Source organism: Antechinus flavipes, chromosome 4 (genome assembly GCF_016432865.1).
Source record: "Antechinus flavipes isolate AdamAnt ecotype Samford, QLD, Australia chromosome 4, AdamAnt_v2, whole genome shotgun sequence".
NCBI classification, from domain to species: Eukaryota; Metazoa; Chordata; class Mammalia; order Dasyuromorphia; family Dasyuridae; genus Antechinus; species Antechinus flavipes.
Window position 1 is genome coordinate 274,542,083 of NC_067401.1, and position 248,452 is coordinate 274,790,534.

At 34.4% G+C, this 248,452-nt stretch overlaps 2 protein-coding genes across 2 annotated transcripts; both read right to left on the reverse strand.

The window, feature by feature from the left end:
• Positions 1–108,347: 108,347 nt before the first annotated feature.
• On the reverse strand, positions 108,348–179,210 carry FAXC (failed axon connections homolog, metaxin like GST domain containing). Its single transcript, XM_051997439.1, has 6 exons — positions 178,935–179,210; positions 173,064–173,199; positions 158,893–159,089; positions 149,262–149,479; positions 130,261–130,377; positions 108,348–111,712 (listed from the first exon to the last, which is right to left on the reverse strand). The coding sequence occupies exons 1-6, from the start codon at positions 179,195–179,197 to the stop codon at positions 111,423–111,425; spliced, it is 1,221 nt and encodes a 406-aa protein (XP_051853399.1). The 5' UTR covers positions 179,198–179,210; the 3' UTR covers positions 108,348–111,422.
• A 13,028-nt stretch (positions 179,211–192,238) lies between these two features.
• On the reverse strand, positions 192,239–222,715 carry COQ3 (coenzyme Q3, methyltransferase). The gene is made up of 7 exons (XM_051997440.1): positions 221,110–222,715; positions 210,156–210,273; positions 208,658–208,807; positions 202,048–202,147; positions 200,821–201,063; positions 195,662–195,821; positions 192,239–193,177 (listed from the first exon to the last, which is right to left on the reverse strand). The coding sequence occupies exons 1-7, from the start codon at positions 221,207–221,209 to the stop codon at positions 192,993–192,995; spliced, it is 1,056 nt and encodes a 351-aa protein (XP_051853400.1). The 5' UTR covers positions 221,210–222,715; the 3' UTR covers positions 192,239–192,992.
• Between the last annotated feature and the right edge of the window lie 25,737 nt (positions 222,716–248,452).

A 248,452-nucleotide genomic window follows, 5' to 3' on the forward strand; every position in this document is an offset into this window, starting at 1 on the left:
GATGAGATATTTGATTAAATGTCTTCTAAAGCTCCTTCTAACTCTCAATCTATAAAGCATAAACCTCAAAATCAAGGAATCCAAAAGCAACTAGTGCCAAAATTTAATAACAATAGTTTCCATTTAGCTAGGGCTTCAGTGTCACAAAGAACTTACAACTGATGAGGAGACAGTGGAAGTATTGTTATCCCATTTGCAGATAAGAAAACTAGGCAGAGAGAGGCTCGATGATTTGTCCAATAGCTATGAAGTGGCAGAGTTGGGATTTAAAGCTACATCTTTTGCCTCCAATACTTTTCTCCCATAAATTCTTAATCTAAGTGACTAGACTTCCCATTTTTACAAATTAGCCAGTTTGTCAGAAAAAGTAATCTGGAGTGAGTAAAAAACTAGTTCGAAAATAAATGTTTCTGTTTTCATTCACAAATCTTATCTGCCTTTTAGAACCATGCATGTATTTCAACTTCCCAGGATTTAGCAACAAGAGGAAGAAAAGGAAAGATCACTGGTAATGTCACTCCTCACACCCTTCCATAATTGCCTGTTGTCTGTCTAAACAAAGTTCAAATTCTTTAGTATGACATGATCTGGTCCTAACCTATCTTTCCAATACTATTAATTAAAATCTGTGTTCCCACAGTCGAATAAGACTTTCTTCATACTAACCTAGGAGAGAATTAGTATAAGTAATATTATACCCATTTTACAGATGAGGAAAGTGAAATTAAAGAGATAAATAACATGCCATGGTTCAAACAGCTACTTAATACTAGTACCTGATCTCTGCCATCACATCTTTTCACATTTTTCTACACTCCAGCAAAACTCTAGCAATCCCCGATAGATTTCCACCTTCATGTCTTTATTTATACATCCACTCAATTATGTCAAATCCTATTTATTCTCCAAAGTTCATGTCAAATGTTGCCTCTTGTATGAAGCTTTCCCTGGTTTTCCTCTGCAAAATCATCTCTCTTTCCTATGGATTTCCAAGGCACTTTATTCTCTTCTCATTATTAGGAGCAGAATGATATAACAGAAATAGCATGGGAAAGATCAAAGTTTGTATTCTGGTTTCAATAACTTCTGTGTAAATATGAGTAAAATATTTAGTGAGCCTGAGTTTCCTCCATTGTAAAATTCGGAACAGGTTTGTTTTAAAGAAAGGACCTTTGTAAATCTCAAATAACTTATAGACATGTGATATTATTGACATCTTCTGTCATGTATTTCAGTGATTTGTGATCTAATGATTATAAACTCTATGAGAACAGGGACTAAATTTTTGTCATTTTTCTTTATTATATCTTATTCCTATTATTCCTCTTGACATGCTCTGATCCAGTAAACTGGTCTGGTAGCTGCTACTCAAATGTAGCACTTCATCTCTCTCATCTCCACTTGTACAAGTATTCATCCATGCCTGAAATTCATTCCTTTCTTGCCTCTATCTCATAGCACCCCTAGCTTCCTTGAAAGCATCAGGTGCCCCTTTCTGGTTAGACCTACCCTTTTTTATCAATCTCTCCCTCTTGAAATTATTTTGCTTTAGCTTATCTTTTCTTACTTTGTAAAGGATGCATTCCACCAATAGAATATAAAGTCTTTGAGAACAAGAATTGTTTTGTTTTGGTTTTGTATCCCTAGCACCTAGCAAATATATTAAATACAGTATTCATCTAATAATAATTATTTAATTAATTAAATTGAATGTGCCTCCAACAATACAGATGCTCAATTAATATTTATTGATTAGATGAATTGATGACACAGTTCAATATGGGAAATATAAAGAAATAAAACAAGGAAAAATAGAAATATAAGTAATCTGAGTGTGAAATAGAAAGCATGACATACTGAAAGAAGCCTTGATATAGTCACCTGTCAATGGCCTTACCCAATCTTATTCCTTCTTCCCAACTTAGCTGCTCTCATTAACACTTTAAAAAGTTTGGAAGAATTCAGAGTGAATTACAGAAATGCTGCTCCCTGGGATACCAATGCATGGCATGAATACTCATCCCGGGCAATGATTTCATTTGTTTCCCTTCAGAAAGAAGGTCAGGTTATTAAACGAATGTCATTGCAGTTTTTGTATTTGTTTACAATGAAGATCTAAAGTAGAAATATAACACATCAGTATAGTTTCATCTATGATATGTGACTACAAAAAGAATTACATTGAGTCACAGAGCACTGGGTACGCTACAGGTTGTTTTCTCTATCTTTAAAGCTGGCCCTGATGACTGATAGTAGATGAGAATGGAGCCTTCCAGCTCTTAGCTCCTAATTAATTGCTTCTCACATTCTATTAAAACTCCTGATCTTAGACTCATTCTCCCCACCCCCTATTAACTCTTCCAAACTAAATGCACTCCTTTTTATGTATAGTCTCATTCTTATTCTCTTCTCACACTAACAAATTTACTGTCTTCTAAATAGAATTAACCCTTCCAGTCCTCTGAAATAAAGAATGGCATACTGAGTTGAAGGTAGCATTTAAAATAAGAAAGTGTTTCAATCCCACCATTGATACTTACTAGCCACTCACCTTTTCTGAAACTCAGTTTGCTCATCTGCAAAGTGAGTCTAACAAATAATTGTAAGTATCTCCCTCAGAAGGCTGTGAAATTAAAATAGTGCATTACACATCAAGTGTTTTGCAAATTTTATTTGTTTTATAACTGTCCTTGCAAAAAAAAAAAAAAAAAAAAAACCCTGGAGTTACATTTCTTCTTCATTTAGGAAATAAAGAAATTAATGTGAGATCAAAACTTGAGGAGGAGAGGGATTGAGTCTCCAAACTACAATAGGAAGACTTTAGGAAATATTTTAGAGGACAGGGAGAAAAAAAATAAGGAAGTAATGGGGATCCCCAAGACATAGGGCAGCGGCTCAATTAAGGAAATCAGTGGCAGCAAATATCTTATAGTCCCCATCTTTAGACCCAACCTTCAACCAGAAGCCATGAGAGATGACCTCCAAATGGGCAAGGGAAATGATATATAACTATTTTTTTTATCACAGGCAAGAGCTGGACCATTAAGAGGAAATAAGACACAAGGAATTAGTGGTCCTAAATCCCAGCTCTCCACTTCCACCTTGCTTTCATTGGGTATAAATTGCATCTAATTCTATTTTTTAAATTCTGTTAAAGATCACATTTGAAGGGTCTATTTTTATTTCTGATAAAAATTTGTGGTTAACTTTGTTCTTACACTTCCTGGTATTCCTTTGTGCATGGCATTAGGGTAACAGACAACTCTAGGAGCCAGAGGAATGGATAATCTTTCCTAGAACTGCCTAGACTCTCACCTCCCCACCCTTACTCCAGCCCACTGGTAGAGAATTGTTGCTCTCTAATTGGGAGCATACACATGAATCATTTCACAACTACATATCCCAGGGCAGAATTGAATCAAATTTGGGCCATTTTTTTAAAAATCTGCCTCAAGATCATAAAGGAGGGGAAATAACCCACATGTGGAAAAATGTTTATGACAAGAAATTGGAAACTGAATGGATGCCCATCAGTTGGAGCATGGCTGACTAGTTATGGTATATAAATATTATGAAATATTATTGTTTAATAAGAAATGATCTGCAGGATGATTTCAGAGAGGCCTGGAGACATTTATATAAACTGACACTGAATGAAGTGAGTAGAACCAGGAGATCATTGTACATGGCAACAACAAGATTATATGATGATAAATTCTCATGGCCTTGTGATCAAAAGAGCCATCTGTACCCAGAGAGAGTACTGTGGTGGATCACAACATAGTATTTTCACTCTTTTGCTGTTTGTTGTTTTGCTGTTCACAGCTTTTGCTATTTGCTTACATTTGAGGGGTTTTTTTCATTTTTTTTTCATTTTTTGATCTGATTTTTCTAATGCAGCATGGTAATAGTATAAATATGTATAGAAGAATTATACATGTTTAACATGTATTGGATTACTTGCCTTCTAGGGGAGGTGGTGAATGGAAGGGAGGGAAAAAATTATAATACAAGTTTTGCAAGAGTGATTATTGAAAATTATCCATACATATGTTTTGAAAATAAAAAGCTTTAATAAAAAATAATCCAAAAAATTAAAAAATATACAAACCTGCCTCTTAGTTGACAATTAATAGAAACCAGGAGTCATATTATTATAAGGGCTTTGCTCCTTGTCTCCACTGAACCATGAGTGAAATCACCCCTCTCCCCAAACCCTGCAAAACCTATCATTCCTCCTCAACATTGGTCAAATCTCTCCTTCCTCCTATCCAGAGTATGAGGATTTGTTTCCTTTATTGAAAAGGACCAAATCATACCAAGAAGAGTGCCTTGGTTGAGATTCACAAATGACAAATTTATTTGGAGAAAAGATGGACATTTAAAAAATTATACTCCACTATTCCATATTTTCTTAATCTATTTGTTTACATGTCACCTGACTATCAAAGTTATATGTGAGAGATCTGTTAGATTTTGTGTTCTCTGAGATGAGAAGCACCATGGCATGGCTAAAGAAGATCCCTTAGAATAAGGAAGAGTAGGATTCAGATCCTACTTTTAATATTTACTAACTGTGTCATTTGGAGAAGTAAATAGCAAATCACTAAAATATCCTTGTCAAGAAAACGCTAAATGGGGACACAAATTGGACATGACTGAAATGATTGAACTACTATGTCACTATCATCCTTATCTCTAAGATGACCTCTGTGGTCTCTTTCAATTCCAAATCTATGATATTATTATCATCTGCCCTTTATAAAGCCAGCAAAGAAAAAAAAAGGAAAAGGAAAAGGAAAAACAATATACATTGTCTCTACTAGTTCCAAAAGAAAATAAAACTATATAGCAAAAGATTCTATTCAGATGATTGAAGATGAACACAGTAACACTGTTGATTGAATTTTCAACAAAAGTTGTTTCAAAAGGGAAACACTGAAGAATTCTCTACAAAGTGGCAATTATTTGTGTTTCAAAGTGACATCATTGATTCTTTCACATCAATTCACTATCACCCACAGCAGCAAAACTGGCTCAGCCCAGAACTACTCTAGAATATTTGCATGTACTTCCTATTGTCTGTAGCTCTAAAGCACTGGTGAGACTATTTTACTGGGGTGGGGCTAGCAGAAAGAATTAAATAAAATACCAGAATTTTCAGTCATTTCTTCATTTCTCATAAACTTCTTTGCTTAGTTTCAATGCCAAGTACATGATGCTTCCCCCAAGAGAAACTTAGCACCAGAAATCATCATCATGGAGCTTGCTTCAGCACTGATACTCAAGAACTTCTCAGCACCTTCATTTGCTCTTCCCAATGTTTTCCTTTATAGAGGGCTCAGAATTTTCCAGTGATTACTTCATTTCCCATCAACTACTCTGCTTGACTTTGACTCCATGAATAACACTTCTCTACCTTATCCTCTGAAAACAACCTAGCATCTCTTCAACTTCCTCTTGTGTATTTTCTTCCTTCATTAAATTGTGGATCTTTGAAGACAGGGATCATCTTTTCCTTATTTGTATCTCCAATGTATAGCAATTTGACTGGTACATAAGAGGCACTTGATAAATGTTTCTTAACTATTAAATATTTATTATAGCTGCAGCAAATTAGAGTAAAATGGAATGTGGAGGTGGGGATATAACATCTCTGCCAGATAACAATTTGTCTTTTATATCAACCTATCAAAAGAGCCTTTACTTACTATGTTCCAGTCCCAGAAGGATTCAGTAACAGGAATTTCCAGAATTCCTATACTTACTAGTCCCTTGAACATTAGTCATTCAGTCATTTCAGAGATGACCAGTTCTTCATAACCTCATTTGGAGTTTGTTTGTTTTTTGCAAAAATACTGGAGAGGCCTACACTTCCTTCTCCAGCTCATTTACAAATGGAAAAACTGAGATAAACAGGATTAAGTGAGTTGCCCCAGTCACTTAGATTTCTTAGAGAATCCACATATTTGGCAGATTTTCATTAGATATCATACACATGCACACAAAATTATTTTATTCAATACAATTCAAGCACAAAATCCAATCAAAAAATCTCTGTTGTTCATTATTTTAAAAAGCCCAAGGTACTGAAAGGAAAGAGGAAAAGAGAATGAATTGTATTCCAAAATATCTTCTTAGAAAAATCTTAATAAATTTGTTGGAGCAAACTGATATAGATTTACAGGAAGTGTTGTATTTAATATGCCTCTTGTGTACCAGTCACAATGCTACCCACTGGGGGATACAAATAAGGAAAGAAGGTCCCTGTCTTTAAGGATCTACAATTTAATGAGGGAAGAAAATGCACAAGAGGAAGTTGAAGAGGTGCTAGGTTGTTTTCAGAGGATAAGGTAGAGAAGTGATATTCATAGAGCCAAAGTCAAGCAGAGTAGTTGATGGGAAATGAAGTAAAAGCTAATAGACATCTAAGACCAGATTTGAATTCAAGTATTCCTGACTCCAGGTTGGATCCTTTATTCACTGTACCACCCACCTGCCCATGTGAGCTGCTTACTTAGGAAGTAATAGCAAAGACTTTGAAGAGTCCTCTTTCTTTTCTCCTGCCCTCTTTCCCTCTCCATCATTCTTTCCCTGATGGTCAAAAATAGCAGGAAGAAGTTCTTGGCAATTTTTTTGCCACTAATTGCATACAAGACCCAAATGAGCCTAGGAGAGATATCAATTGATCTTTCAGTTCCCATTATCTTTACAGGAAAGCCTATGAGATTGTATCTTTAGGATATCTTTTAAGAATTATATCATTGGGGCAACTAGGTGGTACAATGGATAGAGCACCAGCCCTGAAATTAGGAAGACCTGAGTTCAAATCTGATCTCAGACATTTAATACTTTCTAACTGTTAATACTTTCTAGCTGTGTGACCCTGGACAAGTCACTTAACCCCAATTGCCTCAGCAAATATGTGTGTGTGTGTGTGTGTGTGTGTATTATTCTGAATTTTAAGAAGTAATTTCATGACTTTGCACATTTTTACTAGATAACAAGTTTCTTAGAGAATCCACACATTTGGCAGATTTTCATTAGATATCATACACATGCACACAAAATTATTTTATTCAGTACAATTCAACCACAAAATCCAATCACAAAAATCTCTGTTATTCATTATTTTAAAAAGCCCAAGGTACTGAAAGGAAAGGGGAAAAGAGAATTAATTATATTCCAAAATATCTTCTTAGAAAAATTTTAATAAATTTGTTGGCACAAACAGATATAGATTACAGGGAGTGTTGTGTTTACTATGCTTTTAAGAATGGACCTGACAAAAGACTGTCCAAGAACAACTTATCTGGGTTCAGAGGAGACTCATCACCAAAATACTAGCCAACAGGTGATAAAAAAGATTTTATTAACTCACCTAGACTCTTCATTATAGTTTGGAGGAATTCATTTCTTCATCAGTGAAAGGAATATCCACATTGATTAAATCATTGATTCATTTAACATACAAAAGTCTGTGTTAAGGTGCTTTGCCAGACAGTGGGAGAGAAAAATAAAATAAGGTTCCTGCTTTTATAAAGCTTATTAGAGTATAAATTTGGAGCTAGATCCTAGATCTAGAGAATTTAAAGGTTATCAAGTCCACTCCTTCCCTCCATTTTACAAATAAGGAAATTGTACAGAGAAGTTAAAGTGACTTGTTCAGATTGATACAGATAAGTGGTGGAGCTGAGATTATAAACTAAGATCCTCTGACTTCAAATCCAGCACTTTTATTTTTTTTAATCCAGCTTTCTTTATACTGTACTATACTTCTCTTCTCCTTCTATGCACTCTTCTTAGAATGAATTCATTTACTCCGTTAATAGAGGGCTTAGTCATGGAAGGTACAATCTGCTCTGCTCAGTGCAAACTCATATGGATGTTCAAGGAACTTGCTTCTGGATATGAGTCTCAGAGGACCTCGCCCTCAATTTCAGAGCCTGAACAGGTATTCTGTGATTTTTCTTTCTGCTTACTGAGAAGTAAGGAAAACCCTTTAATCGTCCACTGAGCCAGAACCGAGTATTTATATGGAATAGGTGGAATCTGTCTCTTTACTAGAGGCAATCAAGGAAATTCATGCTGTAAGTTTCTGGGAAGGCAAGAGTCCTGAAGATTTTTATCTCTCTATCTTGGCTGAGAAGTGATTTTGAACATGATTGGTTTTCTGTATTAGTTCTGTTTAATCATTTCTTGCTCTTAGGCAAATGAATGAAGATAGAACAAACTAGTTCAAAGTTTGTGAGCTTTAAAGGTCAGAAGAATCATCAGACATTCAGGAATTAGTCTTCATACCAATTGGCATCAGCTAAATCTAGTGGACCATCATAGCTATAAGGAGGGACTTGTTTAGCCCAGCTCAGCACTAAATCAACCTAGCAGTCAAGACACTAAGCAAAGGAACACTTGATCTATTGACTGTACCATACTAGACATTAATTTGGTGAGACTGAGGCTGTTCTCCCCCATTTCAGAACTGGTTAGAAAGGAGAGTGCTCTAGTTCAAAGAGATGTTTTTACTATGGTTCTTGTTATATCTTTTCATCAAATATCCCTCTGTAAAAGCTAACTGATACTAATTAGTCATTGATTTTAAGGAGATATCTAATGATTAAAATGATAATAGGGTACTAATCACTGATATCAATAATGCTGGAGAAATACTGGAAATCAACATCAAGGAAAAACACATCAGAACAGGGGCTCATGCCAATAATATTAGAGAAAAATCTTAAAATAGTTTAGGGTTACTTCTAGAACCCCAACAAAGAGTTGTAGAAAGTCACACTTTGTTACTCAATCTGCCTGCTTATGTGGTCTGGAAGAGTAAATCCAGAGCCTCTCTACACTCCTACAACTTCAGAATCATAAGAAAATAGATTTAGATGTAAAAGGAACTTTAAATGTCATTTTGAATAATTCCTTCAGTTTTCAAGTAACAAATTGAGGCTTAGAGAGGTTCAATTGCTTGACTAAGTTTATAACAGCAAGTCTACAAGGTGAGTAGTTAGTATAGAGGAAACAATGCTGAACTTGAAATCAGGAAAACTACTCCAATTCCAGATGCAGATAACAACTTATGTGACCTTGAGTAAATTACTAAATCCTATCAGCCTAAGTTTTCTTATCCACAAAATGGAAACGATAATAGTACATATCGTACAAGGTTATTATATGATTCTGATTAGGCAATATCTTTGCAATATCTTTGCAAACTATAAATTATATAAATGTTGAATGTCATTATTTTAAAAGTAGTAATTGGCAGAACTCAATCTGATAACAAGTTCTCAGAATCTTGCTTACCCATATCACACTGCTTAGACTTTTCCCTCTAAATTTCCCCTCTATACCCTTTTGCATGGTGAACTCATTTATTCCCATAGCTTCAATTACCAATTCTATTTATATGACTCCCAAATCTTTATCTCCAGCCCCCACCTCTTCTTTGATCTCTAGTTTGACATTTTAAACTCCCCAGTAGAGTCCTCAATCTGGTTTCCCATTGTTACCCTAATTTAAACATGTACAATCTAAACTCAAATTCTCTTTTCTAAATCTATAATCCTATAGCCTCTAAATCTATGATCCTATAACCTCCCAAAAACTTGCTCTTCTCTCTAGCTTTTCTATTATTGCTAGTCATGCCACCATTTTCCCAGTCACTTAGGGTCAAAACTTTGTAGTACTTTTAACTCTGCCTTCTCCTTCAGCTCCAATAACAAATTAGATAACATATTCAATATGTTTGAGAAAATTGGGTAGAACAGTGAATACTACACTAATCATGGAGTCAGGAAGATCTGAATCCAAATTTCTCTTCAAATACTTACTGTGTGACTCTGAGAAAGTCATTTAGTTACTGTTTGCCTCAGTTTCCTCAACTGTAAAATAGTAATGATGATAGTAATAATAATATTGACCTAGGATTATTGTGAATACTAAATGAGATAATATTTGTAAAGCATTTTGCTAACCTCAAAATACTATATAAATGCTAGTTATTATTTATTATTATTAATATTATATTCTAGGTCTGTAATTTCTCTCAGGCTCTTTGCTCCTTTGTATTCCCTCTGTCACCACTTCAAAAAAATAAGGGTGAACAAGCCCTTGTAACAAAGTCGGGTGACCTAGATACAAATCAAGTTTTTGTGAGCCACACAGCTATGTGACCTTGGATGAAACACCTAATTCCCCGGAACCTTTTTCCTCATCTATAAAATAGGAGTAATAAATAAGCTTTAAAAATCATAAACCAAGGAACTATGGCATGTATACAAATAAATAAAACATATTAAAATATGATCAGTAAATGTGAGGAATATAATCTGCTGCAAAATCAGATAAAAGAGAAATCTTTCTAGTGAGGAAAATAAAGGGAAAGTTGTATGGAAAAAGATGATCTGGGACTTTAAGAAAGCCCTTCAAGTTTTCTTACATTCTTTCTTCTTTTTTTTTTTATCTGTATGACTACTCTTTCTCTGTCTTCTTGAGGGAATCATTATTCATATCCTATCCCCTAATTGTGAGCATCTCCAAAGGCAATTTTCTAGGCACTTTTCTCTCTCCATACCCATTCTTGGCCATCTCAGCTCCCTCGGATTAAAATAATTCTACAGATGCCTCCCAGTTCTATATACTGATAGAATTGTTCCAATCTCTCTCCTTCCTCTGATACATGCTAATTGTATGATTTTCTGGGCCCTCAGAAAAATTTGTAAATTGACAGTTTGCATTAGTAGAAGGAAATTCCCAACCAGAAGATCCCAGTATTGACCAAATCACAGGTCTAGACAAAAAAAAAAATTTTTCTGAGCTCCAATTCTATATCAACTAACTATTGAACATTCAAACTCAATTTCATTTCACTTCAATTAACATTTGTGGTCTACTATCTGTCAGGCAGTATGCTAGGAACTAGATATATGAAGACAAAAAAATTCATTAAACATCTCCTATGTGCAAAGCATTATGCTAGTAGTTGGGGATATGACATTACTTCCCCTTTTACTCAATGGCATACCTCCCCCAAATTTTCCTAGTTTTCTTAAAGGTATCACCATCCTTTCAGGAATTCAGATTTGCAAATTCAGAATACAACTTGACTCTTTCTCTTCCCTTGAACCTCATATTTAATCAGTTGTCAATTCTTATCAATTCTACCTGTATATATGTATAACATCCATCCTCCTCTCCTTTAGCTCACTTTAGTTCAGATCCTTATCATCTCTTGCCTGAATCAATGCAGAAGTTTCTAATTATCCTCATGATTTCCATCTCTCTCCTTTCCAATCCCTTTTCTACACAGCTACTAAAATAAACTTCATGAACCACATATCTGAACATGCTGCTCCTCTACTTACAAATCTTCAGTGGCTCCTTGTTTCTCTGGGATAAATTACAATTACAATAAATTACAATTATAATCCTCAGCTTGACATTTTATGCCCTCCACAATATAGCCTCATTCTACCTTGCTAATCTATTTTACCTTGCTCCCCTTTATGTATCTTGAGCCATACATGAATACGTATATGTGTTTTGCTTGCCTCCAAACTTGGAATTTCATTTCCTGTCTATTTATACAGGCTGTACCTTATGCTTCTTGAAGACAGAACTTTTAAAAAAAATTTTACCTGTCATTTATCACCAGCTCCTAGCATACTGCCTTGCACAGATTGCTAGATTGAACTGGATTGAGCAAGATGGAATGAGATGGAATTGTGGCAGAAGACCTTCTAAGCATGGGGAACAGCATGATTAAAGTTTAAAGACAGGAAAGTATGAAACGTATTCAAGAGAGGAGAAGTAAGACATGCTATTAGAGATTAAACTATGTGGTAGAAACAAGGACCAGAGCGTAGGCTGGAAAGATAAATTGAAACCAAATTGTAGAGTCTCAAATGTCAGTTTTGTTATTGTATTTGGGAAGAAATAGGGAGTCATCAATGCTATTTTTGCATGTGTATACTTGACATAATCCAGAAAAATTTCACAAAGGCAGGCAGAAAGAATTAGAAAGGGAAAAGGTTGGAGGTCATGAGTCTTATTAAGAGGGAATTATAATAGTCCAGGCATCAGCTGATGAAAAAATCAAATTTAGAAGAAATATAGGTAAGTGGAAGAATATTTTTTCTTTCTTACACCTTCTTTTATTCAGAGTAGGTGGGTTCAATACACTGTATGTTTAATACATGGCTAATATACCCACATTCAGTGAGCCACAAAAGCATTCAAGGTTAGTCCCTCAAAATCCAGTGGTAGATGTCATGTTATAACACTATTCTTCCCTCTATACTGATGGAATTTATAAGGGCTATGTTTGATTGTGGTGTTCTCTTCTTTTGTATAATATGATTGTTCTCTGGGAGCAGGTTTCTTGGGGGGCTTCTGGAGGCAGCCTTAGTTTCAGTTCAGATCAATAATCATCTCAAACACAGGCAGAAGTTAAAAGTTCAGTCCTTTATTGTCTCTTCCAAAATAGCCCGGTTAGTTTTGTTAAAGGATTATCTCCCTCCTTGGTCCCAAGAGCTCTTGCAGCTTGTCTGCCAGCTTCAGCCTCCAGCTCTCTCTGAATCTTGGTTCTACTCTCCCGACTGAATTCTGGATTTCAATCTCTTCACCTGACTCCTCCACTGACTCAGCTCCTTTTATGCTCTTTTAGAGGTGTAAACTCAAAGATTGACTCCTCCTCCAAGAGTGGGATTATGGGAGGTATAACTTTGTGAATCTCCCGGACTTATGAACTCCAATGTGTGAGCTCTAATGTATAAACTCTCTTAAAGGTGTGAGTTCTAATGTGTGAACCAATTACATAAACATTGTTTCTATCAACTCTAATGAGTTAACATCTTGTTTCAAGTTCTGGCCCATAAGATTTGATGACATTAAGAAACATTTGAATATAGTCCATTTGGAAAATGCTGGATAAACAAATTTGCCTGTGAATTGGGATAGACAACAATCTGATAAGTAAGGAGAATAAGCTGTTATAAAACATACCTCAGGAAATTTCTGCCTTTGGTAGTACTACACCTCTACAGGACTAGACTTTGTCCAATATGAAGATTAAGAAATTCAGTATTATCAGTTCTTCCAGAGGTAATCAAGATATAGGGGTAATAAGTCATACACTAAATTTATGTGAATCAAAATGTGAACAATGTAGCTGGACTGAATCTTAGGACCTCATTGCACATGAAACTTTCTAGAGGGTAATTCCACTTGGAAAACCAAATTATAAGTTAGGAGACTACTTTGTGAATATAGATTTAAAGTAAAAGAAATTGGATATTTGTTCAAACAAGGTTGATAGATTTTCCTCCTATAGCCTATATTTTTGTTTCAAAAACAGAATCACTCTAGAATCAAAAGGGTATGTATATAGCTGTCCTGTCCAGTTCTGGCCAATCCTTAAGTGGTTTATTGGTCACACACACACACACACACACACACACACACACACACACAGTGTTTATGCTATCAAATTGAAAGTCCTAAAACACAGGTCTGACCATATCACTCTCCCCAACCCCCATTCAATAATTTCCAGTAATTTTCTTTTACCTTTAGGATCAAATATAACCAAGTTATTACATGACCCTGCCCCACCCTCAATCTTTCCAGTTTTCTTACACCTTACTCCCATCCACATACTTTGCGATTCAGTGAAATGGACTTCCTTTCTGTTTCTTCAGCACACCACCCCCTTTACAATACCTCCCAATTGAGCATTTTCACTATGGGTCAGCCTAGAGTGCTCTCCTTCCTCTTCCAACTAACCTCCTTTAGTTGAGTAGATTGTGGGGGAAGAGAGGGAGAGTCCCAATCCTGTTAATATTAGTACCTTTCCTCTGAGACTATCCTCAGCTTTTTCTGTATGATGCCTGTTGGTGCAAATACATTGTTTCCTCTATGAGACTATGGGGTCCTTGAAACCTGGGACTATTTTTGCCTTTCTTTGTATCCTCAGCACTGAGCACAAGGCCTGGCACATAGTAGGTACTCAATAAATGCTAATTGACTAACTCTCCAGGACATGTAGGAAAAAATTATAAGTTTGAGAGGTCTGTAGATACTGTGACTATCAACCAGAAAAGATTGATTTTTGGAAAGCTTAGCCCCAGTCAGGTCATTTGCCTCCAAATGCTCCAAGACATTATTAATTCCTATTTGCTGATCAAAAAAAAAAAAATCCAAACTCCTTAACCTGACATTTAAGGTAATCTACAACATGGCTCAAATATAGTGTAATTAGAGAATACTGGATTTGAAGTCAAAGGATCTTTTTTCAAATCCCAGGACTATTTGATCCTTTGGCAAGTTACTTAATTTCTCAGGACCTTAGCTTTCTATGCTCTTACCTTCCCAGTACCATCTCATGTTTTCCTCTGACATATTCTATTCTTCAATCAAATTGTACCATTTTTCTATTCTCTGAATATGTACTCCATCCATGTCCTAATCCCATGCAATTTTCTAAATCTAGAACACTCTTGAGTCTTCATCCTAACTTCATGAAATCTAATCCTTCTGATCCTTCAATGTCCACCTCAAGTCTTCCCTCCCTCACAAAGTTTTCCCTGATTAACCTCAGATGGAAATAATTTTTCCCTGATCTGACTTAATATCACTTTATACTCCTCTTTTAGACATGTGCTTTAATCTGTATTATATTTAAATGCCCTGGAGAAATAACAGGAAAATATGGCCAAGGATTATATAGGGTGGAAAAGTTGAATTGCAATCTTCAAAGTAGAAGGAAAACTCAGTGGAATGGAAGCTCCTTGAGAGTAAAGATGACTTTACTTTTACCTTTGTTTTCCCAGTTCCTAGCAGAGTGCCTTACACACAGTAGAGGCACCATAAATATTTGCTGGATTTAATTGAATTGATGACATCATAAATTCACTGAAAAATTGAAGAATACATGCCATGCTAGACTACGAGCTGTAAGCTCAGGAGGCTGAGTCTGGCTTATCTTTCCATCTCCCCTAGCACCTAACATTAAATACTTAATAAAGGCTTGTTGAATTAATTAATTAATGAACACAAGAGTGCCAACTCATAAAACCATTTTTTTCCAAAACCCTTAGAGATCTGAAGCATCCTCTTCGGGACAGAGCGTGAGTAAAATAGGAAATTGTAACTTTTCCATCAGCATTTGCTGCTGCCACCCCCTTAGGGGCACTACTGTGGGTGGGTTAATGTCCTGTGACGAGCAGGGAGGTGAGATTCTTGATGGTGTTATGTTTATCCGTACCATATGTTTTCTAGTATTGACTGAGTGCGTTAATTGGTATTTCAGAAATCAGGAGGGGAAGATCAAGGGCATCTGGGGAGACCTCATCATCTAGTGTCCCCCTCCCCTCAATTAGCACATTAACACGAGTCTAAATGCTCATAATTTGTGCTGATCTACTGCTTAGCCAGCAAATGGGTCCCACTTGGAATGGGCTAGATGTCAGGCTGTGCAGTTTGATCTCTTTTGTTTTTCTTACAAAAAGGAGGGGATTTTTTTTTAATGGCTAAAAAAAAAAAGTAAAAGACACCATCACTTGGGGATCATTTGCATTCACCATTGTAACATATTGTGCCTAAAATTCTAGGGGACAATAAAAATAACTCACACCTATTGAGAGCTTTCAAGTTTCTCAAAACAATCCTATGAGTTAGATCATGTAAGTTTTGCCCCCATTTTACAGAGGAGCAGACTGAAATTCAAAGAAGTTAATTAAGTGGTCCAAGAGCCAGTAGAAAGCAGAACTAGGGCTTGGACTCAGGTATGTTGAATCCATCTTTAGAGTTCCTTCAAAGAGAGACAGAGACAAAGACAGAGACAGAGACAGAGACAGAGATCACTGCGACCACAGTGGAATGAATATAAGCTACTTAAGAAAAGAGAGGGTTTTATTTTATATTTCCAGAATGAATTTCTGTTCCTTGCATATAGTAGGTGCTTTTCAAATATGTGTTAACTTGAATTGAATTGAGAAAACAAGGCTTATTATTCATGGGTTAATAATAATCCTTATTGTCCTCTACATATAGTATGTCTGATTTCTCCTAGAAGTAGCAAAATTGACCAGTAGAAAGAGTACTGGGCTTGGAGTAATGAAGCTCACATTTCAAATCTAACCTCAGAAATACACTAGCTTTTAATCCTGAGCAAGTCAGCAAACCTCTGGCTGCCTCAGTTTTCTCAACTATAAAATGAGATAATAATCATACCTATCTCCCAAGGCTGCTGTGAGGATTAAATAAATGACTTCAATTTTGTAAAGCATTAGCAGAATGCCTGGCTTTCTTAAGATCTCAACAGTTTCCTTCTTTTTTTCCCTTCTTGTCTGAAAGATATTGTGTAGGGAAAAGTACAACAAACAAGGAGTCAAAAGATTTGAATTCTAATGCCAGGTTTGCCAACTAGCTATGTGACCTCAGATAAATTGCTTAATTTCTCTGAGCTTGCTTCCTAATCTGTAAAATGAGGTCAAACTAGATGATCTCTAAGATTCCTTTTGCTTCTGCATTCTAAAATTCTATGATTCATGGAATATCTGAGTGGTCATATATGTTCAAGACCAAGGTAAATGATCTTTATGTTGTTGTGCCTCAGTTTCCTTAATTGTCCTGCCTCAGTTTCCCTAATTATTCTGCCTCAATGCCCTTAGTTGCAAACCACCCTCTCTGGTTCATTAAGACTGATATAACTCAGAGGTTATAAATTGTCAATGTGTAAACTCAAGATAAAGGAGAGTCCAGACTTCCTAGCTCTAAACTGGACACATCTTTAATTCCCAGTTTGTTAGAATTTATGGTCCTACTCCCTAACCTGTCAGAACCGGATTGATGGTTCCTGCCTAGAGATCCCAGTTCACCAGAGTTTGGACTCCACACCCCTGCCTTTGATTAGCTACTGTGTATAAATATCATTGAGAACTCACATTTACTGCTGGATGCTTTGAACATCAGCCCTGGGGGCAGCATGCTCCCAGCACAATCTCTCCCTCTCAGAAATCCAAATAAAATATTAAAAACTCTCTAATCTCTATTTTGCCTCAGTTTCTCTGGTATTACAATGTATAGAAAGGTCTTTGAAAAAAAAGATAGCCATTAAATTAAAAGAAATTTCATATATTTCCTTCCCACATAATTCCCTTCTTTTTCTATGCAGGGGGCAACTAACTGGCATAGTAGCTTGAGCACTGAATTTAAGGTTAGGAAGGCAAAGGTTAGAAATTTAGCTGTATAATCTTTGGAAAGACATTTAATCTCTCTCAGGATCATTATCTTTATCTATAATAGAGGGGTACCTATATTAGGTAATTCACATGATTGTAATCAATCTCAAATGAGAAATGTATGTAAAGAACTTTTCATGCTTTGAAGTGCTATGAAAATATCAATAATTGTTATTGTCATGTGTCAGTATGCCATTTACATTGACATTTATCATTGGTTTATCATTGTCATAAATCAGCCTAATAAGCCTTCAATATGCAGTCTTCATTCCAAGTCTCCAGAGTGACTGACTTTTAGTTTCATTTCTATCTCTATGCTATTCCCTAGAGAACCTAAAGGAAAGGCTGGCTTTGAAATCCAAATTCCAGGATCTGATTCCGAGCTCAAACTTTTCCTCATAGTATGATCATAAGCAAGAAATTTCACCTTAGTCCTGGTTTCCTTGATCACAAATTGGTAATAATCACACTTGGACCACCAACTTCGTAGATCATTGTAAGGATCAAAACCAAAATGAATGGAAAATACTGTATAACTGGACCCATTATTCCTAGATTCTACTCTAGCTCAGCCAGAGTTTAAAACTTTAAAACTGACAACAGCAACAAAAATATGTCAACTGCAAATGCTATATTTTACTGAAACTTCCATTTTTAAATCAAAATTTGGACTTTTACTTTTCCCTGAAGCATTCAAAACAAAAAACTTAAAATGTCCTACAAAGTTGCATCAACTCCAGAGTGAAACTGAGCTGATTCTTTTCACAGTTTCTGATGAGAGAACCAAAGTCTAATGCTTCCCAGATGAAAAGTCAATTTGCTTTTTTAAAATGATTTCCTTTTTAATAAATAATAAAGCATGATACTAAATCATTTTGCACATGTCAAGCACTGTTTAACTATTAAATAATAATCACGGGTATCATCTAACCGACATAAGTTGTTATTCACTATGTAAATGAAGTATGAAATATGATTTGGCCTGGGTTCTGATCTAGGATCTTTTATTTCAGACTTGTCCTACTTTAGACATGTTCTGCCCTACTTTCTGCTCTTTCATTAGTCCTTCCAACTGTTGCTTTATTTTTTTTCTTTTCCAAGTGAGACAATTTCTCAGCTTCTTTTCGGACTTGACTTTGTAAGAAGTGCCAGGTCTCCCCATAAGGAAAAAAAAAAGTGCCCAAGTTCAGCTTGAGAAGTCGCTGCTCACCTTGAAGACTTTCTTCAGTTGCTAGAGAACATGACTGGAATCAAAAGGCCAGATTTCAGTCTGTGGAGATGAGCTCCCTGCTCCCATTGCCTTCCAAAGGAACAATGCAGACATCTGAGGCTGGAATTTGGCTCGTACAGAGCATTGTGCTGCTGTTCAAGATGTGCATATTTGTTACTTGGCTGTAACTGAACACAGAGCTGTTGTTTTTTCCTTGGAAAGGGTATTTGGTTAAATAGAATAATTCAGTAGGTCGAGTCAATTCCACAGGGAGGTATTTTGGAGAACAGTGCAGAATTCAGTCGATGGAATGAAAAAGAAATTGGGGCACTCTGTGGCTAGACTCTACATGAACCAACCCAAGTAGCAGAAACTAAGCAAGCTAATTTCCTGGCATTGTGTGGATATAGCCCTGTAGGGCTAGTTGCATTCCAGGGGTATGGCATCTGCTGACTTTAAAAGGATCAGGAATAGTTCTCTACTTCTCATCTGGTGTGAAGTAAGAAAAATACATTACATCTCTAAATAGCTTCATAATAATAACAGCTAACAATTATGTAGTGCTTCCTATGTCACAAGAACTGTACTAAGCGCTTTACAATTATTATCTCATTTGTCCATCACAGCAGTCCTTTGCAGTATATGTTGTTATCTCCATTTTTTTTCACTTTAAAGCTTAGATTGATTTGCAGAAAACAAAACAAAACAGAAAACCTGGGGGGGGAAACACCAAAAAATTCCATGGCTTTTACATCCTAAGACATCTCCCAGGTAGTAAATCTACAAATTACAAATCATTTTCATAGAAGATATCTTTGTACAAAATTTTCACATCTTCAGGAAAATGAGACAAACAGAAATTAAGCAAATTGCCAAGGGTCACACAGCTAGTAAATGTCTGAGGCCAAACTTAAACTCAGCACTTCCTGACTCCAGGTCCAGCACTCTATCCATCCTGCCAGCTAGCTGCCCAATATATATTATAGCAAATCCATCACACTCACAACCACTCCAGTGCTACTGCTAACCACAGAAACATATATGGATTCCCACATTGTAAGGGTTCTATTTATCTTACTACAGTGCTTATAATCCCCAACCAGAAAAAGTCTCCTCATAGGGAAGAAATGAGTCAAATCAAAGCTCTAATACTGGCAGCATCAAATGAAAAAATCTCTTCAGGAGGCATATTTACCTCTAAGCAAGTGTAAAATCAAAAGTGGAGGGTTTTGAAGATACATATTAAACATAGAATCGTAAAGTTAGAAGGAACCCAAGAGTTGACTTACTCCAACTGCCCAACCAATGTAAAAATGCCCTCTACGTTACTTCAGAAAGCAACCTATTTAATTGCTGGACATCTCTTGCTGTCACAACAATATTTCTTATATTGAGATGAAATCTGACTCTTCAAAAGCTAAATGCATACCAAATTGGAAGAGATATATCAAAGAATGATATAATCCTAGAAATCATAAAAAAAACAAATGACTAAAAATATTTTAAAGTATCATCCAGTTATATGTGCTGATGATCCATCAGTTACAGGATTGTTTCTATAAAGATGCCTGCCCTGTTGGAGAGAGCTAACCTGAAGAACCCAGAAGACCAGGGAACAAGTCCTTTCTCTGACATATACTGGCTGCACGACCTAGGCAAGGCAATTAACCTTTCAGCTTTCCAAACAACTTTTTCTAGTTGCAGAGAAAGTCCTGTAAAGAATTGGTAGATGGAATTTCCTTATCTCAAAGCTCCCCATAGAAATGACATCATAGGTCCAATCCCTATTCCTTTTGCTACATATTTGTTAAACTGTTAACCTTCACCAAAGCCATTGATGTCATCTGTCCAAATATAAACTTCTAAACTCATGGGTGAGTGTGCTTAGAATCACAGAAATGTGTGCTGTCAGCAGGTCCAAAGGGGATTCTTGCTGAGAGAATAATTTGATGGTCATTATTAAATTTTGGTTGGAGGGGTGATTGGAGAGAAATCTGGAACACTGAAAGACACAAGATGAATTTTTTTGTCCAAAGGAGATTTCTAGGTAAGGGAAAATGAACCATAGATTATTCATTATTAAGATGCTTCCAATATTATCTTCCATGTGAAATCAGAAGTATGATTAGAAGCATTAAACACTAACTTCAGATGTAAAAATCTAGATTACACACACAAAAAAAAAAAACTTAGAGTTAAAAGGGACTCTGTAGTTCACCTACTCCAACTGTCCATCCAATGTAGAAATATTCCCTATAACATCACTGACAAGTGGCCAACCAGCCTCTATCTGAACATTTCTAGTAGGAATAAACTCACTACTTCAGAAGTAAACTAATTCCATTTCTGGAGAGCTCTCGTTATCAGAAGATTCTTATGTTGAGTTGAAATCTGACTCCTCAAAACTTTTTCATTTGCTCTTAATTTTGCCATGTATCACAGAATCTTTTGTGTCTCTTTAAAATGGTATACTAAGCTCAACTATTTTGAATGTGCTATGTATGTAAATACTATAGATCTAAATGCCATCTTGGCTTTAAAAATAGATCATTGAAAGGAGGCTATTCCTCATCATAGACATCTATCTATTATGTGGTAACATGGAATTAAGAAAGTACTTTCTGAAATATATGCCAGGGTCTCAGAGTTTAAAGAGGAAATCTGAATGAATTAGTCTGACTCCCAAAAATCTGACAAGAATGTCTGTATCCCTGAGAGATATATTTCTTTCCCTAAATTTCCCCATCTTCCCTCTCCCATTCATAGAAATAGATTATGAGAAAATAGCTCTCTTTGATGTGACCATATAAATAAGAAGTTCATAACCTGGAGTCTCTGAATTTTTCTATGTATTTTTGATAACTGTATTTCAATATAATTTGCTTTCTTTGTAACCCTATGTATTTTATTTTATGCTTTCAAAAACATTATTCTGAAAGGGGTCCAAAGGTTTCATCAGACTGCCAAAGAAATCTATGACCAAAAAAATAAAAAAATAAAAGGTTAAAACCCCCTGATATAAATAAATGTGACCAAACTTTCCATTAGTCAATAATGCTTATTAAGTATCTACTCTACACTCAGCATTGTACCAATTTATATTCATATTAGAATACAAAGGAAAAGAAAGATCTCAGTCCCTCCCTTGAGGATCTCCAAGAGAGGGAGGGATGACAAGGGACTCTGAAGTTTAAGGCATAAGATTTAAGAAAAAGCAGGACTGCAGGCCACTTCAACACCTCTTATCTGTGAGATGTTGGACCCGAGGATGTCTAAATTTCCTTCAATCTCTAGAACTCTATTATTTGAAATAGTTTAAGCAATCATTTATTGAATTAAGGCAATAAATTTGGTGACTTCTAAAGGTCACTTACAGCCTTGCAAATCTAGAAGCCAATGATTTTATCACTGTTTTGTTTATAAGAGCTACTTTAAAAGAGAACTTTGTTCGGAGCTGTTCAGTGGGGTGTGAAGCAAGGTGAGACTCAGGCCAGTATAAATAGGCCTTTTCTTTCAACTTCTTGACTTTCCCTAGTCTTGCTGATTTCATACCTCTTGCTAATTAGACTCTCTCTCCCAATTAGAACTTCCTTCACCCAAGACCTGCAGAGGCCTGCTTCAAGCTATGGGTTTGCTATATAGATCACAGGCTGGTAATTCTTATTTAAGCTTTCATGAAATTTCTTGGTCTGCTAAGGTGTCAATGACTCATCTTGGTAGCTAAACGGAACATGTGAAAGTTAATTTCCTAAGGTCTTGGAACACAAAGCCCCAACAATTTGCAGAAGATTCACATTTAAGTTTATTTTAAAAGAATTGTATTTGAACTGGGCAATTTGGAGTGAACAGTGATGGAAATCTGTCTTTGATCAATGGGAAAATGTTTATGAATCCAAAATAAGCTACCTCATTAAGTATATTTATCTTGACTTAAATATTTTATGCTGTCAAATCCTCTGAAAATATTCAATGCTAGAGAGGAAATTAGTCATGTTGGGATATGTTTTTAATATGTATGTTTGAATTAAGTAATCATAGAATAGTGGTATTGAAGGGATTTTGAGAAGTCAATTCAACACTAGGTCAACCATTTATTATGCTACTACTATTACAGTATTATGCTAGGCTCTCTATACAAGAGATATAAAGACAAAGAAGACCTTAGATTCCTTTACCCTTAAAAAGAGTCTTCATACCTCCCTTACAGAAACCTAAAAAATTAATAGGGGAAATACAATACAAACACAAATAATACCTTATGATAAGATTATAAATGAGAGACAAATAAAATGCTCTTCATTATTCAAGGTAGAAAAGATAATTATCATTTAACACTTGTTTCAGAGATTCCCTTATGACAAGAAGGACTCAAGGATATATTGGATGATTTTTCTCACTCTTATTGCTGGTGGCCTTTGACCAAGAAATCTGGAGCAATGTATGCATCATAATTCTCAGCATATTACCACTTATCCCCTACTGTCAGGTACAAAGTCCATTATATTACAGAATTAAATTTTATTAAAAGGGAGGTGGTCAGAGGAGATTTGTGTCATTTTGAATTGAGTTTTGAAAAAGGGGGTTGGATTTCAATGAGTAAATGGAATTGAGAGATTAAGCAAGTGAACAAAGTGAGTAAAGATATGTTAATGAGAGAGTACAAAAACAATAACTACAAATGGATTGGATAGAAAGAAGGGCAGTTGTGTGAAATAAGGGCAGAAGAGTAGAGTGATACTTTTCTTTGTAAAGATCATCTAATCCATTCCCCTGATTTAAAGGAAAAAATTCCACCATCATAATCATCACTAGCATTTATATAAGACTTTAAAGTTTTTAAAGAACTTAACAAAAATTTTTACATTATATCCTCACAATAGCCTTAGGAAGTAGTACTATTATTATCTCTATTTTGTAGATGAGGAAAAGGTCACACAGTACCAGGGTCACACAAATAGTAAGTGAGGACAACTTTGAACTCAGGTTTTCCTGACTCCAGATCCAGAACCATATCCACTGGGCAAACCTACCTGTTCTGCATAAAAAAATAAACTCATTGGGTCAATATCTATTTTCTTTTTAACACGATAAAGAGTCCACAAATCTCTTTGGTCTTTGGTACTACAGTGTTCAATAATCTTTATTAAAGTTCTTCCTAGCATCTAACCTAAATTATTTGTGCTTCAATTTAAATATATTTTATTGAGCCATTCGTATAAATGGAGAACTATTGGTTGCCGTTCTTTATACAATATCATTTCAATACATTTCATGTCATTAAGCACTATATCATGATGCAAATATAGAGAAGGACATCACATAATTTGGAGGTAAAAATATTTATCATCATTGGTATTTTAACACAATAAAATAGACAAAAAGAGATAAGTCAAGGTCTCATGAGAAGCCTGTTGGGCCAGGTCAAGATGTTGAGTTGAGGAATAGCTGTGAGCTTAGATTGGTGAGCTTAAGGGTTAAAGTGGCAAATCTAACAATTTATTATTCTTTCCACTTGGCATTTTTATCCCAGGAGGTCAATTCCTTGTAGGGGACCTATTGGAAAAGTATATTATTCTATGTAGAAAAGAACAAAAGGGAAAAAAGGAAAAGAAAAAAAAAACCTAGGATGGTATACTCAGCCCTTATCTAGAATGTTGGAATAGCTATCCCCTCTGGATGTCAGATGTCCATACTAGAAGAACCTTGAGGTCCCTTGAGGTCTACATTCACTTAGGAGCGGAAACTCTCTTCAGATAATCTAGGAGTCCACATCCACAAGTTTGGCAACTGTGGGAGTAATCAGAAAGGTATATTCCTTCTGATATAGATTATGTTAGGTGCACATTAAACTAGTTAGAAGACTCACAATGGACTAGTTTTGAGAAGGGAAATTTACATGTCATCAAGGTAAACAAGAAAACTTAAACATAAACCATAAAACAAAAGACTAAAGCAATATAATAATTATCATCAAAGTTAACTAATAAGTTTCTTTCATCCTAGTGACCTATTCTTATTGTCCATTTAATCAGTATATTTTTGAGTTCCAGATATCTCATATAGTTATCTAATCTCCAGATATCTTTTCTTAGACAATAGGTTTTATTTTCAGGACAGCTCTGAAGGGGATTCTGCTTCTCTGGTTCCAAATTTAGAGGGTTTTTTAGACACATTCTGACAATATAATTTAGTACAATCACTTAAATTCGATTGAAACTTCAAAGAATTTCAGTTTGCATACCATTTATTGTTTCTGTCCTTATCTAAACCCTATACCTGATATAAGAATTTTTTTAATTATGAGGATTCGACCATAAAGTGAATTTCTGTCTTTTAAAATGATCAGAGAAATGCTTTCAAATGGGAAAATAATTTCCCTTCATCATTATTAATACAATTTATGTGTAAAATCCTTAACCCAATTTTGAGAATTTATTACTAAAACCTACTGAAAGCCTGAATTTTCAATATAGATAAATTTAAAAGCCAATTAGGCATAAAGATATAGATAGATAAATGTATAAATATCTGATACATACATACTGTATGTATGTATGTATGTATAAGACTCTTAAAGAAAATAGTCTAATCCTGTTGCTTTCTCAAAATTTACTATTCCATTTGTTTAGAAAAATTTCCTACTAAATCTTTGTCTTGTTACTTTAATCATTTCCCCTTTAGAAGGATATCATCCCTACATTATAATTTGTCCACAAATATAGATTAAAATTGTAAGATATTTTTATCTTCATCCGATTATAGCTCAGAGATGTTCTAGAATCAATTTATTATTTAATAGATTGCAAAACTTCTATTATAAAAATTTGCTATAAAAGGAAAAAGAGGGACATAATTATAACCATGTCATATATCACAACAGAGGAAAAAACTCCTTTAGTTCCATTTGATTCCAGTTATGATTCATATGCAAAAGCCAATTATGTAGTCACTGTATATTAAAAGCAAGGCTCAGGATTAACCAGGTGGCAAAATTTCTTTTTTCATAAAAGAAATAACATAATAAGGAAATAATCATGAGTATTCTATCTCAGGCCAGGCCAAGGTCCTCCCCAAAACTTTTCTCTGGCACAGATATTTATTTTTAATAGTTCTCAGACCACAGCACATGCCATTTTTACTACTGGCTTTATGATAATTTAGAAAGCTATCTCTGTAATCAAAGCCAAAACAATCGTAAATTACAATCTCAATGATTTTTATTTTAATAGCAAAATTTCACTAATCACAACTTAGAACTTGAATATCGTTCCTGATCTTTTCCTAGCAACTAATACTTCACTTATCCTTTATATATGAATTAAAACTAGCCATTTTCTGGTACTTCAGACATATAGAAATACCTGGCAGTTGATTCATCATTAATGTGTTATGAATACATCTTTAAGCCACCCTATACACTTTCATAATAGCTAAGAATTTTCAAATAAAAAAATTACCATTATAGTAAACATTATCTGTTATGTGACAAAATATACCTCATTAAATAATTAATCATTCCTAAATATCTGTTTCAATCACATTCTTTTAAAAGCCCAATGCATAATCTAATAGCACCTAGATTGTTTTGTTTAACAGTATTTCTGTTCCAATGGTCTCTCAAGTTTCACAATATAAGAGAATTTAGAAATATAACAATCACACAAATAATATCATGCATTGATGTCTGTTGAGTTAACATCAACTCAGTTAATTGCATTTCCAAATTATCCCATATAAAAACCATTAATCTTATTACCTTTGGCATTTTAAATCCACTTGAGAGTTATCAAGCATGGAACAATTACATTCAATTAAAAAAATAATAATAACATAGTGCTAAGCATGGACCAGTCACTGTGTTAAGCACTTTATAATTACTATATCATTTTTATCCTCACAACAAGCCTGGAAAGTGAGTATCACTATTATTTTTCTCTTTATAGATCAGGAAACTGGGACAAACAAGTTATAAGATAATTTGCCTAAGATTACACAATTAATAAATTTCTGCAACAAGAATGTAATGCAAGTTTTTCTAGCATTTTTTCAACAACTGCATTTGGGAATCTGATCTGAGATGAGAAGGATTAACAAAATTAGAGGGAGTGGGTCTCTAACCTGGGGAATTCACAAGGGATCTCTGGTTTAAACAACTGTTTTTCTTTTCATAATCAAAAACGGGGTTAATAAGAGAGGGTTATAAAGTGCAAAGAGTTTACCTATTTTTTTCTTCACTCTGGGATTTCCTTCAAACTATGTCTTCCTTCCTTGCCCTAAAACAATAAAGCTATTAATTTTAGGGCAAAATGCTATTTTACTTTTAACCTTTATAAAATTGAATTCTTATTTTTCCTTAAAACCAATTCTACAGAATGGTCCCTGAAATTTCCTAAGATATTTCAGAAGAGAGTGAATTCCTGGAATTACCCAAAACCTCAGCAGTTCTCCCTGCAATCTTAAAATGATTAATCTCCAAATTCTTTAATCTGCTAAAAAGATGTTAGCAGTTCTACAAACTTTGACTATCTACCTTTATTTCTATAATTTGAATATGGCTACAGTTGAATTTTTTCCTTTTTCTCTTTTCTTTCTCTTGATTTTTTTTTCCTTATAATCTCATCTCTTGAAGAAAACCTAAAGTAGGAGTTAGTTTTGCTTACTGGGACAATTGTTTCAAGTGTAAAAGTTCATTAATCTTACCAACTCTTCTAAAACTCCTTGGTTACAGCCCTTAACAGTTTTTCTGGCTGACTATATTTTTTCCCTCTAGAAATCTTTCAAGGTAACAGAATATACAAACATGACACAGACATTTTACAGAGACATAGACACAGACAAAATTACAAGAGAAGAACAGAAGATAATTCTATCAAAGTTTTTTTAATGGAATATATATTTCAAAAGGCTTCTCTCTTAGTGGCTTCAGTTAGCTTTTATTAAAACTTTTATCAAAAGAATACTCATTTTTACAATAATGCCAAAATTTGCCAATTACCTAAGAAACTTGCCAGTATTTATTCCATGGACTAAATACTTATGTCCAGAAGTCAAGTTCTTTCTAAGTGGTTCACTCTTAATTATCAGGTTATCCATATTACAACAGAATGGAAACAAAACCAAATGTGTCTGACTCAAGAAACCAAAAGACTTCACCAAGATATGAGATGAATTCTTTCTTCAGTTGCAACTAACAGAGTTTCAATCCTCTAAGGGAGATGGGAGTTAAGGAATCAAAGTATTCTTCTCCTAGTATGAATTGAGTAGAGCTCAAAGAACTCCTGAAAGTACCATATATGGGGTTGCACTGGGGGTTAGGCAGAAGAAATTAACCTTTTCTGATCTTATTTCTGATGCCAAATTTCAACCATGACCAAATGATCAAAGAGGCGCCTTAATTCAGCAATTGCTTGCTGCTAACTCTAAAAAACAAACAAAAAACACCAAAGCTCAGGTTATCAACCACAGTTAACACTAAAAATAAAATAAAACAAAATAAAACCAAAGAGTTAACAGTAGTTATAAGCAAAAATCTTTTTCTTTATTCCATTAGGGAAAGGAAACTAGACACATGTGCCATTATCACACATTATCACACACCTCCCCAATCAGGTCCCAAACTGGGAAACCTGCTTAAATGTGAACAAATCTCAACACTTATACCAATATCTACACAATGAGCTATATCCATGGCAATGAAAGGGTAACAGTAACAATGAGATAAATTTAATCTATAGTAGGACTTTATGACCAGAACATAGGTATTACAGGCCCTTGTCCAAGTTCAAGTACCACCTAATGCTGATATGAACTAGTTCGGAGATTTTTCTATGACTGAAATCATCCAGAAGGTGAGTCACAAAGGGTTGATGTTATGCCAAATTTAGGACACAGCTTGCTTGCTAAGATTTAAGTCTGGAAAATAGGATGTCTTCTAATAGTAAAAAGAGGAGTAAAAAGACATATATAAAAGGAAGGAAGAACTTCAGTTATATGTCTAAGTTCCTTTCCAGCTTTAAAGCTATGATCTTTTGTTGCCATGATCTCCACAATTCACCATCTATACACTTCTCTTCCTCCCCTACATTCTTCTTCACTTCCTTCCTGGACTAAATAACTAAGGTCAAGGCTTAGCCCCTCAGTGATCTCTTCAGGCTGAGCTCAGACCCACAGGCAAAATCTGAAGACCTTTGAGCATTCCTCCTTTGCAAAGCCTAAAATTATATGAGCTATCTCTGTAGTTCATGAGCAGATTCTAGCTGTCAATGAAATGACTCCCTCTTATCATGGCTATTTCCAAGACACACACACACACACACACACACACACACACACACACACAAACAAGTCTGATGCTCAAATAAGCAGATGGTTGAAGCTATTTTCTCAAGGACCCATGAACTCAATATAGCTACAGAGCCCTTCTGAATGAGGCACAGTACAAAGGTCTCCAAAATTACACCAGCTAAAATTTTACATTATTTGGTTGCCATTCAGTCACTAGGAGTCTGCTGTCCACACTCCCTTAAGAGTACTCATTGCTGTCCAAAATTGTTTTTTTTTTTTCTGGAAGGTGGCAAATAGTGGGGTATACTATAGACTTCTATGGGAACAAATATAAAAACTGGAGGACTACTCAATCCTAGGAAATCCTAGGAATCCTAGGAAATCAATGGCCAATTCAACACATGCTGAAAAAAAAAATGTTCAGTTCTATTCAATAAACTTATTAAGCCCTTATTTTGTGCAGAGCACTGTCCTAGGTGCTGAGTAAGGTAGAATTTAGATAAGACCAAACTGTGCATACCCTTTGATCCAGCAGTATTTCTACTGGGTTTATATCCCAAAGAGATCATAAATGAAGGAAAGGGATCCACATGTGCAAAAATATTTGTGCCAGTCCTTTTTGTAAAGCAAGAAACTGGAAACTGAGTAGATACCCATCATTTGGAGAATGGCTAAATAAGTTATGGTATGTGAATGTTATGGAATATTAGTGTTCTATAAGAAATGATCAGCAGGATGATTTCAGAGAGAACTGGAGAGACTTGAAGAGATTTACATGAACTAATGCTAAGTGAAATGAACAGAACCAGAAGATCATTGTACATGGCAACAGTAATGATCAGTTCTGATGGACATGGCTCTCATCAACAATGAGGTGATTCAAACCAGTTCCAATGGTCTTGTGATGAAGAAAGCCATCTGCACTCAGAGAGGACTGTGGGAATCAAATGTCACTATCTTTTTGATCTGATTTTTCTTGTGCACCATGATATTTGTGGAAATATGTATAGAGGAATTGCATATGTTTAACATATGTTGGATCACTTGCTGACTGGGAGTAAGGGAGGGAAAAAACTGGAACCAGGGTTTTGTAGGGGTGAATGTCAAAAATTATGCATGTGTATATTTTGAAAATAAAAAGCTATAATTTAAAAAAAAGAAAAAGAAAATATCAAATTGAATACATCATGAGCTTGAGGGAGATGTAATCAATACCAGATTCATGGTTACATGTGCAAATTTCTTTTTCTGTTTTGTGTATTCAGTTGTTCATCTTCTTTAAATATTCAGAATAAAATATATGTAATTTTTTTAAAAAGGAATTTAGATAAGATCACTTGGTCTCACAAAATTGATTGTACAACCTGAGTTTAAGACCAACTTGGCTATGTAAAGCTAAGCAAGCCACTTAAGTCTCAAGGTCCCCAAGCAACTATTAAGACTAAAGCTTGCAAAGAAAGTGAAGATTAACATTAATATAAGAAGGTCCTCCCCCAGCTCTCTATATTAATTAAAGTAATTAAATCACAGATTCTACGGAAAAAAATAAAAGCAATATCTCACATCTACTTAGCACTCTAAAGACTGCAAAGTATTTTAGAAATATTATTGCATTTGATTCTCAAAATAGCTCTGTGGAGGAAGTGTTAATACCCCCAGTTTGCAAATGGGGTTCAGAGAGGTTAAGTGACTTGCTCAGTTACACTGACAGTAGCAAGGTGGAATTTAAATACAGGTATTTCTGATTTCACGATGAGTGCTCTATCTACTCTATATTATACTCCCTCTAGCTTTAAAAGAGAAGGAAACAACTTTAAAGGCATTAACTAAAAGCAAACCCTCAATAAATGGATTTTCTTGGTCACATTAATTCACAGAAACCATCTATTAAGTTTTAAGGGGAGCGGCTAAGATCCTAGTTAATTCATTTTAAAAATAGTAAGAGAGCCAGTCCTCCATTTAAAAGAGTCTTATATTTGTAAGGCAATGAATCCTTTTGTAATGGAAACAGTTTATAAATGTTAAAACATCTGAAAATGTACAACTGAATTTATAAATAATTAAATCATTTTATAAAGCTAGAAGTTGATTTGTTGGGTTTTCTTAAATCAGAGCACATAATTTTTTTAAAAAATCTTAATTATATGTGGATTATGAGGGAATCCTAATCGTTGCAAAAATAGGAAAGCAATCATTCTCTGGATTGGTGAAAAAAAAATCTGACTTTAGTATAGTTCTTTAAGCTATTTGAAAAACTTTTTGGAGATGAGTTTTTTGCACTCATTATCCTCACATTAAATTGGAAAACTAGGATATCAAATAAGAAATATTGTCTGTATTTTTATAAATGATTCAAAAATAAATGTTTACATTTTAACTTCTTTGTGAAGAACTTCACTTATACAACTTTGAGGTACCACTATACACCTCTTAGATTGGCTAAGATAACAGGAAAAGATAATGATAAATGTTGGAGGTGATGTGGGAAAAATGGGACACTAACATATCATTGGAGTTGTGAACTGATCCAATCATTCTGGAGGGCAATTTGGGATCATACCCAAAGGGCTATCAAACTATGATCCTTTGATCCAACAGTGTCTCCTAAGTCTGTATCCCAAAGAGATCATAAAAAAGGAAAAAGGACCCACATGTGCAAAAATGTTGTAGCAGCCCTTTTTATAGTGGCAAGAAACTGGAAACTGAGTTGATGCCCATCATTTGGGGAATGGCTAAATAAGTTATGGTGTATGGATATTTTGGAATATTATTGTTCTAGAGGAAATGATCGGTAGGATGATTTCAGAAAAACCTGGAGAGACTTACCTGAACTGATATTAAGTAAAATATAAAACCAAAAGAACATTGTACTCAGCAATAAGTGATGATCTACTCTGATGGATGTAACTCTTTTCAACAATGAGGCAATTCAGGTCAATTCCAATAGACTAGTGATGGAGAGAGCCATCTGCATTCAGAAAGAATTCCCACAGGAACTGAATGTGGATCACAATATATATTTTCACCTTTTTGTTATTGTTTTCTTGCTTTTTTTCTTTCTCATTTTCTTTTTCTTTTTGATCTGATTTTCCTTATGCAGCATGATAATTATGGAAATATATATATAGAAAAATTTCACATGTTTAACATATATTGGATTACTTGCTATCTAGGGGAGGGAGTGGAGAAGAGAGACAGAAAAATTTGAAACACAAGATTTTGCAAGAGTGAATGTTGAAAACTATCTTTGCATATATTTTGAAAATAAAAAGCTATTTTTAAAAGAATAATAATTTTAAAAAATAACTTCACTTACATTTTAGAATTCCACGATTCCCAATTGGTATGATCATAGTTGTGTTTAAGATCATCTTATTTCACTTCTGAGATATCTTCCAGGAAGGTTGGGTTTTGATCAGAACAAAAAAGATTTCAGCTTCTGGTTTTTTTTAAAGGGAAACATAGAAAAATTAAGTCAGAAAACTCACTAAGAACTTTATAAATTCCTTTGAATATATAATGATGGTATCTATAATGGTAAAGATATAGATTTGGACACAGACAAAGATATAGACACTTCCAAAAATGTTGCACTTATTCATCCAGCTTTTTTTAATTGAAATACCAAGAACTCCTCTAGTCTTATAATGAATTTTGCTTGTGCTGATGTCTTAGAACTGATACTAGTTCTAATTTAGGAAAAGTAAGATGACATGAAAAAAAAGTAGGACAATTGCCTATACTAGAAATTAACAATCTTTAAAAAGTATAATAGCAAGCTCACAATCCTTAGTATTATATTTTTTAAGAGAAGAATGAGATTGTTTTGTTTTCTGTTTTTATATTCACATTGCCTAGTACATAGTAGGTGTTTATTATATGTTTGTTGAATTAACAGATTGGGAGGAAGATTATCTGAACCTTGACTAAAATTAGGGAGGAAATAGGTGAGTGATCACAATTTACAAAGAATGCTTTATCCTAATTAGGATCTAATTTATCCTACTTAGACGATGTCCATGTTCAACAAGATGGGGGAATCAGTGTTTAGATTTCAAGCTCTTGCCCATTCTGTGAGTTAATGAGGAAAAAGAATGTTTAAAGCTGCTTGACTTGTGTTGCCTGAGGCCAAAAACAATATGTGGTGATAAAGAAGGAAAGGATGTTAGCTTTATTCAGTTAGGTGGTTATTATTTAACCTTCCTTCCAGTGTGGTGCCTGCTGGGTCACCCAGAGGGAGAATCAGTAAAGAACTCAACCCATAACAGCAAGGCTGGTATAAAGAACTTAATTCAATTCTTTGTACCCTGTCGGGGTTCTATAAATATTTACTAATTAAATCATAGTTACAAAGGTTAAGTCTTTGGTCCTATGGTCTTGTTGAGCTAAAAGTCAGTGCTGAAGTCCAAGGTTCTATGAATGATACAATTTGAGGTTTGCACTTGACCTCAAGAATTAAACCCCACTTACTCTGGGAACAGTAATTAAATCAACACCATCACTACTTATGGAAAAGTCAAACATTTGATTATTCTACAATTCTATTCACCTTCCCTGAGACTTACCAAATCAAAACTCTGCTCCAGAGCTACTACTCCTCTATGCAAGATGTCCTAAAAGTTTTAGTTCAATTTTAAGCAAAATATGAAGGAACTTTAAAAAAAAAAAAAGTTGCAGTTTAATACTACTCTAAGACTTATGGGACATCCTGAATGTGTTGTCTTCCTCTTCTAGAATGCTAATCCCTTGAAGGCAAGAACTGTTCTGCTTTTTAATTTGTATGCCCAGTGCTTTGCACAGCATTTGGTACATAATAAGTGTTTACATAAATGCCTTTCTTTCATTCATTCATTCACTCATTCAAAAAGAATATGGTCTTATTTTTAGATAAGAAAAATGCATAGAGCAAAAATACAGGCCTTCACAGCTGGGTCATTCTTAGAATCTTAGTAACACCAAAATATCCTGTCCTGGGACTTTTTGTAGCTGTCAATTGACTGATACCAAGTAGCAAAAGCCTAGTTTTTTAGGTTTTATAATTAGATGTATAGAATGCCAGCTCTGGAATTCTTCACTGAATCAAAGTTCTGTTCTCAAATTTCCAAAGCAATAGCTATAATCCCTGATGAAATATTAATGACTGATGATTTAATGTGTTACCTTTTTCTATTTACTAAGAGACTCTTGGAGATACTATGCTTTGACTCAATAAATGATTCTCTGAGAGTGGAATTTCAGTCATTATGGAAGACAAGCCAGGTGGAATGGAGGTGGAGCTGCTATTTGAGAGGGAAACAACCTTTGCAGGAGTAAAGAACATTAACCAAAAAATCAAAAGACCTAGATTCCAGTTAAGGATTTATCGCTAACCCACAAATTGATTATGAATAAGTTTCTTAAGTTCTCGGTCTCCATCTCTTCATCTGTAAATTAAGGGTTTTGAAGCAAATGAATTCTAATGTTCCTTCTAACTCAACTATTCCATAATATTCTTCAAATCATTGACAAGTAATAATGTGATCTTTGATGTGGGGTTTGTCACCAAATAATGGAAAATACCAAAAGTTGGCATTGGGTCATGTAAACAATTCATAATGGCCATTTTCTTTGGCAAAAGGTAGATTTATTTAGGGGAGTAGGTTACAGACAAAATGAAGGAATACAATAGACACCAGGAATGGCAAATATGAAATAGAGAGGGAGAACATATGAAAGACAAGCCTCTCAGTGGAATTCACAATTATCCAGGAGAAATACTATCCCCCATGAGATTAGGGCATGCCCTTAACTGGCTGGCTAAATCCTGAAAGAGACTTAACATCCTTACCTGTAAGGAGGAAAAATGGAGTTGAGAAGCATAGTGGAGTTAGGGGAGATACCGCGTGGCATGGAGGAGGAGAGAAAAGGAGAAAGACACCATGAAACAGAATGCGTTAGCAGGCTGACCCAAAGGAAGGCTGCAGCCATGGGATGGTCCACAAATAGGTTTTATAGGGAAATTTTCACCTCAGGGACAGTTTTCTGACAAAGCATGGCAACGTGAGACTGCTAGAGACGTCTACAGAGAGGTGGGTCTCAAAGGTTTCACATAACTTGGATTTCAGATTGGACCACTCCCCAAAGAGTGGGATCATGGAGTTAAGATGCCCCAGGGATCAGTTACTCTACTCCTCTACTACTACTCTACTAATCATTTCTAACACTGCTGACCTCATCAGTACCATGTGTGGCCTATAGGCCTATAGTAGGGGCATTCCCAATCATTTTCATGCTCAGGCTTAGATACTTATTGATCTTCCAGTAGCCTGAACAACATTAAATATGTATATCTACAGGTAAAAGAGCAGCATTTTGCTGAAAGGGAAAGCAGCATCCAAACATTTGAAATAATTTGATACCTTTTAAGGGGCTCCGGGGTCCACAGTGGTGGGTGTGTTGGGCAGAGAAAAAATGAAGAACTAATAAAAATCATTTCTTGGGGCAGGCAGGAAGAAGGCTCTGATAATCAGACCAGTTTAGTTCTGTGGTCCCACCCTCTGGAGGTAATCCAGTCAGAAATCCAAGTTATATCAAGTCTCTGACGCTAAATTCTCCCTATAAATTTACTTATGGTCCATCCCATGGCCACTGCCCTCCTTTGGATCAGTCTTATAGTGTCTTTCTCCTTTCCCTTTCTCCTTGCCAGGAAGGATCTCCTAATTCCACTATGTTTCTCAATGCCATTTCTTCTCCTGACAGCTAACTAACTCTTTTAGGGTGCTCAGCCCCTTTCAGGATTTAACCCGCCAGCTAAGACAACCTCAAGGGATGCTCCCTTCCAGTAATTGTGAGTTCCACAGAGGAACTTGTCTTTCATATGAGCTCTCATTCCCAAGTACAGGAGCAAAAGAAGGCCTTAGTCTAGGAGAAGTAGCATGAGATAAAACTGGAAAGGGAGTATAGCATCAAATTGTAAATAGCCTTAAATGTCAGCTCATGGAATCTGAAAGTTTACCTGGGAGGAAATAGTGAGCCACTGAAGATTTTGAGGAGAGGAGTAAAATAAATAGCATGAAAGCTAGGTTGGAGAAAAAAGAAAAAATAAAAAGATCAAAGAGGGGGTTATTGGTAGGAAGTAATGAACCTAGTGACCGTGGGAATAGAAGGGAGAGGATGAGTAGGAATCGAAGTACCTAACTAAATAACTTATTGGATGTGTGAGGTGAAAGATGAGGAAGAAAGAAAAGTCAAAGATAACCCTAAGGTTTCAAGCATGGGAGGCAGGATGAATTGTGTTCTGATATTATATTTTCAATGATTTAATTTCAACTCAGAGTGAAGGCAGCCTGCAGGAGTGTACTGCATAATTGCTCTGTTAACAGTCCTGGCTACCCTGGGCACATTTAATTATTCCATAATTACTCCAACTTCGGGCCCAGGGTGGGGATTGTATGTAGAATATCGATCCATCTGATGAATATAAAGAGAAAACAGCCATTGCTTTCTGTCCCCGGGAGATCTCCTCCCCACTTGTGTTCTAGACAAACAGCTATCTCTGAGTCACCAAGTATCTCAGTAACAGTCCTAGAGACCAGAAAAATCCGTGATGAGACTCACAGTGCTGAGCTTTGGAGATACTTTTCTAACTACAGGAGGGCAATGCATAGAAGAAAAATCAGAAAAGTTTAAGAAAGTCTCTATTAGAAGACAAAAATATATTGAAACTTTCTGTATGCTTTTTCCCCAACTTTAATCTTTCCCTGTCCATTCCCTATTGTACAGATTTGTCCTTCCTTCTCAAAGAGGACCATTACATCAAGGAGGGGATGTCATGTCATGCAAATGAATTAGATTTAAGTGAGAGAGGACTGTACAAGGTCACCTGCCTCACTTTCCCCTCCAGAGCCGATGGCTCTAGATGAAATGGGAGAACTTGACCTTTTTAAAGTAAGGTCTTCAACAGGTCTCAGTTTAGCTGAGGGTATATCCATTTGGTGATTAAGGTTGGCTGGCAATAAAGACAGAGACAGAGACACAGAGAAAAGGTCAGAGAGACAGAAACAGAGAGACAGAGAGATACAGAAAAAGAGGCAAAGAGAGTGAGAGACAGAGATACAGAGAATGTCAGAGAGAGTGAGAGAGAGAGAGACAGAGACAAGCAGACAGACAAACAGAAAAAGACAAGAGACAGAGAAACAGAGAAAGATAATATAGTAGTTAGAGGAGTCCTAGCTGGGCAATTCACTTAATTTCTCAATGCCTCCGGCAACTAAACTACGAATGAGATGCAGTTATCAATATGCATAAATGGAAGAAAATACATTTCCTGAAATCCCAGGTCCATATTCAAAAATCCTGCTCCACCCCTGAACCCTAAAATTCAGTAATTAGCCCATTTATCCAATGAGTAGCAATATGCACAAATGATAGGATCATAAATTTAGAACATGAAAAGGCCCTATAATTCAGTCAACCTGAGTGTAAAAATGAGGAAACTGCAGCCTAGAGAAATTATACCAGTAGTCAGTGTTAGGGACAAGTTTCCATGTTAGCTCCTCTAACACCACAAACTCTAACATTCAGCATTCTTTCCACTGTATCATCTTTTTGTTTTGGACATTTAAATGAACCACATCTTTCTTTCTATATTCTCCAGCATATTTCCAGAATAACCACTTTTATTATAAGATCCAAATAACAATTTCTTCCTTCATTTATTCATTCATTTAACAACATAATTCACAGAGCCACATTTTGGTGGAAATGAAAATCATCTTAGAAATAAATAAGCTATCTGAAGCTCACCAAGGAAAAATGACATCCAGTAGCAGAGTTGGGACTCAAATACAGGTCTTCTGATTCCCATTCCAGTATACTTGCTTGCTATCAATATTAAAGGATATTAGGCACTATTGGGGATAAGGAAAAATGTCCTCAAAGGAGTTTTAGTTCTATTTGTGGGGATGAGACATAAAGGCAAAAAGTTAAATAAATGTTCAATCATACTAAACAATGTAAGACAATCATACAAGTGCTGTCATTGGCAATGTCTGATTAAGTAATTAAGGAGTCTTATAAGAGAGTTAAGTGCTCATTCTAAATAAGGAGAAGTGAACTATAGATAGTAACAGCCTAAAGAGCTCAACTAGGGAAGGTGGGAATTGAAATGCAGATGTGACTCCAAAGGATTTCAAGAACAAGAGAAGGCAAGAGCATAGATAGATGAACGTTTGCTATATTATAGGAAAAATGAGTAGACTAATTAAGAAACTTAGGTAAGTTCCCTTCCCAGCTCTACTACCTTCATGCTGAGTGACTTCAGGTAAATCACTGTATTTTCTTCACCAAATGCCTTGCTGAGCACATGAGTATCTGCCTTTTTACCCTCCATTCCAGTTTCTCTTTTAAATTTTAAATTTTTCTGTTAGAATTTAAATAGAGGGTCATCTTGTTTTCTTGTTTTTGTAACTCCCATGTTTAGGACACTGCCTGGCATACAGTATGCAATTAATAAATGCCTTATCTATATACATTACGTGTATAAATGTAAAATGAAAAAAAAATGTATTATCAAAAGACTCTGGAACTTAGCAGAGTTGGGGAGTAAGTCCAGGATGAGCTGCCACTGCCCACCATTTCCCCAGTTGCAATCTAATCCAGGAGTACTGTTATTGCCAAATAAAGTTAGCGTAAAATCCTTTATTCAGCATTTCTCCTAAGAAGTCCAAGTGCTCACAAGTGAAATACACAATGAATACTGAAGCAAGCTTTATACTGTTAGTTTTGTTCCTTGCCCCTTCCATCAAGGTTCAGATTGGTCCAATTTACAGTAAGAATTACTAATAATTGGTCGGATTTACAATCAGAGTTACAATTGGTTGGATTTATAACCAGTTACAATTGTTCAGATTTATAATCCTCTTCATTCAAGTATTCTTTATATCAAAAAGCTTGGGCCCTGTCATTGACCCTAGCTGCTTTGGCCCAGTTTAGGCCTGAGCCCCTTTGTCAGGATCTTTTTTGTTTAGTCATTTCTTTGACTTACATGATGAATAATTAGAGATATCTTAACAAGATATTTCACCCCTCCCTTCATCCCCTTTTGACAATATCTATGGAAACCTAAATTCTCATACTTCTCACAATTTGAAAAGATAATTCCAAGGAAAGTCCTTTCTAGCTCTAAAATTCTAGGATTCTATTGGGGGGAATATGATATAGAAGAAAGGACACTGAATTTAGGGTGCATAGAACTTTACATGAATCCTATTTCTGCCTCTCATCAGTTTATAATTCTGGAATATTCTGCACTAGTTAGACCACATCTGGTCAGTCCTGCTCAGTATTTTAAAAAATACATAGAAAAGCTGGATTGCATCTATAAGCAGGAAAAGTGAGATAGTAAGAAGAATGGAAGTCATGTCACAAGACTTTCAGTTGAAGTAATTGACAGTGATTGAGAGTCCTATGAGCCCCAAGATTTACTATCCTTTCAACACTGCCATAGAATCATAGAAATTTTGAACTGAAAAGAACTTTCCTTAGAGTATCTCCTCCAACTTTCCCATTTTACAGATAAATAAGTAGGTAAGTAGATCAATAGATAGATCAATAGATGGATCGATAGATAGATAGATAGATAGATAGATAGATAGATAGATAGATAGACAGATGATAGATAAGAAAACTTCAAGAAGGCATAATAATTGACTGAATACTTTAAGGGCTATCAAGTGAAAGAGAAAGTAAATGTTCCCTTTACCTCAAAGGGGAACTCTATTAAATGATGTTTCAGGGGAATTTCCAAGAGGTTGCTTTTATTTAACATATGTAAGGTTTTTCTAATAATTAGTTCTATCTAAAAGTAGAATGACTGCCTTTGACAGTCAGGATTCTTCTCTAGTGGAAATCTTCACTCAAGTGCTATATAATATCATGTCAAGGATTTTTTTAAAGATTCTTGTTAAATTTGTGAGATTTTGTGATTCTGAGTAATATGTGATCATTTAATTTAAGCTTCAGTGATCTCATCTATTAAAGTAAGGGGAGTTTAGAGTAAATGATTTCTAAAGATCCTTCTCATTCTGTCTTATGATTCTATATTCTTTTGTATCTTACATATCCTATATAAGTGGCTATGGATAGAGCTAGAAGCAATGAGACATAAGAATGGAAAGATAGTTAGAGTCTTAAATGCAGAACTCAGTGGCTATCTTAGGCACTGGCCATCTGAGCAGCCATCCCTGGCCATCAGGGTTGACCTGTGATTTCACTTACCCAAATTTTCTAGTTCAACCAATAATGGACAAAAGAGGTAGTATAAAACAGTAGAAAAATCAATGACTTTGAAGTCAGAGGAACTGAGTTCAAATCTAGAATTAGTTATTTACTTCAGCCATTTCATCTCTCTGGACTTCAGTTTTCTCATCTGTGTAATGAAGTGATTGCACTAGATGTATTATAAAATCCTTTCCACTTCTAAATAGGGAGTACCATGTTTAAGACACTGAGAATGAGGCAGGTGACCTTGTACAGCCCTCCTTGCATGTCAGGGTATCACCTCCCTGATGTCATGGTTCTCTTCAAGAACAAAGGACTACCAACAACCTCTATGAGTAGAGTTGCCCTCCCTTCCTCACTCCCTCACTCCCTTTTTCTTCCCTTCCTTTTTCCTTCTTTCCCTTTCTCCCTACCTCTACTTTTCCTTTCTTCTTCCCTTCCCTCCTGTCCACATAAGGTATCATACCCTTACCTACAGAGTAAAAGCTCCTTTTTTTTTCTTTTGGATCTCTGAAATCTCCAAGATATCTTAGGATTTACTGGCTAGATTTCTTTTTTTAAGGACTATGCTTTAAACCAAAATCACTCTTATTTTTACTGATTGGTCCCAGGCCAAGCTCTATTTGGTCATTGGTCCTGATTGACTCAGATGGAATGTAAATAGTAATCATTTCTGTTTTGGCCAGAAACCTTGAGGGTCTCCCCATCCCAGATTTATTTATTTATTTGCTTGTTTGGATTATTTTTACCTCAATTGCTATCCAGCCTAATCACTGAATAGGTATAGTCTCAGTCAAACTGGGACTTCATGAAGATCTTAGCTTTAAAAGACCAAGGTTTCCCATTGCATCCAGGGCCATCTCCAGTCATCCTATTCTATAACTAGCCATTGGACCCAGATGGTTCTGAAGAGGAAAGTGAGGCAGGTAACCTTGAACACCCCGCCCTCATTTAAATCCAATTCACTTGCATGATATGGCATAATCTCCCTGATGTCATGGACCTCTTCAAGAGTGAGCGACAAACAACAACAAAGAAGCCAGGAAAGGCCTGGCCACTCTCTACTATGAGATTTTAACAGCATCTAGGTATTGGAAAATGGGTATTTTGGTTTCATTTACATGAATTTAGTGGCAAAAAAATAAATATGCAGTTCTTTCTCCATGACAGTTGGAGGCATGTTTCCCTACCTATATATCTAACAGAAAGTACCGATGGTCAAAATAAAAAGTCCAGGATCAGAAATCCTATGAGATTTCTCTCAATTTAAAGTCTGCTTATTTTAGAGCCTGTCTCTGACACCTATAAGCTAAGAACACTGACCATTAAGTCTCTAGGAAATGGTCATTAAGATGGACATCTTCTGAAACAAATCAGAAACTTTTCATTTAAAAGGGGAGAAAAATGAACTTCTACAGTATAAATATTACTAGATAGCCTCAGGCTTAGTTGCCATTCACAAACTCCTCAAGCTGCAGCCTCGAAATTTATGACATTTAGCTGAGCCCCTAGAGAGGGTTTCAGTCTTGCCTTCACTCCAGAGCCAAATATTAGCCTCTGTGTATTAATGAGGCAGACTCTGGGAAAGGAGAGAAGTAAGATCATTTAGGTGGTTCTCCTTGTTAAATTTCAGCCTGATTCTCTCCCTCCACTGCATTCTTTCTCAATAGCCCATTATAAAGGTAAAGGTAAGTAGAACATTCAATGAGACTAGTGCTGGGTCTATGAGTATTTCTTTTACCCAATATATAGGAAGTCACTTAGACCCCAAAAAGAGTCCTGGTTCTGGCCAGTCTTGAATAGGTTAGCAAAAGAGAAAAGTTGTTTGTTTGCCCCTTAGGAAGGAAGCTGGAGGCAGGTTTGGCTGCTATAAGCCTGATAAACAATGTTTGACAAGCTCTAACCACAGTTCCCATTCAATTCAGTTCAACGAAAATTTATTAAGCATTTAGTATGTGTAAGCCATTATGCTAGTGTAATGAGGTTCTAATACATGTACAGACATCCTCAGTTTGCTAAAGGGTGTCATCCACATGGAAGACACTAGAGATTTGTTTCTAGGGAGAACTGCTGTATCCTTGGACATCCTGATTGCCTACTATGGGGTTAAGAAGAGCCTTTTTCAGTTGAGAAGCCAGACTATCAATATCTTCAAAATGGTCTGACTCAGTAGTCCTAGATTTAATGGCTTTCTGAAGGAGTGAGATGACTCTTCCTCTCAAGCTGGTGACACCATTAAAATAAAGTGGGAGGGCCTGAAGACTTCCTTCTTCTTCCTATTAGATCATATGGTTCCTTAGAAATGGGATTGGATTCCTGGCTTTTTCATTAATTCCTTTTCCAATTTAGGTTCAGGGAATGGATTTTCTAATCTGGCTTGTTACTGCCTCAGGTCCTTTTGAAGATATCCGTAGTTCTGACTAAGTAGCTAATGGGAAAAAAGGCTTCTCCCAACTACATGGTAATCCAACTGGAAACAGACATATAATGTCCATATGTGTTCCAGGCCTAAAAACATTCCCCAAAGCAGCTCTTTAACATCTTCCATTTGGATAATGCCATCTCAACAAATTTAATAGAGTCTGCACATAGGCAAGACCTCATTACCCTAAGCCCTGAGGGTACAAAAATTAAAATACAAATTCTTCTTGCCTTTCTATTGAGAAATATAGCATATAACAGATTGATAAATAGAAGGTATATCAAAAGTTTTTTGTGTAGTTTTAAGATTTAATAGCTTTAAGCTTTGATAGCATAAAAAAGCATTAAGACTTTTTAGGATACCCTTTAGAAGGTAATTTGAGGAAGAAACTAGGGAAATAATAAAATCATAGATTTAGAATTAGACAAGAACCAGGAAACTATCATATTCAATCTTTATTTTACAAATTAGGAAACTAAGGCACAGAGAGCTTAATAAGTAAATTGTCCAAAGCCTTAAAGCTAGATAGTATCAGTCTGAGGTTGGATTTAAACTCAGTCAACAAGTATTTATTAAGGAATTATTATGTTCCTAGCACTTTATTAACCACTAGTGACAAGAAGATAAAATATGTCCCCTTAATGTTCTCAAGGAGCTAACATTTAAATGGAGGAGAAAAAATGTGCATACAAGACATATAGAGTAGGTGAAGGTAATCTGAAAGAGAGAAAGCTCTTCATAGTCTGAGTTGATTTTGAAAAAATCAACTTACAGATTTGAGATCATTTCAGGCATGGGAGCTATTCAGTGGAAAGGTCTTCCTAACTACAATTCAAGTATTCTGTCCAGTATATTAAAGCTTCTTAAACTGTGAATTGTGACCCCCATATGGGGTCATGTAACTGAATATGGGATTTGAAAAATTTTGACAACTGCCAAGATTTAATTCATGTAAAAAGAAACAAGCACATCCATTTCATTAGTATGCAAATTTGTTTTCCTCTTAAATAAATTATATGTATACCAAAGAATTACTTTAAAATAAATTTCTTTATGATTTATTATCAGTAAATGTTTGATTTATATATCTATTTAATATACCTATATACTCAGGCTCATGCAAAAAGGAGTCATGAGTAGAAAAACTTTAAGAAGTCCTGAATTATACCACCTAGAGCTTTAGCAATACCTGAGCGAAGCCTTATAAAAAACAAAGAATTCCAGGAAACAAATTAAGGAGGTAGAACCTTGCATGAATGAGGAGGGAAGTGGATGGAGAGAGGCACACGAGCGAAAAAGGGAATGCATAGTTTGGGAAAGAATAAGCAAGCCAATTTAACTGGAATCAATCAATCAATGGGTTTTTATTAAGAGCCTACTATGTTAGGCACCTGGCAGAGGGAAGAGGGACAGGAGACAAAACAAAAGATACCTGCTCTCAAAGATCTGGTTAATTGTTTTCCTTCGTTTTCCAAAAGGACCAAACTAACCACTATGTTAGAGTCAAATTCCAGTGTGTAGGCTGTGGCTAATTGGACCCATATGAGTTCTGCCACAGGTTGGACACAAATGGTCCATATGAATATTTGGGATGGCTTCTGTAACTTGGGGCATTTCTTCTGGGCTGATTCAATACTGTTTAGCTCCTAGAACACAGCACCTTCTTTGATGGGGGCACGCCATATTGGGTGATCCTGTGCCAGTGTTTCCCATGTCATATAATCAATTCTAAAGTTTTTAAGAGATACCTTGAGAGTTTTTCTGATCACTTTCTGAGCATGTGCCCTGTGTGAGTTCTCAGTAAAATAACCATTTTGGCAAGCATGCATTTGACATTCAAACAATGTGGCCAGCCCAACAGAGTTGTACTCTCTGCAATAGAGTTTGAATGTTTGGCAATTGAATTCAAGAAAGGAGATCAGTGTCTGGTTTTCTTATCCTGCCAGGTGATCTTCAGAATCTTCCTAAAATGATTCGAATGGAAGCAATTGAGTTTCCTGACATGGAGCTAGAATATTTGAAAGTCAGTCTAATATCTTTCCTCTCCTACTGAACTAGCTCTGGCAATGTGTGTTTGAATCTCATTATTAAGGTGGGCATCCCTGAATATATTGCCAAGGTAAGATAACTTATCCAAACCATTCAAAACTTAAAAAGGGAAGGCATAGTGAATGGAGTGCCTGACCTGAGTTCAAATCCAGTCTCAGCCATTTACTAGTTGTGTGACCTTAGATGCAAACCTTGTTTGTCTCAGTTTCCTCATCTGTAAAATGGAGATAATAATAGTACCTATCACCCAGAATTGTTGTAAAGATCAAATGAGACAGTAATTGTAAATTACTGCATAGGGCAGGACCTAGCTCATAAAAAGCACTATGTACGTGTAAGTTGTTGTTAGTATTATAAGTATTATACTGAGGCAAAAGCCTCTGTGTGTGTGTGTATATGTGTGTGTGTATGCAAAATAAATATTAGATATTTTTGTGAGGGAAGGCACTAGTAGCTGAGAATGGGGATTGAAGAAAATTTCTTGTAGAAAATGAGACTTGACTATGCAAACTATTCTCCAAAAAAAAAAAAAAAGTAAACCATTAACAAACATATGAAAGAATGCTCCAAATCATGAGTAACAAGAAAAAATACAACCCTGAGGTTATATCTCAAACTCAGCAAATTGGTAAAGATGAAAAAGGATGGAAACAGTCAACATCAGTGGAAAGATAAGCACTTTAACATATTGCTGATGGAGTTATGAAATGATATAACTATTTTGGAGAGCTATGTAGAATTATATAAATTAAGTGGCCAAAATGGCCATATTCTTTAACCCAGAAATTCCATTGCTAGGCACATACTCCAAACAAGTCATTAACAAAAAGAAAGGCTCCATATAGAACAAAATATTTAAATAGTCTTTTTTGTGGTCACAAAGAACTAAAAATAAAGTGGATGCTCACCAATTAAAAAGGGGTAAAACAAATTGAGGTATATGAATGTAATAGAATGTTACTAATGGTTAAGAAATGATAAATATGATGAATTTAGAAAACCATGGAGAATTTTATGCAAAGTGAAATAAGAAGAGTTAAGAAAACAGTATACACAATGACTAAGCCAATGTAAATGAAAAGATTAACCATGACAAAACAATTTAATTTGAATGCTATGAAAAAAAGCTTGGCCCAAAGAAGAAATTTAAGAGGATCTCTCCTTCAATTTACTGGAGGGGACATATGTCTATAGGTGTGGAACATTGTATATAATGTCATATTTGTTGCTATGTTGGTTGATTTTACTCCATTTTTTTCCTTTTTCTTCTTCATTTAAAAAAAAAATTTTTGCTAAATGGGATAGCTCTCTGAAAGGGGTAAAGAGAGAAAGAGGAAGAAAGTTAGGTTATATAAAAAGAAAATATAAAGATAATTTTTAATAGAGAGAGAGATGAATTTCAAAGGAAATAAGTAATCCTAAAGGAGGAAGTACATTGTAGGCAGTGATATGCTGATAAATGTTTAACCAGCAGCTCTCTGGAAAAAAAAACATATATCTTAAATGTTCTCCTTCCTCATTACAACATTCTGGATTTCCAGGCTTCCTTCAAGTGTCATTCCCATCTTCTACAAAGAAGCTTTTCTCATTCCATCTTAAGCTGCTTTCCTCGGCAATTATCTCTAATTTATATTATATAAATCTTGGTTGTACATAATTATTTGCATGTTATCTCCTCCATTGGACTGTGAGTTCTTTGAGGACAAAGACTGCTTTTTTTTTTTTTTGCCTTTCTTAGTGTGACCAGCCCTTGATCTGCAGCATTTGCCAATGTTCAAAGTGTAAATACTCCCACTGAAAACTTAACAATCAGTTCTCACTAGCCTGTTTGACCTGGCATACTCCTGATTCCTGAATGCTTGGCAAGAAACAGTATAGAGTAAAACAAGAAAGGTAGGCGGTAGGCCAGAACATATGGGGCTTTAAATTTCAAACTGAGAAGTTTGTATTTTTATCCTAAAAGAAATTTGGAGCCATTGAATATTCTTTAGCAGAAGGATGACATGAATCAGATTTTTGCATTAGAATAATTATAATGAATAACTATCAGAAGGATGAATGAGAGTTAAACAAGTATAATCTCTGTCTGTATAACATGAGTCTCAAAGCCCATTAATATGTATGGCATTCTCTCTTCATTGAGGGACATCAGCACCCCATGATAATAAGGGCAGAGTTGATGAGAACCAGGCACAGGAGAGTGGCAGGCTCTTCAATATTCTTGACTCTCTTCAAGTCTTTGTATCTCCTCCTAGGTTTTTTTTTTTTCCATTTCTTCAGTTCTCTTTAGTCTCTTCAGGTGTTTCTGGCTTTCACAGAAGATGAAAAATACCAAATCCACTTCTGGTTGCTGAAGGAAAAGACTTTGGAAAGAACTAAACATGAGAAGAACTGACAGTCTCCCTCATGTCATATCCCCAACTTGCTACACCAGAAACCATTGTCTCCTTTGAAAGTATTCTTTCCAATAGAATTGGTGAAATGGGGCGGGAGGGATCCAATGAACAAAACAACCCCTTTAAAAATACAATTAACAAATGCAAAAGAAATTTTTAAAAAGCTAATTGAAGAAAATACTTCACTAAAAATTAGATCTGGATAAATGGAAGTGAATGACTATGGGATATCAAAAATCAGTCAAACAAAACCAAAAAAAAAATTAAAAATAGAAGAAAAAGTAAAAGTATTTTTCCACTGACATTTCTTCTTATGTGATACCTGTGATATTTAAGATATCTGATTTGTTGAATAGATAGATAGATAGATAGATATAGATATAGATATAGATGGACTTCTACACTACCACACTTCCCAATTTTCAATTGAAGTTTTTCTTGATCAGACATACTCATCAAATACATTTTTACTGGCCTATGAGTTAAATTTTATCCTAAGGAACCAACCATCATTCTTATTTCTTAAATTGTAGTTCAGAAATCCAAATTCTCTTTTCAAATATTCTCTTCTGAACCAGCTATTCACTTCCCAAATCCCCTTTTCTCATCTGAAGATCTTTTCTTTTACAATGATGTAAACACTAATTATGAACACCTAAAGTTTTGAGTTTCTAGCCTAAGACTTCATAATCCCAGAAATGTTTCTTATATTTCTTCTGACAACATCATTTGTCTTCATCTGAATCATTAGCAGTAGACAGTAGTCACCATCAGTATCACCATACCCACCAGCAGTAGACAATAGGTTTTAACCATACTAGCAAAATCATAAGCACAATATTAGAAACCTTGCCAGTAAATACCTTGGATATTTGGACTTGCAGTAGAAGCATTAAACTACTTTTTTATATAATTAGCTAGAGAAGAGAGAAGGAAGTGAAGTAGTGAGGAGGGTGGAAAAAAACATTATTAAAAGAAGGTTGGGAGAGAGAACAGACTAAGTTGGAAAGGTTGGAAGAAAGAACAGATTAAGTTGAATAATCTTTCTATTTTTTTCTGGTAAGAATCTTCATGGAATTGTTCAGTCTGGCATTTGTCTATGTGCATGGATCCTCATTCAGATTTGAAACATAGAAATAATACCTAGGTTAGCTGTTTCAGTTCATTCAATTCTACAAATATTAGTAAAGCACTTACCATGTGGAATGCATTGTGAAGGAATACAGAAATGAATAAAATCATAGGAATTTTGCTTTCAAAGAGCTTACAACTGAATTAGAGGGGGAAGAAAAAGAAAAAAGATGTACAGAATCATGCTTAATACAAAGGAAACATGATCAATATATAGGAGAGACAGATGAAATACTGCTAAGAAAGGAGAAATCACTCTTTTAGAGGCAATATTTTTCTTTAAGTTATTTTTGTTCAATTATTTTCATAGCCAGAACTACTACATAGTGAAATATTGAATTCTTGTCAAAAAGAGCAATCACACATTGGCCTTTAAGTAGGACTAAAGAGAAAAACATCTTTTTCCTCTCACAAATCCTTGGTATAACAGGAAAAGAGAGTTTTTTCTTTGGTCTTTTGTTTTACCTTCTGGGGTTGAATTCCTAAATCATTAGGGAGAAAGCAGTTTATTCTCTTTCAGAAAAGCCAAAATCTAAAGAGGGTTCATCAGCACTTATTTATCCCTCTTTCTGAATTTGCCCTTCCTGCTGATGTTTGCTTTTTTGCAACTTCCATCCCCAGTCCTTATAGATACATATCCAAAAGGCTCAGGAACTTCCTGCTGGTCCTTGACTACAAAGTTTCCTCACTCAGGTTTGCACTGAGACAAACTTTATGCCCAGGAAAAAAGCTGTACATCTCATTCATAACCAAGAAAACTTACCTATCCTGAGCTCCAATTCATTCAGGGACCTGCTTTCTGCTAGAGTAAGATAGATAGATTAGATAGATAGATAGATAGATAGATAGATAGATGGATAATAGATAGAACTTTTATTAAGTACTCATTTTGTTCCAACCATTGTGCTCAGAGTGGGAAATATAAATAAAAACAAACAACAAAAAAAGACAATTCTCTGCCTAAGGGCTTTAATAGATATCCTTCTAGTGTCATTCCCATCTTCCACAAAGAAGCTTTTCTCATTCCATCTTAAGCTGCTTTCCTCAGCTATCAAATAGAGAGATTTATATAAGGTACTTGAAGCAACAGAGTTTTTAGATAGGAAACTTAAAGTAATGAGGTAGGGGTGATGCAGGTCAGAGAGTCAGAAATAGAACAGGTCAGAGAGTCAGAAATAGAACAGAAATAGCATGAATGGTCAGGACATGTCCTTAAAAGGTAATCTCAGGTGGTCTCAGACACAACACTTCTTAGCTGTATGACCCTGGGCAAGTCACTTAACCCCAATTGCTTCACAACAACAAAACAAAAAAATCTCAAGCATGAATTTATCAATAGGAGGAGACTACAGGGGCAGAGGCATGTCCAGGGCAATATAAATTATGCTAGAATGTTAGTCATTGATAAGAGCTTAATAATAATAGCTAACACTATTACAAACCTTAAGGTTTACAAAGAGTTTTCTATAGTTGGGAGATTGAAAAAGGATCTCTAATCAGTTGAGTCATCCCTGGCCCACTTAATGAAATTATAAAGCAGAAGGAAATGAAATGTTAAGGTTTTGCCTTTTTTGGATTTGAAAGGGCCAATTATTTTACCTTTAAAATGGTGTGCCTCTTTTCAGATTTTGAATTTTTTTATCTTTAAAAGAGTATGAATCCTTCAGTGACTCACATTCTGTGTCCCACAGATAGATTATAAAAGAAACATAAAGAAGTGTTTACTACTTCTTTAATCTTTTAGGTGTGAAATCACCATCTATCAACCTAGCTAAAGAATCAGCCACATACTTGGTGTCTTTAAAAAGCAAGCTCTACAGTTAAGAGAACCTGAAAATCAAGAAGAAAGCCAACCATGAAGGAATTAGCAAGTTTTTAAGAAAAATGTCTTTTCCTTTTGTGCTTTTTCCAGAATATAGAAGTTAGGGAAAAGGATTTCTTTCTCTCCTGCTCCCTTTCTTCACTGTAATGACCATGTATTTAAAATCAGCCTGAGTCAGGAATTCAGGTTAAGGGAAAAATCTTCAATCTTTATTGAAGTGAAGAGGTGAAAAAAGATTGCGATAGCAATATGGGCAGCTGCGACAAGAAGCCAGCTAGCAGAGAGCGACCTGAGCTGAAAAACCATCGCAAAGGCAATGCTAGCAGTCTCTCCTTCCCCTTCCTTTTCCACTCCCCTGCCTCCACCCACCAAAATCGTCATTTCCTATACAACACATCAGGACTTGCACAAAAAGTGGGTGGGGGGCCATTCTTTCTCCAAGAATCTATATTAATAGAGTATGGTCCAATTACTATTTAGCCTCATGTGCTTGGAACCTCAGTGCATCAACTCAAGCCTCAGCCCATTACACTTCACCATCATACAATACTTTGCCCAGTAGAAGGCACATATCCAGCACAGAACAGGCTCCCAAAAGTTCAGCTTTAGAGTCAAGTTGAAATGTGAAAGGAGCAGATCCAAGGGTTTCACTTACCCTGGAAAGATGCTTCATTCCAGAAGATCAGTAGGAGGATACCCTAAAAAAAGATAAATTACCAAGACCCTGAAATGCCAGAGATGTGAGTTGCTCTTTCCATTTGTGTTCCCTAAATGTGCCCCTCTCTGCCTATATAATATCTGTATGTTCCACTCTTCCCAATGATACTGTGAAGGTATTTGTGGGATAGTGAACCTCAAGTTTTATGAAAGAAATACTTTATTATAACTGTTCTTACCATGGTAAGTAAATTTCAGTAAATGCATTTTCTTTTCTCTAATTACATTCTCTGACTGTTGAAGATAAACATAGTAGTGGAGGCTCATGAATAGTTAGTTTTAGGATCAACTCCCCCAATGCCTTAAACATATGACAATCATTCCCAGGAGATTCAGACTACAAATACAAGTTGAGAGAGTAGTCCAGTGGATGTATAGAGGACTAGATACAATTGTCCTTTTTATCTTACTATATTATCCCTCCTAATATATATCTACATCTTAAATGGATTTGGTCACTCCATGAAAGCAAAGAAACTTCAGGTCCTGTGATGGACAGTCAAAAAATTATCTTGGGACCTTCCCACACTTCCTTAAATCATATTGTATGATGCTTGATTATGCTTGGGGAAAAAAAATCTTATTTTCCCTCAAAATCCTTCATGACTTCAACCAAAGCACTTTTTCTTCTTTTATTTACTGAACTCCTTTGAATGGATGTTTCTGATGTTTATGTGTTGTAAGTAAGAGTTCAAAAAACTAATTAATGTTCATGAATATCTGAGCTGAACAGAAAGGATACAGAAGGGAAAAGGAAGATAGGACCACTCCTTGGAGTGAGTAGATTAATAGCAGTTGATGGAGAAAAATCAGAAAGCTCAACTCATTCTATATTCTCGGCCAAGACCAATGATTTTGAAAGTACAGAACAAAAATGTCTAATGAGAAATTGATATAAAAAATAAATCAGGAGATAGGAAAAGAATATCTAGCCAGTATCCATCTAATCTATTCTGGGAATTCTCTCATGAGGTGACTCTATCAATTGGTTCATAATCCACTTCATGCCCCCTAATTGTATTAAATTTCTGTCCTTGGTCCTCTTCTCCTTTTAAAGTATGTCTTTATCCCTCTCTTTTCTCCTCATCAGCTTCCAACTCCTATGAGAGTTTAGACTTAGTAAATCTAAACTCTGAGATATTTAATTTTCATCTCTATTTAAGTGACTGCCTAGTCCCAATGACTCCTAAATGTGTGTGTGTGTGTGTGTGTGTGTGTGTCCCTAGTCTTGCCACCTAAATTTCATTCTCTCATCTCCAACACCTATTGGACTTTTCAAACTGTAAGTCATGGAAACATCTTTAAACTCAACAGATCTAAAATTGAATTCACTGTCTTTCCCTCTAAATGTTTACCTTTTCCAAACTTCCCTATGTCTTTCAAAGCACTGACATTCTTCCAATCTATGTGTTACCCTGAACTTCATACTTTCCCTTATTCTAAATATCTGATCAATTGTCAAATCTTTTCATTTTTTCCCCATATCTTTTTATCCATTTCTTTCTCTCTACTTACTTGGCCATTACCCTAAGTTAGCCCTTGATCATTTCTCATATAGATTACTTCAATAATTTCCTAGTTGCCCATACACACACACACACACACACACACACACACACACACACACACACATAAAATCTCTTCCTATTCTAATCCACCCTCCACGGAGTTGCTAAAGTAATTATCTTAAGGTGCAGGTCCAATCAAATCATCTTCCTACTCAAAAACTCCAGAAGCTCTTTGTTGCTTCAAGTACCTTATGTAAACTCTTTATTTGATATTTAATGCCCATAACAATTTGGCTCTGGTCTGCCTTTCTAGCTTTATTAGACATTTCTCCTCATCCTCAATTCTATGATCTAGCCACACATAATACTCCTCTTTTTTCTCTAGGAACTTCCTGCTGACTGTCCTACATGCCTATAATGTGTTCTCTTCTAATACCTAACATAGTTCTTAAAACATAGTAAGTAGACTCTTAGTTAATATTTGTCTATTGATTGTTAAGTTTAAATCACCTGGTCAAAAGATATGCTCTAAGATATCAAAAAAAATTGCAGAACCATTATCAATTATCTTTAAAAGATCATGGAGAATAGAAGGGCATAGGACAAATCAAAAAAAGTCAAACAATTCGATTTTCCCAAAAAAAGGACAAGGATAAAGTCTATAAACAATAGACCAACACTCAAGCCTTTGAATCCTAGCAAAATTATTTTAACCCCAACAAATTATTATTTGAGGGATGATTAGTGAATATTAAGGAAAAAGAGATAATGACTGCAAAAAGCCAGCATGATTTCACACCATAGAAATTCACTTCAGTCTATGTAACCAGGATATTTTGTGATAGATCATTTGTCACTGACTCTCCCTGGAATGTCTGGCATATAGTAGGTGTTTAATAAATGTTTTTTTTTCCTTTTAATGAGTCCAATTAGTGAGAAAGAGTCTGTAAATTTATTAATTAGAAAGAAATATTCAATCATACCTTTGTATTGCTATAGCACTCAGGAAGATAAAATTAGATATAAAGTAAAAAGTTAAAAGAAGGTAAGTTAGGTAAGAAAAGAGAGGGATAAAGACATACTTTAAAAGGAGAAGAGGACCAAGGACAGAAATTTAGTACAATTAGGGCGCTCAATGTGCATATGAGCCTGACTAGGGCAGAGTACAGTGATGGTATAATCCACCTCATTCTAGACACTATCTTCTATTAATATAGCCTAAACTCACATTAGCAATTTAATGGATTAACAAATTCATTAACTATGGTCACACTTCCATGGTCATGACTAATCATTTGTTTGTTTTAAATAAGGAGTTCTACCTTCATTACAATCATTACTGACCATAAGTAAATTATTATGTTTGAATTTGTCAATGTGTTGGTAATTATTATTTTGATTCACAGCAGGGATACAGGCTCAATCAATACTTACACACACACCTACAATCAAACCTAGTGAGGAAGTGTGTTGGAAAGAACTCCTCTGAGAGCTAGAATATCTGAGTTCTAATCTGATTGCCTGATCTTGGGTGAGAGGTTTACTTGACCTTGAATTAGCCAGGCAAAAAGAAAAGCATACACAGGATCAAAGAATTCCAGATCTGAGAAAGGCTTCATCTATTTCATCACCTTGCTTAGAGGATCAGAGTCAGGATTAGAATGCAAGTCTTCCTAACTTACCTTCTTTTGACTTTTTACTTTATATCTAATTTTATCTTCCTGAGTGCTATAGCATTACAAAAGTATGATTGAATAATTTCTTTCTAATTAATAAATTTACAAGCTCTTCCTCACTAATTGGACTCATTAATAGGAAAAAACATTTATTAAACACCTACTATATGCCAGACATTCCAAGGAGAGTCAGTGACAAAAAAAAGAAATATAATTTTTAAATTTTTAAATAATTTAATAATTTTAAATTAAAATTTTAATTTTTAATATAATGTTATCCTTACATCAAACAGAGATGGTAGCAAATGTCATTGTTACAGCCGAGAAAACTGCAACATATAGTAGTTAAATGACGTGCTGGGGGTCATGTAACTTAAATATCTAAGGGCAAATTTGAACTCAGGCCTGACTGACTCCAAGTTTAGTGCTTTGTCCATGGTACCATCTAGTTGTCAGGCTAGACTCTGAGAGCAGGATGTGTTTTTTTCTTTTTCATTGTATCCCCATGATTTATATAGTACCTGGAATCTAGTAAGTCTAAGGACTTATTAAATGTTAGTTCCCTGACTGTCTCCAAATTCATTAAAGATTAGTAACTTAACGAACTAGACAAACTTCCTTTCCCTATAGTAATTACACTTATTTCTCTATAATTAAATGAATATTAAAATTATTATGCAATCCATTAACAGTGAAAGGAATAATAAATTGTTTCAATATTTTGTCTATGACCAATGCCTGAATCATTTCAAATTTTCATTCTAACAGATGATTCCTCTTCTCTTATTTAGAAACTTATTCTTACACTATTCAATTCATTCCAGATATTGATCAAATTCACTTAAGAATCTTCTCCACATCTCTCTCAGTTAAATAAAATTAAATCTTTTTGGAAATAAGCTAGACTTATTCATTTTTTTCTTTTCTCTCTTATCTTAAGAAACAATTTTTCCAAAATATACTACACTTGCAAGTTCTCCCACAGACATTTTTATAGAATTATTTTTAAAATTTTCTTAATAATGCATCATAAAAATTTTGATAAGGAAGAAATTTCACATTACCTTCTTTCTCTGTATAGAAGACATTAACACTTAATGTTAGGAATTGTTATAATAGAGATATTATTCATGGATTTTAGTTTATTACTAATGTAAATTGAACCTTAAGTAATGTGATGTAGGTGAAAAAGGATTTGGAGCCAAAAGACTTAAAGTCAAATTACTTAACCTCTTCAGGCCTCAGTTTCCTCATCTGTAAAGTAAAGAATTCAGACTAGATGTTCTCTAAGGCTCATTCCAGCTCTAAATTGAACCAAAAATATTTGGGAAGAGAAAGAAAAAGGAAGGAATAACCAATTATATATTTGACACAGACCTACAAAATAAACGAAGTGTTACAACAATAATAAGATCAAAAAATAACTTATGTCTATATAGTGCTTTACTATCTACAAAGTATTTCCACAAGAATTATTTCATCTGGTCCTCACAGCATCCCCATAAAGGTAAATAATATTGTTATTTTTAATCTCCTTTTCATTGATGAAGAAATGAGTCTCAGATATTTAATGGCTTGCTTGAACTAGCAAGTGACAGATCAGGGACTCAAATTAACAAAGTTTTTTGATTCTAAGTCTAGTGTTCTTTCCACACTGACTTTTAGGCATATCCCCTTGTCCCTGCCTTTTTGGAATTTGAACTGAAGCTGGGAGCGGGGTAAAGGGACAATCTATACACACACATAAAATAAATAAATAAATAAACACATACACACACACATACATCAGAAGATAATGCAAAAACCCATATAATGAAGTACTAAATTGAATATGATCAAGTGCTCATATGTATGATGGCCAGGAAAGGGAGAAAACAGCATCATCTAGAGTCACCTGGGGAATGTTTCATTGGTTATATAAAAGTTGAGCCAACTGGTTATAATGAAGAGAAGAAAGCATTCATAGAATCACAGAATTTCAGAGCTGGAAGAGACTTTAGATATTATTTATTCAATGCCCTCTTTTCTTAGAAGAGAAAACCAAAACCAAGAAATGCAAAATTATAAATCAAGTATTACAGAGCTGATTAATGGTAAAGCTGGGATTAGAACCCAGATCTTTCTGTCTTGTTCTTTCTAACAAAACACATTACAAGCAGGTAGAACAGCATATAACAAAAATAAGCATATTATATGCACGTAACAATGAGAACCATGGCCAGCTGGCTCACAAGATACCTAGAATGAAGGGTGTTAAGTTTTTAGGTCTAAATACTGTTAGGTTTAATGGGGAAAATGTTCTTTAAATTACCATACCTGTTTCATTATATCTAATTGAATAAATCCTGGAAATTCTCAATTTAAAATGTCACTAATTTAAAGAATAAAAACTGATACAGGCTACTTAAGAGCTGGATTTGTAGAAGAGAAATTAGGTGGCAGACAAAAGATCATCATACTTATTATTTAGCCTGAAATAATGGGACTACTTACAATATACATCTCAGAGCACATTCCCAGTCACATCCAATATCCCTCATGTCCCAGCCACTGCAATGCCTGTGAATTGCTTACACAAAATCTTGAACAAGTAGCCCCAGCATTATGCCCTCAAGGCAAACAACTGAGAGAGATGACAAGAATGTATGTAGAATAATGTGAAACTACCTACAGGCAATTTTGGTTCTTCCAAACCAGATACCACAAGTCATCTCACACATAGGAGTCACAGTACGACTAACTGTGAGTTTACTCCTCTTAAAATGAATATTCAGTATGTCCCTTGGGACACATTCATCACATAAGTGGCATCCTTTGTCCTGCCTTCTCCTTCAATAAAGGGGGAAACATCAGCTGTGCAGTGTTTCTATGTCATAAAGTATCATATTATCAAGAATGAAATGTTATACTGGGCAATCTTACTCATTTAAATCTCTACTACAGTCTGGTTATCAATAAACAGATACAGATGTTATCGTGAAAGTGGAAAGCCAGTGGGGGCGAGGGGAAAGAATATGGTATATGTTTCCATGCATCAATTTGGAATGAATAGTAATAATGAATGAGACAGAGTATAGAAAATGCTTGCAAATCTCAAAATGCTCTATGTCAGCAATTATTTATATTATTGTTGTGGAATTGTAAAGAAATGATAAGATTATTTTAAAATTTATAATTTTAATTATAAGAATTATAAGATTATAATAAGAATTATAATCTAAATATAATTTTAGAATTATAAATAACTATGAGAGGCAATGTGAAACAGTGAATAGAGAACTGGACTACAACCACATGTGATTTGGGACTTAATACCTGTGATTCAAACAACTCTCTAAGACTGGGTGCCAACCTGTATTGGTGGAGGGAGTTTCTCATTTGGGAGTTCTCTGTATCAGTGGAATAAGATCCAGTTTCAGTCCCATAGACACAACTGAGTTTGATGACAGCCCAAATGATGTCTCCATTTATGTGTCAAATCATTAAGACCAGAGAGAAGCAACAGAACTTGGTTCACACCAACTCTCACCTGCCATCCTGAGCAAGTTAGCTAACCCATATGGATCTCAATTTTCCCATCTGTAAAATGAAAGAAGGAGTTTCACACAAGGTAATTGCTAAGGTCCCTTGCAGTTCTGAATCAATAGACAATAAAAATATTATTCTAAAATAATAAGAAGAATAGTCTGTGTTTATAAAGTGCTTTAAGATTTTCAGTTCTTTACAAATATTATTTCATTTGATCCTCACAACAACCCTGAAATTATTATGTCCATTTTACAGTTGACCTTACTGAGGCAAACAATGGTTAAGTGACTTGCCCAGTGCCACACAGCTAGTAAGTATCTGAATTTTTCTGAATCAAGTTTAGCAGAATTGAGCTATATAGTTTTAAGGAGAGCAACAAAAACAAAATGAGAAACCCACAGCATGCAGGAAAAGTGGGGATTTGTAAACTATGGATTGCATCAAATTATAAATATATAAATGGAGATTGTTTCCTTTAATTTCTGCATTTTCTTTTTTATGTGTCACAGCAGATGTACTCTAAAGAGAGGTAAACATGAGGCTAGTTTTTTTGTTTTCCCCCCTCCCCATCAATTGTAACTCCTGGATAAGGGTCTTTAAAATGTTTTCATTTCCAGGAGAGAACAGGGAACCTGATGTACATAATGCAATAGGCCAAGGATTGAAGCAGCACTCTCAGGCCTAATCATCCAAATGGGAAAGGACACGCAGTACAGAGGAAGAGAAGTGAGATGATCCAACAGGGGAAGCAGAGAACAGGGGAAACAATTTGATATTGACTCTGACATGACATATCAAAGGTTCCGAAGGGAGAGAAACATTTCATTTGGGAATCAAATGAATCATTATAAAGTTGAGAGAGAAAAAGGACCTCACAGATAATAGGACTGGCTTTCAGCCACCTTCCTAAAGAAGTAGCCCAGAGGAACTCTTCAAGTGCTCAATTAGAGCATGCTGTCTAGATACTTAAAATGAAAAGCTTCAGGGATTCCAGCTAGACAGCATCTTCAAATGTTTTATTCTATTGAAATGACCTTTAATCTCACAGGTGACCTCTCCTACCTGCCCACCACCTTCCTACAAAAGGTTATTTCCCTTCAAGTGTTTAGATTATATTCCTTTTACCCAAAAGTCTATCCCCTACTAGGGCTTGTTGCTTATTTTTTTTTATTTGAACTAATATGACTACAGACAAATTACATTATTTTTAAATATTGCATTAAATGCTTTAAATAATTATAATAAATAAATTTTAAAATATTATATTTTTTAAGAGTCATATTCATGGGCAGCTAGGTGTCCAGTGGATAAAACACTGGGCCTGGAGACAGGAACACTTGAGTTCAATTCTGGAGAAGGAAATGGCAAGCTACTCTAGTGTCTTTACAAGAAAACCCCAGATAGAGATATAAAGAATTAGATAAGACTGACAAGACTGAATAACAAACATATTCATAGAATCATAGATTTACTTTTTTTCCATTTTTTATTAAAGCTTTTTATTTTCAAAACAAATGCATGGGGGCAGCTAGGTGGTGCAGTGGATAGAGCACTATCCTTGAAGTCAGGAAGGCTCGAATTCAAATTTGATCACAGACACAATACTTCCTACCCATGTGACCCTGGGCAAGTCACTTAACTCCAACTGCCTCAGCAAAAAAAAAAAAAATTTAAAATAAAATAAAACATATGTGTGCATGATTTTTCAACATTAACCCTTGTAAAACTTTGTGTTCCAATTTTCCCCTTTCCCACACCCTCTTTGGATGACAAATAATCCAATATATGTTAAACATGCTAGAAATATATGTTATATCCAATGTATGCATACATACTTATACAATTATCTTGCTGCACAAGAAAAATCAAATCAAACTGGAAAATAAAATGAGAAAGAAAATAAAATGCAAGCTAACAACAACAAAAAGAGTGAAAATGCTATGTTGTGGTCTACACTCATTTCCCATAGTCCTTTCTCTGGATGTAGATGGCTCTCTTCATCACAAGATCATTGGAACTGGTCTGAATCATCTCATTGTTGAAGAGGGCCACATCCATCAGAATTGATCATCCTCTAATCTTGTTGCCATGTACAATGCAGAATCATAGATTTAAAGCTGTAAGGGACTTCAGAGGCCATCAAGTTACAGTTGAGGAAACTGAGGATCCAGAGAGATCCAGGGTAACATAGGTAATAAAAGAGGAATGATTCTAACCAATGATCTCTAACTCAGATCTAGTTAGATCTTTCCTGTGCCCAGTTTATCCCAGCCCTGATTGCAATTGCTTGGAAGAATCTAATTTTCCACAGAAGAAGCCTAGCTAGTGATGGTAAAAGTATTAAGCCTTTAAATAGCTTATTGCATTAATTTAAGGAAAGACTTTGTGTCTTAATTTGAGACTTGTTGGGGCATAAAGGAAGGTCAGGGGAGAAAAGCAAGAACAAACCTAAATTAAAACTACAATCAATGGACCCTGGAAAGATTTTTACAACCTTATCTCTGGAAGAGTAGGATTGATCCTCCTCTGAGTCAGAGGAAAATTTCCAAATGAGAAACTCCTACCTCCAATACAGTTCTAGAGAGTTGCTCAGATCATAGATATTAAGTCCCAAGTTATATTAGTCAGATGATCTGGAGGGGCAAAAGAAAGGGGTTCAATGATTCTATGAAAAGCTTCCTCTGGCCCTAGTACCAGTTATGCCAGACTCTTGCCTCTTCCCTGATTCAGTGGGCATACGTGGGTCACTCCATACACAAGGGCTGCATGGAGACTCAAATGAAATCATGGATGTAAAGCACTTTGCTATATTAATACCAGTTACCATCATCATCATCTCCATTATTCATTAGCCTCCAGTCACCAGGCTAGCAATGGGTTCCTTTCTGAACCTTTTACTACATTCCTGCTAAGCTTAAGCAAAACTTATAAAGGAAAACAGGAATGTGCTGATAAATAAACATTTAAGAACTGGGCACTCCCCTCCAAATAAGTATGCAATTTAGTCTTCATTACTAATACTTTCTAAAGGCAAGATAATCAACAAAACAGTAAATCAAGCCTGATTCATAGAGCCGATCTAAGAGTAAACATTTAACAGATGACAAATAGTTGGAACCAGCTCCAGAAAGTCTCTGGGGAGGGTCAGGTGTTTTATTACAAGGCTCATTTGATAGCTTTCCTATCTCTGGTGTCATTGGCAGGTTGACACCAATTAAGTAGAAACCAGAAGTTTCCAAGGAAAAAAAAAGAGTTAAACAGCTAGATGGTTTAGTAAATTAAGGTCTTAGATATGGAGTCAGATCAGAATTCAAATCCTGCCTTGGGCACTTAACTAATTTAATATCCCTAGACAAAGCATTTAACTTAACCCAACCTCAATATTTTTAAATGGAAAATAGGAAAAATAATAAAAGCACCTACCTACCAGCCTTGTTGTGAGGATCAAAGGCATAATACATGTGAAATGCTTTACAAACCTTAATGTGTGATACAAATGCTAGCTTTATTATTACTATTATTTTTATTCCAGATATAGGAGTATTTAGAGAAAAAGGAAGAAAAAGGAAGGCCATCCACATCCAGAGAAGGAACTATGGAGTCTAAAAGTGAAGCATATTATTTTCACTTTTTAAAATTTGTTCCTTGTTTTTTCCCTTCTCATGATTATTCTGATTCTTTTTTACAACATGACTAATATATTTAACATGATTGTATGTGTATTATATATGTACATCGCTTACTATCTTGTTCAGGGAAGAGGGAAGGAAAAAAGAGAAAAAAATTTAGAACTCAAAATTTTCAAAAATGAAAACAATCTTTACGTATAATTGGGGGAAAGACTATTAAGTGGAGCAAAAAAGGAAAAAAGACAGAGGTACTAGGTGATAGGAAAAGGCATGTATAGAACAGAAATCACCCATCCTCCCAAAAAAATCAAAGCCTCCCCAACACAGACTATTCCAACTATAACACATGGTCGAGTGACTGAAAGTCTTCTCATACTCCTTTAAATAAAGCAACTCTATTAATAATAGTTCAACCAAGATTTTTTATTTTTCCACCATTTCAAAGAAAGACATTTTAACAATTGGCCTGCATGTCTGAAAAAATGACCATCTATTTAGTAAGTGATCCAACCTAAAGCTAGCTCTTCAAGGTAAATTTTTCTTTCTGCTACTGCCTCTCTTTATCTGAGTTAGGCAAATAGCAACCCTTTTATCTTGGCTTTTTTTCTTTAAATTATGTGAAAATAAGAAAAGATAAAGAAACATAAATTTGGAGCTAAAAAGGGACCTCAATAAGTCCAGCCCTCTATTTGAAAGGAGGAAATTGCCACTCAGAGAGTTTAAGAGACTTGCCCAGTATCACATAGATAATAAGTGTCTAAAGATGGGTTTCAAATCCAAGTCTTCCTGACTCAAGATTCAGCATTATACCCATTCCACCTGGAAAGCCAAAAAGTATTCAAGAATTCCTCAAAAGGACATCACATAAATGCAATGCATTAAGGGCTAATTTCCTAATGAACCAACAGTACTTGGAATTTAAGAGAAGAAATGATAAGGTTTAGAAACTAGCAACTTCTGTTAATTAGGTGTAGCTGATGTTTAGGAGTATTGCAAGACTCAAATGAAATAACAGATTTGAAGCATTTTACAAATCTTAAGGTATTGTATAAATGACTGTTGTTTGTTTATTGTTATTATTATTATTAGGTATTTAGGTGACAAAATAGATAGAGTACCTGGTCTAGAGTCAGGAAGACTCATCTCCCTGAATTCAAATCTGGCCTCAGACATTTATTAGCTGTGTGTTCCTGGTCAAATCACTTAACCTTCTTTGCCTCAGTTTCCTCATTTGTAAAATGGAAAGGAAGAAAATGAAAACCTACTCCAGTATCTTTGCCAAGAAAACCCCAAATGGAGTAACAAAGAGTTGGACATCATTGAAATAATTGAAAAACAGCAAAAATCATCATGTCTCTAGTGTGATGATGATTTTTTTCTCTTGAAATTTCTACTGTTTTCCTTAATCAGTGTTTATAAGGCAATACAGGGATGTGGAGGTAAATATTTAACAACCAGGATGAAGAGGAAGGTAGGGCTGAGTCAGAGAATTTATGCATATAGACTTTTAAGTTTAATCTGCATTATTACATTTTCTTAAATATAGAGCAAAGGTATCAAACTCATGGTCCAATAAGTCCTATAAAACTCCTGAATGGGACCTGAACCAAACTGAAATGTAATTAGGATATGTTTAATAAAATCAATAAAAAGACAATACAACATAAATAATGTCAACTTGTGGGGGTTTTAAAGTAAATAAGTAATAGTAAAAATCCATTTCTATTTGGGTTTGCCCTTACTGGTCTAGATAATCAACCAAACAATAAATCAAGTCTGATTTCATCTCTTAGCACAATGCCAAGTTAAAAATGTTTATTGAGTGGAATTGCTGGATTGATTCCTAGTGATTGCCCATTTCTGAGGTGTAAATGCTCACAAAGAAAATTTACCTATGTGCTCTCACAAGCCAGTTAGAGCCACCTCCAGCAAATCCTGTGTAGAAGCAGACAATCCTGGGCTCTTGAAGCTTACCCTATTGGGAGAGAAAGAAAGAGAAAGCTATGACAAATTCCTACCAAACTGCAAACACTTAAGGAAATGCATAGCATTTTTGTTGTCTAATGACCAGACTAGATAAATTCAGAATATCGTAGCACTAGGTTGACAACAGTGTGCTACAATTTCAATTCAGTAACAGGAAAGGATTTTTTCCTTTCTTAGGAATAAGAATAAGGATAGCCAGGAACATTGGATATATTGGGTGTTCCAAAACAATCTAACAACCTACTTGTGACACCAAAGCAATGCAATATGCATTAGCAGAAGGCAGAAGACTCCCCAACAAAAATCACGAATCCTTGAAATCCTGAAAGCAGTGTCCCTGCAGTAATCATTTGCAACAGGCAGATCCTGTTTTTTCATCACCAAATCAAAGGAAGTAAAATTGATTTTTTCTTATATATTTCTCCTATTCATCTACCATAATTGGGATGCTGCTCATCAATATACAAGCTGAGAAAGCTGTGAATAGATGAGACTTCATGAAGAAGTGGAATCCAATCCAATTTCTGTTTATAGTATACTGAGTTTTATCCTATCATGTGCCTTAAAAAGCATAAACTTTTTTGTGGGAAAAGACAAACAATGTTAGAATGTTTCAGGGAGACACAAAAATAGAAGGTTGCAGCAACTGTAGCATGTACTTGAAAATATAGATGCACTAGTATAGAGAATTGTAGAAAAAAGTGCAAAATGAATGTTTCTCATCAGTCAGAGGACACACAGATAGCTTCAGGGATTGAAAAGATATGTTATGCCACCGTTTCTTTTAATTGTCCCGCATCAGTTTCCCTGAATTGTTCTACCTCAGTTCCCCTGGTTGCAATTCCCCCTTCCTGATCATTAGGACTGATATAACTTAGGGCTGACTACTCTAGGGTCATAAACTATAAATGTTTCCTCTCAGATAAGGGGAAGATCTATTTCAGACATCCTGGTTGCTAGGTCCTCCTAAGTTATCAAGAATTTTTGGTCCTCTCCCCCAACTTGTTAGAACCAAATTTATGGTCCTCTCACCAGTGCTCTACACTCTCTTCCCTTCCTCCTCCCTTCCTCTTCTCCCTTTGTTTCTCTTGATCACTGAAGTCCTATAAAAATCCATAGAATTCTTCGCTTGTTACTGAATGCTTTGAAACAAGAGTCCAATTCAGCCCTGGGGGCAACATTGATCCTGTTACAATCTCTCCCTCTTAAATAAAATATTAAAAATTTTCTAATCTCTATCTTGCCTCAATTTCTCCAGCATTACAATAGTGGAATATGTGCACCTTGGTCACTAGTTCCATCATAGTAACAGCACAAACAGAAAGTATATGCTAAGATGTAAAAGAAAGAAAGTCAAGAACATATATTAAATGTTCTTCTATATCAATGCAATCACAAGTCCAGGCAAAAAAAAATTAACTGCCTTATGTTAGCCATTAAGCATACAAAATTAAAAACAAAACAGTTCCCTCTCTCAAGAAGCTTACATTCTACTAATATGTTGGGGGGAGGGCTATTATAAAACATATAGCAAGCATGACAGATAATAAATGGACCAGCTGATTAACATATAGACATACCTTGTTTTATTGTGCTTCAAAGAATTTTATAAATTAAAAGTTTGTGGTAACGTTGCTAAGCAAGTCTATCAACATCATTTTTTCAATGGCATGTGCTCACATTATATTTCTGTTTCACATTTTGGTAATTCTCATAATGTTTCAGACTTTTTCATTAATATTTTATCTGTTATATTGATTGTGATCAGTGATCTTTGATGATACTATTGTAATTGTTTTGGGGAGTCACAAACCATGTCCATGTAAGATGGTAAACTTAATCAATAAATGTTTTCTGTGCTGACTGTTCCACCTAACTGACCACTCCCTGTCTCTCTCCCTGTCTTCTGGCCTCCTTATTTCCTGAGACACAATATTGAAATCAGATCAGTTAATAACCCTGCAATGGCCTCTAGTGTTCAAGTGAAAAGAAGAGTTAATTTATGCAGAAAACTTCATTGATGTGTTATTTAAGAAATTTCCCAGAGACCCAACCTTCAGCAACCATCACTCAGTCAACAGCCATCAAAATCAAGGCAAGACCTTCCACAAGCAAAACGATTAAGATTTACTGAAGGCTCAGGTAGTGGTTAGCATTTTTAGTAATAAAGTTTTTTTTTAATTAAAGTACATACTTTTTTTTAGTCATAATACTATTGCACACTTAACAGACTACAGTATAGTGTAAACATAACTTTTATATGTACTGGAAAAACTAAAAATTTCATATGACTCCCTCTATTGAAATATTTACTTTATTGTAGTGGTCTGGAACTGAATATCTCCTCCAAAGTATACCTGTATAGAGATTATAAATACTTAACAAGGTGGCTGAAAATTGGATAGACAAAGCCATAGTCAGGTTGTATGGAAAAAAAGTATGGATTGGTACATACTCTGTAGAGGACTCTACTTGAAGTCAAGAGAAACTGTCTTCACATAATGGCCCTGGATGTGTCACTTAACCATTCTAATAATCCCACCTACCTCAAGGATTGTTGTGAGGCTCAAATAAGATAATACATATAAAGCAAATCTCAAAGCTTTTCACAAATGCAAGTTATTTAATTGTCATTTCTATTGTTTAGTGATCTTCTGTCTCTATTTTGATGAGTGAAGATGGATTCATCTCTCCCTAAAGGATTCAGTTCTATAATTAAGAAGCTTGGAAAAGAGGGTATGCTTAAATGTTACCAGCAGAGATGGATTATTTGACTTGAAACCCCAAAATCTCCTTGTACAACCAATCATCATTTACTGAGCTCTCATCATGTTCAGAATGCAGTTTCAAGTTCCATTTCAAAAGTTAGAACAGGAAATTTCGACTGGAGAATGAATGCCATCTCAGGGTTGCTAAAGTGCTCCATGCTTGATGGGTACATGAAGAACATCAGTGATTTCTTTTCCCTAATCAGATGATGCATTTTCCCAGCACATCAAGGCCTCTGAAAAGCCCATAAAACAGCCTGAAGGTAAATTAAGTGGGCTGGCCATCAGATCCACATCACTGGAAATAACAGAAGAAGAACCAGTGGATGAAAGAACTTTCCATTTTAGCTAAGTGGGATCCAGATCTTGACCAAAGCTGGCCACAATGATTGAGCCAAATTCTCTCTGGACAGATGTAGTCTCTTGGTCATGTAGCCATGTGTCCGAAATTCTCCTACACTCCCCAAAGCTTGGCTAAGATGGAATCATATCACAGCAATGAAAAAGACCTACCCTTTACCGTTCTTAGCCCACCAGTGACTGAAGGAGAGGGGAGCCTTATTCACATTTATATTCTGAACAGATCCTCCTCCTCCTCAGCTAAGAGGCATTGAGGGTAACCAGTGGTGGTTTGAGTCAGTTTTGTATTCCTTGCCCCGAGCATCGCCTCAAGTCACTTGCTCTTGCTTCAGAGGATCATTTGCTACTGATGTTTGCTTGGAGCAGCAGCAAGATGTGATAGTGCTTCCTTTGCTTCACAAAACAAGCCACCTTTCAAAGTAAGGCGACAAGCTTTCTCACAATCCCAGACAGGCCTTAACGAATACTGGAATGGGTAAATAAGGTTTTCGAGAATCAGGACCTGTAGAATCTACTGAGACTGCTCTGTGAGACTGAAATGTAATCACCATAGGGAGGGAACGCTGATACGGAAGCCAGAGGACTTCGTTGAAATTCTGACTCTGATACTGGCTAGTTATGTGATCCTGGGAAAGTAATTTTACCTGACTGAGCCTCAATTTGTTCATCCCTAAAATGGAGATAATGATGTTTGCACTTATGGACCTCACAGGATAGATTTAGGGGAAATTTTTTTTTAATTGTAAAGTGCTGTGTATGTTATTATTTACTTTTATTATTTACCATAAAAGAAAAAATAAGATTCATCCAATATTTATTTGCTTCTATGATGTGTGCTCCCCTCAAAATGAAAAACTGCCTAAACACAACAGTGTATCAGATGAAGGGAATCAAACCAGGAGAATTTCAGATATATAAAGACTTTCTCTACAAAATGGAAGCCTGAGAAGCAATGATAATAACATTGCAACTTTCCCCATCACAGTTCTGATATATCACTGGTCAGCATAAGAAATCAAATGGGAATTTAAGGGAGTTTTGTAGAAAGTGCAGACAACTTGTAAAAAAGATAGTAAATGACACATAAAATTTTAGAAACTGAGAAGTACATAAAATATCTGCATAGTATTGTATAATATCAAGAAAAAAAGAAGGAAATTTGTGGAGGGCTTCACTGATACAAAAGAAGCACCAAAACAATTTTATGCTGTTTTTCCAGATCATGAAGGCTCACATCTCTAATCCCCATGATGTGAAGGGATAACTATCCATTTAAGGGTGATACCTGGATCCTGGAGGTTAAGTAGCTTGTAGGTGGTTACAGAAACAGGAGGCTAGAAATATTATTTGAGTTTAGGTCTCTTCCTGATCCTGGAGACTAGCTTCTTTCTACTACCACACACTGCCTCTATCCCTTACTTCACAAATAAGGAAATTATGACTCAGAGATGCAAAGCACTTACCAAGAGTCACACAGCTAATTAGTGCCAGAACCTTGTATCCAGCCCCTTTCTTCTGGTCCCATATCCCTTCCCCTCAAAAATTAGTTTGCCATTAAAGTGGAATGCTAGGTGTTCTGCTCCTGGTGAGCAGGATTTCCAACTCGGTGCTCCAAAGTTAAATAAGATTGCTACTATTAAGAGAGAAACTTAGATCTTAGAAAAACATGAACAGATTTGCATGAAATAATGAAGAAGGAAATGAACAAAACCAAGAGAATATTGTAAAAACAATATTGTTTTAAGAATGACTTTGAATGAAAAAGTCATTTATATATTATTATAAATTATTATAAATTCCCAAATTAACTACAATACATATATATGTACATATATATATTTCCACATATATATTCATATCTAATGATAACCATCTCAGGAGGAGAGGGAAAATGTACATGATAACTTTAAAAAGAATAGCAAGGAGTACATAATAGATTTGCAATTTCAATGCAATTATCTTTTTTATTACATACTATCTTATGGAAATTCTTGTTTTGTTCCATAAATGAAAAATAAAATAAAATGTTTTTAAAAGAGATAACCTACACTGTGAAACTCTCCAGGATACCAGATATACCTAGTCATGAGCAATAACAGCTTTCTTTTCACTGCTCCAGGGAAGAAGGATGTGCAGACATACACATATCCTGGACTGATGCTCCACAGAAACCACACATATGCCTCAAATCTGTACTGAGAGTATGAAATCCTAAATAATTACTTGGTTTTCATTTGATCCTCTTATTTCCAACATCTCCCCTGAAAAGCCAGTATGTCTGGCCACCTTTATACACACCTGCCTATTATTCAGATGTCATGTCTCTCCTCTCTTTGCTCTTTTACCAAGATTCAACTCAGCTGCATTCAGGTCTGACCACCTATAAGTAAGGCTCATAAATAGCATACCTTTAGGCATGAAATCTATGTAGACTTTAACGGACAAATCACTGAATCATCACATTTCAGAACTGGACAGCACCTTAGAAGTTTTGTGTGTTATTATTATTAATATCATTATATTACGTTAGGAAAATGCTTGTTTTATTCAATAAATTAAAAAAGAATTTTAAAGAAATCACCTAATCATTCCTGGATTATCCATAGCTAAACAGAAAGCACTTCTGTATCATCTTTACCGAGTGATTATCCAACTTTTGCTTGAAGATCTTCAATGAGAGGGAACTCTATTTCTCAAAGCATCCCAGTCTGCTTTTGGACTGTTGTAGTTGTTAGGAAGATTCTGCCCTTCAGAAGCTTCCAGACATCATTCTTAATTCTCCTCACTCTCCCAAGGAAGACAAATCCAGGGCTTCTTCCATATGAGCTTTTCAAATTCTTGAAGAAAATTACCATACTCCTTCTAAATCTTTTCTTAGCAAAAATTAATATTCTCAGTTCTTTTAACCACTTTTCAATGGCATGATCACCCCATATTTACTAATTGTCCTTAAGTTTATCACTCTAAGTTTGAAAAAGTGAATCTGGAAAAAAAAAGAAAAAGTGAATCTGTACCAATACTATGGGCAGCTAGGTAGTACAGTGAATAGAGCATTAGGCCTGCAATCCTGAAGACCTGAGCACAAATCCAGCTTCAGACACTTACTAGATGTGTAACCTTGGGCAAGTCACTTAAACATGTTTGCCTCAGTTTTCTCATCTGTAAAATGAACTAGAGAAGGAAATGATAAATCATTCCAGTATCTTTGCCAAGAAAACCCCAAATGGGATCACAGAAAGTTGGAAACAAACTAAAATGACTTGACAACAAAACAATCAATGTTAATGGACCTAAACCCAAAAATAAAATGAAACCTTTTTTAATTTTCTTCTTAGATATAAAAAATGTAATTATCCTGGTCCTCCTTGGTCTTGTAGCACACTTCAGAGGTTCCAGTTTCAGGACTACCAAGGATAAGAATACCACATTACTTCAAGATTGCAGAATGTTTCTTATCCACCTGCAACCAAAAAAGTACTGGATAAAATCCCAACTCCTACAGGATTTATGGGCCAATTTTCTAAGCTAAATTGGTTTGCATAAGCTTTGGATAAGCATCAAAAAATTATGGTTTCTTATCTAAACTGAAGCTCTCCATTTTTTTAAAGAGGTGATAGTTTTTCAGGTAGTGGTTTCCAGTTATATGAAACCAAAGGAAAACAATGATCTGGAAAATGAATGTTACGAATCAACAGTTCCTGCACTGAGAAGGTAAGAGACCACATTTCAAGGAGTCCATGAGTCTATACCTGAAGTAAATAACATGAAACAAAATTCACCAATGGAGTGGAACTACATTTATTCAAACAGGTTATGGCTGAGTTAATACCAATCACAGAACTGCTATCTTCCTGAACAACGGACTGAATGTCACAAATCTACAGAAATGCTAACCTATTACCAGGCCCTCACTAAAGAACTAATGATTCTTTCCTAGTTCTCCTCCTATTTTTCTGACTTTCACTTCTCAGTCTCCTTTCTTTGCCTCACCTCCTGCCTACACCTCTATCTGTATGTCTCTCTGTTGTTCTATCTCTGCCTCTGTCTCTGTCTATCTCTATTTCTCTGTCTCTGTTTCTGTCAGTCTCTCTCTCTCTTTCCCTCCTTCCTTACCTCTTCCAACTCTCCCTATTTCCCCTGCTCCTATGGGCTCATTTCTCATTTCTATGAAAATACTTACCAAATCTGTACACTGAAATCTCATCTGTCTCCAGAGCTTCAATGCCACTTGATTGTGTAATAGACATCTAAAACTCCATATGTCCAAAACAGAACTCATTCCCCCCTCTTTAAATCTACACTCCTCCTCAACTTCTCTTCTCCTATTAACAGTACTATCATCTTTTCTAATGTCATTTGTTTGGTAAACACTTGATTGACTTTTCAACCTCATTCAACCTACAAATCTAGTAAGTTACCAGATCTTATTGAATCTTTTTCCATAAATCTGATTTTTCTCCTCTCACACAGACACCACCCTAGTTCATCATTCCTTCCTGGACTATTGTAATAGCTTCGTAATTGGCCTACCTTGTTTCCACTCTCTCTGTTTTCTACTCTTTCACACAACTGCCAAATTGATCATCCAAAAACATAGATCTGACCATGTCAGTCATTTGTCCAACAAGCTTTGGTGGCTCCCTATTATTGCTAGGACAAAATACAAAACCCCTTTTATTTAGTATTTAAATCCCCTTACAATCTGACTTTAGAGTATCTTTCCAGACTTATTCCTCTCACACCCCTTTTACACTTTACCTTCCAAACAAGCTGGTCTTCTTGCTATTCCCTTTCCATTTCCATGTTTTTGCATAGGCTTTTCCCTATAATGCTTGGAAAACTCTGTCTGCTCATTTTCACTTCTTCTAATTCCTAGACTCAATTTAGATACCACCTCTTTCCATATAAAGCCTTTTGTGATCACCCTAGCTGTTACTGTTCTCCTCACCACTCCCCAGAAAATACATTATTTTAATGTGTATATATATATACATATATATATATGTATATATATATATATATATATATATATTATGTACTTATTTAATTCTACATGTGTTAATTAAACAGTGGGAATGTTTCATTTTTGTCTTTGTATATCTATTACTAGGATAGTATTTGACATATAGTAGGCACTTACTAAATGCTTGTAGGCTTGAATTAATAAAGCCAATCCTTTCCCAAGAGTGTAAATCTACGACTGTCAGTTTCTCTGTGATGCCTCCTATGGCTTCTTTGATATATTTAGCTACTTAAGTGAATCAATCAACAATCAGCATTGAACTCCCATAGGATGAATAGTATAGTATTAAATGCACATTTAAATGCATATTTAAAAAACTAATAAACAAAAACTTTAAAGTAACAGGAGATTCAAAGTAAAAACATTTTAAGTACAATTTTAAAACTTAGTAAATACAAGAAATTTTATATTAGGGCAAAAGATTCAGAGTAAAAACTATTAAATCTATACCCATTTCCTTATCATAGAGTTATCTGTATTGAACAGGGAAAATAAAATCATTTAGTATAAACAAAACACTTATTTAATAAAGCAGATTAATAGGTAATTTGCTAAACAGTGATTAGTTACGATATAGATTCCTTTTCTTTAACTCTTTTATTCCCTACTACCAATCACATAAAAAGAAAAATCTACCAAAAAAGTTCACAAATTACCTTTGATTAATTTTCCCTCCCTCTCTAAAAAATAATAACAATAACAGTAGTATTTATATAGTATTTTAAGATTTACAAAGCACTTTACAAATATCTCCTCTGATTCTCACAACAATAGGAGTTAGATGCTATTATTATTCCATTTTACATATGAGGAAATTGAGTTTGGGGGAGGTTAAGGTACTTGCTCCCAGTCACAAAGCTAATAGGAGTTTGGTTTAGAATTTGAACTCGTCTTCTTGACTCCAGGCCCAGGGTTCAAATCCACTTTACTACCTATCTCTTAATTACTTTGATAACACTAGTTATTTCATCATCTTTTTTCTCTCTTTCTTCTTCAAAGAGTCTGTGTTTTGCCATTCATTCTACAATCTGTCTCTGACTTGGTTGCATGAGCAAACTTGGACAACTAAACTCATAATTGGTGGCCGGCTCTTCTACTTACAAGAACTGAAAATCATCTCCAATATACAATATTACATCAAAGTAGAAGTTTAATGGAGCTTTCTTCCTAAATACTTAGCACTATATCTAATGTCTGTAAAAAGGGATATCTCCTGAATATGTGTTTTGAGACCACAAGCCCTTAAAGACAGAAGTCATGTTCTCTCTTTTTGTTTTAACTCCCATAACTCCTAGAAATGAACTCTCCATCCAAGGAGTTCTCAGTAAATACTGTTAGCTGGAAGTAGAGATAGGTAAGTCATCTCTTAGAGAAGAGCACCACCTGCTGAAGCAACAAATGGAAACAGCCTCCAAAGCCAAACACATAAGAGCAGAGACATAACTAAATGGAAAGCATTTTCTTAGGCAACAGTCTATTTTTCCAAAGATAATTCTGATAAAACACACACACACACATAACCAAAACTTTCCCAGAATTTATATGAGCATTTTGTTACTTTGTTCCACTTTCATTTAGTTGTGAAAATCTATCCCAATATTAATCTTTGGAGGTCTCTCATCCCAATTCAACTTGAAACTAAACTGTTTCCTCCCCATTGCACAAACTACTATATCTGCAAACAACCTTCTCTCAACTACTGACCTTGCTAAATAGAATAATTATGATTCCATGTTACATGGCTTCTTCAAGGCATGATGGAAAAGATTATCTTCATTTGCAAAACTCCATCAGGTCAGTTAATATTGCCTAGCTTCTGACCAATAAATTCTTTACTGGAAAGTAAATGACAAATGCCTGTAAACTGGTTCAGGGAAAGAGAAAGAATAGGAGAGAAAGGTGGGACAAAGGAAAGGAAAGGAAGAAGGGAGGGAGGAAAGGAAAAGGAAGAAAGAAGAAACTAGAGAGAAAGGGAAGAAGGAAAGAAGGAAGGAAGGAAGAGAGGGAGGGAGGAAGTGAACTGTTTTCCCTTCTTTCCACAACAACATCCCCAGTATTTATACCAGTATCTGCAACATAATAGGTGCTTCACAAAGGCTTATTGGCTTGTTGCTAACATCTCAAAACCTAAGTTTCCTAGGCTGCAAAGCAGGAATAATAATACTTGTCACTCCTAATCTCATAAAGGTGTTATGAGGAAAGAACTTTGCATATTTTAAGCTTTTTGGTATATAAATATAAGCTTTGTTATAAGCTCTTACCATTATTGTTTTATGAGCATCAGGCAGCTTAGTTCCTAATGAACAGAAAACTACCTAATATGAAGAAAGTAAATATAACTGCACTAATTGTCACAGCACTTTGAGATGAAAAAAAAATTAGAATCCTTAGTAGATTCTCAGCTAAAACTCAGCTCAAATATTACCTGAAAAATAAAGCCTTTCCTGATAATTCCAATTACCTCATATATTAAACCAGTATGTAATATGTACATATTGTCTTCCTGAGTAGGATGTAAGCTCCTTGAGCACAAAGATTATTTCATTTTGTCTTTGTATTTCTAGTCCCTAGAATAAAACTTATATGATAACAAGCATATAACATGTTTGCTGATTGATTGTGGAGGGGGAAAAAGAATGAAATAATAAATTTCTTCAAATAAGGAAATGTTATTGCCATATGCAACTGAAAAGGGTAGACAACTCAAGGAAAAAGACCCCTGCTACACTTTTTTTTTTCCCGGAGGGAGTCTATTCCAGTAACATGTTATTGATTTCAGTTATGGTTAAAGCTAGTCATTGTCCCCCAAAGCTCTGAAATCTTCTTAGATAATGTTCACTCTGGCACATCACCAAACAAAAAAATAACTATCTGGTACAGTGAAAAAGAGTTTTGGATTTGGAGTCAAATAATCTGAGAAATATCCATGTTACCCATATGAATTAATTACTATATCACTCTAAACTTAAGTTTCATTATCTGTGAACTGAAGGAACTGCACTAATTGATCATCAGATAGTGATCAGATCCAATGGCCATACACACTGTTTAAGGGAAGGAAAGGTTCCATATGAAGCTAGACAAACTCAATGAAACAGTTTCAATATGCCCACGTATGCTATGTGAGTCCATTTAATCAGACTGTCTAGATGTAGTTCACAGGGAGCTTTGAATAAATACCTACCTCTAGAGCCTTCTCTATTCTTCTTCTTGAAAAGATTCTGACTCCTGCCTAGGAAGCAAGAGGTTAGAGCCAGAGGCTTTCCACTCTGTTCTCCTCAAAAAGAAAGAGCACTGAGCTATAACTATATCTACCCTCACCCCGAATATCATCATTCTAAGAGAAATAATTTTGGGGTTCTATTTGAGCTCCTTTTATTATATTATATCCAAGGTTTTACTCCTTGTCAGTTCCACAATGAACACATGTAGCAAATAAGTCTATTTATTAAAAGTTATAGAAAAGAAGAATCAGCGAAAGTATACATATATAATGAATGAACTCTCCTTTTGGAAGAAAGAGATCTCAGCTCAACCAAGAGAGAGGGTCCTAGATCTTACACCAGCGTGGAACATTGAATAATTTACCTCCTCCCTCACAAATGCTTTTTGAATACTGATTTACAAATAGCATTAGAGCTTCCAGATCTACTGGATGCATCATAAACCTCAAGGAGATGAAAAATATGAGGAATTAAACAACATCAGCAGTTTTCCTAGTGTCAGAAATTCAACTGCAAACACCGAAGTCAATAGTGAACATGTGACAACTTGGTTATATCAAGTAGACATAAGAATCCTGAGTACTGAAAAATGCCATTCTTAGAATATACTTAAGGGAAACTGACCTGAAGATAAAGGAATTATTTATAACAAAGGGAAAAGTATATAATACAAATCTATTAGTTTTCAGAAAGAAGAAAAGGAAAAAGTATGCAAAACTTTTCATCAGATCTCTCTATGGAAAAAGGAATGGACTTGTCCTGTTTGGCCCTAGACCCTAGACCTAGGAATAATGGGTAGGAGTTGCAACAAAGAAAGTTTAGACCCAATAACAAGGAAAACTTTCTAATATTAAAATCAGTCTCCTCATCTCAATGAGGATCTTCAAGCAAAGGCTGGGCTTATATGCTGGATATGTTACAGTAGAGATTCTTTTCCAGATATGTATTGAACATATACCCTGAAGTCATTTCCAACTCTCAAATGCTTTGATCCTGTAAAAACTGAATCCAATACATAACCAGTATCTGGGATGAGCTGCCAAAGATATCCAAGACTATGCAGACCAGTATACAAAGCTTTGTAGGATACAAAAAAAGTTTAAAAAGAAACCTGTGAACCATAAAAATTTTAGTTGTAAATTTTAAAATAATTCTACCATGACATAGCTGAGAAAATAAGGATATAATTAATTCAATTTTTAGTCAATTACTTGAGAGGACATATTCAACTCAATCATCTCTAAACATTTCCTAGTTACCCACCTCCAGTTCATAAAAATAAACATAAGATGATTGATATAATGTTTTAAGGTTTTCAAAGCACTTTAAATACATTAAATACATCTATCAAGAGGTAGATCCTATTTTTTAGTCATGTCTAACTCTTTGTGACTCCATTTAGAGTTTTCTTGACGAATACAATGAAATAGTTTGTCATTTCCTTCTCCATATTATTTTATAGGTGAAGAAACTTAGGCAAATAGGATTTAGTAACTTGCCCAGAGTCACACAGCTAGTAAATGTCCGAGTCAGATTTGAACTCAAGGAGTCTTCTGACCAGTGCCCTATCCAATGCACCACCTATCTGCCCTAGGACCTGCTATTACCAATATTTTATGAAGCCAAAAGAAAGAAATTAAACTTACCATGTTGAAATAATATATACTTCACACCCATTCGGGAAGAATTAAATACTTTAGTGAGAGCCAAGAAGAATCAAATTCCAGGGAAGGGAAAGATTATCCTGATGTTGAATGATTTTTTTTTCTTCAAAATGGAGCACAGCAATACATCAATTAAGATGCTAAGAAAGGGGAATGTTTCTGTTTCAACTGAATTTTCTGGTTAGTGATTTTCTTTAAAACTCATTGAAAATTTCTAAAATACCCATTTTCTTTCCTTAGTAAGTAGAGCATACTTTTAAAATGCAGAATTTTGTTGAGTAAGAATTTTCTAATGCTTCAGGGTCATCTTTCTACATACTAGTGATCCCTGATTAGTCTTGTAGATGAAGATAGTGTAGGAGACAAAACTGAATCTGTGATATTTCTGGATAACATGCTAGAATTAGCTTTATTTATTTATGTATTTTTTTTTGCTTGTATTTGCATGCCAAGGGCTAAGTACAGTGCCTCTCATATAGCATGCACTTAATATTTGTCTTATAACTTTACTTCCTTCCTTCATATTGATAGCTTATCACCAAAAGAAACAGGTACAACCAAAATAAAATTTGCCTCTAATACAACTTGGATCACCTACTGCTGGTTCCAATCCCCAAATTTACAGAGGATTGGATTGATCATATAGTACCATGAAGCAGTAAAAGCTTATTCTTCTTTATATGTTGAAATACTTTTTGTGGATAATTAAGTTCATAATTTTAAAAGTACTTTGTTTTTTAAAGTAGTAGGATCAAACTACTGCTTTTGTGCTCTTTCACTAGCTACTCTTGCAAACTGTGGCATCTAATCAGTCACTAAATATTTATTAGCTATTTACATGTAACAGGTACTGTGCTAGGCAATGCATACAATGTAATAAAAATACAATGAATGAAACAATCCTTACTCAAAAGAACTGTGCATTCTAAATACCACATCCATCCCTTTAAGATTCAATTTCTCCATTTATAAAAGGACAAGTTAGATCAGGTGATCCCAAAACTCAAGCATTCTTGTAAGCTACCCCTTCCTTCACAACACCTAAGTCCATATATGCTCTATGATCTATGTTCACAAATTATTGACCAATTATTGTCAATATTTATGGCACATTTGGTGAATGATATAAGCAAAGAGAGAAGAGGTAGGAGGGGGGAGAAAAATACTATAATTAAAAATTCAAGACTATGTTGTTGTTTTTCCTCCTTGGGAATAAAGCCCTGACCTTGAGAAAGGTACAGACAAAGGCTCAGCTCCCCACAAGCCTCCCCAAGCAGAGAGGTGATAGCCCTCTCTCTCACTTGCCACACTCCAGTGATAAGTTGTACTAACAAGGATCTGAAGGAAATGTGCGAAACCTGCACAGGGAAATGAAACCCGAATCCCATTCCTCACATCAGCATCAAATTTTTATTTCTTGACAAGAGAGAAGTTCCAGGGAAGGCAAATGAAATGATTAAAATACAGCCAGCAGAATGAGAATGCACAAATAACTAGATCATCTGCTGCCCTCTCGTGGGCACTTGAAATCCTGTTCTGGTCCTTTCCCACCAGAGAGATACAGATATAATACAGCTTTAGACAGGCAGGTGAGAACAAAGGTGACCTTGATGTCCCATAAGGCTTTGTAAAACCTCAGGCAAATGATCTAAAAGCCAATGGCCCCCATAATCCTCCCATCTTTTCATCCTTAGAGATTTCATTTTCTATTCCCAGTACCTAACAGTAACTTGTACAGAATTTCTGCCTTAGTTAATGTTTGTTGAATTGAAATCAGCCTAATTCTGGCCTAGACTATACTGACTAATGAAAACAAAGGATATATCTCTAACATCTGAAGTAAGTTACATAGAAGGAAATAAGAATCTAGCATGAATGTCACTGATAAAAACAAACCAGTAACAACAACAACAACAACAAAAGTAGGCTGAATGGACCATTGATGAGTATCCGTATAGAATTTCCTATTTTTTTATACAGGTTTCCAACAAGACTTTTGGTCTCAGCCTAGATGATTCCCATGAAAGTAGTTCAAAGAATGTGGGAAACTTTCATAGACAATCTAGTGGTTCAAATCTAAGCTACAGTAAAATAACATTGAATCTGAGATCAAAATTCATCACTAAATCTTAACCAAATTCTCTATCAGTCTTGAAATCAAGTCATTTGCAGGAGACAGTAAATTGAGACTAGTAAAATAAGCCAGGATTGTGCCGCTGCTCTCCCTAGGCTCATCCTTGTTCCTACCAACATAGCCCCCCTTAGATCAAAAAAATTGACCTTCAGCAGTTGGAGACTAAAAGAATTTTTTGTACTGTGAGATTTCCAAAAATTACTCTGCCTTGGAATGTATCCAGACAGTGTATTGAAGTAGCAGTCTCCCTCAGGACCAGTCTGTGCTAATGAAAGATTTAAGATTTTTCCGTTAGCCACCAGATCATTTGCAACTTAAACAGTAAGATATAAATGAATCAGAATGGATAAGAACACTATTGTGTTCACAGAATATACTCTACATTTTTTTTTCCAGAAACCTTATCCAGAAATATGACAGCACAGCAAGGCAAGAGAAGCATCTTAATCAAATAGAGTATGTTTATTATTATCTTGTTCTTGATATACAACAGAACAAAGGCTACTTAAATGGGCTTTGGAAGCTTGGCTTATATTGCTACCATTCGTTTTGAGTAAATAAGTTTTCATTTTAATATTTATACTAGGAAAGAACTCTGGCTTCTCCCCACCCCATACCCCCAAAGATAACCACTATCTCAACCCCCAAGGTTCTATCTACCCACTGATTTAAAAAGAAAAAATATCAACAACTTAGTTTTAATCTTTACAGTTCCCAACTGAGTGATTTTTTTTCCCTCAATCACTGAACAGGCTAGTTAATTTGGCATCATATCGACATACTTTAAGACTTATAAAATATTCAGTTGGTAAGACTTAATCAAAGCAAAAAGTATGAAATTCAGAGAAAAAATTGAAAATCTTTTGGATAGCATAAACTATCAACTGTTGTTCTTGGAGTAAAAAAGAATTGAATTCAAATTATATCTCATATATTTATTAGTTGTATGACCCTTAACAGATCATTTAACTTTTGTCACCCTCAGTTTTCTCATCTGTAAAGTGAGGATAATAATAACATCTACTCCCACCAGATTATTACATGAAATGGGATATATAAAATACTTTGCAAATCTTAAAGAATTATGTAAATGTTATCCATAATTATTCATCTTAATCCAAGCTGACTCATTTTTGTTAAACAATTTTCATACAATTAATTTAAGCATTGTAACTATATAGCCATCAAGTAAGCTCCTTTATCTGTCCTCCTGACACTTCAAAATAGTTTTTTCTTTCTGTAGCCATCCTATCTTATTTTTTCTTTTAAAGAAGATGAAATGTACCTCCTCCTTTTCAAAAGTAATAGCATCACTGAGTCTTCATCCTATCCACTCCTACCTCTTCTTCTGAGACCCTATTTCATGTTTCCCCTCCTCTCTCTCCCTCCCTCCCTTCCTTCCTCTCTCTCTCTCTCTCTCTCTCTCTCTCTCTTTCTCTCTCTCTCTCTCTTTCTCTCTCTCTCTCTCTCTTTCTTTCTCTCTCTCTCTTTTTTTCTCTCTCTCTCTTTTTTTCTCTCTCTCTCTTTCTGTCTCTGTCTCTCTCTTTCTCTCTCTGTCTCTCTCTTTCTCTCTGTCTCTTTCTTGTTCTCTGCCTCTCTCTTTCTCTCTCTCTGTCTGTCTCTCCCCCCAGTAATTCCTTCTCCTTTCCCTTTAAATGAGTTGCTGTTATAGTTCTTTTTATCTTTTTTTGGTTTATATGGAAACAATCCTAGAAAATAACAAAGCTATAATTCTTTTTTGTTGTTGTTCATTCATTTCATCTGTGTCTAAATCTGCATGACACCAGTTGGGGTTTTCTTGGCAAAAACATTGTAGAGGTTTGCTATTTCCTTCTCTAGCCCATTTTACAAATGAGGAAACTGAGGCCAAAAAGGGTTAAGTGACTTGCCCAGAATCATACAACTTGTAAAAGTCTGAAGTCAAATTTAAACTCTAGTTTTCTAGACTTCAGGCCCAGAACTCTACCACTATGCCACCTTCACTGTCGTTCTTTTATGCTTAATGTTTGTCAAATTTGCCCATATGGATAAAATAATTTCAGACAATAAAATGGAGACAGAAAACACTTCATGTTGTTCTTGCGTGATTTTGCAACCATCTCTTTGTATAAAGAGCTTTTGGTTTCATATAGATAAGAGTTAATGAGATGAGCTGGATCACTATCCCGTTCAAATCCTTTGACCATTTATCAATTAAGGAATGACTTATATTCTTATAAGTTTGACAAAATTCTCTATATTTGAGATACCTTTATCCAAAAACCTGTCTATAAAAATGTCTTCTCAATTTTCTGCTTTCCTTCTAATTTTTGATACCAAGTTTTGAAACTTTTAAATTTGACACAATCAAAATTATCAGTTTTACATCTCACAATGCTCTCTATCTCTTGCTTACCAATAAATTCTTCTCCTCTGCAAAAGTCTGATAGGTAATATGTTCCATGTTCTTCTAATTTACTTATGATATTGCCCTTTGAATCTAGGTTAAATATCCATTTTGACCTTATATTGGTAAATGGTGTCAGATATCGGTCTATACCTACTTTCTGCCAGACTACTTTCCAATTTTTCCAACTTTTTTTTTTAACCAAATAGTGGATTTTTAGTCCAAAAGCTTAAATCTTTACATTAAATCTTTACATTTGTGGAGCACATGGTTATTTACTAGCTATGTGACTTAAGGAAGTCACTCTGATTGTCTCACAAAAAAAAAAAAATCAAATAAAAGAGAGGAAAAAACTAAATCGACAAATGGAATGTTCAACTAAAAAAAAAATAGAAAAAGCCAACGACTTTTTAAAACTATTAAATACCAATAGATAAATTTTAAAAATAAGAGGAGAGATTAACAAAGTTGAAAGTTTAAAAATAAACTATTAAAATCAGGAGTTTTTTTTTTTAAATAAAGCTATAAAAACATTCAAATAATTAACTAAGTTAATAAAAAGAAAGAAAACCAAATGTGAAAGCACAACCAATGAAGAAGAAATAAGACTAATTTTATGTGAATTTAGGTGAAATAACCTAGCTATATGCCCAAAAAACCAAAAGTCTAAGTGAAATGAATAATCATTTACAAAAATATAGTTTTACAGAACAGGAAGTAGAATACGTAAATAATCTTATCTTCCAAACAACTGACTCAAAAAAAATTTCCCCAAGACCTTAAGGATCATATGGGAATTCTATCAAACATTTAAAGAACAGTACATTCTAATGCTTCATAAGCTGTTTGAGAAAAAAAAAATTAGCAAAGAAGGGACCATATCAAATCCCTGTTAGAACACAAATGTCTCTGACGCCTAAACCAGGGAAAACCAAAACAGAGAAGAAAATGAATCTTGATATAAATTTAAAAATATATATTGACAAGGAAACAGTAGTAATATATTATAAATGTCATATACCATGACCAGACTGGATTTAAGCTAGATGTGTATAGGGCTGGTTCAGTTTTAGGAAAAATACAAATTAATTGCTCATATCTATAACAAAAACAACAGAAATCATATGATTATATTAATAGATACAAAAAAAGCTGTTCAAATACAATAGCCATTTATACTTTAGAAAATAATACAAAGCAAAGGAATAAATGAGGCTTTCTTTTATATGATAAGTAATATCTATCTAAAATCAAGAGCCAGTGTTTTTCTATAATGCAGATAAACTAGAGGCCTTTCTAATATCACAAGTAAATCAAGGACTCTATTAACATCATCTCAGTTCAATATAGTGTTAGAAGTACTAACTATAGTAAAAAAAAAGACAAGAAAAAAATTGAAAAATTTTCAATATAATGTGAGAAATATTAACTGGTAATAAAACCAAAAAAAAAGAAATTAAAAGAATAAACATGGGCAAAAAGGAAACATTACCTTTTTTTGAGGATGATATGCTGGTTTACTTAGAAAACCCTAGAAAGCCAACTAAAAAAATCTAATTAAACAGTTAATATCAACAAAGTTTCAGTATATAAAATATAAAATAAAATAAAATCATCCGGCATTTTTTATACTGCCAACAAAATGCTGCAGGACAAGATAGAGAAATTCTGTTTAAAATAACTACAGAGAATACAAAATACTTAGGAGTTTATCTGCCAACACACACATAAGAATATAGGAAGCTAGGTAATAACTAATAAAAAAAAATGTCCAAAAAACCAAAACAACAACAATGTAGATATAACCCTCTTAGATTTTTTTTAAAAGAAATGCTCTTGAGGGAAAATAAAGACAACCAATGGATTTTGTTGAAGGTGAGGGATAGCATGTAGTTAGCTATATTTGGAAGAAAATAACAAAGGAGAGACAAAATGTTTATATGGGAGGATGGGACAATGATAGCTGACAACAGAAAGAAGTCAAAGTTCTTAATTTCTTTGCTTCTGCCTTTTTTGCACTGGAAAGTATAGAACACAAATAACTAACAAGGAGTTAATACCTACCCCAGAAAAATCTTCCTATAGAGGCAGGTTGATTTTTTTTTTTTTTAAAGAAAGGAAAAGAGGGGAAAGTTCTTTCTTGGTCTTTTTATTTTCTATTTGGATTGTAAAAGGCTTACCTATTCAACTTTTTTAATAGATTCTGCTGAATAAATATAAATGTAAATAATGCAATTAGAAATTACTCATTTGATCAATCTGTAATCTCAGTTGTGTGGGCATTCTGTCCATTGATATAAATCTCAATCTATCCATGTCTTATGTTGAGTAAATCCTAGTCCATTACCTTCCATAAATGTTCTACTGGTAAAACACACAATTTACTGAAGGCATTCTTCTAAAGCTGATATGGAAAGAACACCAATGGACCAACTGGACTGTCCCTTGATTAAGCTTTGCTCTTATTACGTGGCTGGAAATCTTCTCTTCTCATTACAAACCTCTCTGTTTATGTCTTTTATTCCACTTCTCCATACAATGCTCCATTTGAAATATTAATTTGAAACACTACTCATGTCTGACATTCATCCAACGATTATTTTTTGAGTGACTAGTAATTTTAACTTTTAAGACAAATTAATCACAAGGGGGAAAATGCTTATTGTATATATTATATACAAATTGGTGGAAACTGAGACATTGATATGTATATTTGTGTGTGTGTGTGTGTGTAGGAATTTACTAGCCATGTCCCTTCACTCCCTGTGCTTCAGTTTCATTAGCTATAAAATAAAGGGTTGGACACAATGATCCCTTAGGTGTCTTCCAGTTCTAACTCTATGATCCATGACAATGCTTACCACTTTTACTTACACCTTTGGAGTATCTCCATTATCTGCAAGAGAAAAATTCACCAGCATTAACCAGTCCCTCCTATAAAATTTCACCCCTCCTCACCAATGGAGAGAGAACCCACACAGGAAAAACCACAGTTCTTTGACATATGCAAAGAAAGGATGGTGATTACTTGGGCTAGAGTAGTGGCTGTAGGAACAGAGAATATTGTTGACTTTTCTAAGCCCTTCCCGACGCCAGTTATATTTCAAAAAGTAACCTAATAGATAGATCATTAGACTTAAGAGTCATTCCATTCTTGTCTCTGTCACTTACTAGCTGTGTGGCTCTGAATATATCTCCTGACTTCCTTCAAACTCACTTTCTTCATCCATAAAAGGGGAATAATAATAATAGTGTCTACTTCACAGGGTTGTTGTGAATATCAAATGAGATATTATATGTGAAATGTTTTGTAAACCTTAAAGCCTAATATAAATCTTAGCTATCATTATTATTATTATTATTTTGTTATTATTTTTCAGATTCTTAAAGTCATGAATTTCCCATATAAACTAATTGCTATGCGAACAACTACTTTTTCTTTGGGCTTTATGTTGATGATTTTTAAAACACCATGTCTACATGCCTTTTAAAGGTTAAGTTACTGTTTAGCCAGACACTCAAATATTTATATATCAAGACTTATACTAGATTATCTGGATTAATAGCTATCTTGCAAAGGTCTGAATAATGCCACATGACCTATGTTATTTCACGAAGAATTCACCCATTTAGTTTAACTTGTAGGTAATAACAACTGCAAGTCAGAAGCAGTTTGCTGAATATTGTTAAAATGCTGTCCCAGCTCATTCATAGTAATAGTGATGATTATTTCCCTAGAAGACATTGAAAAGATAGCATGACCAAGGACTTAGGGAAAAGGCAACCAGGTTTCACTGAAACTCAAAAAAAAAAAAGATTCTTTCCTTAAAGAAAACTGCTTTTTGTAGATACAAATCATGAAGCCCATCTCTACCCTCTACTAATTGGGTGACCTCACTTAAGTCATATAATCTCTATATCATGTTTTTATCACTTATAAAATGGAAGAAATAATATTTGCATTACCCATCACATAGAGTCATTGTAAGGATCACATGAAAAAATAAATGTAAATGTATGTTATAACCATAAAGAACTCTAATGATATAGAGATGTTACTATTTTTAACTGACAATTTTAATTTCTTGGAAATGATGGAATTCCTATGTTATTTAAAGTCATATCATATCATCAGACAAATATAGATTTTTTAATGGCTTTTATTTCAGGAAAAAGTCTGGAATTAATAGAGACCTAATCATTTTCTCAAAAGTGATTTACAAACTAGGATACTAAAACTGAGAGAGGTTAGTTGAGTAACTTGTGCACAATCACAAAGCTAGTATCTACATATGCATAAGTGTGTGGCTATTTATACACTAATGTGTATTTGTGTATATGTGTGTGTGTGTATATATATATATATCCCAATTATCCATTTGATTTCATGCCATAGTCTATAACACAAGCAATGTTTTTCTGCATGGTTTTTCCTGTGGAAATAGTAAGAAGAGCTCAAATTGCACCTAAAAACAAATGAATTGTGGAGGAGAAGATAAAAAGGGAGATGAGATGTAATTATACACAACATATTCCAAAAAGTTTTTTAATGAAGAATTAGTGCTCGGTCATCAGGAGAGAAGAAGGTTGTCAAGGACAAATAGTTCCCACAAAACATCTTTTGATATTATCATGAGGGGGAAATCCTGAATCAGATGGAGGATGAACCTGACATAGATAGCATTTTTCCTCTTTGGTGCAGTCAGATTGAGGGGACCAGAGCACAGAGCAAAAAGAAATAGATGCAAAAGTTCTGAAAATGACTTTTCAAAATCATGGTCAACAAGCACTCAGTTAAGTGCCTATTATGTGCCACGCATTGTTCTAAATTCTGAGTTTACAAAGAAAAGCAAAAGCATGGCTCCTATCCCCCGATGATCTCCTTGTCAAATGGTAAAGACAACATGGAGCATAGTACCTGAAATCAGGAAGGCTTGGGTTCAAAACTGGCCTCACCCACTTACTAGTTGTGTGGCTTTGGATAAATCTTTTAAACTCTGTGTTAGTTTCCTTAAATGTCAAATAGAGACACTTATAGCAATTCCTAGAGTTGTTGTGAAAACAAAAAAGATATTTATAAAGTACTTATCACTGTGCCTAACGTATTAAGTACTAAATAAATGCTATAATTATCATAGTATCATTTTAACTATGTATAAAAGAAGCTTGATAGAGGCCATAATGCTTCAGAGCTTTCACTTTGTTGACTTATAGCAAGCCACCCAATTTCCTTCTTTTCACTGAGTACCACTGAAAGTAGAAAATCATTTGGGAGAAATGTATTATTCTTAAGGTAATATAATTGTGTGAAAAATATGACTGGAAATTGGACATTTTTGGTTCTATTATTATTTCCAACTTACTAATTGCGCAACTTTGGATAGGTCATTTAGTCCTTATGGAACTATTCATCTTCCTTCCATCCCTCCCTTCTTCTTATCCCTCCACTCTCTTCTCTTCCTATGTCTACATAGGGAATCAGACTCTTATTTCCCCCTAGACCTGTGATTTCATTAGTATAGAAATACCTTTTATTCATATAAATAAACATTTCATCTGAAACTTATGGCCAGTCAATCAGAGAACAAACATTTAGTACTTACTATGTACCACACATTATGCTAAGTACTGGGGACACCAAGAAAGACAAAAATAGTCTCAGTCTTCAGTGAGGTTATACGTTTTTTAAAACACTGAAAAAATTTTCTTTACTTGATGAAAATCTGTTTTCTCTTTCACCTCTCTCCACTCCTTCACTGAAAAATAAAGAAAAAATGCTATAATAAATATGAATATCGTCAAACAAAACAAATTTCTTCATTGGCCATAGCAAAAAAAAAAAAAAAACAACAACAATATAAGTATTAATCTGTATACTGAGTCCATCCTCTCTGTCATGAGGTGGCTTCATGCTTCTTCTGGATCAGAGTCTGGGCATTGCATTGATGAGAATTTTTAAGTCTTTTGAAAGTCTTTGTCTTTATGATATCATTATCATACAAATTCTTCAAGGATCTTGCATTTTAATAGCATTAGAGAATTACCTGAGGAGCTAAGTAATCTGACCAATCATGCAACTAAGTATTATCAGGGACAAGTCTTTACAATTCAAGGATCCATTTTGACTCCTTTCTCTATCATTTATGTGAAACTATCTCTCCTGATCTTAAAATAAGGATACTAATATGTTCTATCCAATATACTAATGCAAGTGAATACAACCAAAAAGGATCATTTATGTGAAACTATCTCTCCTGATCTTAAAATAAGGATACTAATATGTTCTATCCAATATACTAATGCAAGTGAATACAACCAAAAAGGATATGGTACTTTTAAAAAAGTTAAACTATTATTAAAATCCAAATTCTTACTGTAAAGGAATGTGTCACAGGATTGGACAAGGTAAAAGATGGAGGTCAACCACCGAGAAATGCTCCCTTAATTGTAAGTTTATGTATAAGTGATTATAATTCTCCCTTTTTAAAAACAGATCCCATGTATTTGATTATAAAGGATGAACTTTTGTTGTGAAAAATCACTTGACTAAATACAGAAGCAAAAGGTTGTAGTGAGAGTGGGGATGGGGAGAAAGAATGAGGAAGTCATGATGCCTTCTGAGAATAAAAGATTCAGGTCTATGCAATATATTTGCCAAGCAAACAGAAACACTTTGAATTACAGGGCAATCATTCCATCAAGGGACACTGGGAACTATATAAACCACTTGAGCTTCACTCACAGAACAAGAAATTACTACCCCATAATTCAACATCACCTGCAGCTTGTTCTGTTAATTCATCAGTTTCCTTTGAGGTGCATGGTGTTGAAGGCCTCAAACTTGCCATGCTTCTGGATAATTTGATTCTTATTTGTTTTTTTTCCCCAGGAATTCAGTCAGTCAGTCAAAAAACATTTAATGGACTCTTGCTATGTGACTAACACTGAGAGCAATAAGGAGGAAAAATAAATACATGATGGCCTCAATAAACATTTATTAAGTACCTATCAGGTATCAAAGAAGTTCTAAAAAGTAGAAGTGTAAAAAAATTTTAACACATTTCTTGTCACAAGAAGCTTGCATTTTGTTGGGGGCAACAATATACAAATAGGTGAGTAAATCCAATATTATAAATATACAATGTAAGGGGGTAAAAGGAAATATTTGGAGAGATCAGGAAAATTGTCATATAAAAGGTGGCCCTTGGGCTTAATCTTGAATGGAACTATAATTTATTTAACTATTCTGTGTTTGATAGTTGTCCCTAGTTTCTTTTTCTTTGTTTCCATTTAACTACCACAAAAACATCTGCTGTAAATATTTTTGTACATACAGAACCTTTTTTCTTTCTTGGATCTCTTTTACATATAGACCTATAATTCCAAATTGTTTTACAGAATGACTATGGCACTAAAAATGCATTAATTGTCTTTTTTCACATAATTCCTCAAATATGTCATTCATTTTTTTGCCTTCATTGCCAACCTAATTGATGTGAGATGGGATCTCAGAATTGCTTTAATTTGCTTTTCTCAAAGCAGGAGTGATTTAAGCATTTTTTCATAAAGTTATAGACAGACTATGTTTCTTCTCTTGAGAACTTCCTATTCATATCTTTGGATCACTTATCATTTATGGAATGGCTCTTTCTCTTCTATATTTGAATCAGTTCTAATGAGACCTTTTTCAGAGAAACTTGCTGAAAAGATGCTTTCTTTAGTGAATTGTTTCTCTTTTCATCTTAGCTTTAATGGACTTGTTTGGGCAAAAAAACTTTCATATTTATAGCTATTTTTAAGTAATAACAAACTTTTGAAAATGATTATTCTACAGAATAGTTTGTTATCTGGCACTGTTAGGCACCCTTCATTTTCATTCTTTTCATTATTTCCTTTGAGATTCTTGACATTCTTGCCTCCATGTAAATTTCATTGTCATATTTCTAATTCTATGAAGTAATCCTTTGGTACTTTGATTAGGATAGCATTGAATAAATAAATTAAATTAGTTCACATATGTGATAATAGTTTGCAAGGATAACAGAATAAAGGGAAAAGTGGTTTGAGAAGAACCAAAAACATATTGAAGCAAATGATTTCTATTTTTAAAAGAGAGACTTCAATTTTTATGGGTGTGGCATAAATTTACAATCCCTCTTGCACTTTCTCTCCAGGTGTCCTTAATGTTACAGGCTTTAGAACCAATACTAGTGGCAGTGACTCAACCCCTTAAAGATAAGGAGGCACCTCATTACATATCATGTAGATGAAAGTTTATTCAAAACCATAAAGTCAATACAGATATAAGGTTTCACATGCACACACACACAAATGGAATATGTATATGTATATGTGTTCATGTGTGCACGTGTGTGTATTGAATACTTTTCTACTATGAAATAATAATTGCTGTTTATATAGTCCTTAAAAGTTTGAAAAGTTTTCTACATATATCATCTCTCTTGAGCTATACTTTCTTTACTTTTACTTTCTCTATCCCTTCAAAATAACCTGATTTCACCTGCCTAAAAATATGGGAAGACCATCCACAATGTGATTTTTCCTGCATCCAAAATCCCCAAGAACTACTCCTACAGTTGCTAACATTTATACTTCATACTTAATATCTAAGAAGAGAGAGCTTTGAGGCAGTCTTGGAATATAGACTTTTGCAACAGTGTAAAAATGGAACTGCAAATTTGTCAATCTTCAGATCATTCAGTCCATAGAGGAGTCCAATGAATCAAATCCTATATACACTCATTTCTAACATTTCTGGCCTTGCCAACATCTTTTTCACCTAGAAAAACAACACACATGTCATCAACAGAGCACCGAAGGAGCCAGAAAGGTCTGTGTTTTGTGACCTTGGAAAGAGTTATTAAAACTTTCTTTCAAGGAAGTAAATTATTTTGTCATTAAAAGAATACATGTACAAAAGATTTCTAGTAAGAAGATCTGGGTTTATCTAGGTTCAAATCTCAGTTCTGTTATTTATCTGAGTAATCTTGACCAAATCAATTCACTGGGTCTTTTTCCTCCTCTGCTGAATGAAGGAGGGATTTGGTTAATATGTCTAAGGCTTCTTCCAGATCTAAATCCTATGACTCACTAGGTATAGGCACAGAATAAAACTGTTTAAAGAGAAAGACCGTTCTCACTTCCCCTTCCTTGGAGAAAGTTCTTTCAGAAGATAATTTTTCAGGGATGAAATATAGGAATCTATCAAGTTACATCAATTTGTCCCCTGAAACTCAGAGGAAATTGTAGGCAAATAGCTCTTAATTATCCATGTCAATGGAAGAGACATTAAGGGGACAGAAAAAGGAAAAAAGGAAAACAAAAAACAAAAAAAATGGGGTTGTAAGAGTCAGAAGCTTTCCTTGGATTAGTTCAAAAACAATGAAAGGGCTATACTAAAATATTTTAATTGCTAACATAGAAAATATTTATAGATATAATTCACATAAGCAAAGGAGATCAATAATGTTCAAGAGTATGAGGGACTCCTGTAACCAAAAAGTTTGTGAATCTATTGTAAGATAAGGTCTAGTGGTCTTGAAATAACCATAACAATCTCCTCTTAGGAGAGGCTGTAATTCATAGTATCTATATATGTTAACCATTGCAATAAGATTAAGCCATGGAAAACCACTAACAATTATATTTTAAGGTTAACATAGCTATTTGTCAAAGACAGCATCTTTACAACTACCAGTATATATTCTCTCACCCCATGCCTGTTTACCTCAAAAATCTTCAATATATCCTGAACATGTGAATCAGCCAGTTCTAGTTCACCAAGATCAGGATTTAAGTATATCTTTCTCAGAAGGACACTGAAGGAATATATTTTTCCTCTCTGGAAGCATGTCACTACTTAGGACCAAAACTTCCCGCCTGAACATTTGAATGGATCCATAACCATGTGATCTCTAGTATAATGCCACCCTTATGTGACTCTTATACATTGTTTATAAATATATATATATATGTACAACATGACTAGTGTGAAAATATGTTCAAAATGATTGTACATGTATAACCTAAATCAGATTGTTTGCTGTTTTAGAAAGGGAGGAGGAAAAAGAGGGAAGGAGAAAAAAAATTTAGAACTCAAAATCTTACAAAAATGAATGCTGGGCGCTATACCAATCAGACTCCCAAAAAACTACTTTGATGACCTAGAAAAAATAACAACAAAGTTCATATGGAAAAACAAAAGGTCAAGAATTTCAAGGGAATTAATGGAAAAAAAAATCAAATGAAGGTGGCCTAGCTGTACCAGATCTAAAATTATATTATAAAGCAGCAGTTACTAAAACCATCTGGTATTGGCTAAGAAATAGACTAGTTGATCAATGGAATAGGTTTGGTTCAAAGGACAAAACAGCCAATAACTTTAATAATATAGTGTTTGACAAACGCAAAGACCCCAGTTTTTGGGATAAGAATGAGAATAATGAGAATAATAAGAAATTATTTGACAAAAATTGCTGGGAAAATTGGAAATTAGTATGGCAGAAACTAGGCATTGACCCACACTTAACACCGTATACCAAGATAAGGTCAAAATGGGTTCATGACCTAGGCATAAAGAATGAGATTATAAATAAATTGGAAGAGCATAGGATAGTTTACCTCTCAGATCTGTGGAAGAGGAAGGAATTTATGACCAAAGAAGAACTAGAGACCATTATTGACCACAAAATAGAAAATTTTGATTATATCAAATTGAAAAGTTTTTGTACAAACAAAACAAATGCAGACAAGATTAGAAGGGAAACAATAAACTGGGAAAACATTTTTACAGTCAAAGGTTCTGATAAAAGCCTCATTTCCAAAATATATAGAGAATTGACTCTAATTTATAAGAAATCAAACCATTCTCCAATTGATAAATGGTCAAAGGATATGAACTGACAATTCTCAGATGAAGAAATTGAAACTATTTATAGACACATGAAAATATGCTCCAAATCATTATTAATCAGAGAAATGCAAATTAAGACAACTCAGATACCACTACATACTTGTCAGATTGGCTAGAGTGACAGGGAAAGATAATGCGGAATGTTGGAGAGGATGTGGGAAAATAGGGACACTGATACATTGTTGGTGGAATTGTGAACACATCCAGCCATTCTGGAGAGCAATTTGGAACTATGCTCAAAAAGTTATCAAACTGTGCATACCCTTTGATCCAGCAGTGTTTCTACTGGGCTTATACCCCAAAGAGATACTAAAGAAGGGAAAGGGACCTGTATGTGCCAAAATGTTTGTGGCAGCCCTGTTTATAGTGGCTAGAAGCTGGAAAATGAATGGATGCCCATCAATTGGAAAATGGTTGAGTAAATTGTGATATTTGAACATTATGGAATATAATTGTTCTGTAAGGAATGACCAGCAGGATGAATACAGAGAGGACTGGCGAGACTTACATGAACTGATGCTAAGTGAAATGAGCAGAACCAGGAGATCATTATATATCTCAACAACAATACTGTTTGAAGATGTATTCTGATGGAAGTGGATCTCTTCGATAAAGAGAGCTAATTCAGTTTCAATTGATCAAGGATGGACAGAAGCAGCTACACCCAAAGAAAGAACACTGGGAAATGAATATAAACTGCTTGCATGTTTGTTTTTCTTCCCGGGTTATTTATACCTTCTGAATCCAATTCTCCCTGTGCAACAAGAAAACTGTTCAGTTCTGCACAATCTATTGTATCTAGGATATACTGCAACCTATTCAACATGTAAAGGAATGCTTGCCATCTGGGGGAGGGGGTGAAGGGAGGGAGGGGAAAAATCGGAACAGAAGTGAGTGCAAGGGATAATGCTGTAAAAAAATTACCCTGGCATGGGTTCTATCAATAAAAAATTATTTAAAGAATTAAAAAAAAAAAAAGAATGCTGGGGAGCAATGGTGCAGTGGTTAGAGCACCATCCTTGAAGTCAGGAGGACCTGAATTCAAATCTAGCCTCCGACACTTAACACTTCCTATTTGTGTGACCCTGGGCAAGTCACTTAACTTTAATTGCCTCAGAAAAACTTTAAAAAAATGAATACTGAAAATTATTTTTACATGCAATTGAAAAAATAAAATACTATTGAAATTTAAATATATAAATATGCATGGATGTGTGTCCCCCTCTTCTCCCTCTCTTATCTATTATTTATCAATGAAATTTAAATGTTGAACTGGCACTTATTGTTATGGCTTTATTCACAGCAATCATTCATTAAGTTGCATGTTTTCCCTATGGGCATTTCTTAGACATAAACCTGGTTCCCAGAGACTTTCTTTTTTCAACAGTCTCACCTCAAGTGGGTGTTGAAAAGAAAAAGGAATCTCCCCTTCCCAAAAGGGACTCCCTTATGCCTAACCATCTCTATTATAAGGGAAAAGACCAAAAGGAACAGTTTATACAACAGGTACACATTTTTTTTTTAAAATGGAAGCTGATTTGAGAAAGAAAAGAACATAAACAAGCAGAAGATCAGGAAAAACTTTCTTGGGAATAAACTCCTCTTAGTTTCTTAAGAGGAGCAGAATAAGAGAGGGAGGACATTCTAAGGAAGAGTGACTGTTTGAGAGACATGAGGAGACAAAATGTCAAATTTAAGGAATATAAGTAGGCCAGTTTGGCTGCCTGAAGGGGCATCATAAATGGAAAACAAGATGACAACTTGAGTGTGGAAAGGTTTGGCACCTTTCCACTATGGCACCACCACCAAATTGTACTTTATCACAGAACAGAGGTTCTTCCCATTTGTGTACCACTGACACTTAAGTGTATCATGGCTGCCTTTAGCAATCTAGTGAAACTATGGATTTCTCAGAATAATATCAAGTCTCAGGTTAAGTCCCATATTCTTAAGAAGCCTTCCCCATTCTCCTTCATCCTAATATTCCTCTGCATGGTGAATTTTCTATTCGACAATGAACCCCTGGAGAGTAGGAAATGGTTCTGTTGGCATTTCGGTTTGTTTTCTTTCTTTCTTTCTTTCTTTCTTTCTTTCTTTCTTTCTTTCTTTCTTTCTTTCTTTTTTTTTCTTTTTTTGCCTTTCTTTGAATCCCCAGTATTCTGAAAAATGTCTGTCCCATTTGTTTTGTTGTTCAGCCGTTTTCAGTTATGTCCAATTCTTCGTGATCCCATTTGGGGTTTTCTTGGCAAACATACTGAAACAGTATCCTTTAAAATGAGTCTTCAGTTCATTTTATAGATGGGGAAACTGAGGCAAACAGTTAATGGCTTGTCCAAGGTCACACAACTACTAAGTATCTGAGGTCAAATTTGATTTCAGATATTCCTAACTTCCACCCCTGTGCTCTTTAGGTGTTTGATAAATGGTGGCTGTATGCATAAAATAAATACATAAGATTACAAAGGAAATATGGTTATAAAAAAATGTTTTAAAAAATTCTACAAACCCCAACTTAAGAATCCCTGTCCTATCGACTTTAAGGAATGATAGGAAAAGATGTGGGATGTGGGAAAATCATTGTTGGTAGAGTTGTGAAATGATCCAACCATTCTGGAAAGCAATTTGGAACTATGCTCAAAAGGCTATCAAACTGTGCATACCCCTTGATCCAGCAGTGTCTCTACTGGGTCTGTATCTCAAAGAGATCATAAAAAGGGGAAAGGATCCACATGTGCAAAAATGTTGGTAGCAACTCTTTTTGTGGTAGGAAAGAATTAAAATGAATAGATGCTCATCAGTTGTGGAATGGCTGAATAATTTATAGTATATGAAAGTATTGAAATACTATTGTTTTATAAAAATGCTGAACAAGCTGATTTTAGAAAGAACTGGAAAGATTTACATGAATCATTGCTGAGCGAAACAAGCAGAACTGGAAATGCGTTGTATACAGTAACAACAAGATTGTGTGATGATCAACTATGAAAGACTTGATTCTTCTCAGTAATTCAGTGATCCAAAGCAATCCGAATAAACTTTGGATAGCAAATGACATCTGCATCCAGAAAGAGAACTATGGAGATTGAATGTAAATCAACACAAGCTATGGTCACTTTTTTCTGTTTTTTTTTTTTCCTCTCGTGATTTTTCCATGATTTCTTTTGTTCTGATTTTTCTCCTCCAATATGATTCATAAAGATATATGCATTTAAAAAGTTAATATGCATGTATAATCAGAAAAACAATAATAAAATAAATAAAAATAAAAAATAAAAACAATGAATTTTTAAAAAAGAAAAATAAAAGAGTCATTGAAGCTTTTTTTAAAATAAGGGAATATCTTATGTGGTAGTTATATAAAGAATGACTGGAGACTGTAGAGACAAAAAATAAGTCCAATGTGGGGGCTATTTTAACCAATTTTAGGAGAGGTTTTAAGAGTTTGTTATACTCTGGCATCTCTAAAGAACAGAAATGCTGTAGAAGTAGAATCAACAAAATATGGCAATTGATTGGAAGTGGGGAGTAAGATTCTTGTTTGAAAAGCAGTACCTGGAAGCTCTGTGATGTTAAGCAAAAAGCCCAGAGGCACAGGACTCTAAACTGGCTTCCAAAAGTTTGTTTTTATCAGAATCAAAATATAATATCAGATTTAGGATAAGTCATTCAAGGGATACCGGCACTTAGAGAGGATTGTGGGGGTGTTGGAGCAGGGAGAGAGAGGTTGAGTAAAGGTTAAAAAGAAAAAAGGAAAAATGCACAGCAAAGAAGAAAAGAAAACCTAGAAGGAAGCAAAGAAAAGCTAAGAAGTTTGAAAACTATGTGTAATATTTATTATATAGGTTTTCTTAAAATGAAAATTTATTGTTTTATATTGACTCCTCTCTTATGTTCTACTGTATACTTAGAAATTTTTTCCTCATTTTGTTTTTAAGTTTAAAATGAATTTTAAAAATTACCAAAACAAAAAGATCATTATGAGCATTTATACTTCAGAAATTGACAAAAGCTACAAGTCACAATTTGATTTATTGCATAGTTCATTGTGATTGAAAAAAATGTCACTAATGCAAATTAAATTTAAAAGCATGTCTTTACCTTTGGAAAGTCAATGCTCAAACATTTACCAGTACAACTTTATAATTTATACTAGTGAAATGATAGTGGGGAAAATTACCTTATATACCATAAGAGCTTTTACAGTTTTGGCCAAAACTTACTTTCACTGCTAGAAGGAATCCCCAGGGAAGAAGCTCCATCTGTCAATACAGATCAGCTCCTAAACTACAAATTATAGTCTGAGGGTATTGCCTCTGGCAATACTGAGAAGTTAAGTGACATGCCTAGGGTCACGTAGCCAATATGTGTCAAATTCGCCTTGAGCCCAAGTGTTGCTGACCCTGAGGCTAGTTTTGTCTCCACTGTATGCCACAGCTACCTTTCTGAGTTGTTTTAAAAGTTTCCACAAAATTAAAAAAAAAAAAACTTTAAATTTAGTTTAAGTTTAATGTTGCTTAAGTTTAACTGTTAATGAAAAACTTTCTTTTTTATTAATATTCAAATGTGCCATTCTTATTGTGGTGGCAAGGCATCAGAAATCAAAGGGATACTCATCAGGTGGGAAATAGCCGAGTAAGTTATGGTATATGAATATAATGGAATATTATTGTTCTATAAGAAATGATAAACAGGGCTGATTTCAGAAAAACCAAAGACTTACATGAACTCATGCTAAATGAAGTGAGCAAAACCAGGAGAACCCTATGTACAATAATAGCAATATTGTGTAATGATCATCTATGATAGACATAGCTCTTAGCAATATAGTAATCCAAGACAATTTCAATTGACTTTACATAGAAAATGCCATCTGCATCCAAAGAAAGACCTAAGGAGACTGTGGATCAAAGGTTACAATTTTCACCTTTTTTTTTGCTGTTGTTGATGTTGTTTTTCTCATGGTTTTTCCCTTTGTTCTGATTCTTCTTTCCCAAGACTCACATGGAAATATGTTTAAAAAATTGATTGTACATATATAATCTATATAAGTTTGCATGTTGTCTTTAGAACTCAAAAATTTACAAAAGTGAATGCTGAAAATCACCTTTACTGATAATTGGAAAAATAATATACCATTAAAGTAAAAAAAAAAAAAATACTCAAATACACCAATGAACCTATGAGTTCATCAATGTGGGCCTTCTTTCTAACAAGGCAGATTGCACAATCATCTTTTTCTTTCTAGCTTGTGAAATGCTTGCCATGTCCTCCATTGTTATCTTTCATAGCAAAGAACTGCCATTTTGGACTCAGGAAAAACATGCACCTTACCAAGGAGACTCTGGAACTGTAATAAATAATTGCTGCTTAGTAATAGAGTACTCAAAATGCAAGAACAGTAACAATCTAAAAAAAACAGCTTCTTGATTTAAGAGTGAAGTTATGACATTTATCAGACCATACCTAAACAGAAATAAAAAATTGAATAGAGTGAAAATTGAAATTGTTCTTTTTAATTCTTTATAACTGGATTTTCAGGAGCAACTAAGTAGCACAATGGATAGGATACTGGACATGGAATCAAGAAGACTCATTCATGAGTACAAATCTGGCCTCAGATACTTACTAGTTTTGTGACTCTAAGCAAATCACTTTACCCTCAGTATTCCTCAGTTCCTTATCTTTAAAATAAGCTGGAGAAGGAAATGGCAAACCATTCCAATAATTCTGCTAAGTAAAACCCAAATGGGACCATAAAGAGTCAGATACAATTGGAAAATGACTAAGCAACAACAATAGAGTTTCCATACCTGAAAGATGAAAGTAAACATTTAAATTATAGTAGGTCATCTCCTTTTCTCCTTCTATACGATTTCCCTTGGTGATCTCATCAGCTCTATCTCTATGCAAGTAATTCTCAAATCTCCTTTCCCAATCTCTATGCTGAACTCTAATTTCTCATCTCCAACTGGCTTTCAGACATCTGGAACTGGATAAACATTTGACTTCTTAAACTTAATATGTCCAAAACAAAATTCATTATCTTTCCCCCTAAAAATTTTCCATCTTCTACCTTCTTTATCATTGTAGAGGGCAGCCTTATCCTCCCAGTTCTTAGTTCAGAACCTAGAAGTCATCCTGTATCATTCCTCCATATCCAAGTTGTTGCCAAAGACTGCCAATTTCACCTTTGCAGCATCTCCTGAACATGCTCTCTTTTCTCTTTTGATATTGCTACCACTCTAGTGCAGGTCTTCTACAATCACCTGCCTATCTCAAGTCTCTCCCTCAATCCATTCTCTGTTCAATCACTAAAATGATTTTCCTATAAAGCAAATTTAATCACATCACTCCCCACCCTCCAACTCAAAAAATTCCAATTGCTCCCTATTGTCTCCAAGACTAAGTAGAAAATGCTCTATTTGGTATTCAAAACCCTTTATAACCTAACTTTCTAGTCCTCTAGAACACCCTACTGTACAACCTGTACTTTTCAAGCCAGTGACACAGGTCTCCTGGTTGTTCCGTGAGCAAGGCACTCCATTCCTTGGTTCTAAACACTTATGTACATATTTATCAGTGTCTGAAATGCTCTCCCTCTTCCACTCTGACTACTAACATCCCTAACTTCCTTTAAATCCCAACTAAAATTCCACCTTCTACAGGAAGCTCAATACCAGTGTTTTTCCTTTCTTATATGTCCTTTTTAATCCTGCATACAGTTTGCTTTGGGTTTTTTCGGTTTGTTTGTATGTACCTCAATAGCCTCAAAAAAAGGGACTGTGTTTTGCCTCTTTTTTGCATCTCCAGTGCTTAGAACAGTGGCTGGCCCAGAATAGGTGTTCCATAAATGATTACTGAATTAAACTGACCTGAATTGGTTAGTAGTGAATAAATCCCACTGGCAGATGTAAATGAAAGCTCTCATATAGATTATATTTGAATTTTACAATTGAAAAAAAGGTATAAATAAAAGGAAAAAGGAGGAAACAAGGGCTATTGATGGCAATGAGTGACAAATCATATCCCAAAATATCCTTTAAGGAATGTCAGGTAAGCCACTAAGGAACATAGGGAAGGAAAAAGGAAAATAGTACTTTTCCAAGGCAAACTTTGCTTTTATAATTTATCAAAATTAATGTCTATTAATCTAACACCTGCTTTAATTACAAATATATATTCTCCCAACTCCAGATACATTCATCTATGGGATTAAGAGAAGGATGAATGTGGAAAGTCATCATATGTAAAAAAAAAACAAAGTAAAGCATTTTCAAAAGAGAAGCACATTTCTCCAGTAGATAGTCAAAAGATAAGTACAGATAGCTTTCTAGTGAAGACTTGAGAATTATAGATGACCACATGATCATTACTAATAACAAGAGAAATACAAAAATTTTAAAGTGAGATTTCATCTCTCACTGAGTAAACTGGCAAAAATGAAAAACCACAAGAATACGTCATACTGGAGGATCTATAGAAAGAAAGACACACTATTACACTGTTGTTGGAGCTGTAAGTTGATTCCATAATTTAGGATATTAACTCGGAATTGAACAAGAGAATAATTAACATTTATACTTTTTGTGTCAATGATGCCACTACTGGGTATGTATCCTAAGGAGGTGAAAGAAAGAAACAAAATTCAAATAACATATTCAAAAATATTAGTAGCAGCAATTTTGTGGTAGCAAAGAACTGGAGACAACATAGATGCCCATCAATTTTGGACTTGCTGAAGAAAAAAAGGTATGATAGATGAATGTAATAGAATATTATTATGTGTACTTAAGAAAAAATATTTTTAAAATATTAAGATATATATCAACTAACACAAAGTAAAATAAGCAGAATTGGAAAGTTTCCTCAGAGAAAAGACAGTCTTGTTTTCATGGTTTATATATTTATGTGTACATCATGCCTGGAACACAGTAAGCACTTAATAAACATTCCATCTATCTAAGAAAAAGTATATACACAACGAAAAATGTTGGAAAAAAGAAGATAAATGGAGCAAGTTAAAAACCTGAATGATTCCAGGAAGCAGATAATGAAACATTCCTCTCTCCTTAAGAGAGGCAGAGGACGTATAGGGTACAATGTTATATACATTATCAAACTTGGTCACTGTTTTTGCCTAATCTTTATTTGCTGGGTTATCTTGTTGTTGATTTGGCAGGATTACAAGGTAGACTTTAGTGAGGGGGGAGTTTTTTCCAGAAAATGCCTTAGTAGAAAAACAAAAGGCATCAATAAAATTTTGTTGCTGTTGTTAAAAGCTGAGCGCATTTGGAATAAAGACACAACTCAAAACAATTTCATTTCCATTAATGATCATTTACACATCAGATACATGGAGCATTGGGACCAAATATACAGATTTTCACAGATTTATATACATAGTGATCAACCTAATACACAATTCAAATCTATTTTACAGTCAAGTGTACAAGTTTAGATATGGCTTTATAAATTAGTAGTAATAATAGTGCTAAAATTAACTCATCTTGTGTAAGTCAAGAAACAAACAATGGGACACAGGTTCCTCTAATTAAGAGTCCATGATTAGCAATGTGTTCTTTCATGAAACTTGTAAAAGGAGATTGTACAGATGTCTGCCCAAGTTATTCCTTAGGTATCACAGGAAGAGGAATTCCAATTAATTAAGAAATTGTTGGGGTTTTGCCTTCTCAAATTTTCTGAAAATTAAAACCTGTCCAATTTAAAGAGATATAAACACATTGAATCATAAAACACAAAATACACATACCAGTCAATATCGTTCTGAGATATATCATAGAATTGTTGACTTTAAGATGAAAGAGACCTTAGAATCCATCAATCGTTATCTATGGAGTCAAAAATAAGTTTTCTTAAAGAGAGGTGCTAGAAGATGAAGACTAAGATTTTTATGGGATCCAGTCTCCATATAAGCTATTTGGATTTAGTATCTGTTTTGTTCAGATCAGAAGATTACAAATATCTTCAACAATATTAAAGACATACCTGGGGTCCATGATTTTTTAAAAATAGATATTTGCATAACTTTTGAATGTAATTTGTTTTCTTTGAAATCCTATGCATTTTATTTTATACATTTAAAAACATTTTCATTAGAAAAGTTCCACAGGTTTCACCATATTGCCAAAGGGATTCCTGACACACACACAAATGGTTAAGAACCCCTACTCTAAATCATCTGGAACTAAAAATGGAGAAGGAAGAACTCACAGAAGACTTATTCCAAATCATCCCCCTCTCAGAATGAGAAATACATTTTTTATTATAAACTACAATAAAGAAATCCCAAGTTCCTTCTAACTAAATATCCAAGCCTTCTCTCTTTTGCCATTCCCACAGCCCACTGAACAGTTGATGACTGACTATTTAGCTGCATCACACTCCAGAAAAATGTCATCTTTGTTTCTTTAGTTTTAAACAAGTTACTGTAAGATCTTAGATTTAGAAGTAGAAAGGATTTTATGATCAATGGGCCAACCAAAATCACTTCCCCATCTTATAGATGAAGAAACTAAGTCCCAGGAGGGAATGTGGTATATTGAAGAAAGGACTCAACCTAGAGTCAGAGCCCTGCTGCTTACTATCTATGACTGACTAAGCTACCTTACTACTTTGGGTCTCAATTTTATCATCTATATAATGAGAAAATTGTTCCGAGTCCCCTTTGATCTTCAAATTTATGATGCTATGACTGGCCAACGATTATCCAGGTAGTAAATAGCAAAGCTGATACATAAACCCAAGGCCTCAGACTCCAAATCTAGCCCTCTTTCCACTGTATCCCTTGATCTCACCTACTTGAGAATGTCTCCAATTTTCTCTAAAGACCATTGCAAATTCTCAAAATAAAATTGTTTAATTGGATTTGTTTAAACATATGCAATGCAGCATTTTTGAAGGGGCAAGGGAGTGATAGCTCAAAATCCAATGATGAAGAATTACAATTGTCCAAAGATTGGTTGTCAATTTTCTAGAGGTCTACAATAGAGTAGATCCAAAACGCAGGCAGAGTAGGCCTTATATGTGTGCATGTGTATATGTGTGTACATATATATGTGACTATATTTATACAATTATGTGTATATATATATACATGAACATATTACTTCCCAGAATATCCCTGGTTTCTTGAGCAATTAAAAAATGAGGAATAATTACTTAATGGTCCCCTGCATTCGTCATTTATATATACATGTAAGCAATAGCTCTACATATTAAGTACATTCATTTTCAATTTCTCAACCTGCAGTTTGCTTGAAGGATGCCAAATCCCAAGAAAACATGAGTGGAAGTTACCTGATATTAAACACAGACCTCAGTTTCTTCACCCCTGAAGTTCATATTAATTTAACATTATTATTCCCACTCCTTCCACTTAATGTTTCAATGCTAACAAATAAAGGACTCAGACCATCATTTTTTCAAATTACCACCATCTAAAAATCCCAGCCGTCAGAGAAATTTCAGTTGTCAGACATCCTACATAGGGCAGTTCATTGGGAAGAACCTATGTGTGCACTAGGCCTGATTCCATAAGGCTTACTTATTTGAGGTAAACTCATCTTGACAGAAATAAGACAAACATGTTACCACTACTGGAACTTATATCCCTTGCAAAGTTGAAAATTGTGTTTAGCCTATTGCTGCAAAACATTTCAGATGCAATTTGTCAAAGATAAAAATGAAACCATGGGCACATGGTTTCTGTTTTAATGAGTCAAAAGCAACTTCTCATGGAGAGTTCCAATCAGACAGGAAGGGATACATTTCAGTCTAACAAAATAATAATAATAATAAGTCTAAAACATGAAAAATAGCCTTCTTTTTGAAGGCCCTATAAAAACATAATCATATTATAGTCCCTCTATAATTCTGCTCAATAGAAATTAATTAGCATTACATTTCAAGGCATTGTAAACTACAACAGGAAAAAGAAGCCAATTGTTCACAATGAGGTTGTAAAGCAAGCAAAAGGCGTTACTTCTCCTTTCAAATGAAGAGTTATTTTGTCCATGCACCATGCCAAACAAAAATCAATGTCTGCCAAGAGGAAAAAGCTATAGACCACATAAATGGTTCATGAATGATCATAAATAATAAATAACTATTTTCTATTTTAGATAGCAAGTAGTTTATTATATTCAAAGTTGTTAAGAGTGGCTATTCTCCAAATGTTCATAAAGAAAGAAAAGAAGGCAGCTAAAAGCTAGGAGGAAAGGATTGTCCATGCAACATTAACCAAAAAAAAATTTTTTTGAGACTAAGATGTCAAATTCAGTCAGTAACTGCGTTGTCTATCCAACAAATTTCTTTCAATGGGTTGAACAATTGTTTATGATTTCATATAGACATTATTTTGGAATTGCTCAGTAAAATTGTTTATTTTCACACTGAAAATGTTAGCTTATATGATGAAAACAGAGAAACATGGCCTAACTTTTATGACTTAAAACGAAATGAAGTAGAATCAGGAAAACAATGTACATAAAGACTACAACAAACATGGAAAGAATAATAACTATAAAACAATTGAATATGAAGAATTATAAGAACTCTGATCAATATAAAGATTCTTCTTGATTCCCGAAAACTGATGATACAGCATGCTATTTATTCGAGAGATGAGAGATTTAAGGTAAAGAATCTCACACAAACACACACATATGTATATATGTATATCTATACATATTATATATAGATATACATATATACACATGTTTATGTTTTAACACAACCATTTGGAGAATTTGTTTTGCTTGACAATGCATATTTTAGAAGAACCTGTATTCCTTTTATTTTTTTTTTTTGCAATGGGATAAGGGGTAGGAGGGAAAGAACATAGATTTGTTAAAAAAAAAATTTATAATAGAGAGATGATATTACATGTACTTTCCTAAGACAGTCTATTATTAATTTTACTTAACTGTTTTCCCTTGTTAAAAGAGAACTCACAAAGTGGGAGTAATCTGTAAATGTATGTAATATAAAAGCAAAACACATAAACTAAATTTAAAACTGTCCCCCCAAAAAGAAAATTAAGTTTGTAAAATTATAAAGGACAAACTCAGCCCCAAATACAAATAATGAAAAAAAGATATTCCACCCACCAAGTCTTTTGCAGAGATGGGGATTGGCAAGTGAAAATCGGATTTTTTACATATATTTTATTGGTTCTGCTGAATATTTTTGTCTTGAAAAAAAATCTTTGTTACAAGATGTGACTTCAGGAGAGGGAGGGAGTAGGTTATATGGGAAAATATAGGTCATGTAAAAACAAAAGATGTCAATAAAAATCTAATTTTATTAAAAAAAAGAAATTGTTGACTTTGGTTTATCTAGAAATTTGAGAGAAGGAAGAGAACAAGGACAATTCTTGGGTTGCTTTTTAGAGCAATTCCTTTTGTTTGATAGAACTCCTGAGAAGATTTTGCTCTAGTTCCTAGATCTAGTCCTATTCCAGTAGTTCAGAAACACTGGGAGCCAGGAGGAAGATACATCCCTATCCCCAGGCTTGGGATATGCTGGAATTTCTCTCAAGACAATTTTGTTTACTGATACCTCTCTGGATTCCTGAGCCAAGAAACTTCCCAACAGAGACCTGAAGCAAGTACTGGGAAAATTAGAGTCAAAAATGGGCAAACTCCTCAGAAGGAATTTAAAAGAAACACACACACACACACACACACACACACACACACACACACACATACTCACTCACACAAAAACCCTGAAACTTTTATATATAAATCTATGCCATAGGCTACAAGAGAATTTAATTAGGATGCATTACTGCTACTCCTATTACCTGATGCTTTCAACCTTTGTAAGTTTTGCCAATGCTAGGGAATAAACCAGATCTTCAAGATTTGGAATAAGTTACCTGCCACATATATGGCTTTGGATCATATACTTTTTACTTGAAAGCCAACTCTTTGTCCCTTTTAAATAGCTAAACATCATTCACATGACAGAAAACAAGGGTCTAGCATTAGTCATGATGAGAAAAGCACAACTAGCCAATCCCTGTAAAAATAACCTGAGTTATTTCATATCAATCAAAGGCATTTACCTCCTATTGTTGACCATACAAACAGTCAACACAAAAAGCTGAATGAGGACCAGCTCTTAAAGACCTTTAAAGGACAGGAATGCTTTTCCAGATAAATTTGCTGTTCCCCTCTCACACACCAAGCACTCCCATAGAAGTTTGAGCTGTCTACCAATTAGATAACTTACATTCAGAAAGGCGCTCATCTGATATTGAATCCAATTTTTAAAAATATGAGCTCTTTAAATCTATTTGTTCTTCATAACTGTCTTTCTACATTACTTCCCATCATACACTCATGGTTCAGATAATTTTGCTCTTCATTCCTGGAATACATTCGTTCCTTATCTCCACCTTTTAGATTCTTATTCTTTCAAGAATCAGTTCAATGACCACTTCTATATGAAGGCCTTATTAATATTCCCAGGTGCTAGTGCTCCCCCTTGCAAAATTATTCAATTTCTGTATATTTTGTATATACTTATAGACACATTTGTTATCTCCACTTTTGGAACATAAGTTAATTAAGAGCAGGGACAATTTCATTTTTTTCTATCTCCAACCCTTGGAATTATGCAATTTTCTTGGCAAATTATTCAAGTGGTTTGCCATTTCCTTCTCTAGCTTATTTTATAGATGAGAAAACAAGAGTTGTGACTTGCCTAGAGTCATACATCTAGCTAAGTGTTTGAGGCTATATTTGCACTCAGATCTTCCTGATTTCAGGCCTGGAGCTCTATCTATGCTACCTAGGTGCCCTTCCCCACACATAGTAGATTCTGAATAAATATTTATTAATCACCTATTTGATTATAAGAGGGAATCACAGGATCAAAAACTGGAAGGATTGGATCCAATACCCTCATTTTTCAAAGAAAGAAACTTAGGAGCAACATAAAGTAACTTATCTTAAGTCATACAGCAACAGAGCCAGAATTTGAACTTAGAGCTAACTCTAAAGCTAATCTATTTCCACTACACCACAAACTTTCCACTATACTGTTTATGTTTTCTTAAATCACAAATTTTAAAAATTTTCAAATTTAAAAGAACTTTCTTCACTGGATTATTAACCTTATCCATTTAAATGTGAAATTCATAACTATATTCCTATATGTTATTCTTTTAGGACATCCCCCAACAAACACACCACCTTCTACACCTGTTGGGATTTATTTTGCTTAAGTTCTTTTTTTCAATTTTTTTCTCTTTCCTGAATTAAGGGGAAAAAATAATATATGATGAATTTAAATAGCACAATTTAGTGCTAAAATTTGAGTTCCATTTCTAGCCTTAAATGCATTTCCAATATACCATGATAATACATGCTATAAATCCATATTTTGGCTAAAGAGCTAAAGAGATCTCTATAAACTGAAGTGATCAGAAGTGGCTTCATGATAGGAAAGAATCTGGTACTGGGTTTTAAAGGATAGCTGTGATTTAGATAAGGAGAAGGGAGGGAGGAAGATAATCTAGCAGTAGAAATGGTGTGATTAAAGATACAGAGGTTGAAAAATGCAAAATGAGTTCACACAATAAGATCTAGAACAATGTGTGTGGCTGGGGCAGGAGGAAAGGTAGAGTAGCAAATATCTGAAAAAGTTTGGAATCAGATTTTATTGGCCGTAAATATTAAGTCAAAATGTTAAATGTCTGTAGCTCCTATATGAAGAAAGTCTTTGACCAAGGGAATATGATCAAAGAAGTAATTTTTGCAAGTTTAATGAAAAAAGACTGGAGTGGGAGAAGACTAGGGACATGAAGTTCAGCTAAGACACTAGCAAAAAAAGTCTGGATGTAAGACTGCATATCAGAACCTGAACTTTGGTGAGACATTTCAATCATATCTAATTCTTGGTTTGCTGTTTCCTTCGCCAGTTCATTTTATAGATGAGGAAACTGAAGCAAATAATATTAAGTGATTTTCCCAGGATCATACATCTAATAAACATCTGAAGGCATATTTGAACTCAGGTCTTTCTAAATCCAGACCTGCCATTTAGCTGCCCTTTGGTAAGAATTATGAGAATATAATTGAGGGGCATTAAAGGAAGAATAATAGGACTTCATAACTGATCTAATATGGGAACTGAAGTAGAAGGAAGAATCTAAGAGGTATCTGGGGCTTCGAGACTGGAAGACCAAAAGATGTGATATCATTAAAATAAGCAGGAAAATCAGGAGAATGAGTTATTTGGGGTGGAGGGGGGAAGACAAATGTAGTCTACTGGAAAGAGCATTGGATTATATGCAAAACACTTTAGTTATAGTCCATAATCTGCTACTTCCTAGCTGCATGACCTTGGAGAAATTCCTCATATCTCTGGGCCTTTGGGTTGATCATTTATAAAATTATGAAATGGGCACGAGCATGGTAAATTTTAGTAAATATACGATACAATTTGCAAATTGTGTTCCTTTGACCTTTGAGATGATTTGTATATGACTTCCATGTTGCTCTTTGCAATTTTGTTTCTTGCTAAAAGTTATTAAAATGACTAGAAAGGGTGAGGAGAGGTCCAGGGATCCAGGACAAGATACAACTTTAATACAGTCTCTAAATTAAAGGGCCTGAATTAATTGATCTGATCCTTTACCATTCTAAAAGATTAGTTTTATGCTTTCTTTCAATTTGTCAAGCTAAAAATCTTTATACATTTTCGTCTTCAAATTCCACTTACTCTGCATTTGTGCAGATATCCTAACATACAGCATATGAGGGGTATAACAAATGAATTCCCAGCTGTTTAAGACTTACCTACAAGTGTTCCCAGGGATGTACACAGTTAGTTCAGTCAGTGTTTACAAAGTAATAATGTTATATTTCTTTGTTATAATATGACAATTATTATGTCTAGGATTACACAGAAACTCAAAAACCCTTCACAACGTGGCTTCAACCTACCTTTCCAAATTCTTTATAAATTACTCCCATTTCCATCCTCCATGAAAAGCCAAAATGGCTTCTTGCTGTTGCTTCCATGCAGACAGTACCTCATCACCCATTTCCATGCCAGGGTACTAGCTATCTGGAATGCTCTTCCTCCTCCCTTCTATCTCAAAATTCCTTTAGCTCCTTCAACTCTCATCTCAAACACTTCTCCAGAGTCCTCTCCTGATCCTTCAAACTGCTAATGTCCTTATTCTTTTACTTTTCAGTTCATTTTGTATTATTCTGCTTGTACTTAAATATGTGCATGTTATCTCTTCTGAGAAAACATTAATTCCTTGAGAGTAGGTACTGCTTCATTTTTGACTTTATATGTTCAGCACCTAGCACATGCATGGCACACAGTAGGTTCTTAATAAGTGCTTATTGAGTGGTTTAATTTCTGCATAAAGAAATGATGCCCCTTCATTGGTATTTCATTAAAATTAATACTGTATTATTCATTAATTTTAATGAAATGGTCACAAAATTAGAAATTTAGACCTGGACAGGACCTCAGAAACCATCTAGTCCAACACCCCTTTCACTTTAAGAAGAGGAAGCTGAAATCTATAAATAAGTGATTTGCCTAATATACACATGTAGTAAGTAGCAGAACTGGCATTTGAACTCATTCCCTCTGTCTCCAAATTCATCATACTCTACCCTCTACCATGCTTCCTGGGATTCAGTTTTGGTTGTCATTGTTTTTTGCCAGGGTAAATAAGTAAGATGGTTGGTTCAAGGGTCTTCTGACCTCCCAAAAGAGATGTGTGGGAAAATCCTCCAAATATATATATATAATCCAAGTCCTTTAAAATTGTCCCTTCTATCTGTTTCCCAAGTTCTAGGTCTTGCTTAAAAGTAGCACTTTTTCAGCAAAGACAAGGAAATTCCAAAGCCAGATAAATTTTTCCAAAAAAAAAAAAAATAATAAGTTCTGAAAAACTTGGAGGAAGGGCTTGTATACAAGACTGCTTCAAGTTACACTTTATGAATATTTGTTTTATTTTAGACTTCACCTTGCAGAAGCATTACATAGTTATCTTTGCCAGTAGTCAGTCAGATTTCTATCTACATGAACATTATATACAGAGACATGAACTCTCACTGAGTTCCCCAAAGAGAAATTCTGATTCAAGTTCCTGTAGGATAGCCTGAGCAAATCATCTGAATTAAATTTGTTTTCTACCCACTCTTTGGAAACTGAATCTCCATTTACTCCAAATTAGACAGAGGTTCACAGTATCCAACTGCCCATGTATGTGCATGAGTAGCACTTCATACGTGTCACACACGTATACATACACTTGGAGCACTATTCACAGATTCATTGATTTAGACCTCAAAGCATCTAAAGTCATTGAGTCCAAAACTAAATTTTATTTCAGAGGAAATTGAATTGGTCTAATGACTTGCTCACAGGCAATAAGTGATGGGACTAACCAAATTCTCTGACTTCAAATTTGTTTCCCTTTCCACTGTACCACACTGCCTTCCTCAGATTGTAAAGAAACTTTCATACAACTTTATGACCAGCCCAGATACTAAAAGTTACCCACCACTGACTAGATTCTCAGGGACAATTCTTTCTTTGCCATAGACACAGCAGGTCCCAAAACCATTGATGGTAAGACATTGTTTTAAAATATATTTGTATCACTTCTACATTCACTGTGTTCATATTTCCTTGTCAATAGTTTATCCATATTTCAGTCAAGTTTATCCAAGGCTAATCTGTCCCAACAACATTCCATGGCTTCTCTGAAGGGCGATGAGAGAATAGTACCCTCAAATAAACTTCCAAAAAAAGATTCAAAACACTTGGTAAAATCAATGGTACTCCAGATTCCAACTACCCTTCCTACATTTGCTTCATAAAGACCAAATAAGTTTTGTCAGATATGAATGATTTTGATCAGATATTAGCCCTAGAATCCTTTCCAGTAATTCCTGAAGGCAATTACTTGTAGAATAAAACCCCCTCACTTAGCACATTCCTCTTTCTATTTACAGGACTTCAGCTACATGTGCCTTAGAAAAGCACTAAAATCCTTGCTTATGGAAACACAAATATTCTTCCCACTTCCCTTTTATGATTAAACTGTAATTCCCTAAAGATTTTCTTTCAAAAACTATTTTTGAGATAAAACTTCAAGAAAGAAGTTGGTCTGCAATCACCATTTGGGTCTCATGAAACAAGACTCTGTCCCCAAATACCAACCCCCAAATCCCAAAAGAATCATTGCTTTGTAAAATCTTTATCCCTTTCATAAACCCAAAGAAGAGGGCAGTTAATTAATTTGCAAATGCAAGCACTACCCTATGAGCTGGATCTACTGAGTAATTCATCCAAACTTCTAATCTCTACCCAAACTGTCTGAATCAATAACTAGAGGTGATTAAATGACCTTTAAGGTCTTACCTGATTGTTATTCAGAGATTCTCAAATTCATGTTCCCATGAATCAACAAAAATATCAATAGCAGAAAAGAAGATATCTTTTTTTAAAATCTCAATGAAGTTCACCATTTTAGACAGAGTCTATGGGGAGAACATATCATTAAGAACACCACATTAGCCTCAACAGTTGCCCTCTCTGGGCTATAGGCCAAAATATCAGAAAAATCACGTTAGTAGAACTATGTAACACCTATCTATCATTGGAGTGTTTAGGTGCTCTGATATGAATAAGTTGACTCTCTCTCTACTGCAACTTTTCAGTATCTTCCACAAAGTCTTGGGTTTGTTTTTTGTATTTTTTTAAAGAAATGTTTTTTTTTTTGGTAGGTATAATCCTGATTACCCAAATCCATAAAATGTTGCCTGCTTCATTTCCATTAGACACATGGTCTTTCTGTGCTTTACTGCCTCTAAATAAAAAATGGCAACCTAACTTCCTGGGGATGGGGGAAACAAGGATATTCAGCCTATATGAGGACAAACAAGAAAAAGAACATTATTCTTCAGAAATACAGAAAAATATCAGAATGTTTCCAGCTGTCCTGTGATTTGCAGCATTCTTTCAAAGAAAGATTTCAAGCAAAGTTGAGAAAAGGAATGATGGATGGTTGATGGAGCCATAAGTGCCCTCACCTGTATATATACTTCATCTGCTAGAATGGTGACCCTAACTGGCCAGTTGATGGACTTATTTTCCTTTCCTTCCCTCAGTGTCTCTCTCACACATATAAATCACAAAGATAAATGATATTTTATGTCTATGTAGCGCCTTTCTGCCCAAAGGTTCAAAGCGCCTTATTGTATATTATCTCATGAATCCTCACAACATCCCTGTGAGGTAGGTAGGTGGAAATTATTTTAATCCCCTTCTTATAGACAGGGGAGACTGAGGCACACAGAAGTTAAGTGACTTGTCCAAGCGAGTCACTGGCAGAGCTTAGAAGAAGCATATTCCTGATCAGCACCTAGCACAGTGCTTTGCACACAGTAGGAGCTCAATAAATATCTGTTGATTTGATTTATGCCTCTTCTAGAAACATATAATTCATATACACACAGGATAAGCAGCCACCAGGGAAAAAAAAACAAACAAACAAACAAACAACAATTCTACATTCTCCTATTTTAACATCTTACACCCATTTCCAATATAAGTAGGTACAAGAATTTCAGGGACTCCCCTTTCAACTAAGCCCTTGACCTCTTTTTAAAAGAGGCTTAGTGTGTGTACTTCCCTGTAGGCCCATCTGTTCTCTCTGTCCCCAGGGCTCTACCCAAACTGACTGATTGCGATATTAGTTTTCTCATGAAAACAAAAATGGATTTCAGGAACCATGCTGACTTGGTTGGCCTTTTGTGTTTTTAAATGAAGCCATCTGAACAGCTTTGTTTTCCACCATTTGTGGGTTTTGTCTTTGTTGTCTTGGTCTTTTGTTACGAAAAGAAATAAGGCTGACCTAGTCCAGTTAACCTGGAAGAACTGTATGTACCACATACCAGGAGCTCTCCCTCCCTGGAGGGTGTGGTGCTCTACCTGGGAACACTGGACTGACCCCAAGAGGTGACAGCTCTGAGAAAGGAGGGCCAGCAAGTCTGAACATCATTTGCATTGTTCGTGGTCTATATAGTCATCCATGTCCACATCAGAATCAAAGAGGGAGTGCCCAGTGAAGTCTGTGTCAGGCGTCCGGGATATACTGTTCTCTGCCCCTTCATCATCAAAGGTTTCTGTCCTTGAATAAAAGCTGAAATCCGGCAGTGGGGTGTGCGTCTTGCTGCCTTCACTGCTTTCCTCAGATTCATAGATGGTGTTATCATCATCATGGTGCCACTCAGGCCAGAATTTCCTTCTTATTCTTTCACAATACATGGCAAGATTAATCAGTTCTCCTGAAAAAGAATAAGATGAAGGTTAGTTCTCAAGGCCATCAACCTTCCCATCCCTATTGCTCCAGAGGACATTGGAGTTAATAGGTAGACATTCTCAAATGCTTGTCACAATCCATATGAAAAAGAGGATGGATGGAATGAAAGAAAGATAAATAGGCAGAGACACATTGATGATAGATAGATAGATAGACAGACAGACAGACAGACAGACGGACGGACGGATGGATGGATGGATAGATACATAGATACATAGATATAAGGGACATAGCATACTAAATAGAAGTCCAATCTTAGAATTATAAAGAACTACATTCACATTTTGTTTCTGATACATATTAGCTGTGTGGCCACAAGCAAGACCGACAAAGAAACATGATATAACAGAGTGCTGAATTTAGAATTAAGATCTAAATTCAAATTCCCCTCCTGTTTTTACTAATGGTAGGATCCTAAGCAAGTCATTTAAAGCTCTCTGGGCCTCAGTTTCCTCATCTATAAAATGAAGGGATTGGAGTCTATGACAAATAAAATATCTTTTAGTTCAAAATTTATGATCCGGGAAGCCATCTCTCACCCACTCCCCAAGACTATCAGTTATAGACAATGAAGGAAGTGTCCACACAAGGGTTCTCTACAATGACAAAACCACAGGTCCAGGCAAAACAAAATATATATTGCCATATAATGAAACCTATAGATCTTAATCATTCATATTGACAGAAATGATCAGGGGCAGGAAGATATACTGGGGAAAACCTTGGATCTGGAGTCCGAAAATCTGGTTTCAAATCCTGCTTCTAATGTTAATTACCTGTGTGAACTTAGGCAAGTCACAACCTTTCTGGACCTCAATTTTCTCATGTATAAAAAAATAAGGTTGGATCACATGATCTCTGAGGCCCTATGACCCCATCTATGATCCTAAGTTATAGAGCAGATGAAAATGAATGACTACTTGTGTTTCTTTCCAACACATTTTATAACTGCAGAAGAGAGCAAAAAATATATATAGATTGTTGTGGTTCCTATTTGGACATATTTCTGTGAGAATTTATGGGATACTTTGGACAAATCACAAAGTATAACACATGGATGATTCGTCATCATCTCCACCACCAGAGGGAGTATTGCCACTGATGAGACCATATGTCCATGAAAAATATTAAAGTAAAGTTCTCAGGGAATATAAACAGAAGAGTGTCCCCAAAAAAGCCCCAAAATATTACTTTATAGGAAAAATACCTTTCCAAATTAAAAACTTGACCAGAAATCATCCACAAAGTAGACAACTGGATAGTGACTATATATAACCAATGATAATTTTTTTAAAAAACACCCAATTACAGATGTTATTGAATTACTAGAATTAGTATTGTCATTCCCTAAATTTAGTCTATTAAAATATGAGTCAAAGGAAACTACTTCTAACTTTGTGCCATGAAAAAACAGCTATTCAAAAAATAAGCAATCAAAAGCTTTAAATATAAATAGTTTTAAGAAGAAATGCAGGTAATCAATAATTATATTTTCTAAAGCATTCTAATTCATGAATAATGAAAGACAACTCTGAGATTTCTCTTCACACCCTGGACATTAAGGGAATACCCACTGATTAAGAAATGGCATAATTATGACAAATGATTATACAATGGTATATTACTACACTATAAGAAATGACAAAAATAAAGAATTTGGGGAAACATGGGAAGACATATAAACTAATATAAATGAAAAAGCAGGAAAAAAAGAATTCTATATTTCCTCTCACACAATGAGCACAATAATGTATGTAAAAGCAACTTCTGATGCTTATTGCTTGAATTATCTTGGACAAATCAGTTTCCTCATCAATAAAGTGGATGGGTTGAATTACAGGGGACGGGTTCTTCCTCTGTCCTATGAACACTACAAGCCAACTGAATTCATTTACAATCAACATCCTGAGTAACAGCTACAGAGGACAAAACCTATTTGACTCCTGCTAGTAAAGAGAGCGGGTGGAGGATTGCAAGTATGAAATGATATAAACCTATGAGTTCTAGTTACTTTATCAGTTTTATGTAACTTTTTTAAATAAAAAAGAGTTCAATGTGGAGGGTGGAATATGCATTAAACATACCAAAAAGAAAAAGTAGGCAATTGATTAAAAGATAACATCTAGTAATATCTGATTTTATATGTTGAGAAAGAGAAATGAACAGAGTACTTTTGTTCCACCAGATGGCAACATTGTTTATAATGATAGATACAAGGTATCCCAAAAAGTCTAAAGTCAATACAGTTTTACAGTTTAAGCAAATGCTTAAAACTCCAATAACAGCAATAACCTCCAAGTAGCAATAAGAATTTTGGAACCACACAAAGAAATGCATCTATATTTTCACATATTTATAACTTGTTTATATCATGTCTATTGTACATACCTATATGTGTATATGCATATATCATTTTATTGTATAGAACTTCACACCTAATAATTTTCTTTCATCTTTATAAGAAAGTACATACATGTGGCATGAATATTGGAAGTTTTGAGAGAACACTTTTAAATATATTATTCCTATCTATAGGTTAAAAACAACTAGGAATCTTGAATAAATAGACTTGTTTGCTTCATTCAATTTTTAAGAGGAAAAGAAGGCAAATTATTTACAAATAAAAACAAAAAAACTTTCAAGACTATATCCTGAAGTCAATAAATATCCAACCCAGCTGTCTTCCTCTTCTACACTAATGACCCTGAGGCACTATAAAATCCTGACTCAACCAAAGACAATCTATATATACTCAATATCCTCTACTTAGAAAAGCAGGAAAGTGAACTAATGCATTTTTACAGTAATGCATTATTCATTTAAACATCAACAAAATTAACAATATATTTTTAGCTATTTATGTATTGAGATAAATTTCTAAGGACAATATGTTCATAACAATTTATATTTTAGTTTCTCCCTTTGTAGGCTCTTGGTTCTCTATTTTTATATTCATTATTGGTATGCAACCAACTTTTTTATAACTTTATAAAATATAATTTTTAATTAACTATTATCTAACTAATGTTTTTCATTAGTTAACTAAATGTTTTTCAAAATGTTTCAATGGGTTGAAACAAAAACAATTTTTTTAGTTAATCTTCAATCAATTGAATTTTAAGAGGATTTACAGCTAAACATTACCCTAGAGATAATCAAGTCCTATACCCTTATTTTACAGAAAAAAGAAACTGAGGCTTTAAGAAATTGTATCATTTGGCCAAGATCATACAACAAGTGAGCAACTAAACCAAGAATCAAATATGGGTCCTTTGACTCCAAATGCAAGGCTTTTTCCACTCTCATACCAACTCTCAGCAGCCATAGGATCATGGACAAGGCATTAAACCTTTCACAACCATTTAGGTACCAATTAAAAGAGGGATAATAATAGCTCTTTTCTCCTGAGATTATTATGAGGATCAAATGATATGAAATGTATAATGCTCTGCATACCTTAAAGTAATACAGTAATGCTAGGTATCATTATTATTGACATCATTGTTATTATTGTTGTTATTTGCAGTTCTCTCCAACCATGCCAGTTAAGCAAAATTATATAGACTTTGAACATGTGGAAGTCATTTAATGGTGTACTTAAACTAGTAAAGTCAAATCATTATAACCAAATTGTAAACAAAAATAATTACAATATAATAGTAACAAATACCAAAAATAAATAAATAAACTTTCATTCAAATTTTACAGAAAAATGTGTGCATCCTGTTATATTAAGAATATTTTTTTAGGACAAGGACAAAAATTATTTGTACGTCTACATACATGTAAAAATTCTGTACTGGCAAATTCAATCATGGAGAAAATTTTAAATATAGGACATCATTCTTTAAATGTATCTTCCTTAGAAGAAAACTTTCAGAATTTCAGACAAATATTTGTGTCTAAGAGTCAATGAATTACTGATTCAGAGAGCAAGTACTTATTAATCACCTCATATGTGCCAGGTATTGAGCTAAATGCTGGGCATACAGAAAAAGACAAACATTATTTCTTTCAAAAAGCACATATTCTAAGAGAGGACACAATACATAACTCTCTCTCTATATATATATATATATAAAGGATGAAAAACTGCAAGGTAATATTGGTGAAGACAAACAGAAGGTCCTTGACAAATGTAATGAAATAATCTGCTGGCTAGATAAAAACCAGACTGCTGAGAAAGAGCATTTGAGCATTAGCAGAAAGAATTAGAGAAGGTTTGCAACCCCATCATTACTGAGCTGTACCAGAGAACAGGGGATATGCCAAGAGACTTGCGTGTTATGTTCTCATGGGGAGGAGTAGCCTTATTTGGAGGTGCTCCTTCTGAACCTACCATTGAAGAGATCAACTAAATACACAAGAAGAAAGGAGCATTCCACACAGCTTTCCAAAAACTGAAGGACTCAATTTTGTAACCAAGGAAGTAGCTATTTAAAAGTAACATTTAAGCTACTGTATAAATCTGAATATTCTCAATACATGAATGTGAGCAGAGGGAAAGAAGTGAACGACACTGCACTTTATCAGTACTATAAACAAGTAGAAATGCAAATCTTGTCCTGGAGAATAAAAATCTATTTTAAATTAGCATCATATAATAAAAAATAATTTTTGAGAAGGATGAGATAGCCAGATGATAGAGTAGGGGGAAAGGGGGGAATAAAGTGAAAGATGACTAGAAAGTCAGAAAGAGGCTAGGTATTTAAAAACCAAACAAAGCATTTTATATTTGATATTGGAGATAAGAGGAAACCAGTAGAATTTTTCAAGTACAGGATGACACAGTCAAACCTATGATTTAAGAAAATGATTTTTTTAAATGAAAATTATTTTAGCAGTTGAGTGTAGCGCAGATCAGAAGTAAAAAGACTTGAGGCAGGGAGGCCAATCAGCAGGTTCTTACAATAGTCCAGGTGTAAGGTGACAGGTAAATGTGAGTTAGGAGTCAAGGATGACAGCCAAGCTATAAGCTTAGATGACTAGAAAAACCACAGTGCTCTCAACAGAAAGATCAAAATTGGGAAGAAAAGAGGATCTGTGAAAAGGGGAAAATCATTCATTTTGTTTTGGAAGTGTTATATCTTAGATGAATACAGGACATTTAATTCGAGTTATCTGAAAGACAGCTGGTGACATGGGATTAGAGGTCAAGAGAAATATTAGGGCTGGACAAAGAGATTGGGAATCACTAAACAGAAATAATGGTAAACCAGTAGAAGCTGATGAAATCACCAAGAAACACATTAAATAAGGAAAAAAGAAGAGATAGCTCTTTGGGGGATATCTACAATTAGAGGGCCATAACCAGAATGAAGATCCAGCAGAGGAGAATGAACTCTGCAGACTGGTAAGAATAGAACCAGAAGATGATAGTATCCAAAAAAAAAAAAAAAAATATCTGGGAAGAAAAAATGATTGACTACCCTAAAGCTGTGAGGGGTCAAAAAATCATAAAGATTGAGAAAATATCAATAGAATTGGCAATTAAAAGATCATTAGTAGCTTTGGGGGAAGAAATAGTTAAATAAGGAGAGAGAAAAAGAGATTGAATAGCCTTTTATAATTATTCAAAAGAGTTCAGCCTAACCATCCATAGAGGAAAAACTAAGTAGATAAAGAATGCTTATTCCCAAGGCTATGATATACATATGAATGAACAATCTATAAAAGTCATTCAACAGAATTGATATGTTTTGAAAAGAATTTACAAATGAACAATAAGTTAGATTCAGAATTTAATAAGAGAAAAACAGGTTGGACTATCTTTGAGAATTTGGAAGGTCATTTTAATGATTCCAAAAATATTCCAGGAAAAAAAAAATGAGCCCAGTTTTTTTAAGAAAAGTATTCTTTGGGTGATGCTGTATGATTGTGAGTCATATAATATTACTCTCTAAATGATTTGAGATCACCTCTAGGAAAATGGGAAGTCTAGTGGAGGGCCTGAGAAGGCTGCAATCCATTACATAAGAAATTATAAAGGAAAAAAACTGTATCAAGGATGCCATTAAAGAGGTGTCCATGACTTTTTCAAAAGAGACTGCTCACTGTTTAGTGAACAAGGAATAATTGACAGAAAGTTCACATTCTTCACTGGTATCCATGAATGTGAAGAAAACAATAGGAAGATTCTCAATATTCTGCACAGACCTACTATGGCAAATTTAAGAGATGTGTTGTTCAGTCATTCATCATGTATAGTTCTATATGTGACGCCAAGGGTTTTCTGTCCATGGGATTTTCTTGGCAAAAATACTGGAGGAGTTTGCCATTTCCTTCTCCTGTGTGCCTTCATTTTACAAAGAACTGAAGCAAATAGGGAGTAAGTGACTTACTGAGGGTCATACAACTAGTAGATAAATGAGACCACATTTGATCACCCTCATTCCAAGTCCAGTGTTCTAGCTACTGCACTATCCAATTGCCCAAAATTTAAGAAAACATATGGACAAAAGTTGCACAGGATAAGCAAACATAGGTTGCATTTTGTATCATTGGTGCAGTTTACATTGATGAGATTATAACTTCAATTAAATATATTGAAATACATTTTTCAGAAATAGAATTTTTATTTTTTATAATAAGCCTCTTTGGAATTAAAATAGTTAAAACTATTATTTGAAAATTTAAATATTATTCTCTGAGATACTGCATCCTTAAAAATATCATAGGATTTCTAAAAGCTCTCAGTATTTATGCTGAAATAATAGGGTTTAGATCAATGAGTGGCAGCACAGAATCAGAATCTGTAGGCTCTCTTCCCAGAACTTATGTTCATTAGTTATGTGAGCTTAAGCCAAATGTGTAATGTCTCAGGAACTCAATTTCACCATCAGCAAAATATATCAGAGAACCTTTTTGTAAAGAGTGACACCATTCTAATGGTACATAGCAGTGCCCTAAAGGCTATAAATATTCAGATTTTACCAGTTTCTCAAACATTCCCTGCTAGATCTGAGCAAGGCAATTTTAAAAGTCTTTCTATCCCAGGAGGGGTGAGAGGAATAGTTGTAGAGAAAAGCAGGAGCTGTGTCACAATTTCAGTCACCATCAATATACCATAGTGTCCTTTCTTCTATCTTGAGAAAATCACTGGATTATAAAAGGATAGTTAAGAAGCCATCTCATCTACTTCCTGCATTCAACAAGTTTTTATGTTCTGATGTGCATGTATCTATGTATTTCATAGATGTCTAGTGAAAGATTCCTTAGTTTCCCTAAATAAGAAATTTTAATTTTTAGAAACCCTCTGCTTTCAAAAAAAATTTTTTTATATCTAATTTTACCTTGTAAAAGTCCATTTCTTAAACTGGATAAGTGATTTCATTGGTTTAGGGAATACTCCTAAGGAGGAAAAGCATGGTCAGTACTTTCTCTGAAACTTAGTCTTAGAGAATATTTCAGGTCATACATATATAAAGTTTTTTGTTTCTATGTATCTTCAACAATTAACGTTGTTTGTGCTTGGCACACAATAATTGCTTGATAAATGTTGTCTGAGTGAATTGCTAACTAGAGTTTAAATCCATGTCTTTTCTCTCTGAGGCCAGCTCTTTATTCACTACACTACCCCATGTATCTCATTTTCTTTCAATACTGTTTATAAAATGCCCTCCAAGATCAAACAACGGCCCAAATCTAAATAACTATTTTTTAATTATTTCTAACAAATTGAATTTCTATGTGATTTTTCATTATTGATTTTGAACATAACGTCTTTAAAGAGTAGTACATTATATGTCAACAAATTTGTTCATACTATATTATTTCATTTCCGATAAATTATAATTGCAAAAATACAACAAAGAAAATCTTTACTCTGTAACCTCAGAAAGTCATTTCTCTCTAGAAATAATTCTAAGGACTTCTCAAGTATTACAATCTAATAGTTCTACAAAACTTTCCTGAATTATGTATCTCCTATTAACTTTTGCTGCTCTTCATGTCCAAACACAATTTTCTGACTGATGAAATCAAATCATTGATGATAGAGTAAAACTTAGACTAGTTAGTTATCTATTTAGGTAACAAGCCCTATTAGAAGAAGGTGAAGGAAGGACATTATCATTTACATAGCAGCTACAATGTGCCAGGCACTATGTTAAATGCTTTCAAAAAAGAGATACACAATGGATAATGCTAGACATAATCAAGGAAACCTAAACTCAGCAACTACTTCTGATTCTTACTAGCTGAAGGACTATAGATTACAGACAAGTAGACTACAGACTTTAAAGGACCTTAAAGTCCCTGAGCCTCTGTTTCCTTATTTGTAAAAATAAGGATAATATTGTAATTTGTAATATTTAACATTATAATTATATAAATTGTAATTTAAAAATAGAAATATACAGTATAAATATATTATTATTATTATTTTAGTTCAAATAGTTATATATACTCTCATGGCCTTTTTCCCTCATAGGAATATTTTTAGGTTCTAAAAAACAAAAGATAAGTGCTTCTGTATCAATTTTGTTTTTGTTTCTATTTTATTCCCCAACCAATCATTTTATGTTCTTTAAAATGTACTTCCCAAATTATAGGCCTTTAGCAAATGAAAACTCTTAATATTTTACTAAAAAATCTGAATTTTACAACTAACACTCAGATCAGAATTATTAATCAAATATTTTCATAAGATAATGTATGACTAAAAGTTTTTGTTAGGTCATTAGAATAGAAACATACAAAAATACATGATGAATTTGGCAATTTCTTCTCATTGTCCTGATTACTGGGTGGATAGTTTTATCACAGGAAGAGATCACTATGGAGTAGAAAGAGAAATGATATTGAGTCAAAGAAACTAGATTCAAATTCTTCCTTTGACTTTTATAACATGTGTGACTTTAAATAAGTCATTTTCCCTCATCAGAGCATAAATAAAAAGAAGGCACTCTAGAAACAATCTAGTCCAATCCCTTCAATTTACAGACAAGGAAAACAGAAGCTCAGATAGAATAAGTGACGCACTTGGTCACACAGGAAAGCAGTGGAATTTGAATATATTTTCTCTAACTCCAAATTCATGGAGTCTTTTACTACCATGCTGTCCCTTTCTGGGGTATGGTTTCTTCATTCAGGATGAAAGAATTAGTCTAGATGAGATGATCTCTCAGTTCTCTACCAGTTCCAAAGTCTATGATTCCAAAAAAGTCCCAATTCCTTAATTTTTTTTTAATTTTTGATTTAAATTTTTAAATATTTCAACTTTTACACTTTAATAGAAGAGATTTTGTGTATAAATATCACGAAGAAATGCTACTTTAAAAGAAAATGTTTTTCTCTTGGTTTACTGGAATTTTAATTTTGCAGTCCCACAAAGGAAGGGGGGGGTGAAAGGGGGGGGAGAAAATATTTCATCTTTTTGTCTAGGCAAATCAATTAATTAAATATTTATTAAATGCTTACTATGTATATATATAATGCTTAACTTCAACTTGAATAAATCTCTTTTAAATGTTTGTTTTCACATTTTCTATTGAACTGAATTTGTTGTTGAGTAAAAATGCCCAAGAACATTGGGAAGACAAACACAAAGGGTGACCATAGCAAAATGGAACTGGTTTGGGGTAGGTATCATTATCACTCTGCAGTGCAAGCTTCAAATATTTATTGGCTTTCACTTTAGAGATAACTATCACACCTACTTATAAGTAACAGGAGAGTTTGAATGATTGGCAACTTTGCTAATATTAACTTTGTAGGAAGTACTTTCAGTTAAATAAGGAGACAAAGAGACAAACTGCAGAGCATCAGAACACTGAATAGCCCCGAAAAGAGATCCAAAATCATTCAAGAGATTGGCCTAACAATCCACACAAAAAGAACTAGATGGATAAAGAATCATTGTTATCAGGGTTATGATTAACATCTCCTCAAGAGAACAACCTCTTGAAGAGACATTGCAAATAGACAATGAGTTGGACCTAGAATTGAAAAAGAGGGAAAGGGGCTGGATTATCTTTAAAAAATTAGATCATTTTAATGATCTCAAAAGTTTTCCAGAAAAAAAAAAAACAGGCTCAGCTTTTTCATACCAATATTCTTTATATAATCCTATATAGCTGTGAGTAGTGGAATGGTACAGGCTCTAATAATTTAAGGATCACCTAATGACAAATGAAGAATATTTGTTACCCAGTATTTATTAAGTGCCTACTATATGTAAGTTATAGTAGGCACTTAATAAATACTGGGTAACAAATTATTATTGCCATTATCATTATTATTATTATTATACTGGGTGCTAGGGATACAAAGATAATGAATGCAACAATGCCTACTTTAAAAGGAGCTTAAATTCTAGACCATTTGTGGGTCCTTCCTAAAACCCTGTTCTTACCTTCTAAATTGTCAGTATTTTTGATCAAAAGAGTTGGCATGAAAGGCCAAGGAGATCTTTGTTAGTTTCTCCATGGGCAGCTGATTGTACAGGGATACTGTTGACCACTCAGACAGATGTAGGAAATTTGGGTCATGATGAGTGTTTCAAAATCTGGGACCCCAGCAGAAACTTGTTAGTTCCAACCAATGATTTCTTGCTGATCCTATTTTTACCCTTAGCTGCCTTCCATCTAATCCCTTAAGTGTTCATTGATAACCAAAATATTACCTAAGAGTGATTTAAGGTCAACACACTTCCTCTTAGCAGGAGACAGAGGATTTTATATTTTATGCTGAATGACAGGGAGCCACTGGAGTTTATTGAGGAAGGGGATGACATAGTTGAACCTGTCCGTTAGGGAAATCTCTCTGAGAGGCGCAGCCAATAGTAGAGTAAAGGCAGGAACATCTCTTGGATAGCTGAGTGAAAAATTAATTAAATTAGGAAGAAATCAGTGGCAGGCAATCCAATTACCACACTATTACAATAAGTCAAGTGTGAACTGACATAAACCTGCAACAGAGTGGTGGCAGTGGCAGACAAGGAAAGGGGACTTATTCAGGAGATCTTACAAGGACAAAACCAACAGATTCTACAACAGATTGGAATGAGGAATAAGAGAGTAAGGACTCAAGGAGTCAAGAAGAGTGAAATTAAAGAATTGTAGGAACTTACTGGAACAGCACTACTATATGAGAAAATATCTTGTATGGGGGACTGGGAGGGTAATGATGCTCTCTTTACAGTAATGGAAGTTTTGAAAGGGATGGGGTTTGGGAGAAAAGATAATGTAGCATTAAATTATCCCAAAATATAGGGATTCAAAGTCAATAAGGAAAATAAGAATGAATACTAAGTGGCACAGTGGATAGAGTGCTGGGCCTGTACTCAGGAAGACATCTTCCCAAATTTATATCTGGCCTCAGATTAGCTGTGTGACTGTGGACAACTACATGCAAACATAAGTCATGATTTTTGTCTTTAAAGACAAAGTTCCAGTCTTCCTTGACAATTTCTCACAGGGCTTAATATAAGGAGAACTCTACACACAATGGACAAGCAAAAACTATGTAGCCTAGCTAATGGATGATTTCATATCCTATTCACTGTATGTGTTTAAACATATGAGTAGTGATGATTCAGTTGATATATATATTTATGTATATATATGTATGTATATATATATATATATATTTCCCCCTATATGTGTATATCAATGTCTTTTAAAAATCTGATTAGAAGAAAATTCAGCAAGTGTTTCAAGAACATTGCATCTAGAGCAGGAAAGGATTTCAGAAATTATTTAATAAATGAGGGATCTGAATTTCCTGAGGAAATGAGAAAGTAACATTACTTTTCTGAGGAATCCAGGTATTGAATTAAGAAAGCCAAACTTTGAACCCAGATCATGCAACACTGAATACAGAGATCCTTCCATTAAACTACAACTATGACATTAAGTCATATCTTCAAAATTGATAAAATACAATATTTGTGTATCTCCTTCACCACTATATGAGATGAAAATTTTTAATATCATTATTCAGAAAACAAATACTCATTTTTAGCCAAACTATACATATATCACCATTATTAAGTAGCAATGAAATGGCCAATAAACATAGTCTTAAAAGCATGCACAGAGAAGAATTTGGCAAGCCTGATTCTAAGGGAATTGTAATGATATATAACAGAAATGTCTTGAAGACATTTGGAGATATTCTTTAACCAGTTCTCTTCTGCTAATCAGTTAGTAAATAACACTCTCTCTGACTGTGCAGCTACACAGCTAAAACTTGGGGTACATTCATAAGACACTAGTTGACTTCATCCCTTCTCTTGGTTTTTACTTTACTTGGTAGGTCGGCAGCATTCCAGTAAGAGAAAATACAATTCTGAACAAGGAGAAGCCCCAGGTATCACCCATCCACGGAAGACAAGTAACTTGTAAACACACACTTTGATCCAGAACCTATTTCACTAGGTGATAGTAAAGATCAAATGAAATAATATTTGTTATGCTCTTAGCACCTATGCCTAGCACATGGTATGTGCTTAATAAATATTTGTTCCCTTTTCTTCTTTGCCTTAGCTTTTATATTTCACTTTTAGGTAAAGATTGGAAACTGAGAGTTTGTGAATTTCAAAGTGAAAAAAAATCATCCCAAATCTAGGAGTGAAACGTAGAACAAATTTTGAATCAATACTCCAAGGATCCAGGAATAGTCTTCAGAACCCACACCTATTCACTGCTGCTGAGAAAAGAATTAATCCAGCAGAGAGGTATTTGGATGCAAATATTCTCCCCCTAAAATCAAGATAGCATAGTGAAGAGTGTATTCCCAAGGTGTAAAGAGGAAATATTTTAATTTCTTGCTATATTCCAAAGTAAAAATCTTTTTTATAAAAGCTAATTCATAGTAATTAGTTAAATGGAACTGGCATTTTAGTCATTGATGGCTAAGTGTGAGGGAACATGCCAGAATGGGTACTCAAACTACAAGTATTAGAGAATAAACCTCCAACCATTCTAAAGTAACCATAGAACTCCTGAAAGGAAAATGTAGCTGGTCTTGATCTGGAAGAAATTCTACAATTAAAAATAAGCACTTTTAAATGTATATAGTACCATGACCCTGGCCTTAATGGTAGAAGAAATTGCCCATTATCAATTACCATATTGTGTGTTGCATAGAGTGGAGGTATAAGTTTTAAAATATTTTGATTATTTAGAAGTCTAGGGGGGAAAAAATGTTTCCCCCAGGAGGAGATTTAAGCAATAGACACCAACAGAAAAGTAGGTAATTCAGGCAGCTAGGCTGAACACTTACAAAATGTTCCTTGTTCCCAGAGTGTGTTTGTTATTTTTAAATCAATTCTTTAATTCAACAAGCATTAATAAAGGGCCTATTGTTAAGGAAAAAAAAGATAATGTGTACCCTCTAGGAGTTCACATTCTTTGGGGGACATTATACATGTACAAATAAATACAAAACACATATGAAGTATGTAGGGAAGAGTGAAATTAAAGAATTGTAGGTACTTGCTGGAATTGCACTACTATATGAGAAAACAGCTTTCAGTGAAAGGGATAGGATTTTTCTTTAATCTCCATTGATCCTTTTCCTCCAGGGAAATATAGGTATTGCTGATGGACATATAAAATGTGAACTTTTCATGTCTTTCCTTTACCCCTATTTTCTCATGGTAGAGTTGTCTAGCAACACAGAAGAAAAATGAAGAAAGGAGAACTATTTAGCATCTAAGAAAAATCAATCAAATTTTTTTTAATCCTTTTGGGCCCAGTAGAAGGGTGGGACAGATCTTATAGGAATATAGACGAAGAGCTAGAAAGGACCTTAGAGGTCATGTAGTCCAGTTTCCTTATTTCACAGATAAAAAACTGAGGCCCAGAGAGCTTAAGTGGATTGCCCAGAGTTCCAAAGAAGAAGAAAGTGACAAAACCAGAATTTTATATTCCTCTCCCTCTCTACTATAAATGACATTACACAATTTTTGTTCTAGAAGTGCCACAGGCTCAAGTGTGATGGAAGGTCTGAGATATAAAGAGACAAGAATATCAAAGAATAGTGGCTTAGGGTCCTCTCTTTCTGGAGGCTGGTACATTTAAAGATTTAGGGATTTCACACCAGTGTCCAAAAGCTTTCTCTTTTGAGGCTGTATGTAGTAGCCTCATGTCTGGCCGGCCTTGGGAATGTAGGCTCCAAGGTCATAAAAAATCAAAATTATGTTGGTAGAAAGCCTTTATCTCCTTTCTGTATTTAGTGTCTCTTTGCTTTTATGTATATTAGAATTTTTGTATTAGTAGCAACTAATTGCTAATGTTTATATAGCACCTCCTATATTCCTGGCACTGAGCTTTACTGATGTCCCATTTGATCCTTACTACATCCCTGAGAAGTAGTATGCCAATTAAAACAAATATCTCATATAAAGAACTTTTCTGACGAATTGGCATGCTTATTTTTAGATAAATTTCATACACTAAGCAAGTCACTTAAATTATGTCTCCTTCAATTTCCTCCATGTAAAATGAGGATAACAGCACTAACCCCCAAGGGTTGTTTTAAGAATCAAATGAGATAAGTGAAAAAGTACTTAGTACAGTGCATGCCACACAGTCAGGACTATATGAATGTTAGTTATTATCAAGTGAGATAATATTTATAAAGCACTTTGGTACCTGGCACATAGTAGGTGCTTTATAAATAGCTAATTCCTTCTTTCAATGAGATGATCTCTAAGGCTCCTTCCAAGTCTAATAATAATAATAATGGCTAGCATTGATGTAGCTCTTTAAGGTTTACAAAGCCCTCTACAAATGTTATATCATTTGATCCTCACAACAGCCTGATGTAGGTGCTATTATTATCATTCCCATTTTATAGATGAGAAAAATGAGGCAGGTAGCAGTTAAGTTACTTGCTCAGGGTCACATGCATATCACTCTAGATTTGAGCTTGGATCTTCTTAATTCCAGTGCTTTATCCACTGCACAACATAACTGCCTCTAGCTGCTTCTACTTCTGTGATCATGTGGTCTGTGATTTCTAAGATCCTATGATCCTATTTTAACCATATGTATTCTCTATTGTTTTCAATGAGACATCCATCCATGTGAGATTTATCAGCTGCAATCAGGCTGAGATGTTCTACTCAAGAGTCAAAAGTCAAAAAGAAAAAAATCTGAGTTTGGAAAACTATTCTATTAGGGAATTCTAGGAAGTCACTTTTGTAACAAACACAGGCAAGTGTTAACAAGATTGTAAAGAGCAGGTTGTTAGAGAGCTAGAAAACAACTTAGAAATAAGCTAGTTCAATGTACTTATTTTTCAGATATGTAAACAGAAAGGGAAGGAATGGAAGCAGACTTAGAATCAGAAGATCTGAAGCTGTCATTTACTAGAAAACTTACTGAAATGGCACTGATAAAATTTAAACTTTGTTTCGGTCTTTACAAATTGAATCTAAAGACAACTATTAATACAATATGGTGGGCAGCTCTATGAGATGCTCTCAACTCCATTTTTTTGGTATTTTGTCGTACTTGGCAACTGATCCTTAGAGAAGGCAAAAAAGAGTTTCCCTTCCCCACTTTGATCAGGTCAGTATAGAAATGCTCCCCAAGGAATTATGAACTGAAGGTTATGACTTCTGCGGTGAATAAAGATTAGGATCTTCTTGATCTGATGAAATTAACGAAGAGATCCAGGGACTAGATGATGGTTTTCGGATTCTTAACAGATTCAAACTTGTCCCCATTCATAAATGGTCTAGAGTGACTGATCAGTTCCAGTTGGGCAATACAGATCCTCCCTCCCTCCCTTTCATCTTTTCTTTCTTTTTTTCTTTTTCCTTTCCTCCCTTCTTTTCCTCCCTCCACTCCCTTCTCTCCATCCCTCCTCTCCTTCTGTCCACACAGAGAATCATATACCTTTACCTACAAGTGCTTTGTCCAAAGACATATAAATTTTGATCACTGAAGCCTAGCAAAATACCTTAAAATTTTAGGCCTAAATATCTTTTTTAAGGAACCATGCCTTAAATCCAAATCACTCTGGCTTTCATTGATTGCCCAACTCAAGGATCCAGCCCAAGCCTCATTTGGTCACTGTTTGGGCTCTCATGGCTCAGAGGGAATGTAAATAGCAATTGTTACTGCTTTGTCCAGAAACCTTAAAGATCTTCCCCTCCGAAATTTATATATTTTTTCCTTTGATGAGGTAAAAGAGACCAGTTTTTGTCTCATTTCTTCTCATTTCTTCTAATCTAACCTTAATCATTTAATGAGCAAGACCTGGCCTTAGCTTAAACAAGCCAAGGTTCCCACTGTATCCAGGGCCATTTACAATCATCCTGATTCGTATCTTGCTACTGAACCCAGATGGCTCTGAAGGAGAGAGTAAGACTGGTGGCTTTGCACAGCACTATGTTCACCTGTAAGTCATGAATGCCATCACCTTCCTGATGTCACAGTTCTCTTGGAGAAAGAAGGACAAATAAGATCAAGAAGAATGGAGCTTTGAAAAAGAAATTCTGCCATACTTGGAAGTAGAACTGGGTTATAGCTTCACTTCCTCATTTTAAGTCACACATCCAAAAGAACTTCATCTAGTTTGAACTAGCAGCAGTAAAGCTGATTTCATTCAATCTCTTTGGGATGTTTGCTCTTGATTTTTGCTTTTTCTTCCATTTAGGTAAGCTTAGAGTTAGAAATTGTCTGATATGATTTATAAAATAGTAGCAGAAACTAGTAAGTATCTCAACTTCTTACCGCGTTTCCCCGATAATAACATCTATCCCGAAAATAAGCCCTCCCCTTAGTGTGTAAGATTCCTCTAAAATAAGCCCTCCCCAAAAAATAAGCCCTATTGAGATTGCTACTGTAGTGAAGGTGATCCCCTGCGCTACATGCTACATTACGGTACCCTCTGTATGCACCATCTCTCCCCCCCCCCCCCTGGTGAAAGACACGCCACACTCTGAGCTGCATCCAATCAGAGCTGCAGCAGTGAGTGCATCATCCTGTTCTTCCCCAGTGATTTGCTTGCTGGCGCCATTGACAGCAGTGCCGCAGAGGAGAGCTGAGGCAGGCCAACATAAAAACCTGGTATGTAAGCGGGAGTGGGGGGGGATGATGGAGGATAAAAGAAGAACTCAGGGGGCATGATGGAGGATAAAAGAAGAACTCAGCCAGCACTCACCACGCTAAAGAAATGAAGAGCTTCCTTGCAGAGAGAAGAATAGATCAAGTAATGATTCCTGCAGGAATGACTGCCTATCTCCAGACCCTTGATATTGCAATAAACAAGCCATTCAAGGACCATTTGCGCATGGAAGTCAATGACTACATTGAAAATAGAATGGAAAGAAATCAGCGTCGAAACTTTGTGAAGCCCCATCTGCAAGAAGTCGTGACTTGGATGAAGAAGTCATGGGATAAAATTACTGACAGCTGTGTCGCCAAGGCACTACGGGCATGTTACCTGGACAAGACATGTTCATTTAAAGAGAGCTATATTGCTGGACATGACAGATTGGGTCCACTTCTGAAAATAGAGGCACAAGACATCCAGGACGGAATTCATTATGACGATGTTGTTGAAGAAGATGACATGATCATTATTGAATAAAGGTACTTTTTTTGGTTCACATTTACCTGTTTATTAAAATTGCTGTCAATGTTCATTAAAATAAGACCTCCCCTGAAAATAAGACCTCTGGTGTTTTTCTGTCCAAAAATTTAATAAGACAGTGTCTTATTATCAGGGAAACACGGTAGTAGACAGAGGTAGAAAGATGATTAATCTTTTTGAAATAATAATAGCTTTTATTTTCAAAATACATGCAAAGATAATTTTCAACATTCACCCTTGCAAAAACCTTGTGTTCTAAATTTTTCTCCCTTCCTCCCTCTCACCCAAAAGCAAGTAATCCAATATATGTTAAACATATACAATTTTTCTAAACATATCCACATTTATTAGCTACATAAGAAAAATCAGATCAAAGGGGGGGAAAATGAAAAAGAAAAAAAAGCAAACAAACAACTTCAAAAAAAGATAAAAAATACTATATTGTGATCCACATTCAGTTCCAATAAACCTCACTCTGCATTAGATGGCTCTCTCCATCACAAGTCTATTAAAATTTGACCTAAATAACTTCATTCTTGAAAGTCACATCTATCACAGTTGATCATTATATAAGAAGATTAATTTTCTGATGAGTAGAGAAATGATCATGTCTGTCCCTATCAAAACAGCTTAAAGCCCAGTGGGAGTCATGTTCAGAACCTATACATTGGGCCAAGGTAATCTACTAATAATAATTCATTTTATGGATTTAAAATTATTGTTAAGATTTTATTTTAATTTTGACACATTTTCAATAGATTGTTATGTGTTACTAAATTAATATTTTATCTGATAGAAGTCTCCTAACATGTTCATAGACATGTCAGTGATCCCTTAGCTGTGAAGTGGTGCTTCCCAAAAAGCTATATCAAGCCCACAGACATTTATATTGAATTTGGCAAGCATATTTTCAATCAGATGAAAAAATAATTTCCCACACAAGAAGTTTTCAATGCTTACCTTTGATTAGTCTTTCAGGCCTTGTCCCTGGTAAGGTCCACATTGCCTGTGCCAAGTGTCCAAAGACAGTAGCATCAAGAGTGGAAAATTTTGGTCCCATGATGTATTTTTTATCACCTGCAATAATGAAAGAGTAAAGTAAGCAGAGCCAGTCTCTGTTTTTCTCAGATAATCTTAATGACAATATCTTAAGCCATTTCTTTAAAAAAAGGACTTCTATTGTATTTCATATTTTATTAATTTTTGGTCAAAAATCATTCATCTTTTCTTTTGAAAAATAACAGATATAAAATTATGAGGAAGAAAAGCCAAGCAAACAAAATAATTCTATAGTGCTCAAATACAATTAAATATGATAATGACTAAAAACTAAACCGCATCCACACCAATGGGTAAGAACTTTAGTTAAATAGAATGAGAAATGCTAACAATAATGACTCTATGAAAAATTCTTTTCTTCAAATTCTGACAATTAATCTTATAGTTACTTATGTAACTAGAATTAGAGTGGGACAAGCATGGCTTTGCATAATTAGCAAGAAAATGTAATCAAAATCAGAGGTTACTAAATGGATACCATTTCCTCTCCCTCTTTATCCCCATATCTCTGAAATGATTATGTTGTATGGCTCCATCTGTTAGCAATTCTCCCTTCCTCTTCCTCAAACCAAAGTGAAATAAATGTAAGAATGCACAGAACATTTTGTGAAGCTCACCCTGGGCAAAAAAATTCCAGTTATGACTCTGACTCATGTTGCCAGAAGAAACATAAAGAAAAATTCTCTCTAAAGTAACAAAAGCCCAAAAGATTCTGGTAGAAATGAAAGTATTGCATATATTACAGCAGTATACTACAAAAAATTTAAATCTAACCCAAGGCCAAAAATGTCCACAAAATATCACCCCCATTTTAGACAAGCTGTAGTCATCTTGAATCACCTAACACTTGTTTTTTGGGGCTCTGTTGGAATCTTTACAAAGTGTAAAGTCATTAGAGTTGATAGAGACAATAATTATCTAATTTAGTATGGTTCAGTATGATTGATCTGATCCTACAAGGAAATGTTATGGGCCAGAAGAACAAAGTACTAAGTAGAACTGATAGACAATAATGCTTGTGTTCACACCTTTAGAGAGCTCATATAAGCAAGAAGTATTTAAGTACTCATTAGAATTCACAAGTATGGGAGATTCACAAAGGGGCTCCTTGAGAAAAAACTCCAAATAGAGGACTTTTTATGATATTCTGCAAGAAGTTAACACACACCAAAAAAAAAAAAAAATCCAGACCACTTGTATGATCAATCTCTTTTAAATAGGAAAGCATGGCATAATGAATATATGGAGGTGGTCTCAGAGCCAAGAAGACAGATCTATTCCTGCCTCTAATTATTATTAGTTGAATGACCAAATGAATCACTTAACCTTATAGAACCCTAGGAACCTCTCAAACTATGAATTGCAGAGATAGAGTTTCCTACATCAAGAGTTCCCTGTATCAATGAAAACTAGTCCTTGTCCTTATAATTAAAAGAATAAGCCTTTCTAATTTAAGGAAATTCTGCGATGTATGGTTAATATTCTTCCTTTCCATTGCCATCATTACCCTGCTAATTCTGTCTCTCATTCTTCATGCTTAGGCTACTAATAAATTCTTATTGTTTAAAAAAAAGCAACTTCTTTCTTCTTATTCCCAACTTCTTCATATTCTAAACCCTTCTGTACATGTCCTACAATATTTCAAATACTCAAGAATCATCAGCAAGAATACTCTCAACTAATTCAAACTGAAAAGTGTCCATGCCTCCATAGGTCATTATGGATTGATGTAACCAGAAAAAAAATTATTACCTGGTAAATGTGAGAAATGATTATTGATAACCAATAATTTGGGGAATATTCAGAGTTCTCCCTTTCTTCTGCAATCCTTTAAAAATTCTGAAGGACATTACTATTAATGAGAATGTGTTGACTCTACAGATCTTGGTCAGACCCCATCCAACTTTATAAAGAATTTCATTCAGGATGGAGAAGCCCATTGAGTTCTACCCAAGTTTGGGTAGAGACAGATCCTTTTGTCAAGATGGACCAATGTTAGGATTCTTACAAGGTACTAAATCAGTGGAATTGAGGAGACAGTGGTTAAATCTAGTTTAGGTTAATGTAATCCAACAAATAATGGTTTCCTAATGATATAATGATTGGTGTGTGTTCTGTGTAGAGCATATAAGCAAGAAGCTTTCAGAGCCAAGAGGATAAGCCCACTAAAGAACACAAGCCCACTAGAAGAAGCTCATTTGGAGGAAGCTAGAGGCAGAAGCTGGCAGAGGCAAAGGACTAGCAGCAGGAGCTCTTGGAACCAAGACTACAGAAGATCTCTAAAAACTAGCCGAGTCCCAAGTGAAGGACACAAGACTTCAAAGGAGAAAGTAAAGGATTTGGACTTTAACTCCTGGCTGCATTTGGGGTGATTACACTTAACTGAAAGGAAAGCTGCCTCCAAAAGCCCCCCAAGAAACCTGCTCCCAGAGAACATTACACTTTAGAGAAGAACATTACAGACCAAGGTTAGGAGAATCTGATATAGCTAAGGGTGGTCTAGTATAGTTGGAAATAGTCTGGCATAGAGATATTTTCTCTAAGGGTGACATGATGATAGAGTGATATCAGCTGCTCATCAGAAGGGTATATAAACTCTGAGTCACACTATCATAATTGTCTTTGGTCTAAGACAGATGGCCAAATAACCATCCTTTTATTAATAAACTGCTAGCCTTATTAATAAAATGAATAAATTACCCAGGAAATGTCTTTTAAATCTTTTTAAACATCATTAGCTAACCACCTGAGAATGAAGTTCCTATCCTTCTCAGGTTAACTTGATATAATCTTTGATGGGTTCAAAGCCTTTTTGGCTCAGTAAGAATAGGCTCAAAAGAGACTGAGCTTCTGTCCTGATAGAATAACTCTCATGAGCCCAGTGTTACCTTCCCAGTCTAATAAAGAATCAAGAAAAAAACCATAGAAGAAGCCTCTGTACATTACTATCCTAAATACTCTTTTCATCATTTCACTCCTCTTTTCAAAAACCAACAGTTCTCCATTTCCTACAAAAATTTTTTTAAAAACAGACTTTTTTTCTTGGAAATGAAGGCCCCAAATTATTGAGCCTGAACTATTTCTCCCAGTAGGAATGTTCTCCTTATTTCTCTCCACCTATCTAGAGAGGTGTCATGCAGTAAAAAAACTAAAAGGCCTTACTTGGAGACATGACCTGAATACAAGTCCTAATTACTAACTATATAACTTAAACAAGTCATTTAACATTCTTCATCCCCAAAATTTCTGATCCCATGATATGCATAAAATGTTCTCAAACCCATAAAGAACTATATAAATTATTATGAAAATCTTGTACATCATCTATTAAAATGTCAGAAGTGATATTTGAACTCAGATCTTCCTGACTATCCAGCACTCTATCCGTTCTACCCTGCTGCTTTCTTGTATTATATTGGTCATCATATTTCTAAATAGAAGTGTCTTTTCATTGCTCAATATAATTAAGCACTCTAAGGAATCATGTCTTACTACCTGAATAAAATTAACATTAATCTCATAGGCAGGTGAAGGATGGATTAGAACTGCAGAATGTAAGGAACTGAAAGTGTCTTGACTACAGAGAGATAATTGATGGAGACAAGGTTCTGACTGCTGAGCTAAAAAAGGGGGATACTTTTCCCTTAATTTATTGTGGGCTAACAAGTGTAGGTTGACTGCTAAAGGGAATTTTCATTCTTTGGGTGCTTATAAGTAGCATCTATAATAATAATAATAATAACAAACATCTATATAGTGCTTTAAGCTTTATAAGTATCATCTCATTTGATCCACACAATAGATAGGTGAGATTATCAGTCCTATTTTACAATAAAGAAAGTGAGGCAAAGGTTAAGTGTTTTGGCAGGAATCATACAGCAAGTAAATATTCAAGGTGGCATTTAAACTCAGATCTTCTTAATTCCAGATCCAACACTCCAGACCACCAGTTGCAACAAATAAACACATAAGTGCTTTAGAAAATTCTATCACAATAGGTCTTTTACAAAAGCTACACAGAAAATGATCTGCCCATTGTCCTTCACACATGTCCATTGCATTCTACCTCTTCACATTTCCTTATAGTGGTGGATTCCTACCTTTAAAGAAGGCATTTGATAAATTAGGGTAATGACTAACAACAGTCAGATGACACCTTAGGCAGATGACATTATGTGTGTTTTATCTTAATCCTAGATGAGTTTAGAGGTAGGAAGCTTGGGATGTTAAAAACAACACACTCCTCGCTATAGCAGTTCCAAAAGTAGGCCAAAACAAAAAAATAAAGACATAATATACATATATATGGATATAGATATGTATTATATATTGATATAATATCTATATTATAAATAGATATTGTCAACAATATAAAAATATGTAATACATATGATAAAAGAAAAAACTTCTTTTGAAATTATATATGTATGTATTTATATTAAAAGCAGGCCAAAACAACAACAAAAAAAGACATAATATACATATATATGGATATAGATATGTATTATATATTGATATAATATCTATATTATAAAGATGTCAACAATATGAAAATATGTAACATATGTGATAAAAGAAAAAACTTCTTTTGAAAATATATATGTATGTATTTATATTAAAAGCAACCATAAAAAGACTGGCTGTGTGACTGTAGGAAATTCTCTAATGCTTTCAGGAAGCTCTCTGAGATATATAGCTGCAGAGCAGATGACAATCATTATTCGTAGGAGTTTTCTCACTAGCATTTCTCATACCAATAAAATCTCAGATGTGGATCAAAATATCAATACAAATAAATGGAAATTAGATGTTATGACAGATCCCTGTATCTTGTACAGTATACATCTGTGTGTGTGCAATACAACTTTTTTATTCTTTTAAAGCCATTAATGACATACTTTTATAATCCAGAATCTGCCTCTGATAAATACAAATTTTCCACAGTCATACCAAAATCAGATAAATAGTTCTTAGGATATGCTTGCCAAAGTGGGAGGAAACATTCCAGAGAACTGAAGGTACTTATAAAAATAAATTCTCAGATCTCTCGGCTGCCTGGTCACTTCCAGCTACATAAGCTCCATTTCTGTCCTCTGGCTACAGTCCCAAGTGTTCCAATTGGCAGACAGAGCAGTTTAGTCAACCAAACATAAGATGCTAGAATTTGGGGGAAGTCAGAAAATTCTTTCCATTATTGGGAACTGAAGAGACACATCAATGAGAAATGGAATCAGATTTTTCAAGGACCTAAATTCTTTTCCATTAACCTATTAAATAAAAATCAATAATAATGTTTTTTACTGACAGACTGAATGTTACTTCTGGATATCAACATGATTTATAAACAATTCCAGTAATGTTAGCATAGACACCACTCTCTCCTTTTCTAATAATGTAAATAAAGAGCAAAAAGTACTTCTCCAAGACCATTTGGGGAGTCTGAAATACAGAGAACTTAAAAGTAATGATAATTTTGTGAGTTAACCATTAAATCATATACACAATTTCAACTCTTTCCTAAATCTGAATCATTTGCATCCTCTCTTATCATGTGAAAGATTGAGGGCCACTCCAAGTTGTCAATTGACATTACTATGTGGATATATTATCAGGGGAAAAAATGTCCATTTTCCATGACCCTCAATTTCACAGATAGATCTCTCTATTGGAAACAAGGGAACATTCCATCCCATTAGTGCTTAATTATGTTCCTACTGATCTTTGCAGCCATTTCAGTTCTCTCTGCTACAATATGAGACTCACTAAGGAGCAAACCACAAATAAATAGAATGATATTTTAGGACCCCTAGCTCCTCCTCATTTAAATTTACTGCCTTTTCAGAACAGCCTAGATAACGTATCCAGTGAATTTAAGCTCATATAAAAACCAACATAAAAATCTTCAGATGGAGAACAATTTCGCATGTCTCCAAACAGAACATTGTGTTCTTTCACTCTGTGGTCTTCTATACTTAACACATAGAGAAGGAAGATAAAGAAGAGATACTACAATCTGCTTTGTTGCTGTACATACTAAGGATCATGGGATGTTCCCATCTTACTTGCAGTTGAAACCTTCCACATGTTTTGAATGTATACTCCTTTGAAGCAGGGACAACATTCCTTTTCCATTTGTACTAAGTACCAATCACAGTGTTTTCTTAGTACATATTAAATGCTTAATAAATGCTTTAATCATTTATAAATCATTGCTTAATACTTTTCTGGACTCAGTTTCCTTATCTTCAAAATGAAGAGGTTATATATCAGATTGCTTGACATCTTGGGGAAAAAGAAGGTGAGAAAGGTGAGGAGAAGAATTTGAAACTCAAAAATCTTATAAAAAAATAAATGTTGGAAACTATCTTTGTATGTATTTGGAAAAAATAAAATACCATTTACAAAAAGAAAAGAAAAAGAAATGAGGAGGTTTGGACTACATGGTCTCTAAGGTCTCTTTTGGCCCTAAAATTTATGATCCTAATTAATAAATTAAGAAATTAATTAACCAGACAAGGTTACCAATTTCTGAATTTTTATTTCAATGTATATATCTATATGTGTATATGGAACTGGAACTCTGAAGCTCAAAAAAAGAAAACAAATAAAAATTCTCTGCAAATGGGCCACACAGTGAAACCGTTTTATTCCCCACCAAAGCCGAAAGCTAAAAAACTCTGTAAGCAGAATAAAAATTATAGTATAGCTGTCAAGATTCTTCCTCATTCTGTGGTTAAATAGGGCTCCCTGGCTCGCCAACATCTCAGAAGAGTACCTTTGTTGAGTTTTTGTTAAACTGAATGAAATAAATGTCATGTTCCAGCTAATATTGATGGCAGCAATGAACATAGAAAGCAATCTTCTCTGCCAAGGGGCCTTGCAGAGAGTATCCCTGAAGTGTAACATGAATCCAGTGGGTTCAGTCTCAGCAGGGTCCTAAAAGACTGGGCTCAATGCCAATATCCTCCAGTGCTACCAGGATCCAAATAACTTAACTATCATCTAGGATTATTTTTTCCCCAAAGGATTATATGCATTAAGGATTAAATTAAGCACCTTTACTATGCAACTACTCAGCTGGGTCCTAGTATCTTTCCTCCTGGAAAGAGGATGGATTTTCCTGGAATCACCTTCTTTTGACTTTGTAACCTATTTGCATTTATTATTTTTAGGAATATACTTATTTGTTGCCCCCTGCATTACAATATAAAATCCTTGTGAGGAAAGATTTTCATTCATGGTATTTGTATTTTCAGCACATTGTATAATGGCTAATTCAAAGTAGTGATTTAATAAGTATTTGTAGATTTATTCACAGAATATAAGGTATATTCGAATCCACTAATTCCAAAGCCAACTCTATCCACTACATCAAGTCATGTCTCCTACCATTCTGGACAAGCCAACCTAGCTAAAGCATCAAGGTACCATAAAGAACAGAAAAGTAATATGCATTCTTTTTATACTCCAGGGCCCTCAGCCTAAGTCCAGATTTAATACTTTAGAATATAGGCTATAAATCCAGTGGTCTCTTTGCTCAATCTGAGCGAGGCTGGAGATCCTCAGACTTGGCAGTGAGGAAGGAGAGTTACCTGGGAGGTGGAGAGAGTCATACAAAGGTGCAGAGATAGGAAATGCAGTGATGGGTGAGAGGAACAATGAGTAGCCCAGGATGACGGACACTGGGGGGGGGGAGGGTAATTAAGGACCATGACTAAGTGAAGGAGCTCTAGTAGCCATTACCAAGGGGAAGAATCCTTGTCAAGAAGATACCCACCATCCCTACGCCACCAACACCAATCAGTGAGCAAATACCATCAATTACCAAATAAATTCAAGAGTTTGGGGAGCTGTCTCAGCACCTCCTCCTCAGACTACTGTCCCTCCCTCTAGCTTGGCCCTCACAACCATCATCCAGGTCACAGTTACTGAGGACCCAGAAGAGAAAGTTCTTGTCACAAAGTCCTTCCTTAGCAATGCAAATGGTTTTATCCATGGATATGACATTAACACTTTACCACTGGAAGGAAGAAAGCAAGTATTTATTAAGACACTGTGCTAAGTGCTTTACAAATATTATCTCATTTGATACTCGTAACAACACTGAGAGGCAGGTGCTATTATTTATTACCCTCATTTTACAGTTAGGGAAACTGAGACAAGCAGGGGTTAAGTGGCTAATCTAATAAAGTTTCTAATGCCTCATTTGAACTCAGATCTTCCTCACTATGATTTTAGCACTCTGTCTATTGTGCTCTCACACACTCCTTGGGTGTGTAAGGAGCTTTCAATATGACCCACAGCACAAACTTCCTGTAAATATTTTTCCCCTACTAAAATGTGAATTACTTATTGCTTTTCTATCCTTATTCCCAGTATTCAGTCCTTATAATTTCCAAATAAGAAGTGCTTAATAAATGATTTCTCATTAATTCATTAATCTCCCATCAGTAGTGTGAGGCAGATAATATATATCCATGTTATGGAGATATCCATGGGCATACCCATATTGTCCTGATCTACATATTGACACTAGACCCAGATGACTCCTGAAGAGAGAATGAGGCTGGTGACTTTACACAGCCCTTCCTCACTTCACTACAATTCACTTGCATGTCATAACATGACAATGCTTCCCTAAAGTCACAGTCCTCTTCAAGAACAAAAGACAAACAACAACCCTCCTTTAAAAGGTAGAGAGTAAGAGTCATGCTATGTTTCTAAATAATAACATAGTCAGGCTTTTAAAAGGCAATTATTTCAACTTTCCACTAGGAAATCAAAATCTTCTTAACAAGATGCTTAAAGGCTAGGTTCTGATATAATCCTCTCAAACTAAAGAAAAGGTGAATTTAATAATATGTGAAGTTGATTCCTAGGATCAACAAACACAAACACAGAAAAATAAATAAATACTAAAAATAGAGAAAGGCACTAGATTTGTGATTTCATTGGTATAGGGAATTTCCAGGTGATGAAACTCTTAACAATGAAGTTAGGCACTTTCTCTGTAATTTACAGAGCATTAAAAAGTCAAATGACTGATCAAGAGTCACATAGCCAGTATATTTCAGAGATAGGGTTTAAATCCCCTGGTCTTTCTAGCTGCCCCATCTCTATTCATAATACCAAACTGTCTATTTATAAAGTAATTTTAAAATATTAAAAGCAGGAAAGGGTAGGGCACAATAAACAAGGTGGGGAATACTATAAAAGATCAAGAAAAGCTCTTGAACTATTAAGAAAAGAGGTAAAAATTCTAAATGCTTCAACAAGAAGAAAGAACATACCAGACTTAGGGGACAGCCTACAAAAAGGCACACAGGTAAAAGATGGAATGTCATGTGCCAGAAACAGCCAGAAGACCCAAGCTTGACTAGAACTTAGAGTATATGAGAGGTAGTAATGTGTCATTAGCCTGGAAGGCTAGGAAAGATAACCAGATTAAATGCCAAATTGAGAAATTTGTTCCTGCAAACAAAAGGAAATCATTAAAACAATCTTCTCAGAGCCTCAATTTCCTCATTTATAAAATAATCCCTGCCCTGAATATCTCAAAAATGTGTTCTGAGAATCAATTTATAGACTGAATAATTATCATAGTAGTAGTAGTAGTAGTAGTAGTAGTAGTAGTAGTAGTAGTAGTAGTAGTAGTGACATTTATATAGGGTTTTAAAAGTTTGTAAATTGTGTAACTCTGAGCAAGTCACTTAACCCCAACTGCCTCATCCAAAAAAAATTTGTAAGGGTTTTACATATGGTATCTCATTTTAATCTCACAACTCTGTGAGGTAAGTGTTAAAGGTATTAAAAATTGAGGCAAATAGATTTTAAGTGACTTACTCAGAATCACACAACTGATCAATGTCTGAGGCCAAATTCACACTCAGGTCTTACAGATGCCAAGCCAATGCTCTATCCACTATGACACCTAATTGCTTCTACTCTTTTAAAATATAGAAAGAGCAGCAATAAGATTATGCGATGATAGATTCTGATGCATGTGGCTCTTTTCAACAATGATATGATTTAAATCAATTCCAAGAGACTTGTGATGGAGAGGGCTATCAGCATCCAGAGAGAGGACTATGGTAACTGAATGTGGATCACAGCATAGTATTTTCACTTTTTTGTCATTTGCTTGACTTTTGTTTTCTTTCTCATTTTTTTCTCTTTTGATCTGATTTTTCTTTTTTTTTTTTGTTAAAGCTTTTTATTTTCAAAACATATCCATGGATAATTTTTCAACACCCTTGCAATAAATCTTGTGTTCTAAATTTCCCTATTCCCTCCCCCAGATGGCAAGTAATCCAATATATGTTAAATATGTTAAAAATATATGTTAAATCCAATATATGTATGCATGTTTATATATATATCTTTCCGCACAAAAAAAAATCATTCATCTGATTGTTCTTATGCACCATTATAATGAAAATATATATAGAAGAAATGCACATATTTAGCATATATTGGATCACTTGCTGTCTAGGGGAAAAGTGGAAAGAAGGAAGGGAGAAAAATTTGGAACACAAGGTTTTGCAAGGGTGAATGTTGAAAACTATCTTTGCAAATATTTTAGAAATAAAAGGCTATTATTTTTTAAAACATAATATAATAAGAAATGCAAACTCTCACTACTATAATCTAAAAGAACAAGCTGTTCAAACTGCTGGTAATCCCAGGATGGGTTTTTCCAAATCTCAGATCTTATCTAGCTGAATATATCTCTTTTCTTGGGTCTCTTTTAGCCAAGATTAAAATATATCATGAACCAATCTATATTACATATCATTTTTTCAAATGGAGAGGAAAAAAGAATTCTTGAAATTAGTTTGTAAAAACTTAGTAGTAGAATGTGCAAAACATAAGGAATGTACAAAGCAGCTTGAAGACAGGATTAAAACTCTAAATGAAAGAAATCTATTTCTAAAGTTATAGCCTCTGATGCTATGACTTTGATGTCAGTTTCCTCATTTGTAAGAAGGGAATCATAGTAGGTGGTTTCTGGCTCTAACTTTAGTGCTATAATCAGTGGCACACTGGTAAATATTTAACAAGTCAACTTTCTGAGGGAAAAAAATGTATTTGGGATACATTCTTCCATTTTATCTGCATTGTTCTCACTTTCTCCATCATTTTGTTAAGTCTAGATAATTAATAAAATAGTAATACCAAGCTCTGATTTGCAGTTTACTAATTTCCAAGGTGATAATATTCATCCTGAAAATTTAATTATCAAAAGTGGATTTCTTCGACAAAGAGATCTAACTCAGTTTCAATTGATCAAGGATGGACAGAAGCAGCTACACCCAAAGAAAGAACACTGGGAAAAGAATGTAAACTGTTTGCATTTTTGTTTTTCTTCCCTGGTTATTTCTACCTTCTGAATCCAATTCTTCCTGTGCAACAAGAGAAGTGTTCGGTTCTGCACACATAAATTGTATCTAGGATACACTGTGACATATGTAACTTGTATAGGACTTATTGCCATCTGGGGGAGGGGGTGAAGGGAGGGAGGGGAAAAATCGGAACAGAAGTGAGTGCAAGGGATAATGTTGTAAAAAAAAAAAAAAATTACTCAGCCATGGGCTCTGTCAATAAAAAGTTATAATAAAATAAAAATTTTTAAAAAAAAGAAAATTTAATCATCAATTCAAGCTGGTTGGAGCTGGCTCCAGCACACTTCTATCTGTAATGCTATAATTATAATTGTTTTGCAGAGATTTAACAAGATAAGTAATTGTTTAAAATTCTAGAGCAGTTTAGTGTTCAAGTCACAAGATATATGTGTATTTGGAGAAAAATTGTTAATGCTGTTGTTTTAATGAAACATTATCTCATGGCAAAAAAAAAAAAATCTATTCCCTTATAATTACACATACAGGAGATCCCAAAAGTCTTAGGGTCATTGTAACATTTACCCAAAACAGTGAAATTTTAAGTTTTAGTAACTCTTAGAGCTTAAGATTGTCCTAAGACTGTTTTTTGGAAGCAATTGGGGTTAAGAGGCTTGCCCAGGGTCACACAAATTACTAGTATTTAAGCCCACATTCAAATTCTGACTATAGAGTCAATGCTCTATCTACTGCATCACATAGTTGCCCCTGTCATAAGGGGCACTTCTGGGCACTTGTTGTGTCCATCTGGAACACACTGAAATTGGCAAGCCTCAAGGGAAGATCATAAACTAGACATTTTTATTTTCTATATACCACCATTACAATATAAAATGACACAAGTATATTTAATTTATACTTTAACATATTTAACATGTATTAGTCAATCTGCCATCTGGGGGAAGAAGGGGAAAAATTGGAACAAAAGGTTTGGCAATTGTCAATGCTGTAAAATTACCCATGCATATAACTTGTAAATGAAAAGCTATAATAAAAAAAAATGACACAAGTATGTCTTTTTCAGTATCAAAGAGCTACAAATGTAGGTAATGTGTATAGACCATTATACTGGAAATCACAAATTCCTTAGTTCAAATCTTTCCTTAAATAATAATTCATTGTATTAATTTCCTCATCCATAAAATGAAAGTTGGTTTCTAAGCAGGTACTCTTAATCTGAAGTCTACAGACTTGTTTCTCATTTATATTTTACTAACTACATCTAAATGCAATTGGTGTGGCATTCAAAAAGTTCAAGAGACATAGTTTCTGAGTAATTTAATCATTTGATTAATAAGGCTAGTATATTGCCAAAAAGAGGTCAGTGATACTCTAGAATACTAAAAACCCCCTCATGGTATCAAGTTCATAGTTTAAATTCTTTAGGAAGAGTAGGTGTTCCTGAGAGTAGCAATCAACTCTGACTGGTTAACAATTAATGAGAGAATGAATATTATAATGAGACGTGGGGCTCATTCTCACAAGGGTTTAGGGAGTATATGATTTGGGATCACACGCAAGTCTGTGTTAAATAGACTTGTCAATTTTCACATTACCTGTCTGATAAAAGGGAGAATCCACATTTTTGCAGACCTGTCTGAGTAAACACAATGAGCAGAAATCCTTCCATTAGCCCAAACTTAGATTTTCTTTTACTGTCTGATTAAATTTTAGCCTGAGTTAAGTCTTTGAGCAAAATTTACCATGCTGATTGATTTATAGATGAGGAAGTAGAGAAAAAGGGGAAACCTTGGTCCTGATTCAATAATTAGTTATTAATACAAGAGAGAAATAATAATTTCTTTCATTGGTTTCTTCTGTAATCATGTATTTTATACACTTAAAAATATTTCAAAAAGGAGTCCATAGGCTTCACCAAAACAAAGGGAGCTATGGACCTCTCTCAAAAAAAATAAGAACCCCTACTCTAAGGTCTCCTACAATTCTGAATCTATTAACTTACTTTCTTGATAAACTATATATTCTCCTTTCTTTTTCAACTCCAACTTTCTTTTAGCCTGGTTCATTCCCATCTTTTGTCAAATACTCTCTCCCTATCTTTACTGTCCCTTTTGACTCCCAAAGCCCTCTGCCATATGCAGATCATGAAACCCAATATTTATGGCCTGCTTTTATATAGTGCAATGGAAGTAAGAAGAATTAGTTTCAAGGCCAACTTGGCCACTGTAAGACCTTGGACAAGTAAATTAATCTCGCATGGCTTCAATTTCCTCCTCTGTTAGATGACAAGGTTGGACGCAGTGATTTCCAATGTTCCTCTCAGCTTGAATAAGATCAAGGGAACTTTTGACGTTCTGCTCCAAATGTTTTCTCTCATTGCTGAATTCATCACTGGAACCAAGGTTTGAAAGATGTCTTCCCACATATAGTCATGCCTTTTGATTTCTACTCAAGTCATTTCTTTAATATTTCAATATGGGTACTCTCTCCACTAACATATATCACCACCCATTTCTATTCATGCCTTCTCATCTCTATGATTCTTGTCTGAGCCTCCCATAACAATTCCAATAACAACTAGAGGCCATCTTCTACATCTTCAACATTTTGTGGGTACCAGTTCAACATTGAGACTGCTTTTATCACACCTCATTATCAATGAAGAACCAGCTACCCTCTTTTACAATAATACACTTCTTTAATGATACTTCCAAAATCACTTCAAATCAGAATAATGGATTGCTAGTCCAATTCTATTTTACAGATGAGCAAAGTGAGGTTCAGAGAAATTCAACAACTTGCTCAGGACAACTAAGATATTAAATAGCACAACTAGAATCTAATCATAAACCTCTATCTCCAAATTCAACACTCTTTCAACCCTATTACATTCTAGTAATCAAGTCATCATTGTAAGTATGCTGTAGTCATTCATACACAACAGGCATTTCTTCATGGCTCTTTGTGTCACTTATTGAAAATATATTTTTAATTATTTTATTTTTCCAAATATATGTAAAGATAATTTTTAACATTTTTTTTTTTGCTGAGGCAATTGGAATTAAGTGACTTACTCAGGGTCACATAGCTAGGAAGTGTTTTTTTGAACTCAGGTCCTCCTGACTTCAGGGCTGGTGCTCTATCCACTGTACCACTGAGCTGCTCCTCAACATTCATTTTTGTAAAATTTTGAGTTCCAAATTTTTCTTCCTCCCTCCCTAACTCCTGCTTCCCTAAGACAGTAAACAGTCTGTTATAGGTTAAATATGTGTAATCCTTTTAAGCATATTTTCATATTTGTTATATTATACAACTTACTGAAAAACTTAAGTCACTAACAAGGTTTACAAAATCTAACTCTTCCTTCAGTGAGAGTAGGAATTGTTTTAGATGAGCTTCCCTTAATTTCCCTTGAAAAATAAAAAGAATTCCTCTTTTGAGCATTTATAAATATATTTACATGGATAGAATTAAGAAGAAGAAAAAAATAAATTGATTTCTCCCCTCACTTCACTTCCCCCATCTTGTCTCCCCATCCCATGAGTTAAAACTTACCTCTCCTTTATCCATTCTGTCCCCTAGAATACCTGCATATGGTTTGCTTGAGGTTGTGATACAGTATTTAATTGCACATACCAATATTTGCTGGGTATGTTCACTATAAACTTTATTTAATCTGGAGGTTTTTTGTTTGTTTTGGAAAGAGATATCTGGGGGGTTATTTTATTTTTGTTTTATTTTTAAATATAAAAAGAATCATCTGTCACTAAAAAAAAAAGAAACCACTAAAAATCATCTTTCACACATAGGTGCATCAACTATGAAAAGAACTACATTAGAAAGAGTGCTGGCTCTGAAGTTAGAGGACCTGGATTCAAATCCCATGTCTAACACTTATTACTTCTGTAATCTTTGCTAAATCACTTTACTTTCCAAGACCATAATTGGACTAAATGATCTTTGAGTTCCCTTCTGTACTAGATCTTAAGTTCAAAGTTTATTTTTCACTTTCAATTCCTCATCTAATCTCAGAAGGTTAAAAAGATCTGAGTTCAAATCTGGCCTCAGATATTTACTAGTTGTATGACCCTAGGCAAGTTATTTTACTATCTAACTCATTTCCTTCAACTGTAAAACAGGGGCAATTATTATTACATAGCATACTACCAACCAGAATTATTATAAGGATAAAATTAAAACTTTGCAAACCTTAAAATACTATTTAAAAGTTAACTATTATTATTAGAAGACTAAGAGAAGTTAAGTGATAGTTGTGATTTAAGCCATCAATTAAAGAGTAACCAATATTGAGATTATACTGTTTTCCCATATGGGCTCACTCTGGTTCTTCTCAGGCCTAATTAAAATGAAATCTTAAAAAAAAAAAAAAGTCCATTGAAAAACCTCAGTGCTCATCACTTGTACACTCCTCTATTCATTAATGCTCCAATAGTTTCTTATCATTAGAAAATTTTAAAAAGGAAAGACAGTCAAGGAAAGGGGGGGTTATCGGTAAAATTCTTTTAAGGGTTGAAATAATGCTCTGGAAGCTATGCTCTATCTCAAAAGGAGTTTTTGTTATCCCAGATTCCCTCAGGCAAAGTCTGTAGAACTATTCTCAGAACTATGTTTTTCAATACATAAAATAAATAAGATTACCAAAGAAATCAATTATATTGAAATACAGTTAATATTTTTAATATAAATGCATAGACCTATGTCATTCAGCATCTCTTAAATTATTGCTATGTGTGATTCACTATATGAGGCATCATGAACATAAATGCAAGAGCATAATCCCTGTTCTCAAGGAGTTCACAGTCTATTAAGAAGACATCATATAAGAAGTGCACACTGATATATAGATACATACAGAACAAATGAGATAATCAACAGAGAGAAAACATTAGCATTAAGGAGGATCAAGAAAGGCCTGTTACAGAGGGGGGAGTTTTAGTTAAGACTTAAAGGAAGCCAGGAGACAGAGGCAAGGAAGAAGAGCATTCCTTAGCATTAAGAAGGATCAAGAAAGGCCTGTTACAGAAGGGGGAGTTTTAGTTAAGACTTAAAGGAAGCCAGGAGGCAGAGGCAAGGAAGAAGAGCATTACTGTATGATTAGCCACTGAATCAGGTGGAAGATGAAGTATCCGTATAAGGAACAGCAAAGAGCCCAGTAACACTGGATCATAACGTATGTGAAAGGAAGTAAAGAACAAGACTGGTAAGGTAGAAAAGGACCAGGATGTAAAGGTCTTTAAAAGTCAAAAAGAGGATTCCACATTTGATCCTAGAGATAATAAGGACCAGTGAAATTTATTAAGTAGGGAAGAAATATGTTCAGGTCTAGTCTTTAGGACGATCACTTCAGTAGCTGAGTGCTAAATGGACTAGAAAAATGTGAGATGAGGCAGGGAGACCAAGCAGAAGATGACTGTGAAGTGAGGACTTGAACTAAGGCAGCTACTATAGAGGGAAGGAAAAAGGAAAAATGAATAGAAGATACTTCAAAGGTCGAAATTATAAGAATTGGAAGCAAACTGGATATGTGAAATAAGTGAAAATGACAAGTCAAAGATGATATCTAAGCGTTTTCTAGCCTTCATGACTGGGAGAATGATGGTATGTTGGACAATAATAGACAAGTTCAGAAGAAGGTAGAGTTTTTGGAATGGGAGAAAAATAATGAATTCTTTTTCGGACATGCTAAGTTTAAGATAGCTTTAGGACTTTAAATTCAACATGTATAAAAAGGCAATTAGAGATGTGAATCTTTAATAGAATAGAGAATCTTCAAGCTGATCAAAAGATCATAGAGGGGTGATATCACTGAAAAGCAAACACAGGAGAAAAGAGTAGAAAAAGATATTAAAATAATAAATGAAAAACCCTAAACAAACATGAAATTGATTTTCTAAAAGAATCAAAGGAGAGATAAAACTGAAAACAAGAAATATGTGGAATTAGTCAACAAAAATAGAATCTGTTTTTAAAATTTAACAAAACAAATTCCTACCTAATGTGATTTTTTTAAGTTACTATGCTCAAAAATGAAAAAAAAGGAAAATTCACAACAGATGAAAAAAGAAACTTTTCTGAATTGTTTTGCCCAATTCAACAAAGTTTATACTTTAAGTGATATGGAGAAATGTTTACAGAAAAAAATTAGATACCCAGATTAACAAAACAAGAAATAAAGAATTTAAATAGTTAAACCTCAGAAAAAGAAATTGAACACATTATAAATGAGTTTCCAAAGTACAAAACTCAGGACCAGGAATAAATTGCTCTTTGCTGTAAGTTTTTATTGTTGTTCCATCATTTCAAGTATGTCTGACTCTTCCTGGTCCAATTTGGGTCCACATATCTTCCTCTAAATTTTTATTATCTACGAACTAAATAGTATTCAAAGAATTTTCACTTTGTGGAAATGAAGAGAATTCATTTTTGACAAATGAGTAAGTTTTTTCTCAGGTATTGTCACTTATTTTTTCCTCAGAATCTCTTACTCATCCCCATAATATCATTCAGAAATTAGTGAAGATTATCCACCGAATCAAGGTAGAAAATGAAGTGTCCAGTATAAGGAACAGCAAAGAGTCCACAATATCACTGGATGACCTGATATAGTTCTTCAAGCAAAATCAGTTTAACAGACACAAGTATAGCTATTAACAAAGGTCAGACTGGCCCCCTCATTAAGGCCACTTTTCCTATTTGGAAAGGGCCTTTTTATTGACATAAAAGAAAGAGGATCTCGGGGTAGTTAGAGAAATTGCAATTGGCTACAACTGAGGAAAATGGGTTGGCATTCAAGTGTGGTTGATCACATCCCTCTCTAACAAGAAGGGAGTATTAATTGCTTTATGAAACTCAACTGATTCTTGTTATCTTGGCTAGAATATAAGAACCACCCAGTTCATCACCCTCTTGGATGATCAAACTACCCCTCCTTGCACACGGACAGGCAAGGAGCCTTCTTTGGGCTGACCCTGTAGAATTATCTTATCCTAGCAGAGTTATCCATACTGGTGCCCAGTTACCTTATACAATTGAAGCTATGTTGTATAAAACAGGACTGCCCCAATCACCAGTTCATGTACACAATTAGCACAGTTAGCACATATTGTTCTGGGTCTTTTCCCACATAGGTCCCATCCCCCCTTGTAAATTCCAAGTTATGCTAGGAAACTTAACCTACTTGTTAAAGCATTATAGTAAAGATTTGTCTCTTGACTTGAAGATGGCCTGAGCCTGTGAATTCTTTTCGGATGGCTCCCCACCTTCATGACTTAGACCTCATCAGCAAAATAATAATCCTGGCTAAGTGGGTGCTGAGTTCAATAATTCCTACCTCCTAAAATAATAAAAAAAGTATCACATCTCTAAATTTCAGAACCTCAGGAAAAGGCCCAACATTTTTTTCCTATTTAACATTTTCCTACTTAACAGTGATATCATACTATGATTCATAAAGAAAAAAGTACCCCCCAAAATGATGCCAAATAAAAAATTCTTCATAAAATAAAATGCATTGTACATTACCCAAAAGACCTGCTAAAGATCGCATGTCTTTCTCCATCAGCATGTAGATTTCTTCCTCAGAGAAGCGACCAATGCCATGGCCATACATTTCACGCTTCACAATGCCTTTCGTTAGGTGGCAGAGAATCCACTTGAGCAGGTCACTAAAGGGACCACTGAGAGAAAGCATCTTCTGGGTCTCATGGAGATTGTCCACCCACTGACAATAGGCTAATGTCCTAAAAGGATGCAGAAACAAGTTAATGAGAGTATCAGATATAAATGATTTTCCAGAGACATTTGCAAATAACTCTTTAAGAATTTATTGAATTCTAGCAAAAACAACTTTTTCTGGCCTCAAAAAAAAAAAATCTGAATGCAATGGGATTAGATTTAAGAGACTATGGGATAAAATTAAAAATTCAAACATGACTGACAATGACCAAATGCTGAACCATTTTGTATTCATAGACAATAACAACAACAAATCACATTTACATATTGCTTTAAAAGGTTCTGTACATAAGTCATGGCACTATTCTACAAAACCTGTGCAATCAATTCTCTTTGTTCCTTTATTCAATATGTTTTTTGCTTCCTTTTCTGCTTTGGGGATTTTTTTTTTACTATAGAAATCTCCTCCCTCCCAAAAATTTATAGGACTTATAAATTCCATTCTTTTAATGAAACATCTGTCCACATCTGGTAGATAGAGGGAATTTTTTTAATTTAATAGACTTAGCCAACCTCCGACATTTACTAGTTGTGTAACTCTGGGTAAGTGATTTAATCTCTGCCTGTTTCCTCATTTGAAAATGGGGAAGATAATAATAGCCCAAGATTGTTGTGAGGATCAAAGGAGATAATAATTTTATAGTGTTTAAAACGTGCCAAGTATTGCTATATAAATGCTAACTATCATTATTAGCAGCAGCAGCAGTAATATTTATTATTCTTCAGAAGATCAATAGCTAATTAAGGTTTTCTCTCTGATGTGCTATAGTCAATATGAACATAAGAGGTGCTTGAGTGAATTATTTGTGTTGCTCTTTTAGGAGTTCATAGAAAATGGTCTTCTTCTGGGGCCTCCTGTTTAATTTGTGTTCTGTTTAAAAATACTATGTGATAAAATTTTAAAATTTAAATATGACTGACATTGACTAAAAGATGTCAGTTTTTAATAATAATTCAATAAACTGTTATCTATTATCTATCACCAAGGAATACGATTTTATTAGAGTTGATCTAATGATAGGCAATAAAATTATAATGAAATTAAAGGTCATCATAGCAACAACAAGATTATGTAATGTTCAACTATGACAGACTTGGCTCTTTTCAACAATGAAGTGATTCAAGTCAATTCCAATAGACTTGTGATGGAGAGAACCATCTGCATCCAGAGAGAGGACTGTGGGGAGTGAATATGGATCAATAGTTGATGAATTTTTTAGAAAAGATAAAAAATGAATTAAACTTAAAAAACTAATGGAATCCTGGTGTTCTAGAACAAAATAATTTACATTCACAAAATCTGGGAGGAGTAGCCTTGGAACCAATTCAACTCTCTCATCCTACAGAAAAGTTAAGTGATTTGCTTAAAATTACACATATACTAAGTTACCAAGTTCATATCTGAGACCTTTATCCTAACCTTCACTCTTCTTTTGTACCATATGGCTTCCCTAACTTATATTTAGTTCCTAGCACACACAAAGAGACTCAGTTGAATAAATTCCATTTTTGGAATTTCTTCTTTGGGCCAAAATATTTTTAACAGATACAGCATGAAGAAGGGAAATAATCTGGGGCTAGGATGGGAGGAAAGTTTGTTTCCCCCATGTCTCTTCTGGAAACTGATGTCCTTGACAATTCTTTCTGGGCAAAGAGCCCACAGAACTCTTGAATTGTTGACTGGGGATAACAGTGAGGGCCAATTTGTAAACTAATGTTGGCTAAACAATTAATGTCATGTATCATCTTACGAGTCTATTTCAGGAAGCTGAAACACTATTTCCCTGAACTTTATGATGTTTCTGATTAGTCCAGAGAAAAGGGACCAGAGCTATTTAATTAATTCCTATTAATTGCCTTCAGAATTCAGAAGAGAAAAGTAAGAGTATGAAGGAAGAAGTTTAAATTTTTTAAAGGAAATAAAGATAAACATCAAATCTGATAGTTTTTCTATTACCTCTTAATAAAATTTGTGGGATTTTGTTGTATTTTTTTGGTCTGGATTTCTGACAGTGATTTTAGCAATGTAGGAAACTGACAAGATAGAAACTGCTTGTCAGCAATTGATGTCAGGCAATTAGAATATTGCCTAGGACATTGAGAAGTTAAGTCACTCACCAGGGATCACAAAGCTATTCCTCATCAGCAGTAAACCTTGAATCCATGATTTCTGTACTCTAAGGACAATTCTCTATCTACTATATCACACGACTTCTCACAAAAGAATAGAATAAAAACCAAACCAGGAAATGGTTTTGTTTAGTGGGTTCATTTGGATATTGTCATTTCTTAGAGAGTAAGATATTATTTGGGACAGCTAAGTGAACCAATAGATGGAGTGCTGGATTGTTGTCAGGAGGAACTGAGTTCAAATGTGGCCTGCAGACACTTTCTAGTTATGTGACCCTAGGCAAGTCACTTAATTTCCTCATCTGTTAAATGAGCTGCAGAAGGAATTAGCAAACCACTCCAGTATCTTTGCCAAGAAAACCTCAAATGGGGTCATGAAGACTGGACATGGCTAAAAACAACTAAACAACAACAAAAATTTTTAATTCTTTTGTCATTTCAGATAACTTACAGCACACTGAGCCCTAAGTGCATTAGTTGATGAGAAAAGAGGAAAACGAGAAAGAAAAAGAGAAGTAATCAATAAAGATATAATCAGGGCTTGTTCATGTGATTTTAAAAGAGCCTTTTTCCACATTTGAGGAGTTCCTGAGGAATTTATTTTACCAACAGCACACAATCTACATAATCTGAATTCACTGTTCAAAAATTAACTTTTCTTTAAGACATGAGAAATAGTATGAATGTAGTCTGATAGTAGTGTATTTTGCATCTGATCAAGCATTTGATACTTTTTGAGAACTTTAAGAGTATACTATATAAATGCTAGTCTTATTATCAATTTGATTCAAATAAGTTGACCTTCAATTCTAATTTCTCTTTACTCACATTATTCTGCATTTAGTCTTATAGGCATCAAGTGAAAGCAAGGAAGTAAAAAGATTTTGCCTTCCTAGACTCCAATAATAGCTTTTATAATGCAAGTGGAATATAAAACTGCACAAATTTTATATGCAAGAAAATTCACTCTGCAATTCAGAGTGCATATCTGAACACTTTTAAAATAAAGTGTTAGAATTAAAAAGCACTGAGATCACAAACAGTCTGATGAGATTGAAATGACCAAACAACAGTGAACAACAACAAATAACAACAAATGTGGTTCTGTGTAAGAAATGCTATAATTAGAATCAAATGAACTATGTTTGAATCCAGACTCTGAGAATTATTAGCTGTATAAACATAGACAAATCATTCAGCCTCTCTAGAACTGTTTTTTCATCTGTGAAATGAAAGGGCCGGATTAGACCAGGCATTTTTAACCCCTTCTATGTCAGAGACCTCCGTGGAAGTCTGACAAAACCACTTATGAACCCTTTTTCAGAATAACATTTTAAAATAAGTGAAGAAAATGCTACATTTAAATTAGAGGTTAACAAAAATAAAGATGTCATTTGTCCCATCCAAATGTGTGGACCCCCCTGAAATCTATCCACAGATTCCAGATTAATACTCTATACACTAAACATTCCATGAAGTCATTTTCCACTCTAAATCCATGATCCTAGCCCTAAATTGGGACAGCTAGGTGGTACAACGGATAGAGTGCCAGGCCTGGAGTCAGGAAGACTCATTTCCCGGAGTTGAGATCTGATCTCAGACACTTTCTGTACAGCCCTGGACAAATCACTTAATCTTGTTTGCTTTGGTTTCCTCATCCATAAGATAGAGTGAAGAAGGAAAAAGCAAAACATTCCAATATTTTTGCCAAAAAACTGGCTAATGAGAAATCAATCTATATCCCAACATCGACTTTGAATCATGCCCAAGTATTTTGTTTTCAGTTTTCTAATCACATAGTAAAGAGATGGTCTTATACTGAACTGGGAGGCATATAAAAGATGTCCTAAGGGGGAACATAGGCCCTTTTCCTTCCGTGATGGTGAACAATTAGGATGAATTGCTGTGGATTTCTAAGTGAAAGATCGTTCCCATCATAAAGCTGTATTTCTGAGAGAAGCAGAAACAATAAATTCCACTTGCCACTTGTCTAACTACCCATCGTTAACCCATATAAACGTGGACTGGTGTCTTTTGTTTGTCTGTTTTGTTGATATTGATTTTGCCTCTTAGCATTTTTTCTTTCCCACAGCTACAATTTTATATGCTTCAAAAAGTAGGAATGGCTAGCTATCAGGAGCTCAAGAACCAAAGTACATTCAGAATTTTGTTAGAAATTGAAATGGGAGATGTGCCAGCACTGCCCTGAAGGAATGACCTAAGGGACACCCTGAACTCCCATGACAACAGGTTGCAGGGGACAGGACTTTATCAGCAGCTAATCAATAAACTTGATTGAGCAAAAGGGTTTTTTCAACTGCCTTAATCTTAAGGCTACTCTTCCCAGCACCTTATGTGATAAAAGGGCAAGTTCAGAGAATCATTTGTATGTATATTCATGCTATATATTTTCAGCAAATATTCCTTCGTAAAGGCTACTTGATGTTAATTGGCTAAATGATATTGGAAGACCAATCACTGATAGTTAATACTGGGGAGAATAGGAATGTGAGCAAAATATCAGAAAGATATCCTAACCCTTTAGGGGTACCCCTGGAATTCTGAGGGGAGATATAGCTAACTTTATTGGGGTCCCAATTTACTTGTGGGAGGTGGGATAAAAATGATTATTCCCATGTAGACTATATAAGTAACCTGTTCTTCAGAAACTCAAGACTAGAAATAGGGATTAGGTCTGTGATTTCATTGATATAAGGATCTCCCAGGATATTTTTACTCTTATAGAACTGCTTAGAGCCCTGCTAGAGTCATGGAACTAATATGTATTAGATGGACTTGAACCCATATTTTCCTGACTTTAAGACTAGCTTGAGGGACAGCTAGATAGCACAGTGGATAGAGCACCAGCCCTGAAATCAAGAGGACCTGAGCTTAAATTTGACCTCAGACACTTAACACTTCCTGGCTGTGTGACCCTGAGCAAGTCACTTAACCCCAATTGCCTCAGGGGAAAAAAAGATTTCTGAATCATTTTTAACGAAAAGTAAAAAACATGGGTGTAACTACTGCCATTCAAGCAAAAGAGTAGATTTTGGTGGCCCTGAGAGGAAGACTTTATTTTACTCCTATCGCACTGCAAGGTGCCTCATTAGGATATCCTCTATGCATTTTTTCCATGGAGATTCAAAAGTTAAACTTAAACCAAATTAAATAATATGGATGCTAAAACCAGTTGCGGCTTTCATGTGAGGTCCTCCAAGTTTCCACTATCTCTAAGATAAAGGTGATCTGTACTTCAAAAGAGAGTCCATTGGTACTCTCTGATCAAGCACAGATCAAAGAAAATTATTACTTTTATCATAGTGTCCCAGGTTATCATTGAGATATATCAAAGTAAGAAAGATAACCAGGACACATTTTGCAGAATTGACCTCCAGTTAAGTCTCAAGATGTGGTTCCAGTTTCACTTCTTATACATACAAGCTGTCTGACTTCAGGCAATCAATGTAACTTCTCTTTTTCACAGGCAATTTCTCAAGGCTACAAGTTGAAGAGCTGGTGTCAATCTACTTTCAGAGTATAAATTTCCTTACTGGGAGTTTCCTATGTCAACAAAATCACAAGTCACATCCAAAAACTATGTGTATATTTAGCTAGAGGTTATCCAGTGATTATCTGCTTGAACCTTGAAGAGTGGTGAACCTATAAGTGAATGTTCCAAGAGACATCTACTCTGGGATGAGTTAAGGAGAAATATAAGGCCTGCTAAGAGTTAGTGAAAAGAAGCCCCAGAAATGAGTTGTTGCTGTAAAGGGGCACAAAGGGAGAAGAATCATAATATCAGTGATATGTGGAGTCAGAAGAATGGCTGCCAGGGCTGCCATAGTCTTCCAGTAACTTAACATGGAATGACCATTGGCTAAACATACAAGGAAAATTGGGACAATGACACGCTGACTTCATCTGGTAAGCACTGCTGGTGCTGCCCTAAGCAGGGGTGAAACCAAAAGACAAAAGACTAATGCTGAATAATAAGGGACTACCAAGAGCCAATGTCCACTAGTAGTGGAACTGTCCCTATTTGCAGAGAATGGAATGGTGAGACTGCTCTCTTTATTTCAAAGCTTATCTCTGTTTCTTTCAAGTCTATTTTGAATTTCTCTCTACCCAGGTGGGGCAAGGGATAGAAGGTAGAGCCTGGAGTCAGAAAGATTCATCTCTGTGAGTTCAAATCTGGCCCTAGACATTTTAATAGCCATTTGAACCTGGGCAAGTCATTTAACTCTTTGCTTCAGTTTCCTCATCTGTAAAATGAGCTGGAGAAGGAAATGACAAACCAGCCCAGTATCTTTGCCAAGAAAATCCCAAATGAGGTCACCAAGAGTCAGACATAATTGAAAACAACTACAACAATAATCTCTAAAATCCAGAAGAAAAATAAAATTGTAATTAATCCAATGCACTACTATATCTTTACATGTCTGTATATAAGTTATTTGTTCAAAAGCATTTGAGAGAGAGATTATGATAGACTACACATAGAGAGAAGATTCTTTTTCTAGTTGCTAAGATTTGGATTGGATGAGATAATCGAGACAAACCATAGAGTTTTTATTGCTAGCATATTTTTGGAAATAAGGAATTAATCTATGATTTCATCAGTATAGGGAACTTCCTGATGAGGAAGCTCCCTCTACTAATATTCATGTCAATGACTTTCCTGAAAATTAATACGTTTATAACTGCTTAGTCACATTAAAAGTGACTTGCCAGGGTCCCACAGCCTACATATGTCTGGGTTTTCCTGGCTTTGCAATAAGCCCTCTATCCACTTAGACCACATAGCCTCTCTTACAGCATATTATTAAACTGCTTTTAAGCAGAAATCAAAATCAATTTTGACCATCCAGGATTCTTCTGGGTATAAATGAGTTAACTATGTGATGGGAAAAGAAATCTTGGTAAATAGGAAGAGGAGAAAGTCTCTTTCTGAGGCAATGGTCTTGGATAACTCACCTCTCCAAAGTTCATTCACATTTCAGGTTGAAAAGATTGTATCCCCTAAAGAGGGAGTACAAAGCAGTGATTGGAGAGAAAGCCATGGCTGAAGAAAGGTGTTAGGAATACAGTGGCTCCATCTCCACAAAGATGGACATAGAGAAAGAGAGTAACTAGTTTTCCTTTTCAGCCAAATATCTTATTGTTAGATATGCATCAGAAGAGGGATGTAAAATACTAGAGTATTCATTAGGGATAATTTTTCAGGCAAATGAGAAGAAAAATTTCTTCATCAATGGGCTTATCAGTCACTTTTCCAAGCTACCTAGAGGTTTCTCTTCCTTAAGGAAAATTGAAGGTGGGAGAGGAATACTAAGCCTAGACTTCTGTCTGGAAGGTCAGTAAAGCAGATATGATCCATAGGACTCTTCTCAGAAGTCACATAAATATTAATGAGGAAGCCCAGTCACAAGGGAAACTGCTTTTTTACTGAATTCTGTCCCAGTTGTTTCTATGCCCAGAACATTTGTTCAGTGAGAAACCCCTTTGTCTATCTGTACATCCTCCTCCCCCAACTCGGTGTTGTCCTCCTGGCCTCTTCACCCCTTTTATTGGAAGAGTAACATTTGGAGTATTTAAATGACTCCTGAAAATCTTTCCTAATCTTCCCATTGCCACTTCAATCAGCCTTCTCCCTTCATTTTCTAAACCACAACAGCCCCATATCTGTGCCTCTCAGGGGAAATAGCCTCGAGTCAACCCAAGAGGAAAAGGGGCCAGCAATAAAAATAGAAAAATTAAAAAGAATGGATACTGCAAAAAATAAAAAGGCAGCAATAGCCTTTTCAATCCCAAGAGGCAGATGAATAGATCATAGCACAAAGACTACAGGAAAATAGAATGGAAGAGCAGTTTACACTCTCAAGCCTAAAATAACAAAGAACAAATTCTTATCCTAAATTATTCCCTGAGACTATCAAGTAGTGTCTATTTCACTGAAACCCAGTGTATAAAGTGCTGGGCCTAGAATCAAGAAGACCTGAGTTAAAATTCTGCCTCAGAAACTAGCTGTGGGACCACAAGCAAATCATTTAACCTTTGTCTCTGTTTTCTTATCTTTAAAATGGAGATAATTATAATACCCACCTCCCAGGCTTCTTGTAGTAAATGAGTAATCATGAATCCTTAGCTTTGTGATTAGCATTACATGAATTTATTATCATTATTACTACAGGATTTACATTTAATGTCAAATAAGTCAAAGGACTTTTATAGTTATGATCCTAGAAAACATGAAAGTTAACTTTAAAAAACAAAGCTTCTAATTCTACGTAGGGAGTCAAGAAAAGGCTATCATATTCTCAAAAAAAAAAAAAATCCAGAAGATTTTAGGTTGAAAAATAACAAATAAAAGACTAACTCAAATCAACTTAATTTATACTATGGAGAATTTAATTTAGCACAGCTTTTAGGCTAGCACAAGGGTAACTGATAAGCATTATCTTTTGAATGAAAAACAAGAAATGTGAAATTCTAAGGTAATCATGAAGAAAATGTTAATTCTGCAGCAAAGAAAAGTAAAGGCATATAGGCAAAATCATAATTAAGATTTAAAATGTTGTATGCATGCAACCATAGAACTAATAAAGTAACAGATTTTGAAAAGGAAGGAAGCTCAGAGCCTGTCTTGTCCAAATATTTCAGTAAAAAAACTTGGAGTGTCCAAGAGTACATTAGTACTAAAAGTCAGAGGCACACTGACACATCTGCTTCCAGTACCAGGGTTCTTTCATTTGGGGCTTCAAATTGCTTCATGTAATTGTGGCAATATGTATAGAAGAACTGCATATGTTCAACATATATTGAATTGCTTGATTCTAGGGCAGGGGGTCAGGAGAAGGGAGAGTGGAACACAAGATTTTGCAAAGATGAATGTTGAAAACTATGCATGTATTTTGAAAATGAAAATAAATTTTAAAAATTATTCTTTTAAAATTGCTTCATGAATTTCCTGACGGTCTAATATATCATAATTCTTTCAACCTGGCACATTGTATTCCTGAGCTGTTATTAAACCAACTTCATGAACCCTTTCTATCACCTCAACCTATTCTAGTTTTTTGAGTAAGAAGTTCAAGACCTAATCATATCACAGATTTCCCCTACCAAATTCATATGGGGGAAACTTTTCAAGAGGTGGAAGAATATCTGGAAATGGAAAAAGGCAAACATTAGTGTATTTCTTTGGAGGACACTAGGAAGATTCCCTTCTTGACTCACACTAAATGCTACTCACTAGGTATATCTCATTTTCCTAAAACAGACTTACCAATAGAAATGCTCTTCCACCATCTTGGTCACAGCTCGAGACACTGCTCTTTCATGGGGGCCAAGGTTTTTATTTAAGTTCACTCCAAGTTTCTCTTCCAAAAAGTCAATGATGAATTCTGTACCGGACACTTTTTCCTGATTGTATTCAATCCAAGGCATTTTTCCTTGAGGGGAAAGTTTTCCATCAAAATAGTTCTAAGCAAGTGAATGGAAAAAGAAAACGAAAACATTAATAAAAACACCTCCAATTTCTTTCTGATTAAAAAATGAGTGGAAGTTTTGTGACCCAGGAGGAGTGATTCATTTGGAGCTGGAGAGCCTGGGATTAAATCCTGTCTTACTACTTACTATCTGCGTAATTTCAGAAAGTCACAACTTCTCTGGACCTAATCTCTAAAACTGTTGGACTAGATGTCCTCATAGTCCCTTCCAGGTCTAAAGCAATATCTTAAGTCTATGACCTGTAAGACAGTAGCTAAGAGAGCCATTGGGTTGATAAGATAAATGAATTTAATGTGCAAGTCCTTCAAGAAAAGCCCAGATTCATATCTAAGTAATGAGGCATCTAATCTCACAGAGGCAAAGAGTAGATTTAACCTAAACATAAATTGTTACTAAGCAAACTTGGTTGTTCATTAGTGATGTTTAATATTCTGCTTATAATAAAAATATTTAATTTTAAATAATAACACATTAATAATTAATGATAGAGAGTAATACAAAGTTCACTAAGTTCTTTAGACTATTTCCTTGGAACCTCACAACAACCTGGGGCAATGTGGATCACAAATATTTGTGACAGCCTTCATGCAGGGAAGCAGGTCGCTCCAATGAACTTTATCACAGCAAGAGCAAACCCAAGGGGAACACTTTTCCCTAAAAATGAAATAAGGACCATTTTTTTTCTTTTTATTTGAGGGGGAAAAAGTATTAATGTATCCCAATTCCATCCAACTCAACAAACATTTAATAAATATGTACTGTGTGCAAAACACTGTGACAAGCACTGAAGAATATAGGTTTCAATAAAAAAAAAAAAAAACTATCCTTGCCCTCTTGGAACTACATCTTTTAGTGAAAGATGCAAAAATAACCATAATACAAAGTAGTACATATATGTATGAGAGATACAGCAAAATATAAAGAGGGAGCATTGGATAAAGACTTACACTTAAGACAGACAGACAGACAGACAGATAGATAGATAGATAGATAGATAGACAAACAGATAGACAGGCAGATAGATACATAGGTACATAGATACATGGATACACAGAGATGACATATAGGGTGAGTTACTTTTATGAAAAGGCTTTCAAAGAAATTACAAGGTACTTGGGAGAAAAAAATAAAATCATAGGCTGGTGTGTTTAGTATTCTGAGCAGCCCTCATATAGAAGTACACTCATAGTGATCATGGTCAAAAAGAGGAAAACTAATACATTGATCCAAGGTTGGTCACTTACTGGCTGTGCGACACTGGGCAGATCATTTCACCTTCCTCACCTCAGTTTATTCATATACTATCTGTAAAGGGAAGGGGTCCTTTCCTATTCTAAAGCTATGATCCTTTGATGAATCTAGAAGTATATAGTGACTTTTACCTTGCTTTAACGTTCCCAATTATATTAAGGGATAAGATAGCTAAAGTTGTAATTCAATTATTTAATTTACATAACTAACTTAAATACTTATGGCAGGCTTTGTCTGAATTAACTGGTCAGTCATTTCAGTTATGTCTAATTCCTTATCAGACTCATTTGGAGTTTTCTTAGAAAAGATACTGGAGTGGTTTGCCTTTTCCTTCTCCAGCCCATCTTACAGTTGCAGGGCAAACAGGAGTAAGTGACTTGCCCAGAATCACACAGCTATTAAGTGTCTAAGGCTGAATGTAAACTCAGGTCTCCCTGACTTCAGGTTTGGCACTCTATCCACTTGCCAACTAGCTGTCCTGGCTTGACTATATATGTAAATTAAATGCAATCTTCATTTGTTGGATCTATCATTAGGTTGAAGAAATTCTGACTAAATACTCAAAACTTATATCAGTATGTCTAGAATCGGCCCATCTTAGCACTAAGCAAGCAATAAAAAAATTTGTTTATCTCACAACAGGAAAGCTCAGTGATAATTTTTTATTTGTTAAGTGAGTAAATAGCGGAGAAAGGAATAGTGTTGGTAAGAAGATAGAAACTTATTTGGAAGAAATTATTCAGAGCTTTAGGAAAAAAAAAAGATTGTAATACATTTTCACTGTCAATGGCTTTCTTCAAATTGAAGTTTCAGATACCCTACATATATATCAGATAGAGCTCTCAGAACTTATATTTCAGATTTCTTTTGAAAACAAATGACTAGGTCCAAATATGGATACCCTTTGACCCATTAATACAGATGCTAAGTCTATATCCCAAAAAGATCAAAGGAAAAGGACCCTATGTACAAAAATATTCTTAGAAGCCCTTTTTGTGAGCACAAAGAATTGGAAATTGAAAGAATATCCATAATTTGGGGAATAGCTGGACAAGCATAAGAATGAAACAGAATACTATTGTGCTACAAGAAATGATGAAAAGGATGGTTCCAAAGAAATCTGTGAAGATGTGTATGAACTGCTGCAAAGTAATCAGAACCACAAGAACAATTTACATAATGACAAAAATATTGTAAAACACAAATAATTTGTAATGACTTAGGAACTCAGATCAACATAATGGCTGACCACAATTTTGGAGGATTTATAATAATTTTTTTATAATAAAACATATTCTGTACCTTATGAGAGAGAAGAAGTAATAAACTCAGTGTACAGACTGAGGCTTGTGTTTTTATTTTTTTCTTTTAAGTGCCAATGTGGTGGGTTTTATTTTTCTTGCTCTCACAATGGGAGGCAAAAGGGAAGGAGGAAGAGATAAGACAAAGGAATGAAGACTTGAAAATAAATTTGAATTTAAATAAAAAAGAAAACAAATAGCTATGGAGTAATTTAGCATAAGAGCTGTGAAAAATAGCCACAACATTTGGTTTGCCTAACTATGGTTATTTGTTATAAGAATTGTTTCTTTTTTTATGAGGTTAGGGAAAAGATTTTGGGGGGAAGAAAGGAACTAGGGCTGTTGTTTCCAAAAAAAAAAAAAAAAGAAAGAAAGAAAGAAAGAAAGAAAGAAAAGAAAAGAAAGGACAGTCACTGAAGTATATTTTTAAATGCACCAAGGACAGAAAAAAAAAGTTCATAAGAAAACAGACAAGTAATTTGTAACTTGAAAATAACTTGCTAAATTTATCATATACTTTTTTATGAAAGCAAGAAATTCATGGTTTAATAGAAGGTGTTCCAAAAGTCTTAAATAAACTTTAATAGCTTAAAAGTATACTAAGGCTTTTGAGCTTTTGGAACATCCTTTATAATCTTACACACACACACACACACACAACACACACACACACACACACACACTCATATATAGTATATGGAAATGTTCTCTTATTTTAATGTTCATTAAATTCAGAATTTTTAAAAAATAAAAAAAAAACACAATGAACATGCTTATGTGTTTGTGCTCATGTGCTCATCAGCCATACACACACACACACACACACACACACACAAAACTGGCTAATTTTAAATAATTTTCTTAGATTTAGCCACAGAGGACAATTTCAGGTCTAACAATCACTGTAGGAGAAGAAATAGAGACTTTTATTAGAGGAAAATCCTTCCGGGTCAAAATCTGATCAACTTCATGTTTTCCTCAGTCTATCAATGAAAGAATAATACCTTCATGTTTCAATGTTCAAGTCTTACTAAACAATAAAAATATTCAAGAAAACACAGAAAAAAGAATTAGTATTGAAGAAGAAAGCACTAAAATATCTTGGGCAAATCATTTTTCATTTCTGGACCTCAGATTTCTCATTTGTCAAATAAAAGGATTAGCCCAACTGATCTCTAAGATCTCTTCCAGTATAAATTCTATTTTGACCATCTTGTATCTGAAAAAACTGTTAGAGGACCCAGATCTTAAAACTCCCTGCTTGGTAGATCAGCTGCTCAATAGACCATACTGATCAAAACATCTTTATTTAAATTTTCATCACATTAAATTCAGCATCCAATATTTTGAAATTAAAAAGGAATTAACATCGCTTAATATGACATGTCATTAAATATTTATATAAATCTTAGGGGAGAAAAAGACTTGAAAAGTAAAAGACATGATCTTAGGAATGTGACATTTTTGACTGCCCTCCTCCCACTTAAAAAAAAAAATCCTATAATCTTGCTAAGAATCCCTTTAGTTCTAAAAGTCTGTATTTGAAAGCTTCCCAACCTAGGAAACTAGAGAAGAGGTTAGGGAACTAAAAGAGTAAATAGAAAGATTCAAGTGTTTATCTCCAGATGATGGGAGGAGAAGTGGATGGATGAGAAGGAACATGACCTGTACTATAAAACAAAGAAGAAAAACTCTTTGACTCTGTATAAGGCTTGGGAGCATTAATTGAGAAGGTTGACCCAAGAGACTTTTAATAGCTATCTGAGTGACATGTGTGTGTGTGTGTGTGTGTGTGTGTGTGTGTACACCAACTAGACCAGGCTGTAGATCTGACTTACAAAAGAAGTAGAAATCAGCAGACTACCCCCATGCCATATTGATGATCTCAATTTGAATAAACTTTGTTCCTTCCACTAAGAGGAAGGGGATTATTGAAATGGAAGTTTGATTATGTTGTTACATGGGGTGTCTGTATCAGTTGATTTAAACTGTTTTGTTTGTTTCAAGAGAATTTACTGGGAGAGGGTGACATTTTAAAAATCTTTTTAAGTCAAAGACTATAACACTTTGCCAAGAAAATGCCAGTGGCAGCAGCAATGAAAAGCAGATGGACAATTTGGAGGCAGTGATGAAGTACAATAGTAACCGAGCAACATAACCCCTAAACATTAATGGCAGACTGGGCAATATTGAGTTATATATTTTCCAAAGACAGTGATTAATGCAGCATAGATCTGAAAGAACTATAGACAATGGGCAATGAAGTAATAAAAGAAATGGAACAATGGAATATGAAAAAAGGAGAAACTGGTGGGATATAGAAGTACAGTAACAGAAATCAAAGGACCATGATTCATAGAATTCTTATTGAGAAGCCTTCAAGATTACCTCCAGTCAATGTTAAGTCCTGACTTAAGGTTTGCGTGATGAGTTATATTAGCACGATAATGTGGAAAGAATGAAGATCTACTTTAGGTTATTGAATTTTATACAAGAGATAAACAATGGTACCTACTTAAATCTCTATGGCTATTTTGTTTGATTTCTTTCATTTTCTAATTTGGATTATAGTTAGGTATATAATTGTCCTACACCCATGTGGGATTACAAGCAGAGGCTGAGTTCTTTTTAATTTTGATATCCTTACTGCCTATCATAGCACCTTAATCAGTGCTTAATAAATATTTGTTGTGTTATAAAAGAACTCTCAGAAAGAGACTAACAATAATTTTGGAGATTTTCAAGAGTTGGAAGGGAATTAAAAACTCATCAAATACAACCCAAACAGGTAGATAAGGCTACTACACCATCCCTGACAAGTGGGCTTCCAGGCTTAGTTTGATTGATGGGAGTTCTACTACTTCCTGGTATATATTTGATATACCCCACTTTCAGAAAGCACTAAGTGTAAGGAAGTTTTTCATTATATTAAGCCAAAATTTATCTCACTATCCTCAGAAAACATGCAAGATGCACAAAGCTAGACAATCCCAAATGTTCACAGAGACTATTTGTAACTGAATTGTGGCAGAACTTTCTTAGTTCATATTGATCTGATCAACCACAGTTAGACACACTAACTGACTCTAACAGTGATGTGATTTTGGTTCTCTTCAAGAATGAAGGACAACAAACCAATCCCTCTATTCACTTTTATCTTCTATCCTTTACTCCTAGTTCTAACTTCTGAGGTCAAGCAAAACAAGTGTAATATTATGCTCATCCACATAACAGCCTTTTAAATACTTAACAAGAACCATCATATATGCCCTAAAATATCCCTAAGCCAGTTTATTAAGTATTCCCACCAATTCTTTCAGTTAATCCTCATGTGACATAGTCTTCAGTCCTCTCATCATCTTGGTTGTGATGAACATGTTCCAGCTTATCAATATCTCCCCCATTCTGGACACTATGCTTCTGTTAATTCTATTAAAGTTTCTATTATTGTAGCCTAATGTCACTGCTGTTAGCCTTTTGATGGCCATATCAACTTGTTGAATTATATAGTATACTTGTAAAAAACAAAACCTACAGATTTTCTTCCTGTCTCCTCAATCTTGTATTTTTGCAGTTGATGTTTTGAAACAAAGTAACTAATTCATTCTGAGCAACTACAACATTAAATATTTACAGAGTATCTATATAAAGGATATACTTTTTCTTTTACTTCTTTGTGAAACCTTTATACAGGAAGAGGTTTCCATTACAATTTCACTTAAGTCAGAACACTGGGTATTTTAAAGCATTAATCAGAAATGGTCTTTTCTAAGATAAAGGGGGTAGGGAGAGTGGAAGGGGAAGAAGGTACATTGCCAATAGTTTCTATGAAAATAAACCAGTGCCTAACCCATATAATTCCAAGCAATTCAGCCTGATGTCAACTTTCACACTAGGACCTGTGTTTGTCCCACCAAATAGTAGCAGGGCAGCATCTAGAATTAATTCCTTCAAAGCAGCTTCTGTGAAGATGGAAACCAAGTAATCAACCCAAATAACAACTCAGTCTTCCAACATAGTTAGGAGCAAAGAATGGTCAGGCTGAATGACAGCTGCAGTCACTAAAGGCTTCCCTTCTATAGAAAGGTAAATAGCAAAATCACTTTGAGGAGGAAAAAATCTACAGAAAAAAGTTCTGGAAGTAAAAAGTGGCTACAAATTGCAAACATTCTAGAGCTTCATTCAATTATTGACAACACTGCAATTAAATGTGGTGGTGTTTGGTAGAGAAATTATGGTATTTAAACAGATGGATGCATATGTGGCCCATTCTTTCCTTAGTTTACATTACTATATCTCCCACAGAGGGCTGAATGTCAATACCTCAGCCAAACAATGACTCACAAAATCTGATCAAGGTAAACAGTCATGGTGGACAATTTAGGCAAATATAAACAGTGATATCTCACGTTTATATCTAACACTTCAGAGTGGTTCACTCATTCATTTCATCCTCATAGACACCCACTGAGGAAAGTAATATAAGTTTTTTATAAGCCCCACTTTTCAGAAGAAGAAAAGGCTCTTAGAGAAAAGTGACTTGCCCAAAATCACATAACAGGCCAACTCTGCTCCCTGAGTTCTACCCACTGTACCATGCTGACGAACAAATAGAAAAACCCTAATTTTTTTCCTAAAGAAGACAGAAAAAATAGTCACCTCAGTTACCTTGCCCATCCATTACATTATTTTCTCTGTGCAGAAACAGATGGCTTGCATGAAAGAACAACACAGCAAGACTTAACTGCCTGCTGTTTGCCAGCTTCTGAGGGCCCATAAAGAACCTGAAAGGCCTTGGGGAGGTAAGAGATTATGCTAATGTAAACTCTGGTTATTATTATGTTCGCTTGAAAACAAAATTTAAACTGTTTCCAGTAATAAAAATAAAGCTTAGTTTTTCAAATAGCTCTCTTAAAATTCTCCAAGAGCTTTAAAGTACAGGAATTCAATAACCCAGGTAACATTCAGAGCTCACCAAATACAGCTGATCAATGGCCCAAATTCAAGGGATGGTTGTTCACAGGAGACTAGCCAAATCTGGAACTGGAATGGATGAGCAGCTAGCTGGATTATTTCTCTCTCTTGGTTCTCTTCTCATGTGCCTACACTCCAGTGAAAAGTGAGCCTCCTTCCTCACCTCTACTCTCCTTCCCCTACACTGGAGAAATACTTTACCTTAATGATGGCAAAATTGTCGCTTCTTATTTCTTACTGTTCCAATCCTACCCTTCAAGTAGAAAAGTAAGGATCTTTAAAGACTCAAGGGAACGAGTTTACAACATTGTCATTTTATAAAAAGAACTGCTAAGAAGTTTTTTATTTATTTTCCTTTGAGTAAACTAGATGATACAATAATAGCATTGGAGTAGGAATTAGACCTGTATCCAATCCTATCTCATGACATTTATGTAATTTATGTAATATCTGGCTAGCTAGCTAATGGAGTCTTGGGCAGTCACTTAACTTTTCTGAGCCTCAGTTGCCTCATTTATAAAACGTCAATAATAATAGCACCAACAATCACAGGATTGTTTTGAGAAACAATGGAGTTCCATAACATAGGCAATTATTCAGTCATTTTTCAGTTTTGTCTGACTCTTCCTGATCCCATTTGGGTTTTACTGACAAAGATATTACTGTGGTTTACCATTTCCTTCTCTACCTCTTTGCAAAAGAGCAAACTAAGGAAAAAAGGGTTAAGTGACTTCTCTAGGATTATACATTTAGAAAGTATTTCAGGCCAGATTGAATTCAGGAAGATAAGTTCCTAACTACAGGCCCATAGTTATATCCACTATGCCATCTAGTTGCCTTAATACAAGTAAAAGGCTTTGCAAAAAACTTTCAGTCCTATGTAAATGCTAGCTATGATTACTGTTATTTAGACTTATGGTTTTAACACCAGATATTTCTTTGATTGTCAAACCCAAGTGTTAACTGATACATTTACTATTAAACTCCCCATTTCTTCCACAGCAAACCCAATTTCCCACTAGCATTACCCAGAACAGAACCTGAAAATTTCAGAAGCTCAATTTCCCATTTTCCTTGGAATGACTGGAATGTTCTGTTCTAACCTGAAATTTCTGTTTCAACCTGAAATGTATTAGACAATTACATAGCATAACTTCTGGGAAGCACAACTATAAAGAGACTGTGGCCAACAACCAGAGGTATGCTGGTAAATTTATAACTACTAGCTAGCTGGTTCTCTGTGAAAATAAATCTACCCATAACAAACTTTTAAGTTTAACCTGCATTATTAACATTTTCTCCCTCACTTTCTTAAATTCAGACAATCACCAAAATAATAATCCAGATAATCCCTATTTTAACAATCAGGTGGTGAGATCCTCTTTGAGCTAGGTCCAGCACACTCTCTGCCAAATATTCTTTACAGAACATTTGTCCTAAATGTATTTAGGCTTCATATAAGAGGAAACTTCCTAATTATAAAGTGCTATCTACAGGTAGGATAGGCTTCCTTGGAAGCAAGTAGCTTCTCTATCCAATACTCAAATCTTGAAGCAAAAAGTGGTTGAACATATGCCCCATAACTTGGAGTCTCCTTTCCAGTAGAGGCTGGACAGGATAACCATTGAGATCCCTTCCAACTTTCTGTTTATATAACTGAAGATGAAGGCAAAGATTATTTTCAAGATACTGCACAACTCTTCAAGATCAAGTATATAGGCAAATATATATGCAATATATATACTGAAGCCCAGGACCCAAGAACCTCTCTCTCTAATGCCTCTGGGCCTGTGAAAAGGCAATACTAATGGAACACAGGTTCTGCCAAGTTAGAAAGATTCTGGAGATGGACTGACAAGACCATGTCTGTCATCAGAAAAGATCAGTCTATCTAATCAAAGTAGCTCATGACCAGAAGGTGGACCAACAGGTGATGACATTTTTTTTTTGTCCATAGCAACTCCATAAAGACCATCTGGTAAATAATTGATTAGAACTGGCAAAGAAAGCATCAGCATCAATGAAATTCCAGAACAATAAAGTACTAAAAAAGAATCACCCAAAAACAAAGGGCTAGCAAAGCCTAATAGAATTGTTTAGTAAGAAATGTGGCCAGTGTGATTCTCTCATGGTTCAATGCTTTATAGTGATAATTATTATCCCCATTTTATATGTGAGGAAACTAGGGTTTAGAGAAGTTAAATTATTTACCCAAGATCAAGCTAATAAGCTTCTGAGACAGAATCTGAACCCAGGTCCTACTCCAGAGCTTTACAATCCAAGTCATTCAATTGCTATGTTGTCTTTAGGCTTATATCACTAGCTCAGGCAGGCAACCAAAGAACCTTAGTTCTGATTATCTAATTTCAAACAAGCCAAGTGGTAGCTGCCAATGATTAAGCTGGGGACCTAGAGTCAGGAAGGTTTGAATTCAAACTTGGCCCCAAACTCTTATTTAGATGTGTGACCTTAAGCATTTGCCTCAGTTTCTTAAATTGTAAAGTGAGAATAAAACTACCTCACAGGATTGTGATGAGAATCAAATGAGATATTTATAAAGCACTTAGTGTAGGGCTATCAGGTTAGAGACACTTAATAAATATATGTTTCCCTTTCCCTTCCTCCTAAAATCTTTCTATCCAGAAAGACCCAAGGAAATAGAGAACCACACCCTTTCCTTCAATCACAGCAAAACAAATCTAAAATCCACCCAAAGCTCATGCACAATCATGGTGTAATATTATTATTCGATTTTGGCCACATAAGAAGAATTATAACATCATTGACATAATAAGGAAATTTTTCTTCTGCTTCCTTCTCCCCTTCTATTTCCCCTCCACCCACCCCACATTTATTGGCATTTATTGACCTTTCTTTAAATGAATGAAATAAGAATGGTACAACTGCATAGTACAACAGAAAGAGTACTAGATTTTGAATCAAAAGTCCTAGATTTGAATTCTAGCCCTACCATTTACTATCTATGTGACTTCAGGCAAGTTGTTTAATTTGCCTAAATTTTAGAGTTCCTCATCTGTAAAATTAGGGGGAATTAACTAGATGGCCACAAGCTCTAAACATATGCTTTTGGGATCTGAATGGAAGGAAAGAAGGAAAAGGGGATATGTTAAGCATGTACTGTGTACCAGGCACTGTCCTAAGCACTTACAAACATTATCTCATTTGATCCTTATAACAATCCTGAGAGATAGGTGCTATTGTGATCCCCATTTGACACTTGAGGAAACTGAGGCTGACAAGTTAGATAACATAGGTAGGAAGTTTGTGGGGCCAGATTTAAACTTCCTGACTCCAGGCTCAGTCCTCAGCCCATTATAACACTTCGTTGCCTCCTCCACCTATAAAGTGAGAGACTAAATGGCCAGGACATAAGAAACAACTAAATTTACAACACCAAATTCTACAGTACTTTAAAATATATACAAAATGCTTCCCTCAAACAAATTAACTTCCTGATTTTACTGTTGAGGTCTCTTGGGTTAAAAAAGTGAAGTGACAGGACTTTCATTTATCCCTTTGGTCTAGTCACATATTTAGCTAAGTGTTCAAGATGAATTCCCTAAAAGGTTGGGAAGTCATTTTTCTTGGTCTTTAGATGAAACATTAGTACTTTTAACAAGTGGCTAAGAACTGTTCTCAAAATCCACAATGGAAATGGGAAAGAGAAGAAAGGAAACCAACAACACTAATAAGATCACAAAATCATACATCAATAGAGCTGGAAAGGACCCAGAATCCCATTCCAACTTCTTCATTTCACAAATGGCCTCAGTTAGGCCCTGAGAGGTTTATTGATTTCCATGAGTCACATAGATTGTAAGTAGTAGAAATGGGATTCAAATCCAAGTCCTCTCATTCTAAACCTATCACTCATGCTACTCTAACTCTACAACATATTATTTTTAATCTGCCAGTATTCTGAAGAACAATCTCTATTCTTCCCCAGACTTGCAATAATGGACAGAGCCATGGTCTAAAGAAAACCCAAGTTCAAATCTAGCCTTTAAAACAAAAAGAATGACCACAGATAAATTATTACATTTTTTACCTTGTTTCCTTATTTACAAAATGATTACAATAATCTCTGACAATCTACCCCTTAGGATTGTTTTGAGCCTTAAGGGAAATTATGCATATCAGGAATATGACAATTTCAAAAATAATATAAAAAGGTTAGTTATTTTTAGAAGGGAACTAAATAGAGCAGAGAGTCTCCTTGTCTTCCAAATATCGATATGCCTAATTAAGCTGCTTCCAAGAGAAAAGTACTTTCTAAATACCACCCCACCCTTCTGCCATACCTACTAACTAAATTCATTTGCCTGCCCTGCAAGTCAATAGTAATTCCAATGCAAGATCAGTTATAGCCTTTTAAGATGAAGACTAAGAGCTAGGAGCAACAGCACAAGAAATCATCATAGGCTACTTGACATTTGGTACATTCCAAACACTCTGGAAAGCTTTCAGATATAATGGTATTCCCAGCACAGACAGAGCTGCCACAATCAAGGACTTTCATAAATCATTCATAAATCTACCTCAATTCTACCCACATTAATCAGCTAAATGGAGCAATTATAGATTAATCAATCAACAAGCATTTCTTGAACATCTACTATATGCCAGATTATTATGTTAGACTCTAGGGATACAAAGATGAAAATAAATTATTCCCTGTCTTCAAAGAGCTTACAATCAATTGGAAATGTCTTTTAAACGGTGATTACCAAAGATTACAGAAAATGACAGTACTAAACATTTTCTAACACCTTTTTTCTCAGTTTTCTATAGCAACTAAGATTTATTGTCTATTACTATCTCTGAGTTATATTATGGACCTTTATGATATAAAAAACAATTCTATTATTTGCCTTTATATTTTTTTACTTCACAAAGGAGGTTTTAAAAAGGAATTTCTTTCTCTGAAGATTTTTAAGAAAGGGTTGACCAAGGAAGTTTAAATACAAGATTGCTTGTAGATAGGGGATAGAATAGATAGCCTCTTTGGGTTCCTGCCACCATGATCCAATCAAGCATTTAGCATCTCTCAAACAAACAAAAAATCTAATACTGAGTGGAGCAGTGTATGAGTTTTAAGAAATAGCTTAGTTTTTACTATCTCTCAGAAACTTTATCAAAAATGAAGTCTTTTTATTGTAACATCATCATGACAAGAAACAGCCCCTTGCAGTCACAGAAAATATTGCTAGGAATTTGCTACTCACATGACAAAAAACAAATAATTTTCATAGATCTCCACAACAGCATAAGAATGAAAAAGAGAAAATGTTAGTGAGGATAAAGCAACCTACAGAGATACCGTTTCTTGAATAATGACAGGTTAAGAAAAAACACTGAGTTCACTAAGTACCCAACTCTAGAATCAACATTCAGTGCCTTAGCCCAAGTACAATAAAGAAATGCAAAACATTTCACAAAGTTCATTTCAGAGAAAGCAAGAAGCAATACACATGGCCTCAGAATATACCTAAAAATATTCTTCTATCCTGCAGCTCCTGGGATCCAGGAAGAAAAAGGAAAAAAATCATTTCCAAAAAGTAAGAATTTTTAAAAAGCGATGGGGCAGATAGATGTCACAGTAGATAGAGCACCAGTTGTGATCAGGAGGACCTGAATTCAAATCTGGCCTCAGATACTTAATACTTCCTAGCTGTGTCATCCTGGGAAAGTCACTAAATCCCAATTGCCTCAGGGGAAAAAATCATATGAATTCAAGAGAAAATAATCTATATGGTTAGCACAGTGAGTCTGGTCAGGCCAAAAGAGTAGTATTATAACTCAAAAAAAAAAAAAAAATTCCAGGATACAATGGGTCACTTTATCAAAGAATCACAAAATCACAGAATTGGAAAGGACTTCAGGTCATCTACTCTCATCCCAAATTGAAACTCAAATTTCTTCCATAATAACCCTGAAAAATCATCACATAGCCTTAGCTTAAAGTAATGGATGAAGGATAATTCATTATCTTCCAGAATAAGCCATTCCATGCTAGAATAGCTCTAATTGTTAGGAAGTTCCTCTTACATACTGGGCTGAAATATGGTTTCCTATAACTTTTGCCTGTAGTTCCTAGTTCTGCCCTGTGGAGCCAAGCAGAATAAATGTAGTCTCTCTTCTTCACAAAGAAAGATTAGTTAATACATCCTCTTGTGCCATACTTAAGCCAGGTATATAAAAATATCAACAAACCTTGAGAACTGTGATGTCCATATAGCTAAGGGCACACCATAGTCTGATGAAGTCTAACTAAGGTGCCAAGCATTTCTGCTGAATCAAATTAAATTCTCTGCTACTAGTAGGTCCTTTTAGGGTGAAGGTTGAGGTATAATGGGGAGGGAGGGGGAACCTCATATGCACAGAACATGCACAGATGTACCTGGTAAGGTAAGTCGGCCATCCTTAAATAAGTTTCCATTTTCAAACAGAAAGGAGACAAACTGGGGACACCATTGTTTGGCCTTGAGAATTGATGCAAAATAATAGCATCTTTGGAGTCAACCTCTTGCTCTTTCCTGTCAAAACCAGAACAGAAATAAAAAAAAAAAAAAACAACAACAACAACAATAGAACACAGTGTTATACATTCAGCAAACTGAGTTCAAAAACTACTAAGGCACAAACAGCTCTTTAAGCAAATAGTAGACCTATTTTATTCATCAAGTCTTAAGGAACTCTAAAGCACTTAGCTTACAAAAAGGAAGCTTAGCTAATACACAGGAAAAGATTAGGAAGCTTTAGAAGTTCTCACTAATAGACAGTGTCTTAAAGGGCTTAGGAAAAAAAATATTTCAACTGTCTATGGTTGAGCATATAATAACAATGATGTTGATGACAACCAAGAAATACTACAATGATGACCTTTATATCTCATTTTTGTATTTGTAAAATGCTTTACTTATATCATCTCATGTAAGTTTCACAACAGCCCTGTGAGGTAAAAACTACCAAAAATATGTACAATTCCTAAATTCAGAGAAGTGGTTTATTGACTTATCCACAATCATCAAACAGATACTGTCAAGACTTTGACACCCACATCTTTCTGACTCCAAATCAGGCACTCTATCGACTATACCTGGCAATTTCTCCTCAGATATAAGGAGGCCTTGTGAACAAGAAAAGCATTTTTCTGAAAAAATCCATTTCATTCACTATGGACTGTATTAGGGCCAAGTTGGATGAGACTGAAATAATTCAATCTACTACAACTATAAAACCACATCATATATAAAGACCCAGAAACAACAGTCTGTCTATACTTATACCACCAGAATTGCCTACAGGAAACTAGTTCAGCTAAATGGTTTAGATCCAAAGATCCAGGGATCATGAAAATTGGGCTTCTCATCATCTTCTCTTTGCTCCCAATATCAGCTGCTTTTGCAATGTCCTTTTCTGTCCCTTTCAGTGGCATATCTCCTGTCCTCATGACCTAAGCCTAAACAATTGCTTTAGCATTTTCATCTAAAAGAAAGAATTTATATGTGAAGAAAGAAAAACTTATTTTCATTCTCCTCTTTTGTTTGACTCACTCTCACACTTTTTTCTCATTTTATTTTTAAGTTTTGGCTACTTTCCTCTTGGAAAGTAGTAAACTACTCATTGGTATTCATGAAGCATAGATTATCGATAATAACAGATAAGATGTTCTTATCCCTTATTATTCTTTCTCATAAAGTCCTCCTATATCCCTCTCACTCCATTTATTTCAGGAACTGATTTGAATTGCCATCTATTTTTTACTCCATATTTTTTTCCAAATCAAATGACAAAATTTATGGAGACTCCTAACTCTTGATTTACTTATTTGTTAGCTTTATTTGAAGTAGCATTAGTCAATTATTGTCAATTAGTCAATTAGTCAATACACTTACACTTTCTTCAGTCTCAATATTTGAAAATCAACAGACTCTGAGATCAACTATGACCATTTGGTTAAGAGCAGGCCATAGGACTTTGAGGCCTCACTCTGCCACTAAGCATATGCTTACCATTTTTGATAAATGAGATTAAATTCTCTTCCCCTACTCTCATGATGGGTGGTACCACAGAAAAATACTACACTTGTTATCAGAAGAACTGGACTCAAGTCCTAACTATACTAATTACCAGCTATGTGTATTTGCCTCAGGAAAATAACAACCTCTTCCAACCGCAGTTTTCTCATCTGTAATCAGACCAACTTATAAACATATACTTACCAGGACTTTTATAAGATTAACAGAATGTTAAAATTGGAAGGGACCTTAGTGATCACCTATTTTACCCTTATCATTTAACACATAGGGATCCAGAAAGGAAAAACATTACTCAGTGTCACACTTTTAATTATTGGCACAACCAAGAATGGGGTGGCTAGGTGGTGAAGCAGATAGCCTGGAGTTAGGAAAACTCATTTTAAAAATCTGGCCTCAAACACTTATTAGCTGTGTGATCCTGAACAAGTCACTTAATCCTGTTTGCCTCAGTTTCCTCAATTTGTAAAATGAGCTGGAGAAGGAAATGGCAAAACACGACAGCATCTTTACCAAGAAAACTCCAAATGGGGTCAGGAAGAATCAGCAAGACTGAAAAAGGACTGAACAAGAACAAATGAGCCAAGAATACTACCCAGGTCCTCTGCCTTCTAGGCCTATGCTCTTTCCATTATATTCTATTCTTCAAGATAATGCAATCAAAAGTTTATTATGTAACCAAAGTGCTATATAAAATCAACATTTTTTAAGTGCCCTGCACAAAGTAGGTACTTTATAAATTATTGAAAAATTATTTATTATTATGCCTACTGATAATTTTCTTCTTTATTACTCTTAGGTTTCATCTACATTTGAAATCATTCCATTTAAGTAAATGCAAGATCGTTTTTTAAACTTTGGACAAAGAGTACCAATATTTAGAGAAGGGAAGCATAGTTTCAAAATATTTGCATTTTCAAGATTTTTGCCATATTAATGACCATAAAACTGAAATTAATGAGTAAAAATTTTGAATACTCCTCTTTATTAGTCAAAAGAATGGAAATAAGTTTTTCTTTCTGCAGAAACAAATGCTTTCTTTTAGATGAGAATGCTAAAGCAATTGTTTAGACTATACTTAAAAAGCACTAAGTAAAGTGTGGGCCAATTATCTAGGTATCTAGTTCAAAAAAGGTTGGACATCAAATAAGACATTCTTAATTAAGGATAAACTATAAGTGACAGCCATAACAACATGAACTCCTTATATAAAGATAGCATCTAGTGTTATGTGCCCAACACACATTAAATACTTGATAAATTCTTGTGATTGATTGCTTGAATTCACTTAAAATTTTTCTACAACTTACTGCTAGATGATACAGTGGATAAAGTGCTCAACCTAGAATCAGAAAGAGCAGAGTTCAAATCCCATCTCAGACACTTACCAGCAATGTGACCTTGAGTAAGTAATTTAATTTCAATTTGTTCAAGTCAAATGGAGACAATAATAACAGCACCTATCTCACAGGGTAGTAGTGAGGATTAAATGAGATATTTATAGAGCTATAAATGCTAGCTTTTGCTATTTTTATTATTACTGAATAATTCACATTTTTTGCCCATTTTCCTGATAATTGAAACTGGGCATACCAGTGTTTAGCCTAAATCCAGCCTAAACAAACTCAGTTTGATTTTAGTATAACTCTTTCCTTTTAGCTATCTCTACCCAAGAACTCATTGAAGACAGCATAGGATAAGAGAAAAAGTACTGGTTCTAGAAATTTTTTTTTTAATTATCTGTGTGACCTACAGCAAATCAATTAATCTTCTGATTTGTAAATGGTGTATGTAGGAGGAGTAGATAGGTTCAGAAGTTACTTCCGGCTCTAGATCTAGGCTAAGTAGGAGATATTAGGTATTACATTTGGGTCTGCTTTCCTGGGCATTACCTTACTATCTGGTCCTTTTCCTTCCTCTTTCCCCGTCAAAACTTTCTTGAAAACCTATCATTTAGGGAATATTTGTCACCAGTGAGGAGTATTAAAAATACCAAGAAATCTCTTGATGACCAGCTCTAACCACCAAGATATATTTCAAGGTTATTTCTGGAATGTAATAAGCTAATTTTGAGGCTACGTCTACACATATAAATAACATAGAGAACTGAGATAAATATGCCATGGGGTAGGGGTGGAAGGTTAAAAAAAAAAAAAAAAAAAAAAAACACTTTATGGCCTGAAATCTAATTAAGATAAAATTGGGTTCCTATTTCAATTCCTCAACCATCCCTCCATTAAAGTCCTACACTAATGACTAATGATGTACTGAATTTTCAAAGTCTATGCTGGAAAGGTGCAAATTCTATTAAACTCCCCACTAAACTGAGTAGTTCTAGCGGTGGTCTATTCATGAGCTAGTCACACTAATGTGTAGATTAGAGTGGCCAATAGATAATAAAATCCTTTCCCAAAAACAATTAATGAAAACCATCTCTAAAATCAGGAAGACTGTAATCAGTGGAGGGAGTCCTCAAATAGATAGAATTATAAATTATTGAAATAGTTAAGTATGAATTGCCAAGAGCATTTGAATAAATTGCTTCAAAACTGTGTTTTACTTTGCATAAATAAACACATCTTGAGACATAACTTTGTGTGAGCCAAAAAAAAAAAAAAATAGACACAAATATAACCTATACTGCTAAGAAAATCAAAATAGCAATAAAGTTTAAAGCAGAAAACTGTGCAGATGTGGACATGATGATTTAAAATGCAAACTCTTTTCCCATAGCTATGCTGTGTAAAATTCCTATTCTGCAAACTGAAGGATCCATAAATACAAGACAATGTCATAACACATTCTCTTCTTCAAATGTGAGTGTTTCCAGTTTTTGTTTTCTATAAATATTATTTAATAGTTTTCTGAAATGGGAATGGAGAATTGGGCTGTTTAAATACTATAAAAACAAAAATTCAATAGAAAAATTTAAAGGTCATTTTAAAGTCTCTGTTTACACTATTTTATAGAAGATTCCCTACACAGACACACTAGGTAAGAAACAAAAACAAAAAAACAAAAGCCTGTATAGGATTCTCTTTATAGGAATTTCCCAAAAGAGATTTTAATCCTTTGAAGATGTTTATGTAAAATTGGCCAACATGTATCTTGGTTCTAGAGACCTTTCAGCAATTTAGGGAAGGCTTAAACTATTATAATTTTCATCACGACTCCAGACACCTAGTCCATGAACCATCCCTCAGGACACCAGCTCATCCTTCAAGATAAACACCTTCCTTTCCAGTTACCAAAAGCCACCATTTTCGGAGATTTCCCACATCTTTTCCTGTAAACAAACTGCAGCAACCTCTACTATCATTTCTAGCACTTCCAGGTTTCCTGGTAAAAGCAAGCAAATACACACACGTGGAGCCCTGACTCTCAGACGTTCTCCGTGGGCACAAGGTTATTCATATGGAAGTTGAAGCTGGCAGTTCCAGCAGCCAGATCCACAAGGTGGTATGAAATAACAAGAATGCTACCTTATTCTGTCTGCAGGCAGTTCTAAACAGGTTAATACTGCATCATTTTCCAAGGCTGCCCACACACTTCCTCTCAAGATTGAAAGCAGCCCTTCAAAGACACTACTACAATAGGAGCTGCTGAATTTGTAACTACAATCTCTGACAAATCGAAGGAAGGGACTGGTGGGTTAAATTGAGGGTGGTGAAAACTCATTCCAACAGACTTCCAAACAACTGCTGCAGCCAGTTTTATTTTGTTCACGAAATAAACAAATCCTCGGCCTAATTCAATTCCCAAAACCTAGACTAATTAATAGTAGTATAGGCAAAACTAAAAAAAAAAAAAAAAAAAAAAAAAAAAAAGTGCCCAGCTATTTCCTTTCGTCATGACCACTGCCCTGGTAATTTCTGCATAACACCTCTCTGGGTTTGGGTACTTTCTCAGTTCATTCAGCAGCTCAACCTCCAGGAAACTCAAAAATTGCACACAACAGCAGGTGACTTGAGACACCCTTGGGGGGAACAACTACCTAGAGTGCGGGCATTTCTGTAACCTGTCCCGACATAGGGGGAAAAAGGAGGGGCTGAAGCAGACTCAGCGCTCACCTGCCCAGGGTAGGGCGCCAGGCTCGCCCCCGCCCCCACCCGTGTCAACAACGCCCCAGACTGCAACAGCGACAACAACAACAGCAGCTGCTGCAACAGCTTCCGCAGCCTGCTCAAGGGCCCTCTGCTAGTCTCCCAGGGCTCGAAGTCTCTCGGTCTCACCTAATGGCCAGGAGCTCGTGGAGCAGGTACGCCGCTGCAGCCAGCAGGGCTCCCCCAGTCAAGTACAGGGTTTTCTTCCACCAGGAATCCGAACCCAACCCTGCCATGATCCCTCCGTAATCCTGCAAAGGGAAAGCGATGATGTCCCCATAAAAGGTATAGGGCTCCTCAGATCCGGCCCACAAGCCGAAGGAGATGCTCTGGTTCCGGCTCAAATCCACCACACACGACCTGGACGAGGCAAAGCCAATCCCCCAGTGCATGCTGCGCTGCTGGCGCCCGGCGGCCTCCGGCTGGCCAGGGCGATGCGCATGGGACAAGGAGGAGGAGGAGGAAGAGGTGATGGAGGAGGGCTCCGAGCCTAGGCGTCAGGAGCGCGAGCGAGCTCAGCGAGCAGCTGGCGCGGAGAGAAGTGGAGGAGATGGAGGAAGAGGAGGAGGAGGGAGAGGAGGAGGAGGAAGAAGAGCAGAAGGAGGAGGAGGAGGAGAAACAAGAGCTGGAGCAGCAACAGCAGCAACAAGAGGAACAGCAGCAGCACCTGGCCGGGGTTGTTCTGGCTCTCTCTGTAGCAATCGAAGCTGCAGCCACCCCCGGCGAATCGTCCAGCTGCTTCTCTTTGCTTTTCTTTGTGCCCAGAGGAGTCTGGGTGATGTCATTGCTCCTCAGGACAGGAAAATAGATGGGTACCTTCGTACCTGCCCCGCCCCCACCCTTCACCCCTCATTTCTCAAGTCCCTCCTCCTTCTCTTCCTCCTCCTGCACCAAGCTTCTCGGACCCAGACTGGGGAACCACTGGCAAGGCCATGTCTAAATCTGGGGCTGAGCCCTCACGGCCCCGACAATCCTGTCCATGGTTTCTGCGCCTCTAAGCGGCGCTCGCTGCGCAGCACACCCGAGAAAAGATCTCCCTGGACCAGAAGGGCTGTGGCAGGCTGGGAAGTCTGCCTGACAATGAGGGAGCTTCCTCTCCGCATTCTCCTAGGGGGAGCGGAGAGTAAGCAAGAATCTTACAAGGTCCCTTCATCCTCTCCACCCTCCGTGCCTCATCCTCTTCCTGTGTCCTGTCTTCTGTATTGGGTGTTTGGGAAAGGTCACAGGCATAGGGCACAACTCACCTCAAGCTAAGAGGGATATTCGGACTAGCAGATCAGAGCTGCTGGAGCTGGGGAAGGGGAAAGGGAAAAGGGAAGGGGGCAGGGCCGGGCCGGGCCGGGAGGGGAGGACCCGGATTGATGTTTGGAATTAGACTACATACTAATCATCCAGTTTCTGTTTGAAGAAAAAATCAGTCAGCTAATATTTTTTAAGGGCCAACTATGTGCACAGAGGGTTGTGCTAAGTGTCTTGGATGGAGAGAGGAAGTTAGGGAGAGAGAGAGAGAGAGAGAGAGGAAGGAAGGAAGGAAGGAAGGAAGAAAGGAAGGAAGGAAGGAAGGAAAGAAGGAAGAAAAAAGAGGGAGAAAGAAAGAAGAGGGAGAAAAGGAAGGAAGGAAGGAAGGAAGGAAGGAAGGAAGGGAAAAGAGGAAAAAAGAGAAAGGAAGGAGGGAAGAAAAAAGAAGGAAAGAAAGAAAAGAAATTTATGTTTCTTTATGTGTTCTTTGGGATACGAAAGGTATGAGCCTGTTTTGACCACTCAAAAAAACTAAGGCTAAGAAAGTTAATCCCTGGCAAACCCCCTCAAATATTACTTCCTTTGAGATCTTAGGACGGTTCTAATGGAATTCACATCCAATATTTTTTGGTTGAACAAAATCTTCCAGAATTTAAGGTTGTGAAGAACATCAACATACTTCTTAAGTGTCCAACACCCTGTGCTGGGATTTATGAAGGGCAAAGATAGGAAGTTTTCAATGAGCCAGGACTGGCAATAAGGGAACCTTTGGCATCACATTAAAAACCTGGGTTCAAGTCCTACCTGTTTTACGTTTTAGATGTGTAACCCAGAGTAAGTCACTTACCCTTTTCAATGACCAAGTCAATTCTGAAAGTTTATAATTGCAGAGGACTTTTATAATTCTTGAATCTCCTTGATACTAGGAATTTCCCCAGTGGGAGCTCCCTATGCCAATGAAATCAGAAGTCAGGTTTCCCCTTAAAAATCAATTCATATACATTTGGTAAATGCCTGCGGTCTGCTTCTAAGCATGGGAAATGCCAAAAGAAGCAAAAGACATTCCTGTCCTCAAGGAACTCACAATCTAATGAAAAAAAAAAAAATGCATGGTAAAACATTAGAATCATGCAAAAAAAAAAAATGCTCTGTGAAGATTCTGGAAAAAGTAAAGACCTGGTGGGCTGGTACCATAGTATAGAGGGGCATTTGAAGTTTATAAGACCTCAGATTTGGAGCCAGAAGAGAACCTCAGAGGTCATTTAATCCAACCTGAATTATGAGAAAACTGATGTTTAGGAAGTTGAAATGATGCACTCAACATCACACACAATAAATAGGTAATAAGAGATAGGCATGAAGCCTGCTCTTTAGATACTAGATCCAATGCTCATTCTAAACTAACACTCTGGAGATGATTAGAATACTCCAAGTAAATGAGAATGGGGTCTCTATTGGGATGATGGCAGTAGAAATAGAAAGGGATAATAATGATTTCTATACTGTTATAGGTTTTGTAAAGCATTTTCTTTATGTCAGCAGAACCAGAACTGGCTTCTTACTTGTAAATGGCCAGAGCTGAACAGAGCAGGCTAGAGACAGGAGGGTAAGAGATCAAATGAAGTTTAATAAATTTCAGAATGAAGAAAACACTTGCAAGCCATTCCTCTCTCTCATTCTCCTCCCCACTGCCCCTAAAGGAGGGTGTGGGAACAGTCATGGACCTAAATTCAGCAGGATAGAGAACCAAAGTAAGTGTGGTAGGAACAACAGTGAAATATCTGGTTCAGTTTATCTGGCAGTTACAAGAAAAAGATTGTTAGTGTATCAAGAAATGTGATAGATGGCTTTCAGGTCCTGGGAAACACGGGGAAGTCTAACAAATATAAATAGTTATAGACTAATATGAAAATCATATGTCCTTCAATGAATATCTGGTTCTACTCAAAGCAATACACTTTGCTAGAGTGTAAGATCATCCAGAGCACAAAGATTATTATGTCATGCTCATAGCACAACCTGCTTGCTGGACCTTAGCTCTTGAAATAGAAATAGAGTGTGTCCAGATATTTTGACACTTACAACAACCCTGTGAGATGTTGTGATTATTAATCTCATTTTACAAGAGAAAACATGAAGGCTTTGAAAAATTAACTTACTTGCCCATCATTCCACAGAAACTAAATCATTGAGATAAGATGGGCTTTGAATTCAGTACTCCTGACTCTAAGTACTCTATTGCCTTTATCAAGCTGGTTTGAGATGGGTGATGCATTTGAGATGTGAATCACATGTAATCCATAGGACATGATAGCTAATTGGACATGAGAAGTTAAAAAAAAAAAAAAAGTTAACCCTCAGGTTATTCACTCTTAATGAATAGAGAGCCCAAAAACAGAAATAGTGTAGTTGAAAGCAAGATTAGGCTAAAGACAAAAGGGGATGAATTTGATTTCAAACATGTTGAAGATTAGGTGCCATCAAAATATCCTGTTGTAGATGTTAAGTAGATAATTAGAGTATTTATTAAATGCCGACTATGTGCTAGTCACTGTGCTAAGCCCTAAGGATATAAAGAAAAGCAAAGAATTAAAAAAAAAAAAACTACAATCTCTGCACTCAAGGAATATATAGTCTAATGGACAGAAGTCTGAAGAAAGGTCAGGATTGTAGATATAGATCTGGAAGTCATTTTTCATGGAGACAGTGGTGAAAGCCATAGGAGTGAATAAAATTACCAAGGGGGAAAAAAGGAGAAAGAGAGAGAAGAGGGCCAAGGAGGACGCTAAATAGAAGATCCATATTAACGATCAGGAAAGGATAATAGACAATGAGGGCAGCAGAAGAGCAGTTAGAGAAATTGGGGTTAGGGTTAGAGTAAGCATAGTAAATTCTTTAAGGTCAAAAGACAAGAGCGTGACTAGTGGAGTTGATGAAACTCCATTCTTTTTACATTCTATTCTAAACTGCAGAGGAGTTCGTCAAAATTAGGCTGAAAAAAGATCACTGATTTTCAAATTAAATCAAATGAAAAATGATGATTTTAGAGAGAATGGTTTCATTTCAGTAGTGGGAAAAGAAAAATGATTGCAAGGATTTGAAAAAGTCCAACTCTTTCTGACACTTTTTTGGGCTTTTCTCTGCAAAAATACTGGAGTGGTTTTGCATTTCCTTCTCTAGTTCATTTTATGGATAAGAAAACTGAGGCATATAGAGGTTTGACTTAACTAAGGCCACATAGAAAGTAAGTGTCTGAGGCCAAATTTGAAGTAAGGTCTATTGACTCCAAGTCTAGCACTCTATCCACTGCACTACTTAGCTGCCTCCAGAAAAGTAGTGTCTGCCCCCTCCCCCAAAAAAAGTGTTGTATTCTCTTTTGAGAAATAAGCTTGCCAAAAAAATTACAAAATTCAAGCATTTTTCTGCTCATGTAGCAAAATGTCCAAATTAACAAGAGTTTCCTGAGACCCTCCAACATCTGTTCTGATTAAATCATTTTGAAATCCCAATTTATAGGATTTTTTAAAACAAGAATATCTCACAGTCAAGGCTGAGCAAGGTAACAATTTCATTAAAAATTTGTTTCATCTATTGGAGTTTATAAGGTTTATTTCACAAAACCTCAGTCTTCTTAATGAAATAGAAGTATAGGCTAGATGCTTTTAAGTGTGGAAGTCAGAGTGAAGATAAAGATGAAAGGAAAGAAAAGTTTCTTCCCCTATAAAATGAAGATGAAGGCTATGAAATAAGGAATTGGTTAGGGAAGAGTGCATGAATTGCCTAACAACATCAAGGACCCAGATGACATGATTCAACTTTAATTTGGAAGAGTGAAACTTATTCAATTATATGACAGAAGCCAAAAGACGAAAATAGCCTCAGGAAAGAATTTCTCTAGTCAAGTTTCAGATCTTGGAGGTCAATCTTCCTGTCTTCAGGAAATGGAGTGACCACCATGTTAGTTCCTAGATAAAGTACACTGGAGAAGACCACCTGAAAAATTCTGTGGTCAGTTGACTGGAGCAGTCATCAAAATGAATGTTGAAACTGAAGAAAGTCACAGTGGAGAATAGGGTGAAGAGGGAAGATTGTAAACAAGTTCTGACAGTCTTAAAGAAAGGAGAAAATCAGAAGAATAACTTGATAAATAAGAATGAGAACCAATTAGCTAATAAACATTTTTAAGCACTCATTATATATTAGGCACTATACTAAGCTTAAATAGAAGAATTATCCAAAATCCATCCTCTCTCCTGTCCAATCAGAAGAAGGAGTTGACTCTGGGCCAGGGGATAATGAAGAGATATGAGTTTCCAGAGCTGATGCAATGTTATAGGAAGATGAACTAAGGGAGACAATAATAAATTCCATGACATTAACCAAGTGGGAAATTTATTCTCAGCTTTGTTTTCTTTTCTTCTCAAATACATGTAACATGATTGTCCACTCCCATATTCTTCTTCACACCAATCTTGGATGAACTGGAAGTTTTTCTCTGTATCAAGGCCAGGCCCTCAATATGTGCCCTTGATACCATCCCCTCCCATATTCTCCTGAAGATTGCCCCCACAATCATTCCCATTCTCTTTCTAATCTTCAAGTTTTGCTGATGTACTAGTTTATTCTCTGATATTTACAAACACTCCCAGGTCTCCTCCACCATTAAAGAAACCTCATTAGATCCTATCATCTATCATACAATACCTCTCCTCCCTTCCTAAACTCCTTAGGGAAAAAAACTGTATAAAGTAGGTGCCTCCACTTTTTAAAAACTCTTTTCTAAACCCTCTGCAATTGTTTCTAACCTCATTAACTAAACTGCTCTCACCAAAATTAGCAATGATGTCTTCAATCCCTAATTTTGATTTTTCTGCAGCATTTGTCACTATTTACCACCTTCTCCTTCTAAATGTTCTCTTCTTTTTTTTAGAATCTCTTGATTTTTCTCCTATTTAATACATGTTTGTTGACTGACTGACTACCTATCTGATTTCTCTTTCTCATGCTGGGTTTTCATTCATGTCACACACCCTACCCAGGGCTCTATCCTAGTCCTTTTTTCGCTTGCCGTACTTTCTTATTTGATGTTCTTACCAGTTCCCATAGATTTAATTATCATCATTAAGCATATGATTTCCAGATCTATTTATTCATATCAAGTCTCTCTCCTGAATACCACCCTCATTTCATTAATAGCCTATTGGATGTTTCAAACTGGTTATCTTCTAAACATCTCAAACTCAATATGTTCAAAACATTAACTTCCCTCCAAAACCCATTCCTCTACTCATCTTCCTTATTAGTGTCAAGATCACTGCCTTCCTCCTAGGCTCCCAACTTTGCAAGTTTGCAGCATTATCCTTATAAAGAAAGGCAAATGCCCAGATAACACAAAAGCCAGTATTTGAGATTTAAATTCCTCTCTTTTCCTACAGAGAAGAAACCAAAGATTATGCCTATGAAATTAAGGAAAGATTTTTGTTACACAGGGAGGTAAAACATGCATATGGTCTATGCTAACAGATCACCAAGGAATGGATGTTGAGAGTTATATATCATTTGAACAAAGAAAGGTGAGAAATTTGCTTAGAAAGGAATGAGTCTATGAATCCTATCCCCCAGGGGAATGGGAGTGAGGAATTCCAGATATCAATCTGTGACTCTTTGATACACAAATCAGATTAGCAGTCCATAATTCAAGGCTTGATAGGAAGATGTCAACAAATACAGGATAATTCAGAGACCGCCCCCCCCCTCACTAAAATTAGGGATGTCTCTGGAGATGATTGTCTCCAAAATCCACAAATTCTTTGAAGATAGGGATGTCTCTTGAAGATCTATAAATCACCAAATGGTTTAGGGTCTCCTTCAATGATAGTATGAGCTTAATTGACCTGAGTTCCTGAATTTCTGCAAGTTCAGCTAGGTTTACACTGTTACCACAAAGGATTGTTGGTATGTCAGACCAATATAGCAGGTCTTCATACAGTTCTTCTAATTACTTGGATAACTGGGAAAGGAAAAGAGGGAACATCAAGCAAATCAAAATATCCAGTTTCAATCCTGGACCCCTCCCTCTCCATCACATCACATATCCAATCAGTTGCCCAGTTTTGTTATTTCTATATCGGTTAGTATCCTCCCCCTAAGGTTACCTTTCTTTCTCTCTCTCTCTCTCTCTCTCTCTCTCTCTCTCTCTCTCTCTCTCTCTCTCTCTCTTTCTCTCTCTCTCTCTCTCTCTCTCTCTCTCTCACACACATACACACACACACACACACACACACACACACACACACAAAATAGATATGGCTATATACCTATTGTGCAATCTAACTCAGGTACATTATTGAAAGTTAAGCTTGACTCAGTGATTCATTATTTCTAAACCTGCTTATCAATGTTGGAAGAAAGTGTCACCCTGTCTATAGTTTTGTATATTTATCATCTAATATTTATCATCTAGCAAATCATTAGCTATCTGTTTGTACCTAACAAACTATCACCTACTCGCTACTTTGAGGAAGAACTAAAATGCAATGGCCCATCCCCTCTCAGTAATTGGATCTATCTCATTTGCTTTAATCTCATTACAAAAGTTATCAGTAAAAGCTGGCCACATCTCAAAACCCTTGCTGATCTTCAGTGATAAGTTTTGTCTTTTTAATCAAGGTCAAAGCCCCAACAAAGAATTTTCCTTTTAACATTGGAATATAACCTTCTCAAAGGCAAAAACAATGCTTTCTTTTTCTTTTTATCTTCATGCTTAGCACAGTACCTTAGTAAGGGCTTAATAAATATTTGTTGATTGATTGATTGAAGAATAGACTTAATCCCAAAATGACTAGTCATGAGTTCAGATAACTGATGAAGTGTGATTCTAGTCTCTTGGAAGAAAGGTAATGGATTAGTGGTGCAGAATAAAGCATACATTTATTCATGTTCATTAAAAGGAGAGCTTGTATTTGGGGAATGGATGTATTAGTGGGTAATGATGAAGAAAAAAGAAAAGAACATTAATAAAACATTTAAAAAAACAGAAAACAAAAAAGTTCAAAGGAGAACATAAGCAATTAGAAAGTAGAAATGGCTGCAACATTGGAATGGGAAATTTTGAGAAATGGTCAGTTAACAATGATAGCACAGTGAATAGTGTGCTGAGTCTGCTGGCAGACAGACTCGTTTTCCTAAGTTCGAATCTGATCTTAGATACTTGCTAGCTGAGTGATCCTGGGCTAGTCCCTTAACCCTCTTTGCCTCAGTTTCCTCATCTGTAAATGGACTGGAAAAGGAAAAGGACATCACTACAGTAATTTTCTCAAGAAAGGCTCACATGGGGTCACAGAAGAGTTAGATGTGATTGAAAAAACCAAACTGAATTGTTAACTCTTTCAGTTTTATTTTTGTATCCCTTTCCTCTAGCATAGTGCCTGGCACATAGCAGGTGCTTACTAAATGCATATTGGTTAATGGATTGCTCTGCCCCTTTGATTTACTGTGTTTTGTGTCAAAAGTTCAAGGATGAAGCACTCCTATAAATTAGCTCATTTTTGAAAGTTGCTATGAGCAAAAAATTAGCCCTCATGTTCTGAATCTGGTAATGACCCTCTTCAAACCTTTACTGCTCAAAAAAAAAAAAAAAAATGTTTTTAAAAATGGGAAGTTTGGGGAAGGAGTGACTTTTGGGGGAAAAGAATAAAGTAATGAGTAATACAATACATATTGCAACACATCCAGGACTGCTCATCCTCAAGAATTTCTAAATTTCAAGAATGTGAGTTTAAGTAAATATGAAGGTTGCAAATTGTTTTCCAAAGATAGTTTAATAACTCCCACCATATTTGCTAGGCTCACATTTAACAGGTATAAGACTCTTCCAAAGTAAACAAATGACTTGTATTCTTATAAATGTGAGTCCATTCTCTACATATTTTAGAAATAAGGCCTTTATCAAAAACACAGTCTATAAAAATTGTTTGTACTTCTCTTCTAATCTTGGCTACATTGGTTTTGTATGTGCAAAATCTTTTAAATTTAATGTAATCAAAATTATTCATTTTGCATTTCATAACATTCTTAGTTCTTTGATCACATTCTTGAAATTTAGAAATTTTTGAGGATGAGCAGGCCTGGGCACTTGATTTAATTTAAAAAATTTTTTTTAATTGCACATATTTAACTTCTATCAAATTACTTGCTGTCTTGGGGAAGGAGGAGATAAAGGAGGGAGGAGAAAAAATTTGGAACACAAAGTTTTACAAAAATGAATGTTGAAAACTATCTTTATATGTATTTGGAAAAATAAAGTACTGAAAATTAAAAAAAAAAAAAAAAAAGACTATTATTTTGTTTTCCTGAGATGGCTTTGCTGGTCTCTACTTCCTCCTCCTCCCCCTGCCATTCCTATTATTCATAGGCATCTGGTTGGCTTTTTACAGTTTTAAGGTGGACACTTTAGTTTCTCAAATTTCAAGTTTTTGAAAGAATATGTACATGCTATCAAGATGGTCTACCTCTGTTCAGGAAGCTATCTTGGCCAGAAGTTCCTGAGAATGCTTTATCTGCATACCAGAAATTATGGTAATATTCCTTTTTATAGTCATTATTTAATTTGTTCTTTGGCCCATTCATTACTCAAGATGTTAACATTAAGCTTCCATTTAAGTCTTTGTCTTTTGCTTGTAGTGTTTTGATCTATAAAGAATGTTTGGTATGTCTGCTTTTTTATAATTATGTATAATTTATCTGTGCCCTAGAACCTGATCTATTTTTGAAAAGCTATTATATGGTGCTGAGAAATAAGCTTATTTTTTTTTGCTCTCTTTGTCATACCTTTCAGCTTTAAATATTCCATTTGTTCAGCTCCTTTTTCTTCTTTCTCCTAAGTTTACCTAGGTCTCAGAAACAAATATTAAAATATCCTATAATTTATGGTGTTACTATTTGTACAAAGGGAGTACCACAGCCAGGAAGTATAACCTAGAATCTCAGTTAATATAAACTAACTTGAGTAAATGTAAATAGCAAAACAAGTTCCACTATCTCAGGGGAACATTTGCATATGACCATGGGCCATCTCTGGCACTATACCTTATTTTTTCTCTTCATCTGATATGGTCTGTTGTTGGTGGGGAATGGGCTTGCCACTAAGGGTTGGGTTTCATAAGTAAAGTTGCCAAAACAACCTAATATAAAATCTATTTATTACCAAAATGACATAGACTCCTCTTTCCTTGGTAGCTCAGTCTCCTCTCAGAAAGTCTGCATCCCTACAATTTAATTGGCTTATCAGAGCAAAAGAGATTACCCCCTTACATGTATCCCTACAATTGATATAACTGGCAAGGTAATCTGCCCCCGACAAATGTTTTCCTAACATCACTTTCCAACTCAATTAACTTTTTCTTTGCGAAAAATATCATGCTATCAAGTGTGTATGCTTCTGTTGATATTGGCTCCTATCTATGGTTCCTTTAAATTATAATTTCTAAATCATTGCCTTTAAAAATATAACTTAATTTTTTTATTATAAATAAGCTATCTCTTTTTCTAAAAAGGTTCCTGAGGTTTAGCCCACTATTTAGAAATATTCATTTTAAAGGGAAAAAATATGATGACCATTGTGCTCATTACTCTTTCATTCAAATTTGATTAAACTCTTCTCCAGCATCAATTCTAATTATGTGGAGAGTAACTTTTTAATAAACTCTTTCAAAGTAAATGAAAAGCAACAGATGCAACTAAATCTTTAAGAATTTCTAAATTTTAAGAATGTGAATCCTAGTACGAATGAGGGTTGAGAATGGTTTACCAAAGAATAACTATTACCACATTGGCTAATTCACACTTAATAGGTATAGGACTCTTCCAAATCTGGAAACAAAATAGGTGCCTACTGGTTGGGGAATGGCTGAATAAAGTGCTACATATGAATGCAATGGAATATTATTGAGCAATTCAAAGAAACATCATTTGTATGAATTTATAGAGTTAAGAAAGCAGAAATAGAATACACTTAACTAAAATAATGTAAATAAATACTACAACACAACCAAACTTTTATTGCTATTAACTAATATTGGTCTCAGAGAAAAGGTGATGAAATACATTTCTTTTAGTAGGAAGTCAGGATTCTACATGGAGAATTTTGTGAAAGCTTAAGTTTTGCTTCCTGCTTTTCCTTAACCATTTTTCCTCTGCTACAAGGGAAAATTCCTTGTAGTGAATAAGGGTGTTTATTGGGAAAAGAAAATGACATAAAACAAAAAAGCATTTATAAAACTTTTAAAATAAAACAAAGTTGGTAATTGATTATTGTTATTGACGTTGCTTTTGCAGTTATTCCATTTAGAAACCAGTTTCAAATAAAGAGTTGGTAAGGAAGAATGCACTTCTAGTTGGTTTTTTATCCCCTTATTTAGTAGTGCATAGCTAAAGAAAAAAATTTTTGTTGACGTGATTTTATCTCATTTAAAATTATATTGAAAAGCTGCAGATGGAAGCAGTTACAGTAAGGCTAAATATGACTCACAAGATTCCCGACTTGTGTTCAGACATTTCAATTGTGTCCAACTCTTCATGATCCCATTTGGGGTTTTCTTGGCAAGATACTAGATGCTTTGCCATTTCCTTCTCCAGCTCATTTAAAAGATGGGGAATAGAGGCAAATAGGGTTGAGTGACTTGCCCATGCTCATGGCTAATGTCTGAGGCCAAATTTGAACTTGGGAAGATGAGTTTTCCTAACTCTAGGCTTAGCACTCTAACCATTTTGACACATAGCTGCTCTATTCCTGATTGTAGACAGTTCAAATTCTATTGGCATCCCCAAAATGACTAAAGTGTATGAATATTATACTGTTGATATAAAAACCATCAGTGTTGAAAAGCTACAAATTGACCTCCTAGACATAATATTCTTCATTGTGAACTTAATGGCATTAAGCAGACATTCTACTATTTCTTAGTGTCCATCTGACAAATATATTTAGTTTACAGCATTTGAAAGATAGCATGATATACTTGGATTCACTCCTCCCTCTGACCTATACTGGTTGTGGATCTTTGCCAAAGTCTTTAACCTCTTAATACTCTAGAGGTATCTCAGACTCTAAATTGCAGAGAAGGAGTCAGAGAGCACTGTTGAGGAAGATTCTTCCATTCCTCATACCAATGAAATCACATATCCAGCCCTAATCTTATATAGTCTTTCTCACTCAGTAGTTATATCTGACAAAGAATAATTATTAAGAGTTAGTTTGGAGTAAAATTTATCTGCTTTTTAAAACTGCAATTTGTAGAACTGAATTATTTTAAAACCTATTTCAAAGTATCGATCACTTGTCACAATGAACATTTTGGGGATTTACATAAAAAGCTGCATTTTTGTACCTAAATTTATCAATTCGAAAGTTTAACCCTAATTTTAATACAGAAGCAAAAGTTACCTAAAAAGGAAAAAAAATCCTTGGTAGTCCAACAAGATTTTTTGGTGGGAGGGGAGGGGAGCAATGACCCTGGGATAACATATCAAACTGAAAGGAGTGGTAAGAGCCTGGAATAATTTAGTTTTGAAATCAGGAGAGAACCTTTCATATGATCATTCATCCTCTTCCTCTCTCCTTTCTTCATCATCTTGCATAAGAACGAATGTCATGAATGTATCCCACCCTGCCCCTCTGAAGATCAAATTTTATCTTTTTGTTGTGATGAAGTAAGGCTTATTTGCTCTCCACCTCTCATCCTATGCCCTTATATATTTAAAACTGTCACAAGGCCCTCCCTCATGTGAGTGAAAACATACCAAATAACAGGTGATTGCTTTTTGCATTTTTAATAGGTTTTTGCCTCTACAAAAAATCTTTAGGTCTCTCTTTGATCTTGAAATACAGGCCCAGTAGTCAAAGAATATTCCCAGCTTAGTTACTTTGGGGACATATCTCTAAATTTTTTTTTTTAAATGGCAAGACAAATTCACATTTTTATCAACAATGTATTTATGTGCTTATTTATGTGCTTATTTAGTTCTTTGTAGTGATAGTGAATGGAACTGGGTAGGTAGGGTGTCCTTAATAACTGGGGAATAGCTAGACAAATTATGGAACATGAATGCAATGGAAAACTATGTCATAAAAAATGATGAAAATGACAATCTCAAAGAAACCTAGGAAGATGTGTATGAACCAATATAGAATAAAATGAGCAGAATCAGAACATTTTATATAAAACAACAACACTGTGAAGACAAGCAAATTGAAAGACTCAAGAACAATACATACTACCTTATAGAGAATTCATGGATTAAGAGCAAAAATTCAAACATAATTTTTGAACATGGTCAATGGAGAAATTTGTTTTGCTTTTCTATGCATGTTTGTTACAAAGACTTTGTCTTTTCTTTTTTTTCCCAATAAGACAGAAATGTGAGGAGAGCAAATAATTTTTTTTTTTTATTCATTGAAAAAAGTTAAAATAAAATTTAAAAAATCTATAGGCCCCAAGAAGTAGCTGCAATGGACTAGAAAAAACATCCACCTATTTTCAAATATATCTCACATAAAAAATATACTCTGAGAAATCTATGAAATCTTACTATTAAGTTGCATGACAATTTAAAACTAAGATAAAGAGAAATATAATACCTTTTAAAAAATTAAAAATAAAGACAAGATTTGATAATAACATTTCTACAAGATGAAAAATTTAGAGTAAATACAGATAATAGGGGAGAAGACATGCCAACTTGAAGAAAGCCCTGCAGTTTACATATACTACTTTAGTAAAGCTAAGATTTTAGTATTAATAAAACAGGGCTATAATTTTGAAAATAATTTTTTCTTGTGTTTTTTGTTCTTTTCCTCCATGATCTTTCTAGAAAGTTAATTTTTTACAGGTTTTCATATTTTAAAACATTAGAATAGCAAGTAATATTACTAAAATATATAGAAATGATTCATTTCTGAGATGCCTCCTGGCCATCTATGCCAGGAGCTTTAGTATGATGCTCTTCAGTTTCCACTTTTGCACTAGATTTTATGGCATGAGCTGCATAATTAAGGTTGGTATGTTCAGTCCATCTCCAGTAGCCTGAGAAAGGATTGTACAGCATCCCTGTTATTGTCTGGACCAAAAGACCATCTAAAAAAAAAATCACAAAACTAATTTAATAAATTGAAACTATCATAGTTCTCAGAATGTTGATGTAACCATCAGTGATGAAAAAGCAAAGTTGAAATAATAGAAATATATTTTTCTTGACTAGAACAGGCTGTCATACTTTCTAATCAATTAAAGAAAAGATTTCACCTATGTGGAGACCTCTATAAAGATAGCTTCTTAGGTCTGATTTTTAAAATAGTACGAAAAGAAATTTAAAAAACAAACCATTTCTGACTCGGACTATAAAATTCATTTCAATTTAATAAACATCTATTAAGTGCCTACTATGTGCTAGTACTGGAGTTTCAAAAAGAAGTAAAAGACAGTTTTTGCCTGTCTTTACTCAAGGAACTTACTATCTAGTAGGGGATAATATCCAAGCAAATATAGACAAACAAAGCTACATACAGAATAAATGGGATATAATTAACAGAAGAAAGGCATTGCAATTAAAGGGGGGTTAGGGAAAACTTCCTGTAGAAGGTAAGGTTTAAATTGAGACTTAAAGGAAGCCAGGGAGATCAACTGGTATAGCAGAAAAGGGTAAATATTCCAGGCATGGGGAACAAGAAGAAAAAATGCATAGTCAAGAAATAGTATCTGGTTCATGGAATAGCCTATAGGCTAGTATCACTGGACAGAAGAGTACAGATTGAGGAGTAAGGTATAAGAAGACTGGACTCAGAGTTATAAAGAGCTTGGAATGCCAAACAGAGCATTTTGTATTTGCTCCTGGATATAACCAGAAAATACTGAAATTCACTTAAGAGGTGTGTGACATAATAGACAAGTATTTTAGGAAAATCACTTTGGTGGCTGAATGGAGAATAGACTGGAATGGGAAGAGACTTGAACCAGGTAATCAGCTGGCTTTTGAAGCAATTAAGGCATGAAATAATTAGGGACTACACTAAAGTGGTGCATCAAATATTATGAAATTTAAACATTTAACATCACAATCTAGTCAATATGTAGGACAAATTTGCAAATAAGTGTATTGGTCACAAAATATATGGATCAGTGCTTAATAGCAACCAAGAAGCTACGAAGTCTAGATGGTTCATCATAGTATTTTTGAGGTAAACTTGTCTAACACTGTAGATTCTTCCCACTCTTAAACATTCTTGGCTTACTACCCATTATTAAAAAGAAATCCATATAAATCTTCTGAATGACTGCACATATATAACCTATATATGAGATTGCTTGCCATCTAAGGGAAATATAAGGGAAAGGTGGATAGAATTTGGAACTCAAAACCTTAAAAAAAAATGTTAAAAAATTGTTTTTGCATGTAATTGGGGAAACATTTAAAAAAAAAAAGTTCATAACAGTGCCTCTAGGAATATACAGAATAGAAGACTAGGTTATGAAGGTTCTTTGGGCTTTGCTCACACTAGAAGCACTTCAATACCTGAGGGGACATGAATAAGTAAAGAAATGAATAAAGGGGGGTGCAATTAGACAGTAGGGCTTTTATCGGCTGATGGGACCTAAGGTATACCCTGGCCCAATGTGACTAGAATCACAGAACATAGGAGTAGTTGAAGGATTCTTGTAAGTCATCTAGCCCATTGTCCTAATTTTCATAGACTGAGAATCATAAGGGACCTTAGAGATAATGTAATTCAACCCTCACATTTTACAAAGGAGGGAACTGGTCACGTTTGGCAACTTGGAGAAAACAGAAACAAATGACGACATCTGTCTAAGTATCAACTGGTACTATTTTTTGACTCTAAGGTTAGTGTTCATTACTAGCTTAATGTAGTGTCCATGACCTTACTTTTAAAAAATATTCTGATAACTACATTCCAATATAATTGGTTTCTTTGCCATCTTATGTATGCCATCTTTATTTTATGCCTTTAAAGACATTTTTCTGGAAAACAGGACTATAGACTTATCCAGAATAATCAAGTGGTCCATGAAAAAAAAAGGTTAAGAACCTTGGCAAAAGGGCAGCCCTGCCCCTTGAAGATGATTAAAATGAGATCTAGAGAACCTAAGTGAGTTGCTTAAAACTAAGCTTGTTAGTGACAGAATCAATATCAGATTCCCAGTCCCCTGTAGACCGCATCCAGTTCTCTTCTCAACTGCACAATCATCACTATTTGATGTTCTGAAGATATTTTGAGGCCTTTCTATAGGCTGTAAGTATTCTAACTTGGGTTTCAATTTAGGGTTGAGATTAATGCCTTCAAAAGCCATGTTACCTTTTCCCTTTTAACTCTCTTTTGTCTTTTTCTTCTTAAAAGCTAAAAACAATTATTTGTCCACTAAATATAAAGGTTGATTCCTCTTGAATTTGGGGGGCCCACTTTGCTTCTTTATATGTCATCTTATTTATAGCAATAAGTATATTACAAGACTTCAGTATGATCACATTTTAAAGAAGTTTTTATTTATGTTTTGGAAAGAATTATTTGGACTTAAGCTGATTAAGACTTTTTTAATACTTACTTGATTCTAAAAGGCTCTCTAATTCTTCTGGTGAAACAAATTTCTCCCAGGTATGAGTTCCTTTGGGTACAATGCCTGCAATTTGTTCAGCAAAAATAATTCCTAAAGCATAGGAAAGGTGTGTTTTGTTGATTGTAGTTAGGAACAAAGAGCCTCCAGGCTAACAAGACAAAAAAAAAAAAAAAAAAAAAAGCAGTTTAAAAAATTCAGAAGGAAAGGTAGCACAAGTCAGGTTACAGATTTGAGATAGTCCCACGGTAAGTTCATCAACAAAACAATTGTAGTTGAGATGCATATAAGAAAAATATAACTTATCAAAATAATATTCATGATCTTGGAGGGATAAAAGTCTATTACTTTCTAATTATCATCAAAGGCTATCTTCATATTCAAAGACAGGTTTTTATTAAAGCTATTTTCACAACTCAGAAAGCTAATCACAGTTACTTTTTCTAATTTTTGGTTACATGGATTCTGAAAAATGCTACCTGTAGATAAGGTAACAAATCAGTTTTTAGGTTCAACCTCATACCCATCAGATTGGTAAAGATAGTAAAGCAATGATTGGAAGCTTATAAAAGAACAGGCAGACCAATGCACTATAAGGAGGGCTGTAAACTGATTCAATCCTACTTATGTCACTAAATTTATTTACTTAAGTATGCTTACTTAAGCATACTTTTTATACCAGCAAACCTACAATTAAACATCTATACCAAAGAAATCAGAGAGGGAAGAACCGATATGTACAATAATAGCTACAGAATCTCTTTCTGTAATAGCAAAGAAAATAAAATAGGTCCTCTTTAATTGGGGAATGGCTATAAATTATGTTAATATAAATTTAAGGGAATATTTTTGTACTATAAGAAATTATGAATATGACAGATTCTGAGAAACATGAGAAGATTTTTGCAAATTGATATAGAGTGAAATGAACAGGACCAGGAAAAAAATTTATGAAATGACAACAATAATATAAAAAAAAAAAAAAAACTTTAAAAGATCTCAAAACAAAATTGGTTTTAAAAGACTGACAATGATACCTTCTACATCTTGAGAGAAAGATTAGGAACTCAAGATTTTGAATAAGATATGCATACTCAGACACATGTGAACTAGTTTTGCTAAACTAGATATACATTTGTTATAAGAGAGGATATCTATTGATGAAGGGGAAGGTGAGAGTAGTTTGTGAGTGAAGTGAATAATGATTGACATACAAAAAAGAGTATGAATAAAAAATTCATTTATAAATAACCTAAAGGGAAAAGAGAACAAAGGTAATACAAAAAAATAGAGCAGTTTGGGTCAAATTTTATTATGATATATGTGTGTGATTTTTAAAAAAAGATATATCTACTGTAACCTATTCAACATGTAAAGGATTGCTTGCCATCTGGAGAAGGGGGGTGGAGGGAGGGAGGGGAAAAATAGAAACAGAAATGAGTGCAAGGAATAATGCTGTAAAAAATTACCCTGGCATGGGTTCTATCAATAAAAAATTATTTTAAAAAAAGAGAGAGAGAAAAAAAAAAAAGATATATTTTCTAAAAAAAAATCTACACATAACAGAAATTTAATTCCTTACACAAGTCTCTTTCTTGTTCTTCTTTGGATACTGAAATTTTTGTTTGTTGGTATAAGTTCACAATGAAAAAAAAAACTTTTTAAAAATAAGGTGACAAATACCTCTAAAATGGGAAACATTAAAAAAAAAAAAAAAAAAGCCCTGGAAAATGAAACTGGAAAAATAACAATATTCCTAAGTACAAGCACTTTACATATTATTATCAGGTTTTTAATAATAATTCAGGTTCTTAATAAATTTCTTAGCATACCAATAATATTTTATGTAAAAATTATTGGTTGACCTTCACAATCTATGCAGTCTAATCCTCTTATAAAGGAATGAGCTAAAAGAAATATCATACTTAGAAAAAAGGATTCCCTGTAAAATGTGAATCAATAACTTTCTGTAAGAAAACACTGTAAGAGATAGAATAAAATGCCCAGTTTGAATTTAATGATAAATGTTGGAGGGGGTGTGGGAAACTGGGACACTAATGCATTGTTGATGGAGCTGTGAAATGATCCAACTATTCTGGACAGCAATTTTTTTTTAAGCTTTTTATTTTCAAAACATACAACATTCACCCTTGTGAAACCTTGCATTCCAAATTTTTCCCTCCCTTCCCCCATTCCCCTAGACTTCAAGTAATCCAATATATATTAAACATGTGCAATTCTTCTATACATATTTCTAAAATTATCATGCTGCACAATAAAAATCAGATCAAAAAGGAAAAAATGAGAAAGAAAACAAAATGTAAGCAAACTACAACAAAAAAAGTGAAAATACTATGTTGTGATCCACATCCAGAGAACAATTTGGAACTATGCCCAAAAAGCTATAAAACTGTGCATACTCTTTGATCCAGTAGTGTCTCTACTGAGCCTGTATCTCAAAGAGATCATAAAAAAAGGGAAACGGGCTCATATGTACAAAAATGTTTGTAGCAGTCCTTTTTTATAGTGGCAAGGAACTAGAAATTAAGTTGGGATTGAGTTGGGAAACTGAGTTGGAAACTGAATTCCCAAATTCAGTTGGGAAATGGTTGAATAAGTTATGGTATGTGAATGTAATGGAATATATTGTTCTAAAAGAAATGATGAGTGGACTGGTTTCAGAAAGACAAAGAGAGATTTACAAAAATTGATGCTGAGTGAAGAGAATAGAATCAAGACAACACAGCAACAGCAAGATTATGTGATGATCAGTTCTAATAGACTTGGCTCTTTTCAACAATGAGGTAATTCAAGGTAATTCCAATAGGTCTGTGATGAAAGAGCCATCTACATCCAGAAGGAGAGCCATAAAGACTGAATGTGAAGCAAAGCATATATTTTTACCTTTTTTTTTTTTGTTATGGTGATTTTTTTTTCCTTTCTTTTTTCCCCCTTTTGATCTGATTTTTCTTGTGCAGCATGACAAATATACAAATATATTTAAAAGAATTGCACATGTCTAACCTATATTGGATTAAGCTTTAGAGAAGAAAGGAGAAATGGAGGGAGAAAAATTTGGAACACAAGATTTTGCAAAGGTGAATGTTGAAAATTATCTTTGCAAATATTTGGAAAAAGAAACAGCTATAGAAAAATAAAAAATAGATGCGGGAAAACTGGGACACTAATGCATTGTTGGTGGAGTTGTGAACGAATCCAACCATTCTGGAGAGCAATCTGGAATTATGCCCAAAAAGTTATCAAATTGTGCATACCCTTTGATCCAGCAGTGTTTCTATTGGGTTTATATCCCAAAGAAATACTAAAGAAGGGAAAGGGACCTGTATGTACCAAAATGTTTGTAGCAGCCCTGTTTGTAGTGGCCAGAAACTGGAAATTGAATGGATGCCCATCAATTGGAGAATGGCTGGGTAAATTGTGGTATATGAATGTTATGGAATATTATTGTTCTGTAAGAAATGACCAGCAGGATGAATACAGAGAGGACTGGCAAGACTTACATGAACTGATGCTAAGTGAAATGAGCAGAACCAGGAGATCATTATACACTTCGACAACGATATTGTATGAGGGCATATTTTGATGGAAGTGGATTTCTTTGACAAAGAGACCTAACTGAGTTTCAATTGATAAATGACGGACAGAAGCAGCTACACCCAAAGAAAGAACACTGGGAAACGAATGTGAACTATCTGCATTTTTGTTTTTCTTCCCAGGTTATTTATACCTCCTGAATCCAATTCTCCCTGTGCAACAAGAGAACTGTTTGGTTCTGCAAACATATATTGTATCTAGGATATACTGCAACATATCTAACACACATATCTAACACATATAAAACTGCTCGCCATCTAGGGGAGGGGGTGGAGGGAGGGAGGGGAAAAATCAGAACAGAAACGAGTGCAAGGGATAATGTTGTAAAAAAATTACCCTGGCATGGATTCTGTCAATATAAAGTAATTATTAAATAAAAACTTAAAAAAAATTTAAAAAAAGAAAAAAAAAAGAAAAGAAAAAAAGAAAAAAAATAATAATAAAGATTTGTCTGGTAAAAAAAAGTGTACATAGCAAGAGGAAATATTTACTTTCAATTCCTTCTGAGTTATGAAATTTGTGTAAGAAGTTTAACCAGGTAAACAAGAAGATGAATATATCTAGTTGGGTTTTTTCCCCTGGAATATTTTAGGTACACATTTATGTACATGTACCTATTTATATTAATTTTATTTGCATGGGCATACAAACTCTCAGCCAGCTCAATGTGTGGATTCAACAACTAAGAGTGAGAGTTAGGATTTAGGAAATAAGTTCAAACAACTATATTAGTATTTTCTAGAAATCAATGAAATTTGGGCAATGAAGAAAAATTAGAGACAGCATTCTGTTCTTTTGCCACTTGGACCTAAAGAATTCTCCCAAACAAAATACCATTTTAAATTCACAAGTGAATAATGATGGTTACTGCAATACAATGTGGTCACATGTTAAAAGAAATTTTGGAATATGAACTTACTGCACAGGATCTTGAAGAGCCATATATATTAAAGATCCTGCATATATATATGTGTGTGTGTGTGTGTGTGTATTTCTTTAACATATGCAATTTGATAATTGAAATTACTATAATAGATGTATGTGTTTTTAATTGATTACAAATCAATTGTTCTCAGAATTTTTGTAAGTGTCCATTAGCTATTTTAAAATTAGTCAACATTATAGGAAAGACAACAGCTATAAATGTGTAGAGCTTTCCAAAGTTGCACTTGTCAAAGCTCATTTACTTTCGATAAGAAATTAGGCTCCAAAAATGTTTTAGAGTGTCTACCTTTGCATTGCCTAATAGAGTCAGCAATCTGGATTTCAAGATATCAATTCTCTTATGAGTAATATCAATATTCAGGGCCAACATAAAAGCATATAAAGATATGGTCAGAAAAGGCATCACCTGTCTCCCCAAAACATGCTAGACTTTCAAGGCTAAAGATGGGGACTGAATGGTTTCAGTTACAAAAAGAAATCTATTACCACATGCACAAAAAACCATTGGCCCTGCCAAGATCTGCTTAAGCACCAGCTACTTAAAAAAAATAAACAGAAGAGAACTTTGGCCAAGCTAAAACAATGCTTACTTTTAATACTTGGCAGCAGCACTGAATAAAGGTTTCCAAATCATTCACATGCTCCACAACCTCTGAAGCTACAACAGCATCGAAAGTTTCTGCAGTATCTTCTACAATGTCCTCCAGGGAACATGCTTTGTACTGGATTCTCTTGTCCAGGATTGGATCAAATGATTTGTGCTGTTGTGCTGTTTTAATATTCTCATTCAAAGGATCAATTCCAGTAACCAAAGCTCCTAGTCGCCCTAGAGGCTAAAGACAAAAAGGACTGTCACCCTCTGGAAGAAAGCAAGATGACTGTACTAGCAACCTAAAATTTTTAATATTTTTCAAAAAGGCCAGCAGTCAGACAGTATGAAAAAAATTTTTTCTCTTGGAACATGGTGCTTTATTTATTTTCTGTAGTCATAGTAGCAAATAACCAAAACAACATACCATATAACCAAAACAATATACGTTTATGTATTTTGCATTTTAAAAATAAAGGTGTAACCAGTCTTTGAGTTCTCTTAATCACTTGAGAGGACTGCTCTTTGTCCAGTCCTTTTCCTTTAAAAAGGAGAAATCATTCATTGTAAGCTGTTCTCTTTTTCAGCTTTGGAAATCAATGAGTACATTTACAGAAAAGCCATACCGACTTAGTTTATGTTGTTAAAAAACGTAATCTTTATAAGGCTGAATTTTTAAAAGAACATAAAAATCCTATGAGCTTCTCAGACATAACATTTTAGATTTAAGATACTTTTGAGAAGCAGCAGAGTATCAACTAATGGTTTCTTCTCACCTTTACTATTTATAAACAATTACATTAATGCCCTTGAAATCTGACAGAATAAACATTGTAATTATATAATGTTATTCCACAAGATTTTTCAACATAAGAACTGAAGGGCAAAGTTTCAGCAATACTCTTCCATGTTATGATTCCATAAAAAAGTATCTAAAATATAGAATGAAAGGCTAATTGCAAGGCTCCAAGGCCTGATATAATATAGCAACAAACTTAACTTTCACCTATTACAATTCCATGGTGAAGTTAGATGACTGTAAGGGAATGGCTTTTTCAGTCCTAGCCCTACACTTTCATCATAGATGTATATTATAATTCATTCATTCAATTGTTTCTTAAAAATATTTAATGAATACTATATAAATCTGTTCCCCTCCCTCTTAGGCTTCTAAGTTAGGTTTAAAAGGGTAAAAAATGAGATAATTATCCACTGATCTGGTTCTTACTTCACATAACAGTCCACCTCCACAGCCAACATCTAGAATCTTCATTCCAGACAATGGACTTTCCAAGTGATGATTAGTAATCATTTTCAAAAGGTTATCTCTAAAAAATAATAATAAAAAAAATCTTATGACTGGCTTACTTTCTAAAAAACATAAAAATATAAAAGTTCAGGAATTGGCTTATTAGCAAAAAAGTACCATTCTTAAATAACTGTTGCATTTGCAATTTAAACCAATTTGTTTATAAATACTAAAAAAAAGTTTTTTAGAAACATGCAGAAGTGTTTCCAATAATCAAAACCAGAAAAGTTAAAAAAAGTAACTTTGAAAATGAGAGGATGGGAAGAAGAGGGAATAACAGAGACCAAAGGCAAGTAAGTTGTTGTTGTTTTTTTAATAGTGAGCCACATGATTGGAAATCCCTATTTTACTTCATTCCAGAAAACTGATAAAGATGATAAAGGGCAATAATAGACAATATTAGATGAGTTTTGTTTTGTTTTGTTTTTTTGCTGAGGCAATGGGATTAAATGATTTGGTCAGGGTCACACAGTTTGGAAGTGATAAGTGTCTCAGGCTAGGTTTGAACTCAGGTCTTCCTGACTTCAAGGCTGGTCCTCTATCCAACTAGCTGCTCCCATGGATGAGTTTTGATGAGACAAATACACTAATATGCTGTTGGTAGGGATGTGAGTTAGTCCAAAAATTTTGGACAGTAATTGGAAATTATGCCAAGAAAATGACAGAAATATCACAGAGATACAACTAGTAATAATACCTGAAGAAAGTTCAATACAGAAAGATACAGTGCATAACAAAATATTTATGCAACACTTTTTGTACAGCAAAGAGCTGGAAACAAAATACTAATAACTGGGGAATGATCAAATATACCTAACTACAAAATAATATTTTACTTTTTTAAATGTTCTATATGCAATGAGTTCAAAGATGAGAAATAATTCCAATGAGAAGCAAACAGAAGAGTTGTCTTAAGATATCTTACTTAAATCTTAAGACATTTTCAAATGATACAAAAAAAGACATATTAAATAATTAATAGAAAAATGTAATAGTCCTATAAAATTACTTTCAGGAGTGTATAAGCTCAAAATGAAGTGAGGTTGGACAAAAAAGTAAATAAAACACAAAGTGTTAGGTTTTTTAAATTATACTGAAGACTGTCAAAAAGTTTCATCTTTTTAAACACCAATATTCTGAAATTAAATAGATAATGAATGGATTGCTGATTTCAGTATCATAAGACACTCCTCTACCAATGCAAGCCAGAACTTTCTCTGCAATATATTATTTTAGACAGCTGCTTAGAGCATTGAGAGGTTAAGTTATTTGTCAACATCACACAGCCAATATGTGATAAAGGCAATACTAGGATTCAGATTTTCTTAACTCCAAAGCCAATTTTCTTTCCATATACTACCATGCCTCTCAGAACATACTGTTTCTACAATACAACCACACAATATAGTGCCCCTCAATCTTTCAAGAATTAAAAATACAAAAAAAAAAAAAAAACACCAAAAAATTATGAAAAGACTAGTAATGGGAATAAAAAAGTTTGCAGAATATTACCAAAACATGATATTTTAAAATAATTATGAGGAGCACAAACTTTGCTTTTTCCCTACAGCCATAATAGTTGAAAAGCTAAGGTGAAAAATCAGTGATAAAATCAGGAGACCAGGGTTTCTGATCCCTGATCAGCCACTTCTTTATTGTACCGTTTTCTACTTATTTATATGACCTTTCTAAAAAAAAAAAAATTGAATTCTAATTTCTCTTCCTCTCCCACTAACTGAGAAAGCAAATAATATATCAATTAAATATGTGAAATTACACAAAGCATGTTTCCATATTAGTCATATTTACTTTTTCAAAAAAAAGGAAGAAAAATAAAGAAAGTGAAAAAACTCCCCTCAATCTGTACTCCGAATTCATCAGTTTTTTCTCTGGGATGTGGATGGCATTCTTCATCATGAGTCCCTTGGAATTATCATTACATTGAACAGAGCTTTGTTGTGTATTCTTGAACAAATCACTTAGAAGGGACTTTAGAGTTTATGTAGTCCAACTCCCTTATTTTAGATATAAATAAACTGAAGTCCAGAGAGATTTAAATGTCATTACTAAAATTCAATAAGCACAAGCATCAACTTTCATAAAACACACACCCTATCAATTTGTTATTGTTTTCAAATAATATAAGTAAGGACATCTGTTTAAGTAAACAAATTTTAAAAAGCAACAACAATATATTCCTGTTGAGCATTTATGGAATTAATCCAAAGAATAGTTACAGTATTCCCTACAGGAAGAATGGAAGAAGAAACACTCATTGAAAAGATGTTTGGGGAATAGGTGAAGGGTAGAATGATAGACCTTAGATGGTACAAAACTACAAAAGGTTTAGAAACCTCCAAAGCAAAACAAAAAAATCAGTTCAAAGGGAACAGTATTTTCAAACCACAAATAATTCCCATACAATGAGATGAAATTCAAAACCAGAGTCATTTCTCATCAGAGCCAGAAAGGACCTCATAGATCACCCAGCATGATTCTTTCATTTTTACAGACAAGGAAAGAGTGACTAAGTTAAATAATTTGCCCAGCATCACACAGAGTATGAGTGGAAGAGACACAGCTAGAATTGTTGCATGCAAATTTCTAATCCACTTTTCTTTACAAGAAAAGACATTCTGAATAATCATTTACTGTGTAGAGGTGAAAATCAATACATTCCTGCCAATCAAGATGAATTATAGGTAGTTCTTGCTTTTGTTTTTTTTAGACTTCATATCATTATTTACCAATTAGTTTATCTGTAACATCATCTTTCACTATTTTGGATATGATCCACTCATTCATTACTTTCAATAGTTTTTTTTTTTTGTTGTTGTTGTTTTAGCTCATTAGTCTTTTTGCATACCTTTTGATCTAGCAATATTCCATGAGGTCTGTATCCCAAAGAAATCATAAAAAAAAGAAAAAGATCCACATATAAAAAATATTTATAGCAGCTCTTTTTGTGGGAGCAAAAAATTGAAAATTGAGAGGATGACCATCAATTCAGGAATGGCTAAATAAACTGTGATATATGAATCTAATGGAATACTATTCTGTATGAGAAAGGATGACTAAGCGGATTTCAGAAAAACCTGGAAAGATGTATGATAATCAACTGTAATAGACTTAACTTTTCTCAGCAATGCAATGATCCTAAACAATTCCAAGGGACTCGTGATGGAAAATGCTAACCACATCCAGAGAAAGAACTATGGAATCAGATTGCAGATCACTTTTTTGTTGTTTTTTTTCTTTCCTGTGTTTTTTTCCTTTTGCTCTGAGTCTTCTTTCAAACATAACTAATGTGGAAATATGTTTAACATGATTGTACATATGTGCTGTCTTAGGGAGGAGGAAAAGGTTAATCTTCAAAATCTTAAAAAGATGAATGATGAAATGGCAACTTACTTCATTTTGATTGGCAGGATTTTCACCTCTGCACAGTAAATGACTATCCAAATTGTCTTTTCTTGTTGTAAAGAAAAGTGGATTCAAAACTTACATGCAAAAGTTCTAGCTGTACCTCTTCCACTCTCATTCTGTGTGATCCTGGACAAGTTATTTAACCTATCTGACCCCCTTGTCTATATTACAAAGATAAATGTAATTGGAAAAAAATAAAATACTATTAAGGAGAAAAAAATAAAATAAATTTCATCAATTTTGTGTAAATTCAGTGAGCAAAATTTCACCATTCAAATATAGAAATGTATAAGCTAAATAATAAACGGGTGGAAGATACAGGTTATGAGTGAGGAATGATTTTTTTTTTCCCCTATACTGTTTCTTGATGAATTTTAATGAAACAAAAGATCACTCATTTGGAGCGGGAATGGACCCCAGAGGTCATCCAGTTCAAGGTTTTCACTTCACAGTTAAGGAAACTGTTTGAAGTCACAAAAGTCATTTCAGCTCTTAGGCTTTAGGCTCCTTAGACAAACCTTCTCCTCATTTGCAAACTTGCTTTCACTTTATAAATATTTTCCTTCCTACTCCTTCCATATTCCAGCTTCCACTGAGACTTAGTTCCCTCCTAATGACAAAGCCTCCATAACTTCTCATTAGCACTTGTTCTTCCAAATTCATTGGTAATGGCAGAGAAGTTGGCATCTTCCTTGTTCTTTAATGCCACTTTCAAGCTCCCACTTTCATGCCATCATTCAGTAACCTTTTCTTCTCCAAGATACACTCAGTTCATATCTATCACCCAATCAAAAGTCTGGTAGTTTTGTATACTGACTTCCAAGACCCTTCCTTTCCAGGAAGGAATCAATTTAGGACCTGATTTAAAATCTTTCTCTCCTCCCTAACTCCTGCCCTCATAAAAGAAGACTTTCAATATTTATACTATCATCCCTCTAATATTCTGACCTCGTCTTTCAACTTATTCATTTCCCATATATACACTTCCACTGGACCTCAACTACAAACAGAAATGATCATACCTTGACCTTGTCATCACCCACAAATGCACCATTCATATGTTCATTAATTTGGAAATTTCCTTATCTGATCACAAACTTGTTATTCTAGTTCTCCCTCTGCCTTTGCAAGTTCATCCTCACTAATCCTCCACACTCTTATTCTTTTCCAAGCCATGGAAAAATACTCTGCACTGACTATTTTTTCTTCATTTCTCCATTTTGACACCCTTTCTCAGTTCAACTCTACTTTGTGTATTTCTCTCAAGTCCCTTGTCCCTTATCCTATTACTAACTTTGTTCCTACTTATGTGCTGCTGAACAAAGCTGGACAAAGTCATAAAATTATGATGAATGAGAACACAACAAATTTATGTTACATAATCTCAAGTGGGCTCTCACCATAACAAAGCAATATTTTTACCTCTCCCTAATTGACTCACTATCCCACTCACCATAGTAGTTTTTCCAAACCTTTTTTTATCCCTGTTCAAATCTCCCAAATTTCCTCCTACCTCTACTTTCATATTTAAGAATCTTGCTTCACATTTTACTGAAAAAAAGTAAGTCATTGCAGGAAAAGTTAATAATAAAATATTATAGGGGATATAAGAAAACAGAGACACTAATGCATTACTGGTGGAGTTGTGAACTGATCTAACCATTTTGAAAAGCAATTTGGAAGTATATCCAAGGGCTATAAAATTATGCATGCCTTTTGAGCTCACAGTACCACTGGGTTTATATCCCAAAGAGATTTAAAAAAAAAAAAAAAAAAGGAAAGGAAAAGGACCCACATGTGCAAAAATATTTGTAGCAGGGTTTTTTTGTGGTGGCAAAAAATTGGAAATTGAAGAGATGCCATCAATTGGGAAATGACTGAATAAGTTGTGATACATGGATGCAATGGGATATGGAATAGGCTATTCTATAAAAAAATAATGAGCAGAAAAGTTTCAGAAAATCTTCAAAAGATTTACATGAACTAATGCTGAGTAAAGTGAGCAAAACCAGGAGAATATTTTACACAATGTGGTATGGATGATCAACTATGAAAGACATAGTTCTTCTCAGCAATACAATGATTCCAAGACAATTCCAATAGACATGTGATGGAAAATGCTATTTTTCTTTCGCAACATGATTAATATAGAAATGTTTAAAATGATTGTACATGTATAATCTATATCAAATTGCTTGCTATCTTGGAAGGGAGAAAGTAAAGAAGGGAGGAGAGAAAATTTGGAACTCAAAATCTTACAAAAATGAATGTTGAAGACTATCTTTACATGTAATTGGAGAAAATAAAATATGATTAAGTGAAAAAAAATATTGAGTCTTTCACCAAAAGCTCTTTTTTCTCCCCCTCCTCTTCATCATCACCCATCTGTTGAGCTGTTACTTCATCTCCTGACTACATTTTCACTGGCTGTCCCTTATGCTAAGAAAGACTTCTTACAGAAGGTGGGATTCTGGAAGGGACTTCAAGGAGGTCAAGAAGTAGAGATGAGGTTTGAATTTATTTATTTATTTGGTTTTGATTTTTTGTGAGGCAATCAAGGTGAGGATTAGATTTTTTTAATTTTTTAATATTAAAGGAAAAAAAAAACTTACTGAATTGAAATGAAAATAGGGTCTTGGAGAAAGTCAATAGAATAAGAATCAGAAAGTTGGACTCGTAATATTAGCAAGGTTACTAAATTAATAAATATCCTCCAAAAAATAGCTCAGTGTCTTAGAATTTAAATTTTCTCAATTATAAAATGATCTGAATGTCATCTGACCACAGTCACTTCTAAGGTACTTAATCATAATTAATTAGATGGCTGAAAAGTACTTTACAAATTAATAGAGAAAAGATGATCCTATTAGATAATATTATTGATAATATAATAAAATAACAAAAAATATTCAAATAACTTTGGAGAGATTCTAACTTTAAAAGCATAATACCAATATACACTTTGTGCATTTTTACTCACAATTTATACTTATGAAGCTAAGTATATAAAAATAAGTATATTAAAAGAAAATAAATTTAACAGAAAATCTGATACACTAACCAGAGTATCATTTAAGAAAAGTAAGAATTTACCAAATAATACCTAATAAATGGCACCCTTAAATCATTCATAGAATGAAGAGGTGCATATTCTCCTTGCTCATCCCACCATTTGTATGCCAGGGCCTGAAATGTTTTCATCTCATTTGGATCCACTGTTGTTGAAGTGCTATGCAATCTCATTCCAATATATCTGAAGAATGAAACAAATGAATATATGAAATGCCAAAGATCTTCAAAATATAACATGGGAAATGTTACATTTTTGCTCATATTCATTAATTTTTTTAAAACCCATAGTCTTCCTTTCATATTCCCTTGTTTTATGAGGGAGTTCTGTATAAAAAAAAATTAAATTTAATTAATTAATTTTTTTTTTTAATGAGGGAGTTCTGTTGATACCATCATAGATAATTTTCCTTGAAATCATATCTTTTATAATAATGTATTTTCATTTTACTATTAAGTATGGAAAGGGCTTGCTTTCCATCTCTACTACTAAGTGAGGCTTTCCAAACTCATGCCATTAGACAGCACCATGATGATTCTGAAAAGCCCAGGGGATAATACAATTTTTGGCAAACTTGGAAAGAAGAGAATATGGTATATACTACTATGCAGCCACGTCTGGGGAATGGATCCCTTAATGAAAGATACAGTACAGACCAAAATCTACAAAATGGAATATTCTAGTTCTTGTTCCTGGAGAGCTAGGCTATAGAAAATTGCTGTTTACTTAATATAAGACCTCAGAACTATGCTGTTTTGAGTTGGGCTGACAATTTTTTAAATCTTTCAGGTCTGGCTGATCCTTTGAAGAGGGTTTTTTAAAGTATATAATGTTCCAAAACTTTATTAAGTTTGGATTCGAAAATGTACCTGCACCACTGAGTTCTGTCCTCCAGCAGAGTAAAATCCATTACAGTGAAATGCTAATTTATCAAATATTGGGGGATGCCAATTAGGCTTCAGCATGTCACATTATGTTTAGCTGTACCTATTCATCTTGAAAGCTAGGTACATATGCCCTTTTATAATACAAATGGAACTCTTACTTAATATTATGTTCATTCATTTTTTTTCATACTTTATTATTCAATAACTTCAAAAAGACCCTTATGCAGGAAGCAAGGCTAGATACTTGGAAAATAGAGCTCAATATAAATACTATTTTCTATTTTCCATAAAATTGTAAATTTTATTTTCTTAAACTAATACAATTATGCAAAAGTCCCTAGTTTAACTTTTAAACTGTATACATAGCCAATTTCTCTTTGACAAAAATAATTTATGATTTCATGTATTACATTATTGTATAACTCACAAAATACTGAAAAAGTGACAAATTCTGCATTTTAATTTTAAAAAATTTTAAAATTCTAATTAAAAAAATAAAACCTTCAATCAAAAACCATCATATTAGGACAAATTAGCAAACATCTCACTTTTAGGTGAGATGATAAATTATTATAATTATGATAAATAATTACATCTCTCCTCCAAATAAGTAATTATTATACTGATTCATCAAAAAAACATACCTGTAAGTTTTCATATTATCTGAGTAGGCAACAGTTATATTGTTAGATTTTAAACACATGATTCCTTTATCATTGAATAGCCAAGGTGTTATGAGCAGAGTCCTGTTGGTTTGCTTTCCTGGATAAGTAGGAAAATAAAAAGCAAGAATTAAAAAAATTAATTTCCAAAGAATGATCCTTACTAATGCACAATATAATTTTATCTAGAAACTAACCAACACAATTCGTACTTCTATTATATCACAAATGACAAAAATTTAAGTAGATTTTTAAGCAAAAAGAAAAAAAATTTCAGATTGTATTCTATTTTTAAAAAGCAAAATTCTAGTTATAGCCATTTAATCAGAACTAGGTGGCTGAGTGAATAGAGCACTGGGGCTGGAGTCAGGGAGACCTGAGTTCAAATCCAGCCTCAGACATTTACTAGCTATGTGAGTCTAAGCAAGTCACTTAATTTTCGATTCACCTTACTCCACGGGAAAAGGAAATAGCAAACTAGTATCTTTACCAAGAAAATCTCATAGGGAATATAGTCCATGGAATTATGAAAGGTCAGCTATGACTGAACAACAACACTACAATTTATTTACACTACAATTTAACACTACAATTAATTTACAAATTAGAGTCTATCCTTTTTTTTCTAACAATTTCCTTTCAAACATAGTAAAAACACCATCAAGAATATCGTATTAAATTAGAAAGCATGGAATTCTATCTGAAGTCAGATTAACTTTCTCTCTTCAATTTTATGAAAATATACATGTTCAAACCTGTCCCATTTTTCTCCCATTTTTTACATTACTTGCTTAGAACAGATTGTATAATAGAAACAACATTATACTTGAAGTCAGGAGATCTTGATCAGAGTTTTGCTTCCATGTGATAGTAGGAAAGTCATTTAACTTCTCTAAGTTTCAGTTCTCTGATAATCCTTACACTGCCTATTTCTTCTTTTCAACATGTCCCAAAAGTTTTAGTGCAGTTTAAACTTGAATAAGCACTATGATGCATTCAAGCTATGAAAGCTTAAAATTTCACTAAGGCTTTTGAGATACTCTGTGTGGATATTAATAATACTCACTATCTTTTATTTTAAAGATAAAACAATTATTCAACTACCAATCAACATTCAATAAGGAAAGTGGTCTACTGTTTTCTTTCTCTGTTATTGCTCTCCCTTATTTACAAATCAAAAGCATATTTTTGTCTAAAGGAATTGGGTAAGATTCCTTTACCTATTTTTCCTCCAAAAAAGTTTGTATAGTATTAGAATTGTTCCTTAAATGTTGGACAGAATTTATTTGTTAATTCATCTGATACTAAAACCAGCTCCTAGTTTTAGTTTTAATTTTTCTTCCTTTCAGCTTTTTATAACAGTTTTCTTCCTTTCAACTTTTTAATATCTCCTTTGATCTTCCAAGATTTCCATTTTGGTGTTTAAGTAGAGATTTTTAATTTGTTCTCTTTCTAATTTTTTTTTCTAGTAGCATCCCCAATTTATTGATCTGCTTTTTCTCTCTTGTTGACATATGCAGTTGATGATATAATTATCCTTCTACTTTGGCTATATTTTACCAATTTTGTAATGTCTCATTTTTGTTATTCTCTTTAATGAAATTGTTGATCATTTCTACAATTTGTTCTTTGACCTAATTATTCTTTAGAATTAAATTATTTGGTTTCCAATTTGCTTTTAATCGAAGCTTCCATAATCCTTATTATATTATGGTCTGAAAAAGAATGCAATTTAAAATTGCATTTATTTAAATTTATTTGATTTTATATAACTATATATATATATTAAATATATTTAAATATATTAAATTAAAAATTTTTGCTTTTCTGCATCTGAGGGTTTTATGCCTTGATACATTTTTTTGTGAAGCTGTATATGGCTATATATGCCATATACAAATAAGAAAAGGTGCATTCCTTTTTGTTTTTTTTTTTTTTTGACATCTAATGGAGTCATTAGCTTCCACTTACCAATTCTAATTTTTTAATAAGTGTTTTTTTCTAGTGAGTTTTTGTTCCTTTTTCCATTTGGAAAAATGCTTTTTAAGGAGTCATTTACATCAATGATTTTTCCTACCTCTTTTTCCTTTTGGCCAATTCTGCTTTTGTATTTATATTACTATTCTTCTATAATACTATTCTTTAGTATTTTTTCTACCTCTTTTTTCCAAGCTGTCACCATGATAGCTTCGCTTGTTTTTCCCATGTCACCATGGTCAGGTTCTTTCCTTTGTTGTTTCCTCATTTTCTTACCCTATTTCTTGATTTGGAACTTTACATTAATGTTGGGCTCTGCTGCTATATGAGAGGCTTTCTCTCAAGCTTCAGGCTTTTTTGCAGTTATTTTCAGAGCTTGTTCTGGGGTTCTGGAAGATTACATTGCTTCCAAAGTGGTGTGATATGAGAAGAGGTGTCTCTTGGCCTATATTCTGATCCTTACCAGGAAATGTCCTGGATCCCTTGGGAATGCAATCAATACTTTTCCTTCCTTGAGATCGGAAATGATACTGTTCCTCATGATTTTTGATCACTTGGGACCAGAAGTGATATTGCTCCTCAAAGTTTTTATTCACCTCTTGAGTAAAAGTGCTCTTCAATGCCTTTGAACTGACCCAGAATTGGAAATAGGAGATGGAGTATGACAAACTGTACCTGGTTCTTTACCCAGTACTAGCAGAAGGATACCCTGTAATCTCTTTCTGACCAGCTGCCAGGTTATTTCCGACTTGAGAGATCCTGAAGCTGCTGCTGCTTCTGTCACCACCTAGTCCTACCACTAGTGTTTTGTCCATGTAGGCCCCAGCCAATCTCCTCCCCCTTGTCTCAGATTTCTCTATTGCTTTTTCTCAACTCCTACATTGATCTGGGTTGAAAGAATGTCTCATTCTCACCTTTTATTAGCTCTACTATTCCTGAATTTAATTTGAGTTATTATTTTAAAGTTGTTTGGAGGGGAATGCTGAGAGAACCTAGCTGAGTGCTTCTGTATTTTGTCAGCTTGGTTCTACCTCTGTAATTCAACATGTTTTGGAAGTTGTGAGGTAACCTCTGGGCTTGTTTTCTCATCTGTGAGTGAGGGGAATGCTTGGGATCCTGGTCAACTACTTGTGGCTAGTATAGTCTAGGCACATGTTTCCATTCCTCGCCTCCTGCAGTTGACACTACTGCCACTCTGGAGCTTAGGATTTTTTAAAGTAAGCTTTAACTATGAGTGGTAGCATAACAGTGAAAATTATATTTCAAAGAAATGACATTGAATGTTTCCCCAACCTATTGACTTAATTATGCCTTTGGAAACAGGAAAAAATAAAGTGAGTTAGTCAAATAGTAAGACCAATGGATAAAATTTGGCTATCTAATACTATATTAGAGCTCAGAGAAATTTAAAAGAACTAAAGGAAGTCCCATAATCTGTGTGTTGCTTCTTCCATTGATGATTTAGGGAAAGTCATGGACAAGAACATAATCAGAAAGGATAGATCACTTACAGAGAGAGAGGGAATACCCTTATCAATAAAAAACTTGAGCCAATGAAATACTAGAAATTTCCCTTTAGAATAGGCAATGGGCTAGCTCGGGAAGTCCCAATGTGCAAGGTCACATAAAATACAATTAGTATAATGTAAGGAAATGATTTTTTAAAAAATTAGGGAGAGTGGGCAGAGAATGTGGAGGAAATTTCCCAGTTTTAACCTAAACAGAACATAGTGAACAATATGACATCAAATCAAAAGTATTGGGAGTAGAAGAGAGAGGGAGTGAAAGTAGAGGGAGAAGTATGATAGCAAAGAGTTAAAAGTTGTTAAATCAATAGTTCTAGCAAATTCAGTTCAAAACTATATACAGATATAAACACATATGTTTATGTGTGACATTAAATATACATATTTTAATGTGTATTAAAATGTTTAACATATAAATTTAATATAATTAATTATTCATTTGTTTGACCATCATATCATACTGCTTACTCATATTTAGTTTATAGTCTACTAAAGCCTTCAGTCTTTTTTAAACCATCTATTGAGTTAGTGTGTCTTTGGAAGGAAATTATTAGATTATTAGTGACTATACATACATACTTAGATATACATATATATATACATATATACAATATAAATGGTATGATCACATATATTAATAATAGATATGTGAATAGAATATTAAAAGATATTGACCATATTATATGATTATATTGTCATCAATAAAATGTTACATATTATTAAAGTATTTTGTATTCCATCTCACACCCACATAGTGTAAGGATATGTGTATGTGTCTGTGTCTGTATGTTTGTGTCTGTATCTGTGTGTGTGTGAGAGAGAGAGAGACAGAGAGAAAGACAGAGAGAGATACTGATGGCCCAATAATTCATTTCACATACATAGTAACTCAGTAGCTGGTCTGAAAAAAATCCTAAAGTTTTAGAAGTTTGTAAAACCACATATAAGTAAACAATATGATGTGGCAGACAAAAAAGCTAATTCCAGGGACAACTAGGTGGTGCAGTGAATAGAGCACCACCCTCAAGTCAGGAGGACTGAGTTCAAATCTGACTTCAGACACTTCATACTTCCTAGGACCCTGAGCAAGTCATTTAAGCCCAATTGCCTCAGAAAAAAAAAAAAAAAAAAAAAGCTAATTCCATCTTAGGCTACATTATAAGAGATATGGTTTTCAAAAATACAGAAATGATAGTCCCTCTGTACTTTACAGTGTTGTGTTCAGTTCTGGGTACAACAATTTAAATAAGGTAGAAAGCACCTAGGAAAGAGCCACCAGAATGTTGAAGATCCTTGAGTCCAAGTTAGGTGGGATTTGAAGAAGGAATTAAGAATGTTCAGGACAGGGAGCAAAAGATTCAAGGGTGACATGATAACTGTCTTCAAACACTTGAAAGAATATCATGTGGAAGAAGGATCAGATTTATTCTATTGTCCCAGAGGGCAGAAGTAGGGACAATAAATGGAAAATTGTGAAGAGGCAAATGTAGGATTGATGTCAGAGAAAACTTCCTAAAAATCAAAGCTATACAAAAGTAGAATATGAAACCTTTAGAGGTGATTAAGTCCAGATGACCATTTATTGAATATGTTAGTGGCAGATTCCCTTCATGAATAGGTTGGACCAGATAACTACTGAGATCCTTTCAAATTCTGATGCTAAGTAAATGGAGCAAAGCACTTATTATAAGATTATGTCTGTAGAACTGGAGCATAGCTTTTCCAAACTCCAACTCCCGCAGCTTTCTAATATATCTTATGGCCTCTAAGTTGTTCTTTAAGATTTCTTCCAGCTTTAAATTCTATGATATGAAGGGAATATGGTGGGTTAATCTTCTTGCGTTTCCCAAATCTCTAATAACACTGAATTGTTGGATCCTATGGCTCTTCCATATTTGGTCTCCTAGAGCTCCTTCATCCTCTGGGTCCTGAAAGTTCCTAGACACCTTGGGTGGGAGTTATCCCTTGCAACATCTGTAACTTTCAGTATAAATAGTACCAAATATTGTTTTGATCTTGGAGAAAACTGTCCCAAAGTTGGCATTTAAATTAAACTAAGGAAATAAAGCTAGTAAAGCCACAGTTAAGTTTCAGAAGACTTACAGCTCTATAATTCTATGCTTCTATAAAGAGCACTGCATCAAGGTCATCTCAGCAGATGGCCCTCTATGCTGCCAAGTTTAATGTGCTCTTTGGGCTTATTTGATTCAGCAATGTGTTATTTTTTGTTGCATTCATCTCCCCACAAATAAAAAGCTATTAGTAATAATCAGAAGGAAGCACAAAACCTTCAGCTGGGCTTTAATTTAATTTTATATTTATGTATGGTATGGCAGGGGAAGGAGTAAAACAGTGGGTTTTTTTCTTTTTTTCATGTAAAACCTCCTCTTGAACTCTTTAGTGATCTTTATTTTTTAAAATATATTTTTTTTCCTTAATCACATGTTAAATTTTTTAAAATTATTTTGTGTTTCAAATTCTCCCATCTCTTCTTCCTTCCCCCTTCCTGAGACAGTAAGCAATCAGATATAAGTTATACAAATGCAATTATGTAAAACATATCTGTATCAGTTGCTTTGTATAAAAAGACTTGAATAAAAGAAAAAGAATGAAAGAAAGTAAACAAATCATGCTTCAATCTGTATTCAAATAAATTCTTTGGAGGCAGATAGTATGCTTTATCATTAGTTCTTTGGGATATCCTGGATCACTGCCTTGCTGAGAATTGCTAAGTCATCCCCAATTCTACATCATACACTATTGCTCTTACTGGGTATAATGTTCTCCTAGTTCTGTTTCCTTCACTTTACATCATTTTATATAAGTCTTAAGTTTTTCTGAAAACATCCTGCTTGTCCTTTTTAATAGCATAATAATACTCCATTACAATGATATACCACAGTTTGTTTAGCCATTCCTCAATTGACAGGCATCCTCTTAACTTCCAATTTTAGCCACCACAAAAAGAGCGCTAAATTGATGACACTATGATATAAATCTTTTAGAAATTAGCAGATTAGCCATATACCCTTTGGGCAAGTTACATCATCTCAGTTTAATTGTCTCCAAGAAGAAAGGGTACATTTATTCATTCAATCATTCTATAAACATTTATTGATGCCTACTATGTGTCAAGAACAGGATTTGGTATGGGGTATCATTACTGCTTCCCTTCTCAATGACTGGAGAGAAAGAATTTGTAATTCAAAATTTTTTAAGTGAAATTAAAAACTTTTAATTATATTTCACGTGATAAACTGGGTGTATTCAGAAAAAGAAAAAACTTGTGAGAGTGTCTCTGCTTTACAGAGAGAAACACATATAAAAAGCAAATGCAAAATAAAAACAAGTTGATTTTAGTAGGAATATACTATCAATTGGAAGAGTGAGTAAAGGAGAGGAAGAGGTAATAAAATCTTCCAATATAATGTAGCACTTGAGAATAGCCTGGATGAAAGCCAAGGATTCTAAACAAAAGTGAAAAGGGAATGAATTCCAGGGATGACAGCAGTCAGTACAAAGAAATGGAAGGTGGAACGTCAGCAAACAGCCCAGTTGCTGAGAGAGGTAACATGAAGCTGTGTTGAGGGTAACATGCAATAACCTTAGAAAGGAACTCTTCAGTTTGTAATTATTTCTCACTACAAAAAGGTTGCTAACTCTAAAGCGCCACCTCATAGCAAAGTTGTAAGGAATCCAGTAGCCCGCCCCCCACTAAACTAAGAAGTCCCTAGGGAAAATCAAAACCCCTGGTAACAAAGATAGTATGCTGAAATCTATAAGGGACTCAATCTAAAACAGACTGCTTAGCTTTCACTCTTTACTATGCCAAAACCCGCTTACTCTGAGATGATTAGGTGGTACCCATAAGGTGGTACTTTAAGATATCCATAAGGGGCTTTTAAGGCTGGCTAAATGTGTGATCAGCAAAATCTGGAAGCTGGTCCTACTGAAATCAAAATCAACACACACACACACATGACTGGGGTGCTTCTGTTGATGAATGGAGGCAACTCCCTTACCAGAAATGAATTATCTCTAGGGTAGCTTCTGGACTGAGATTTCCTGAGGCTGGGAAGCAAAGCAAAGTTTTACCAGTCATTGGTCTCCGGAGAGATTTTTAAATGCTTCCTGGCCTACACCACCTAAATAAGCTTCCCCAAATAAGATAAAACATTGTCAGAAAATTAAGCAGGAAATGTTGCTGTTGCCAACAGTTTTAACCTCTCATTCCCTAATCAGGGTATTGTTAGGCAGCTGTGGAGTATGAAAACTCCCTGTAACCAGCTACCAATACCAAAGTATTACTACTGGTGGAAAAAGGGTCTCCCCAAGGCTCCCTCTTTACAAAAATTTATGGTAAAAGAGAAGGGAGAAACCAGATCATGAAAAAGAGAGTAGGAAATTCACAAGCCTAAAAATTAAGATCCTTTACAGAGCACAAATAAAGAGGGAACTGACTGGCTAGCCTGTAACTACACAATAGTGTAGTGGCACAATAAAGCTAACTTGCTTTTTTTATATGTCTTACATTTCCCTCTATTGGATTTTAGTATATCCCAAACCTTAAAAAACCTTGCTCAAAACCATCAAAAAAAGGGAAATGGCAATTGTTAAGATAGACTGAAGGAAAAAAGGTACATTAATGCCCTACTTGTAGAGAAATGAGTTAGTTATTTACTCTGGAAAGCAATATGCTATTATGCCTCCAAAGTTATTAACTTTTCCTATCTTTTGACAAAGCAATATCACTCTTACACATATGCCCCAAAGAGATCAAAAGCAAGCACATGTACAAAAATATTTACAGCAGCTCTTTTCATAGTAGCAAAGAACTGGAAACCCATTAGCAAGGGTTATGATATATGAAGGCAATGGAATATTACTGTGTCATAAGAAATGATCGAATGGAAGAGTGAGAAACCTGGATCAAGACAAATTAAAATGAACATTTAAAGAAGAACAATTCATTTAACAACATCAATACTGTCAACACCAACCACTCTGAAAGTTATGATCACTGTGATCAAAATGTCCAAGATTCCAGAAGATAAAATGGTAGCAAGTATGCTACCAACTTTTTTTTACAGAGAAATGATACTTAGACTGAAGAATGAAATATTTTTTTTTTTTTTTTTAGATGTGGCCAATGGAACCACTATATATTATTTGTTACAAAGGTTTCAGGGTTTTTGTTTTGTTTTGTTTTGAATTGATATGAAGGGGATTCACAAGGAATAAAAAAGAGATTTATTCATTGAAAAAAACTAACTAAAAAAAATTTTTAAGTTCCTTGAGTACAATAACTATTTTTGCCTTTCATTTACCCCCACTATCATTCAGAATACTGACATACCATTAAGTGTTTGCAGACTTATTTTTAAATGAAAACTGCTGTTTGTTATTTATGATGGCAAAGAAATAGAAACTAAGGGATTGGACACTAAACTGGGGAATGACTGTACAAATAATGGTCTAAGAATGGGATAATTTATGAATATAATAGAATATTATTGTGCATATTATTGTGCAACAAGAAATGATGTGAGTTAAGACTTCTGAGAAGACTTGTGTGAACTAATGAAGAATATAGTGAGCAGAAATGAAATAATTTATACAATAAGAACACGACTAAAGAACTCTGTCAAATTTATAAGAATATGAGTTATTCTCTAAATGATAAAGGGTCAAAGGCTATCGAATAGGCAGTTTTTAGATGAACAAATCAAATTATATTCAATCATAGGAAAAAATGTTTTAAATCATTATTGATTAGAGAAAGACAAATTTAAACACCGTTGATATATTATCTTATGCCTATCAGGTTGGCTAAAATGATAAAAAGGGAAAATGACAAAGGGGACATGGAAAAATTTGGATACTAATATACTTTTGATGGAACTGTGAACTGATCTAATCATTTTGGAGAGCAACCTAGAATTATGCCCAAAGAGTTATAAAACTGTTTTGACCCAGCAAAACAGACCTATTTCCCAAGGTAACTATATAAAAAGGAATAGAACTTATATATTCTAAACTATTTACAGCAGCTCTCTTTGTTGGGGTAAAGTATTGTCATTGAAGGGCTGTCTGTCAATTGGGGAATAGCTAAGCAAGTTGTAGTATATTATTATGATGTAATTGTACTACAAGAAATGATGAACTGGTAGATTTTGGAAAAATATGGAAAGATTTGCATGAAAAAATGAGTGAAATGAGCAGAACCAAGAGAATGCTTTATGTATAGAGTAACAGCAATATTGTTATAAGAAATATGAATGACTTAAGTCATTTTAAGTATTACAAATAATCAAATCAACTACCTTATAAAGGAAGATGCTATCTGCCTCTAGAGAAAGAACTGACAAAAGACATATATGGTATGGTTACATACCATACGTGATATACATGTATGTGTTACATATATGTGTTATACACATAATCTAATGGCGGCTTTCTCTAATGTGAAGTGGAGAGAGAAAAAAATGAATGCACAGTAGAGGACAAAAGCAACTCAGAAGGAAACACAGAAAAAAAATTTTCAGGAAGCTTTTAAAATTATAAGTATACATAGAAGAGTTGCACATGTTTAACATACATTGGATTACTTGCCTTTTAGAGGAGATGTGGGGAAGGGAAGGAGGAAGAAAAAAAATTTGGAACACAAGGTTTTGCAAGGATGAATGTTGAAAACTAGGCAAATGTTTGGAAAATAAAAAGCTTTTTAAAAAAGAAAGAAAATATATAGTATTTATTACAGTTTTTCAAAAACGGTAAACATGAAATGGAAATTCATGATTTCGTATCAAATGCTCTTTTGTACTCTACAAGGAAATAATTTTTTTGTCTTCTTATATTTCAGTTCAAAATGAATAATTAAAAGAACAATGTAAAGATAAGTGTATATTTGCATGTATTGATGTACATATATGCATGCGCACATACATACATATCACTTTGAAAGACAGATGAATGCACTGAAAACCATCATTCTCGTATAGAGATCAGATGATTATCTATGCTATCCACTGCCAGACAAGACAGGATGAGATAAAAGCATGGCCTCAACCGATATAATTTGTCGGTTGCAAACGTTTTGTTTTTAATGGGGAAGAAAGGGAAGAAAATAAAGTTTGTTAGTTTAAAAAAAATTAAGAATATGAAGCAGAAGAAAATAATTCTGGAAAGGTAACCTGGAACCAGATTGTGATCTCCCAAGGTTACCAGAAGCTCTGAGGCAAATAGTTCAAAGTCAAGGTTCCCCATTCGGCTTCTGAGGCCCCGCCCCAAAACTGACACTTTCCTCTGGAGTTCTGGAATCCCTTTCCCCGGACTCTCAGCCCGCGCCGGCGCATTTGCCACCACAGAGCTTTCTCCGAGCAGCTGGCTCAGTTTGTGCCTAAGGAGCGGGAACCGGCGCGATCGCCACTCACCTTCTAATCCTGTTGCCCAAGGACGGTCGGTCCCTCGGCCTGCGCTGCGGACCCCAACTAGGCCCCAGCCACGACCCCTCACGGCCCTCAGTCCCCACATCGCCGGTGTTCTTGTACCTTTCTGGTCCTTCCCTTTCCGGTCCCTCCAGTAAACAAGCACCTTCTTCGCAAAGGTTCCAGATTAAGAGTGTGGGACAGTCTTCCGCCTCGCGAGGACGCGAGTTGTTCTTCGGTGCCTCCTTGATGGTGGGTGGTCTTTTTTTGGAAAGGGAAGGAGGAATCGAAGAAAGACGGCCCGGTTTAGTCTATCCGCCAGTCTTTGGTTTTAAGATCCTAGGATATCTCTAGTATTCATGTGGTTTAAATCACAAATCATACCACAAGTCACTCTAATAAATTTTACAGGTGAGGAAATTGAAGACAGGATTTGCTAAATGATTTGAATAATACTGAAAGATTAATTGTTAATAATGATAAATTAGGTGCTAGAGGTGTGATTATTTTGTTAAAAAGTAAGCACTTAATAAATATTTATTGATCGATTTTACACATAAGGAAACGGGCCCAAATAACTCAAGATCACACAAGTAGTAAATTGCAGAATTGGAATTCAGATCTGGTCCTCTGATTCTAAACCAGAACTTTGAATTGAGTTGACTTTAAAAAGTCAGGTTAATCTCTCCCATTGTTTTTCCCCTTTACTCTGATTTTTCTCTCCCAACATGATTCATAAAGAAATGTGTATTAAAAATAAACAACCAAAAAGAAAAAAAAAGCCCACAAAAAAACAAAGTCAGTTTTGATGAATTCTAGGAACTATTATCTGAAAGAGGAAAAAAAAAAGATGAAGTAGAAAAGCACTCAGCTGAGCTCTCCCAAATTCCTCTCCAAAAACTTCTAAAATAATTTCTCAAATAGAATACTGGAAGGGCAGAAGCAACAAAGTGTCAGGTGAAACAATTTTTCAACCCAAGACAACTTAGAGACAGGCAGGAAAGTTCTTTCCCATGGGAATGGGAATCTGTCCTGGAACATAGTGCAAACTCAGGTGGGCATCCCCACAGTGGAATACCTTGGTGATGGCTGCATTGGTGGCAGTTTCAGGAGCTCTTACCCATGTGTGGTGGCAGGGTTGGACAACCAGGTGGATGGAGATTTCAGGGTACCTTTTGCTGTTGCAGGGTTCAGGACTCTATTGTATTGTCCATAGGCAGTGCAAGATGAGGTTGAGCAAAAATACATGCATCCACAGGGAAGGAAGGGCCCTGGTCACTGTGTCAGGGTGGAAAGAAGGGAATAGGTCTCTGGTCTTAATTCTAAGATGGAAGGTTGTTGTTCAGTCATGTTTAACTCTTCATCAGCCCATGAACATAGCATACTCAGGCTCTTCTATCTTCACCTAGCTCTCAAAATCTATCTAAATATGTGGTGTTTCCATGATACACTCTATCTCATCCTCCACAGTCCCCTTTTCCTTTGGTCTGCAATCTTCCCCAACATTAGAGTCTTTTCTGATGAATCCTGTCTTCTCATCATGTGAAAAAAGTATTTAAAGCTTCAGATTCAGTATTTAGCCTTCCAGTAAATAGCTGGAATTTATTTAAATATAGACTGATTCAAGCCAATTCTAATAGAATTGTGATTGAAGAGAGTCATCTGCATCCAGAGAGAAAGCTGTGGGAACAGACACAATATAATATTTTAACCATTTTTGCTGTTCACTTGTGTTTTTTTCCCCTTTTTTTCTCTTTTTGATCTGATTTTTCTTGTGCAGCATGATAAATGTGGAGATTTGTTTTAAAGAATTTAACATGTTTAACCTATATTGGATTGTTTGCTGACTAGGAGAAGAAAAAAGTGGAGAAGGGAGAAAATTTTGAAACACAAGGGTAAATATTAAAAACTATCTTTGCATGCATTTTGAAAAATAAAAAGCTATTATATAAAAAAGTATTGAGTGATTTGCTCTCCTTGCTGTCCAAGGAACTCTCAAAATTTTTTTTCCAGCATCACAATTCAAAAGCATTGATTCTACAGCACTCAGCTTTCCTAATAGTTCAACTCTCACAGACTTACATTGCTACTGTAAAAACCATAATTTTGACTAAACAAATCTTTGTCACCAAGCTGATGTCTCTGCTTTTTAATATGCTGTCCAGATTTGTCATGGCTTTCCTCCCAAGGAGCATGCATCTTTTAATTTCATGGCTGTAATCACCATCTACAGAAAATTTTGAGCCTAAGAACATAAAATCTGACACTGCTATTTCTTCTCCCTCCAAATGCCAAAAAGTGATGGGACAAGTTACCAAGATCTTAGTTTTTTTGATGTTAGGCTTCAAGCCAGCTTTTACACTTTACTCATTCATCCTCATCAAAGGCTTTCTAATTTCTCTTCAATTTCTGCCATTAGAGTGTTGTCTGCTTATGTCAAATTGTTGCTATTTCTCTCAGTGACCTTAATTCCAGCTTTTGATTCATCTAACCTGGTAATTCATGTAATTTATTTTTCATAAAAGGTGACAATATACAGCCTTGTCATACTGTTTTCCCAATCTTAATCCGTTGTTTCATATTTGGTTCTAACTATTGCTTCTTGGCCCCTAAATAGGTTCCTTAGAAGACAAGCATGTATTCCTGTGTCCTTGAGGACCCACGCATTTTCTGGTGATCCACACAGTCAAAGGCTTTAGTGTAGTCAATAAACAGAAACATGCTTTTCTAGAACTCTTTTGCTTTCTTACTAACCTAATGAATGTTGGTAATTTGGTCTCTAGTTCCTCCACCTCTTCTAGAACTATCCTGGTTTTCTGATAATATTCAGTTCACATACTGCTGAAGCCTCACTTGCAGAATCTTAAGCATAACCTTGCTGGCATGTGATATGAGTGCAATTGTTCAGTAATGTGAACATTCCTTGACATGCCCATCTTTGCATGAAACATTCCCTTGATGTCTCTGATTTTTTAAGAGATCTTGTATCTTTCCCATTTTATTGTTTTCTACTATTTCTTTACATTGCTCATTTAAGAAAAATTTTATTTCTCCTTGCTATTCTCTGGAATTCTACATTCATTTAGATATATCTTTCTCTTTCTCCTTTTCCTTTCCTTTTTTCCCCAGCTATTTGTAAAGCCTTATGAGACTGCCATTTTGTTTTCTTGCTCTTCTTTGGAATGTTTTGTTGCTTCCTTCTGTACTGCATTGTAAACCTGCATCCATAGTTCTTTGGGTTTTCTATCTATCAGATCTAATACCTTAAATCTATTCATCACCTTTACTTCATATTTGTAATGGATTCTATTTAGGTCATACTTATACAGTGTGATAGTTTTCCATCCTCTTCAATTTAAGTCTGAATTTTGTAATAGGAATCTCATGAGCTGGAGTTAGCTCCAGATCTTGTTTTAACTGACTGATAAGAGTTTCTTCCCCATTAGCTGCAAAATATTTAATCAATCTGATTTTAATATTGACCATCTAGTAATGTTCACATGAAAAGAAATCTTTTGGGTTGTTGAAAAAGAGTGTTTGCTATAACCAGTGATTTATCTTAACAAAACTCTATTAGTCTCTAACCTGCTTCATTTTGTACACCAAAACCAACCTTGATTATTATCCCAATTATTTTTTGATTTCTTCCTTTAGCATTCCAATCACCTGTGATGAATGTGATTTGGGGGTGGGGGATGTTACTTCTAAAAAAGTTGTAGGTCTTCATAGAACTGAGCAACTTTGGCCTCTTTGGCATCAGTGGTTGGCACATAGATGAGTATTATAGTGATGTTGAATAGAGATTTGATAATTTTTGGGATTATATCCCAGTACTGCTTTTCTCACTCTTTTATTGACTATGAGGGCTACTCCATTTTTTTCTAAGAGATTCTTGTCAGTAATAGTATATGTAATGACCATGTGAATTATACTCACCTATCCCATATATTTAAGTTCACTGACACCTAAAATATGTATATTTAATCTTTTCATGTCCTATTTGATCACATGCAACTTAACTTCATTTATAAATCTTACATTCCTGATTTCTATGCATTATTGATCAAAGGGGAGCACTAGCAAGTAGCTATAGGAAAGTGAAGGACCTGATCACAATCCCAGGGCCAAGAAGAGTTCTAGCACTAGTGACTTGGATAAAGCAGAAGTCAGAAGAGCAGCGGCTACACCTTTCCTTAGAGGATTGGAAGCACATTGGAAGCACTGAAAACCCCCAGAGCATAAAATAGCATGAAAGGCTTGAAGAATGAGACAGTGTGCCCTCTACCCCAGGATTACAACCTAACTTTAACATAAAGCTAAAAGACAGACAATTACTAGGCTAAAATAATTAGCAAAATAGAATTTGGCAGTAACAAGTTACTATGGTGACAAGAAAAATCAAGACAAAAACCCAGAAGACAATGCAGCTATTGAAGCAACTACAAGCAAAATTTAAAAGAAAAACAAAACAGTGAATTGGATATAAATCTAACAAGAATTTCTGAAGGAGCTCAAAAGGGATTTTTAAAATCAAATAAGAGAGGTAGAGGAAAAATTGGGGAAAGAAATGAGAGTGATGCAAGAAAATATGAAAAAATAGTGAACAGCTTGGTATAAAAGAGGCACAAAAAATACTGAAGAATATAACACCTTAAAAACCAGATTGGCTAAATGGAAAAAAAAGAGATACAAAAGCTTTATAAAAAAGAAATCGTTCCTCCTCAGTCAGACTCTGATCTTTGATTCAGATCATGTCTGGTGAGAGATCATGGTGGCCCAGAAGAAATGGACCCTCATAGTGTCATTGAAAGCAACTGGAATATAATCATGGACAATTTCAATGATATGAACCTGAAGGAGTCCCTTTTCCAGTGATCTCTGGTCTTTTTGTCAAAAATAACATGAAAAGACTTTGATGATCTACCTTCCAATCGTGAAAACTGTATTTACAGAATTGAATGAGGTGGTCATTTTGGGAGGAAAAGTGTGCTATAAACTTTATTATTGAAGACAAGAGGATTCTTCATGATATTGAGACTTTCTACAATCCTACAGTGAGAAGATACCAATGAATGTGGCTGTTCTTATTTAATCCCTAGGATGAGATGATTTTGAATTCAGTGTTTGCTGTTGATGACTAGGCAATTCACAATATGAATTGTATTTCTTTCTTTGGAAACATTGAATCTTGTCTCAATGCTCATAATATGGATCAGAAATAGATTTTTTTTTTTGATAGTTGTTGTGGGGAAACAGCTATTGGCTTTCTCCTTTAGAATTAGGGTTGGTGTAAAAGATATGGCGTCAGTAAAATCTTTTTTTTTTTTTTTTAGAAATTTATTTCCTAATTCTGTAGAAATGGTTCTATTAGATGTTCTCTATTATTTAATGATTTGTGTACTTAAAAATATAAGCTATGTAAAATAAGCCAATTATATTAAACTAAAATATTTTCCTTTATTGTATTAGTCAGTAGACTGAATAGGCTTTTCAAATGGACTAATTTTTTAAAAGAAAGCATTTAAATGCATTTTGTTTGGCATTATATTTATTCAATAAAGTATTTAATTAGTAAGAAAAGAAATCATTGCTTAAAAATTATTTGTATTGGACAAATGAAAGCGTATCATTCTATGAAATACCACAAAAGAAAAAAAAATCAAAAGAATGAAAAAATTAAAAGAAAATGTTAAATATCTCATTAGAAAAATAAATGACCTGAAAATAGATAGGAGAGGTACTCTAAGAATTGATGGACTACCTGAAGGCCACAACCAGAAAAAGAGTCTAGACATCATATGTCAAAAAATTTTCAAGAAAAACTGCCTTTAAATGACCAGCAGGATGAATACAGAGAGGCTTGGAGTGACCTACATGGCCTGATGCTAAGTGAGATGAGCAGAACCAGGAGATCATTATACACGTCGACAACGATATGGTATGAGGATGTATTCTGATGGAAGTGGATTTCTATGACAAAGAGACATAACTGAGTTTCAATGGATAAATGATGGACAGAAACAGCTACACCCAAAGAAGGAACACTGGGAAACGAATGTGAACTATTTGCATTTTTGATTTTCTTCCCGAGTTATTTTTACCTTCTGAATCCAATTCTCCCTGTGCAACAGGAGAACTGTTCGGTTCTACAAATATGTATTGTATCTAGGATATACTGCAACATATTTAACATATATAGGACTGCTTGCCATCTGGGGGGGGGGGGTGGAGGGAGGGAGGATAAAAAAATGAAACATAAGCAAGTGCAAGGGATAATGTTGTGGAAAATTATCCTGGCATGGATTCTGTCAATACAAAGTTATTATTAACTAAAATAAAATTTAAATTAAAAAAAAAAAAAGAAAAACTGCCTTTATCCTAAAACCAGAGGGTAAAATAGAGATTGAAAGTTTTTTTCAAACATTAGGTTACTGTAATTATTTGCTACTGTGCATTTATCTTTTTATTTTTTAGCCAGTACCAGATAATTCTGATAATTACTGCCTTATAATTTAAGATCTGGTCCTGCTAACCCTCCTTCCTTTACATTTTTTCACTAGTTCCTTTGATTTTTTGGCCTTTTCTTCTTCCAAATAAATTTTGTTATTTAACTCATTTTTTTTTTTTTGGTAATTTAATTGGGATAACAATAGCTTTGGTAAAATTGTCATTTTTAAAAATTATGTAGTTTTTGTCTACCCATGAATAATATATTTCCAATTATTTAAATCTAACTTTATTTGTATAAAATATTTTATAATTATGTTCATATAGTTACTGGGTTTCTTTTGTCAGGTATACTTCCAGGTACTTTATACTGTCTACAATTATTTTAAATGGGGTATCTCTATCATTTCTTGCAGGGTTTTGTTGGTGACATATAGAAATACTGATGACTTATTCAGGGGTTCTCAAACTACGGTCCGTGGGCCAGATGCAGCAGCTGAGGACAATTATCCCCTCAACCAGGGCTATGAAGTTTATTTAAAGGCCCACAAAATAAAGTTTTTGTTTTTACTATAGTCCGGCCCTCCAACAGTCTAAGAGACAGTAAACTGGCCTCCTATTTAAAAAGTTTGAGGACCCTTGACTTACATGAATGTATTTCATATCCTGCCACTTTGCTAAAATTATTTCAACTAACTTTCTAGTTGATTTTTTGTATCTTCCAAATATATTATATCATCTGCAAAGAGAGATATTCTTTGACTTGCTTGTTGTGATTCCCTCAATTTCTTTTTCTTCTCTTATTGTTGTTAGGATTTCCAGTTCAACACTGAGTAATATTGGTGACAATGAGTATCCTTGTTTCACTCTTGATCTTTCTTACTAGAAAGGCTTCTGACTTATTCCCATAACAAATAATGCTTGCTGATAATTCTATAGATGCTTATCATTTTAAGAATCCATTTAAACCTATACTTTCAATGGTTTTTAATAGACAAAAATATTTTATCATAAGCTTTTTCTGCATCATTGATATAATTATATGGTATTTGTTACTATTGTTATTGATATGATCAATTATGTTAACAGTATTCCTTATTTTAAATCATCTCTTCATTCTTGGTATAAATCTCACTCAATCACGTTATATGAAGATTATATTGTTCATAAAATCTTCATATTGTTATGGTCTCCTGGATAGAATATGGATAGCATCCATATTCATTAAAGAAATTGATATATAATTTTCTTTGGTTTTGTTACTACTTGTTTTGGTATCAGTACCATATTTGTTTAATAAAAGGTATTTGATAGGACTCCTTTGCTTAGTAATCCAAATAATTTATTTAATATTGGAATGAGTTGATCTTTAAATATTTGGTAGAAAAAGAAAATCTTTTTAATGAAATTATTTCTACGATTCCTTCTTTAACCCATTTATTCTTTAAGATTAAGTTGATTATTCTTGTGCAGCATGACAAATGTGGAGATATGTTCAGAAGAAATGTGTATGTTTAATCTATATTGGATTACTTGCTATCTATGGGAGGGGGGAGGAGGAGAAAAATATGGATAACAAGGTTTTGTGAGAGTGAATGTTGAAAAACTATCTTTGCATGTGTTGGGTTTTTTTAAATAGCTTTTTATTTTCAAAATATCTGCCTTTCCATGGTCCCTTAATGAACATAATTTTTATTGCATTATATCTAAAAAGGATGCATTTCATATTTCAGCTTTTCTACATTTAATTCTAAAGTTTTTGTGCCCTAATAAGTGGTTAATCTTTGAAATGGTACTATATATATATATGTGTGTATGTATGTATATATATATATACACATATGTATATATATATATCACTAAGAGCGAGCTATTTTAATTTTTCAATATATATATATCACTAAGAGCGAGCTATTTTAATTTTTCAATACAATGATTTTCAATAATTAACTGTTCTGTGTTAAGGAGAGAAATAGATATGTTGTAGGAGATGTAGCATTTGTTAAGGAGTCTTCACTTGAAGAGAGCTAGAAGTTAAATTATAATATATGCATAGCTTTAAACTTTAAATTGGGATTACTTTGTTAGTGTATTTATGTATCCATCCCAGAACTTTTGTTAACTTTAGATAAATCTGGCAACTTTAGATAAATTCATTTTTTATATTAGAATACATGTTATAATATTGATTTCTGATTTTTTGTTTGTAGACAGCTGGTATAGGTGATGGATATTGCTGGTAGGTAAAATTGAATTCCCTGGTCTATTTAAAAGATTACATAAGGTTTGAGCTAACTTTCATTATCTTCTGTTTATTGGCAAGTAAATTGGTTTGAGATTAATTTTATAGAAAATTTCTACAAGTTTCTTGAGATGGAGAACAGACCAGAGCCATAAAACTGTATCAGATGTATCTAGAGGAAAGGAGACATCTACTTTTTAATTTTATCTGTATCTTATCTTTTTTTTATCTTTTGTATTTTATCTTTTATCTGTAAGGTCTACTTATCAAAAGGGACTGCCTTCTTTGATTTTGTCAATATTATCAAAAGGAATTGCCCCTTTTGATTTTCATCAAGCCATTTTTTTTTTCTCTTTCACATTGTCCCCCCTCATAAGGCTTAAGAAACTCTTAATAACGTGTTTGTCTTAGGTCTAAAAGAGATGGACAACTAAGCATTCTTTTTAATAACCTCTTGGCTTAATGTTTAAATTGCTTCCTCTCCCCAAAGGGAAAGAAAAAGGCATATTCCTTTTTATTGCCATTAAATTCTCTCCAGATAGCTTTCATATCAAGATTATCTAAAATTCTATTCACTTTATTTTTTAATTATATTTACCTAATTCTGAGGAAAAGGTTTTAGTTCCCTCCTCCACTACATATTTCTACTTGTAATTAATCTAGCTTTTCCTCTAAAATTTTAGATGCTATATAGTATTTGGTATATATAAGTTTAGTATTGATATTGCTTCATTGTGGTATCTTTTGTCATAATGCAATTTCCATTTTATCTTTAAATTTATTTTAACTTTGAGATGATTGCTACTTTTTTTTTTTACATCAGTTGAAACTATTCTACTGCAACCCTTTAACTCTCTATTTCTCATTTTAAAATGTATTTCTTGTAAACAACATTGTCAGATTCCTATTTTTAATCTATTCCATCTATTTCTATCTTCTGGCTGATTTCATCCCAATCATATTCAGTTATTACTATATTACTCCATCCTAGTTTTATTCACTATTACCTTTCTCTCCTTTTTACTCTCTCTCTCCCCTCAAGCCTAATTTACTCCTAATCACTACCTCCCTAACCTGCACTCATCTTCTCCTCTTACCCTCCTATTCTTTAATTTACTCCCTTACTCTCTTCCCCAACCTTCCCACGTCATGACTTATCCCGTCTCCTAGCTGTCCTAGATTTTATACTCCTCTAGGATGTTATTCTTTTAGTTCCACTAAGATTCTATCATTACCAAGTCTCCATCCCCATCTGCTTCCTCATAACAATTCTTCCTTTCAAATTTATATGAGATAATTACACCATTTTACCTCTTTCTACCCAATTTTACTTTTTAGAACCATCTCATCATACTCAACTCCAAGCCTTCTACCTATATATGCTCTTTAAAATAATAAGATGCAGTGGTTCTCGAACTCTTTTTCTCAGTATCTTTACAGTATTAACAATTATTGAGAATATGTCTTTGTTTATGTGGGTTACATAATAGATATTTATCATAAATAGAAAAAAACCCTAATTTTGAATTTGTAGACCATCTGAAAGAGACCCCCTAGGATTCACTGCACCACACTTTGAGAACCACTGCTTAAGAGTACAGATAACATATTTACATATAAAAAGTAAACAGTTTGACCTTGAGTCCCTTTTCCAATGAACTCTGGTCTTTTTGTCAAAAATAACCTGAAAGTCTTCAAATTCATTATTTTTTTTCAAAAAAATTCAGGATTATATTCAGTTTTGCTGGGTAAATTAAGCTTGGTTGAAACCCCAGTTCCTTTGCTCTTTAAAATGTTCCAAACCTTTTTTTTTTTTTTTTTTTTTTTAAATGAAGCTGCTAGATCTTATCCTATTCCGACTATAGCACCACATGGATTTTTTCTTGTTGTTTGTTGCTTTCTACTTTCTCTGGGTACTTTGAAACTTGACTAAATATTACTGTGAATTTTTATTTAGGGATCTCTTTCAGGTTAGGATTAAATTTTTTTTACCCAGAAAAAAACACAATCATTTTATTCAAGTGTAAGTCTATAGTCTCTGTTACCCATTTTGTGTTTTTTTAGGCAAGTTTGTGAAAGCTTCATCCTGAAAGACATAAAAATCTTCTGCATGTCGCCTGAAGCCTGATGGTTTCCCATTACTGGAGGACACTTAGATGGCAGAATTAGGAGAACCATCAGTCAGTCAATTAAGTTTCATTCAGGCTTTACTATGTGCTAAGCTTTACATGACTAAATCCTGAGGAATACAAAGATGGACAAAAACTTAGTCCCTGCCCTCAAGGTGCTTATATTTTAGTAGGGAAGGAAGAGGAAGACAAACAATTAATTGTATATGCAGGATTATTTTTTTATTTGATTTCTTCCTGCATTTATCTTCTTTGTATTCCAAGTAGTACAAATATTTGTAACAAAATCTTGAATTGTTTATTTGAAATCTCTTGAAAATGAATAGGGAATCTTTTGGAAATAAACTATTTCATACTGTTCAATTCCCCAAAGAACTGAAATATTGTAGGCAAAAAATAAAATATACTCTTGAAATTCATTTGGCCTTTTAGATCCAATGAATGTCATAATCAGGCATTTATTGAGATATGTCTATTCTGATAACTGATATGTTATGATAATTTATCAGTGATGTAGCTTTAGAAACTAAAATTTCCTAGTGCACCATTTTACCCACCATTTGAAGCCATCTAAAAATTAAAAGGTTTCTTTTCACCCCTCAGATTTCACAGGCTTAATTCATTTTAAAAGGACATCTTGATTTAATTTGTATAATGGCCATTATATTGCTTGTCTTCTCAATGAGAGTGGGAAAGGGTGGCAGGAAAGAGAAAATTTCTAAGTGAAAACAAAATTTTTTTAAAGTTTGTTTTGGCAGAGCAAATACTTCCAAATACCCAAAACAAACCCCATAACCCACACAAAATATATTCCCCTAAGGTAGTGATATATTTTTAAGATCATAGTTCTGGGAAAAAGTAAAAGGTTAGATAACAGAAGAATAAGATTTTTTTTATAAATCTTAATTAAATTGTGTGAAACCCAAAACTATATAAGAATGCCAGACTGTCATTTTGCAACTATTTCCCTTCCCCCTTGCCTTTAATTGATCCACATAAAGATGAGTGTCTGAAAGATCTCAAACTTAACGTTTTGTCCTAAATCATGTAATTATTACTAAATTCTTTTTGTAAATATGTGTATTTAAGATTACAAGTTCAGCGATCATTTAAAAGCATAAAATATCCATATTGAACATTTTAGTACTATGTCATATTTAAATTATTACTAGCCTAGAAAAATGGAAAACTATGCTTTTGAAATCCAGAATATTTAAAATGTGATATCTCCTTAAGCTACAAAAACATTTTATATCAAGAATATGTTTAGGACAGTCAACAATAAGCACTTATTTAATTGCCTACTATATGTCAGACATTGCAATAGGCAATAGTGATATAAAAATGAAAGTTTTGTAGGCAGCATAGTGAAAAGGAAAGAATGAACCAAAGTTAAAATTCTGATTATGCAATTTAATAACCCATGTAATATTGGGCACTTAATCTCACTGGGTCCTGGACTAGATTATCTTTGAGGATCCTTATACTTTGAGAAAGTATAATCCTACTAAGATACCTCATCATGACATGGAAATAACCCAAAAACTAAGCCAGCAGAGCACAAATCCTGATTCCCAGAGACTTTAAATATAAGGCCATTAAATGAGTGTATCTGTTACCTTAGTATTAGCTTAGAAATATGCAGAGGCTCCACCTCTAAGGAGAATTATAAAGAACCACAGGGTTTGAGATGCAATGCTCCTGTGTAAAATTTTGGTTGATATACTACAGATTTACTTTATGCATTTCTGAGTTTCTAAACTTTTTTGGTCATCTGCTGATCTTCACATGTCATCTGTGGCTTCTGCAAAACTCCCTCAAAATTCTCACTTACTTCCTTATGCTGACAATATGTCAAAATATATCAATATATCAAAACTGTGATGGAAAAAGTTATGATGTGGATAGAATAACTGTAGTAAGTCACAGAAAATTCAAATAAATAAAACCATGGACCATTTGAAGTATTTATGTAAAATAAAGGCTCTTTATAAATTCAAAACAGTAATCACGCTTGTCCTTTATGAAAAGGCAATAAGATATTGTGATAGTCACTTGACTAAGGAATTAGGAGATCCAGATTCTGTTACTTCTCAGCTATGTAACAAAATTCAGTCAAGTCATGACATCACCTTAGGGGCTGTTTCTTCATCTCCAATGGGATTATGTTAGATGACTTCTGAAGTCCCTTCCAGCTTTAGAACTGTGACCCTATAAATTCTAGGTTCTTTCCAGCTGTAATATTTTGATTTGATTTGCCAGTCAATGTACTGTAACTAGCCAATTGGAAAAATAATTGTTTTGAGCTACCTACTTGGGTCTTATATGATATTTTATGCTCTATTGGGTTTTTTAAAGCTTTTTATTTTCAAAACATATGCATGGATAATTTTTAAACATTGACCCTTGCATAGTTTTGTGTTCCCAATTTTCCCCTTCTTCCCCCCACTCCCTCCTCCAGATAGCAAGCAATCCAACAAGTTATACATGTTAAAATATATTTTAAATCCAATATATGTAAACATATTTATATAATTATCTTACTGCATAAGAAAAATCAGATCAAAAAGGAAAGAAAATAAGAAAAAATGCAAACAATAACAAAAAAGTAAGCATATTATGTTGTGATGTTGATCACAACATTCAGTTCCCATAGTTCTCTCTCTGGTTATAGATGGCTCATCTCATCACAAGATCACTGAAACTGGCCGCAAACATTTCATTGTTTATCACGTCCATCAAAATTGACCATCGTATAATATTGCCATTACCATGAACAATGATCTCTGGTTCTGTTTAATTCACTTATATTTTTTCTATTGTTAATAGATTCCAAATGCCTGGCTATATTATTTTGAATAGAATGTGAAGGGTTTTCTGGACAATCCTTTTTCTCTTCACCATCCTTTTCACTCATTGATCCCAGTCCCTCAATACACATAGCTCTTCCAAGAAGCTTCCCTCTTCTGTCCTAACAGAACCTAAAAGCATAATTGTATCCTCTTTTGAACTCATATATTTAATATGAACTATTCATTTGATATTCATAGTAGGCTATTTGTTATATCACCTTAAATTCGTAATCTGTACCTCTAGATTAAGCTTTTCAAAGACACAGATATGCCATACTTCTTTGTTGTCAGAATGTAATAGATATACATAGTACTAAAGCTAAATTTTTTAATCTCCCTTTTTCTTGATTTGTCCTTTTAAATTGAAATGAGCACTATTTTACCATTTAAAATTTAAATTATTTACTGGGCATGGAAAGAAAGGGGAATGACAATTCCAAAAAGTACAATCTGTGCCTGTTGGCTTTGTGAAATTTTCAGTTATTATATACTGATACCTCCAAAACTCAAGTTAATAAGACTACAATAGGGAAAAAATCAATTAGGGGCCTTAAGTCTATGAAAATTAGATTGTGAGCTTCTTCAGACCAAGGAGACTTTGGGGAGGTGCTTACTAACAATGTTTAGAAAAATGCACTTTGTATACACAATGTGTACTGTATAACCAGATTTTTTTTGGGGGGGGGAAAGGGGGGCTGGCAGTTAATTTTTAGATTGAGATGGTAAAATAAGGGTAATATTCTAACAAACTTAGCAGGTATAAAATACTATTAACATTTATTGGTGGAAGAAATTCCAGAAAGAGCACTGAGGTGCATAGCTCATAAGTTGTTTGGTACAGAAATTATCCTACTCTTTCCCAGTTGCAGTACTTCATTCTTAGTCACTTGGATTGCTTATAATGACCGACCTTATATGTGACATAAAAATTTAATGTTGAAGGACCAGTCTTGACAGAAACTGGCAACTAGCTTTAGATTTCTGAGTCAATGGTTATTAAAGCTAAATAAGCACAAATGAGAATAACAAAAAACCAAAATAGGATTCAATAAAGGGCCTTCACATGGTAAAAGATGTTTTCTAAAGTTCTTTGTGGCCAGAGTAACAGGTAACCCCTGTTATAATATGTAAACTTTACCGTTTCCTGCCTAAATTTGAGAGTCCCACATTGAACTTACTATACACTAGCAGATATATACAGCTCCATTATAGAGTCATATTATTTTGTTGAACACTTGACAATGAGAGAACTGAATGAAATAAAAATATGTATCACAGGTTTCACTACCATTAAATGACTATTCTTCCAAGATTCAACATTAACTTAGACAACTTACACAATTTTGGTAGAGGGTTAGAAATTAAGGAGAATCAGGATAACGTCTCATTAACACATGTGGTAGTGCTAGAGTTGGATCCAAAAAGACAGAACATAGGAGAGGATGGATTTTAAGCATTAGAGAACAGTAAGTGCACAAACATGAAGACAATATGAAGAATAACAAGGACACTTTTGACTATGAAGTACAAAAAGAGGAATAATGTAAAATAAGGAAAAGCAACTATTTTTAAAGTCTTTAAATACTGACGCTGATTCATCCTAGAAGCACCAGGGAGTCACTGGGCTTTACGGATTTTGGAGGTCACAGTCAGATCTGTGTTCAAGCTGTCTTTGGCAACTACAGAGGCTTAATCAGAGGAGAGAAAGGCAAGAGTGCAATGTTATTGCAAAAATGCAGGCAAAAGGCTATGAGGAATTGAAATAGAATAGTGGCATGTGTAGTCACATGCAAAAAACATTGAGGTAGAAACAAATTTCGGTAACAATGCATATGTAGGAGAATGAGTCATCAAAGACAACTGAGAGATGATTTTCTCTCTCAACAGAAAAAAGGAAGTTTGGGAATAGAGGTAATTTGGAGAAAAAGTAATGAATTCTTATTTGGACTTTTTTTTTTTTTTTTGAGATGCTATGGGGTATCCACTTTGAAATGTCCAATAAACACTTAATGTGCAACTATAGTTTGGGAGAGAGATTAACAATGGAGAGTCACCTGTGTAGAGATAAAGCCATGGAAGATGAAGTAACCAAAAGAGAAATGTAGAGGAAGAGGCAGCACAACACAGAAGGTAATTTTGCCACTAAATATCAGAAAGGAATTGATAACAAATGACCACATTAAGAACAGCTGACCAAACTGGAGATACTGCTTTCAATATTTGTATGTCTTTCTCATGGGAAAAGGGTCAGAATGTTCTACTTGGCTACAGATGACAAAATTAGGAATAATTGTATCAAAAGCAAAATGAAAATGTAGGTTTTATATTAAGAGAAACTTATTAGAGAACCAAAAGTATAATGGACTACTTATATGGTATAAAGGCAAATGATCATCTGTTAGGTGTACTATGAAGGATTTTTGTCCAAATAATGGATGGATTAGATTCTGAGAATCTTTATAATTCTAAAATTCTGACTGATCTACTTCCTTTTCAAATTTTTGATTTCTCTGATACAAACATATCTCCTGAGTAATTCATTAATGCTGCATCCACTATATACCCAAAGGGCAGTGTAGAAATACTCAGTAGCTGTAAGCAAACTACAATGTTAAAGGGAGATGCTATAGATGAAGAGCTTAACACTAGTGACACACAGTACTTTTTTTTTTCCCCCTCTGTTTTCCTTATTGCCTAAATTAAATATTTCAGAGGCAATAGCTCCATGACTCAGAGCACTATATGTATCCACAGTGGAAAAATGCCTTCTCCTAAGAGAAACTTATTAAATAATAGCATAGAACTTTCCAAATGCAATCCTTCAGTTGGCTCTTTATCCATGGTTTTGGTTTTATTGTTTTGTTATTGTTAGGCCAAACTTTTTACATTACCTTCATTTCCGAATGCTTCCTTTCCTCCCACCGCCTCCACTTATGCTACCTTGAATCAGTTTTTTCCTCCTTTTTCTTCTTTTTGGAAGCATTTAAATGATTTGTCCAGGTTCACAGAGCTAATAAGTATCTGAGGCCACATTTGAACTCAGGATCTCCTGACTCCAGGGCCAGGGCTCTATACACTGCACCCAGAGCTGTAACTCCTTGAATCAATTTTAAAAGTTCAGAAAAATCTAGCATATTCTAATCTAATATTTATGTGATCTTTTAAATCCACAGTATCCCATTTCAACAATGGAGGTGGTAATCTTAAGGTAAAAATTGGCCTTTATGTCATAGTATCTTTTTATTTTGTTCTTTCCATTTATGTTGTTTTTCTTGTCTATTTTATTTCACTCAGTATTGGTCCATCTGCTTCTCTGTATTTTTCATATTTCTTACAGATTAGTAATATTCCATTATTTATATACCACAGCTTATCTAGCTAATACCCAATTGAGGGGTATTTACTTGGTTCTTATTATCACTACAGAAATACTGTACTTTGTTCTATGGGACTTATCTTTGACTTTCCTACAATGTAGATGACCTCTCAAACTAGTCATTTTTTTGACACACTTTTAAACTGCTTTCCACAATCACCAATTCACAACATCCTCCAATAATGAATCAGGGTATAAGTCTTCAGCAGACCTCTCCAACGGTGACCTTTGCCAAATTTATGACACTTTTGAGTTTAAGAGGCTATGCAGTATTTTTAATGTGATTAGTACACAGCTAAAAATGAGCTTCTGGAAAACCTCACAAAAAGGTCTCTTTCATTTGGACTGTTTAATTTCTTCCATGACATAACCACAGAATTTCATGCTTCAATTAACATTAGTTCTGTCAAGACAAATTCTTGCTGCTGTTACATCTTTCAAAGGATTTCATGTGATTTAGGTATATGGATGGGATATCTTGATGAGAATCCTTTGATCAGTAGGCATAGGATCTTGTATTTTCCTGTGTTTTTCAGCTAATTACATGACAGGGATCCTGTAGAAAATAATTTCCAAAACCTTTGTTTCTCACAGATCTTTAAGCTTTCCCTTTTGTATATTACTTTTGAAGATTTTGTAGTGATGCAAAACAGACATGTGGACAAGTTTGTATTGCCTATTATTAACTAAATCAAGTGTTTAGTATCTCCCCTGCCCTGTAAATACTTTAGACTTGATCTCTCAAAATTATCACTGCCAGGACTGATTCTTCATCTGTACTTGGTCTATTCAAGTTTTTCTTACTTTCTCAGTATGGAATTCTAAAAGAAGTCAAATATACTTCTGCTGTCTTTGACAAGAGTTCATTACAGAAATCTTAAAATCTTTTTTTTTAAGAGTGTAATTGGGTCCAAACTCTCTGGAAACTTGTCTTTCCTTTTGCTACTTCTTGTTTTACGAGAGGAATCTACTAACTACCTTCCATCATCCTCCATAAAATTTTCAAGTTGAGTGTATATTTGAAATTGATGTTGCCCTTGGTAATATTGTAACAATGGATAAATGGATAGTTAGGTTGAAAAAAATATTACTTCATAATATCAGAAAGCAGTCAAAAGGTCAAGGCAATTTTGGGTTGCATTGAGAAGCAAGTTTCTAGACTTAAGGATATTAGTCCCATTGTACAATTCCTGATCAGATAAGATCTAGAGTATTAAAGTTCAATTCTGGTTACCAGATTTTAGGAAGATTGAGACTATGCTAATTAAGGATCTTGCTATCATGACATATTAAGATCAGCTAAAGGAAATAGTGGAGAATAGAATGGGATAGGAAAAGTGATGACATATCTAAATATAGTGAAGACATAAGATTTGTTGTTTAAACTTATGTAGCATAATTAGAAACAAGGATTGGAAGTTGCATAAATCTATATCCTATGTAAAATTGTACAAGTGTCTATTTTCTGAGGTCACTTCAGGAGGGAAAAGATTCCCCTTCTCTGAAGACTAGATAACTTACTTGTTAAAGGTGTCCTTATTTAAGTATTGGTTGGACTAAATGAATCTTCTTTGATTCTGGTATTTCCAAGTTTGTTTGGTTTTTGATTTGGCTTTTTTTTTTTTTGGTCAGGGAGCAGAGAAGCAAAGTTCTATTCCAACGAAATATTAAGGCACACAGGGTACTTTGGATTCTGAGTATGTTAGATGTCTAAGCTTTGGAAAATTCTATCAAGCTTGAAAAAAAAAGTATATATACCCAAAGGCTATAAAATTATGCATACCCTTTGATCTAGCAATGTAACTTCTAGACCTGTATCCCAAAGGGATTATAAAAAAGGAAAAACAAACTACATGTACAAAATATTTAAAGGAGCTCTTTTTATCATGACAAAGAACTGGAAATTGAGGGGATACCTATCAATTGGGAAATAACTAAAAAAAATTATAGTATATGAATGTAATGGAATACTACTGCTATATAAATGATGCTACATAAAATATTAAAAACCTGTAAAGACTTACATGAACTGATGCTGAATGAAGTGAGAACAAGAAAATACTGTACACAGTACCAGCAACACTTTGTGATGACCAACTACGAGACTTAGCTCTTCTCAGCAATACAATCATCCAAGACAATTCCAAAAGACTTGTGATGGAAGATGACATCTATATCCAGAGGAAGAACCATGGAGTCCAAATGTGGAACGAAGCATATTATTTTCACTTTTTTTTCCTTTTTTCCCTTTTGTTCTGATTCTTCTTTCATAAAATGACTAATATGGAAACATGTTTCATGATTATGATTATCCATGTATGCCCTATAACAGATTGCTTGCTGTCTTAGGGAGGGGAGAGTGAAAGGAAAAAATTTGGAACTCACAATCTCATAAAAAATGAATGTTGAAATTTCTTCACATGTAATTGGAAAAAATAAAACACCATTAAATGCAAAACAAAGAAACAGAAAACCAATAACAAACAGCAGACAGGAAGAAACATCTGCAGAAAACTAAGAATAAGACCTAAATTAAATCAGAATTATTTATACATGGAACTAGAGGATAGTTGAATATAAAATGAAAAAGATTTGCCAGAATATCTATACTTATGTATTAATATATTAAATTAAAAATGAATTATATTACCATGATAAATCAAATTGCTTTCATTTATATAGGTTGACCTGTTTTCATGATGACTGTTAAAAGATGGTATGAAAAGAAATATCTGAATGCTAAAAGATGCAGCTTTGGAACATTTATAAATAATAACTGCAACTGCTACTACTCTGAAGCTGTGGTCCAAGAACTGGGGCAATATATTTACTGAAAGATCTAAACTATATGAATATCGGTATTCTCATTATAAATGAAGATAGAAAACAAGGAAGTTGCAGATAGAGGAAAGGATGAGTCACAATTTTTCTTTAGAAAACCAAAAAGAGTTGGCAGAGTTGGTTTTCTTGTGGCATTAAGAAATATCATTTAATGGGATATTCGATGATAATGAAATAATAAAACACTCAAGATTTACAAAGTCTTTTCTCCAAAACAATTCTGTAAGGTAGATCAAAACACCTCCCCTTTTATAAATGAAAAAATTCAGGGTCAGATAAAGTTACTTGCCTAAGTATTGCCACATCAAGTGGCAGAGCCAGGAGATCAGGATTTGATTCCTCTTAAATCCAAATACAGGGCTCTTTCCACTATACTACTCTTAACTGCTCACCTTGAAGCACTTGTAATAAGAATAAACAAAAGGTCAAACAGACTGCTGCCTATATGCCAACATCTATTATAAGGGATAGAATGGAAATTCTATAAACTCAGTAATACCCTGAAAAAAGAACATATACATGGCATAAAGCACTTGTAGTAAGTGATTCAATGTAAAGTTGAGCTTAAGAACTAATAATAGCAATTAAATTTTCAGAACTTATGTTATCAAATTAAGTGGCCAAAGGCTTGTTGAACTGGACACTAGTTACCTATGTCATAAATTGTCTTTTTTTTTTTTTTTTTGGTGAGATAGTTGGGGTTAAGTGACTTGCCCAGGATCACAGAGCCAGTAAATGTTGAGTGTCTGAGGCCAAATTTGAACTCAGGTCCTCCTGACTTCAGGGGTGATGCTCTATCTACTGTGCTAACTAGCTGCCCCTCATAAATTCTGTCTTTAAAGAGAAATTTGGAAGACAATAGAAATGGACAACATCAAACAAAAAAGTGAAACATGACATGGAAAAAAAGGTTGCTGATTTGGAAGTCTTTTCTGAATCAACTGTGTTGTCAGACGAAATAAAAGTAACAATAAAGTCAAAACCAAAAGCAAATTAAAAAAAAAACAAAAACACTAAACAGATGAGATGGTAACACTAGAGGCAAATATGACAGTTTTAGCTTGATCTATTAAAACTTTACTGAGGTCCCCAATTGATAAAAAGATAAAAGAAAAATACACAGGTGCCAGGTATCAATACTATCTATAATTTAACTGATACAAAGCAATTGATAATAGAAGTGCAGCCCTAGAGCTGTTTTTTTTAAATTACCAAGTAATTTAAATTTCTAAATATATTAAGTTGTACATCTCATACCCAATACCAAGATAAGGGTTCATGATTGAAACATAAAACACTACAAGCAAAGTCAGAGATCAAAACATATTTTATCTGTCAGTTCTTTTGAGAAGGGAGGAATTTATGACCAAAAAAGAGAAGAGAATAATATGAAATATAAGATGAATAATCTTGATTACATTAAAATGTTTTACACACAAAATGTTTGTGGCAGCCCTGTTTGTAGTAGCTAGAAGCTGGAAAATGAATTGGAGAATGGTTGAATAAATTGTGGTATATGAACGTTATGGAATATTATTGTTCTGTAAGGAATGACCAGCAGGATGAATACAGAGAGGACTGGCGAGACTTACATGAACTGATGCTAAGTGAAATGAGCAGAACCAGGAGATCGTTATACACTTCGACAATGATATTGTATGAAGATGTATTCTGATGGAAGTGGATTTCTTTGACAAAGAGACCTGAGTTTCAATTGATAAATGATGAACAGAAGCAGCTACACCCAAAGAAAGAACACTGGGAAATGAATATAAACTGCTTGCATTTTTGTTTTTCTTCCCGAGTTATTTATACCTTCTGAATCCAATTCTCCTTGTGCAACAAGAAAATGTTCGGTTCTGCACACATATATTGTATCTAGGATATACTGTAACCTATTCAACATGTAAAGGACTGCTTGCCATCTGGGGGGACGGAGGGAGGGGAAAAATCGGAACAGAAGTGAGTGCAAGGGATAATGCTGTAAAAAAATTACCCTGGCATGGGTTCTATCAATAAAAAGTTATTTAAAAAAAAATAAAAATTAAAAAAAAAAATGTTTTGCACAAACAAAACCAATGCAGCCAAGATAAGAGAAACAGAAGCTGAGAAACAATTTTTATAGCCAGTGTTCCTGATTAAGGCTTCATTTCTAATACATATTAGAGAAATGGTTCAAATATATAATACAAATCATTTCCCAACTTTTCACTAGTCAAAAGATAAAAACTAAATGAAATTATGAAATGAATTTCATATGAAATTTTAAATGAAAAAACTAAAGCCATTTAGTTTTGCGAAAAAGTGTTCTAAATCACTATTGATTGGAGAAATGCAAACTAAGACAACTTTGAGTTACTACCTTACATCTCTCAGATTAGCTAATATGATAGGAAAAGATGATAAATGTTGGAAGGGATATGGAAAAACTGGGACACTAATGCATTACTGGTAGATCTGTGACCACATTCAATAATTTGAGAGAACAATTGGAACTATGACCAGAAGACTACAAAACTGCATACCTTTTAATTCAGCAATGTTACCATTGCGTCTGTATCCCAAAGAGATGATAAAATAAGGGAAAGGACCCACATGTACAAAAATTTGTAGCAGCTCTTTTTGTAATGGAAAAGAATTGGAAATTGAGTAGATGCCTATCAATTGGGAAATAGCTAAACAAGTTGTTCTATGTGAATGTTGTGGAATTTCACTATTTTATAAAAAATGATGAGCAGGCAGATTTTAAAAAAAGCCTGGAAAGACATGCATTGACGCTGAGGGAAGTGAGCAGAACTAAGAATTGTATACAGTAACAGCAAGATTATGTAATGGTCAACTATGGTAGATTTAGCTCTTCTATGCAGCGAACTAAGACAATTCCAATAGACTTGAGATGGAAAATGCCATCCACATCCAGAGAAAGAAGTATGAATACTGAATATAGATCAAAACATAGTATTTTCAGGTTTTTTTTTTGTTTTTTCCTTTTTTGTGATTTTTTTCTTTTGGTCTGATTTTTCTTACACAATATGACAAATGGAAATATTATTTAAATGACTGTACATATATATCAGATTGCTTGCTGTCTTGGGGAGGAATGAAGGAGAAAAAAATTGGCACACAAAATCTTACAATGCTGAAAGGTACTTTTACACGTATTTGGAAAAATAAAATATTGATAGCTAAAAAAAAAAAAAGAATGTTAATCTGTGTTCACATTTGATATACATAAATGGAGGAGAGTTTCCTAGATGGATCAAATCATTCAGCCCTGACCAAAAACAAACAAAACACCCTGCTCCACAATGAAAAGGCAAGAGAAGACAGAAACTGCCTCAAGCCAGCAAATGTTCTTTGCCAAGTAGACATGATAGCTGGGAAACTCTACATTAAAATATAAGCTTATTTATAAAACATCATGCAGGAAACAAGTTTTTGAGTAGTCACCTCATACTACAGAGGAAAACAATGAAGAGGAAAATAAATGTGCAAAAACGAAGATGCAAGATCTTACTGAGATTACCTCATCATTTACAGTTGAAACTAAAGAGTATGAAAGATGGAAAAAGATTTAACAAATAAGCACTTTAGTGAATTGGCAGAAATAATAGTTGTACTACTCAGAGATCTCTGAGAATGAGAGAAAATGCTGCAACATTTTTTTCTACAAAATGACAATTCCATTTTCAAAAATTTGAGTTTGCCATTTTAATTTAAATGCCTGACAAAATTCTAAATCATACTAGTAAGGTGATGTTTGTTAGTTCATATCTTGTGCAAGATCCAACATGCTTCAACAAGAACAGGGCATGCCAGTGTAATCTTTTTCTGGATATTAGACTAGCAGATCAATGCAATAATACAGCTTACAAAATATCAATAACCATGTTTTAAAAAATGCTCTAAAGCACTAACATTTAAAGAAATGCAAATTAAAGCAATTTTGAGGTTTCATCATACAACTATCACACCAAATTTCTATAGCAGAACATGTTTGATGTTCTCATTTCTCTTAATGTCGCATCATTGATGGCAAAGCATAACATTTTTTGATTGGGGAAAAGCATTTGATTTGGAAGAGGAAAGAAAAAAGCTTCAAAGATAAAATGTCTTACATATGTTAAAGATACCTCAATAGGTGCATCTACAGAGAATGTGGTTCTATAATCCCGAGTATCAACATAAAACAAAGACATAACAGAGGAAGACAGGCTTGCTAGAGAATTCAACAGTCAAAAAGAATGTCCTGTAGCCCAAATGGAAAGAATCTCCATAGAGGGCAATGTCTTTGGATACCATTTGCTGGTAATCAAATTCCAGAATCAACTCAATGAAATGTGGATATTGGATACCCCTCATTAAAAATTATGACCAACCAAAAGAAAAAAAGTTTCATAACTCATATGGTTAAAATTAAATGGACAAGGATATCTGTTTAAATGATTATGTGAATTACACAGGAAATCTAGATTATTCCATTAATACAAATGTCTTAGATAAGTATTGTGAAAAATAGGGTAAAAAGGAAGAATGGGCTGGACTGAATTTAGGATGTTATGTAGTATTCTGAACACTTCAAAACTGTTCCTTTGCCAAAATTATCTTTTTTCCAGTGTCACTATAAAGGTTATAAATCATAGGACACAGTCTATGAAAAATAAAACTGTGTATGCACTGCTGTGCAATGGAAATATTCTGGTGAATACAAATAGTACTATTTGTATTGAATTTGTATTTCAATATAATGTACTATCAATTAAAATGCATATACAAGAGGTAGTGTGAAAAATCAGGGTAATAACAAGAAAAATAATTGTAAGGACCTGCTCTAAATGTTGCTGAACAGACACATTAATTATACTTAAGAGATCGTAACATCATGAATATAGGGATTTTCTTAAACTTCTTAAATAACAATACTGAAAGCTTATTTGGCTTTCCCAATAGTACTTAAATTTTAATTATAAAGTAATATAGATTGATGGACATTGCTGTGCTAATATTTACCCCAGTCGGAGATTTACAAGCCAGCTACTTATGGTTACATCTTTTCACAAGATTGCACAAAAGCTAATTAGATTTTTATTTTATTTTGTTTAACCTCATGAATTCTTTGATTCATTAAAGACCTATCAACCTAATTCAAGACATGTATTTTGATCAGAAGTTGCTTTCTAGAAGCATGAAAAATTTTATGCCTTTTAAATACATATTAATGTAGCAATTGAAACAGACTAGCTTATGTAGTGTTTCATTTAAATTTGTAAAGCTGTATGTTAACTAAACTGCCTTGAACCAGAATTTCTCTATATTTAAATATCCTTATAAATAGTGATTATGATTTAGCAGAATAAACTTTTGCATTTTTATTACAAATCTCAAGGAATGACACCTGGAGTCTTCAATGATTGCTTTCATAATAAAAATAGAATACATAAAGTAGACAGATGTTTTTACTTACTGTGTTGTTATGGATTTTGGGCAACAAAATGAGTTTTCATTTACTGATTTAAAAATTTTAGGCTAGGACTTTACCCATTTTTAAATTCAATTCCTCCAATTCATAGCTTAAAATCCAGATTAGAAACCATGTTTCCTAAGTAATTAAAGAGAACATTTCTAGTTGAAAACATTCTATACATTCCTAGTTGGTAGTTTAAAGATCAAAGTTTACAAAAAAGAATGTTAACTATTTCAGTCATCCCTATTACATAATGATATTTGGTCACAGTTGGGTACTTCCTCAAAATCCTAATGTTTGTAAAATTTCTTATTCAAGTAGACAAAACCATTACAATTCAGTAATCTATTTATGAATTGACCACCTAAAAGACAATTTCAGGGGTAGAAAATGTTTACACTGGTGAGATTCCACACCATCTTTTATTTGTGGTTTAGAACCTAAAACAAAAAAACCTTAAGACCACCATATCCAAATCACATGTATTTTAATTTGTGAAAGGATTCTCCTTTTCATCCCCATTCACAAGTGCAAATGTTATTAAGATATTGGAAGATTTTGGGAAAAAAGTACTCCTTGGAAGGCATTCATTAGCCATTTCATTACTAGTGTAATGACCATTCCAAGCATTTAATTCTGTTTTAATTGATGTATGATCTTCATTTTATCAAGTATCTTTTCCAAATGATATAATTATGAACTCCAATAACATAACTAGGAATACTTTTTAGTATTCTCACAGTCATGGGCACCCTATTTTATGACAGCCAGTTGTTTACATGTTAAGATAAACAAATTATGTTACATGCCAATGCAATGATGAAACGTAGCAAATTATCCACAGAAATCTAGAAAACATCAAACTCAAATATATCATTATAATATTGCTGTATTTACTGACAGTCACACACATTTATAATTGTGCTAAAGAAACAATTTCCACAGTCATAGGTGGTGAGCTTTTAAAATGTCTAAGTATATAAAATTTTAAGTATTAATTGTGGCTACAGCTTTAGCCAAAAATGTGCCAGCTGAGTTTCCCTGTAGAATTTTATTCTGAAAATAAATTTTCACTGGAAGTTTATTCTGGAAAAGCATTTTTAGATACAAAAACCTTATAGAACTGAACTATTACAAATCAATCAGATGGATTCTAAAGATATGTACAATGTGTTAACTAATCTAAATAGAAACATCATATTGCACATTTACCTTTATTTTGATGCCTGATGTGACTAACCATATATAATTTCAAACTGTTGTGAAGTTATTCCATGAATTTTCAACTTTATAAATAGAACTAAATGCACTGTAAAACAGTCATTTTGATAAACATGCATTTATTAACTTTTAGATAAATGCATAATTGCCAAAAATTTATGAACCTATGCAGATGTACAAGAGCACACTATACATATCTATTTCTATCTTTTAAGAAAACATTGACCTTGGCAAAAGTCTGGCATTATTCTTACTGTTAGAGAAACATTTTAAAATTTATACTCTGTGTACAGTACCTTGTATGCTTTTCTTTTAAAGAAAACTAAAATGTTTGAAGCATTTTTCTTCACAGAATAACTTAGTTACTGCCAATATAAGCATACTGTCATATAATATCTTGGAAGCAATTGGGCACTAAATTAGAATACCTCTATACTCTCTGTTCTATTCACCAGCCTACAACTGGTTTAATTGCTTGATCCATATCACTAATCACAATTCTTAGGAAACTGACAGTTTTGATGTTATGCCTTTGATGTGTGTCTTTATAACAGAGTTTTTCTCAATATATCTGAGGTCATATTACACTTCAAAAATAAAAATAAAAGCACCACAAATTGAATTGAATCTCATTTCTATAATTACCCATATTCAGAATATACTTCTAAAATAGAAATGGGTGGCTTCATAGTATATAGTTCCAGAGCTGAATATTTGTGTCAAACACGATCAGTTCATTGCAAATCATCCTACTGTGCATTGGCTTGATTGATTTAA

What these genes read in the sequence shown, in the direction of transcription:
- FAXC (XM_051997439.1), bottom strand. Translation starts at nt 179,197, where the DNA reads ATGCACTGGGGGATTGGCTTTGCCTCGTCCAGGTCGTGTGTGGTGGAT. An exon ending in TGGCCGACTTACCTTACCAG is followed by an intron (nt 159,090 to 173,063) that starts GTACATCTGTGC and finishes TCACTTGCTTAG; the next exon opens with AACTATTTTGATGGAAAACT. An exon ending in GTGGAAGAGCATTTCTATTG is followed by an intron (nt 149,480 to 158,892) that starts GTAAGTCTGTTT and finishes GCATCCTTTTAG; the next exon opens with GACATTAGCCTATTGTCAGT.
- COQ3 (XM_051997440.1), bottom strand. Translation starts at nt 221,209, where the DNA reads ATGTGGGGACTGAGGGCCGTGAGGGGTCGTGGCTGGGGCCTAGTTGGG. An exon ending in TTAAGGGTGCCATTTATTAG is followed by an intron (nt 202,148 to 208,657) that starts GTATTATTTGGT and finishes ATTATTTTTTAG; the next exon opens with AGATAACCTTTTGAAAATGA. An exon ending in GAGGTGGACTGTTATGTGAA is followed by an intron (nt 201,064 to 202,047) that starts GTAAGAACCAGA and finishes TTTTGTCTTTAG; the next exon opens with CCTCTAGGGCGACTAGGAGC.